The 288,358-nt window shown below is 35.6% G+C and overlaps 6 protein-coding genes, 1 long non-coding RNA gene and 1 other non-coding gene across 13 annotated transcripts; 4 read left to right on the top strand and 4 right to left on the bottom strand.

The window, feature by feature from the left end:
* Positions 1-76,908: 76,908 nt before the first annotated feature.
* Positions 76,909-112,062, bottom strand: LOC148606582 (uncharacterized). 2 transcript variants are annotated; one of them, XM_088544741.1, is made up of 7 exons: positions 111,596-112,062; positions 99,101-99,188; positions 97,902-98,084; positions 95,736-95,881; positions 95,189-95,285; positions 80,083-80,259; positions 76,909-77,430 (listed from the first exon to the last, which is right to left on the bottom strand). In XM_088544741.1, exons 1-7 carry the CDS (start codon positions 111,944-111,946, stop codon positions 77,117-77,119), a joined length of 1,356 nt encoding a protein of 451 aa, XP_088400867.1. In that variant the 5' UTR covers positions 111,947-112,062; the 3' UTR covers positions 76,909-77,116. The 2 variants fall into 2 exon arrangements, with proteins under 2 accessions (XP_088400867.1, XP_088400866.1); XM_088544740.1 differs by lacking the exon at positions 111,596-112,062 and adding an exon at positions 106,065-106,732.
* LOC148606583 (uncharacterized) lies at positions 78,597-80,056 on the bottom strand. Its single transcript, XR_015915086.1, has 2 exons — positions 79,683-80,056; positions 78,597-79,153 (listed from the first exon to the last, which is right to left on the bottom strand). It is a non-coding gene; the product is annotated as an uncharacterized LOC148606583 (long non-coding RNA).
* Positions 112,063-121,062: 9,000 nt separating the features above from the next.
* Positions 121,063-127,418, top strand: LOC148606581 (uncharacterized). Its single transcript, XM_088546632.1, has 5 exons — positions 121,063-121,145; positions 122,474-122,666; positions 123,408-123,550; positions 124,028-124,181; positions 126,032-127,418. The coding sequence occupies exons 1-5, from the start codon at positions 121,139-121,141 to the stop codon at positions 127,356-127,358; spliced, it is 1,824 nt and encodes a 607-aa protein (XP_088402758.1). The 5' UTR covers positions 121,063-121,138; the 3' UTR covers positions 127,359-127,418.
* Positions 127,419-133,297: 5,879 nt separating this feature from the next.
* Positions 133,298-144,305, top strand: LOC148606580 (uncharacterized). Its single transcript, XM_088545107.1, has 6 exons — positions 133,298-133,449; positions 134,798-135,016; positions 137,897-138,039; positions 139,248-139,398; positions 139,880-140,291; positions 143,211-144,305. The coding sequence occupies exons 2-6, from the start codon at positions 134,814-134,816 to the stop codon at positions 143,259-143,261; spliced, it is 960 nt and encodes a 319-aa protein (XP_088401233.1). The 5' UTR covers positions 133,298-133,449; positions 134,798-134,813; the 3' UTR covers positions 143,262-144,305.
* Positions 144,306-145,942: 1,637 nt separating this feature from the next.
* On the bottom strand, positions 145,943-176,930 carry LOC148606579 (nuclear pore complex protein Nup88-like). Of its 2 annotated transcripts, none has more exons than XM_088545106.1 (15): positions 176,880-176,930; positions 173,821-173,981; positions 170,998-171,123; positions 169,849-170,100; positions 168,750-168,939; positions 166,242-166,419; positions 159,545-159,649; positions 158,832-158,904; positions 158,158-158,262; positions 156,310-156,456; positions 155,066-155,188; positions 153,598-153,744; positions 150,921-151,047; positions 149,085-149,203; positions 145,943-147,647 (listed from the first exon to the last, which is right to left on the bottom strand). In XM_088545106.1, the coding sequence occupies exons 1-15, from the start codon at positions 176,913-176,915 to the stop codon at positions 147,584-147,586; spliced, it is 1,953 nt and encodes a 650-aa protein (XP_088401232.1). In that variant the 5' UTR covers positions 176,916-176,930; the 3' UTR covers positions 145,943-147,583. The 2 variants fall into 2 exon arrangements, with proteins under 2 accessions (XP_088401232.1, XP_088401231.1); XM_088545105.1 differs by lacking the exon at positions 176,880-176,930 and adding an exon at positions 174,751-174,999.
* On the top strand, positions 175,115-260,915 carry LOC148606577 (homeobox protein cut-like 1). 4 transcript variants are annotated; one of them, XM_088545102.1, is made up of 17 exons: positions 175,115-175,271; positions 208,837-208,947; positions 222,358-222,484; positions 223,320-223,457; positions 226,905-226,972; positions 228,086-228,218; positions 236,145-236,211; positions 240,859-240,907; positions 247,110-247,274; positions 247,653-247,727; positions 249,562-249,668; positions 250,600-250,739; positions 251,980-252,588; positions 253,545-253,660; positions 254,339-255,392; positions 257,263-257,724; positions 258,451-260,915. In XM_088545102.1, the coding sequence occupies exons 1-17, from the start codon at positions 175,209-175,211 to the stop codon at positions 259,437-259,439; spliced, it is 4,473 nt and encodes a 1,490-aa protein (XP_088401228.1). In that variant the 5' UTR covers positions 175,115-175,208; the 3' UTR covers positions 259,440-260,915. The 4 variants fall into 4 exon arrangements, with proteins under 4 accessions (XP_088401228.1, XP_088401227.1, XP_088401230.1 ...); XM_088545101.1 differs by having other exon boundaries at positions 253,491-253,660; XM_088545104.1 differs by lacking the exon at positions 257,263-257,724.
* On the bottom strand, positions 217,519-217,644 carry LOC148606578 (U11 spliceosomal RNA). Its single transcript, XR_015915705.1, has one exon. It is a non-coding gene; the product is annotated as a U11 spliceosomal RNA (small nuclear RNA).
* A 9,080-nt stretch (positions 260,916-269,995) lies between the features above and the next one.
* LOC148606576 (protein CASP-like) lies at positions 269,996-277,932 on the top strand. The gene is made up of 8 exons (XM_088546125.1): positions 269,996-270,008; positions 272,203-272,519; positions 272,938-273,051; positions 274,665-274,754; positions 275,296-275,352; positions 275,991-276,071; positions 276,820-276,884; positions 277,878-277,932. Exons 1-8 carry the CDS (start codon positions 269,996-269,998, stop codon positions 277,930-277,932), a joined length of 792 nt encoding a protein of 263 aa, XP_088402251.1.
* The last annotated feature ends 10,426 nt before the right edge of the window (positions 277,933-288,358 follow it).

Here is a 288,358-nt window from a genome sequence, read left to right as displayed (position 1 = left end):
CTTTTTGGATCCAGTCATTTGAACCTAGCTAGAGCAGTAAGCGAATAAAATTGTGAACTTCAAAATAAAATAATGGGTAAACCAAGATTTACACGTCAATCTAACAGACATCGAAACTGCAGAAACTGGTAATATGAGTCCGTATGAGACTGGCCCAGATGAAACATCAGATTTTGAAAATGTTCAAAGCACATTTCACCATTCTGCACTGGAAAATTATGATACTGAACTGGCAGAAATAACACTGACACAGATGCTGAACAGGAAAAAACAGTACTGTTTGTTTCTTGGGGTTTAACGTCCGAGCAGCAATATTTCAGCTATATTCAAACAAAGAAACTGAAATGATGAAATGAAAAAGGGATGGGACACAAGGACAATGGGGTCGACAAATTACGATTGCCACTGGAAATAGGGAGAGGTGGGTAGGGTCGGGCAATTTAGCCTCCTGTGGCGGAGCCCTATGGTTCCTATTCCGGGAGAATACCACAGTAGGGTTCTTTAACGTGCGAAGAACGTGGCATCTTTCCCAACACGGTGCACCACTATGGTTTGCGGTCAGGTTTTCCGTATTATAGCCTGACAACCCTAGCATGTGACACACCAGGGGTACCCCATTCCAGTTGCTCTGTGGGCAGAGCGCCTAGCCCAAGGCTAGGTTTCTGAGCACTATTTAGTCGCCTTATACGACAAGCTTAGCGCTGCTGCAGGGCTATTCTTTTGACACCCGGATATGCACGAGGCTCTTTAAGTATTGAAGATATATTTTGGTACTACAATGGATTCTTGCCAACATGTACTAAATATATGATAAAAGTGAATGAGTGAATACTCATATGTTGTTAGATTTGTTAACCTATACAAACCATTGTTGTTACAAAATAAAATTATGAATTTCACTAGATCTCAGTTACTGTAAATCCAAGGGAAATAACCCCAATATAGTGAGTGTCTGCATTTCAGTCTCATATATACAAAAAATAACTAGTAGCACCCCTAGCCGCTAAAATATTTTGGCATCCTCGGCGGGATCCATTCCTTTTTGGATCCAGTCATTTGAACCTAGCTAGAGCAGTAAGCGAATAAAATTGTGAACTTCAAAATAAAATAATGGGTAAACCAAGATTTACACGTCAATCTAACAGACATCGAAACTGCAGAAACTGGTAATATGAGTCCGTATGAGACTGGCCCAGATGAAACATCAGATTTTGAAAATGTTCAAAGCACATTTCACCATTCTGCACTGGAAAATTATGATACTGAACTGGCAGAAATAACACTGACACAGATGCTGAACAGGAAAAAACAGTACTGTTTGTTTCTTGGGGTTTAACGTCCGAGCAGCAATATTTCAGCTATATTCAAACAAAGAAACTGAAATGATGAAATGAAAAAGGGATGGGACACAAGGACAATGGGGTCGACAAATTACGATTGCCACTGGAAATAGGGAGAGGTGGGTAGGGTCGGGCAATTTAGCCTCCTGTGGCGGAGCCCTATGGTTCCTATTCCGGGAGAATACCACAGTAGGGTTCTTTAACGTGCGAAGAACGTGGCATCTTTCCCAACACGGTGCACCACTATGGTTTGCGGTCCGGTTTTCCGTATTATAGCCTGACAACCCTAGCATGTGACACACCAGGGGTACCCCATTCCACCTCCTGGGGCACACATCCCAGTTGCTCTGTGGGCAGAGCGCCTAGCCCCCGGCTAGGTTTCTGAGCACTATTTAGTCGCCTTATACGACAAGCTTAGCGCTGCTGCAGGGCTATTCTTTTGACACCCGGATATGCACGAGGCTCTTTAAGTATTGAAGATATATTTTGGTACTACAATGGATTCTTGCCACATGTACTAAATATATGATAAAAGTGAATGAGTGAATACTCATATGTTGTTAGTATAGATTTGTTAACCTATACAAACCATTGTTGTTACAAAATAAAATTATGAATTTCACTAGATCTCAGTTACTGTAAATCCAAGGGAAATAACCCCAATATAGTGAGTGTCTGCATTTCAGTCTCATATATACAAAAAATAACTAGTAGCACCCCTAGCCGCTAAAATATTTTGGCATCCTCGGCGGGATCCATTCCTTTTTGGATCCAGTCATTTGAACCTAGCTAGAGCAGTAAGCGAATAAAATTGTGAACTTCAAAATAAAATAATGGGTAAACCAAGATTTACACGTCAATCTAACAGACATCGAAACTGCAGAAACTGGTAATATGAGTCCGTATGAGACTGGCCCAGATGAAACATCAGATTTTGAAAATGTTCAAAGCACATTTCACCATTCTGCACTGGAAAATTATGATACTGAACTGGCAGAAATAACACTGACACAGATGCTGAACAGGAAAAAACAGTACTGTTTGTTTCTTGGGGTTTAACGTCCGAGCAGCAATATTTCAGCTATATTCAAACAAAGAAACTGAAATGATGAAATGAAAAAGGGATGGGACACAAGGACAATGGGGTCGACAAATTACGATTGCCACTGGAAATAGGGAGAGGTGGGTAGGGTCGGGCAATTTAGCCTCCTGTGGCGGAGCCCTATGGTTCCTATTCCGGGAGAATACCACAGTAGGGTTCTTTAACGTGCGAAGAACGTGGCATCTTTCCCAACACGGTGCACCACTATGGTTTGCGGTCCGGTTTTCCGTATTATAGCCTGACAACCCTAGCATGTGACACACCAGGGGTACCCCATTCCACCTCCTGGGGCACACATCCCAGTTGCTCTGTGGGCAGAGCGCCTAGCCCCCGGCTAGGTTTCTGAGCACTATTTAGTCGCCTTATACGACAAGCTTAGCGCTGCTGCAGGGCTATTCTTTTGACACCCGGATATGCACGAGGCTCTTTAAGTATTGAAGATATATTTTGGTACTACAATGGATTCTTGCCACATGTACTAAATATATGATAAAAGTGAATGAGTGAATACTCATATGTTGTTAGTATAGATTTGTTAACCTATACAAACCATTGTTGTTACAAAATAAAATTATGAATTTCACTAGATCTCAGTTACTGTAAATCCAAGGGAAATAACCCCAATATAGTGAGTGTCTGCATTTCAGTCTCATATATACAAAAAATAACTAGTAGCACCCCTAGCCGCTAAAATATTTTGGCATCCTCGGCGGGATCCATTCCTTTTTGGATCCAGTCATTTGAACCTAGCTAGAGCAGTAAGCGAATAAAATTGTGAACTTCAAAATAAAATAATGGGTAAACCAAGATTTACACGTCAATCTAACAGACATCGAAACTGCAGAAACTGGTAATATGAGTCCGTATGAGACTGGCCCAGATGAAACATCAGATTTTGAAAATGTTCAAAGCACATTTCACCATTCTGCACTGGAAAATTATGATACTGAACTGGCAGAAATAACACTGACACAGATGCTGAACAGGAAAAAACAGTACTGTTTGTTTCTTGGGGTTTAACGTCCGAGCAGCAATATTTCAGCTATATTCAAACAAAGAAACTGAAATGATGAAATGAAAAAGGGATGGGACACAAGGACAATGGGGTCGACAAATTACGATTGCCACTGGAAATAGGGAGAGGTGGGTAGGGTCGGGCAATTTAGCCTCCTGTGGCGGAGCCCTATGGTTCCTATTCCGGGAGAATACCACAGTAGGGTTCTTTAACGTGCGAAGAACGTGGCATCTTTCCCAACACGGTGCACCACTATGGTTTGCGGTCCGGTTTTCCGTATTATAGCCTGACAACCCTAGCATGTGACACACCAGGGGTACCCCATTCCACCTCCTGGGGCACACATCCCAGTTGCTCTGTGGGCAGAGCGCCTAGCCCCCGGCTAGGTTTCTGAGCACTAGTTAGTCGCCTTATACGACAAGCTTAGCGCTGCTGCAGGGCTATTCTTTTGACACCCGGATATGCACGAGGCTCTTTAAGTATTGAAGATATATTTTGGTACTACAATGGATTCTTGCCACATGTACTAAATATATGATAAAAGTGAATGAGTGAATACTCATATGTTGTTAGTATAGATTTGTTAACCTATACAAACCATTGTTGTTACAAAATAAAATTATGAATTTCACTAGATCTCAGTTACTGTAAATCCAAGGGAAATAACCCCAATATAGTGAGTGTCTGCATTTCAGTCTCATATATACAAAAAATAACTAGTAGCACCCCTAGCCGCTAAAATATTTTGGCATCCTCGGCGGGATCCATTCCTTTTTGGATCCAGTCATTTGAACCTAGCTAGAGCAGTAAGCGAATAAAATTGTGAACTTCAAAATAAAATAATGGGTAAACCAAGATTTACACGTCAATCTAACAGACATCGAAACTGCAGAAACTGGTAATATGAGTCCGTATGAGACTGGCCCAGATGAAACATCAGATTTTGAAAATGTTCAAAGCACATTTCACCATTCTGCACTGGAAAATTATGATACTGAACTGGCAGAAATAACACTGACACAGATGCTGAACAGGAAAAAACAGTACTGTTTGTTTCTTGGGGTTTAACGTCCGAGCAGCAATATTTCAGCTATATTCAAACAAAGAAACTGAAATGATGAAATGAAAAAGGGATGGGACACAAGGACAATGGGGTCGACAAATTACGATTGCCACTGGAAATAGGGAGAGGTGGGTAGGGTCGGGCAATTTAGCCTCCTGTGGCGGAGCCCTATGGTTCCTATTCCGGGAGAATACCACAGTAGGGTTCTTTAACGTGCGAAGAACGTGGCATCTTTCCCAACACGGTGCACCACTATGGTTTGCGGTCCGGTTTTCCGTATTATAGCCTGACAACCCTAGCATGTGACACACCAGGGGTACCCCATTCCACCTCCTCGGGCACACATCCCAGTTGCTCTGTGGGCAGAGCGCCTAGCCCCCGGCTAGGTTTCTGAGCACTATTTAGTCGCCTTATACGACAAGCTTAGCGCTGCTGCAGGGCTATTCTTTTGACACCCGGATATGCACGAGGCTCTTTAAGTATTGAAGATATATTTTGGTACTACAATGGATTCTTGCCACATGTACTAAATATATGATAAAAGTGAATGAGTGAATACTCATATGTTGTTAGTATAGATTTGTTAACCTATACAAACCATTGTTGTTACAAAATAAAATTATGAATTTCACTAGATCTCAGTTACTGTAAATCCAAGGGAAATAACCCCAATATAGTGAGTGTCTGCATTTCAGTCTCATATATACAAAAAATAACTAGTAGCACCCCTAGCCGCTAAAATATTTTGGCATCCTCGGCGGGATCCATTCCTTTTTGGATCCAGTCATTTGAACCTAGCTAGAGCAGTAAGCGAATAAAATTGTGAACTTCAAAATAAAATAATGGGTAAACCAAGATTTACACGTCAATCTAACAGACATCGAAACTGCAGAAACTGGTAATATGAGTCCGTATGAGACTGGCCCAGATGAAACATCAGATTTTGAAAATGTTCAAAGCACATTTCACCATTCTGCACTGGAAAATTATGATACTGAACTGGCAGAAATAACACTGACACAGATGCTGAACAGGAAAAAACAGTACTGTTTGTTTCTTGGGGTTTAACGTCCGAGCAGCAATATTTCAGCTATATTCAAACAAAGAAACTGAAATGATGAAATGAAAAAGGGATGGGACACAAGGACAATGGGGTCGACAAATTACGATTGCCACTGGAAATAGGGAGAGGTGGGTAGGGTCGGGCAATTTAGCCTCCTGTGGCGGAGCCCTATGGTTCCTATTCCGGGAGAATACCACAGTAGGGTTCTTTAACGTGCGAAGAACGTGGCATCTTTCCCAACACGGTGCACCACTATGGTTTGCGGTCCGGTTTTCCGTATTATAGCCTGACAACCCTAGCATGTGACACACCAGGGGTACCCCATTCCACCTCCTCGGGCACACATCCCAGTTGCTCTGTGGGCAGAGCGCCTAGCCCCCGGCTAGGTTTCTGAGCACTATTTAGTCGCCTTATACGACAAGCTTAGCGCTGCTGCAGGGCTATTCTTTTGACACCCGGATATGCACGAGGCTCTTTAAGTATTGAAGATATATTTTGGTACTACAATGGATTCTTGCCACATGTACTAAATATATGATAAAAGTGAATGAGTGAATACTCATATGTTGTTAGTATAGATTTGTTAACCTATACAAACCATTGTTGTTACAAAATAAAATTATGAATTTCACTAGATCTCAGTTACTGTAAATCCAAGGGAAATAACCCCAATATAGTGAGTGTCTGCATTTCAGTCTCATATATACAAAAAATAACTAGTAGCACCCCTAGCCGCTAAAATATTTTGGCATCCTCGGCGGGATCCATTCCTTTTTGGATCCAGTCATTTGAACCTAGCTAGAGCAGTAAGCGAATAAAATTGTGAACTTCAAAATAAAATAATGGGTAAACCAAGATTTACACGTCAATCTAACAGACATCGAAACTGCAGAAACTGGTAATACGAGTCCGTATGAGACTGGCCCAGATGAAACATCAGATTTTGAAAATGTTCAAAGCACATTTCACCATTCTGCACTGGAAAATTATGATACTGAACTGGCAGAAATAACACTGACACAGATGCTGAACAGGAAAAAACAGTACTGTTTGTTTCTTGGGGTTTAACGTCCGAGCAGCAATATTTCAGCTATATTCAAACAAAGAAACTGAAATGATGAAATGAAAAAGGGATGGGACACAAGGACAATGGGGTCGACAAATTACGATTGCCACTGGAAATAGGGAGAGGTGGGTAGGGTCGGGCAATTTAGCCTCCTGTGGCGGAGCCCTATGGTTCCTATTCCGGGAGAATACCACAGTAGGGTTCTTTAACGTGCGAAGAACGTGGCATCTTTCCCAACACGGTGCACCACTATGGTTTGCGGTCCGGTTTTCCGTATTATAGCCTGACAACCCTAGCATGTGACACACCAGGGGTACCCCATTCCAGTTGCTCTGTGGGCAGAGCGCCTAGCCCAAGGCTAGGTTTCTGAGCACTATTTAGTCGCCTTATACGACAAGCTTAGCGCTGCTGCAGGGCTATTCTTTTGACACCCGGATATGCACGAGGCTCTTTAAGTATTGAAGATATATTTTGGTACTACAATGGATTCTTGCCAACATGTACTAAATATATGATAAAAGTGAATGAGTGAATACTCATATGTTGTTAGATTTGTTAACCTATACAAACCATTGTTGTTACAAAATAAAATTATGAATTCCACTAGATCTCAGTTACTGTAAATCCAAGGGAAATAACCCCAATATAGTGAGTGTCTGCATTTCAGTCTCATATATACAAAAAATAACTAGTAGCACCCCTAGCCGCTAAAATATTTTGGCATCCTCGGCGGGATCCATTCCTTTTTGGATCCAGTCATTTGAACCTAGCTAGAGCAGTAAGCGAATAAAATTGTGAACTTCAAAATAAAATAATGGGTAAACCAAGATTTACACGTCAATCTAACAGACATCGAAACTGCAGAAACTGGTAATATGAGTCCGTATGAGACTGGCCCAGATGAAACATCAGATTTTGAAAATGTTCAAAGCACATTTCATCATTCTGCACTGGAAAATTATGATACTGAACTGGCAGAAATAACACTGACACAGATGCTGAACAGGAAAAAACAGTACTGTTTGTTTCTTGGGGTTTAACGTCCGAGCAGCAATATTTCAGCTATATTCAAACAAAGAAACTGAAATGATGAAATGAAAAAGGGATGGGACACAAGGACAATGGGGTCGACAAATTACGATTGCCACTGGAAATAGGGAGAGGTGGGTAGGGTCGGGCAATTTAGCCTCCTGTGGCGGAGCCCTATGGTTCCTATTCCGGGAGAATACCACAGTAGGGTTCTTTAACGTGCGAAGAACGTGGCATCTTTCCCAACACGGTGCACCACTATGGTTTGCGGTCCGGTTTTCCGTATTATAGCCTGACAACCCTAGCATGTGACACACCAGGGGTACCCCATTCCAGTTGCTCTGTGGGCAGAGCGCCTAGCCCAAGGCTAGGTTTCTGAGCACTATTTAGTCGCCTTATACGACAAGCTTAGCGCTGCTGCAGGGCTATTCTTTTGACACCCGGATATGCACGAGGCTCTTTAAGTATTGAAGATATATTTTGGTACTACAATGGATTCTTGCCAACATGTACTAAATATATGATAAAAGTGAATGAGTGAATACTCATATGTTGTTAGATTTGTTAACCTATACAAACCATTGTTGTTACAAAATAAAATTATGAATTTCACTAGATCTCAGTTACTGTAAATCCAAGGGAAATAACCCCAATATAGTGAGTGTCTGCATTTCAGTCTCATATATACAAAAAATAACTAGTAGCACCCCTAGCCGCTAAAATATTTTGGCATCCTCGGCGGGATCCATTCCTTTTTGGATCCAGTCATTTGAACCTAGCTAGAGCAGTAAGCGAATAAAATTGTGAACTTCAAAATAAAATAATGGGTAAACCAAGATTTACACGTCAATCTAACAGACATCGAAACTGCAGAAACTGGTAATATGAGTCCGTATGAGACTGGCCCAGATGAAACATCAGATTTTGAAAATGTTCAAAGCACATTTCACCATTCTGCACTGGAAAATTATGATACTGAACTGGCAGAAATAACACTGACACAGATGCTGAACAGGAAAAAACAGTACTGTTTGTTTCTTGGGGTTTAACGTCCGAGCAGCAATATTTCAGCTATATTCAAACAAAGAAACTGAAATGATGAAATGAAAAAGGGATGGGACACAAGGACAATGGGGTCGACAAATTACGATTGCCACTGGAAATAGGGAGAGGTGGGTAGGGTCGGGCAATTTAGCCTCCTGTGGCGGAGCCCTATGGTTCCTATTCCGGGAGAATACCACAGTAGGGTTCTTTAACGTGCGAAGAACGTGGCATCTTTCCCAACACGGTGCACCACTATGGTTTGCGGTCCGGTTTTCCGTATTATAGCCTGACAACCCTAGCATGTGACACACCAGGGGTACCCCATTCCACCTCCTCGGGCACACATCCCAGTTGCTCTGTGGGCAGAGCGCCTAGCCCCCGGCTAGGTTTCTGAGCACTATTTAGTCGCCTTATACGACAAGCTTAGCGCTGCTGCAGGGCTATTCTTTTGACACCCGGATATGCACGAGGCTCTTTAAGTATTGAAGATATATTTTGGTACTACAATGGATTCTTGCCACATGTACTAAATATATGATAAAAGTGAATGAGTGAATACTCATATGTTGTTAGTATAGATTTGTTAACCTATACAAACCATTGTTGTTACAAAATAAAATTATGAATTTCACTAGATCTCAGTTACTGTAAATCCAAGGGAAATAACCCCAATATAGTGAGTGTCTGCATTTCAGTCTCATATATACAAAAAATAACTAGTAGCACCCCTAGCCGCTAAAATATTTTGGCATCCTCGGCGGGATCCATTCCTTTTTGGATCCAGTCATTTGAACCTAGCTAGAGCAGTAAGCGAATAAAATTGTGAACTTCAAAATAAAATAATGGGTAAACCAAGATTTACACGTCAATCTAACAGACATCGAAACTGCAGAAACTGGTAATATGAGTCCGTATGAGACTGGCCCAGATGAAACATCAGATTTTGAAAATGTTCAAAGCACATTTCACCATTCTGCACTGGAAAATTATGATACTGAACTGGCAGAAATAACACTGACACAGATGCTGAACAGGAAAAAACAGTACTGTTTGTTTCTTGGGGTTTAACGTCCGAGCAGCAATATTTCAGCTATATTCAAACAAAGAAACTGAAATGATGAAATGAAAAAGGGATGGGACACAAGGACAATGGGGTCGACAAATTACGATTGCCACTGGAAATAGGGAGAGGTGGGTAGGGTCGGGCAATTTAGCCTCCTGTGGCGGAGCCCTATGGTTCCTATTCCGGGAGAATACCACAGTAGGGTTCTTTAACGTGCGAAGAACGTGGCATCTTTCCCAACACGGTGCACCACTATGGTTTGCGGTCCGGTTTTCCGTATTATAGCCTGACAACCCTAGCATGTGACACACCAGGGGTACCCCATTCCACCTCCTCGGGCACACATCCCAGTTGCTCTGTGGGCAGAGCGCCTAGCCCCCGGCTAGGTTTCTGAGCACTATTTAGTCGCCTTATACGACAAGCTTAGCGCTGCTGCAGGGCTATTCTTTTGACACCCGGATATGCACGAGGCTCTTTAAGTATTGAAGATATATTTTGGTACTACAATGGATTCTTGCCACATGTACTAAATATATGATAAAAGTGAATGAGTGAATACTCATATGTTGTTAGTATAGATTTGTTAACCTATACAAACCATTGTTGTTACAAAATAAAATTATGAATTTCACTAGATCTCAGTTACTGTAAATCCAAGGGAAATAACCCCAATATAGTGAGTGTCTGCATTTCAGTCTCATATATACAAAAAATAACTAGTAGCACCCCTAGCCGCTAAAATATTTTGGCATCCTCGGCGGGATCCATTCCTTTTTGGATCCAGTCATTTGAACCTAGCTAGAGCAGTAAGCGAATAAAATTGTGAACTTCAAAATAAAATAATGGGTAAACCAAGATTTACACGTCAATCTAACAGACATCGAAACTGCAGAAACTGGTAATACGAGTCCGTATGAGACTGGCCCAGATGAAACATCAGATTTTGAAAATGTTCAAAGCACATTTCACCATTCTGCACTGGAAAATTATGATACTGAACTGGCAGAAATAACACTGACACAGATGCTGAACAGGAAAAAACAGTACTGTTTGTTTCTTGGGGTTTAACGTCCGAGCAGCAATATTTCAGCTATATTCAAACAAAGAAACTGAAATGATGAAATGAAAAAGGGATGGGACACAAGGACAATGGGGTCGACAAATTACGATTGCCACTGGAAATAGGGAGAGGTGGGTAGGGTCGGGCAATTTAGCCTCCTGTGGCGGAGCCCTATGGTTCCTATTCCGGGAGAATACCACAGTAGGGTTCTTTAACGTGCGAAGAACGTGGCATCTTTCCCAACACGGTGCACCACTATGGTTTGCGGTCCGGTTTTCCGTATTATAGCCTGACAACCCTAGCATGTGACACACCAGGGGTACCCCATTCCAGTTGCTCTGTGGGCAGAGCGCCTAGCCCAAGGCTAGGTTTCTGAGCACTATTTAGTCGCCTTATACGACAAGCTTAGCGCTGCTGCAGGGCTATTCTTTTGACACCCGGATATGCACGAGGCTCTTTAAGTATTGAAGATATATTTTGGTACTACAATGGATTCTTGCCAACATGTACTAAATATATGATAAAAGTGAATGAGTGAATACTCATATGTTGTTAGATTTGTTAACCTATACAAACCATTGTTGTTACAAAATAAAATTATGAATTCCACTAGATCTCAGTTACTGTAAATCCAAGGGAAATAACCCCAATATAGTGAGTGTCTGCATTTCAGTCTCATATATACAAAAAATAACTAGTAGCACCCCTAGCCGCTAAAATATTTTGGCATCCTCGGCGGGATCCATTCCTTTTTGGATCCAGTCATTTGAACCTAGCTAGAGCAGTAAGCGAATAAAATTGTGAACTTCAAAATAAAATAATGGGTAAACCAAGATTTACACGTCAATCTAACAGACATCGAAACTGCAGAAACTGGTAATATGAGTCCGTATGAGACTGGCCCAGATGAAACATCAGATTTTGAAAATGTTCAAAGCACATTTCATCATTCTGCACTGGAAAATTATGATACTGAACTGGCAGAAATAACACTGACACAGATGCTGAACAGGAAAAAACAGTACTGTTTGTTTCTTGGGGTTTAACGTCCGAGCAGCAATATTTCAGCTATATTCAAACAAAGAAACTGAAATGATGAAATGAAAAAGGGATGGGACACAAGGACAATGGGGTCGACAAATTACGATTGCCACTGGAAATAGGGAGAGGTGGGTAGGGTCGGGCAATTTAGCCTCCTGTGGCGGAGCCCTATGGTTCCTATTCCGGGAGAATACCACAGTAGGGTTCTTTAACGTGCGAAGAACGTGGCATCTTTCCCAACACGGTGCACCACTATGGTTTGCGGTCCGGTTTTCCGTATTATAGCCTGACAACCCTAGCATGTGACACACCAGGGGTACCCCATTCCAGTTGCTCTGTGGGCAGAGCGCCTAGCCCAAGGCTAGGTTTCTGAGCACTATTTAGTCGCCTTATACGACAAGCTTAGCGCTGCTGCAGGGCTATTCTTTTGACACCCGGATATGCACGAGGCTCTTTAAGTATTGAAGATATATTTTGGTACTACAATGGATTCTTGCCAACATGTACTAAATATATGATAAAAGTGAATGAGTGAATACTCATATGTTGTTAGATTTGTTAACCTATACAAACCATTGTTGTTACAAAATAAAATTATGAATTTCACTAGATCTCAGTTACTGTAAATCCAAGGGAAATAACCCCAATATAGTGAGTGTCTGCATTTCAGTCTCATATATACAAAAAATAACTAGTAGCACCCCTAGCCGCTAAAATATTTTGGCATCCTCGGCGGGATCCATTCCTTTTTGGATCCAGTCATTTGAACCTAGCTAGAGCAGTAAGCGAATAAAATTGTGAACTTCAAAATAAAATAATGGGTAAACCAAGATTTACACGTCAATCTAACAGACATCGAAACTGCAGAAACTGGTAATATGAGTCCGTATGAGACTGGCCCAGATGAAACATCAGATTTTGAAAATGTTCAAAGCACATTTCACCATTCTGCACTGGAAAATTATGATACTGAACTGGCAGAAATAACACTGACACAGATGCTGAACAGGAAAAAACAGTACTGTTTGTTTCTTGGGGTTTAACGTCCGAGCAGCAATATTTCAGCTATATTCAAACAAAGAAACTGAAATGATGAAATGAAAAAGGGATGGGACACAAGGACAATGGGGTCGACAAATTACGATTGCCACTGGAAATAGGGAGAGGTGGGTAGGGTCGGGCAATTTAGCCTCCTGTGGCGGAGCCCTATGGTTCCTATTCCGGGAGAATACCACAGTAGGGTTCTTTAACGTGCGAAGAACGTGGCATCTTTCCCAACACGGTGCACCACTATGGTTTGCGGTCCGGTTTTCCGTATTATAGCCTGACAACCCTAGCATGTGACACACCAGGGGTACCCCATTCCACCTCCTGGGGCACACATCCCAGTTGCTCTGTGGGCAGAGCGCCTAGCCCCCGGCTAGGTTTCTGAGCACTATTTAGTCGCCTTATACGACAAGCTTAGCGCTGCTGCAGGGCTATTCTTTTGACACCCGGATATGCACGAGGCTCTTTAAGTATTGAAGATATATTTTGGTACTACAATGGATTCTTGCCACATGTACTAAATATATGATAAAAGTGAATGAGTGAATACTCATATGTTGTTAGTATAGATTTGTTAACCTATACAAACCATTGTTGTTACAAAATAAAATTATGAATTTCACTAGATCTCAGTTACTGTAAATCCAAGGGAAATAACCCCAATATAGTGAGTGTCTGCATTTCAGTCTCATATATACAAAAAATAACTAGTAGCACCCCTAGCCGCTAAAATATTTTGGCATCCTCGGCGGGATCCATTCCTTTTTGGATCCAGTCATTTGAACCTAGCTAGAGCAGTAAGCGAATAAAATTGTGAACTTCAAAATAAAATAATGGGTAAACCAAGATTTACACGTCAATCTAACAGACATCGAAACTGCAGAAACTGGTAATATGAGTCCGTATGAGACTGGCCCAGATGAAACATCAGATTTTGAAAATGTTCAAAGCACATTTCACCATTCTGCACTGGAAAATTATGATACTGAACTGGCAGAAATAACACTGACACAGATGCTGAACAGGAAAAAACAGTACTGTTTGTTTCTTGGGGTTTAACGTCCGAGCAGCAATATTTCAGCTATATTCAAACAAAGAAACTGAAATGATGAAATGAAAAAGGGATGGGACACAAGGACAATGGGGTCGACAAATTACGATTGCCACTGGAAATAGGGAGAGGTGGGTAGGGTCGGGCAATTTAGCCTCCTGTGGCGGAGCCCTATGGTTCCTATTCCGGGAGAATACCACAGTAGGGTTCTTTAACGTGCGAAGAACGTGGCATCTTTCCCAACACGGTGCACCACTATGGTTTGCGGTCCGGTTTTCCGTATTATAGCCTGACAACCCTAGCATGTGACACACCAGGGGTACCCCATTCCACCTCCTGGGGCACACATCCCAGTTGCTCTGTGGGCAGAGCGCCTAGCCCCCGGCTAGGTTTCTGAGCACTATTTAGTCGCCTTATACGACAAGCTTAGCGCTGCTGCAGGGCTATTCTTTTGACACCCGGATATGCACGAGGCTCTTTAAGTATTGAAGATATATTTTGGTACTACAATGGATTCTTGCCACATGTACTAAATATATGATAAAAGTGAATGAGTGAATACTCATATGTTGTTAGTATAGATTTGTTAACCTATACAAACCATTGTTGTTACAAAATAAAATTATGAATTTCACTAGATCTCAGTTACTGTAAATCCAAGGGAAATAACCCCAATATAGTGAGTGTCTGCATTTCAGTCTCATATATACAAAAAATAACTAGTAGCACCCCTAGCCGCTAAAATATTTTGGCATCCTCGGCGGGATCCATTCCTTTTTGGATCCAGTCATTTGAACCTAGCTAGAGCAGTAAGCGAATAAAATTGTGAACTTCAAAATAAAATAATGGGTAAACCAAGATTTACACGTCAATCTAACAGACATCGAAACTGCAGAAACTGGTAATATGAGTCCGTATGAGACTGGCCCAGATGAAACATCAGATTTTGAAAATGTTCAAAGCACATTTCACCATTCTGCACTGGAAAATTATGATACTGAACTGGCAGAAATAACACTGACACAGATGCTGAACAGGAAAAAACAGTACTGTTTGTTTCTTGGGGTTTAACGTCCGAGCAGCAATATTTCAGCTATATTCAAACAAAGAAACTGAAATGATGAAATGAAAAAGGGATGGGACACAAGGACAATGGGGTCGACAAATTACGATTGCCACTGGAAATAGGGAGAGGTGGGTAGGGTCGGGCAATTTAGCCTCCTGTGGCGGAGCCCTATGGTTCCTATTCCGGGAGAATACCACAGTAGGGTTCTTTAACGTGCGAAGAACGTGGCATCTTTCCCAACACGGTGCACCACTATGGTTTGCGGTCCGGTTTTCCGTATTATAGCCTGACAACCCTAGCATGTGACACACCAGGGGTACCCCATTCCAGTTGCTCTGTGGGCAGAGCGCCTAGCCCAAGGCTAGGTTTCTGAGCACTATTTAGTCGCCTTATACGACAAGCTTAGCGCTGCTGCAGGGCTATTCTTTTGACACCCGGATATGCACGAGGCTCTTTAAGTATTGAAGATATATTTTGGTACTACAATGGATTCTTGCCAACATGTACTAAATATATGATAAAAGTGAATGAGTGAATACTCATATGTTGTTAGATTTGTTAACCTATACAAACCATTGTTGTTACAAAATAAAATTATGAATTCCACTAGATCTCAGTTACTGTAAATCCAAGGGAAATAACCCCAATATAGTGAGTGTCTGCATTTCAGTCTCATATATACAAAAAATAACTAGTAGCACCCCTAGCCGCTAAAATATTTTGGCATCCTCGGCGGGATCCATTCCTTTTTGGATCCAGTCATTTGAACCTAGCTAGAGCAGTAAGCGAATAAAATTGTGAACTTCAAAATAAAATAATGGGTAAACCAAGATTTACACGTCAATCTAACAGACATCGAAACTGCAGAAACTGGTAATATGAGTCCGTATGAGACTGGCCCAGATGAAACATCAGATTTTGAAAATGTTCAAAGCACATTTCACCATTCTGCACTGGAAAATTATGATACTGAACTGGCAGAAATAACACTGACACAGATGCTGAACAGGAAAAAACAGTACTGTTTGTTTCTTGGGGTTTAACGTCCGAGCAGCAATATTTCAGCTATATTCAAACAAAGAAACTGAAATGATGAAATGAAAAAGGGATGGGACACAAGGACAATGGGGTCGACAAATTACGATTGCCACTGGAAATAGGGAGAGGTGGGTAGGGTCGGGCAATTTAGCCTCCTGTGGCGGAGCCCTATGGTTCCTATTCCGGGAGAATACCACAGTAGGGTTCTTTAACGTGCGAAGAACGTGGCATCTTTCCCAACACGGTGCACCACTATGGTTTGCGGTCCGGTTTTCCGTATTATAGCCTGACAACCCTAGCATGTGACACACCAGGGGTACCCCATTCCACCTCCTGGGGCACACATCCCAGTTGCTCTGTGGGCAGAGCGCCTAGCCCCCGGCTAGGTTTCTGAGCACTATTTAGTCGCCTTATACGACAAGCTTAGCGCTGCTGCAGGGCTATTCTTTTGACACCCGGATATGCACGAGGCTCTTTAAGTATTGAAGATATATTTTGGTACTACAATGGATTCTTGCCACATGTACTAAATATATGATAAAAGTGAATGAGTGAATACTCATATGTTGTTAGTATAGATTTGTTAACCTATACAAACCATTGTTGTTACAAAATAAAATTATGAATTTCACTAGATCTCAGTTACTGTAAATCCAAGGGAAATAACCCCAATATAGTGAGTGTCTGCATTTCAGTCTCATATATACAAAAAATAACTAGTAGCACCCCTAGCCGCTAAAATATTTTGGCATCCTCGGCGGGATCCATTCCTTTTTGGATCCAGTCATTTGAACCTAGCTAGAGCAGTAAGCGAATAAAATTGTGAACTTCAAAATAAAATAATGGGTAAACCAAGATTTACACGTCAATCTAACAGACATCGAAACTGCAGAAACTGGTAATATGAGTCCGTATGAGACTGGCCCAGATGAAACATCAGATTTTGAAAATGTTCAAAGCACATTTCACCATTCTGCACTGGAAAATTATGATACTGAACTGGCAGAAATAACACTGACACAGATGCTGAACAGGAAAAAACAGTACTGTTTGTTTCTTGGGGTTTAACGTCCGAGCAGCAATATTTCAGCTATATTCAAACAAAGAAACTGAAATGATGAAATGAAAAAGGGATGGGACACAAGGACAATGGGGTCGACAAATTACGATTGCCACTGGAAATAGGGAGAGGTGGGTAGGGTCGGGCAATTTAGCCTCCTGTGGCGGAGCCCTATGGTTCCTATTCCGGGAGAATACCACAGTAGGGTTCTTTAACGTGCGAAGAACGTGGCATCTTTCCCAACACGGTGCACCACTATGGTTTGCGGTCCGGTTTTCCGTATTATAGCCTGACAACCCTAGCATGTGACACACCAGGGGTACCCTATTCCACCTCCTGGGGCACACATCCCAGTTGCTCTGTGGGCAGAGCGCCTAGCCCCCGGCTAGGTTTCTGAGCACTATTTAGTCGCCTTATACGACAAGCTTAGCGCTGCTGCAGGGCTATTCTTTTGACACCCGGATATGCACGAGGCTCTTTAAGTATTGAAGATATATTTTGGTACTACAATGGATTCTTGCCACATGTACTAAATATATGATAAAAGTGAATGAGTGAATACTCATATGTTGTTAGTATAGATTTGTTAACCTATACAAACCATTGTTGTTACAAAATAAAATTATGAATTTCACTAGATCTCAGTTACTGTAAATCCAAGGGAAATAACCCCAATATAGTGAGTGTCTGCATTTCAGTCTCATATATACAAAAAATAACTAGTAGCACCCCTAGCCGCTAAAATATTTTGGCATCCTCGGCGGGATCCATTCCTTTTTGGATCCAGTCATTTGAACCTAGCTAGAGCAGTAAGCGAATAAAATTGTGAACTTCAAAATAAAATAATGGGTAAACCAAGATTTACACGTCAATCTAACAGACATCGAAACTGCAGAAACTGGTAATATGAGTCCGTATGAGACTGGCCCAGATGAAACATCAGATTTTGAAAATGTTCAAAGCACATTTCACCATTCTGCACTGGAAAATTATGATACTGAACTGGCAGAAATAACACTGACACAGATGCTGAACAGGAAAAAACAGTACTGTTTGTTTCTTGGGGTTTAACGTCCGAGCAGCAATATTTCAGCTATATTCAAACAAAGAAACTGAAATGATGAAATGAAAAAGGGATGGGACACAAGGACAATGGGGTCGACAAATTACGATTGCCACTGGAAATAGGGAGAGGTGGGTAGGGTCGGGCAATTTAGCCTCCTGTGGCGGAGCCCTATGGTTCCTATTCCGGGAGAATACCACAGTAGGGTTCTTTAACGTGCGAAGAACGTGGCATCTTTCCCAACACGGTGCACCACTATGGTTTGCGGTCCGGTTTTCCGTATTATAGCCTGACAACCCTAGCATGTGACACACCAGGGGTACCCCATTCCACCTCCTGGGGCACACATCCCAGTTGCTCTGTGGGCAGAGCGCCTAGCCCCCGGCTAGGTTTCTGAGCACTATTTAGTCGCCTTATACGACAAGCTTAGCGCTGCTGCAGGGCTATTCTTTTGACACCCGGATATGCACGAGGCTCTTTAAGTATTGAAGATATATTTTGGTACTACAATGGATTCTTGCCACATGTACTAAATATATGATAAAAGTGAATGAGTGAATACTCATATGTTGTTAGTATAGATTTGTTAACCTATACAAACCATTGTTGTTACAAAATAAAATTATGAATTTCACTAGATCTCAGTTACTGTAAATCCAAGGGAAATAACCCCAATATAGTGAGTGTCTGCATTTCAGTCTCATATATACAAAAAATAACTAGTAGCACCCCTAGCCGCTAAAATATTTTGGCATCCTCGGCGGGATCCATTCCTTTTTGGATCCAGTCATTTGAACCTAGCTAGAGCAGTAAGCGAATAAAATTGTGAACTTCAAAATAAAATAATGGGTAAACCAAGATTTACACGTCAATCTAACAGACATCGAAACTGCAGAAACTGGTAATATGAGTCCGTATGAGACTGGCCCAGATGAAACATCAGATTTTGAAAATGTTCAAAGCACATTTCACCATTCTGCACTGGAAAATTATGATACTGAACTGGCAGAAATAACACTGACACAGATGCTGAACAGGAAAAAACAGTACTGTTTGTTTCTTGGGGTTTAACGTCCGAGCAGCAATATTTCAGCTATATTCAAACAAAGAAACTGAAATGATGAAATGAAAAAGGGATGGGACACAAGGACAATGGGGTCGACAAATTACGATTGCCACTGGAAATAGGGAGAGGTGGGTAGGGTCGGGCAATTTAGCCTCCTGTGGCGGAGCCCTATGGTTCCTATTCCGGGAGAATACCACAGTAGGGTTCTTTAACGTGCGAAGAACGTGGCATCTTTCCCAACACGGTGCACCACTATGGTTTGCGGTCCGGTTTTCCGTATTATAGCCTGACAACCCTAGCATGTGACACACCAGGGGTACCCCATTCCAGTTGCTCTGTGGGCAGAGCGCCTAGCCCAAGGCTAGGTTTCTGAGCACTATTTAGTCGCCTTATACGACAAGCTTAGCGCTGCTGCAGGGCTATTCTTTTGACACCCGGATATGCACGAGGCTCTTTAAGTATTGAAGATATATTTTGGTACTACAATGGATTCTTGCCAACATGTACTAAATATATGATAAAAGTGAATGAGTGAATACTCATATGTTGTTAGATTTGTTAACCTATACAAACCATTGTTGTTACAAAATAAAATTATGAATTCCACTAGATCTCAGTTACTGTAAATCCAAGGGAAATAACCCCAATATAGTGAGTGTCTGCATTTCAGTCTCATATATACAAAAAATAACTAGTAGCACCCCTAGCCGCTAAAATATTTTGGCATCCTCGGCGGGATCCATTCCTTTTTGGATCCAGTCATTTGAACCTAGCTAGAGCAGTAAGCGAATAAAATTGTGAACTTCAAAATAAAATAATGGGTAAACCAAGATTTACACGTCAATCTAACAGACATCGAAACTGCAGAAACTGGTAATATGAGTCCGTATGAGACTGGCCCAGATGAAACATCAGATTTTGAAAATGTTCAAAGCACATTTCACCATTCTGCACTGGAAAATTATGATACTGAACTGGCAGAAATAACACTGACACAGATGCTGAACAGGAAAAAACAGTACTGTTTGTTTCTTGGGGTTTAACGTCCGAGCAGCAATATTTCAGCTATATTCAAACAAAGAAACTGAAATGATGAAATGAAAAAGGGATGGGACACAAGGACAATGGGGTCGACAAATTACGATTGCCACTGGAAATAGGGAGAGGTGGGTAGGGTCGGGCAATTTAGCCTCCTGTGGCGGAGCCCTATGGTTCCTATTCCGGGAGAATACCACAGTAGGGTTCTTTAACGTGCGAAGAACGTGGCATCTTTCCCAACACGGTGCACCACTATGGTTTGCGGTCCGGTTTTCCGTATTATAGCCTGACAACCCTAGCATGTGACACACCAGGGGTACCCCATTCCACCTCCTGGGGCACACATCCCAGTTGCTCTGTGGGCAGAGCGCCTAGCCCCCGGCTAGGTTTCTGAGCACTATTTAGTCGCCTTATACGACAAGCTTAGCGCTGCTGCAGGGCTATTCTTTTGACACCCGGATATGCACGAGGCTCTTTAAGTATTGAAGATATATTTTGGTACTACAATGGATTCTTGCCACATGTACTAAATATATGATAAAAGTGAATGAGTGAATACTCATATGTTGTTAGTATAGATTTGTTAACCTATACAAACCATTGTTGTTACAAAATAAAATTATGAATTTCACTAGATCTCAGTTACTGTAAATCCAAGGGAAATAACCCCAATATAGTGAGTGTCTGCATTTCAGTCTCATATATACAAAAAATAACTAGTAGCACCCCTAGCCGCTAAAATATTTTGGCATCCTCGGCGGGATCCATTCCTTTTTGGATCCAGTCATTTGAACCTAGCTAGAGCAGTAAGCGAATAAAATTGTGAACTTCAAAATAAAATAATGGGTAAACCAAGATTTACACGTCAATCTAACAGACATCGAAACTGCAGAAACTGGTAATATGAGTCCGTATGAGACTGGCCCAGATGAAACATCAGATTTTGAAAATGTTCAAAGCACATTTCACCATTCTGCACTGGAAAATTATGATACTGAACTGGCAGAAATAACACTGACACAGATGCTGAACAGGAAAAAACAGTACTGTTTGTTTCTTGGGGTTTAACGTCCGAGCAGCAATATTTCAGCTATATTCAAACAAAGAAACTGAAATGATGAAATGAAAAAGGGATGGGACACAAGGACAATGGGGTCGACAAATTACGATTGCCACTGGAAATAGGGAGAGGTGGGTAGGGTCGGGCAATTTAGCCTCCTGTGGCGGAGCCCTATGGTTCCTATTCCGGGAGAATACCACAGTAGGGTTCTTTAACGTGCGAAGAACGTGGCATCTTTCCCAACACGGTGCACCACTATGGTTTGCGGTCCGGTTTTCCGTATTATAGCCTGACAACCCTAGCATGTGACACACCAGGGGTACCCCATTCCACCTCCTGGGGCACACATCCCAGTTGCTCTGTGGGCAGAGCGCCTAGCCCCCGGCTAGGTTTCTGAGCACTATTTAGTCGCCTTATACGACAAGCTTAGCGCTGCTGCAGGGCTATTCTTTTGACACCCGGATATGCACGAGGCTCTTTAAGTATTGAAGATATATTTTGGTACTACAATGGATTCTTGCCACATGTACTAAATATATGATAAAAGTGAATGAGTGAATACTCATATGTTGTTAGTATAGATTTGTTAACCTATACAAACCATTGTTGTTACAAAATAAAATTATGAATTTCACTAGATCTCAGTTACTGTAAATCCAAGGGAAATAACCCCAATATAGTGAGTGTCTGCATTTCAGTCTCATATATACAAAAAATAACTAGTAGCACCCCTAGCCGCTAAAATATTTTGGCATCCTCGGCGGGATCCATTCCTTTTTGGATCCAGTCATTTGAACCTAGCTAGAGCAGTAAGCGAATAAAATTGTGAACTTCAAAATAAAATAATGGGTAAACCAAGATTTACACGTCAATCTAACAGACATCGAAACTGCAGAAACTGGTAATATGAGTCCGTATGAGACTGGCCCAGATGAAACATCAGATTTTGAAAATGTTCAAAGCACATTTCACCATTCTGCACTGGAAAATTATGATACTGAACTGGCAGAAATAACACTGACACAGATGCTGAACAGGAAAAAACAGTACTGTTTGTTTCTTGGGGTTTAACGTCCGAGCAGCAATATTTCAGCTATATTCAAACAAAGAAACTGAAATGATGAAATGAAAAAGGGATGGGACACAAGGACAATGGGGTCGACAAATTACGATTGCCACTGGAAATAGGGAGAGGTGGGTAGGGTCGGGCAATTTAGCCTCCTGTGGCGGAGCCCTATGGTTCCTATTCCGGGAGAATACCACAGTAGGGTTCTTTAACGTGCGAAGAACGTGGCATCTTTCCCAACACGGTGCACCACTATGGTTTGCGGTCCGGTTTTCCGTATTATAGCCTGACAACCCTAGCATGTGACACACCAGGGGTACCCCATTCCAGTTGCTCTGTGGGCAGAGCGCCTAGCCCAAGGCTAGGTTTCTGAGCACTATTTAGTCGCCTTATACGACAAGCTTAGCGCTGCTGCAGGGCTATTCTTTTGACACCCGGATATGCACGAGGCTCTTTAAGTATTGAAGATATATTTTGGTACTACAATGGATTCTTGCCAACATGTACTAAATATATGATAAAAGTGAATGAGTGAATACTCATATGTTGTTAGATTTGTTAACCTATACAAACCATTGTTGTTACAAAATAAAATTATGAATTCCACTAGATCTCAGTTACTGTAAATCCAAGGGAAATAACCCCAATATAGTGAGTGTCTGCATTTCAGTCTCATATATACAAAAAATAACTAGTAGCACCCCTAGCCGCTAAAATATTTTGGCATCCTCGGCGGGATCCATTCCTTTTTGGATCCAGTCATTTGAACCTAGCTAGAGCAGTAAGCGAATAAAATTGTGAACTTCAAAATAAAATAATGGGTAAACCAAGATTTACACGTCAATCTAACAGACATCGAAACTGCAGAAACTGGTAATATGAGTCCGTATGAGACTGGCCCAGATGAAACATCAGATTTTGAAAATGTTCAAAGCACATTTCACCATTCTGCACTGGAAAATTATGATACTGAACTGGCAGAAATAACACTGACACAGATGCTGAACAGGAAAAAACAGTACTGTTTGTTTCTTGGGGTTTAACGTCCGAGCAGCAATATTTCAGCTATATTCAAACAAAGAAACTGAAATGATGAAATGAAAAAGGGATGGGACACAAGGACAATGGGGTCGACAAATTACGATTGCCACTGGAAATAGGGAGAGGTGGGTAGGGTCGGGCAATTTAGCCTCCTGTGGCGGAGCCCTATGGTTCCTATTCCGGGAGAATACCACAGTAGGGTTCTTTAACGTGCGAAGAACGTGGCATCTTTCCCAACACGGTGCACCACTATGGTTTGCGGTCCGGTTTTCCGTATTATAGCCTGACAACCCTAGCATGTGACACACCAGGGGTACCCCATTCCAGTTGCTCTGTGGGCAGAGCGCCTAGCCCAAGGCTAGGTTTCTGAGCACTATTTAGTCGCCTTATACGACAAGCTTAGCGCTGCTGCAGGGCTATTCTTTTGACACCCGGATATGCACGAGGCTCTTTAAGTATTGAAGATATATTTTGGTACTACAATGGATTCTTGCCAACATGTACTAAATATATGATAAAAGTGAATGAGTGAATACTCATATGTTGTTAGATTTGTTAACCTATACAAACCATTGTTGTTACAAAATAAAATTATGAATTCCACTAGATCTCAGTTACTGTAAATCCAAGGGAAATAACCCCAATATAGTGAGTGTCTGCATTTCAGTCTCATATATACAAAAAATAACTAGTAGCACCCCTAGCCGCTAAAATATTTTGGCATCCTCGGCGGGATCCATTCCTTTTTGGATCCAGTCATTTGAACCTAGCTAGAGCAGTAAGCGAATAAAATTGTGAACTTCAAAATAAAATAATGGGTAAACCAAGATTTACACGTCAATCTAACAGACATCGAAACTGCAGAAACTGGTAATATGAGTCCGTATGAGACTGGCCCAGATGAAACATCAGATTTTGAAAATGTTCAAAGCACATTTCACCATTCTGCACTGGAAAATTATGATACTGAACTGGCAGAAATAACACTGACACAGATGCTGAACAGGAAAAAACAGTACTGTTTGTTTCTTGGGGTTTAACGTCCGAGCAGCAATATTTCAGCTATATTCAAACAAAGAAACTGAAATGATGAAATGAAAAAGGGATGGGACACAAGGACAATGGGGTCGACAAATTACGATTGCCACTGGAAATAGGGAGAGGTGGGTAGGGTCGGGCAATTTAGCCTCCTGTGGCGGAGCCCTATGGTTCCTATTCCGGGAGAATACCACAGTAGGGTTCTTTAACGTGCGAAGAACGTGGCATCTTTCCCAACACGGTGCACCACTATGGTTTGCGGTCCGGTTTTCCGTATTATAGCCTGACAACCCTAGCATGTGACACACCAGGGGTACCCCATTCCAGTTGCTCTGTGGGCAGAGCGCCTAGCCCAAGGCTAGGTTTCTGAGCACTATTTAGTCGCCTTATACGACAAGCTTAGCGCTGCTGCAGGGCTATTCTTTTGACACCCGGATATGCACGAGGCTCTTTAAGTATTGAAGATATATTTTGGTACTACAATGGATTCTTGCCAACATGTACTAAATATATGATAAAAGTGAATGAGTGAATACTCATATGTTGTTAGATTTGTTAACCTATACAAACCATTGTTGTTACAAAATAAAATTATGAATTCCACTAGATCTCAGTTACTGTAAATCCAAGGGAAATAACCCCAATATAGTGAGTGTCTGCATTTCAGTCTCATATATACAAAAAATAACTAGTAGCACCCCTAGCCGCTAAAATATTTTGGCATCCTCGGCGGGATCCATTCCTTTTTGGATCCAGTCATTTGAACCTAGCTAGAGCAGTAAGCGAATAAAATTGTGAACTTCAAAATAAAATAATGGGTAAACCAAGATTTACACGTCAATCTAACAGACATCGAAACTGCAGAAACTGGTAATATGAGTCCGTATGAGACTGGCCCAGATGAAACATCAGATTTTGAAAATGTTCAAAGCACATTTCACCATTCTGCACTGGAAAATTATGATACTGAACTGGCAGAAATAACACTGACACAGATGCTGAACAGGAAAAAACAGTACTGTTTGTTTCTTGGGGTTTAACGTCCGAGCAGCAATATTTCAGCTATATTCAAACAAAGAAACTGAAATGATGAAATGAAAAAGGGATGGGACACAAGGACAATGGGGTCGACAAATTACGATTGCCACTGGAAATAGGGAGAGGTGGGTAGGGTCGGGCAATTTAGCCTCCTGTGGCGGAGCCCTATGGTTCCTATTCCGGGAGAATACCACAGTAGGGTTCTTTAACGTGCGAAGAACGTGGCATCTTTCCCAACACGGTGCACCACTATGGTTTGCGGTCCGGTTTTCCGTATTATAGCCTGACAACCCTAGCATGTGACACACCAGGGGTACCCCATTCCAGTTGCTCTGTGGGCAGAGCGCCTAGCCCAAGGCTAGGTTTCTGAGCACTATTTAGTCGCCTTATACGACAAGCTTAGCGCTGCTGCAGGGCTATTCTTTTGACACCCGGATATGCACGAGGCTCTTTAAGTATTGAAGATATATTTTGGTACTACAATGGATTCTTGCCAACATGTACTAAATATATGATAAAAGTGAATGAGTGAATACTCATATGTTGTTAGATTTGTTAACCTATACAAACCATTGTTGTTACAAAATAAAATTATGAATTCCACTAGATCTCAGTTACTGTAAATCCAAGGGAAATAACCCCAATATAGTGAGTGTCTGCATTTCAGTCTCATATATACAAAAAATAACTAGTAGCACCCCTAGCCGCTAAAATATTTTGGCATCCTCGGCGGGATCCATTCCTTTTTGGATCCAGTCATTTGAACCTAGCTAGAGCAGTAAGCGAATAAAATTGTGAACTTCAAAATAAAATAATGGGTAAACCAAGATTTACACGTCAATCTAACAGACATCGAAACTGCAGAAACTGGTAATATGAGTCCGTATGAGACTGGCCCAGATGAAACATCAGATTTTGAAAATGTTCAAAGCACATTTCACCATTCTGCACTGGAAAATTATGATACTGAACTGGCAGAAATAACACTGACACAGATGCTGAACAGGAAAAAACAGTACTGTTTGTTTCTTGGGGTTTAACGTCCGAGCAGCAATATTTCAGCTATATTCAAACAAAGAAACTGAAATGATGAAATGAAAAAGGGATGGGACACAAGGACAATGGGGTCGACAAATTACGATTGCCACTGGAAATAGGGAGAGGTGGGTAGGGTCGGGCAATTTAGCCTCCTGTGGCGGAGCCCTATGGTTCCTATTCCGGGAGAATACCACAGTAGGGTTCTTTAACGTGCGAAGAACGTGGCATCTTTCCCAACACGGTGCACCACTATGGTTTGCGGTCCGGTTTTCCGTATTATAGCCTGACAACCCTAGCATGTGACACACCAGGGGTACCCCATTCCACCTCCTGGGGCACACATCCCAGTTGCTCTGTGGGCAGAGCGCCTAGCCCCCGGCTAGGTTTCTGAGCACTATTTAGTCGCCTTATACGACAAGCTTAGCGCTGCTGCAGGGCTATTCTTTTGACACCCGGATATGCACGAGGCTCTTTAAGTATTGAAGATATATTTTGGTACTACAATGGATTCTTGCCACATGTACTAAATATATGATAAAAGTGAATGAGTGAATACTCATATGTTGTTAGTATAGATTTGTTAACCTATACAAACCATTGTTGTTACAAAATAAAATTATGAATTTCACTAGATCTCAGTTACTGTAAATCCAAGGGAAATAACCCCAATATAGTGAGTGTCTGCATTTCAGTCTCATATATACAAAAAATAACTAGTAGCACCCCTAGCCGCTAAAATATTTTGGCATCCTCGGCGGGATCCATTCCTTTTTGGATCCAGTCATTTGAACCTAGCTAGAGCAGTAAGCGAATAAAATTGTGAACTTCAAAATAAAATAATGGGTAAACCAAGATTTACACGTCAATCTAACAGACATCGAAACTGCAGAAACTGGTAATATGAGTCCGTATGAGACTGGCCCAGATGAAACATCAGATTTTGAAAATGTTCAAAGCACATTTCACCATTCTGCACTGGAAAATTATGATACTGAACTGGCAGAAATAACACTGACACAGATGCTGAACAGGAAAAAACAGTACTGTTTGTTTCTTGGGGTTTAACGTCCGAGCAGCAATATTTCAGCTATATTCAAACAAAGAAACTGAAATGATGAAATGAAAAAGGGATGGGACACAAGGACAATGGGGTCGACAAATTACGATTGCCACTGGAAATAGGGAGAGGTGGGTAGGGTCGGGCAATTTAGCCTCCTGTGGCGGAGCCCTATGGTTCCTATTCCGGGAGAATACCACAGTAGGGTTCTTTAACGTGCGAAGAACGTGGCATCTTTCCCAACACGGTGCACCACTATGGTTTGCGGTCCGGTTTTCCGTATTATAGCCTGACAACCCTAGCATGTGACACACCAGGGGTACCCCATTCCACCTCCTGGGGCACACATCCCAGTTGCTCTGTGGGCAGAGCGCCTAGCCCCCGGCTAGGTTTCTGAGCACTATTTAGTCGCCTTATACGACAAGCTTAGCGCTGCTGCAGGGCTATTCTTTTGACACCCGGATATGCACGAGGCTCTTTAAGTATTGAAGATATATTTTGGTACTACAATGGATTCTTGCCACATGTACTAAATATATGATAAAAGTGAATGAGTGAATACTCATATGTTGTTAGTATAGATTTGTTAACCTATACAAACCATTGTTGTTACAAAATAAAATTATGAATTTCACTAGATCTCAGTTACTGTAAATCCAAGGGAAATAACCCCAATATAGTGAGTGTCTGCATTTCAGTCTCATATATACAAAAAATAACTAGTAGCACCCCTAGCCGCTAAAATATTTTGGCATCCTCGGCGGGATCCATTCCTTTTTGGATCCAGTCATTTGAACCTAGCTAGAGCAGTAAGCGAATAAAATTGTGAACTTCAAAATAAAATAATGGGTAAACCAAGATTTACACGTCAATCTAACAGACATCGAAACTGCAGAAACTGGTAATATGAGTCCGTATGAGACTGGCCCAGATGAAACATCAGATTTTGAAAATGTTCAAAGCACATTTCACCATTCTGCACTGGAAAATTATGATACTGAACTGGCAGAAATAACACTGACACAGATGCTGAACAGGAAAAAACAGTACTGTTTGTTTCTTGGGGTTTAACGTCCGAGCAGCAATATTTCAGCTATATTCAAACAAAGAAACTGAAATGATGAAATGAAAAAGGGATGGGACACAAGGACAATGGGGTCGACAAATTACGATTGCCACTGGAAATAGGGAGAGGTGGGTAGGGTCGGGCAATTTAGCCTCCTGTGGCGGAGCCCTATGGTTCCTATTCCGGGAGAATACCACAGTAGGGTTCTTTAACGTGCGAAGAACGTGGCATCTTTCCCAACACGGTGCACCACTATGGTTTGCGGTCCGGTTTTCCGTATTATAGCCTGACAACCCTAGCATGTGACACACCAGGGGTACCCCATTCCACCTCCTGGGGCACACATCCCAGTTGCTCTGTGGGCAGAGCGCCTAGCCCCCGGCTAGGTTTCTGAGCACTATTTAGTCGCCTTATACGACAAGCTTAGCGCTGCTGCAGGGCTATTCTTTTGACACCCGGATATGCACGAGGCTCTTTAAGTATTGAAGATATATTTTGGTACTACAATGGATTCTTGCCACATGTACTAAATATATGATAAAAGTGAATGAGTGAATACTCATATGTTGTTAGTATAGATTTGTTAACCTATACAAACCATTGTTGTTACAAAATAAAATTATGAATTTCACTAGATCTCAGTTACTGTAAATCCAAGGGAAATAACCCCAATATAGTGAGTGTCTGCATTTCAGTCTCATATATACAAAAAATAACTAGTAGCACCCCTAGCCGCTAAAATATTTTGGCATCCTCGGCGGGATCCATTCCTTTTTGGATCCAGTCATTTGAACCTAGCTAGAGCAGTAAGCGAATAAAATTGTGAACTTCAAAATAAAATAATGGGTAAACCAAGATTTACACGTCAATCTAACAGACATCGAAACTGCAGAAACTGGTAATATGAGTCCGTATGAGACTGGCCCAGATGAAACATCAGATTTTGAAAATGTTCAAAGCACATTTCACCATTCTGCACTGGAAAATTATGATACTGAACTGGCAGAAATAACACTGACACAGATGCTGAACAGGAAAAAACAGTACTGTTTGTTTCTTGGGGTTTAACGTCCGAGCAGCAATATTTCAGCTATATTCAAACAAAGAAACTGAAATGATGAAATGAAAAAGGGATGGGACACAAGGACAATGGGGTCGACAAATTACGATTGCCACTGGAAATAGGGAGAGGTGGGTAGGGTCGGGCAATTTAGCCTCCTGTGGCGGAGCCCTATGGTTCCTATTCCGGGAGAATACCACAGTAGGGTTCTTTAACGTGCGAAGAACGTGGCATCTTTCCCAACACGGTGCACCACTATGGTTTGCGGTCCGGTTTTCCGTATTATAGCCTGACAACCCTAGCATGTGACACACCAGGGGTACCCCATTCCACCTCCTGGGGCACACATCCCAGTTGCTCTGTGGGCAGAGCGCCTAGCCCCCGGCTAGGTTTCTGAGCACTAGTTAGTCGCCTTATACGACAAGCTTAGCGCTGCTGCAGGGCTATTCTTTTGACACCCGGATATGCACGAGGCTCTTTAAGTATTGAAGATATCTTTTGGTACTACAATGGATTCTTGCCACATGTACTAAATATATGATAAAAGTGAATGAGTGAATACTCATATGTTGTTAGTATAGATTTGTTAACCTATACAAACCATTGTTGTTACAAAATAAAATTATGAATTTCACTAGATCTCAGTTACTGTAAATCCAAGGGAAATAACCCCAATATAGTGAGTGTCTGCATTTCAGTCTCATATATACAAAAAATAACTAGTAGCACCCCTAGCCGCTAAAATATTTTGGCATCCTCGGCGGGATCCATTCCTTTTTGGATCCAGTCATTTGAACCTAGCTAGAGCAGTAAGCGAATAAAATTGTGAACTTCAAAATAAAATAATGGGTAAACCAAGATTTACACGTCAATCTAACAGACATCGAAACTGCAGAAACTGGTAATATGAGTCCGTATGAGACTGGCCCAGATGAAACATCAGATTTTGAAAATGTTCAAAGCACATTTCACCATTCTGCACTGGAAAATTATGATACTGAACTGGCAGAAATAACACTGACACAGATGCTGAACAGGAAAAAACAGTACTGTTTGTTTCTTGGGGTTTAACGTCCGAGCAGCAATATTTCAGCTATATTCAAACAAAGAAACTGAAATGATGAAATGAAAAAGGGATGGGACACAAGGACAATGGGGTCGACAAATTACGATTGCCACTGGAAATAGGGAGAGGTGGGTAGGGTCGGGCAATTTAGCCTCCTGTGGCGGAGCCCTATGGTTCCTATTCCGGGAGAATACCACAGTAGGGTTCTTTAACGTGCGAAGAACGTGGCATCTTTCCCAACACGGTGCACCACTATGGTTTGCGGTCCGGTTTTCCGTATTATAGCCTGACAACCCTAGCATGTGACACACCAGGGGTACCCCATTCCACCTCCTCGGGCACACATCCCAGTTGCTCTGTGGGCAGAGCGCCTAGCCCCCGGCTAGGTTTCTGAGCACTATTTAGTCGCCTTATACGACAAGCTTAGCGCTGCTGCAGGGCTATTCTTTTGACACCCGGATATGCACGAGGCTCTTTAAGTATTGAAGATATATTTTGGTACTACAATGGATTCTTGCCACATGTACTAAATATATGATAAAAGTGAATGAGTGAATACTCATATGTTGTTAGTATAGATTTGTTAACCTATACAAACCATTGTTGTTACAAAATAAAATTATGAATTTCACTAGATCTCAGTTACTGTAAATCCAAGGGAAATAACCCCAATATAGTGAGTGTCTGCATTTCAGTCTCATATATACAAAAAATAACTAGTAGCACCCCTAGCCGCTAAAATATTTTGGCATCCTCGGCGGGATCCATTCCTTTTTGGATCCAGTCATTTGAACCTAGCTAGAGCAGTAAGCGAATAAAATTGTGAACTTCAAAATAAAATAATGGGTAAACCAAGATTTACACGTCAATCTAACAGACATCGAAACTGCAGAAACTGGTAATATGAGTCCGTATGAGACTGGCCCAGATGAAACATCAGATTTTGAAAATGTTCAAAGCACATTTCACCATTCTGCACTGGAAAATTATGATACTGAACTGGCAGAAATAACACTGACACAGATGCTGAACAGGAAAAAACAGTACTGTTTGTTTCTTGGGGTTTAACGTCCGAGCAGCAATATTTCAGCTATATTCAAACAAAGAAACTGAAATGATGAAATGAAAAAGGGATGGGACACAAGGACAATGGGGTCGACAAATTACGATTGCCACTGGAAATAGGGAGAGGTGGGTAGGGTCGGGCAATTTAGCCTCCTGTGGCGGAGCCCTATGGTTCCTATTCCGGGAGAATACCACAGTAGGGTTCTTTAACGTGCGAAGAACGTGGCATCTTTCCCAACACGGTGCACCACTATGGTTTGCGGTCCGGTTTTCCGTATTATAGCCTGACAACCCTAGCATGTGACACACCAGGGGTACCCCATTCCAGTTGCTCTGTGGGCAGAGCGCCTAGCCCCCGGCTAGGTTTCTGAGCACTATTTAGTCGCCTTATACGACAAGCTTAGCGCTGCTGCAGGGCTATTCTTTTGACACCCGGATATGCACGAGGCTCTTTAAGTATTGAAGATATATTTTGGTACTACAATGGATTCTTGCCAACATGTACTAAATATATGATAAAAGTGAATGAGTGAATACTCATATGTTGTTAGTATAGATTTGTTAACCTATACAAACCATTGTTGTTACAAAATAAAATTATGAATTTCACTAGATCTCAGTTACTGTAAATCCAAGGGAAATAACCCCAATATAGTGAGTGTCTGCATTTCAGTCTCATATATACAAAAAATAACTAGTAGCACCCCTAGCCGCTAAAATATTTTGGCATCCTCGGCGGGATCCATTCCTTTTTGGATCCAGTCATTTGAACCTAGCTAGAGCAGTAAGCGAATAAAATTGTGAACTTCAAAATAAAATAATGGGTAAACCAAGATTTACACGTCAATCTAACAGACATCGAAACTGCAGAAACTGGTAATATGAGTCCGTATGAGACTGGCCCAGATGAAACATCAGATTTTGAAAATGTTCAAAGCACATTTCACCATTCTGCACTGGAAAATTATGATACTGAACTGGCAGAAATAACACTGACACAGATGCTGAACAGGAAAAAACAGTACTGTTTGTTTCTTGGGGTTTAACGTCCGAGCAGCAATATTTCAGCTATATTCAAACAAAGAAACTGAAATGATGAAATGAAAAAGGGATGGGACACAAGGACAATGGGGTCGACAAATTACGATTGCCACTGGAAATAGGGAGAGGTGGGTAGGGTCGGGCAATTTAGCCTCCTGTGGCGGAGCCCTATGGTTCCTATTCCGGGAGAATACCACAGTAGGGTTCTTTAACGTGCGAAGAACGTGGCATCTTTCCCAACACGGTGCACCACTATGGTTTGCGGTCCGGTTTTCCGTATTATAGCCTGACAACCCTAGCATGTGACACACCAGGGGTACCCCATTCCACCTCCTCGGGCACACATCCCAGTTGCTCTGTGGGCAGAGCGCCTAGCCCCCGGCTAGGTTTCTGAGCACTATTTAGTCGCCTTATACGACAAGCTTAGCGCTGCTGCAGGGCTATTCTTTTGACACCCGGATATGCACGAGGCTCTTTAAGTATTGAAGATATATTTTGGTACTACAATGGATTCTTGCCACATGTACTAAATATATGATAAAAGTGAATGAGTGAATACTCATATGTTGTTAGTATAGATTTGTTAACCTATACAAACCATTGTTGTTACAAAATAAAATTATGAATTTCACTAGATCTCAGTTACTGTAAATCCAAGGGAAATAACCCCAATATAGTGAGTGTCTGCATTTCAGTCTCATATATACAAAAAATAACTAGTAGCACCCCTAGCCGCTAAAATATTTTGGCATCCTCGGCGGGATCCATTCCTTTTTGGATCCAGTCATTTGAACCTAGCTAGAGCAGTAAGCGAATAAAATTGTGAACTTCAAAATAAAATAATGGGTAAACCAAGATTTACACGTCAATCTAACAGACATCGAAACTGCAGAAACTGGTAATATGAGTCCGTATGAGACTGGCCCAGATGAAACATCAGATTTTGAAAATGTTCAAAGCACATTTCACCATTCTGCACTGGAAAATTATGATACTGAACTGGCAGAAATAACACTGACACAGATGCTGAACAGGAAAAAACAGTACTGTTTGTTTCTTGGGGTTTAACGTCCGAGCAGCAATATTTCAGCTATATTCAAACAAAGAAACTGAAATGATGAAATGAAAAAGGGATGGGACACAAGGACAATGGGGTCGACAAATTACGATTGCCACTGGAAATAGGGAGAGGTGGGTAGGGTCGGGCAATTTAGCCTCCTGTGGCGGAGCCCTATGGTTCCTATTCCGGGAGAATACCACAGTAGGGTTCTTTAACGTGCGAAGAACGTGGCATCTTTCCCAACACGGTGCACCACTATGGTTTGCGGTCCGGTTTTCCGTATTATAGCCTGACAACCCTAGCATGTGACACACCAGGGGTACCCCATTCCAGTTGCTCTGTGGGCAGAGCGCCTAGCCCAAGGCTAGGTTTCTGAGCACTATTTAGTCGCCTTATACGACAAGCTTAGCGCTGCTGCAGGGCTATTCTTTTGACACCCGGATATGCACGAGGCTCTTTAAGTATTGAAGATATATTTTGGTACTACAATGGATTCTTGCCAACATGTACTAAATATATGATAAAAGTGAATGAGTGAATACTCATATGTTGTTAGATTTGTTAACCTATACAAACCATTGTTGTTACAAAATAAAATTATGAATTCCACTAGATCTCAGTTACTGTAAATCCAAGGGAAATAACCCCAATATAGTGAGTGTCTGCATTTCAGTCTCATATATACAAAAAATAACTAGTAGCACCCCTAGCCGCTAAAATATTTTGGCATCCTCGGCGGGATCCATTCCTTTTTGGATCCAGTCATTTGAACCTAGCTAGAGCAGTAAGCGAATAAAATTGTGAACTTCAAAATAAAATAATGGGTAAACCAAGATTTACACGTCAATCTAACAGACATCGAAACTGCAGAAACTGGTAATATGAGTCCGTATGAGACTGGCCCAGATGAAACATCAGATTTTGAAAATGTTCAAAGCACATTTCACCATTCTGCACTGGAAAATTATGATACTGAACTGGCAGAAATAACACTGACACAGATGCTGAACAGGAAAAAACAGTACTGTTTGTTTCTTGGGGTTTAACGTCCGAGCAGCAATATTTCAGCTATATTCAAACAAAGAAACTGAAATGATGAAATGAAAAAGGGATGGGACACAAGGACAATGGGGTCGACAAATTACGATTGCCACTGGAAATAGGGAGAGGTGGGTAGGGTCGGGCAATTTAGCCTCCTGTGGCGGAGCCCTATGGTTCCTATTCCGGGAGAATACCACAGTAGGGTTCTTTAACGTGCGAAGAACGTGGCATCTTTCCCAACACGGTGCACCACTATGGTTTGCGGTCCGGTTTTCCGTATTATAGCCTGACAACCCTAGCATGTGACACACCAGGGGTACCCCATTCCACCTCCTGGGGCACACATCCCAGTTGCTCTGTGGGCAGAGCGCCTAGCCCCCGGCTAGGTTTCTGAGCACTAGTTAGTCGCCTTATACGACAAGCTTAGCGCTGCTGCAGGGCTATTCTTTTGACACCCGGATATGCACGAGGCTCTTTAAGTATTGAAGATATATTTTGGTACTACAATGGATTCTTGCCACATGTACTAAATATATGATAAAAGTGAATGAGTGAATACTCATATGTTGTTAGTATAGATTTGTTAACCTATACAAACCATTGTTGTTACAAAATAAAATTATGAATTTCACTAGATCTCAGTTACTGTAAATCCAAGGGAAATAACCCCAATATAGTGAGTGTCTGCATTTCAGTCTCATATATACAAAAAATAACTAGTAGCACCCCTAGCCGCTAAAATATTTTGGCATCCTCGGCGGGATCCATTCCTTTTTGGATCCAGTCATTTGAACCTAGCTAGAGCAGTAAGCGAATAAAATTGTGAACTTCAAAATAAAATAATGGGTAAACCAAGATTTACACGTCAATCTAACAGACATCGAAACTGCAGAAACTGGTAATATGAGTCCGTATGAGACTGGCCCAGATGAAACATCAGATTTTGAAAATGTTCAAAGCACATTTCACCATTCTGCACTGGAAAATTATGATACTGAACTGGCAGAAATAACACTGACACAGATGCTGAACAGGAAAAAACAGTACTGTTTGTTTCTTGGGGTTTAACGTCCGAGCAGCAATATTTCAGCTATATTCAAACAAAGAAACTGAAATGATGAAATGAAAAAGGGATGGGACACAAGGACAATGGGGTCGACAAATTACGATTGCCACTGGAAATAGGGAGAGGTGGGTAGGGTCGGGCAATTTAGCCTCCTGTGGCGGAGCCCTATGGTTCCTATTCCGGGAGAATACCACAGTAGGGTTCTTTAACGTGCGAAGAACGTGGCATCTTTCCCAACACGGTGCACCACTATGGTTTGCGGTCCGGTTTTCCGTATTATAGCCTGACAACCCTAGCATGTGACACACCAGGGGTACCCCATTCCACCTCCTGGGGCACACATCCCAGTTGCTCTGTGGGCAGAGCGCCTAGCCCCCGGCTAGGTTTCTGAGCACTATTTAGTCGCCTTATACGACAAGCTTAGCGCTGCTGCAGGGCTATTCTTTTGACACCCGGATATGCACGAGGCTCTTTAAGTATTGAAGATATATTTTGGTACTACAATGGATTCTTGCCACATGTACTAAATATATGATAAAAGTGAATGAGTGAATACTCATATGTTGTTAGTATAGATTTGTTAACCTATACAAACCATTGTTGTTACAAAATAAAATTATGAATTTCACTAGATCTCAGTTACTGTAAATCCAAGGGAAATAACCCCAATATAGTGAGTGTCTGCATTTCAGTCTCATATATACAAAAAATAACTAGTAGCACCCCTAGCCGCTAAAATATTTTGGCATCCTCGGCGGGATCCATTCCTTTTTGGATCCAGTCATTTGAACCTAGCTAGAGCAGTAAGCGAATAAAATTGTGAACTTCAAAATAAAATAATGGGTAAACCAAGATTTACACGTCAATCTAACAGACATCGAAACTGCAGAAACTGGTAATATGAGTCCGTATGAGACTGGCCCAGATGAAACATCAGATTTTGAAAATGTTCAAAGCACATTTCACCATTCTGCACTGGAAAATTATGATACTGAACTGGCAGAAATAACACTGACACAGATGCTGAACAGGAAAAAACAGTACTGTTTGTTTCTTGGGGTTTAACGTCCGAGCAGCAATATTTCAGCTATATTCAAACAAAGAAACTGAAATGATGAAATGAAAAAGGGATGGGACACAAGGACAATGGGGTCGACAAATTACGATTGCCACTGGAAATAGGGAGAGGTGGGTAGGGTCGGGCAATTTAGCCTCCTGTGGCGGAGCCCTATGGTTCCTATTCCGGGAGAATACCACAGTAGGGTTCTTTAACGTGCGAAGAACGTGGCATCTTTCCCAACACGGTGCACCACTATGGTTTGCGGTCCGGTTTTCCGTATTATAGCCTGACAACCCTAGCATGTGACACACCAGGGGTACCCCATTCCACCTCCTGGGGCACACATCCCAGTTGCTCTGTGGGCAGAGCGCCTAGCCCCCGGCTAGGTTTCTGAGCACTAGTTAGTCGCCTTATACGACAAGCTTAGCGCTGCTGCAGGGCTATTCTTTTGACACCCGGATATGCACGAGGCTCTTTAAGTATTGAAGATATATTTTGGTACTACAATGGATTCTTGCCACATGTACTAAATATATGATAAAAGTGAATGAGTGAATACTCATATGTTGTTAGTATAGATTTGTTAACCTATACAAACCATTGTTGTTACAAAATAAAATTATGAATTTCACTAGATCTCAGTTACTGTAAATCCAAGGGAAATAACCCCAATATAGTGAGTGTCTGCATTTCAGTCTCATATATACAAAAAATAACTAGTAGCACCCCTAGCCGCTAAAATATTTTGGCATCCTCGGCGGGATCCATTCCTTTTTGGATCCAGTCATTTGAACCTAGCTAGAGCAGTAAGCGAATAAAATTGTGAACTTCAAAATAAAATAATGGGTAAACCAAGATTTACACGTCAATCTAACAGACATCGAAACTGCAGAAACTGGTAATATGAGTCCGTATGAGACTGGCCCAGATGAAACATCAGATTTTGAAAATGTTCAAAGCACATTTCACCATTCTGCACTGGAAAATTATGATACTGAACTGGCAGAAATAACACTGACACAGATGCTGAACAGGAAAAAACAGTACTGTTTGTTTCTTGGGGTTTAACGTCCGAGCAGCAATATTTCAGCTATATTCAAACAAAGAAACTGAAATGATGAAATGAAAAAGGGATGGGACACAAGGACAATGGGGTCGACAAATTACGATTGCCACTGGAAATAGGGAGAGGTGGGTAGGGTCGGGCAATTTAGCCTCCTGTGGCGGAGCCCTATGGTTCCTATTCCGGGAGAATACCACAGTAGGGTTCTTTAACGTGCGAAGAACGTGGCATCTTTCCCAACACGGTGCACCACTATGGTTTGCGGTCCGGTTTTCCGTATTATAGCCTGACAACCCTAGCATGTGACACACCAGGGGTACCCCATTCCAGTTGCTCTGTGGGCAGAGCGCCTAGCCCAAGGCTAGGTTTCTGAGCACTATTTAGTCGCCTTATACGACAAGCTTAGCGCTGCTGCAGGGCTATTCCTTTGACACCCGGATATGCACGAGGCTCTTTAAGTATTGAAGATATATTTTGGTACTACAATGGATTCTTGCCAACATGTACTAAATATATGATAAAAGTGAATGAGTGAATACTCATATGTTGTTAGATTTGTTAACCTATACAAACCATTGTTGTTACAAAATAAAATTATGAATTTCACTAGATCTCAGTTACTGTAAATCCAAGGGAAATAACCCCAATATAGTGAGTGTCTGCATTTCAGTCTCATATATACAAAAAATAACTAGTAGCACCCCTAGCCGCTAAAATATTTTGGCATCCTCGGCGGGATCCATTCCTTTTTGGATCCAGTCATTTGAACCTAGCTAGAGCAGTAAGCGAATAAAATTGTGAACTTCAAAATAAAATAATGGGTAAACCAAGATTTACACGTCAATCTAACAGACATCGAAACTGCAGAAACTGGTAATATGAGTCCGTATGAGACTGGCCCAGATGAAACATCAGATTTTGAAAATGTTCAAAGCACATTTCACCATTCTGCACTGGAAAATTATGATACTGAACTGGCAGAAATAACACTGACACAGATGCTGAACAGGAAAAAACAGTACTGTTTGTTTCTTGGGGTTTAACGTCCGAGCAGCAATATTTCAGCTATATTCAAACAAAGAAACTGAAATGATGAAATGAAAAAGGGATGGGACACAAGGACAATGGGGTCGACAAATTACGATTGCCACTGGAAATAGGGAGAGGTGGGTAGGGTCGGGCAATTTAGCCTCCTGTGGCGGAGCCCTATGGTTCCTATTCCGGGAGAATACCACAGTAGGGTTCTTTAACGTGCGAAGAACGTGGCATCTTTCCCAACACGGTGCACCACTATGGTTTGCGGTCCGGTTTTCCGTATTATAGCCTGACAACCCTAGCATGTGACACACCAGGGGTACCCCATTCCACCTCCTCGGGCACACATCCCAGTTGCTCTGTGGGCAGAGCGCCTAGCCCCCGGCTAGGTTTCTGAGCACTAGTTAGTCGCCTTATACGACAAGCTTAGCGCTGCTGCAGGGCTATTCTTTTGACACCCGGATATGCACGAGGCTCTTTAAGTATTGAAGATATCTTTTGGTACTACAATGGATTCTTGCCACATGTACTAAATATATGATAAAAGTGAATGAGTGAATACTCATATGTTGTTAGTATAGATTTGTTAACCTATACAAACCATTGTTGTTACAAAATAAAATTATGAATTTCACTAGATCTCAGTTACTGTAAATCCAAGGGAAATAACCCCAATATAGTGAGTGTCTGCATTTCAGTCTCATATATACAAAAAATAACTAGTAGCACCCCTAGCCGCTAAAATATTTTGGCATCCTCGGCGGGATCCATTCCTTTTTGGATCCAGTCATTTGAACCTAGCTAGAGCAGTAAGCGAATAAAATTGTGAACTTCAAAATAAAATAATGGGTAAACCAAGATTTACACGTCAATCTAACAGACATCGAAACTGCAGAAACTGGTAATATGAGTCCGTATGAGACTGGCCCAGATGAAACATCAGATTTTGAAAATGTTCAAAGCACATTTCACCATTCTGCACTGGAAAATTATGATACTGATCTGGCAGAAATAACACTGACACAGATGCTGAACAGGAAAAAACAGTACTGTTTGTTTCTTGGGGTTTAACGTCCGAGCAGCAATATTTCAGCTATATTCAAACAAAGAAACTGAAATGATGAAATGAAAAAGGGATGGGACACAAGGACAATGGGGTCGACAAATTACGATTGCCACTGGAAATAGGGAGAGGTGGGTAGGGTCGGGCAATTTAGCCTCCTGTGGCGGAGCCCTATGGTTCCTATTCCGGGAGAATACCACAGTAGGGTTCTTTAACGTGCGAAGAACGTGGCATCTTTCCCAACACGGTGCACCACTATGGTTTGCGGTCCGGTTTTCCGTATTATAGCCTGACAACCCTAGCATGTGACACACCAGGGGTACCCCATTCCAGTTGCTCTGTGGGCAGAGCGCCTAGCCCAAGGCTAGGTTTCTGAGCACTATTTAGTCGCCTTATACGACAAGCTTAGCGCTGCTGCAGGGCTATTCTTTTGACACCCGGATATGCACGAGGCTCTTTAAGTATTGAAGATATATTTTGGTACTACAATGGATTCTTGCCAACATGTACTAAATATATGATAAAAGTGAATGAGTGAATACTCATATGTTGTTAGATTTGTTAACCTATACAAACCATTGTTGTTACAAAATAAAATTATGAATTCCACTAGATCTCAGTTACTGTAAATCCAAGGGAAATAACCCCAATATAGTGAGTGTCTGCATTTCAGTCTCATATATACAAAAAATAACTAGTAGCACCCCTAGCCGCTAAAATATTTTGGCATCCTCGGCGGGATCCATTCCTTTTTGGATCCAGTCATTTGAACCTAGCTAGAGCAGTAAGCGAATAAAATTGTGAACTTCAAAATAAAATAATGGGTAAACCAAGATTTACACGTCAATCTAACAGACATCGAAACTGCAGAAACTGGTAATATGAGTCCGTATGAGACTGGCCCAGATGAAACATCAGATTTTGAAAATGTTCAAAGCACATTTCACCATTCTGCACTGGAAAATTATGATACTGAACTGGCAGAAATAACACTGACACAGATGCTGAACAGGAAAAAACAGTACTGTTTGTTTCTTGGGGTTTAACGTCCGAGCAGCAATATTTCAGCTATATTCAAACAAAGAAACTGAAATGATGAAATGAAAAAGGGATGGGACACAAGGACAATGGGGTCGACAAATTACGATTGCCACTGGAAATAGGGAGAGGTGGGTAGGGTCGGGCAATTTAGCCTCCTGTGGCGGAGCCCTATGGTTCCTATTCCGGGAGAATACCACAGTAGGGTTCTTTAACGTGCGAAGAACGTGGCATCTTTCCCAACACGGTGCACCACTATGGTTTGCGGTCCGGTTTTCCGTATTATAGCCTGACAACCCTAGCATGTGACACACCAGGGGTACCCCATTCCAGTTGCTCTGTGGGCAGAGCGCCTAGCCCAAGGCTAGGTTTCTGAGCACTATTTAGTCGCCTTATACGACAAGCTTAGCGCTGCTGCAGGGCTATTCTTTTGACACCCGGATATGCACGAGGCTCTTTAAGTATTGAAGATATATTTTGGTACTACAATGGATTCTTGCCAACATGTACTAAATATATGATAAAAGTGAATGAGTGAATACTCATATGTTGTTAGATTTGTTAACCTATACAAACCATTGTTGTTACAAAATAAAATTATGAATTCCACTAGATCTCAGTTACTGTAAATCCAAGGGAAATAACCCCAATATAGTGAGTGTCTGCATTTCAGTCTCATATATACAAAAAATAACTAGTAGCACCCCTAGCCGCTAAAATATTTTGGCATCCTCGGCGGGATCCATTCCTTTTTGGATCCAGTCATTTGAACCTAGCTAGAGCAGTAAGCGAATAAAATTGTGAACTTCAAAATAAAATAATGGGTAAACCAAGATTTACACGTCAATCTAACAGACATCGAAACTGCAGAAACTGGTAATATGAGTCCGTATGAGACTGGCCCAGATGAAACATCAGATTTTGAAAATGTTCAAAGCACATTTCACCATTCTGCACTGGAAAATTATGATACTGAACTGGCAGAAATAACACTGACACAGATGCTGAACAGGAAAAAACAGTACTGTTTGTTTCTTGGGGTTTAACGTCCGAGCAGCAATATTTCAGCTATATTCAAACAAAGAAACTGAAATGATGAAATGAAAAAGGGATGGGACACAAGGACAATGGGGTCGACAAATTACGATTGCCACTGGAAATAGGGAGAGGTGGGTAGGGTCGGGCAATTTAGCCTCCTGTGGCGGAGCCCTATGGTTCCTATTCCGGGAGAATACCACAGTAGGGTTCTTTAACGTGCGAAGAACGTGGCATCTTTCCCAACACGGTGCACCACTATGGTTTGCGGTCCGGTTTTCCGTATTATAGCCTGACAACCCTAGCATGTGACACACCAGGGGTACCCCATTCCACCTCCTGGGGCACACATCCCAGTTGCTCTGTGGGCAGAGCGCCTAGCCCCCGGCTAGGTTTCTGAGCACTATTTAGTCGCCTTATACGACAAGCTTAGCGCTGCTGCAGGGCTATTCTTTTGACACCCGGATATGCACGAGGCTCTTTAAGTATTGAAGATATATTTTGGTACTACAATGGATTCTTGCCACATGTACTAAATATATGATAAAAGTGAATGAGTGAATACTCATATGTTGTTAGTATAGATTTGTTAACCTATACAAACCATTGTTGTTACAAAATAAAATTATGAATTTCACTAGATCTCAGTTACTGTAAATCCAAGGGAAATAACCCCAATATAGTGAGTGTCTGCATTTCAGTCTCATATATACAAAAAATAACTAGTAGCACCCCTAGCCGCTAAAATATTTTGGCATCCTCGGCGGGATCCATTCCTTTTTGGATCCAGTCATTTGAACCTAGCTAGAGCAGTAAGCGAATAAAATTGTGAACTTCAAAATAAAATAATGGGTAAACCAAGATTTACACGTCAATCTAACAGACATCGAAACTGCAGAAACTGGTAATATGAGTCCGTATGAGACTGGCCCAGATGAAACATCAGATTTTGAAAATGTTCAAAGCACATTTCACCATTCTGCACTGGAAAATTATGATACTGAACTGGCAGAAATAACACTGACACAGATGCTGAACAGGAAAAAACAGTACTGTTTGTTTCTTGGGGTTTAACGTCCGAGCAGCAATATTTCAGCTATATTCAAACAAAGAAACTGAAATGATGAAATGAAAAAGGGATGGGACACAAGGACAATGGGGTCGACAAATTACGATTGCCACTGGAAATAGGGAGAGGTGGGTAGGGTCGGGCAATTTAGCCTCCTGTGGCGGAGCCCTATGGTTCCTATTCCGGGAGAATACCACAGTAGGGTTCTTTAACGTGCGAAGAACGTGGCATCTTTCCCAACACGGTGCACCACTATGGTTTGCGGTCCGGTTTTCCGTATTATAGCCTGACAACCCTAGCATGTGACACACCAGGGGTACCCCATTCCACCTCCTGGGGCACACATCCCAGTTGCTCTGTGGGCAGAGCGCCTAGCCCCCGGCTAGGTTTCTGAGCACTATTTAGTCGCCTTATACGACAAGCTTAGCGCTGCTGCAGGGCTATTCTTTTGACACCCGGATATGCACGAGGCTCTTTAAGTATTGAAGATATATTTTGGTACTACAATGGATTCTTGCCACATGTACTAAATATATGATAAAAGTGAATGAGTGAATACTCATATGTTGTTAGTATAGATTTGTTAACCTATACAAACCATTGTTGTTACAAAATAAAATTATGAATTTCACTAGATCTCAGTTACTGTAAATCCAAGGGAAATAACCCCAATATAGTGAGTGTCTGCATTTCAGTCTCATATATACAAAAAATAACTAGTAGCACCCCTAGCCGCTAAAATATTTTGGCATCCTCGGCGGGATCCATTCCTTTTTGGATCCAGTCATTTGAACCTAGCTAGAGCAGTAAGCGAATAAAATTGTGAACTTCAAAATAAAATAATGGGTAAACCAAGATTTACACGTCAATCTAACAGACATCGAAACTGCAGAAACTGGTAATATGAGTCCGTATGAGACTGGCCCAGATGAAACATCAGATTTTGAAAATGTTCAAAGCACATTTCACCATTCTGCACTGGAAAATTATGATACTGAACTGGCAGAAATAACACTGACACAGATGCTGAACAGGAAAAAACAGTACTGTTTGTTTCTTGGGGTTTAACGTCCGAGCAGCAATATTTCAGCTATATTCAAACAAAGAAACTGAAATGATGAAATGAAAAAGGGATGGGACACAAGGACAATGGGGTCGACAAATTACGATTGCCACTGGAAATAGGGAGAGGTGGGTAGGGTCGGGCAATTTAGCCTCCTGTGGCGGAGCCCTATGGTTCCTATTCCGGGAGAATACCACAGTAGGGTTCTTTAACGTGCGAAGAACGTGGCATCTTTCCCAACACGGTGCACCACTATGGTTTGCGGTCCGGTTTTCCGTATTATAGCCTGACAACCCTAGCATGTGACACACCAGGGGTACCCCATTCCACCTCCTGGGGCACACATCCCAGTTGCTCTGTGGGCAGAGCGCCTAGCCCCCGGCTAGGTTTCTGAGCACTATTTAGTCGCCTTATACGACAAGCTTAGCGCTGCTGCAGGGCTATTCTTTTGACACCCGGATATGCACGAGGCTCTTTAAGTATTGAAGATATATTTTGGTACTACAATGGATTCTTGCCACATGTACTAAATATATGATAAAAGTGAATGAGTGAATACTCATATGTTGTTAGTATAGATTTGTTAACCTATACAAACCATTGTTGTTACAAAATAAAATTATGAATTTCACTAGATCTCAGTTACTGTAAATCCAAGGGAAATAACCCCAATATAGTGAGTGTCTGCATTTCAGTCTCATATATACAAAAAATAACTAGTAGCACCCCTAGCCGCTAAAATATTTTGGCATCCTCGGCGGGATCCATTCCTTTTTGGATCCAGTCATTTGAACCTAGCTAGAGCAGTAAGCGAATAAAATTGTGAACTTCAAAATAAAATAATGGGTAAACCAAGATTTACACGTCAATCTAACAGACATCGAAACTGCAGAAACTGGTAATATGAGTCCGTATGAGACTGGCCCAGATGAAACATCAGATTTTGAAAATGTTCAAAGCACATTTCACCATTCTGCACTGGAAAATTATGATACTGAACTGGCAGAAATAACACTGACACAGATGCTGAACAGGAAAAAACAGTACTGTTTGTTTCTTGGGGTTTAACGTCCGAGCAGCAATATTTCAGCTATATTCAAACAAAGAAACTGAAATGATGAAATGAAAAAGGGATGGGACACAAGGACAATGGGGTCGACAAATTACGATTGCCACTGGAAATAGGGAGAGGTGGGTAGGGTCGGGCAATTTAGCCTCCTGTGGCGGAGCCCTATGGTTCCTATTCCGGGAGAATACCACAGTAGGGTTCTTTAACGTGCGAAGAACGTGGCATCTTTCCCAACACGGTGCACCACTATGGTTTGCGGTCCGGTTTTCCGTATTATAGCCTGACAACCCTAGCATGTGACACACCAGGGGTACCCCATTCCACCTCCTGGGGCACACATCCCAGTTGCTCTGTGGGCAGAGCGCCTAGCCCCCGGCTAGGTTTCTGAGCACTATTTAGTCGCCTTATACGACAAGCTTAGCGCTGCTGCAGGGCTATTCTTTTGACACCCGGATATGCACGAGGCTCTTTAAGTATTGAAGATATATTTTGGTACTACAATGGATTCTTGCCACATGTACTAAATATATGATAAAAGTGAATGAGTGAATACTCATATGTTGTTAGTATAGATTTGTTAACCTATACAAACCATTGTTGTTACAAAATAAAATTATGAATTTCACTAGATCTCAGTTACTGTAAATCCAAGGGAAATAACCCCAATATAGTGAGTGTCTGCATTTCAGTCTCATATATACAAAAAATAACTAGTAGCACCCCTAGCCGCTAAAATATTTTGGCATCCTCGGCGGGATCCATTCCTTTTTGGATCCAGTCATTTGAACCTAGCTAGAGCAGTAAGCGAATAAAATTGTGAACTTCAAAATAAAATAATGGGTAAACCAAGATTTACACGTCAATCTAACAGACATCGAAACTGCAGAAACTGGTAATATGAGTCCGTATGAGACTGGCCCAGATGAAACATCAGATTTTGAAAATGTTCAAAGCACATTTCACCATTCTGCACTGGAAAATTATGATACTGAACTGGCAGAAATAACACTGACACAGATGCTGAACAGGAAAAAACAGTACTGTTTGTTTCTTGGGGTTTAACGTCCGAGCAGCAATATTTCAGCTATATTCAAACAAAGAAACTGAAATGATGAAATGAAAAAGGGATGGGACACAAGGACAATGGGGTCGACAAATTACGATTGCCACTGGAAATAGGGAGAGGTGGGTAGGGTCGGGCAATTTAGCCTCCTGTGGCGGAGCCCTATGGTTCCTATTCCGGGAGAATACCACAGTAGGGTTCTTTAACGTGCGAAGAACGTGGCATCTTTCCCAACACGGTGCACCACTATGGTTTGCGGTCCGGTTTTCCGTATTATAGCCTGACAACCCTAGCATGTGACACACCAGGGGTACCCCATTCCACCTCCTGGGGCACACATCCCAGTTGCTCTGTGGGCAGAGCGCCTAGCCCCCGGCTAGGTTTCTGAGCACTATTTAGTCGCCTTATACGACAAGCTTAGCGCTGCTGCAGGGCTATTCTTTTGACACCCGGATATGCACGAGGCTCTTTAAGTATTGAAGATATATTTTGGTACTACAATGGATTCTTGCCACATGTACTAAATATATGATAAAAGTGAATGAGTGAATACTCATATGTTGTTAGTATAGATTTGTTAACCTATACAAACCATTGTTGTTACAAAATAAAATTATGAATTTCACTAGATCTCAGTTACTGTAAATCCAAGGGAAATAACCCCAATATAGTGAGTGTCTGCATTTCAGTCTCATATATACAAAAAATAACTAGTAGCACCCCTAGCCGCTAAAATATTTTGGCATCCTCGGCGGGATCCATTCCTTTTTGGATCCAGTCATTTGAACCTAGCTAGAGCAGTAAGCGAATAAAATTGTGAACTTCAAAATAAAATAATGGGTAAACCAAGATTTACACGTCAATCTAACAGACATCGAAACTGCAGAAACTGGTAATATGAGTCCGTATGAGACTGGCCCAGATGAAACATCAGATTTTGAAAATGTTCAAAGCACATTTCACCATTCTGCACTGGAAAATTATGATACTGAACTGGCAGAAATAACACTGACACAGATGCTGAACAGGAAAAAACAGTACTGTTTGTTTCTTGGGGTTTAACGTCCGAGCAGCAATATTTCAGCTATATTCAAACAAAGAAACTGAAATGATGAAATGAAAAAGGGATGGGACACAAGGACAATGGGGTCGACAAATTACGATTGCCACTGGAAATAGGGAGAGGTGGGTAGGGTCGGGCAATTTAGCCTCCTGTGGCGGAGCCCTATGGTTCCTATTCCGGGAGAATACCACAGTAGGGTTCTTTAACGTGCGAAGAACGTGGCATCTTTCCCAACACGGTGCACCACTATGGTTTGCGGTCCGGTTTTCCGTATTATAGCCTGACAACCCTAGCATGTGACACACCAGGGGTACCCCATTCCACCTCCTGGGGCACACATCCCAGTTGCTCTGTGGGCAGAGCGCCTAGCCCCCGGCTAGGTTTCTGAGCACTATTTAGTCGCCTTATACGACAAGCTTAGCGCTGCTGCAGGGCTATTCTTTTGACACCCGGATATGCACGAGGCTCTTTAAGTATTGAAGATATATTTTGGTACTACAATGGATTCTTGCCACATGTACTAAATATATGATAAAAGTGAATGAGTGAATACTCATATGTTGTTAGTATAGATTTGTTAACCTATACAAACCATTGTTGTTACAAAATAAAATTATGAATTTCACTAGATCTCAGTTACTGTAAATCCAAGGGAAATAACCCCAATATAGTGAGTGTCTGCATTTCAGTCTCATATATACAAAAAATAACTAGTAGCACCCCTAGCCGCTAAAATATTTTGGCATCCTCGGCGGGATCCATTCCTTTTTGGATCCAGTCATTTGAACCTAGCTAGAGCAGTAAGCGAATAAAATTGTGAACTTCAAAATAAAATAATGGGTAAACCAAGATTTACACGTCAATCTAACAGACATCGAAACTGCAGAAACTGGTAATATGAGTCCGTATGAGACTGGCCCAGATGAAACATCAGATTTTGAAAATGTTCAAAGCACATTTCACCATTCTGCACTGGAAAATTATGATACTGAACTGGCAGAAATAACACTGACACAGATGCTGAACAGGAAAAAACAGTACTGTTTGTTTCTTGGGGTTTAACGTCCGAGCAGCAATATTTCAGCTATATTCAAACAAAGAAACTGAAATGATGAAATGAAAAAGGGATGGGACACAAGGACAATGGGGTCGACAAATTACGATTGCCACTGGAAATAGGGAGAGGTGGGTAGGGTCGGGCAATTTAGCCTCCTGTGGCGGAGCCCTATGGTTCCTATTCCGGGAGAATACCACAGTAGGGTTCTTTAACGTGCGAAGAACGTGGCATCTTTCCCAACACGGTGCACCACTATGGTTTGCGGTCCGGTTTTCCGTATTATAGCCTGACAACCCTAGCATGTGACACACCAGGGGTACCCCATTCCACCTCCTGGGGCACACATCCCAGTTGCTCTGTGGGCAGAGCGCCTAGCCCCCGGCTAGGTTTCTGAGCACTATTTAGTCGCCTTATACGACAAGCTTAGCGCTGCTGCAGGGCTATTCTTTTGACACCCGGATATGCACGAGGCTCTTTAAGTATTGAAGATATATTTTGGTACTACAATGGATTCTTGCCACATGTACTAAATATATGATAAAAGTGAATGAGTGAATACTCATATGTTGTTAGTATAGATTTGTTAACCTATACAAACCATTGTTGTTACAAAATAAAATTATGAATTTCACTAGATCTCAGTTACTGTAAATCCAAGGGAAATAACCCCAATATAGTGAGTGTCTGCATTTCAGTCTCATATATACAAAAAATAACTAGTAGCACCCCTAGCCGCTAAAATATTTTGGCATCCTCGGCGGGATCCATTCCTTTTTGGATCCAGTCATTTGAACCTAGCTAGAGCAGTAAGCGAATAAAATTGTGAACTTCAAAATAAAATAATGGGTAAACCAAGATTTACACGTCAATCTAACAGACATCGAAACTGCAGAAACTGGTAATATGAGTCCGTATGAGACTGGCCCAGATGAAACATCAGATTTTGAAAATGTTCAAAGCACATTTCACCATTCTGCACTGGAAAATTATGATACTGAACTGGCAGAAATAACACTGACACAGATGCTGAACAGGAAAAAACAGTACTGTTTGTTTCTTGGGGTTTAACGTCCGAGCAGCAATATTTCAGCTATATTCAAACAAAGAAACTGAAATGATGAAATGAAAAAGGGATGGGACACAAGGACAATGGGGTCGACAAATTACGATTGCCACTGGAAATAGGGAGAGGTGGGTAGGGTCGGGCAATTTAGCCTCCTGTGGCGGAGCCCTATGGTTCCTATTCCGGGAGAATACCACAGTAGGGTTCTTTAACGTGCGAAGAACGTGGCATCTTTCCCAACACGGTGCACCACTATGGTTTGCGGTCCGGTTTTCCGTATTATAGCCTGACAACCCTAGCATGTGACACACCAGGGGTACCCCATTCCACCTCCTGGGGCACACATCCCAGTTGCTCTGTGGGCAGAGCGCCTAGCCCCCGGCTAGGTTTCTGAGCACTAGTTAGTCGCCTTATACGACAAGCTTAGCGCTGCTGCAGGGCTATTCTTTTGACACCCGGATATGCACGAGGCTCTTTAAGTATTGAAGATATATTTTGGTACTACAATGGATTCTTGCCACATGTACTAAATATATGATAAAAGTGAATGAGTGAATACTCATATGTTGTTAGTATAGATTTGTTAACCTATACAAACCATTGTTGTTACAAAATAAAATTATGAATTTCACTAGATCTCAGTTACTGTAAATCCAAGGGAAATAACCCCAATATAGTGAGTGTCTGCATTTCAGTCTCATATATACAAAAAATAACTAGTAGCACCCCTAGCCGCTAAAATATTTTGGCATCCTCGGCGGGATCCATTCCTTTTTGGATCCAGTCATTTGAACCTAGCTAGAGCAGTAAGCGAATAAAATTGTGAACTTCAAAATAAAATAATGGGTAAACCAAGATTTACACGTCAATCTAACAGACATCGAAACTGCAGAAACTGGTAATATGAGTCCGTATGAGACTGGCCCAGATGAAACATCAGATTTTGAAAATGTTCAAAGCACATTTCACCATTCTGCACTGGAAAATTATGATACTGAACTGGCAGAAATAACACTGACACAGATGCTGAACAGGAAAAAACAGTACTGTTTGTTTCTTGGGGTTTAACGTCCGAGCAGCAATATTTCAGCTATATTCAAACAAAGAAACTGAAATGATGAAATGAAAAAGGGATGGGACACAAGGACAATGGGGTCGACAAATTACGATTGCCACTGGAAATAGGGAGAGGTGGGTAGGGTCGGGCAATTTAGCCTCCTGTGGCGGAGCCCTATGGTTCCTATTCCGGGAGAATACCACAGTAGGGTTCTTTAACGTGCGAAGAACGTGGCATCTTTCCCAACACGGTGCACCACTATGGTTTGCGGTCCGGTTTTCCGTATTATAGCCTGACAACCCTAGCATGTGACACACCAGGGGTACCCCATTCCACCTCCTGGGGCACACATCCCAGTTGCTCTGTGGGCAGAGCGCCTAGCCCCCGGCTAGGTTTCTGAGCACTATTTAGTCGCCTTATACGACAAGCTTAGCGCTGCTGCAGGGCTATTCTTTTGACACCCGGATATGCACGAGGCTCTTTAAGTATTGAAGATATATTTTGGTACTACAATGGATTCTTGCCACATGTACTAAATATATGATAAAAGTGAATGAGTGAATACTCATATGTTGTTAGTATAGATTTGTTAACCTATACAAACCATTGTTGTTACAAAATAAAATTATGAATTTCACTAGATCTCAGTTACTGTAAATCCAAGGGAAATAACCCCAATATAGTGAGTGTCTGCATTTCAGTCTCATATATACAAAAAATAACTAGTAGCACCCCTAGCCGCTAAAATATTTTGGCATCCTCGGCGGGATCCATTCCTTTTTGGATCCAGTCATTTGAACCTAGCTAGAGCAGTAAGCGAATAAAATTGTGAACTTCAAAATAAAATAATGGGTAAACCAAGATTTACACGTCAATCTAACAGACATCGAAACTGCAGAAACTGGTAATATGAGTCCGTATGAGACTGGCCCAGATGAAACATCAGATTTTGAAAATGTTCAAAGCACATTTCACCATTCTGCACTGGAAAATTATGATACTGAACTGGCAGAAATAACACTGACACAGATGCTGAACAGGAAAAAACAGTACTGTTTGTTTCTTGGGGTTTAACGTCCGAGCAGCAATATTTCAGCTATATTCAAACAAAGAAACTGAAATGATGAAATGAAAAAGGGATGGGACACAAGGACAATGGGGTCGACAAATTACGATTGCCACTGGAAATAGGGAGAGGTGGGTAGGGTCGGGCAATTTAGCCTCCTGTGGCGGAGCCCTATGGTTCCTATTCCGGGAGAATACCACAGTAGGGTTCTTTAACGTGCGAAGAACGTGGCATCTTTCCCAACACGGTGCACCACTATGGTTTGCGGTCCGGTTTTCCGTATTATAGCCTGACAACCCTAGCATGTGACACACCAGGGGTACCCCATTCCACCTCCTGGGGCACACATCCCAGTTGCTCTGTGGGCAGAGCGCCTAGCCCCCGGCTAGGTTTCTGAGCACTATTTAGTCGCCTTATACGACAAGCTTAGCGCTGCTGCAGGGCTATTCTTTTGACACCCGGATATGCACGAGGCTCTTTAAGTATTGAAGATATATTTTGGTACTACAATGGATTCTTGCCACATGTACTAAATATATGATAAAAGTGAATGAGTGAATACTCATATGTTGTTAGTATAGATTTGTTAACCTATACAAACCATTGTTGTTACAAAATAAAATTATGAATTTCACTAGATCTCAGTTACTGTAAATCCAAGGGAAATAACCCCAATATAGTGAGTGTCTGCATTTCAGTCTCATATATACAAAAAATAACTAGTAGCACCCCTAGCCGCTAAAATATTTTGGCATCCTCGGCGGGATCCATTCCTTTTTGGATCCAGTCATTTGAACCTAGCTAGAGCAGTAAGCGAATAAAATTGTGAACTTCAAAATAAAATAATGGGTAAACCAAGATTTACACGTCAATCTAACAGACATCGAAACTGCAGAAACTGGTAATATGAGTCCGTATGAGACTGGCCCAGATGAAACATCAGATTTTGAAAATGTTCAAAGCACATTTCACCATTCTGCACTGGAAAATTATGATACTGAACTGGCAGAAATAACACTGACACAGATGCTGAACAGGAAAAAACAGTACTGTTTGTTTCTTGGGGTTTAACGTCCGAGCAGCAATATTTCAGCTATATTCAAACAAAGAAACTGAAATGATGAAATGAAAAAGGGATGGGACACAAGGACAATGGGGTCGACAAATTACGATTGCCACTGGAAATAGGGAGAGGTGGGTAGGGTCGGGCAATTTAGCCTCCTGTGGCGGAGCCCTATGGTTCCTATTCCGGGAGAATACCACAGTAGGGTTCTTTAACGTGCGAAGAACGTGGCATCTTTCCCAACACGGTGCACCACTATGGTTTGCGGTCCGGTTTTCCGTATTATAGCCTGACAACCCTAGCATGTGACACACCAGGGGTACCCCATTCCACCTCCTGGGGCACACATCCCAGTTGCTCTGTGGGCAGAGCGCCTAGCCCCCGGCTAGGTTTCTGAGCACTATTTAGTCGCCTTATACGACAAGCTTAGCGCTGCTGCAGGGCTATTCTTTTGACACCCGGATATGCACGAGGCTCTTTAAGTATTGAAGATATATTTTGGTACTACAATGGATTCTTGCCACATGTACTAAATATATGATAAAAGTGAATGAGTGAATACTCATATGTTGTTAGTATAGATTTGTTAACCTATACAAACCATTGTTGTTACAAAATAAAATTATGAATTTCACTAGATCTCAGTTACTGTAAATCCAAGGGAAATAACCCCAATATAGTGAGTGTCTGCATTTCAGTCTCATATATACAAAAAATAACTAGTAGCACCCCTAGCCGCTAAAATATTTTGGCATCCTCGGCGGGATCCATTCCTTTTTGGATCCAGTCATTTGAACCTAGCTAGAGCAGTAAGCGAATAAAATTGTGAACTTCAAAATAAAATAATGGGTAAACCAAGATTTACACGTCAATCTAACAGACATCGAAACTGCAGAAACTGGTAATATGAGTCCGTATGAGACTGGCCCAGATGAAACATCAGATTTTGAAAATGTTCAAAGCACATTTCACCATTCTGCACTGGAAAATTATGATACTGAACTGGCAGAAATAACACTGACACAGATGCTGAACAGGAAAAAACAGTACTGTTTGTTTCTTGGGGTTTAACGTCCGAGCAGCAATATTTCAGCTATATTCAAACAAAGAAACTGAAATGATGAAATGAAAAAGGGATGGGACACAAGGACAATGGGGTCGACAAATTACGATTGCCACTGGAAATAGGGAGAGGTGGGTAGGGTCGGGCAATTTAGCCTCCTGTGGCGGAGCCCTATGGTTCCTATTCCGGGAGAATACCACAGTAGGGTTCTTTAACGTGCGAAGAACGTGGCATCTTTCCCAACACGGTGCACCACTATGGTTTGCGGTCCGGTTTTCCGTATTATAGCCTGACAACCCTAGCATGTGACACACCAGGGGTACCCCATTCCACCTCCTGGGGCACACATCCCAGTTGCTCTGTGGGCAGAGCGCCTAGCCCCCGGCTAGGTTTCTGAGCACTATTTAGTCGCCTTATACGACAAGCTTAGCGCTGCTGCAGGGCTATTCTTTTGACACCCGGATATGCACGAGGCTCTTTAAGTATTGAAGATATATTTTGGTACTACAATGGATTCTTGCCACATGTACTAAATATATGATAAAAGTGAATGAGTGAATACTCATATGTTGTTAGTATAGATTTGTTAACCTATACAAACCATTGTTGTTACAAAATAAAATTATGAATTTCACTAGATCTCAGTTACTGTAAATCCAAGGGAAATAACCCCAATATAGTGAGTGTCTGCATTTCAGTCTCATATATACAAAAAATAACTAGTAGCACCCCTAGCCGCTAAAATATTTTGGCATCCTCGGCGGGATCCATTCCTTTTTGGATCCAGTCATTTGAACCTAGCTAGAGCAGTAAGCGAATAAAATTGTGAACTTCAAAATAAAATAATGGGTAAACCAAGATTTACACGTCAATCTAACAGACATCGAAACTGCAGAAACTGGTAATATGAGTCCGTATGAGACTGGCCCAGATGAAACATCAGATTTTGAAAATGTTCAAAGCACATTTCACCATTCTGCACTGGAAAATTATGATACTGAACTGGCAGAAATAACACTGACACAGATGCTGAACAGGAAAAAACAGTACTGTTTGTTTCTTGGGGTTTAACGTCCGAGCAGCAATATTTCAGCTATATTCAAACAAAGAAACTGAAATGATGAAATGAAAAAGGGATGGGACACAAGGACAATGGGGTCGACAAATTACGATTGCCACTGGAAATAGGGAGAGGTGGGTAGGGTCGGGCAATTTAGCCTCCTGTGGCGGAGCCCTATGGTTCCTATTCCGGGAGAATACCACAGTAGGGTTCTTTAACGTGCGAAGAACGTGGCATCTTTCCCAACACGGTGCACCACTATGGTTTGCGGTCCGGTTTTCCGTATTATAGCCTGACAACCCTAGCATGTGACACACCAGGGGTACCCCATTCCACCTCCTGGGGCACACATCCCAGTTGCTCTGTGGGCAGAGCGCCTAGCCCCCGGCTAGGTTTCTGAGCACTATTTAGTCGCCTTATACGACAAGCTTAGCGCTGCTGCAGGGCTATTCTTTTGACACCCGGATATGCACGAGGCTCTTTAAGTATTGAAGATATATTTTGGTACTACAATGGATTCTTGCCACATGTACTAAATATATGATAAAAGTGAATGAGTGAATACTCATATGTTGTTAGTATAGATTTGTTAACCTATACAAACCATTGTTGTTACAAAATAAAATTATGAATTTCACTAGATCTCAGTTACTGTAAATCCAAGGGAAATAACCCCAATATAGTGAGTGTCTGCATTTCAGTCTCATATATACAAAAAATAACTAGTAGCACCCCTAGCCGCTAAAATATTTTGGCATCCTCGGCGGGATCCATTCCTTTTTGGATCCAGTCATTTGAACCTAGCTAGAGCAGTAAGCGAATAAAATTGTGAACTTCAAAATAAAATAATGGGTAAACCAAGATTTACACGTCAATCTAACAGACATCGAAACTGCAGAAACTGGTAATATGAGTCCGTATGAGACTGGCCCAGATGAAACATCAGATTTTGAAAATGTTCAAAGCACATTTCACCATTCTGCACTGGAAAATTATGATACTGAACTGGCAGAAATAACACTGACACAGATGCTGAACAGGAAAAAACAGTACTGTTTGTTTCTTGGGGTTTAACGTCCGAGCAGCAATATTTCAGCTATATTCAAACAAAGAAACTGAAATGATGAAATGAAAAAGGGATGGGACACAAGGACAATGGGGTCGACAAATTACGATTGCCACTGGAAATAGGGAGAGGTGGGTAGGGTCGGGCAATTTAGCCTCCTGTGGCGGAGCCCTATGGTTCCTATTCCGGGAGAATACCACAGTAGGGTTCTTTAACGTGCGAAGAACGTGGCATCTTTCCCAACACGGTGCACCACTATGGTTTGCGGTCCGGTTTTCCGTATTATAGCCTGACAACCCTAGCATGTGACACACCAGGGGTACCCCATTCCACCTCCTGGGGCACACATCCCAGTTGCTCTGTGAGCAGAGTGCCCTAGCCCCGGCTAAAGTTCCGAGCACTATTTAGTGGCCTTTTACGACAAGCTTAGCGCTGCTGCACGCCTATTCTTTTAACACCCGGACCTCCACGGGGCCATATGAAAATACATTATAGCAAAACACAATAATTGGTTCAGCTGAAATAGTTGATAATACTCCTGTAACATTATTTGAATCTGAGGACAGCGCTGAAAGGGGAAATAAAAATACATTGAAAAGATTGAAATTGCTATAACCAAAGCCTGTGAATTGGGAAACCAATGTTTGTTTGTTTGTTTGTTGGGGTTTAACGTCCGAGCAGCAATATTTCAGCTATATTCAGACAATGAACATGAAATGGATGATAAAATGAACATGAAATGATAAAAAAAGGATGGGTCACAAGGACAACAGGGTCGACAAATTTTGATTGCCACTAGAAAAAGGGGGGATGGGTAAGGTCGGGCAATTTAGCCTCCTGTGGCGGAGCGCAAAGGTTCCTACTCCTATCGAATACCACAGCAGGGTTCTTTAACGTGCGAGGAACGTGGCATCTTTCCCAACACGGTGCACCACTATGGTTTGCGGTCCGGTTTTCCGTATTATAGCCTGACAACCCCAGCATGTAACATGCCAGGGGTACCCCATTCCACCACCTGGGGCACACATCCCAGTTGCTCTGTGGGCAGAGCGCCTAACCCCCGGCTAGGTTTCTGAGCACTATTTAGTCGCCTTATACGACAAGCTTAGCGCTGCTGCAGGGCTATTCTTTTGACACCCGGACCTGCACGGGGCGGGAAACCAATGAGGGCATTATCAGAAATCTAAGCAAAAAGGGTCTTCAGAGGGTGGGAAAAGTGGAAATGTTCCAAGTCACTTATTAAATATGTATGAAAATATTGCTCCAGGTCAAACAGAAGCTGAAAAGACAGCAATTGAAAATTTGCTGGCAAAAATACTCAAACACCTTCTCTAAAGATGGAACTAAACTCCTGGAGTTCAGTATTGCAACAGGAGATGCTAAACTTGTGAAGCAACCTCCACGCAGAGTTCCATTTGCTTATGCAAAAGAAGAAATGATTTTTGTTTGTTTGTTGGGGTTTAACGTCCGAGCAGCAGTATTTTAGCTCTATTCAGACGATGAACATGTTTGTTTGTTTGTTGGGGTTTAGCGTCCGAGCAACAATATTTCAGCTATATTCAGACGATGAACATGAAATTGATGATAAAATGAACATGAAATGATGATGAAAGGAAAAAGGGATGGGACACAAGGACAATGGGGTCGACACATTATGATTGCCACTGGAAATAGGGAGAGATGGGTAGGGTCGGGCAATTTAGCCTCCTGTGGCGGAGTCATATGGTTCCTACTCCGGGAGAATACCACAGTAGGGTTCTTTAACGTGCGAGGAACGTGGCATCTTTCCCAACACGGTGCACCACTATGGTTTGTGGTCAGGGTTTTCCGTATTATAGCCTGACAACCCCAGCATGTAACACGCCAGGGGTACCCCATTCCACGTTGCTCTGTGGGCAGAGCGCCCTAGCCCCCGGCTAGGGTTCTGAGCACTTTTTAGTCGCCTTTACGACAAGCTTAGCGCTGCTGCAGGCCTATTCTTTTAACACCCGGACCTGCACAGGGCAAGAAGAAATGAAAATTATTCAACAAATGGAAAAACAAGACATAATACAAAAGTCCACATCTCCATGGTCAAGTCCTTTGGTGTTAGTCCTCAAGAGAAATGGGAGAGTAAGGACATGTGATGATTATAGAATTCTGAATTCTGTCACACAAAAACATGCATGGCCCCTTCCAGGAATTCAAGACTGTCTAGACACTGTAGTTGGAGCTTCCCTATTTAGTACTTTCGATCTTACAAGTGGTTTCAATCAGATTCCTGTTAAAAATGAAGATATACACAAAACTGCTTTTGCAACCAAATATGGTCTATACGAATATAAAACAATACCATTTGGACTAACAAATGGACCTGCTTCTTGTCAAAGACTTATGGAACTTGTTCTAAATGGCCTTCAGTGGCAAATTTTATTGATATACCTAGATGATATTATTTTCCTCTAATGTTACAGAACATCTAGAGAGACTAGATATAGTCCTAAATAGAATAAAATATGCCGGCTTAAAATTGAAACCGGAGAAATATAATATTTTTCAAACTGAAGTCACATTTTTGGGTCATATTGTTTCGGAAAAGGGCGTACAGCCAAACCCTGATAATATTGCCAAACTTTTACACTGCCCAACCCCAAAAACAGTAAAAGTGACATGTACTTGGTATGAGTAGCTATTACCGTAGACATATTAATCATTTTACAGAGTTAGTTAAACCATTAACAGACCTGACTAGGAAATCTAAAACGTTCTTGTGGTCTGAGAGTTGCCAAAAGGCCTTTGACAATCTTAAACACCATTTTGTCAGTCCTGGTATTCTAGCTTACCCCAAAGATGAGGGTGAATACATACTGGACACAGACGCAAGTGACGATACATTGGGGGCAGTCTTATAACAAGTACAGGACGGTGCACTTCGAATTATAGCATATGGTAGTCGTACTTTGAATAAGGCCGAAAGAAACTATTGTATCACAGACAAGGAACTCCTTGCTGTACGATACTTCATAGAATATTACAGACAATATCTTTTAGGTAGAACCTTCACAGTGAAAACTGACCATCAAGCTCTTATTTGGCTATTTAGCTTAAAACAACCTAAGGGCAGAATTGCTAGGTGGATAAAAGTCATGTCAGCCTTTGATTTCACAATACAATACAGACAACACGGCAATGCTGATTTTATCTCGATGCACAAATCCTAGGGATTGTGACTGTCCAATGAATGATAACATGGAATATTTCAAATGCGGGCCCTGTAAAAAAAAATGTACCAATAGACCTAGAGATATGATAAGTAGCATGAAAATACCCCAAGAAGGGACAACATGACAACAAAGGGAAAGAGTAATCAAGGGAACCAAGGTCACAGCGGCAATCAAAAGAATGTAATCCAGGAACAAAGACCAGACATGGAAAACAGACACACAAAAAAGAACATAAAGTAACTAAAATCATACAAAGCAACAAAAGCAAATGAGCAACTGGATCCACTAAATTTGTTTGTTGGGGTTTAACGTCCGAGCAGCAATATCTCAGCTATATTCAGACAATGTACATGAAATCGATGATAAAATGAACATGAAATGAAAAAAAGAAAGGATGGGTTACAAGGATAATAGGGTCGACAAATTTTGATTGCCACTGGAAAAAGGGGGGATGGGTAAGGTCGGGCAATTTAGCCTCCTGTGGCGGAGCGCAAAAGTTCCTACTCCTATCGAATACCACAGCAGGGTTCTTTAACGTGCGAGGAACGTGGCATCTTTCCCAACACGGTGCACCACTATGGTTTGCGGTCAGGTTTTCCGTATTATAGCCTGACAACCCCAGCATGTAACACGCCAGGAGTACGCCATTCCACAACCTGGGGCACACATCCCAGGTGCTCTGTGGGCAGAGCGCCTAGCCCCCGGCTAGGTTTCCGAGCACTATTTAGTCGCCTTATACGACAAGCTTAGCGCTGCTGCAGGCTTATTCTTTTATCACCCGGACCTGCACGGGGGTACAACCTATGTACACTGGGTCTTATTTAGTAACAAAAACTATGAAATACAGATGGATAAAAATGGTACAAAAAAGGTCATAAATCAGGACAAATTGAAAGTTTACTGTGGGGATGATAGTCCAAAATGGATAAAAACCCTATTCAAGAAAAAAAAATGGTTTAAAAAAAAAATATATAACTAAAACCAGTATTAGTTATTATTTTACTGATCTCCAAAGGTTGATGATCAATTGTACATATAAACATGTCAATCAATTAACATGTCTGTGTTTAGTTCGAGATATTTGAACTTTTAAATTGTATATTTAATATTTAAAATGTAATGTAAATGAAAAATGTGTAGTGTATAAATGACTTCTACACACCCACATAAATGTTGCCTCCCCGTGCAGGTCCGGGTGTTAAAAGAATAGGCCTGCAGCAGCGCTAAGCTTGTCGCACAAGGCAACAAAACAGTGCTCAGAAGCCTAGTCGGGGCTAGGCGCTCTGCCCACAGAGCAACTGGGATGTGTGCCCCAGGTGGTGGAATGGGGTACCCCTGGCGTGTTACATGCTGGGGTTGTCAGGCTATAATACGGAAAACCTGACCGCAAACCATAGTGGTGCACCGTGTTGGGAAAGATGCCACGTTCCTCGCACGTTAAAGAACCCTGCTGTGGTATTCGATAGGAGTAGGAACCTTTGCGCTCCGCCACAGGAGGCTAAATTGCCCTACCTTACCCATCCCCCCTTTTTCCAGTGGCAATCAAAATTTGTCAACCCTATTATCCTTGTGACCCATCCTTTTTTTTTTCATTACATGTTCATTGTCTGAATATAGCTGAAATATTGCTGCTCGGACGTTAAACCCAAACAAACCAACATAAATGTTGCCTGAGAGTTCAGGTGTATTTAAATGAAAATGTTGCATGGACATGTCATCAGTAAGGTATAAAACCACATGTCTTAAAACTAAATATATGTTATAAACAAAGAATGTACGAAGTCCTAATTGTATCAACCAGGTTTACTTTTAACAAAACATTAAATCCACCAGATAAAAAAAATATCCAAAACTTTTATGCAAGGTGATGCATCTGAGGAGAGTCCTTGTAAAATCCTACCAAGAAACTAAAAATATGGTTTCCTTTCAGATGGCTTTACAACTGAGACTAACTGTTACCAAAAAATATAATAAAAGAGGTCTTGTTTACCAGTGTCTTCACTGTCATAACAAAGGGGAGAGAACCAGGTTTGTTTGTTGGGGTTTAACGTCCGAGCAGCAATATTTCAGCTATATTCAGACAATGAACATGAAATGGATGATAAAATGAACATGAAATGAAAAAAAGAAATGATGGGTCACAAGGATAATAGGGTCGACAAATTTTGATTACCACTGGAAAAAGGGGGAGATGGGTAAGGTCGGGCAATTTAGCCTCCTGTGGCGGAGCGCAAAGGTTCCTACTCCTATCGAATACCACAGCAGGGTTCTTTAACGTGCGAGGAACGTGGCTTCTTTCCCAACACGGTGCACCACTATGGTTTGCGGTCAGGTTTTCCGTATTATAGCCTGACAACCCCAGCATGTAACACGCCAGGGGTACCCATCCCAGATGCTCTGTGGGCAGAGGGCCTAGCCCCCGGCTAGGTTTCCGAGCACTATTTAGTCGCCTTATACGACAAGCTTAGCGCTGCTGCAGGCCTATTCTTTTAACACCCGGAAGGGGAGAGAACCAGGGTAGATGGTCATATTATGAAGACTCATCTGGCTCTAGACCAGCATAGGTACTCTTGTACCTTGTGTATGTACAGGGGTGATGACCGCCATCAATTTAAGAGGCACATTAGAACATTCGAAGCACACAAAAGACAGAGGACTGCTCTAGGTCCAAATTTCAAAGGAGAGGAAGCCTATAGTTTCATCAATCTTAATCCTTATATAATTAAAATTGGTGTTGATATGGTGGCACTATATTGCCAACAAAGTGCACAATATTGGTCAGTTTGTTTGTTTGTTGGGGTTTAACGTCCGAGCAGCAATATTTCAGCTATATTCAGACGATGAACATGAAATTGATGATAAAATGAACATGAAATGATGATGAAATGAAAAAGGGATGGGACACAAGGACAATGGGGTCGACAAATTTTGATTGCCACTGGAAATAGGTTGAGCTGGGTATGGTCGGGCAATTTAGCCTCCCGTGCCGGAGTCCTATGGTTCCTACTCCGGGAGAATACCACAGTAGGGTTCTTTAACGTGCGAGGAACGTGGCATCTTTCCCAACACGGTGCACCACTATGGTTTGCGGTCAGGTTTTCCGTATTATAGTCTGACAACCCCAGCATATAACACACCAGGGGTACCCCATTCCACCACCTGGGGCACACATCCCAGTTGCTCTGTAAGCAGAGCGCCCTAGCCCCCGGCTAAGGTTCTGAGCACTATTTCGTCGCCTTTTACGACAAGCTTAGCGCTGCTGCATGCCAATTCTTTTAACACCCGGACCTGCATGGGGCAATATTGATCAGAGAGGGAAAGGCAACCTAACTTCAACAGGCAACCAGTGCCTACCCAACAACCTCAGATACAGACTTTCATCTCATCTCAAATAAGATATCCACCACCACAACAACCTAACAATTTTAATTTATTTTGTTTCGTTGGGGTTAACATCCGAGCAGCAATATTTCAGCTATATTCAGACGATGAACATGAAATTGATAAATGAACATGAAATGATGATGAAATGAAAGAGGGATGGGACACAAGGACAATGGGGTCGACAAATTGTGATTGCCAATGGAAATAGGGAGGGGTGGGTAAGGTCGGGCAATTTAGCCTCCTGTGGTGGAGCCATATGGTTCCTACTCCGGGAGAATACCACAGTAGGGTTCTTTAACGTGCGACGAACGTGCCATCTTTCCCAACACGGTGCACCACTATGGTTTGCGGTCAGGTTTTCCGTATTATAGTCTGACAACCCCAGCATACAACACACCAGGGGTACCCCATTCCACCACCTGGGGCACACATCCCAGTTGCTCTGTAAGCAGAGCGCCCTAGCCCCCGGCTAAGGTTCTGAGCACTATTTCGTCGCCTTTTACGACAAGCTTAGCGCTGCTGCATGCCAATTCTTTTAACACCCGGACCTGCATGGGGCAATATTGATCAGAGAGGGAAAGGCAACCTAACTTCAACAGGCAACCAGTGCCTACCCAACAACCTCAGATACAGACTTTCATCTCATCTCAAATAAGATATCCACCACCACAACAGCCTAACAATTTTAATTTATTTTGTTTCGTTGGGGTTAACATCCGAGCAGCAATATTTCAGCTATATTCAGACAATGAACATGAAATGATGATGAAATGAAAGAGGGATGGGACACAAGGACAATGGGGTCGACAAATTGTGATTGCCAATGGAAATAGGGAGGGGTGGGTAAGGTCGGGCAATTTAGCCTCCTGTGGTGGAGCCATATGGTTCCTACTCCGGGAGAATACCACAGTAGGGTTCTTTAACGTGCGACGAACGTGGCATCTTTCCCAACATGGTGCACCACTATGGTTTGCGGTCAGGTTTTCCGTATTATAGCCTGACAACCCCAGCATGTAACACGCCAGGGGTACCCCATTCCAGTTGCTCTGTGGGCAGAGCGCCCCAGCCCCCGGCTAGGGTTCTGAGCACTATTTAGTCGCCTTTTACGACAAGCTTAGCGCTGCTGCAGGCCTATTCTTTTAACACCCGGACCTACACGGGGCCAATTTTAATTTAACCACATTTGCAGCAAGTACCTCATATTCTCATCTTACTATACCATAGTCCCACGCACTCTTCGTTATTTTACCAGCCACCCCGTGCAGGTCCAAGTGTTTAAAGAATAGGCCTGCAGCAGCGCTAAGTTTGTCGTATAAGGCGACAAAATAGTGCTCAGAACCCTAGCCGGGGGCTAGGGCGCTCTGCCCACAGAGCAACTGGGATGTGTGTCCCAGGAGGTGGAATCGGGTACCCTTGGCGTGTTACATGCTGGGGTTGTCAGGCTATAATACGGAAAAACTAACCGCAAACCATGGTGGTGCACCGTGTTGGGAAAGATGCCACGTTCCTCGCACGTTAAAGAACCCTGCTGTGGTATTCGATAGGAGTAGGAACCTTCGCGCTCCGCCACAGGAGGCTAAATTGCCTGACCTTACCCATCCCCCCCTTTTCGAGTGGCAATCAAAATTTGTCGGCCCTATTATCCTTGTGACCCATCCTTTTTTTTCATTTCCTGTTCATTTTATCATCCATTTCATGTTCATTGTCTGAATATAGCTGAAATATTGCTGCTCGGACGTTAAACCCCAACAAACAAAGATGGTATGCAGTACGTTGACGAAACAGAACAACCCTTCAACAGGCGTATGAATGGTCATCGCAATGACTACAAATGCAAACCAGACCTCCCTCTATGTCGCCAGCTTAGATCTGCCGAACACACCCTGACGGATCTCCACAACATTGTTGTTACGATCATCGAACATAATAAAAACTGGTCAAAATGTAAAAGAGTGTCTCGGGAAAGCTTTTGGAAGAAATTACGAACAACTTCTCCAGATGGAATAAACAAGAAAAAAATCCATTTTTAGATCTTGGTCTAAGGCTGGTACAGCACTACATTCTTTACATCAATACGCCATACTACTATATTTTGACTTTTTTTAATTGTTTTCAACAGTTAATTTTTATTTTTAATTTTGATAAAAAGAGCCCCTCCGTTGTTTTCATTCAGGCTCCTTACCATTTGCTTATGTGTGCCTTTGGTAAAAGTACAATCACCCACAGCGTACGTGATTCAGCTGCTGCATCTGTTTTGATCTTGAACTTTATGCGTTTTATGAATTTTATCCTGAAGGAAAATATCCCTTATCCAAAATATTCAATGTAAATACCATTTTCTGTTTGTTTGTTTGTTGGGGTTTAACGTCTGAGCAACCATATTTCAGCTATATTCAGACGATGAACATGAAATGATGATGAAATGAAGAACGGATGGGACACAAGGACAATGAGGCCGACAAATTTTTGATTGCCACTGGAGCCCCGTGCAGGTCCGGGTGTCAAAAGAATAGGCCTGCAGCAGCGCTAAGCTTGTCGTAAAAGGCGACTAAATAGTGCTCAGAAACCTAGCCGGGGGCTAGGCGCTCTGCCCACAGAGCAACTGGGATGTGTGCCCCAGGTGGTGGAATGGGGTACCCCTGGCGTGTTACATGCTGGGGTTGTCAGGCTATAATACGGGCCCCGTGCAGGTCCGGGTGTTAAAAGAATAGGCCTGCAGCAGCGCTAAGCTTGTCGTAAAAGGCGACTACATAGTGCTCAGAAACCTAGCCGGGGGCTAGGGCGCTCTGCCCACAGAGCAACTAGGATGTGTGCCCTAGGTGGTGGAATGGGGTACCCCTGGCGTGTTACATGCTGGGGTTGTCAGGCTATAATACGGAAAACCTGACCGCAAACCATAGTGGTGCACCGTGTTGGGAAAGATGCCACGTTCCTCGCACGTTAAAGAACCCTGCTGTGTTATTCGATAGGAGTAGGAACCTTTGCGCTCCGCCACAGGAGGCTAAATTGCCCTACCTTACCCATCCCCCCTTTTTCCAGTGGCAATCAAAATTTGTCAACCCTATTATCCTTGTGACCCATCCTTTTTTTTTTCATTTCATGTTCATTTTATCATCCATTTCATGTACATTGTCTGAATATAGCTGAAATATTGCTGCTCGGACGTTAAACCCCAACAAACAAACAAGCTATAATACGGAAAACCTGACCGCAAACCATAGTGGTGCACCGTGTTGGGAAAGATGCCACGTTCCTAGCACGTTAAAGAACCCTGCTGTGGTATTCGATAGGAGTAGGAACCTTTGCGCTCCGCCAGAGGAGGCTAAATTGCCCGACCTTACCCACTTCCCCTTGTTCCAGTGGCAATTAAAATTTGTCGACCCTATTATCCTTGTGACCCATCCTTTTTTTTTTCATTTCATGTTCATTTCATCATCCATTTCATGTTCATTGTCTGAATATAGCTGAAATATTGCTGCTCGGACGTTAAACCCCAACAAACAAAACAAACATGTTCATTTTGTCATCCTTTTCATGTTCATTGTCTGAATATAGCTGAAATATTGCTGCTCGGACGTTAAACCCTAACAAACAAACTGTAGAATTCTAATTTTTTCCTTTTACTTTTCTAATAAAATTCCATACTTTATTGAGGGGAGTGTGAGATTTAATACTAAAAACAAATTTTTTCCAAGAGGTTCGTCTGGCTTGTTTACATGTACGTCGAGCTTTTGCTCGAAATATTCGGAAGTTTGACAGATTTGCTGGTATAGGATTTTTGTCAAACCGGCGATGGGCCTTGTTGCGTTCTTCGATCGCTTTGTCGCACTCATCAATAAACCGTGGTTTACTAGGCCTTTTTGGATTTGTCGAGGTTTTAGGTATTGTTTTATTAGCAATTGATGTCAGTCTTTCATTAAATAATAAAATGGGATCTTCAACATCCTTCATCGTTTCTAATCGTAATTTTTCAAGACAGTGGGCTTCAGATGAAGCCCAATCTGCTTTCTCATGTTTAAAACGAGGTTGACTTTCCTCCGTTTTGGAGGATAAATGCTCTAAAATAATTGGAAAATGATCACTCCCGCACATGTCATCATGAACTCCCCATGTAAGTACGAGAGGATCACAAATGCTTAAATCCCCCCTGTGGATCGCTATCCTTGTCGTGGTAGGGGGGCTTGCGTGCCTCAGTGATCCTAAGAGCTATGCCAGCTGGAGTTTTTTCTCCTGGTAGGGTTACCCATGCTGGAAAGGTCAAAGGTTAGAGGCCAGACTAAAGCGATCCGAACATCGACCGTGGGCCCGGTGTTTAAAATAAAAAGTGGGTTCACCTACTTGTTTGCCGTGAGTTATTGGTGGGCGAGGAGGTCCTAGTGGATGAAGGTCGTATCTAGACTCCAGTCGTGACGTAACCCCCGTGTCATCGATGGCTGGATGATCGAGGATACGGCTGTATATGCCACTCGGCTCTTGGGTCATCTAAACGGGAGATCGGATGGACCCGGTTAGATCAATCGGCAGGTCACGCCATGCCCTTCATTTGTCCACCTGCTTTACTGATGGCATTTTGTTTAATCCAATGTTTCTAAGATTTTCAAAAGCTTACAAATGGCAAATGAAGAAGGCGGTGGCTCATGGGTCAATCGAGTAGTACGCTGTCTATGCGCCATTGATAGATACGCTCTGTTCGAGTATGTCGTCTCTGGAATCCCTGATGCTATCTGCCCCGTGCAGGTCCGGGTATTAAAAGAATAGGCCTGCAGCAGCGCTAAGCTTGTCGTAAAAGGCAACTAAATAGTGCTCAGAAACCTAGCAGGGGCTAGGCGCTTTGCCCACAGAGCAATTGGGATGTGTACCCCAGGTGGTGGAATGGGGTACCCCTGGCGTGTTACATGCTGGGGTTGTCAGGCTATAATACGGAAAACCTGACCGCAAACCATAGTGGTGCACCGTGTTGGGAAAGATGCCACGTTCCTCGCACGTTAAAAAACCCTGCTGTGGTATTCGATAGGAGTAGGAACCTTTGCGCTCCGCCACAGGAGGCTAAGTTGCCCGACCTTACCCATCCCCTTTTTCCAGTGGCAATCAGGGTTTGTCGACCCTGTTATCCTTGTGGCCCATCCTTTTTTTTTTCATTTCATGTTCATTATATCACCCATTTCATGTTCATTGTTTGAATATAGCTGAAATATTGCTGCTCGGACGTTAAACCCCAACAAACAAACTGATGCTATCTGCTGGAAATCCGTAGAGTCCTAGCATCGCCCGTGTTGGCACTCGGTGGCGGGTGGGAAACAGAGACGATAAAACCTATAAAAACTTAACATGGCGATAAAAAACAACGGGGAGTCCAATGTTTCTTATTCAAAAAAACGAAAAAAGTGATGTCTGCAATTCTTCTGACGAACGTGATAAAAACTGGCCAATAGTTATTGTAATTTCTGCAAAAGATAAAGACAAAAATGTTAATGACCTTTCTCCTTTTTTAATACAGAAAACAATCAAGGGTGTAGCTGGTGATGTTAAAGATACAAAGAAAATAAGATCAGGAATTTTAATTGAATGCCTCAGACCTGGCCAATCATCAAATTTGTTAAAATTAACCAGGATTGGTGACCTTGATGTGGTTTCATCTGCACACAAGTCACTAAATCAGTCACAGGGTGTCCTTAAATACCGAGGTCGAGACCTCGACGCTTTGACTGATGAAGAGATCTGTGAGGAACTGAAATCAAAAGGCGTTAAGTCAGTGAAAAGGTTTACTTCTCGACGTGCAGATGCAACCACACCAATGAGAACAATCCTGTTAACATTTAGTTCCACTTCAGTGCCATCTCATGTCTACATTGGTCCATACAGGACAGCTGTCAGTCTGTATATTCCTAACCCACTTCGGTGTTTTAAATGCGAGAAGTTTGGGCATGGAAAGGGCCAGTGTAGAGGAAAACTGTTTTGTTTCCGATGCTCTGAAGAAGGACACGAGGGAATCGACTGCAAAAAAGATCTGAAATGCAGAAACTGTGAGGAAGCTCACATGTCATCATCTAAAGATTGCCCTCTTTATAAGGAAGAAAAAGATATTTTAAAGATAAAAACTGAAAACAAAATTTCATATAGTGAAGCTCGCCAGAAGTGGTACATTTCCAACAATTTTCTTGCATCTGGCAAAACATCTTATGCTAGTGTTGCAAAGCGTGCTTGTCTGTCCTCGACTACCCCGTGCAGGTCCGGGTGTTAAAAGAATAGGCCTGCAGCAGCGCTAAACTTGTCGTAAAAGGCGACTAAATAGTGCTCAGAAACCTATCCGGGGGCTAGGCGCTCTGCCCACAGAGCAACTGGGGTGTGTGTCCCAGGTGGTGGAATGGGGTACCCCTGGCGTGTTACATGCTGGGGTTGTCAGGCTATAATACGGAAAACCTGACCGCAAACCATAGTGGTGCACCGTGTTGGGAAAGATGCCACGTTCCTCGCACGTTAAAGAACCCTGCTGGCTGTGGTACTAGATAGGAGTAGGAACCTTTGCGCTCCGCCAGAGGAGGCTAAATTGCTCGACCTTACCCATCCCCTTTTTCCAGTGGCAATCAAAATTTGTCGACCCTATTATCCTTGTGACCCATCCTTTTTTTTCATTTCATGTTCATTTTATCATCCATTTCATGTTCATTGTCTGAATATAGCTGAAATATTGCTGCTCGGACGTTAAACCCCAACAAACAAACAAACTGTTGAGGTGCAGACGATCATGAGTTGGAAAGAGAATATCAATGGTCTTGCCAAACTGCCCACTGAGGTATCCACCAAAATAATGAAACCATCCAAAAAAGTTTAGAGGAAATTAAAAAGGCCAGAGCTAAGAAATCTCACCAATGTTCCCAGACTCAGTCATCCCAAAATTCCGGATCATCTTCAAAATCTTCTCCATCATCGCAACAGTCATCGTCTTCCAAATCTCAACAGAAGAATGTCCAACCCCCCAAAAAGTTGGGGAATTTCCGTGTGGAGGACTTGGAGAAATCCAAGTCTAGTCGACAGATTGTGTCGCCAGTGGTGTCGGACTCGGATTCCGAGTCTGACATGGAAACAACAGATCATGGACTTTGTCTAGGTGAAAACTGGCTGGGTCCCGACCTTGATCAGATTGACCAAACAGATCCTGTTGCCATGAAAAAATACAAAGAGCAGCGCGCTCAGTCAATTCGAATTGACCTTAATGGTGGCACTTGTACTAGAAGGTCATCGAGTCGTGGTCACGGATCCAAGTCAAGGAAAATATCCCCCATTCGTCACCCATAAAAATGGCCAAATTACTTCAAATGGAATTGTCGAGGTTTAAAGCTAATATTTTGGAATTAACTCTTCTTGTTCAGTCTATTTTACCAGTTGCATTATGTCTCCAGGAGACTCATTTAAAAGAAACGGATCAAATTTCCGTAAAAGGATCTACAATGTATAGTACATTTGCTGGGGCAAATGAACGAGCTGCTGGTGGATCTACCATTTTTATTAGGGACAGAGTAATACATAGTTCAGTTACTTTAACTACCGATCTACAAGCAGTGGCCGTTCGGTTATCCTTTGATAAAACCATAACCGTTTGTTCCATTTACATTCCCCCAAATTCAATTTTGTGCAGAAATAAATTAGTTGATTTGGTTAAACAGTTGCCCAAACCATTTATTATTTTGGGTGACTTTAATGCTTATAATCCTTTATGGGGAAGTAATCATACGAATGATAAAGGTAAAAAAAATTCAGGAGCTCCTTCAGCAAGAAGATTTATGTATATTTAATGACGGATCTTCAACGTTCCTTCATTCAGGCAATGGATCGTATTCTTCTATTGATTTAAGCATTTGTGATCCTCGTACTTTCCGAGTTTACATGGCGAGTTCATGATGTCTTGTGCGGGAGTGATCATTTTCCGATTATTTTGGAGCATTTATCCTCCAAAACGGAGGAACGTCAACCTCGTTTTAAACTTGAAAAAGCAGATTGGGCTTCATTTGAAGCCCACTGTCTTGAAGAATTACGATTAGAAACGATGAAAGATGTTGAAGATCCCATTTTATTATTTAATGAAAGACTGACATCAATTGTTAATAAAACAATACCTAAAACCTCGACAAATCCAAAAAGGCCTAGTAAACCATGGTTTACTGATGAGTGCGACAAAGCGATCGAAGAACGCAACAAGGCCCATCGCCGGTTTGACAAAAATCCTACACCAGCAAATCTGTCAAACTTCCGTATATTTCGAGCAAAAGCTCGACGTACATGTAAACAAGCCAGACGAACCTCTTGGAAAAATTTTGTTTCTAGTATTAAATCTCACACTCCCCTCAATAAAGTATGGAATTTTATTAGAAAAGTAAAAGGAAAAAATTAGAATTCTTCAGTGAAACACCTTAAAGTTGGTAATACCACTCTAACCACCGAAAAAGATATCGCCAATAAGCTAGCCGAAACGTTCGCTAAACATTCATCCTCAACTAACTACAAACCGGATTTTGAAGAAATTAAATCATCTGCAGAAAAGACAAAATTAAACTTCAAGTCAAATAATGCTGAATCCTACAACTCTCAATTTTCTATAGAGGAACTAAAATCGTCACTGGCTAAAGCCCACGATACAGCTAGTGGGCTAGATAATATTCACTATCAACTTTTGAAACATCTTCCTGATCCATCTCTACATACACTTCTTGCGTTAATGCCCCGTGAAGTTCCGGGTGTTAAAAGAATAGGCCTGCAGCAGCGCTAAGCTTGTCGTAAAAGGCGACTAAATAGTGCTCAGAAACCTAGCCGGGGGCTAGGCGCTCTGCCCACAGAGCAACTGGGATGTGTGCCCCAGGTGGTGGAATGGGGTACCCCTGGCGTGTTGCATGCTGGGGTTGTCAGGCTATAATACGGAAAACCTGACCGCAAACCATAGTGGTGCACCGTGTTGGGAAAGATGCCACATTCCTCGCATGTTAAAGAACCCTGCTGTGGTATTCGATAGGAGTAGGAACCTTTGCGCTCCGCCACAGGAGGCTAAATTGCCCGACCTTACCCATCCCCCTTTTTCCACTGGCAATCAAAATTTTTCGACCCTATTATCCTGGTGTCCCATCCCTTTTTTTTTTCAGTTCATTTTCATTTTATCATTCATTTCATGTTCATTGTCTGAATATATCTGAAATATTGCTGCTCGTACGTTAAACCCCAACAAACAAACATCTTGCGTTAATAAACGAGATATGGACTTCTGGTAACGTTCCGTCCATCTGGAAAACGGCTTCAGTAGTCCCTATTCCAAAACCAGGAAAAGATCATACGCATCCTTCAAATTATCGCCCGATCGCATTGACAAGCCGCAAACCATAGTGGTGCACCGTGTTGGGAAAGATGCCACGTTCCTCGCACGTTAAAGAACCCTGCTGTGGTATTCGATAGGAGTAGGAACCTTTGCGCTCCGCCACAGGAGGCTAAATTGCCCTACCTTACCCATCCCCCTTTTTCCAGTGGCAATCAAAGTTTGTCGACCCTATTATCCTTGTGTCCCATCCTTTTTTTTCATTTCATGTTCATTTTATCATCCATTTCATGTTCATCGTCTGAATATAGCTGAAATATTGCTGCTCGGACGTTAAACCCCAACAAACAAACAAACAAACATTGACAAGCCGCGTCTGCAAGACAATGGAACGAATGGTCAATGATCGCCTTGTGTGGTTCCTTGAGAAGCACAACTTACTCACTAATATTCAGTGTGGTTTTAGGCAAGGCAGAAGTACTCTTGACCATTTAGTCCGGTTTGAAACGCTCATCAGAAATGCATTTCCTAAAAATGAACATGTTGTGTCGGTCTTTTTCGATTTAGAAAAAGCCTATGACACGACGTGGAAATATGGTATTTTAAAAGATATATTCAATATGGGGTTGAAAGGAAGACTTCCTCTGTTCTTGTCTAATTTTTTGTCAAATCGTCATTTTAATGTGAGGGTAAATTCGACTTTTTCTGAGGAGAAGGAACAGGAAATGGGAGTTCGTCAGGGAAGTATTCTTTCTGTCACTCTCTTCAGTATTAAAATTAATAGTTTAGCCCAAGTTTTGAAGGACAATATTGACGGTTCCTTGTATGTAGACGACTTTTTGATCTGCTACAGGGGACAAAATATGAGTAATATTGGAAGGCAGTTACAACTTTGCCTCAAAAGAATTGAGAAATGGGCTTTGGAGAATGGGTTTAAGTTTTCTACATCTAAAACTGTTGGTATGCACTTTTGTCGAAAGCGAAAGCTGCATCCGGACCCAGATCTCTTTCTTTATGGTAATAAAATCAAAATAGAAGAAACAAAATTCCTTGGATTACTTTTTGATAGTAAACTTTCTTTTCTTCCCCATATCAAATTACTTAAATCTAGATGTCTCAAGGCACTAGATATTTTAAAAATGGTGTCTAGTACCGATTGGGGTGCTGATACCTCAATTTTATTAAATTTATATAGATCTTTGGTTAGGTCTAAACTTGATTATGGATCTATTGTTTATGGTTCCGCCAAAATATCTTACCTTAAAATTTTAGACGCTGTTCACCACCAGGGGTTGCGACTTTGCCTTGGTGCCTTCAGAACCTCTCCTATTGAGAGCCTTTATGCCGAGGCAAATGAACCATCCTTTGGAGACAGACGTTTGAAATTAGGTCTTCAATATGTAAGTAAACTTATGGCCTACCCAGATAGCCCTGCCTACGACTGTGTCATTAATCCTATTTATGTCGTTTGTTTGTTGGGGTTTAACGTCCGAGCAGCAATATTTCAGCCAGATTGTCTGAATATAGCTGAAATATTGCTGCTCGGACGTTAAACCCCAACAAACAAATATTCAGACAATGAACATGAAATGGATGATAAAATGAACATGAAATGAAAAAAAGAAAGGATGGGTCACAAGGATAATAGGGTCGACAAATTTTGATTGCCACTGGAAAAAGGGGGGATGGGTAAGGGCGGGCAATTTAGCCTCCTGTGGCGGAGCGCAAAGGTTCCTACTCCTATCGAATACCACAGCAGGGTTCTTTAACGTGCGAGGAACGTGGCATCTTTCCCAACACGGTGCACCACTATGGTTTGCGGTCAGGTTTTCCGTATTATAGCCTGACAACCCCAGCATGTAACACGCCAGGGGTACCCCATTCCACCACCTGGGGCACACATCCCAGTTGCTCTGTGGGCAGAGCGCCTAGCCCCCGGCTAGGTTTCTGAGCACTATTTAGTCGCCTTTTACGACAAGCTTAGCGCTGCTGCAGGTCTATTCTTTTAACACCCGGAACTGCACGGGGCGACTGAACAAGAAGAGTTAATTCCAAAATATTAGTCTTTAAACCTCGACAATTCCATTGAAGTAATTTGGCCATTTTTTATGGGTGACGAATGGGGGATATTTCCTCTGACTTGGATCCGCGACCACGACTCGATGACCTTCTAGTACGAGTGCCACCATTAAGGTCAATTCGAGTTGACTGAGCGCACTGCTCCTTGTATTTTGTTCATGCCCCGTGCAGGTCATCCTCTGAATATAGCTGAAATATTGCTGCTCGGACGTTAAATTCCAACAACAAACAGTAATTTTTTTACGTGTTAGTTTGGGTTATTTCATGTTCTTCTTTGTGTGTCTGTTTTCCCTGTCTAGGCTCTATCCATTGCATATAAACTTAAGATTGCCGCTCGAATCATGGTACCCATTATTACTCTTTTCAAATGTACCTTTTCCTTGTTGACTTAGTTGATTTAGTTATTCAACGATCGCAATGAATCTCTCCATTTAACCAATATCCATTTGAAAGGGGTTTTTTTTCAAAATATCTAAAGGTTTAATTACTTATCATTCCCGTGGGCTCCAAATAGTAGTACCATTTTTTAAAATCTTGGAATGTTTTGGTCGTATTCATTTGTATTAATCTTTCTTTCTATCTGTCAAGTTCTGTCATGATGGTAATAACGTCCGAAAAACAACGTCAAGAACTTTTATAGTATGGATATCTGATGAAATATTTGCAAAAGAGAAAATATCCTTGCTCATCATGAGTCACTGGATCCCTATGTAGCCTAATAAAAAAACAAAGTATTTCAAAAGGTGCATTACTGAAAGGATTTTTATAAATGACTATGAATATAATTGTCAAAATTGTACCTCCAACTGTGTTCCTGTAATTTTGTAAATATTTAATATTTGATGAAGAGCTTTCATTGTCATTTTGTCTAATACTTTGCAATTAAGAAAATTGTAAGTAATAGGTTGTGTATAGAATACATATCCAACAGTCAATAGTAAAACTTGAAATTTTTTGTTCTGTTTTATCTTTGACTATTATACCATTTTTGCAAACATGCAACTGTTATAATTTTTCGTAAAAGAAGTCAAGGAGAGGACTGATTTTCTTTTTTTAAAGTTGATTTGATAATAAGAGCCCAATTAATTTTGTCATCTTGAGTTGTTATTGTGTTAGATTATGCCCCGTGCAGGTCCGGGTGTTAAAAGAATAGGCCTGCAGCAGCGCTAAGCTTGTCGTATAAGGCGACCAAATAGTGCTCAGAAACCTAGCCGGGGACTAGGCGCTCTGCCCACAGAGCAACTGGGATGTGTGCCCCAGGTGGTGGAATGGGGTACCCCTGGCGTGTTACATGCTGGGGTTGTCAGGCTATAATACGGAAAACCTGACCGCAAACCATAGTGGTGCACCGTGTTGGGAAAGATGCCACGTTCCTCGCACGTTAAAGAACCCTGCTGTGGTATTCGATAGGAGTAGGAACCTTTGCGCTCCGCCACAGGAGGCTAAATTGCCCGACCTTACCCATCCCCCCTTTTTCCAGTGGCAATCAAAATTTGTCGACCTTATTGTCCTTGTGTCCCATCCTTTTTTTTTTCATTTCATGTTCATCGTCTCAATATAGCTGAAATATTGCTGCTCGGACGTTAAACCCCAACAAACAAACAGTGTTAGATTATTGCTATCTTGGCCAAAAAAGAGAGATTTTTGTGTCCTGTCATGACCATCAAGCTTGGTCGCACCGACGGAATTTATGCGGTTGTATTATCCATTATCCTTATACGTTCCTTATTAATAAATGAAGCACAAGTCCAGTTTTTAAATCCAGTTTCAATTTTTGATCTTAAAATTACTAACTGGAGAAAATGAGTGTTTTTTTATTTAATTATTTTATTCAATAGTTTTCGATATTCAGTGAAATATTGAATGTGAAAAAGACAAACATTTTTGAATTAATATCCAAGCTTTTAAACTGTTTTTTTTTTTTTTTTTTTTTTTGTCTAAATTTAAGCCTTTTTAAATTCTAGAATTGGTTGTTTGATGTTATAAATTCTTAAAGGATGAAACTAATCACATAAAATATTTAAACACAAAACAAATTATGAAGAATTCTCTTCTTTAAACATATTAATGTTCAAAATATTATTATTCTCATTTCACCACAAATACTAACAGTATCACATCTCTAGAAACAATGAATAAAACTTCATATAATGGAGCTATGCAACAGTTTTGGTTATTTATAGCCCCGTGCAGGTCCGGGTGTTAAAAGAATAGGCCTGCAGCAGCGCTAAGCTTGTCGTATAAGGCGACTAAATAGTGCTCAGAAACCTAGCCGGGGGCTAGGCGTTCTGCCCACAGAGCAACTGGGATGTGTGCCCCAGGTGGTGGAATGGGGTACCCCTGGCGTGTTACATGCTGGGGTTGTCAGGCTATAATACGGAAAACCTGACCGCAAACCATAGTGGTGCACCGTGTTGGGAAAGATGCCACGTTCCTCGCACGTTAAAGAACCCTGCTGTGGTATTCGATAGGAGTAGGAACCTTTGCGCTCCGCCACAGGAGGCTAAATTGCCCGACCTTACCCATCCCCCCTTTTTCCAGTGGCAATCAAAGTTTGTCGACCCTATTATCCCTGTGTCCTATCCTTTTTTTCCATTTCATGTTCATTTTATCATCCATTTCATGTTCATTGTCTGAATAGAGCTGAAATATTGCTGCTCGGACGTTAAACCCCAACAAACAAACAAACAAAACGGTTATTTATAACCGCTTATTATATAAACAAATGCCAATTTTATTTAATACTCAGTTATTGTTTACTGTTTGAAATTCGTTTTACAAAAGAAACGAAAACGTTGTTCACAACGTGTGCTGTAGTATTGAGACCTTCGGATCTACCATTCATACTTCTAAACAGAATGGTAATCAATATTTATCAGTCAAGAGCGATTAAACAATAATTGTTGAATAGAATCGGATCAATTCTGTGATGTACAATTGTCACTTGGAATGCATGGTCGAATCTTCATAATTGATGATGTCAATGAGAATTTGTGATTGGTTATTTTGGTCCAATGTATACCTACAGCGTAGTATGAGGAATTTACTGTTTCCTGCCAGTCACCATATATCCCGTTCAAATTAACGTCATGGCAGTTTTTGAACCACCATCCACCACCAAACATCAATGCACAATTCACGCCTGGTATTTTATGGGTCGAGCTGTTTCTTAGATCATTATCTTGGTCAAATGTTGAAAATTTCATATCATTATGATGGCTGAAACTGTCCCCTGTGACAAAGTAATCATGTTTAATACTTGTTAAACTGATAAATACAACAAAAATCATATGAATTAGTTAAACATGCCATTGATAATTAACAACTCCAAACGTTCATACGACCTTTATAATAACAGCATTACATAGTTAAAATTTTATATGCTTACTTCAGTTTTAAATAACGAGTGTTTATTGCAGGTACAATCATATTAACAATAACTCGGGGTTTGCTGTACAGTTTTCTCTGTAATATTCGTGATCTCAATATACCATAGGAAATTGAAGAGCATCAGTGAGAACGCTAGAATACCGTAGTGACTACTCAATCACTCTTTACAAAAACCTATTCTCTATCATTACAATAGTGGTTTCCTGTCATTGTATTCTACGTAAATCAATCCCGACTAACCATTGTCCAAGTTATACGCGATATCGGTAAAAAATAACGAGGCGCTGCTATCAACTCGACAAACCATTTTTGGTTCTTACTACGTTCCACTTTGAAAAAAAGTTGGTTTTTTTTTCCTTTTTTTTTTTTTTTTTTGTGAAATTCAATCCATTCACTGAAATTTGAAGTAAATCAACCGAAAAAAAGGCGGTTCCAAAAAACAAACCTAAGGCAATTGTATTGATAGGGTTGTCATAATCATCTTAAATTACTTACTGGTAACCGTTAGAACTTTTGATTGTTAAACCGGTAAATTTTGTTTACAAGGCAATTATAACCAGGAAATTTCCTTTGATAAAGAAATTACGCAAATGAGCTGATTAAACTTTAAACATATGTCTGAAAACTTAAAATTTCGCTATTGCGATGAAAATGTCCATATCGTTTGGGAGTTCACAAATTCATTCATTGATGATTGTGTTGTTTTTTCGAGGCCTGCGAAAATTCTGATGAGTGTTGTAGGACGGTTTAAGCATATTGGTTGTACCGCTTGTGTACATATATGCTAGTTCAAAGTCAGATAGTTTGCATTTAATGCGTTTTTCATTTGGACTTCCCGTAAAAAAAAAGACCAACCTTCAGATGGTACAATTTTCACTTCTAATAGCCACGATGTTTTCAGAGTGCAATACAGTGTTTACCACATGTAAGACAACCAAGTTGTATAATCGATTTTAATAACTATAAAAAAAAACTTAAAATGTTGTAATTAGCCTTTGCAGGCATTTCTTTTGTTTTTGTTTTTGTTTGTTTTGTTTTTTGTTATATTGAGATGATCTACTGAAAATGACAGTAAAATAAAATCTAAAAATTCATAGCATGTACTTTTAACTGAGAAGGGGTTTGGTATTCGATCAAATTCCAGGTTTAATTACTAAACATTCCCTACAGTTGGTAAGACACTAGTGATAAAAGGAGAGGCGCTGGAGGTGACAAGCTTAAACTATTTTTTAAGCTTAGCCCCCCCCCTTCCCAAAAAGTGGTCCCCATGACTATGAAGAAATGAACAAAAATCTATTATTCCAAATTCAAATACATGAAGAGCCGAGCAAAAAATGATTAGTTAATAGTAAATTAGAACCGATGTCGGGAATGGCCGAGAAATCCGGTTGGACTTTTCCTTTTTTCGGCCCAAATAGACGATGCTTATACTTTGTCTTCTTAAACTTAAGTTACACCTCTACAATGGTAGTATATATAAACATATTGTTTAATTACCGATGAATAAATAAGAGGCATACAAAATTTCAACTCTATTTATTTAGTAGTATAGATGTTTTCTAAACCTTGGTGCCCCGTGCAGGTCCGGGTGTTAAAAGAATAGGCCTGCAGCAGCGCTAAGCTTGTCGTAAAAGGCGACTAAATAGTGCCCAGAACCCTAGCCAGGGGCTAGAGCGCTCTGCCCACAGAGCAACTGGGATGTGTGCCCCAGGTGGTGGAATGGGGTACCCCTGGCGTGTTACATGCTGGGGTTGTCAGGCTATAATACGGAAAACCTGACTGCCAACCATAGTGGTGCACCGTGTTGGGAAAAATACCACGTTCCTCGCATGTTAAAGAACCCTACTGTGGTATTCTCCCGGAGTAGGAACCATAGGGCTCCGCCACAGGAGGCTAAATTGCCCGACCCTACCCACCTCTCCCCATTTCCAGTGGCAATCAAAATTTGTTGACCCTATTGTCCTTGTGTCCCATCCCTTTTTCATTTCATCATGGTTTCATATTCATTTTATCATCAATTTCATGTTCATCGTCTCAATATAGCTGAAATATTGCTGCTCGGACGTTAAACCCCAACAAACAAACAAACTAAACCTTGGTAACCTGAACATCTGTTTATACTGAACTAATTAAACAGTCCAGAAGGGGTTCGATTACGTCGGGCTTCACTATATTAACATATCAAATTTCCCTCTGCTAATTTTCTCGGAAACTGTCGAGTGAACATATTTCTGATTTCGATAAATGGTATGCGGTTTATAGTGTAAAAATCTATTTGGTTTTTTTTTGTATTTTTTTTGCCGACTGCAAACTCAGAGCAATGACGAAGATTTGTCACAATGTTACTTCAATGGAATTCACAAGTACTTTAAGGTAATTTGAACCACACATTTCGTGTAAATGATATAGAACTGTATTATAAATAATGTGTCCCATTTATAAGAAGAGAATGACTTTTACCTAAATGTGGCATAAAACAACAAATGCAATATACCTGCATCATTATCTTCACTCGAAAGATATCCACCAATTGTTAATCGATATTGAGAAGAATCATCGCCTATCTGGAAGTTTTTGTATCGAGCAACCTTCTTTTCTTTTGTATAAGTTTGAAGTTGGATTTTTAAAAAACTGATCCCAGAAGAAGTTAGCTGATGGATATTCCATAGTCCTTGACAGAAAAGATAAGTAGTAAAGATGATTAAATGTGTTAAATATTTGTTATATAAGAACTGAAAAAAAAAGAAATAGTCTAATCAGATCATCTAATAATCATTTGGAAATCATATTGGTTAGAGATTTTTTGCACTTTTACTGTGCCTTCATTCCTTGCAACGCGCCGTGCAGGTCCGGATGTCAAAAGAATAGGCCTTCAGCAGCGCAACTGCTCTGTGGGCAGAGCGCCTAGCCCCCGGCTAGGTTTCTGAGCACTATTTAGTCGCCTTATACGACAAGCTTAGCGCTGCTGCGGGCCTATTCATTTATCACCCGGACCTGCACGGGGCTGTTCTGGTAGGACTGTAGACCCTCTTTGACAGTTGTGAGTATAGAAGTTGAAAGTTTTCAAAGAGGTTTGGTGGCATATTTTGTAGATCCAGCTATGAAACGTTGTTTGTATGGATTCTTGAGAAGTTTAGGAATCCAGTACATAGACAGTAAATCACAATCATCGTCCTTGGTAGAGAGACCAAAAGAGGATAGCACAGATTTATGGTTTTCCACAATCCCTTTAAAGAACCCTACTGTTGTATTCTCCCGGAGTAGGAACCATAGGGCTCCGCCACAGGAGGCTAAATTGCCCGACCCTACCCACCTCTCCCTATTTCCAGTGGCAATCAAAATTTGTCGAACCCATTGTCCTTGCGTCCCATCCCTTTTTCATTTCATCATCATTTCATGTTCATTTTATCATCAATTTCATTTTCATCGTCCGTGCAGGTCCAGGTGTTTAAAGAATAGGCCTGCAGCAGCGCTAAGCTTGTCGTATAAGGCGACTAAATAGTGCTCAGAAACCTAGCCGGGGGCTAGGCGCTCTGCCCACAGAGCAACTGGGATGTGTGCCCCAGGTGGTGGAATGGGGTACCCCTGGCGTGTTACATGCTGGGGTTGTCAGGCTATAAGACGGAAAACCTGACCGCAAACCATAGTGGTGCACCGTGTCGGGAAAGATGCCACGTTCCTCGCACGGTAAAGAACCCTGCTGTGGTATTCGATAGGATTGATTGTTGTTGTTTATTGCCGTTTCGGCGACCAGGGCCATATCGCGGCAAGAACATTTAATGCAAGGAAAATATTACAGGCAAGATCAAAGTCTTTTCATAAAATAATGAAATTAAAACAAATAGCTATTTACATATAAAAAAAAGTACAAAAAAGGTGAACCTAAGACATAAAATACATATAGAAACATAACTTCGATAAAACATTTAAAATATTGAAAAATCAAGGAAGGTATCCAATTAAGATTTTATTAAATAAACCGATGTCCCGCAAGAAATCGATAATGTTTTTAGATGAAACGGTCATGAACAAATCAAACATATTGGCACAGTCAAAATAATTTTGCCTGATGTTGGCAAAATCGACACAATCTAGAAGAACATGTTTGATAGAGAAAGGGCAATCACATGGGATACACTCAGGTGGAGGATCACCAAAGAGCAAATGGCCATGTGTAAATCTAGAATGTCCAATGCGGCATCTAGTCATGACCACTTGCTCTTTGCGATTGCCCGACCCGGATTGATGAACGCCTAGATCGGGTTTTATGGAATTGAGTTTGTTGTGTTCAAGACCGTCCCATCGGTCCTGCCACATCTTTAAAATATATTTCCTTATTAAAGGTTTAAAATCGGTGTATGGCAAACTAACGTCCTTTATCATTTCATTTAATGCCTTCTTGGCAACCCTGTCTACAACTGAATTCCCCTGAATACCAACATGACTGGGTACCCAGAGAAAAACAATCTCTATATCGAATTCCCGAAGTCGATGAATAAAATATAAAATTTGTAAGATAAGAGTGTTTTTCAGTTTGTGATTCTTAATTGCCAAAAGACTGCTCAAAGAGTCAGAACAAATAATAAACTGTGACAGATTAGATTCAGTAATCAATTTAAGTGCTAACAAGATGGCTCCAGCTTTAGCTGTGAATATGGAAGCGCCCGATGGCAACCGTTCAGTTACAGTTCTGTCACAGTTCTGTCACCATGGACAGCAGCACATGCAACGCTATCGTCATCTTTTGAGCCATCTGTATACACCGTCGAAAAATCCGGATAATTTGCTTTAATTTCAGAAAATTTTTGTTGTAAAAATAAAGGATTGGTATCGGACTTTTTATATTCACGCAGATCAAAAATGAAAGAAGGATGTGGAAGCTCCCATGGAGGGCATTTCGAAGTAACAACAGGTGTCACTGCATTAGTCTCCAGATGAATTGCTTCCAAATGAGGTTTTATTCGAATTCCAAAAGGAGGGGTTTTGCTTTCATGTTTTCGATAAATGTCGACATAAATAGGATTAATGACACAGTCGTAGGCAGGGCTATCTGGGTAGGCCATAAGTTTACTTACATATTGAAGACCTAATTTCAAACGTCTGTCTTCAAGGGTGGATTCATTTGCCTCGACATAAAGGCTCTCAATAGGAGAGGTTCTGAAGGCACCAAGGCAAAGTCGCAACCCCTGGTGGTGAACAGCGTCTAAAATTTTAAGGTAAGATATTTTGGCGGAACCATAAACAATAGATCCATAATCAAGTTTAGACCTAACCAAAGATCTATATTAATTGAATAAAATTGAGGTATCAGCACCCCAATCGGTACTAGACACCATTTTTAAAATATCTAGTGCCTAAAGACACCTAGATTTAAGTAATTTGATATGGGGAAGAGAAGAAAGTTTACTATCAAAAAGTAATCCAAGGAATTTTGTTTCTTCTACTATTTTGATTTTATTACCATAAAGAAAGAGATCTGGGTCCGGATGCAGCTTTCGCTTTCGACAAAAGTGCATACCAACAGTTTTAGATGTAGAAAACTTAAACCCATTCTCCAAAGCCCATTTCTCAATTCTTTTGAGGCAAAGTTGTAACTGCCTTCCAATATTACTCATATTTTGTCCCCTGTAGCAGATCAAAAAGTCGTCTACATACAAGGAACCGTCAATATTGTCCTTCAAAACTTGGGCTAAACTATTAATTTTAATACTGAAGAGAGTGACAGAAAGAATACTTCCCTGACGAACTCCCATTTCCTGTTCCTTCTCCTCAGAAAAAGTCGAATTTACCCTCACATTAAAATGACGATCTGACAAAAAATTAGACAAGAACAGAGGAAGTCTTCCTTTCAACCCCATATCAAATATATCTTTTAAAATACCATATTTCCACATCGTGTCATAGGCTTTTTCTAAATCGAAAAACACCGACACAACATGTTCATTTTTAGCAAATGCATTTCTGATGAGCGTTTCAAACCGGACTAAATAGTCAAGAGTACTTCTGACTTGCCTAAAACCACACTGAATATTAGTGAGTAAGTTGTGCTTCTCAAGGAACCACACAAGGCGATCATTGACCATTCGTTCCATTGTCTTGCAGACGCAGCTTGTCAATGCGATCGGGTGATAATTTGAAGGATCCGTATTATCCTTTCCTGGTTTTGGAATAGGGACAACTGACGCCGTTTTCAAGATGGACGGAACGTTACCAGAAGTCCATATCTCGTTCATTAACGCAAGAAGTGTATGTAGAGATGGATCAGTCCCCGTGCAGGTCCGGGTTTTTAAAAGAATAGGACTGCAGCAGCGCTAAGCTTGTCGTAAAAGGCGACTAAATAGTGTTCAGAAACCTAGCTGGGGGTTAGGCGCTCCGCCCACAGAGCAACTGGGTTGTATGCCCCAGGTGGTGGAATGGGGTACCCCTGGCGTGTTGCATGCTGGGGTTGTCAGGCTATAATACGGAAAACCTGACCGCAAACCATAGTGGTGCACCGTGTTGGGAAAGATGCCATGTTCCTCGCACGTTAAAGAACCCTGCTGTGGTATTCGATAGGAGTAGGAACCTTTGCGCTCCGCCACAGGAGGCTAAATTGCCCGACCTTACCCATCCCCCCTTTTTCTAGTTGCAATCAAAATTTGTCGACCCTGTTGTCCTTGTGACTCATCCTTTTTTTTATCATTTCATGTTCATTGTCTGAATATAGCTGAAATATTGCTGCTCGGACGTTAAAACCCCAACAAACAAAGAGATGGATCAGGAAGATGTTTCAAAAGTTGATAGTGAATATTATCTAGCCCACTAGCTGTATCGTGGGCTTTAGCCAGTGACGATTTTAGTTCCTCTATAGAAAATTGAGAGTTGTAGGATTCAGCATTATTTGACTTGAAGTTTAATTTTGTCTTTTCTGCAGATGATTTAATTTTTTTAAAATCCGGTTTGTAGTTAGTTGAGGATGAATGTTTAGCGAACGTTTCGGCTAGCTTATCGGCGATATCTTTTTCCGTGGTTAGAGTAGTATTACCAACTTTAAGGTGTTTCACTGAAGAATTCGAATTTTTTCCTTTTACTTTTCTAATAAAGTTCCATACTTTATTGAGGGGAGTGTGAGATTTAATACTAGAAACAAAATTTTTCCAAGAGGTTCGTCTGGCTTGTTTACATGTACGTCGAACTTTTGCTCGAAATATTCGGAAGTTTGACAGATTTGCTGGTGTAGGATTTTCGTCAAACCGGCGATGGGCCTTGTTGCGTTCTTCGATCGCTTTGTCGCACTCATCAGTAAACCATGGTTTACTAGGCCTTTTTGGATTTGTCAAGGTTTTAGGTATTGTTTTATTAACAATTGATGTCAGTCTTTCATTAAATAATAAAATGGGATCTTCAACATCCTTCATCGTTTCTAATTGTAATTCTTCAAGACAGTGGGCTTCAAATGAAGCCCAATCTGCTTTCTCAAGTTTAAAACGAGGTTGACGTTCCTCCGTTTTGAAGGATAAATGCTCCAAAATAATTGGAAAATGATCACTCCCGCACAAGACATCATGAACTCGCCATGTAAACTCTGAAAGTACGAGAGGATCAGAAAAGCTTAAATCAATAGAAGAATGCGATCCATTGCCTGAATGAAGGAACGTTGAAGATCCGTCATTAAATATACACAAATCTTTTTGCTGAAGGAGCTCCTCAATTTTTTTTACCTTTATCATTCGTACGATTACTTCCCCATAAAGGATTATGAGCATTAAAGTCACCCAAAATAATAAATGGTTTGGGCAACTGTTTAACCAAATCAACTAATTTATTTCTGCACAAAATTGAATTTGGGGGAATGTAAATGGAACAAACGGTTATGGTTTTATCAAGGGCTGTGGTATTCGATAGGAGTAGGAACCTTTGCGCTCCGCCACAGGAGGCTAAATTGCCCGACCTAACCCATCCCCCTTTTTTCCAGTGGCAATCAAAATTTGTCGACCCTATTATCCTTGTGACCCATCCTTTTTTTTTTTTTAATTTCATGTTCATTTTATCATCCATTTCATGTTCATTGTCTGAATATAGCCCCCCCTGTGGATCGCTATCCTTGTCGTGGTAGGGGGGCTTGCGTGCTTCAGTGATCCTAAGAGCTATGCCAGCTGGAGTTTTTTCTCCTGGTAGGGTTACCCATGCTGGAAAGGTCAAAGGTTAGAGGCCAGACTAAAGCGATCCAAACATCGACCGTGGGCCCGGTGTTTAAAATAAAAAGTGGGTTCACCTACTTGTTTGCCGTGAGTTGCAACCCGTGAGTCATTGGTGGGCGAGGAGGTCCTAGTGGATGAAGGTCGTATCTAGACTCCAGTCGTGACGTAACCCCCGTGTCATCGATGGCTGGATGATCGAGGATACGGCTGTATATGCCACTCGGCTCTTAGGTCATCTAAACGGGAGATCGGATGGACCCGGTTCGATCAATCGGCTGGTCACGCCATGCCCTTCATTTGTCCACCTGCTTTACTGATGGCATTTTGTTAAATCCAATGTTTCTAAGATTTTCAAAAGCTTACAAATGGCAAATGAAGAAGGCGGTGGCTCATGGGTCAATCGAGTAGTACGCTGTCTATGCGCGATTGATAGATACGCTCTGTTCGAGTATGTCGTCTCTGGAATCCCTGATGCTATCTGCTGGAAATCCGTACAGTCCTAGCATCGCCCGTGTTGGCACTCGGTGGCGGGTGGGGAACAGAGACGATGAAACTTACTAAAACTTAACATGGCGACAAAAAACAACGGGGAGTCCAATGTTTCTTATTCAAAAAAACGAAAAAGTGATGTCTGCAATTCTTCTGACGAAAGTGATAAAAACTGGCCAAGATTTATTGTAATTTCTGCAAAAGATAAAGACAAAAATGTTAATGACCTTTCTCCTTTTTTCATACAGAAAACTATCAAGGGTGTAGCTGGTGATGTTAAAGATACAAAGAAAATAAGGTCAGGAATTTTAATTGAATGCCTCAGACCTGGCCAATCATCAAATTTGTTAAAATTAACCAGGATTGGTGACCTTGATGTGGTTTAATCTGCACACAAGTCACTAAATCAGTCACAGGGTGTCCTTAAATACCGGGGTCGAGACCTCGACGCCTTGACTGATGAAGAGATCTGTGAGGAACTGAAATCACAAGGCGCTAAGTCAGTGAAAAGATTTACTTCTCGACGTGCAGATGCAACCACACCAATGAGAACAATCCTGTTAACATTTAGTTACACTTCAGTGCCATCTCATGTCTACATTGGTCCATACAGGACAGCTGTCAGTCTGTATATTCCTAACCCACTTCGGTGTTTTAAATGCGAGAAGTTTGGGCATGGAAAGGGCCAGTGTAGAGGAAAACTGTTTTGTTTCCGATGCTCTGAAGAAGGACACGAGGGAATCGACTGCAGAAAAGATCTGAAATGCAGAAACTGTGAGGGAGCTCACATGTCATCATCTAAAGATTGCCCTCTTTATAAGAAAGAAAAAGATATTTTAAAGATAAAAACTGAAAACAAAATTTCATATAGTGAAGCTCGCCAGAAGTGGTCCCTTTCCAACAATTTTCCTACATCTGGCAAAACATCTTATGCTAGTGTTGCAAAGCGTGCTTGTCTGTCCTCGACTGTTGAGGTGCAGACGATCATGAGTTGGAAAGAGGATATCAATGGTCTTGCCAAACTGCCCACTGAGGTATCCACCAAAATAATGAAACCATCCAAAAAATGTTTAGAGGAAATTAAAAAGGCCAGAGCTAAGAAATCTCACCAATGTTCCCAGACTCAGTCATCCCAAAATTCCGTATCATCTTCAAAATCGTCTCCATCATCACAACAGTCATCGTCTTCCAAATCTCAACAGAAGAATGTCCAACCCCCCAAAAAGTTGGGGAATTACCGTGCGGAGGACTTGGAGAAATCCAAGTCTAGGCGACAGATTGTGTCGCCTGTGGTATCGGACTCGGATTCCGAATCTGACATGGAAACAACAGATCATGGACTTTGTCCAGGTGAAAACTGGCTGGGTCCCGACCTTGATCAGATTGACCAAACAGATCCTGTTGCCATGAAAAAATACAAGGAGCAGCGTGCTCAGTCAATTCGAATTGACCTTAATGGTGGCACTCGTACTAGAAGGTCATCGAGTCGTGGTCGCGGATCCAAGTCAGAGAAAATATCCCCCATTCGTCACCCATAAAAATGGCCAAATTACTTAAATGGAATTGTCGAGGTTTAAAGGCTAATATTTTGGAATCAACTCTTCTTGTTCAGTCTATTTTACCAGTTGCATTATGTCTCCAGGAGACTCATTTAAAAGAAACGGATCAAATTTCCGTAAAAGGATATACAATGTATAGTACATTTGCTGAGGCAAATGAACGAGCTGCTGGTGGATCTACCATTTTTATTAGGGACAGAGTAATACATAGTTCAGTTCCTTTAACTACCGATCTACAAGCAGTGGCCGTTCGGTTATCCCTTGATAAAACCATAACTGTTTGTTCCATTTACATTCCCCCAAATTCAATTTTGTGCAGAAATAAATTAGTTGATTTGGTTAAACAGTTGCCCAAACCATTTATTATTTTGGGTGACTTTAATGCTCATAATCCTTTATGGGGAAGTAATCATACGAATGATAAAGGTAAAAAAGTTGAGGAGCTCCTTCAGCAAGAAGATTTGTGCATATTTAATGACGGATCTTCAACGTTCCTTCATTCAGGCAATGGATCGTATTCTTCTATTGATTTAAGCATTTGTGATCCTCTCGTACTTCCAGAGTTTACATGGCGAGTTCATGATGACTGTGCGGGAGTGATCATTTTCCAATTATTTTGGAGCATTTATCCTCCAAAACGGAGGAACGTCAACCTCGTTTTAAACTTGAGAAAGAAGATAGGGCTTCATTTGAAGCCCACTGTCTTGAAGAATTACGATTAGAAACGATGAAGGATGTTGAAGATCCCATTTTATTATTTAATGAAAGACTGACATCAATTGCTAATAAAACAATACCTAAAACCTCGACAATTCCAAAAAGGCCTAGTAAACCATGGTTTACTGATGAGTGCGACAAAGCGATCGAAGAACGCAACAAGGCCCATCGCCGGTTTGACAAAAATCCTACACCAGCAAATCTGTCAAACTTCCGTATATTTCGAGCAAAAGCTCGACGTACATGTAAACAAGCCAGACGAACCTCTTGGAAAAATTTTGTTTCTAGTATTAAATCTCACACTCCCCTCAATAAAGTATGGAATTTTATTAGAAAAGTAAAAGGAAAAAATTCGAATTCTTCAGTGAAACACCTTAACGTTGGTAATACCACTCTAACCACCGAAAAAGATATCGCCAATAAGCTAGCTGAAACATTCGCTAAACATTCGTCCTCAACTAACTACAAACCGGATTTTCAAAAAATTAAATCATCTGCAGAAAAGACAAAATTAAACTTCAAGTCAAATAATGCTGAATCCTACAACTCTCAATTTTCTATAGAGGAACTAAAATCGTCACTGGGTAAAGCCCACGATACAGCTAGTGGGCTAGATAATATTCACTATCAACTTTTGAAACATCTTCCTGATCCATCTCTACATACACTTCTTGCGTTAATGAACGGGGTGTGGACTTCTGGTGGCGTTCCGTCCGTCTGGAAAACGGCTTCAGTGGTCCCTGTTCCAGGGCCGGGGAGGGATCATGCGGATCCTTCAAGTTGTCGCCCGATCGCGTTGACAGGCTGCGTCTGCAAGACAATGGAACGAATGGTCAATGGTCGCCTTGTGTGGTTCCTTGGGAAGCACAACTTACTCACTAATATTCAGTTTGGTTTTAGGCAAGGCAGAGGTGCTCTTGACCATTTAGTCCGGTTTGAAACGCTCATCAGAAATGCATTTGCAGAAAATGAACATGTTGTGTCGGTCTTTTTCGATTTGGAGAAAGCCTATGACACGACGTGGAAATATGGTATTTTAGAAGATATATTTGATATGGGGTTAAAAGGAAGACTTCCTCTGTTCTTGTCTAATTTTTTGTCAGATCGTCATTTTAATGTGAGGGTAAATTCGACTTTTTCTGAGGAGAGGGAGCGGGAAATGGGAGTTCCTCAGGGAAGTATTCTTTCTGTCACTCTCTTCAGTATTAAAATTAATAGTTTAGCCCAAGTTTTGAAGGACAATATTGACGGATCCTTGTATGTAGACGACTTTTTGATCTGCTACAGGGGACAAATATGAGTAATATTGAAGGGCAGTTACAGCTTTGCCTCAAAAGAATTGAGAAATGGGCTTTGGAGAATGGGTTTAAGTTTTCTACATCTAAAACTGTTGGTGTGCGCTTTTGTCGAAAGCGAAAGCTGCATCCGGACCCAGATCTCTTTCTTTGTGGTAATAAAATCAAAATAGTAGAAGAGGCAAAATTCCTTGGATTACTTTTTGATAGTAAACTTTCTTTTCTTCCCCATATCAAATTACTTAAATCTAGGTGTCTTGGGGCACTGGATGTCTTGGAAATGGTGTCCAGTACCGATTGGGGTGCTGATACCTCAATTTTATTAAATTTATATAGATCTTTGGTTGGGTCTAAACTTGATTATGGATCTGTTGTTTATGGTTCCGCCAAAGGATCTTACCTTGGGATTTTGGACGCTGTTCACCGCCGGGGGTTGCGACTTTGCCTTGGTGCCTTCAGAGCCTCTCCTGTTGAGAGCCTTTATGCCGAGGCAGATGGGCCGTCCCTTGGAGACAGACGTTTGAAATTAGGTCTTCAATATGTAAGTAAACTTATGGCCTACCCAGATGGCCCTGCCTGCGGCTGTGTCATTAATCCTATTTATGTCGACATTTATCGAAAACATGAAAGCAGGGCCCCTCCTTTTTGGAATTCGAATAAAACCTCATTTGGAAGCAATTCATCTGGAGACCGATGCAGTGACACCTGTTGTTGCTTCGGGATGCCCTCCATGGGAGCTTCCACATCCTTCTTTCATTTTTGATCTGCGTGAATATAAAGAGTCCGATACCAATCCTTTATTTTTACAACAAAAGTTTTCTGAAATTAAATTAAATTATCCGGATTTTTCGACGGTGTATGCGGATGGCTCAAAAGATGGCGATAGCGTTGCATGTGCTGTTGTCCATGGTGACAGAACTGTAACTGAACGGTTGCCATCGAGCGCTTCCATATTCACAGCTGGGGCTCGAGCCATATTGTTAGCACTTAAATTGATTACTCAATCTAATCTGTCACAGTTTATTATTTGTTCTGACTCTTTGGGCTGTCTTTTGGCAGTTGAGAGTCACAGACTGAAAAACACTCTTATTTTACAAATTTTGTATTTTATTCATCGACTTCGGGAATTTGATAGAGGGATTGTTTTTCTCTGGGTACCCAGTCGTGTTGGTGTTCGGGGGAATTCGGTTGTGGACGGGGTTGCCGGGAGGGCATTAAATGAAATAATAAAGGACGTTAGTTTGCCATACACCGATTTTAAACCTTTAATAAGGACATATATTTTAAAGATGTGGCAGGACCGTTGGGACGGTCTTGAACACAACAAACTCAATTCCATAAAACCCGATCTAGGCGTTCATCAATCCGGGTCGGGCAATCGCAAAGAGCAAGTGGTCATGACTAGATGCCGCATTGGACATTCTAGATTTACACATGGCCATTTCCTTGTTGGTGATCCTCCACCTGAGTGTATCCCATGTGATTGCCCTTTCTCTATCAAACATGTTCTTCTAGATTGTGTTGATTTTGCCAAAACCATGCAAAATTATTTTGACTGCGCCAATATGTTTGATTTGTTCAAGACCGTTTCATCTGAAAACATCATCGATTTCTTGCGGGACATCGGTTTATTTAATAAAATCTAAATTGGATACCTTCCTTAGTTTTTCAATATTTTAAATGTTTTATCGAATTTATGTTTCTATATGTATTTTATGTCTTAGGTTCACCTTTTATGTACCTTTTTATATGTAAATAGCTGCTTGTTTTAATTTCATTATTTTATGAAGAGACTTTGATCTTAATTTTAATATTTTCCTTGCATTAAATGTTCTTGCCGTGATATGGCCCTGGTCGCCGAAACGGCAATAAACAACAACAATCAATCAATCTGAATATAGCTGAAATATTGCTGCTCGGACGTTAAACCCCAACAAACATCAAAATGGGAAAAACTTTCCATTCATTGTAGTATGTAGGAATTTTATTTCGATTAATTGGGGTTACGGAAAATAAGAAAACTTTGCACAAATTAAATGAAACAAGGTTTAAATTAATTCATTAGTGAGGAATAAAAATCATTAAAAATATCGTATCATGTATTATCCGTGTTCATTACGAATGAGGTGCTGAATATTAACATGTTTTGACATGGGCGATGTAGAAAGGTGAAATTGGAAAGTTTATCCCCACAGACGAACTGTATTTTGTGTAAGATTTACATCAGTATCCACGCCCCGACCGGCATTTCGGCCCCGTGTAGGTCCAGGTGTTAAAAGAATAGACCTGCAGCAGCGCTAAGCTTGTCGTATAAGGCGACTAAATAGTGCTCAGAAACCTAGCCTGGGGCTAGGCGCTCTGCCCACAGAGCATGTTTGTTTGCTGGGGTTTAACGTCCGAGCAGCAATATTTCAGCTATATTCAGACAATGAACATGAAATGGATGATGAAATGAAAAAAGGAAAGGATGGGTCACAAGGATAATAGGGTCGACAAATTTTTATTACCACTGGAAAAAGGGGGAGATGGGTAAGATCGGGCAATTTAGCCTCCTGTGGCGGAGCGCAAAGGTTCCTACTCCTATCGAATACCACAGCAGGGTTCTTTAACGTGCGAGGAACGTGGCATTTTTCCCAACACGGTGCACCACTATGGTTTGCGGTCAGGTTTTCCGTATTATAGCCTGACAACCCCAGCATGTAACACGCCAGGGGTACCCCATTCCACCGCCTGGGGCACACATCCCAGTTGCTCTGTGGGCAGAGCGCCTAGCCCCCGGCTAGGTTTCTGAGCACTATTTAGTCGCCTTATACGACAAGCTTACCGCTGCTGCAGGCCTATTCTTTTAACACCCGGACCTGCACGGGGCTACTGGGATGTGTGCCCCAGGTGGTGGAATGTGGTACCCCTGGCGTGTTACATGCTGGGGTTGTCAGGCTATAATACGGAAAACCTGACCGCAAACCATAGTGGTGCACCGAGTTGGGAAAGATGTCACGTTCCTCGCACGTTAAAGAATCCTGCTGTGGTATTCGATAGTAGTCGGAACCTTTTCGCTCCGCCACAGGAGGCTAAATTGCCCGACCCCTTACCCAACCCCCCCCCTTTTTCTAGTGGCAATCAAAATTTGTCGACCCTATTATCTTTTTGACCCATTCTTTTTTTTTCATTTCATGTTCATTGTCTGAATATAGCTGAAATATTGCTGCTCGGACGTTAAACCCCAACAAACAAACAAACCCACCGGCATTTCGGCTTTGCTTGGACTGTAGATTGGTCACTGCGGATGGTTTCCTTGTGGAAAAAAAAGCGTTTAGGCTCACACAAACAAGCAATTCAATCTTTTTTTCTACAAAATCACTCATTTTTTTCTGTAAAAAAAATTTATATTTTTCAAATCCTTACATTATGAAGATCTCTGAGATGGCCCGTGCAGGTCCGGTGTCAAGAATAGGCCTGCAGCAGCGCTAAGCTTGTCGTAAAAGGCGACTAAATAGTGCTCAGAAACCTAGCTGGGGGCTAGACGCTCTGTCCACAGAGCAAATGGGATGTGTGCTCCAGGTGGGGTACCCCTGGCGTGTTGCATGCTGGGGTTGTCAGGCTACAATACGGAAAACCTGACCGCAAACCATAGTGGTGCACCGTGTTGGGAAAGATGCCACGTTCCTCGCACTTTAAAGAAGCCTACTGTGGTATTCTCCCGGAGTAGGAACCATAGGGCTCCGCCACAGGAGGCTAAATTGCTCTACCCTACCCATCCCTCCCTTTTTCTTGTGGCAATCAAAATTTTTCGAACCTATAATTTGTAACCCATCCCTTTTTTTCATTTCATCATCACTTTCATGTTCATCGCCTGAATATAGCTGAAATATTGATGCTCGGGCGTTAAAGCCCTACAAACAAATAAAAATCTGTAGTTATTGTAACAGCGAAAATAGAAAATCAGTTTTCATTATAAATTTTAGGTGCCTTCCCAATATGAACTGTGAGAGAAAGATATTTTTGAAAACTGACAGAAAAAGTAAACAGGCATTGTATAGTTGTACCTTTATCTGCTTGTTATTTCAATATAAAAAATCTTAAAGTGTTTGTGCAATTATGCATTTTTGAGATATCAGCTTGTATAGAATGGAGCACCCAATCCGATGAGAAACATACTCTTTAAATAAAGTTTCACCGTTTATTTTTAAGCTGAACCGGGTCAACTTTTTGTACGAAACAGTGCACCTTAATTGCACCGTTTCATCTAAAAAAATTATAGATTTCTTACGGGACATCGGTTTATTTAATAAAATCTAAATTGGATACCTTCCTTGATTTTTCAATATTTTAAATGTTTTATCGAAGTTAGGTTTCTATATGTATTTTATGTCTTATTTTGTTTGTTTGTTGGGGTTTAACGTCCGAGCAGCAATATTTCAGCTATATTCAGACAATGAACATGAAATGAAAAAAAAAGGATGGGTCACAAGGATAATAGGGTCGACAAATTTTGACTGCCATTGGAAAAAGGGGGATGGGCAAGGTCGGGCAATCCAGCCTCCTGTGGCGGAGCGCAAAGGTTCCTACTCCTATCGAACACCACAGCAGGGTTCTTCAACGTGCGAGGAATGGGACATCGTTCCCAACACGGTGCACCACTATGGTTAGCGGTCAGGTTTTCCGTATTATAGCCTGACAACCCCAGCATGTAACACGCCAGGGGTACCCCATTCCAGTTGCTCTGTGGGCAGAGCGCCTAGCCCCCGGCTAGGTTTCTGAGCACTATTTAGTCGCCTTATACGACAAGCTTAGCGCTGCTGCAGGCCTATTCTTTTAACACCCGGACCTGCACGGGGCTTTTATGTCTTAGGTTCACCTTTTATGTACCTTTTTATATGTAAATAGCTGCTTGTTTTAATTTCATTATTTTATGAAAAGACTTTGATCTTGCTTTTAATATTTCCATTTCATTTAATGTTCTTGCCGTGATATGGCCCTAGTCGCCGAAACGGCGTTAAAAGATAACAATCAATCAATCATTAATTGCACCTATATAGCATATTCTTTGTCGGGGCATCACAAATATTTTGTTCGTCAATAATTCAAAGAAATGACGGCAAACGATATTTGTTTAAGATTATCTATAATAAAGTATCAACAAAATTAGTGAGAGCTAGTAATTTCAATTTCCACAAAGAATGATTGGTGAAAGTTACAACAGATACTACAACTTCGAGAATTCTTTGGGTTCAACATCCATTTTTTTTCATTTAGAAAATTAAACCTGTATAAAATCTAACTCCAGCACGTCAATACACTTTGAAGTAAATTTGCACATAAAAACAGAATTGTTTTAGCACATTCCACGGCATACTTGCCTAGCCACATGCCAGAGTTATAGGTACCAAACCCATTTTCATAGTCTTCCCAGCCACGGTGAAAGCTTATTCCGTTCGCTCGTCTATTCTGAATTATCTTTAAAAAGTAGACAAAAATATTTTTAAGCATTCATTTACATGCAGAATATTTTAACTTCCTTGCCTACTATGATCAAAGGAACTTATTAAAAGTTCATCTAAAGAAGAATCTGCATTATTTCCAACAACAACTTTGATAGTATTACCCTTCCAAAGAATAACAACTTTTTTTGTGCTGGTAATATTTCTTAAAAATATTGAATTTAAGTCATTAATTATTTCATTTTTTTCAATGGATTTTTTCGCAACCGCGCTCGTTCCTCTAGTCTGTCTTTAATGGGAAAGGACGATTTTTTGTTTTTGTTTTTAATGTGTGTGATGCCCACTTGAAAGAACGTTCTTTTATTTTATTAGTGTATACAATATGATTGAAGTATTCATCGATTCTTATTACAGCATTCGTCTTTATCAATAATAGAATTCATTTTTGAATTATTTTTCAACCTACATGCCATATGAGTTTCTTATCCATATCACAATACACATCAAATGGCCTATTCTTAGGTGATATTTCGTACATTCTACTTCCACAGTATTTTGGAATTGCGTTACAGTTACGTGGAAATAAACCGTTCATAAGTGTCTGAGAACTTTCTACAAATAAACATACAAGACACAAATATGAAAAAGGTGGGCGCCATTTTTATCGATTACAGTGTATTCGACAGGATTATTAAAAACAAGGTTGATCGAGTTTATAAAGTAAAAAAATCGTACCTTAAGACTTATGATGTATGACAATTTAGTAAGTGGACTACCAGGTGGTGTGTACCTCTCAATTTATTCTAGAAACATCATTTCATGTCATGTATACTAAGATACAGAAAACAGAACGAGTAGAAATTTCCATAAAAATCTAAAACCTGCATGTCAAAAATCCACAAATAAAACAGTAGTTACTATCACAATGGTTCCCTGAACTAAAATATGCCAGTGTTTGGGCTACATTTTTAAATCACAGAAGATTTTGTTCAATTTTAGTGTCACATGTACACATCTGCTATTTTGGAGGTAATTGATATATTTGCTTACCATTTTAGCAAGTTGAACTTGACATTTGTTGTGGCTGGTACATGTACCTGCTTAGTGTAATGCATAGCCAAAAGGAATTTCGTCGATATGATAGTTTGCGTTGTTTACATATTGGGGATGTGCGCCATCTGTGTCCACGAAGACAAATTTAGTAGATATCAGGTATAATTTATTAACTGTTGAACTCAGCTATTTTTAGCAGTATATGCTACCATAAGTATCCTAAACCTCGAGGTGTTCATGTATATATTGAATATAGAAAATAATTGAACAAGAATTTATTCATTAAAAAAAATATCTGAGCAGTTGTTTTCTCTCTAATAATAAATTGGCACGACACCAAAAATTCTAACGTACTATGATATTAAAAAAAATTAAATGTATTATTGTATAGCAAAAGCCAAAAATCAACTTCTTAATGTGAGACAGGAATACCATACAAAAGGGAAGCAAAATATGTGGTGCATTTTATAGTTTTATATTATCTTCGGTTTATCTTTCTTCATAGTTCAATTAACCTTTACGGTTTGAGCTATAAACGGATAAACATTTTGTTTTTTATGTTAATTGTTTGTTTGTTTGTTGGGGTTTAACGTCCGAGCAGCAATATTTCAGCTATATTCAGACAATGAACATGAAATGAAAAAAGAGGATGGGTCACAAGGATAATAGTCAAATTTTGATTGCCACTGGAAAAAGGGGGATGGGTAAGGTCGGGCAATTTAACCTCCTGTGGCGGAGCGCAAAGGTTCCTACTCCTATCGAATACCACAGCAGGGTTCTTTAACGTGCGAGGAACGTGGCATTTTTCCCAACACGGTGCACCACTATGGTTTGCGGTCAGGTTTTCCGTATTATAACCTGACAACCCCAGCATGTAACACGCCAGGGGTACCCCATTCCACCACCTGGGGCACACATCCCAGTTGCTCTGTGGGCAGAGCGCCTAGCCCCCGGCTAGGTTACTGAGCACTATTTAGTCGCCTTTTACGACAAGCTTAGCGCTGCTGCAGGCCTATTCTTTTAACACCCGGACCTGCACGGGGCTTTTTATGTTAAAGATTCGAATTACTCTGTAGTATATGGTATTACATGTTAACACCCTGTCAGACTGAAATTGGGCTCTCGTTGCATCTAAGGTCAAAGTTAAATTCTTACTGATTACCGTAATGAAGACTGCGTTCCACATAAAGAACGCATAAACAGACTATAAAACAAAGCAGCCATGATATACGAACTTGATGCAGATGCATATTAAAGATAATTTCATATAAGAGAAGAATGAATAATTGTTATTTGTTAAAATACTGTCACGTGGTATTCATGAATGTCGGTCAAAGTGTTAAGGGGGCAAAACAACACTGTACTTCCCTTTTCAGATAAAAAGTGCAACATAAATAGCAGGAATTATTTAGATGATTTTACTTCAACAAGATTGTTACAGCATTTAATTGTTTACTTTTTAATGAACACTTTTTTTTTTCGTTTTCACATACATCTGGGCATTCACAACTAAAAGCGAAAACTCTTTATATTTTACATAGCTTAAATTAACATCAGTTTATCCATGAATAGGAGTTACGTTTAGGTATGCAACAGAAAAGCTTTTCCCACTTTGCCTCGCCATTGCAGATCAGGTGGGTTCTGCCGATGGGAAGGTAATCTTTCTTGCATTTATATATAAGAACAGTGCCTACATCACGTGTTAAACCAAACTCGTCGAGCAGTGTTGCGTTTTCTGTTGGCGGTATTTCGCCTTTGCAGTCTACAAAAAAAGATAAACATTACAAAATATATCAAGATGTGTTATTGTGATTAGGGTAACATACTTCGCGGCCTTAATATGTCATTTTAATGTATAATATACTTGTAATCAGTTCCACGCAATAATGTTAAGTTTAAGCAGCTATATCTTATGAACAAATATTGGTTGTGTCAAAATGTATAAACGTTTAATGGTGTTAGGGGTTTAATTCTTGTTATTTAGGAGATTTCATGAGTACCAGCCAATATTTAAATTCGGACACTGCCCATGATACAGTATACAAAAACCCATCAAATATACAATGTTTTTTGGTCTTCAGTTGCTACATTTCCTATTACGACAGTCTTATCTGTATTCAAATCTGTACTTTTTAGAAAGCAATACATTCATCTTGTACTAAATCAACTAAGCAAATCAAGAACAATAATTCTTGCAAAGTGCTAATTTCATGTACAATCTATATAAATTTTATCTCAAAAGCGCAACACCTAAATGAAAAACTAAAGACTGATTATAAACAAACAAAGAAAGACTGATTATGTTACCTGTTAGTGATTCTGAATAAGAACATAAGTGAATTCGGTGGGTGTTTGACATGCATAAATTATCTTCTGACTGCTTTTTATAAAGACTGCTACTCAATGCGATAAACATTTGATTTTATATGACACAACAAATATAGATATACAGCTGATCTTCGGTATTGCTATTACTTCCGGTTTCAGGATAGGAGTTACTGCATTTATTTCTTATGAAAGAGATAAAGTATGAAGAAATATATGTTTTTCTTTATTCTACGACTTGATTAGGCCACCTAAAATATGTTTGCGATATACTGATTGAAAACCCTTTTGTGAAAGACGGTATTTCTTCAGGCGAAAAAAGAATCTCGGTATTTTCTCTAATATACGCATAAAATTTACTACATCTCTTTGTATGTTGTACAAGGCGGTAATTGTATTTGACGATTACATTCGAATAATTTGGGGGGAATGAAGTTACAAAGTTTTACTTACATGCGAGTACACATTTATTTTCCCCATTCTTTCTTTGACATTTCTTTCCTTCAGGACATTTTGTTTCTGCACATTTTCCCGCAATAGTCTAAAAATAAATGTGCTTTTGGTAAAAAAAGAAAAAATTTAGATCTTAAGAAGGTAGACCTAGGGTTAGGGAAATAACTCTTGAAATCAATGATGTTTCTATCAACAATTTTACCAAAGCCTTTTAAGCTTCAAATCAGTCCGAGTTGTGTCCCTTACCCTAGGTATATCTCCTTAAACAAGAATAAAATTGTGTGTAGAAGATACCTTTTAATCACTATTACACAATAGTATTCATTAGAGCAGGAACACAGTGTCAATAAAAAGTATAGTTTTAAGTACAATGTTGTTGATACCAAACAATGCATTAATAAAAAAGAAAAACTTTAAAGATATACGTTAAAATTGATTGATTGATGGGGTTTAACGTCCGAGCAGTAATATCTCAGCCATATTCAGACGATGATCATGAAACGGATGATAAATGAAAGACATGTTTTACAAGTGAAAAGACATTTTATGGTCGATGTTGCTCGTATTTATTTTTCTTTTCTTTTGTGATGTCGAATTTTCATTAACTTTATCGTATTCCGGTCCATTGCCTTCCCTCATTTACACCGCGATATTCTTACTAATTCTTAGATGAAACAAAGGTATGAATTTTCATAATTATAACGAACAAGCAATCTAACAGATGAGAAAATTAATAGACTACTAAGTACATATATGTGTGTTGAACAAGGGTATGTTGATTACACGAAAAAGCAATGATAACAGCCCTAGTCTCCACGGTTCTTTTAGAAATGCAGAGGACGCTTATTCTACCGGTGCACCTGGTCCATGCTTCCAGTTTTTAGTGGAGTCTGAGTTGCTCATTTGCTTTTGTTTCTTTGTATTATTTTAGTTACTTAATGTTCTTTGTTGTGTATGTCTGTTTTTCATGTTTTGTCTATGTCTCTGGATTGCTTTCTTGTGATTTCCGCTAGCACCTTGGTTCCTTTGACAACTCGTCCACAAAAATAAAATTTTATATAATTCCAGTCCGGTTTGGACTTGTCTTGTAGGGCGTCATGAAATTCCATTTTTGTTGTAAGTGAAGGGAAATAACGAAATTACCGAACTGATAAAATGTAGAAATAGTCAAAAGGGGAGTCCATATGACAAGTGGCAACATCAGGGTAAGGTCTTTTATGTTCAACAAAGTGTTTGAAAAAGATATATACATAACTATTCTTTCTTTTCATTATATAAATATATCGAGAATGAATAGTAATTTCTTTAAGAATAAAAAATGTATTGAATTGAAACTCCGTTAAATCAACAGCAAAAGACGGAGAAACGAATGGTTTTTTACCATATTTGGTCCGTTAAAAAATAAAAACAGCAAACCTTTGGCCATGTTGAACTGTTAATATAAACGTATTCCTTATCGTCAGTAACATTTTCAGATATTTCTTTAACCAGGTCACAAAACTTCCATTTTCTCCTGTAGTTGATACCTGTACACTGAGACGTTATAAAGCATGCTTTAATGCATTCTAGTGTACTTGCTTGGTGCTACCGAACCAAAACTTCTCCATTTGAATGTTTTCCTGGTTGTAATTCTCCAACTGTGTTCAAGATGTTCGGTTTTTGACATTTGACCGACACAAACATGATCAAGAAGTTTACATTCCAACAGTTTAACAATTGGAAGAAGGATTAGCGATACAAATAGTATTTTAGTTGGTAAAACAGAGCAACTGGGGACCCCTGCAGGTCCGGGTGTTAAAAGAATAGGCCTGCAGCAGCGCTAAGCTTGTCGTAAAAGGCAACTAAATAGTGCTCAGAACCCTAGCCGGGGCTAGGACGCTTTGCCCACAGAGCAACTGGGATATGTGTCCCAGGTGGATGAATGGGGTACCCCTGGCGTGTTACATGCTGGGGTTGTCAGGCTATAATACGGAAAACCAGACCATAAACCATAGTGGTGCACCGTGTTGGGAAAGATGCCACGTTCCTCGCACTTTAAAGAATCTTACTGTGGTATTCTCCCGGAGTAGGAACCATAGGGCTCCGCCACAGGAGGCGAAATTCCCCGACCCTACCCACCTCTCTCTATTTCCAGTAGCAATCAAAATTTGTCGACCCCATTGTCCTTGTATCCCATCCCGTCTTCCTTTCATCATCATTTCATGTTCATGTTATCATCAATTTCATGTTCATCGTCTGAATATAGCTGAAATATTGCTACTCGGACGTTAAACCCCAACAAACAAACAGCAACTGGGATGTGTGCCCCAGGTGGTGGAATGGGGTACCCCTGGCGTGTTACATGCTGGGGTTGTCAGGCTATAATACGGAAAACCTGACCGCAAACCATAGTGGTGCACTGTGTTGGGAAAGATGCCATGTTCCTCGCACGTTAAAGAACCCTACTGTGGTATTCTCCCGGAGTAGGAACCATAGGGCTCCGCCACAGGAGGCTAAATTGCCCGACCTTACCCAACTCTCCCTATTTCCAGTGGCAATCAAATTTTGTCGACCCCATTGTCCTTGTGTCCCATTTCTTTTTCATTTCATCATCATTTCATATTCATTTTATCATCAATTTCATGTTGCCCCGTGCAGGTCCGGGTGTCAAATGAATAGGCCTGCAGCAGCGCTAAGCTTGTCGTAAAAGGCGACTAAATAGTGCTCAGAAACCTAGCTGGGGGCTAGGCGCTCTGTCCACAGAGCAACTTGGATGTGTGCCCCAGGTGATGGAATGGGGTACCCCTGGCATGTTACATGCTGGGGTTGTCTGGCTATAATACGGAAAACCTGACCGCAAACCATAGTGGTGCACCGTGTTGGGAAAGATGCCACATTCCTCGCACGTTAAAGAACCCTGCTGTGGTATTCGATAGGAGTAGGAACCTTTGCGCTCCGCCACAGGAGGCTAAATTGCCCGACCTTACCCATCCCCCTTTTTCCAGTGGCAATCAAAATTTGTCGACCCTATTATCCTTGTGACCCATCCTTTTTTTATCATTTCATGTTCATTTTATCATCCATTTCATGTTCATTGTCTGAATATAGCTGAAATATTGCTGCTCGGACGTTAAACCCCAACAAACAAACAAACAAACAATTTCATGTTCATTGTCTGAATATAGCTGAAATATTGCTGCTCGGACGTGAAGCCCCAACAAACAAAAACAGATAAAATAGCGTCAATTAAATCAGTATTATTGAACATAATATACCGTATTTTGTTGCAAGATTATGTTTCTATTGTGCTTACTGCATTATGTGAAAAATAATATATGATTTTTCAGTTATTCGATTTTTACTTCAGGTAGTGTACTATGCATCAAAGGCTTTAAATTATTTCAACTAATCTACCATTTCGTGGGGTTTCCCAAAACAATACAACAAAACTGAGCCTACGCATCAGCACAACGATTTGTTAATTATTTACAATAAGCTCTATGTCAATTTCACTGAAATTTTCATACATCCCGTTTTCGATCTCAATTTAGGATTGTTTACTCGATCACATGCCTTTAAATGTTTAATGTAGAGGTTTTTTAACCTGATGATAAATTATTCCCTATTATTTACAGGTTTATTGAATAAACATGATCAGCAACATTTTATAAGTTTGATGCGATATCTATTTCACTGCTTACGGTAACTAGATATTAATAACATACATTTCGGGAACCACATATAACAATAAAAATTGTTGGCAGAGTTCAATAAACTGTAATTTACTACTAGCCTTAATTTTGTATACGCTAAATGTAAACCAAGCTCATTTTATGCTAAGCCCCGTGCAGGTCCGGGTGTTAAAAGAATAGGCCTGCAGCAGCGCTAAGCTTGTCGTAAAAGGCGACTAAATAGTGCTCAGAAACCTAGCCGGGGGCTAGGCGCTCTGCCCACAGAGCAACTGGGATGTGTGCCCCAGGTGGTGGAATGGGGTACCCCTGGCATGGTACATGCTGGGGTTGTCAGGCTATAATACGGAAAAACTGACCACAAACCATAGTGGTGCACCGTGTTGGGAAAGATGCCACGTTCCTCGCACGTTAAGAACCCTGCTGTGGTATTCGATAGGAGTAGGAACCTTTGCGCTCCGCCACAGGAGGCTAAATTGCCCGACCTTACCCATCCCCCTTGTTCTAGTAGCAATCAAAATTTGTCGACCCTATTATCCTTGTGACCCATCCTTTTTTTTTCTTCATTTCATGTTCATTTTATCATCCATTTCATGTTCATTGTCTGAATATAGCTGAAATATTGCTGCTCGGACGTTAAACCCCAACAAACAAACAAACATTTTATGCTATTGTCCATTAAAACAAAAAAAAATTCACTTTATTCATGCTGCTTAAGGTTAGCAATCATACAGGTAGAAAATATATAAACACGCTGTTGTCTTATCTGTTTGATCATTATTTGGTCTCTATAAAGCGGTATTACATCCCCCCTGAACTGACATTGTTTACGGTATATTTTTGTCAGATGACTTCATGTTAAAGTTATTGCCTTTGACGTTTTTTGTTTCTGCATTTTTTTGCAATATCTTGAAAAAAAATAAGAGATATGAAAGACCTTAAGAAAGATATGCATTTGCATGTCCTGAAGGAAAAGACTATATCTAATCTATTTATTGATTATGATTATTAAATTGAAAACAAAATACATATCTTTTCTTAACTAATGAATCGGGATTCGCGCCTATAAAAGCCACCATGATAAGCTGTGACATGTTTACATATTTGTATGCAGTACTATCGGTAAAATCAATAAAGTCTGCGTATGATCGAAACTATCGATCCCTTCAGAAAGAAGAGTCTTGCAAGAGGGCTACTCTTATATATATCTAAAATATTTTGAATTTTGCATAGCCTTGTGCATTTTGCATTAAGGCTTTTTATTTTTTTGATTCATGTGCACGATTTTTCGTACAAGCCTTGCTTACCGATAAGGTGGTTTTTCCATTTAATGGATCCGTGTGGTTCGTTGACTCCTGGTTAAAGTTATCGTCATAAAATAACGAAAGATGTGGTATTTGCAGTTTTCAGCCATTATTTTGAAAACTATACTAGACAGTATAAAAATTATATTAAGTAAATGATCCTTATTATAAGGCCTACTCATGTCTTTTGGGTTAAAGTAGTAGGACGACTCTTTTTGTTTTTTTTTCTGACGAAATGTTTAGGCCTACAAGTCTTAATTGGTTTAACTTTGTTTGTTTGTTTGTTGGGGTTTAACGTCCGAGCAGCAATATTTCAGCTATATCCAGACGATGAACATGAAATTGATGATAAAATGATTATGAAATGAAAAAGGAATGGGACACAAAGACAATGGGGTCGACAAATTTTGATTGCCACTGAAAATAGGGAGAGGTGGGTAGGGTCGGGCAATTTAACCTCCTGTGGCGGAGCGCAAAGGTTCCTACTCCTATCGAATACCACAGCAGGGTTCTTTAACGTGCGAGGAACGTGGCATCTTTCCCAACACGGTACACTACCATGGTTTGCGGTCAGGTTTTCCGTATTATAGCCTGACAACCCCAGCATGTAACACGCCAGGGGTACCCCATTCCACCACCTGGGGCACACATCCCAGTTGTTCTGTGGGCAGAGCGCCTAGCCCCGGCTAGGTTTCTGAGCACTATTTAGTCGCCTTTTACGACAAGCTTAGCGCTGCTGCAGGCCTAGTCATTTAACATCCGGACCTGCACGGGGCCTTAATCGGTTTAAAGATGTTAAGAGTCAGTCCCCTTGAAAGGTGTCAAAAAAACCAAGTGAGCAATTTAGGCTCTTTTGAGCCTCCTGTTTTTCTAATTGTCATGCCTAATTGAACCAGTCATCCAGAATTACCGAAAGACAGAATAAAAATAGTGGAAGTTATCATATTAAGGAAGAACTGAGAATAGGTTTCTTGTCACATTTTCTCATGCCAAAACTGTTTAGATTTGATAACAGTGCGCCTTAAAATGCGTTTACCAGTAGTAGCAATATTTCAGCTATATCCAGACGATGAACATGAAATGATGAAATGAAAAAGGGATGGGACACAAGGACAAATTTTGATTGCCACTTGAAATAGGGAGAGGTTGGTAGGATCGGGCAATTTAGCCTCCTGTGCCTAATGTAGATACAGCCATGTTGCTCTTGATATAAATTCCTCAAACTTTGTAACAAAATATTATCAAATCATCTTCCAAAATACTAAAGATGTTTTCAAAATGCCTGAGTTTTTTATTGACATTATATTTATCCAAAGTGGTGAACGCAAACGGTCGGCGTTCCAAAGGGAACACATTGTGCTTATCTACCTAGTGACCAATTCCATTTCTCTCGTGAGGATATTTAAAGCTGACATTTTTGTAATCAAGGGACATAGATACTCTAGGAGTTTTAAAATTCCAAAATATGTCAACTTAAGGTAGGTTAGTGGTAATTTTAAGTGTTACCGCAACTTTCCTGATACCACTGTAAAACGGAGACATTAGGCTACATGATGATACCTATATGTATTTCGTTTCTTCAAATATGCTGTCCTAGGATGACTGAGAAGCTTTGGCTTCTTGGTCAGTGGGGTACACAAATAGGTCAGGTAAGCTAAAAATGAATCATGCCCAGATGTAAAAACCTTTAAGTTGGATTGTCTCCCTTTAGATTCCTGTCACAGAAACAATATTTCTTCATGCAAATCTACATTTTTTGCTTAACCTTACTATATATTTTTATCAAAATCGCTTGAACGGTTTAAAAAAATTTGTGCTTACAAGGCATAAAAATACGGACAGACGGAGGGAAAGACAGACAGATAATGTGATTTCTATACAATTTGGGGATCCGGAGGTATAAATTCCTCATAGTTATTGTTGAATCGACAAACAGAGATATACCAAAAACATATTTTGCCATATGAGTGGCAAAAGAAACAAAATTCATACCTTAGGCCATGTTGAAATGTTGCTATAAACGTATTCCTTATCGTCAGCAACATCATCAGATGATTCATTAACCAGGTCACAAAAGTTCCATTTCCTCCTGTAGTTGATAGCTGTACAATTAGACGTAATAAAGCATTCTTTAATGCATTCAAGCATACTGATTTGGTGCTTCCGAACCAAAACTTCTCCCTTTGAATATTTTCCTGGTTGTAATTCTCCAATTGTGTTCAAGATGTTTGGTTTCTTACATTTGACATCCTGTGTGTCACAAATATCATCAAAAAGTTTACATTCCAACAGTTTATTAACTACGAGAAGGATAAAAGATACAAAGAATGTTTTAGTTGGTGAAAGCATAGGTAAGTTCTTGTGACTACGTTAGCGCCGGATAAACAAATATGTTTCTAATACTCAGATAAAACTGTATTATGTCAATGCATGATATCATATTATTTTTCCAAACACCCGTTAATGGATTTTGCATTATTTGCTTCATACAATTCCAACTAATCTACCATTTTGTTTTGCCAAAAATACAACGAACCTGAGCTTATACATCACAGTAACGAATTGTTAATTATTCAAGATAGTCACTATCATGTAAATTTCCCACAAACTTTCATGCATTCCGTTTTCGGTCTCAATTTAGAATTTTTTACTCACATGTTTTTAAATGTTTTATGTAGAGGTTTGTTTAACCTGATGATCAATATATCCCTATTGTTTAAAGATTTATCAACTGATCGTTATCAGGAATATCTTGATAACTATAATAGATAGAAAACAAACTTTTAATTGAAGACGTGATTGTGATGAATAGGCCTTTACAAGTCTAAATGAATCGAAGTTGCAAAATTACTTTTTTTCCCCGTGCAGGTCCGGGTGTTAAAAGAATAGGCCTGTAGCAGCGCTAAGCTTGTCGTAAAAGGCGACTAAATAGTGCTCAGAAACCTAGCCGGGGGCTAGGCGCTCTGCCCACAAAGCAACTGGGATGTGTGCCCCAGGTGGTGGAATGGGGTACCCCTGGCGTGTTACATGCTGGGGTTGTCAGGCTATAATACGGAAAACCTGACCGCAAACCATAGTGGTGCACCGTGTTGGGAAAGATGCCACGTTCCTCGCACGTTAAAGAACCCTGCTGTGGTATTCGATAGGAGTAGGAACCTTTGCGCTCCGCCACAGGAGGCTAAATTGCCCGACCTTACCCATCCCCCTTTTTCCAGTGGCAATCAAAATTTGTCGACCCTATTATCCTTGTGACCCATCTTTTTTTTCATTTCATGTTCATTTTATCATCCATTTCATGTTCATTGTCTGAATATAGCTGAAATATTGCTGCTCGGACGTTAAACCCCAACAAACAAACAAATCTTTTTAGATTGATGACATTATTACAGAAGTCTTATGACTTGTTTAACGTGTCATAGTTTTCCTTTCCTCTTTCTTCTCCCCGGACTTGACTTTTTATGAGTATTTCGGTGTGTTTCTAGAAAAGCAGAGGACGCTTACCCTACCGGTGCACTTGGTCCATGCTTCTTATGTGACGTCCGTGTTACTCATTCACTTTTATAACATCTTTTCATATCTTATTCATCAAAACAAAACCTGCAAAGATTTTGCTTTGGAAACCCGTGCACCTTAAAATGTGTTTTCCTTTAGTAGTAGTGCTAGTAGTAGTGCCAAGCTACAAAGTAAGAGTAATCCTAGGACAAAATAGCGATTATATAATAAAAAAAAATAGGAAATTTTTTTTATCTTTTTTAGGTACAAAACTTTTTTCCCAATGAATGTGATAACACCAACAAAAATAGTGTTGATTGAGTTACTAATTACCGAAAAAAGGCGATGTTGTCAAATGTCCATTCCTTTATACCTAAGAAGGTACCCTAAAGTCATACTTTTTTAAAATTTGACGGAAAAATACTAAAAGCATAATCATTCTTGGAATAACAACGACGGACAAACACGAAGAACAAGTTGGTACAATACAAAAGTACCATAAAGTTACCCATAGAAAAATGAAAAGCACAAAGCCATCGTAAACTGTAATGCCCTTTTAAAATAAGTGCATCGGAAGGGCCAATTGTTCCTGTTTCTTGTAAGACCTACATTGTGATGCTTATTTCAGTTCAAGTCACGTACGGTAAAAGAGAAGGAACATATGATAGATAATTTTATTTTTTCAAAGAAATCATAGAAAGTTACAAATCTTACATCAGATTCTCAATAACCACAACATTGATATGGTGATCTCAAGAAAGTTCAGTCTTTGTAAGAACCAGGCAGTGGGTGAAACAATGTATAAAATAATCCACAACTTTGACAATGAAATTGAACTAAATATATTTGCAACACCACAATCAAGTAATAAAGATAACATATCATTCTGGTTAAAAAAGTCGTGATTTATAATTTCATTGCATTACACTGCAAAAGTCTTTTTCAAGGGCAGATAACCTAGTTTTTACATTTTAATTTTAAAAAATCCAATTATATACAGTGAAGGAGAGAACTAATTGTTTGGCTTTCTATCAAGTCTATTTGTGTCTAGAATAAATAAATGTATCGATTTAAAAAATAACCATTCGAAACATTCACCTCATTGTGATCATGTTGAATGAACCATTATGGATTTAGTCCAGTAAACCTAGTATTACTATAGCAATATGATCAGATAAACAGCAAAAATCTGACAAAATCTAACCTTCGGTAACCTCAAATTCTAAAAGAAATTGAAAGGTTTTTATAATTTTCACTTTGAGCCAGTGGATCCAGTTGCAACTTAAACGCCAGGTAAAGACAGGGTACTTACGAATTGTGTATTTAACCTCGTGAAAAAATTGTTTGTTTGTTTGTTTGTTTGGGTTTAACGTCCGAGCAGCAATATTTCAGCTATATTCAGACGATGAACATGAAATGGATGATAAAATGAACATGAAATGAAAAAAAAAAGAATGGGTCACAAGGATAATAGGGTCGACAAATTTTGATTGCCACTGGAAAAAGGGGGAATGGGTAAGGTCGGGCAATTTAGCCTCCTGTGGCGGAGCGCAAAGGTTCCTACTCCTATCGAATACCACATCAGGGTTCTTTAACGTGCGAGGAACGTGGCATCTTTCCCAACACGGTGCACCACTATGGTTTGCGGTCAGGTTTTCCGTATTATAGCCTGACAACCCCAGCATGTAACACGCCAGGGGTACCCCATTCCACCACCTGGGGCACACATCCCAGTTGCTCTGTGGGCAGAACGCCTAGCCCCCGGCTAGGTTTCTGAGCACTATTTAGTCGCCTTATACGACAAGCTTAGCGCTGCTGCAGGTCTATTCTTTTAACACCCGGACCTGTACGGGGCCGTGAAAAAATTAAAATATGCCTAAGAAAATCATTACATTGCAACGATATACGCTTAATATCGGCTAAAATTACCGAAAATGCCAATAACACGACACATCAGATTCATTGAAATCCAAGTGCATAGCTGAGTGAAGACAGTAAGATAAGGAATACAGTAGAGCACACTACACAAAATACACGATCAATATGCCCTCCCACAAAAATTAGGGGTGAAATCAAATGCTCCGGAAGGGCAATCTAAAGAAAGAGCATTTTGTAAAAAAAAAAAAAGGATGACCTACTATCATAACAATAAATCCCGCTCTCAATTTACTCTCCGGAAACAGGACATGAGTACAAAATGTAGTCACCAAGGAACTCTCCGGGGACAAGACACGAATAGTCACTAGGGAACAAAGGACGTTGGAAGTAATTATTGCTTGTTACCGCTATTTTGTTTAAAATCCCTTTGATCTTGCTATACGATAATTTCCAATCTCACGCCAGTCGAGTGAAAATGAAAATTATCGCTAGTTTCCTTGCGTGACATACATTCAACAGCGTAGGAATAGTTGACGACCTAAATAACCGTCTGCTTGTTTTCTGTGTGTGAAATAATGGCTAATTTCTAGCATTATTTTGTAGTCTATAATGGAAAATGATTAAATACAGTAACTTACCCGATAAGAATGAATATATCCCTAAATTATTCCACAAATTGTAAACGCAAGCGTCATAGTTAACCGATTTTTTTTTCAAATGATGAATATCACAGCTGCAAAATATACGTGACGTCACGTAGCACGTCGCCAAAAATTAGTCCCGAAATGAAACTGCAGCGCTTGTAAAACTTACATATTTAGGTCAGAAAAAGAATAGGCCTACAGCCGCGCTAAGCTTGTCGTATAAGGCGACTAAATAGTGCTCAGAAACCTAGCCGGGGGCTAGGCGTTCTGCCCACAGAGCAACTGGGATGTGTGCCCCAGGTGGTGGAATGGGGTACCCCTGGCGTGTTATATGCTGGGGTTGTCAGGCTATAATACGGAAAACCTGACCGCAAACCATAGTGGTGCACCGTGTTGGGAAAGATGCCACGTTCCTCGCACGTTAAAGAACCCTGCTGTGGTATTCGATAGGAGTAGGAACCTTTGCGCTCCGCCACAGGAGGCTAAATTGCCCGACCTTACCCATCCTCCCCTTTTTCCAGTGGCAATCAAAATTTGTCGACCCCATTGTCTTTGTGTCCCATCCTTTTTTTTTTCATTTCATTTTCATTTTATCATCCATTTTCATGTTCATCGTCTGAATATAGCTGAAATATTGCTGCTCGGACGTTAAACCCCAACAAACAAACAAACAAATACTAACACATCAAAAAATAGGATGCCATTTCTGCATTTCAATTAACATTTTGAATAAGATTTCATGGAGAGACTTTTTCTACTATGATTCATCTACTGTCTAATTCTTACAGAAAATAGCACTAAAATAGCTTTACCTACATGCGTGTACACATTCATTTGTCCCTTTATTTCTCTGACATTTCTTTCCAGCAGAACAATTTCCCCGCAATGGACTTCGAAATAAATGTAAAAGGTTATGGTTTAAAAAAAAGTTAAATCCTAAGCAAGATATAATGAAGGCTTGCCTTTTAAGCAGACTAAGTATACAATTCATTTTTCCATAAGGCATATAGTTTCTCCCTCAGTAATGAGGAGATTAATTTATTTCTACACAATGGTAAATCGTAAACTTAAAATTTTCAATATGCGAGCTTTAGCAAGACGTTATGTGTATGATCCAAAAAAGTACAGGAACTAATAGAAACAGAATGACGTCACTAAAATGCCCCATAAGAACAAGAAATGTTTAAAAAATTAAGTTGGATATTTCGATTATCTCCCTTTAGATTACTTCGACAGTAACTGTATTTCTTCATGCAAATCTATATTTTTTTGCTTAACCTTACTATATGTTTTCATCAAAATCGCTTGAACGGTTTAAGAAAAGTTGCGCACAAAAACTACGGGAAGACTGATGGAGGGACAGACAGGCCGTGTGATTCCTTTATACCCCAAAATTTTGTTAGCGGGGAGGTAATCCTCATAGTTTTTGTGCAACTTGTGAACGGACAAACAGAGTTATACCAAAAACATATATTGCCATATGAGTGGCAAAAGAAAAAAAAATCATACCTTAGGCCATCTTGAGATGTTGCTATAAACGTATTTCTTATCGTCAGCAACATCATCAGATGATTCATTAACCAGGTCACAAAAGTTCCATTTCCTCCTGTAGTTGATAGCGTTACAATGAGAGGTTATTAAGCATTCTTTAATGCATTCAAGCATACTGATTTGGTGCTTCCGAATCAAAACTTCTCCCTTTGAATATTTTCCTGGTTGCAATTGTCCGATTGTATTCAAAATGTTGGGTTTGTGACATTCAATATCATCCGCGTCACAAACGTCATTTAGCAGGTCACATTCAAACAGTTCGAATAACAGGATAAACGAAAAAGTACATATTTGAGGAAATACTAGCATCTTTTACCGTCTTTTAAAATTCGAATTCCGGTCTGAAATCACAAAAAAGTTTGTGTTGCATATTTGCAGCACTCAATCCAATTGCAGAACTTTGAAACAAATCAAATAATGATTGTATATATTTCAGATGTTTTACTACAAAGAACATATAAAAAATCCGTTTCAGTTATTTGTCACGCATAACTATAAAAAAATCACGTTTTGTAATTAACATCAATTTACAGTTTAATCACTATATTTAAAGAGAAATTTTATTCAAGTATCATTCTGTGTAAGAATCGGGCAATATTTTCAATACATCTGAAAAAGAAAACAACAGAAAGGCTATTAAAATTTATCCTTATACATCTGTGACAGATGTTTTAACCGTTCATAAAGGGAAAAAGTGTAGAAAATTATCTACATACATTTTCCCTGATTTTTAGATAGATTAGTACTCAAATGATTATGTATACATTTTGTATGGGTGAGTATAAATAATTAAGATTTTAGGATATATGCGGTATTCATACAGAAACGAAGCATTCGAAGTTTTTTAAATTAGTTCTAGAAAGAAACTAGTATATCGTTTTAAGCAGAAGCCGTACATATTCAATGTTATCAAAAGAATCGAAGTTCTAGGGGAAATTTAAAGAATGAAATCCAGGGATAAAAACTAGACAGTTTTCCTTTTCTGTCTATCTCTAAATGTAGCTCAAGATGCAAGGCTTACTTCAAAGTATCTGTATTGTCTTTTATATCAAGTTCTTTTGGGGTAAATGCCATGTCTATAATCCCCGAAAGTAAGGATAGTTTAACGATAATATGTCGTTTATATGGCGGAAACTGAGATCAAATGAAAGATGTCACGTTCCTCGCACGTTCAAGAAATCTGCTGTGGTATTCGATAGAAGGAACATTTGCGCTCCGCACAAAGGAGGCTAAATTGCCCGACCCTTACCCTTCTTCCTATTGCCAGTGGCTACAAAATTGTCGACCCTATTATCCTTGTGTCTCACTTCATTTTTCCATTTCATAACATAGTTTTCCTTTCATATTTCGTCTACCCCGGACTTGACATTTTATGGGCTTTCTAGAAAAGCAGAGGCCGCTTGCCCTACCGGTGCGCCTGGTCCATGTTCCCAGTTTTTAGTGGAGTCCGAGTTGCTCATTTACTTTTGATACTTTATATGTATTATTTTGGTTAGTTTATGTTCTTTGTCTGTTTTCCATGTCTGGTCTTTGTCCCAGGATTATATTCTTTTGATTACTCTATCATCATTTCGTGTTCATTTTATCATCCATTTTATGTTCATCGGCCGAATATAGCTGAAATACTGCTGCTTGGGCGTTAAACACAAACAATGAACAATCAATCAGGTTCCAATTTTGAAAAAAAAAATTGTCGCCGGCTATGAGAACACACTAAATGTATTTTACTCGTATATTTGAAAAAAAAATGTACATGTTCTCGACATGTTGTAAAACAAATACGTGTTTTGGACTTGGGACTAGCTCTGACATCCCACGTTTCTCGCACATTAAAGAACCTTGCTGTGGTATTCGATATGAGTAGGAACCTTAACGCTCCGCCACAGGAGGCTAAATTGCCCGACCCTACCTATCCCTCCCTTTTTCTTGTGGCAATCGAAAGGAGTAGAGCCAGGAACCCAGTACACAGCCCTGTAACTTAGTGATATAAAAAATGAATTTAATCTTTATGATTGCTTCAGTGTGTAACAAATTAGAACTAGTTTCGTTCGTTAATAAATTCTCAGAACTGTCAATGCCATCGCGTGTCTAAAGTAGCACGCACGTCGGGTTTGCAACGAAAGTCGCCGAAATTACCACCTTTAATACAGTTTTATTAATAGGCGTCGTGCATCGCCCACCGTTTTCATTTTCTTAAAATTTAAATCTGTTCATGTTCAATTATGTTCAGTTAAAAAAATTCTTGGGCGAGGCCTGGCGCCACATTAAACAACACTAAAAAGCGGTTGATTTTCACTTGCTTACTTCTCCCGATAACGTTATTTCGGAACCGAAAACTGAACATCTCAGACAACCGATGCGGAATACAGGCTTGACAGATGATCACTGAAAACTTGTAATTAACGGGGGTTTTTTGCATCTGATATTCTCTACAGCTAAATTTGTGAGGTAGGTATTGAACAATTGTGATTAGCCCCTGTATCAAGTTGTAATTTTAACCAGGTTATTGACAAAATGATTTTGGTGTACTGGTTTATATATCTGGAAGTCTATGGCAAGCCAAAGTGGACAAAACTGCCGATTTATTAATATTTATAAATAATTGTAAATATTTGTAATTCAATTATAAATATTAATAATTACCTTTTATTTATAAATAGGCCTTTTTGTCCACTTTGGATTGAATTATAAGTATTTATAATTGATTTATAAATATTTATAATTCATTTATTAATATTTATAATTGAATTATAAATAGTAATAAATAGGCATTTTTGTCCACTTTTTCTTGTCATAGAAGTCACTGGAAATGGAGGTTCAATCGTTGAGAAGATACATCTAAAAATAAATATGCATTCGTTTGAATGCAGAATTCAGATTTTCCCCTCAATATTTGCGAAATATTGCGTATTGTTACGTATTTTTAATAACGATAGTGTGGAGTCGACCATAGTCTACAGTAATTCCACTCATTAATTTTCAACTGTTCATATGTGTAGAATCGTGAGTTTTGTCATTACTGACTTCCCGTGCAGAGTATTTCAACGGGATTTGTGAGGGAAGAAAAGGGATCGTGATTTATATTGGAACTACAGGTTTCAATCCCTCCTTTCAAAATTAGTTTGTATGAGCTGAGGGTATTGTGGGTTACGATATAGGTTTTGTTTTAAAGAATTTTATAAGTACAGTGGTTATGACTTACCAGCTTAATAGCAAAATTGTACATAATTTAACTTTTATCATAATAAAAATTTGTTTTTCATATACATTTCTTTATTTTTTTCTTTTTTTGTTCTAAAAGAATGAGAAAAGTGAAAAATAAAGATGTTGGTAAAATATGACTTTAAAACAAAATTCAGGGGAGATAATCCATTTCATAGGTAGGGTCTCACTAACCACTTCTAACGTTTCCATTACTTTACATGTTAAAAAAGTAATTTTCAAAGTCTCACTGTGAATTCCCAGGACAAATGACATCTTAAAGCTGCATACCGTTGCGAAGCTTGGCAAATAAGGCTTCCAAAATCATTATGCTAATGGTACGATCATAGTAGAAATTCTTCACAGAATTTACTTGAATAAATAATACTGAAAATCCACATTTTTACCTGTTCTGCTAACTGACAGCATGGAGGCAAATTACTCACACATGTAAAAGTAGTCAAAATAAAGCTGAGAATGTGTACTTTAAAATCATATATGTAATTAACTACAAAAGTGTATGAATATTGTTTACATGTGTGAGTAATTTGCCTCCATGCTGTCAGTTAGCAGAACAGGTAAAATGTGGATTTTCAGTATTATTTATTCAAGTTAATTTTGTTAACAATTTCTACTATCATCGTACCATTAGCATAATGATTTTGGAAGCCTTATTGTCCAAGCTTCGCAACGGTATGCAGCTTTAAGATGTCATTTGTCCTGGGAATTCACAGTGAGACTTTGAAAATTACTCTTTTAACATGTAAAGTAATGGAAACGTTAGAAGTGGTTAGTGAGACCTTAACACCTAACAATTTGGAATTCAGTTAATTTCTGGTATATTATTTTTAAGTAAGGACATTCAGAAACTAAATTAACTTGTGGATTTTCATCCCCTTCTGCCCCTGAAAAATTGAGATCAGGATTTTTTTTATTGTCTCAGTTTCTAGTATTGAGTCACTGAATAATACTTAAATCCTTCATATTGATGTTTCTTCTCTGAAACTGATGTGGCTATGGATTAAGAACATACCTATACTTCAAAAAGCTAATATTAGTCTAGCAAATATCTGGTAAAAAATTAAATGAATTCCTCCCTACCGCCCCATATTTTTTGTGAAAATCTACCATTTGGATTTACTTGGCCTAATGAAGAAAACGGCACTCTCTGTCACGAGTAACGCATTCTTTTCAAGGTTAGTCCTATATAAAATTCGAAAAAAAAGAATTTGAAAATTGTATACGAAAACAAATATTGTTGTCCTGTTGCAAAAAACAATGCCTTCAAGAACGGAAACTCATTTGTGATCTACATTTAGTATGAAATAGCTTGTTTGCTATAAAAGACAGATTTTTGCTTTGTTATTAGAATTTAAAAATACGAATAAATAATAACCATGCATAGGCAGATCAAAGGAGAGCTACGGGAGGGTGAGTCTCACTTCAAAAAATTACTAAAAAAAACTTGGATTTTTGTTAGGTTACCTTCATTGGTCAGTCAATTCCCCCCCCCTTTAAACTTGCAATTCCCGGATCCGCCACTTTGTGTGATGCTTTTCTTCGTTTATCTTTTTATGTACAATACTATTGTAATAACACCAATGATTTTGGCTATCCTTTCGACCCCCTCCCCCATCCACACATTTAATAATTTCTTATGCCAGCACTCTCATTCGTTTTGTTTAGTTATCATTTGTTATATCTTCATACTGCTGTTACTTTGGTACATTGTGGATTTTTTTGTGTCTTCTTCCAGAATGGTACGTACTGCAACTATGTTTAAGGCTGAATGGTTGAAGAATGGCGTAAAGTGATTTTCAGTTGCGTTCCAGACGAAGTGTTGGTATGTATTATTGTACATGTATGCAACGAAACAGTCATATTTTGTTATATACATATGAAACTGATAGTTCACTGAATTCTAAATTTGGTGTCTTATCTATGACAATAGATAAACTGAATTGATGGGAATGATAAAAAATCATGTTAATTAAAAAAGAAGTGGATTGTTTTGAATTAAGTAGCACTCCACCTAAGAATCATGCAAAATGTGATTCATGGTTGGAAAGCCTACATATTTTTATTTTTGATATTTTGTTTAAATTGTTATAGTTAACAGAAATTGACATGTGATATTTCATATAACCCGTGCTGATAGGAGATAAAAATTATATAGAATGCACTGTAGATTTCAAAATTAAGGGAGATAATTCTGTAAATGGCACTCAAATACAATAGAATGTACTGGAATTTCAATGTGGATTATCTCCTAAGAGCAGGCAGACTTGAATGAATAATTACACATTTCATAGTATAGACCCATAAAACAACCTAATTACAAAAATAAAAATATGTAGCCTTTTTTTAGGGTGTATCACATTTTTTCAGATTTTGCAAGATTCTTACAAAGAGAGCTACTTAAACATTAAAATGTACTATTATTGTTGGACAGAGAATAACTTCCAATATCTCATGGTATAGAAAATTGAAGTTTTAATAACACAAGAAAGATTGTAATGAAATCATAATAAATATATTTTCATTACCGCCATATTGTTGCACTCCCTTGTTTGCAAGAGGTATTTATAATTATCAAGATGTCCGTCCGTCCGTTCATCCACAACTTTTTCGTTATAGTTTTTTTTCCAACTACTGATCCCAGTTCTTGATATTTTGACAGATGTATACTACATGTACATGTATAGGTATGCTTATAGTGGGGTTCAATTTCAGACTAAACAATATCAACTTTCTGTTGACAACATTGTTTAAAGTTTATATTTTGACCTTTTGGTAACTCAGATGGGGAGTTGGTGATCCTTTATAGTGAGCTTTGCTCTGTTTTTTTTTTATAGTTGAACTTTGATATCATTAAAAATTAATCCTTTTTTCAGGGAAGCCAGGGAGCACGATAAACTACTATAATTGTATTATATGCTCAAAACGGACAAAAGCACATGAAAGAAGGGGAATTTCTACAGCTGTAAAGAAAGTTTTAAGAAAGAATTTTTTATTGGATTCGTTTAAAGATAGCGATGTTATATGCAACAAATGTAGACATTTATGCCGTAAAAATTTTGTTCAGCCTCAAGTTACTGCTCAAATACAAAAGCCCCACCAGAATGAAGTCAATACAAAACCACAGTTCAGTCCTCCATCTATCACCCTTCCTATACCATCAACCTCAAAGTCACACGCCTATTGTTGTATTTGTAAGTTCAAAATTAGTAGTAATTTCACAGCTATGCAGAACCGTTGCCTTTGTTGATCAAAATGTTATGCTTCCTCCTGGAAACAGATGCTGTTCAAAACATTTGCAAGATGGGTTTTGACAGAGGATACAGCAAAACAATCGCAGCTAACAGGCTCTGTCTTCGTCAACCGTTCCTACATCACAGAAATGCTACAACGCATGCGAGAGCTGTGCAAGAAGAATGAAAAAATGCAGGCTTGATTTTGACAATCCCGGCAGTTTAAGTGAGACCGATTACCACTCTATAGTAGGCATTGACAAGCAGCACTTCAATGAACTGAGTAAAGAAGTAGAACCTTATCTCAAAAATATTCCAGTCAGAAGCATTAGAAAGTCTTTAGCAGTATACCTTTGTAAAATGAAATCTGGTATGTCAAATCAATTTCTTTCAACATTAATTAAGTTTATTAAGTATTTCCAGATACCTATAAGACGCATATACCGAAAAGGTCATGCACTTAGTGCGGATATAATCGAAAACACTATTCATATATGTTCACTATAATAAAAATTGATGTTATTGGCTACTTTTTAATAATGATAGGTAGTTGTTCGCTCTTTTTATTGGGCATTTCTAGAATTTGGTGATTTTTCTTTAAAAAATGTATTTTTCACCCAAAAATCACTTTCAACTTGTTAGTATTGCTTAAAAAGATATCTATATTAATAGTATAATTACGGTTCATGTCTTTGCCATTTATCATAATAATGGGAAGTTGTTTTCACTTTTTATCAATTATTTCCAGAAATATATGTTTTTTATTAAAAAAAAATACATTTTTAACCAAAAATAATCATGCATATAGTGTAAGTATTACAGCAGACACTATTGATATGAAAATATATTGAAATAAACGTTTTTTTGCTATTTATTATAATCATATGAAGCTGTTTTCATTTCTTATTGTTTAATTCCAGAAATCTGTGATTTCTCTTTAAAAAATGTTTTTTTGACCCAATATTATTATCATTAGCTATTTATTGTAATAAGTGGTGGTTGTTCTAATTTTTAATTGGTTATTTCCATAATTTTGTGATTTTTCTTTAAAAAAAGTGCATTTTTTACCCAAAAAGTCACATTCAACTTATTAGTATTACTAAAAATATACTTATTTGAAAATTGTTACTGAAATAAATGTTAATTGTCATTTATTACACTCACATGTAGTTGTTTTCAATTTTTACTCATTATTTCCAGAAATCTTGGTTTTTCAATCAATTCTGACATTTTTGGCCCCAAAATAAAGAAAAAATTGAGAAAAACGCATCTTAACACCATTTTACACCTTAATTTAGCTTGCTGTAGCTAAAAATTACCAAAAATGATTTTTTTACAGATTTGGCCGTTAGTAAACCAGGTCCTTTGTCGACCCTGTTGTCCTTATGTCCCATGCCTTTTTCATTTCGTCATCATCATTTCATGTTCATTTTATCACCCTTTCATGTTCATCGGCTGAACATAGCTGAAATATTGCTGCTCGGGCGTAAACCCCAACAATCTATCAATCAGATATCTTTTTGGGGTAAAATTTGCGATAAATAGTTTCAACCTAAAACCGCCTAAATCTACTCCTGACAACCCATGCTTTGCAAATTTTAGGGAGGAGACGCACGCCAGCCACGGCACCGCCAGAATCCGCCTCTGACAGCCTTTTCTTGAATAAAATTATTTCTCCACCCTCATAAGTAAAAGGTCTTTGTTTATTTACTAGAAAATCAGTTGACGAATACGTCACATTGCAAAGTTAGGATTTAAGTACTTCTCCGTCTAAGAATCAGGCAAACTGTGTATAAGGTGTGACGCACGAAGAAAATAAATACAGATATTTCATTGCATTATCCAAGCATTTATACCTCATAACCTCAAGAAATTACAGTCAAAGTGTTTGTTAAGTTTGCCTTTTTAAGATACACTGTATTAATAGGTCAAATTTAGTAGAAATGTACTATGGTAACATGGCGGGAAAAATTTTCCCGAACTTTTTCCTTATATAAGCAGTCAAAAAATATTTACGTTACCAATGTTTCAGGATAAATTTAATTAGCTTTTCAGTTGTTTTCTAGATGTATTTGAATATGAGGCAAAGAAGACCACATTCAAAAAATGGTGGGTCTGATTCTTACACAGAAAGGTACTTAAAGTGTTACTTATTCATTTTATGTGTTAATTACAGAAGTTTCTTGTCAGACGATGATGTCCATGAATGTGTGTAATGTAGGTAAAGTATGTACTGGAAGAGGTCTTATCCGTCGATTTTATTTATTTATTTGTTCATTTCATTTCGTTTTTGCTTTCTTTGTTTTTTTTATGTTTTTGTTTTTGTTTTCGTTTTAATTTTCATTTATTTGTGTTATGGGCTTATTATTTCCTTGGCATTTTCTCATCATCCGGCTGTTTTGAATTTAGATTGATTGATCGATTGTTGGGGTTTAACGTCCGAGCAGCAATATTTTAGCTATATTCAGACGATGAACATGAAATGGATAACAAAATGAAAATGAAATGATGATGAAATGAAAAAAAAAGGATGGGACACAAGGATAATAGAGTCGACAAACTTTGATTGCCACTAGAAAAAACGGAGGGATTTTGAATTTAGAAATATAACATACTGTACTTCATTGTACTGGCTTGATTTCAACAGGACACGCCCACATTTTGTTTTCTGCTGATCAAGTTTGCATTACCCTAAAACCAGTTCTTCTTTTTGTTTATAACTTGCTTTTGTATCTTGTTGTCTGACCCCTAGACATTCATTTTTGATAATAAGTTCCAACAACGAAGTTCGCTTAACCGCAGAGTTTCCCTTGACTTCTTCGTCACATGACTAAAGAACAAAAAAAAAGTCACACCCGCGAGCATGCATTCGTAAAACTGACAATCAATTTCAAGGAAAACTCTTACATGCTTTTCATAGGTGATTTATTTCTGAAAAAAGTCCGTGTCAAAGTTGATAATTAATATTCTACACACATAACAAGAAAAATGCACGAAGTAAACAGGTAATGAGCCTTAATTAAAAACGGGAGATAATGACAAGGATACCATGAAAGGTAAGATTCGCACATTTAGTGCACAATTTAACGTACTTATATTGCTTGGAGAAAATTGAAATGTTCTTAAAAATTGTGAAATTAAAAATATACTTATAAATATGCGTTAAAAGTTATAGAAGATTTTCTCAAACTAATTACACATATTCATTATTCATTTGACGATATGATGTTGTTTACAAGTACATGTAATGATGTTTAAAGAATAAGATTTATAATCACTGTTTAAAACTTGCATTGCGATATTTTTCATAGCTTCAACTGTGGATTTTATACGTATTACCTTGTAAACCATTTCAAATCAATATCGCCCCGTGCAGGTCCGGGTGTGAAATGAATAAGCCTGCAGCAGCGCTAAGCTTGTTGTATAGGCGACTAAATAGAGTTCAGAACAGTGGCCGGGGGCTAGGGCGCTTTGCCCACAGGGCAACTGGGTTGTGTGCTCCAGGGGATGGAATGGGGTAGTTCTGGCGTGTTACATGCTGAGGTCGTCAGGCCATTATCCGGAAACCTGACCGCAAACCATAGTGGTGCAAAGTGTTGGGAAAGATGTCACGTTCATCACACGTTAAAGAATCCTTCTGTAGTATTCTCCCGGAGTGGGAACCATATGGCTCCGCCACTGGAGGCTAAATTGCCAGACCCTACCCACCTCTCCCTTTTTCCAGTGGCAATCAAAATTTGTCGACCCCATTACCCTTGTGTCCCATCCCACTTTTCATTTCATCATTTCATGTTCATTTTATCATCCACTTCATGTTCATCGCCTGAATATGGCTGAAATGTTGCTGCTCGGGCGTTAAACCCCAACAATCAATCAATCAAATCAATATCTCAATGTATACTTATTTGTCCATTATTCCTCTTGCGTCAATTTCATTTCAAGGAATAGCTACGTTAATCTTAACTCTTAACTTCGACAAATTTAGATGACGTTAAGGGTAACAGTTTATAGAGGGCGTACGCAGGGTTCAGTTCTTGATGGCGGAGACCCCTTCATGTTAAGAGTTTGCACAAGTTGTATTGTTTAGTAGTAAACCATAACGTTTAAATTAGAATAGAATCAAAAATTTATTAGCACCACATGTATGTTAGCGTTTATTTGAGTTAACAATAACAATTTATAATCAATTATGCTTTATATCCTCTGAAAACGGTCCTAAAAATCCACGTTTGTTTGTTTTTTATATGGCCGAAAAACCAACTGTGCACGATAGAAGATGTAGTATATTTTAACAATGGCTTTGGTAGTCGTGGAAAAGAGTAGTAAAGTGATTTTAAAGAGCTATATCTGATTATACGAGAAGAAACATTGGTTTTAATTTCAGATATACTAATAATCGGTGTTGTCTTTTCTGTGTGTACTGTCTTTGGACTTGCCCAAGTCATACCAGGCCTCTCGCCATCAAAGCCAAATCGGCTACTACGAACATGTATGGTGCAAGCCACTGGAGTAGACGACCAGGACACGGACAATACTTACAACAACCAACCAGCAAATTCTATTAATGGATGGTGTAGGTATGAGATTCATGGAAATCCAAGCCTGAATAATATTGGTAAAAGTTAAGTACTTCTCCGTCTAAGAATCAGGCAAAATGTGTATAAGGTGTGGCACATAAAGAAAAAAATACACAGGCATTTTACTGCATAGTCCAAGTATTTATACCTCATAACCTCAAGAAATTACTGTCAAAGTGTTTGATAAGTTTGCCTTTTTAAGATATTGATAGGTCAAATTTAGTTGAAATACACTGTGGAAAAATGGCGGGAAAATTTTTCCGAACTTTTTCCTTATATAAGAAGTCAAAAAATATCTACTTCACCGATGCTTCGGGATAAATTTAAATAGCTGTTCAGTTGTTTTCTAGATGTGTTGAATGTATTTGAGGCAAAAAAGACCAAATTGAGAAATATGATGTGCCACCCATTGCCTGATTCTTACACAGAATGGTACTTAAAATGTATAGGTTGTGGAATGTTTGATTATCACTTCACATTCGAAAGTTTAGTCAGAGAGTTTAAGTTAATGAATGTATACAATTTTGACTTTCTGAAAAAAAAATGAAATGATTAATTGGTGAAGTTTAATTTGATGGTTCCAGGATTTTTTTTTATTTTTAAAGATTACATGTAGTACAGACTACTAGTATTATTCAGAAATGATTTTATGAAACGCTTAGAATTTGGAAAATCTATATTTTAACAGCAACACAGTACTATTATTTTTGAAACCATGATATTTTTATATTTTCATTTTAGGTCTTACGAATATGTTACGCCATGTCTATCCCAGTACTTGCCACTAGCAAGTCAAACAGACCCAAATGATTGGTACGTGAATCTCGTGTACAACGAGAAGTACGCAAATAAAACCAGCAAAGGGTTATGTTCGAAGCTTAAAAGTAAGTTATCCGTATAACTATGTAAATGAGTGAAACCTGTCTAAACCGAACCCTGAATAATCCGAAACCTGTCTTAACTAGACACTTGCTGTTGTCTTTCTTTTCAGTTTAAATGTATTTTGAACCTTGGTAAACCGAACACCTGTCTAAATCGAACAAATTTAAAAGTCTGGAAGGGGTTTGGTTTAGACAGGCTTCACTGTACATTGGACCTAATTCTAAAACTTACAACCGATTTCCTACAAAAGGCAGAAAGAGTTAAGATTCTATGTGCATTTAAATAAAGTGGCCGTCATGGTAATGAAACAAAATTAGAGACTCATCCAAACAAGGGCTTAATGTGTACCTTTTCCTGTGCTAAATCAATGTTACTACATGTATTTACGATATAGTTATATTCATTGAATATCATCTTGTTAAGAAGTGTACTATCCTTTCGCGCTTCATCTCATTTAGAAATCTATACTTCCGTTACAGAGTATGGAAACAGAATGGGATGTCTGTTGAACGAAATAAACCAAGCCGAGAGATGTGTCAGCATGCTGACGTATCCAGTGGCAACTCATTTGCATAAAGTGTATAAAGCGAACCAGACCCAGAATGCGGAGGAGAACACATTAAGGGCATGTTTGTAGGTAGTATTTTTTTCTCATGCAAGATTAGGAAATCTCATACACCCTTGGGTAAGATGTAATAGTTCTCTAACTCGACAGAACCTCGTCATCTCACTCTCGAGTGTATGAGATTTCCCAGTCTTGCAACAGATGTTGAATTCTACGTCTTATGACATTTTGTAAATACAGCGAAATTTCGGTAAGCAGGGTCTTCAAAATTAAGTCCTTATCACATATTTAATTCAAAAGTAAGAAAAAGAATCAAACACCACTAGAAAATGGAAAATTACACCTCCTTAAAGACTTTGAAAACTTACCCTTAGATGTCTGGGATTTCTATATCTTGCATTCTCAGCGGTGTTAGATTCTTAATATCTTCTTTTTGTAGAATTGTCTCCCTTGTTAAGAACTTTCATTTTTTGGATAAGGGTATCCAACAGCATCAGGTCAAATTTATCCATTGGCTCCATATAAAAGTTGAAAACGTCGAATATCTGCCCCCCCCCTAGTGTCCTCCTTTCCAGTTTATACTGGTTTCAAGTCTTTCTCCAACATGTCTTTGAAAACATATTGCAGAAAGACTTGAAACCAGGAATATATCAGAGACAACAACAAAACCACAATAATTGTGGAATCCACTAGATTTTTATAATGAGGAACCCACTCAGCTAGTACCATCCTGTTAAAAAAACAGATTCATGTTCTGTTTGACAATTTCACAGTCCATCTATTTATCAGTTAAGTGGCATTACGGAGCAATACAGAACAAAAATAAAACAACAACTGAGCATATTAAAATGTTAATTAATTACGATGAACAACATAAAATGAAAAGCGCCAAAAATGTTTTGTGAAAACAACCAATTACCAAGCCTTTAATTAAATATGTTCAAATATATCAAAACTGTTGTGAACTGCATATTATAGTTCTAAAAAAGGCAATGCAAGACTTTGCATCTTTATTAAATAAAAGGGAGCAGTCATTAAGTAAGAAAGCATTGAAGAGGGTCTGGCCAGATTCATTTATATATGCCATGAATCATACACCACTCAAATTTTGGCAGTATATAAAATAACACCTGTTTTCTCCCGACATCCCCTCGTTTTATTTCTGCAGAAATTAATCAGATAAATCTGAATATGAAGTTTGTAAGCACACATGCCTGGATATTGGGCCCCATATCAGTCCTGAGCTGTGCCAGGAGACTTGGTATCTCCCCCAATGCGACAGTTAAAATCTGACAAAATGCCTGCCTTACCATTAAACCTAGGCTTTTCTGTGTCAATACTTTTTGAGACCGTAGAATTCGGAGACTCAGCTGACATCATAACAGCAAAGGCATTGGTTGCAGCCCTGTTGTTGTTATCTTCACTGACTTCAGGAACCATGTCGATGTCGCTGAATTTTCGATGAGTCGGTCGGTAAACAACAAACCAACATTTTTTTTATGGATGGCCTGATCACTTTTTTTTTAAATGACGCTTCGAATTAAGATAAATACTGATCTAAAAGGCAACTATATTTCATAACATTCAAGGGCAGATTCAGAATTTTTTGAAAGGAGATCCAGGTCTACACTTGCTCACTTTTGCCTTACTTTTGCTAAGTGTTTACAAACTTTAAATTCCTAATAAAATTGGGAGGGGCGTTTAAATAACTGAACTCATCTCAGGATACAATCCTACAAACATCAGAAAGATGGATACCGTGAAATGTAATGATCTGGAAAACTAATCTTCAGTTGTCACTTTTCAATGAAAATTGCACATACTAAAAAACGGTTAACCTTTCAGCCATTTGATATTCACAGCATAGAACATTTTATAAATAAATTCGACCATTTGATTTTATTGACTTCTTTTATAGGATTCCAGTTACGGCAGCTCGCTGTCTTCAGAATTTTTTCAAGAGCTGTCACAAAAGCGTTAGAAAACTTCTGTTGAAGTATTTTATGCTTTTAAGTGGAAAATGTCTCAAAATTGCCAAAGATCATGAAACCAAAGAGAAAACTATCGCTAAACAACAGGAAGACAGCGTGGAAAACACACAACAGGTTGTTACGGAAACCAAAGATGTGCCCATTACAAATGATGACATCAAAGCAACGTCACTTGTTGCTAGCATAAAACCGGAAACATCAGGCGATCACGTGCTTTCGGAACCCATAAATCAACAGCCTCACGGTTGGACTACTAATGATGAAGACAATACATATACAAACCCACGGTTTAAAAATCAGGTGTCGGATATTTATGATCCTTCTACTCGGTTCCCGGATGAAAGCCACGTGGTTAACCCAGCCGATGTAATCGTTCCAACGTTAGTTCCATCACGTGTACCTCCTACACGTGCTGCGGTTCAGGAGGAAGTACAACCATTGGATAAAGTCCAAAAACAACAGACGACACCCCCTGTTACGATATTTAAAATGAAAATAATACAAACAGTTGTCAATTCAAATGTCGATCAGGATTCTGAAAAGAAAATCCAGCACACTGTGAGGGTCGAAACACCTGCAACCAAAAATGATATTTCAGTTAATATAGAACACACGTCGAAGAACATTGACAATGTAGGCTCTGGGTTACAAAGTAGTGTCGTTCCAAACCAAGACACCATGACACGGGAACGAATGGGTATACTCGACCGGAAGCCACCTACGATTTCCAATAAAGAAGACAGCAGTGACTCAATCGAAGACGTCGTACACGAACTGACGCCAATACCGGAAATGGAGATAATTCATCCGAATCAAGAAGATGAAGTCAAAAGTATACTCTCTGTTTATGATAATGTCACAAGTACAAAAGACTCTAGCAGTTCTGAAGAGGTTAAAATACAAGGACCAAAGTTAGTTTCTGAAACGGAAACGGAAGTCGAATCTTCAGAATCTGTTTCTTCCGGTGAACAATCGGAAGAGAGTTTTCCTGCTATAGAACAAACTAGCATTGAACAAGGTAGTGAATCATCGTCGGAACAAACAATTTCAGAGATAAAAACAACTGCCAAATCAAACACCTCTACCAAACCGCCATTTAGAATATCAGAGAAAACTACGACTAAAGCCCCGAATTTGAGATCACCAGAATCGCGGCATCATAAAGGATCGGGTTCTTCAGGTTCACGTACGGAGTGTAGCAATGTACTTGTATCATTTTTTGCATCTTTAATTTATTTTCTATTAATCACATGATACTTTGTCTTAAATGATTTGTTTTATTTGTTTATTTATAAATTGCTTCTTTTAAAACAATGCCTTTTCATGAATTACATTGTTAAGATTGGTTAACTTTATATAACATGACACACATTTTTATCTTTTTTGTTTGGAATGGGTTACTAAGTAAAGGAATTGAATAATAGAACACGTAACCTGAACTTTAAGAGGAGAAAAAAAGAGGACAGAAAACATGGAAAACATCATAATTCAATGAGTTCACACCTCAATATAAGTTTTACTATAATAACTCATAGTTAACTCTTCAGTATAAATTTGTGTGTATACTCCTAGTTAATCCTAGGACTTCAGTATAAGTTTTGTTGGAATACTCCTTGTCAACCATTCTGCATACGTTTTGTGGGAATACTCTTTGTCAACCCTATAAGTTGTGTGGGAATACGCCTAGACACCCCTCTAGTATATGTTTTGTGGGAATACTCTTAGTTAACCCTGCAGTATAAGTTTTGTTGGAATACTCCTTGTCAACCCTGTAGTATATAAGTTTGAGGAAATACTCAGTGTCAACCCTGTAGTATACGTTTTGTCGAAATACTCCTTGACAATCTTTCAGTATACGTTTTGAGAGAATACTTGTCAACCCTGCAGTATAAGTTTTGTTGGAATACTCTTATTTTCTAGTGAATCCTTCAGTATAAGCTTTGCGGGAACACTCATAGTCAACCCTTCAGTATTAGTTTTCCGGGAATACTGTTAGTCAAGCCTTCAGTATAAATATTTAGGAGTACTCTGAATAAGTTCTGCGGGAATACCCCTATTCAATCCTTCAATATTAGTTTAACGCTTCCTTGATTTTATTATATAGTCGCGAAAACGGTTGCCTTGAAAGTAGTGTGTATTGAATATATTTTTTTACGATTAACGTCCGTTTGTCAGGTTAGTTCTATAAATGTCTAGAAACTATTCAGTTTTGGATTAGCCCTGAATCCTTCCGAATCCACTAGAAAACACGTTTTTTCTAACAGAGTTTATGTTAATAAGATAAATTTGTATATGGGTGGAAAACATCAGAAATGTTTGAGCATTAAGAGTAACGAATACTGACGGTCACATTAATTGAAAATGACATATATAAGGCCTAGAGCGAAGAAAAAACAACCTCATTGCGAAGAAAAACCTTATGATTTAAAATGAATGCTAAGTCGATCGCTATAAAATAAATAATGGTTCATACAGGAATCATAAATGCGTTTGTCCTTTTGGAATCATGCCTTGAGCATCGCTTTACTTTATTGCTTTGTAAATCCTAAAGTCTCATCAACCATACAGGTTACATCGAATTCATATTGATAACGCAAATAACACAATTACGTGGTTCTCACTCTACTACACTCCCTTTACCAAACATGTCTTGACACTCCTGTTTCTGACCACACCTCATCATTATACAGACTTGTTGCCATCATTTTGGATATTGGTTTCCACAGACTCTTTAAACCAGTTTGTGTGAAAAATCAAGATGAAGAAAAACGACCGTTTCTTCCACTACCGTTTGTCAACAAAGGTACAGATGCAATTAATTTGGATAACATCCTCCATCACAAAAACGTCACCAACAAAATTCCCCCATATTTCAAAGACAAATCCATACCAATTATTTCATATTTCTATACTTCACCCATTGCATCTAACATTTTCAGTTATAAAAGGCTATCGCAGAACCTCGAGATTGAGGACTTCAAGGAAAAACCACCTGACTGTTCTTGTAAAAACTCTCCATTCAAATATGGTCTTTCTGGTCACGTCGTTGCGGGAGATTTAACCATTATCGAAAATTACGAATCTCTGCGTAATATCCTTTCTAAAGGTCCCAAGTACCGTGAACCACGCTCCATATATTGGAATTATAACTTTAAAGTTCTTATGGATGCCGTGGAGGACTGTGCAAGAAAATGGATAAAACGAGAACAAGAAGACCTTGATTCTCTGTCAGAGTGGTTAAAGGCCGTGAGGTCTTTAATTTTGAAACGAATGAAAGTTTTAAGTAGGTCAATGAGTGCAAAAGCTACATCAGTTTTCAAAGACCCCGATTTAGCAAAAACATTGTCTACTATACATGACAAATATGTTGTCGTACCAGCAGACAAAGCCCAAAACAAGATTGTTTTTGTCTGCAAAACGTTTTACATCAAATGTTTATTATCAGAGCTAGACGTAGAAAATAATAGTAGTGATAAGACCTATACTGCTACCACACTCTCCAAAGAAGAGAGTGTGGAAAACCATTAATCTGTACTATCCTCTTTTGGTCTCTCTACCAAGGACGATGATTGTGATTTATCATCTATGTACTGGATTCCTAAACTCCACAAGAATCCATACAAACAAAGTTTCATAGCTGGATCTGCAAAATGCACCACCAAACCTCTTTCAAAACTTTTAACTTCTATACTCACAACTGTCAAAGAGGGCCTGCAGTCCTACCACAACACTTGTTACTCCCGTAGTGGTATTAATTCAATGTGGATTCTGAAAAATTCGAAAGATCTTTTTGAGACAATCAGTTCAAGACTATTATCTGAATATAATAGCATTAAAACCTATGATTTTTCAACACTGTATACTTCTATTCCCCATACTCAGTTAAAATCCCGACTTAAAAACATTATACATCGTTGTTTTTCCAAAAGAAAAGATGGTACACCTAGATACAAATATATAGTTTTTGGCAGAGATTCCTCATACTTTGTAAGAGATAATTCCAAATCATCTTCCAAATATACGGAATATAAGGAATATAAGGAAGATGTTTACATTTAATAAATCATTTCGAACTTAAAGTTGGTGTGTAAATTTCTTTCTCCAAAACAGTCCTCTTGTCATGGAATTTATAAGGTTGAAGCTGACTTTATAGCTGATTTGATCCGAAAGAAAGAATATCGTTTGGCTAGATCTTTTAATCTCAGTTTCCGCTATATAGATGACGTATTATCTTTAAACAATCCTAATTTCGGGGATTTGATACATCGCATCTACCCAAAGAACTTGAGATAAAGGATACTACAGACACTGTAAGGTCAGTCTCATATCTTGCCCTACACTTAGAAATCGATGGTAAAAGAAAACTATTGACCAAACTTTACGACAAACGTGATGACTTTTCGTTCAGAATTGTCAACTTTCCTTTCATCTGTGGCAACATCCCTTCAGCACCTGCGTATGGAGTGTTCATATCACAACTCGTACATTATGCCTGAGCTTACCGAAACTACGCAGACTTTTTGTATCGCGCTAGAACTCTAACAAATAGACTTCTGGAACAGAGTTATGTTGCTACAAGAATGAAGTAATCACACAGAAGTTTTATGGTCGTCATCATGAACTCGTGAGTCGTTATGGTGTATCCATCTACACCATGAAAACTGATTTATTCAACGGGTCATAGTTTTCCTTTCCTCGTTTGTCTACCCCGGACTTGACTTTTTATGAGCAACTCGGTGGGTGTTTCTAGAAAAGCAGAGGACGCCTACCCTACCGGTGCACCTGGTCCATGCTCCCAGTTTTTAGTGGAGTCCGAGTTGTTCATTTGCTTTTGTTACTTTGTATGTATTATGTTAGTTACTTTACGTTCTTTGTTGTGTATGTCTGTTTTCCATGTCTGGTCTTTGTCCCCGGATTGTATTCTTTTGATTACCGCTATAACCTTGGTTCCCTTGATTACTCTTTCTGTTTGTATTTTGTATTGTCTCATTATTTACCATGTTCTTGTCACAATGACAAAATAAAACCATTAACGATTTTTTCCTCGTTTTAGATAAAAAAAAACCAGATGTGTTCGTGATGCTTCTGGAAGCAACCCAGACTATTTAAAATTTTAATTGTGCTAGATTCTTTGGAATATGAATATTTCATGCTATACATCCTCAAACCAATATTTGTGTTTTCCATTTTCACAAACCACCCAAGAGGTAAAATGCATTATTCATAACTCTCAGACCAGCACGGTTATAATTTACAAAAGTACACTTTTTTATTGGGTAATTTGATATTTAGTATTCGAGTTTTAAAATTCTCTCTGTCTAAGAATCAGGCAAAATGTTGATAAGGTGTGGTACATGAAGAAGGAAAACGCAGGGAATTTATTTGTATTATCCAAGTATTTACACCCCAAAACTTCATGAAATAAAGCGTTTGTAAAATTTGCCTTCCAAAATATCGATAGTTCAAATCTAGTTGAAATGCACTACGTAATTTTAAGGATAAAAAAAAACACTTTTCGGTTGCTTTCTACGTGTATTTAACATATATGAAGCAAAAATGTTCATAGTGAGAAAAATGATATGCCACTCACTGCCTGATTATTTACACAAATGGTGCTTAAGAATTATCTACTGCAACATATCTGTTTTGCCATATATTTTGACATTTAGTTTTACTTGACTTTTTATGAGCAATTCGGTGGGTGTTTATAGAAAAGAGGACGCTTACCCTACCGGTGCACCTGACCTGGTCAATGCTCCAAATTTTAGTGGAGTCCGAGTTGCTCATTTACTTTTGTTACTTCGTATGTATAATTTTATGTCCTTTATGTGTTTGTCTGTTTTCCATGTGTGGTCTTTGTTCCTGGATTACATTTTTATCGATTTCCGCTAGAATCTTGGTTTCCTTGATTACTCTTTCATTTGTCAACGGATTCTGAATACTCTTTCGTCTGTCAAAGGTTTTTGATTATTCTTTTATTTGTCAACGGATTCTGAATACTCTTTCGTCTGTCAAAGGTTTTTGATTACTCTTTCATCTGTCAAAGGTTTTTGAATACTCTTTCATCTGTCAAAGGATTTTGATTACTCTCTCATCTGTCAAAGGATTAAAATTATACGTATAAAAATATTACTACCATGGGAAATTCTAAAATTGCAAATTGGCAGTATATAATTACCAAGTAAGTAACATAAAACACTGTCCTTGTCCTAATTAAATTTTGATTCGATGTTATTGATCGATTCAATCACATTAACAACATGAACTGGCGAATCCAGTATTTCAGGTTATGGGCGTAAATAGAATAAACGGTCAAGCACACAAAGCGATGCAAAACATGTTTTGGGTTGAATGTGTGGAAAATCAAGATTTCATTAAAAAAACAAATCCCAATTTTATGGGGGGGGGGGGCGTGTAGAATCCATACCTGAATATATTGCAGTATGATGTGTGAGGGTTTCGTTTTCACCAAGATTCACCACCGAAATGTCTTTTTGACTAATTGTATATTCACATGAACGTGTACATCCTTTTCCAACCTGGTAAATTCCAGGACAAGAGGACTGTTTTGGAGAAAGAAATTTACACACCAACTTGAAGTTCAAAATGTTTTATTATATGTATATTATTTTATCATGTACACGAATTTCACTCTTCGAATTAGTTTTTGATTTCCTCTGATGTACGTATCATTGTACACAGATTTCCGTCCGTCTGTCTTACAATGAAATACAAATTCAGTTTGTTTTGTTTTGTTTTTCGTACAGTGTATATAAGGTTTATACTTGTGACCTACAAAAAATCGTTGTTTAACGTTTAAGACCACACCGAAAAAAAATGGCGAATTGCGTACTATGTGATTTAGCACAGTGCTGCATACTTAAGCACATAAAAAACATAAAAATAAGAACTTTGAAGTAAGTGTAAAAGCGTAATTATGTTAATCATCATTTACTTCTGTTTCACGATTTGTCTGAAGTATATCAATCATTTAAGCACGGACGAAAGTGAGTTCTTTGTTTTGAGGAAATGTATTTAAAACAAAGTACTTTATGTTCCCGTATAATGACGAAAAATACAACGACGTACTAAACACTTATAATAATATATGCATATTTTTGACCTGATGATCATTTCTGTTAAATATGAAAGTGTAAACAATATAATTAATGATATGTAAATTTATTACAACAGTCATGAAGTAATTAAAATTGTCTTAATTAACATGCTTGTCATTATTCAAAAACACGATTTACAAATCCTGTAAGTCAAATATGGACATTGGAGATTATTGACGAGGATGTGTTTTGGATAAGGTCCTAGAGATTCTGGAATAATATTACAGGTATGTGCAATTATCACATTATGGTATATTTTTTTTTACAACTGAAACATGTTATTTGCGTTGATTAATAACTGGACAACGATTTCTTTGTGAAATTAAGTACGAGGAATAATCGTTTTTCATATTTACGGAATGCAAGCCATTTTAACAAGTTCTTCAAAGGGACGTAACCCACCAACACCCGACAACCTAGTTGGGGTCTCATTGGGGAAAGGGAAAACAGTAAACATTTTTCTTGGAAATTTAAACTTTTTTCAGTTCGGTTTGAAATAAGTTATTCAAGTACTAACCGCGGCTCTAATAAATTAAATATTTGAATTTGAAGTCTACTGCTGTCCATTGCTCCAATTTGACAGTAAACCAGTCTGTCGGATGACAAATTTGAAGAAAGTTACTCCCCGTTGCTAAAAATCTTTAAAAACGAGACCAAAGTCGGGAATATGAAAAAGGACTATTTGGGAAACATGATTCGTTGATATTTCAAATGTGACATTTTCATACGATATTTTTTTTCTGTGAAAATCATATAATTCTCAATGTGATTGAATCATATACATTTAAAGTCCTTTTGAAGTAAACTACTAGTACACGTACCAACATTTCTACAAAATTTAGCAATGGAAGCCAAATTAAAAAAAAAATCCATGAAAAATCGCTGCAAAAAATTGTAGTAACAAAATTGCCGAACTGATAAATTCTAAGCAATAGTCGTTAGGAATAATAAAATTGGAAAGACCATATATCAAATGGCAATATCAAGGCAAAAAAAGGAAAGCGTGTCAGAATAAAAATAGAGAAAGAGTATCAGAATAAAAATAGGAAGAGCGTATCAGAATAAAAATAGGGAAAGCATATCTGATTGATTCATTCATTATTGGGTATTAACGCCCGAGCAGCAATATTTCAGCTATGTTCAGGCGATGAACATGAAATGGATGATAAAATGAACATGAAATGGTGATGAAATGAAAAAAAGGGATGGGACACAAGGATAATACGGTCGACAAATTTTGACTGCCACAAGGTGAAAGGGAGGGATTGGTCGGGCAATTTAGCCTCCTGCGGCGGGGCGCAAAGGTTCCTACTCCTATCGAATACCACAGCAGGGTTTCCCAACACGATGCACCACTATGGTTTGCTGTCAGGTTGGGAAAGCGTATCAGAATAAAAAAAAAAAAATAGGAAAAGAGTATTTGAAAGATATATAACATAAAATGAAAAGGTCGCAGACATTTTGTTTGCTACATCCACTTCGAACTTATTATTATTTTATAAAAGAACACGGTCTTGCTAAATAATTTTCTGAAAGCCATGGTCAATGCAAATGCGAAATTTCTTTTTCTTCTAGGTATCAAGAGGTAGCCATGATGCTCATTAGTATTACCCTCTTCCTCGTCGCTCGAACAATAACAGGTCAGATTATAGCTGAAAAGGACATATTGCCCGGTACTATCCCTGCGTTGCCTAGTGTTACACTAGAAGGATGTCAGAAAGATGCCCTAGCTACAACAAACATCACTAGCAAGTTTACATCGCCATTGGCTCGGGAAATACAGGAATGGTGTGGGTAAGAGTACAGTGTTATATTTTATGTAACGAGTAATATGATTGGCTATAACCGAAATAAAAAATATACCCCACCTTGCTATAGCCCCTGTTATATTCTGCTTTTTCTATATTACCCTATATATTAACACACTGGCAGGCAGAATTTTCGAACCAAACCAAAAAGCTGTAACTACAAATAAACCAAACTGAACTTAAACTGTCTTAATAACTTCTAATTGAATTTAAAGAATCATTGCTAGTGCTTCATTAACTCCGTTTAAAGAGTTAAGCAGCTTTTGGGGGTACCTTCATACTCTTTAAACCCCAAAAACATAAAATCTAATTAAAAAAAATTAAAGACGCATAAGGTGTGACATTTCAGCTTACATGGGGTGCATACACGACAAACTTTCATCAAAGTTTATATATGTAGTGCAAACTAAGATATTCAAATAAGGCAGCATAGAATTAAGTTGATGAAACAGACTAATCTTCCTAAAAGAGAACAATCAACATAGTTTGGGAATTGTGCTTGTGTCATTGTACACCCATTAAAATTTCGCTTTATCTACTAATTTCCATTCACTATATGAAATTCTGGACCGCCCCTCCAATTGTGATATAATATTAAGTTTCGTTTCACATGCATATTCTACAAGTAGGATACAAGGCATACACATGTACCAAAATGGTCTAGTTCTACAGGTTACTTTTAGGTTCGAATATTTAAGTGTGTAATGAAAACACTATTGCGTTGATCTTGTCCATGGTTCAAATAATCTTTGAAGAGTTAAAGCTTCATGACTTTTTTTTTCAAAGTCCATGTAGTGATTTACTTGTGAAAACGAAAGTCTCCAAATAAAATGCCGATACAAGAGATTGGAAGTCCAGGATTTAGGATAAAGAAATTCAAAGGTCCTGATTCAGGAATTGAGGCTTCGGACCACTGCTAATTTGAACCCCTATTTGTGTACCTATATTTACAATGATGTACCTAATCCGCATTCTACTCACCAACCAAATGTAAACAAAATAATGAAAATAAACAGCATGATATGGTGGGCGAACAGACCTGAATGCTCATGATATGGTGGGCGAACGGACCTGAATGTTCTTGATATGGTGGGCGAACGGACCTGAATGCACATGATATGGTGGGCGAACGGACCTGAATACTCATGATATGGTAGGCGAACGACCTGGATGCTCATGATATGGTGGACGGGCGGACCTGAATGCTTTTGTAGTTTCGTACTTGAACTTTTGATGGTCAACGACAATTTAAACAAAATAATGACTAATTAATGTACATGTACAAAAAATATGACAAGAAAATACATGTTACTTGTATTTGTTTGTAAGATTCAGGCAAAATAGAAAAATCAGGAACATGCATGTCAAAACCTGGATTTGTCAGGCTATAATACGGAAAACCTGACCGCAAACCATAGTGGTGCACCGTGTTGGGAAAGGTGTCACGTTCCTCGCACGTTAAAAAACCCTACTGTGGTATTCTCCCGGAGTAGGAACCATAGGGCTCCGCCACAGGAGGCTAAATTGCCCGACCCTACCCACCTCTCCCTATTTCCAGTGGCAATCAAAATTTGTCGACCCCATTATCCTTGTGTCCCATCCCATTTTTCATTTCATTATCATTTCATATTCATTTTATCATGTTCATCGCCTGAATATAGCTGAACTAGTGCTGGTCGGGCGTTAAACCCCAACAAACAACAAACAAAAACAAAAACAAAACCCCACTGATCTGACAATATAATATCCCTCAAGAATACTTTCTCTATTTGAAAAGACCATTATTTGATCTCTGCATCACTAGGTTTGCTCAGAAATTTTGCAATAGAATGTTGGAAAATGAGGTTTTTGACAGTTATTTGCCCTTGAAATGTTTATTTTCAGTGCATTTCAATGAAATTGTAACTCAGTGCGCCAATATGACATGGAAAATATTGTCTTTTTTCCTCGATTCTAATAGTGTAGATAGTCAAATTACACTATCAAAATGATGTTTTTTTCATACTGTGTTTCAAACACTGTCTGATTCTTACAGAGACAGACACTTAAATGTCTCGCTAGAAAGTTCCGGCTAAATAACCGGTAAAATGCAGTTTGAACAGCACATAAGGTTGCACAAAACATTCCAAAAGCCAGCCTAAATTTACATGACTTGGGACACCTTGACAAAACGAACTTCAAGAAAGTGCATTGCTTTGGCACATTAATAATATTATCTAATAAGCACATGACAAAACTAATTAGCATTTTGTTTTTTCAACGAAAACGTCATTGAAATATTCTTTTGGAATTTCATGCAAATGAAAAAGTTTCATGTACATGTATAGTTTGTTACACAGGCAAATATGCTAAAAGGTTAATCTATGTCAATGCGCGGCGAAACATTGCTAAATAGAAATATAAAGAGGTGGCTAATATCCCTGTAAAACCGACATTCACTTCCGGGTACATGGAGCCTGGATATGAAAATAATTTATCCCAACGGTTATTTTCGATATCATGTTAGACGGACACTATTAATTTATTGAACCCAATCTCGATTATAACATCCATACAGGCTACCCACACAATTAAATTAGTAAAAAATGTATTAGGAATGTCCTTAAAGTACATCCGCCGATTGCGATATCTTCAGATTCAATGGTGAAGTTTTGCCCATTTTTTATTCTATCCGTCATACAATAACCCATTGCGATTATTTTCAGTTCTTTTAAGTTCTCTCGTTTTAGACTTATAACTACCTACAGCAACTTTTACATTAATTTAATTGCAATCTTTTCAGGATCTACGATGAATTTCTGCCATGCTTAGACCTGGCTCTGCCTTCAGTTTACCTCTACATCAATTGAGTTGGTTTTTTTTTCAGAATCTATGATGAGGTACTTCCATGCTTAGACCTCACACTGCCGTACACACGTCTTTCAGACATGAACAATTGGTACCTCAGTCTGATGTTTGATTTAGAATTAGCTTTCAATGTCACAGACAAAATGTGTGGCGCCATTGTTGGTAGGTATATTTTGTGGCAGCCATTTTGTTTTTGCAATTCTTAGTTCTTACAAACTTTTTTCGGTTGTCTTTCTTTGTCCTATAAAATGATCAACATGGTAAGGTGGTATTTTCTGTTGCTCTTATTTGTCGACAAAAGCTCATATTTGCGAAAGACTGACTTTTTCTCTCTTTCTAACTGCTGCAGACAGGTACATTGAGTTACTTACTTATTTTGCATAGTATTAGAATCAAACGTCATTTGACAATTAAACAAATTTATTTTTTCCTTCACTGCAGGATTCTTGTAATTGTTTTTTTTTCTGTAATGAATATGTGTAGTGTCAAAACTGAGTTTCGAGTTTTGGAGCTTGGTAGTTAATAAGCTGTTTTCCGTCGTTACGGTTGTGGAATCGTTTGCATTCTATCACGTTTTGCACGTTGCTTTTTGGCATAAACCGTTGTCATTTTAGATGACGCATGTGCCCTTACCTGTCGTTATGACGTGTTTAGTTTGAATTGTCTTATGCTCTTAGTGTAATTTACATAAAACCTACTTAGTAGTCTTTTGATCAGTTCAGTAACTAAACAGAAACAAATCGAGTTTATTCAAAGGCCTTTGAAACAGTCTAATAGGCAGGCACGAATTCAGAGGGGCGGGCAAAAACTTAAATTTTTAATTCTATTCTGAATTATTGGACCCCCCTGACAAGGTATCTGGGTTTTGAACGGCTATTATTTTAGTCCGTGTGATATCAGTTGATCGGAAGACTCAATGTACTGAAAAATTCAATAAAAAGGGTACTTAAAAGGTTATTTATTAATTATTTAGAGACAAGCAGAAGACGAAGAAAAAAAATTAAAACGTGAACCACGATCATCGGAAGGTTTTCTATTGCTAATAAAAGTACGTTTAAACGATATTGTAATGAAATAATGTTTGTTTGCAAACAGTGCATTTCGTTTTTTCTACTTAGTGCACATCATTCATCGGCTTTATGCCTAAATATGTCTAAAACTGCCAATACAGAACACAATCCAAATGTGCGCCAATATGGGATTTAGCCGTCCAATACGGCTTTTACCTGTCCATACGTCATGTTGTCCTGGTTAAAATCCATATTGGCCTAGAACAATATGACATATTGGACTAGTCAATAAAGGTATATAAGCTTGTTTCCTTCACTGTAGTTTTATTTCTTGACTCCATTTGTTTGCATGTTCTGTAGCAAATGGTGACGATATGGTCTGTATGGATCAATACAGTAACAATATTAGAGATTGTATCAGGTTCCAGACCAATCAGCTGGCCATTATTTTGGCTCAACTCTACCATTCCAATAATACTGAAAATCCTCATGCTGACACAAATGCCTGTCTGTAAGTATTGTAGTCATTTTTTGTGAACTAAAAACATCAAGTTTTGGGAGTGTTATTTGTGTTCTTCTGTTAAATTTTCTCCTTCTCCACCATGAAACTTGTTGGACAGTTTTTCGGAGGTCTTTAACGATTCAGACTTCACATAAGAGCAAAAAAAAATGAATGTAGTAATTTTGAAAGCTTATTGCGAGAACAACTTTTCATTGGTGTTATGTTGTAAGTGGAACAAGATCTTTGAACGTCTTTCAAACAATAGAATGATATTATTATTATAGCAAAAAAAGAAAAGACGATTGATTTAAATTCGCAATAATATTTACTCGCATTTATATAGAATTATTCACATGCATGTAAATGGAATTGAATATTTCTCGCGATAGCAAACAATAAATTTGCACTTTCAGTTAATTCGCTATAACTAATGCATACAATTATTTCTGAAATTATAGTAGTCTTACCTAAAATAGCTTGTATATTCCAGAGTTTCGAATTACACAGCAAACTGCATGACAAGATTTTTAACTAACTGTTCAAAGCCTGTGATAGAAATGACGAACCAGTACTTTAATGTTCTTACCGGAAATTGCAATCAGATTTTGTTTGAAAATATGATGGAACACCAGAATCGGACGATGGAAGCGAAAAAGCAGAAACAGAAAAAACTTGCAAAATTGAAAAGAATCATGAAGAAGAGGAAGAAGGAACAGGCAAAAAGAGACAAGCTGTTGCGAAAAGCCATGCAAACTATCTTGAAAACCGTCGATACTATTGCCAGCCCTTCGCCCTCGACCAATTCAACCGACAGTGTCAACAGTACAGAAATAGCAGTGGTAGATGGAGGAAATCAAACGATTTTGTCACCTACACAGAGAACGAAAAATAAAGAATCGAAGGTAAATAGCTATAGAAAAATGGTTTCCCCTAGAAATACAGCTTTATTATTTGTGTTGACAGATGAACATGTAATATTCTGTAAAATAATCTAAGTACTCATGAACTGATTCAATTTATATCAATTGTTTGATTTTTTTTCCTTCTCAAATAATCGTCAAACTGAAACAAATTGGATGACTTGAGATGGAAGGAAAGAATCTGAATCTTCTTCAAACGTATCTAAACACAAGCTTGTTGATTTAAATTGTTGACATTAAGCTCTTTGATTTAAATTCACTATTCTGATCGAATTGCAACATCAATCTGTCTTTAAAATATCACAAAAAATTACGTGGCATCTTCTCAGTTGATAAACTATAGCTCAATTGTTTAATAATATAATAGACGGATCTAAGAGGGGCAGCCCCCTTATGAATTTTGAAAATTTATTAAAATCAACGAAGGTGTTTAACAGATATTTTTGTGATCTCTTACCCCCTTTTTAGGTCATTCGCTGGATCCGCCATTGTTACAATAATAATTACACCAGACTGCAGACTGCAGACTGACACCATTTTGGGAAAGTTACTATGCCACCATCTCAGCAAAGTTATACTTAAATTTATTATCTCCTTCCGATGTCACGAGGCGATAATCTGCTATGATTAAAATCAGTACACAATTTCTTTTCAACCTAGCAGTAAGTTTTCAGTTCATTTGAAACGGCGTTTTTTTTGTTTTTTGTTTTCGTTTAGTAGGAAAGTGGGATAAGAATGCATTTTGTGTTATGTATAAAACAACGTACTCATTCGGCAGAACGGTCTGATGATGCAGACAGACTCCATTTTTATAAACGCTGCTGTTCTGAAATGCACGAAACAGTGACGTACGGATGGTTTCTAGGGTTGGATCACCCTTTTGTTTACAATGTATAAGTTTTTTGTAGAACTTGGCCAAAAATAAACTAATATTAGACTAGAACCCTTTTCTTTATCGGGATGAGTGTCCCCTGTTTTGTAAATATTAGGATCCGCCCGCATGAAATGGGAAGACAGCCCTTTTCGACTTGTACTCAGCACCGGTACCTATCTTTATATTTTCTTTCTAAGAATGATAACGATTTATAATCTTACAGAGGTTTACACCCTAGCTTAATATCGAATGGTTTATTATGCGTCTAAATATTGTAGACAATATGAATATCGAAAGTAAATGACTGGTTTATTCGGGTAAATCATGGTATAAAACTGATAAGAGGTCAGAGGTCCATTACTTTTATCAATCATTTATTTCGATGGATTGATTGGTTGATTGTCGGTGTTTACTGCCCAAGCAATATTTCAGCTATATTCGGACGATGAACATGAGATGGATGATAAATTGAACATGAAATGATGATGAAATGAAATGGGTTAGGACACAAGGTTAATAGGGTCGACGCATTTTGCTTGCCACTGGGAATAGGGAGAGGGGTGGGGTCGGGCAATTTAGTCTCCTGTGGCGGAGCGCAACGGTTCCTACTCCTATCGAGTTCTTTAACGTATTAGGAACGTGGCATCTTTCCAAAAACGTTCCACCACTATGGTTTGCGGTCATGTTTTCCGTATTTGGCCTGACGAACTCGGCTATCTAGTTCGATGTAAGAGTTATTAATTGGTTTCGTTTAATGGCGTAAATAACATGAATTTAACCTTGATATTTTAGAAATAATGGCAGAGGGGACCATAGTGTTTGTATTAGAACTTTAACGGGTATGTCACTGAATTTTTTTTCCTGCGGCTGTGTAAGAGATACGTGTAGCTGCAGATGCTAACGGGCTTTACAAATCTATAGTCTCTGGCGACTGCTATATCAATTCTGATCTTCGATCTAAATTGATAATAATAATAATAATAATAATAATAATGGTAGTACGCTTTTTCCTGTGCTAGGAAAGTTGACGGTTTGATCATCAACCGAGAAAAATGAACAGATGTGCTGAAACGGTAGCAATGCACCATTGTATAACTCCTAAAAAATACTATTATACATACATGACAGCAAAAGGTCTTCAATAAGTGTAAGCACACCTTCAAGTAAGCTCTGAAAGGCCCCGACAACGATTGTTTTTAAAAATCCACTAGGTAAATTGTTAAGAAAAAGGTATCGGCCACTTTTTTATATGATATTACCAAGGGTTTTAGATGGGTTATTTGTTTTAATGCGTTAGTAAAAATATCGCATGTCTATTTACTATGCAGGGGCGGATCCAGGATTTTAACTCCTGGCGTAAATAGAATTAAAGATCTGACGAAGCGATGCAGGAAAAGAGAAGGAACGATAAAGGGTCTAGTTGGCCTAAAATACAACTGAAATTTAATAATAAAGTGTTGAAAGATTTAGTTCTGAATTTGGAGACTTGAACCCATCACAAATGAGAAAATGTAAAGACTTCTGATAATTTCCTTCATTTTTTTTTTGTTATTTCAAAAAGTAGATATTTTTTGACAATTTTCATAGTCTAAGGCCCCTACACCTTTGTGAAAAGTCAAACTTTCACACAAAAAAGAATCCCAAGTAGGGGGTGGGGCATGTCGATGTCCGCCCATATGAATTCGCACCTGCTATAAATATGCGTATGAATTTGTAATAAAATGTTTTTTTTAATGTGAACAACAGAACAAATATGAGAACAATACTTACATATCTATTTCACAGTTTCTATTTTGTCAAATTTACATTTTTATTACCACAAAAGGTACAATTGACTTCGACATGACCATTGTTTCGGTTCCTTGCCAATTTCTGTAGAATACGAATATATTTTGGTTCTCAAGGCACATTAGTGGTGCATTTGTCTTACAGCAGAGTATAGTTCTTTTATTGAATGAGAACTGCATTTCTTGCCAACATTGCTTTCGTTTACATGCAATTAATTATCTTTTTTTTTTATTTTACAGGCGACTAAAGAAATAAAGAGTCTTTTGCAAATGGTCTTAAAGAACTTGTAACAGTGGGCAAGCAGCAGAATTGTTTCTGAGTGTGAGAAAAATCGTGTCTTACTGAAAACTATCATTGGGAATTTCTTGGAAAGCAATGAGAAGTCTGTTTACAGCATGTGACCATGCACTTTGATACGTTTATTTTTTTTTTATCACCTTTAACATGTGTCCTTGACAGGAGCACAAGTGCTTATTTTTTTAACTTCATACCAACTGCTTGCACAACCTAACTGCTTACACCGTAGAATATAGACTGAAATATATGTAGGGGGGATCTTAAAATTTATTGAAAAGGATTAAAAAGGGGATTTCCATACTATAATTTGTTTATTTTTGCCTCAATTTAGCACAAAATTTACAATTTTCCAACGAAGGGAGATTTTAACTCCCGGAACCCTTGGTTGAATTATAATGTATGAAGTTTAGATGTGTGTTCTTTCAAATGTCATTCTTCCTAAGAATCAATCAATAATTCAAATATGACGTGCTTCAAAGCTCTTTGGACCACAGCCATGGTAATCAAAATGCTCTGTAAATAAATAAAAATCAAGTGTCGAGTGAAATTACAAAATTTTCGTATCAATTTATTTTCCACTTATTATTTATAAAAATTTTGAAATGAGAAGGCCACTTTGAGTGAAAATATATTAGACATGCATTTTTTTCTCGTATTTAACAAAGTTTTGCCTGGTTCTTAGAAAGACTTGCACTAAAAATTGTTCTGAAAAAGCTTTGTTCATCTTGGTTTGTTTTAATCATAACTTTTTAATTGGTGTTTTGTTAGAACAGAAAACCGGAAATCCTAGTGTCAATTTCATTTATCATGTAATTTACGTGTACCGGTATATACTCTGTCTGTAACAAGAAATCAGTATATTATAAAAACTGTGATGAGATTTGTTGGGTTGTGCCTCGAGAGTGGATTATTAATTTTGTGTTAACATTTGGCTTTTGTACAAGTTTTTATATATGCATTTTATGTATCACTGTGCATTCGTAAATGTAGCTCATTTCATGTATTATCGCAGATCAAATAAAGTCATTTATAAACGTTGTTGCATGATAGGTATACCTTTCCTTCCACCCAGTGAAAATAGAAATGTCTCACAAAACAGGAAGTTAATTTTCGGACAACCACCAAAATCATTTCCTTGTATGTCCCATTAACCAATTTTAAAATCGATTCACCAATTAGGAAACGAGATTCTGACAGGCGGGCGGGATGGCGTCCGTGCGAATGGGCAAGTTGATTCCAATATACCAACCACTCTTTGCAGTGTGGTTATAACATTTTGAAAATTCTCCAAGTAAGAGATATAATTTAGATAAACTGACAATTTCGTACGTGAACAAATAACAATAAAATATTGAAAATACCTACAAATACCTAAAAAAAAAGTGTACTACGCCAAGCGCAGCTTGATACTACAGCAAATTTCAACCACAAAGGGTCGATACTTTATGTAAACTTGACGTTTTGCCCTGTTAGGTTTAAGATGTAAAATTTGAAATTATCACCCTCACTTGGATGTACAATTATTTTGATTTGGATCCAATCAGTTGTCACTCTATCTCCTTAAATACTGCATGCTTGGCAGAGAAGCAGTCAATCCACATTGACATACTCCAAAACAGAGTGGAGAAAAGCTCTCGGACCCATGTGGGGTCTATGAGTAGGCCAGAGCATAAACAGAGCAGCCCAGCCACTAGTAGGACATACTCTGAGTTCTTCGGTCAGGTATCCTGAAGGCTAGTCTCCGCTACCTCCAACTACTAATAGACATCTACTAACACGATCCCCGCAAGCGGTGGTGGTGCGAGATCCGCAAGGATGGCCAAGACAGTAAAAAACACCAATCGGAGAAGCAGTGATTACCAAAAAGTCTTTGGTGTGATTTGGACGGGCATAGAACCCACAGTAGTCACAATTAATTCCCTAGTGGTTCAATGTCGTACAGATATAGTACATTGTACTGTAAACAGGAATTCGATGTTCATTGACCCATTAGGTTGAAAAAGAAATAATACCAAAAATTCAAGTAAGGGGAAGTCCTTTGTGAAGACAACACTTGGAACATCAAAATAACACAAAGAACAAAAGGAACAACACAAAAGAACCATTAGAAAAAAAACACAGAAAAACAAGCCACAAGAACCCTGTCATGAACATGCTCAGTACTAAAGTAATTCTGAAGGGTAAGCAGTTCCTGCTTCTTGCATAAACCATCAGGGTCTCTGAATCGATATTTCTTAAGCTTCCAAAGATTGCAAAATTTTTGTGATAAAAATTATTGGACAAAATTTCATATGTACAAACAGCAGTAAAACTTACTACCCATAATGCCTAAAAAAGAGTGTACATAAAAATCTGGTTGTACCTACATTTAAATTTGATTTACTTTCATGTAATCAAACCTTTATTGCCAATTTAATCATAGACCTATAATTAAATTACAAGTCTATGGTTTGATAAACTGAATAACGAAGTTGATTTTAAGGGTGTAAAATTGGACCAAAAATAAATAAAATGCTTGGCAGGGCATAGATTAAAGCTTAACCAGTCACATTGGTCAAACCCTGAACAGTAGGGGCAAATATGCCATCAGTATTTAATTACAGGTCTATGAATGAACTTATCCATGGTGCATTGGGTATGAACAAGTTTTAAGAAGAAATAAAATATCAAGGAATACAATAAAATAACAACTTTATTATCATCATCATTAGAAAATACAAAATGGCCTTAACAACATCACATATCTAAGATACCACGAATTGAGCTACCAATACTGCAGTCTGTACAAAACTCTTTCAACCATTGTCCTTTTCCAGAAAATATAACTTAGGTCTGGAAATGACTCTTAAATATTAGAGTCTGGTTTCATAAAACATTTCAAATTGAGATTTTCCTCAAATCCCTTTTCAACTCTAATTTCAACCAATCAGATGACTTGAAAGTGAAGATTTGAGGAAAAAACAGGACTTGTAGAAATTCTTAACTTGAGATTTTTTTTTATGAAACCCAGGCCAGATCTGGTATGATTTTCAAAACAATCTTCAAATTCTAGAGAATTTCCTTACCTTTTCCATTTCAAGTGATGTAATTGGCCAAGATTTGAGCTGAGGAAGGATTTGAGAAGAAATCTTAGTTTGAGATTCTTTATGAAACCATAACCTGGACTAAAGATAAAGATTGTTTAGCGTCTATAGAACTTTCTTGAAATATATACTGCAAAAGTACTTTAATTTGTGGATACCAATTTTCATGTAGTAGGGAAGAAACACAAATTTGTGGTTTTGTGGTTTTCAGTACAAACATCACTGGAAATCTCCTTTTCATTGTGGTTTGGCCTATCCACGAAAGCCATGAAAATTGGTACTCGACGAACAATAGCACTTTCACAGCATCCCTCAATCCCTCAAACCTTAAAAGGCATTTCCATTCTACTTACTGTTCATGAATAAAAAATCAAACTTCACATAGACTGCTTACAGTTATTACATGTAACTGCAGACTTGTAATCTAAAATCTCAATTTTTCTCACTTTTACAAGTGTAACAAATACATGTATATACACACATTGTGCTACCCAGCCCTCAAAATTTTTAGTCAACATTATAACTCACATAGTTTTAACAACCTTTGCTTGCCAACAGTTTGATGAAGCAGAAAGATGGGATCATAAATCTTTTCTCAAGGTGTTATATATATTTTTTTTATTAACCCTGTCTAAAATCTTTGAAACTCAGACCAGATGTTCAGTTTACACAGGTTGAACATACATTGAAACTAATATGAAAAGGACTTTGACCAGTGTCTCGATTACAGAGATGATTTTATGAGGAACAACAGGTAAGCAGAAATTGGCAAAACTGATCAAGTCTAGGTTTGCAAAGTTTCAATGTAAATAACTAACACAAGTGAACATAGTAACATAACAAGACAAACTACCAATCAATTATACCTCAAACAAGACAAATAATGATTTGTAATGTTGATAGAATAATACAAAAGATAAGTAACTTCTTTCCTTTTAAGTTGTCTTGTATAGCTTTTAAAGGCATTGCACACAAATTCATAATGTCCAATGTCCTAAACCATTCCCAGAGTTAGAAATAGTAGCCTGCCAGCCAGTCTGAGACTGGCTATTTTTTGGCAGGGCTGGCTAATTTTAGAAAAAAAAATTATGTAGCAATATAGTAAATATATTGAAAAATTGTATTCAGGGCTGGCTAGAATTTGAGTGAGTTTCCTACCCTGCCATGTCTGATTGAGATTATTGTGACACTGTCAATTAAAGTCAATATGGAAGATGAGAGTGTGTTCCTTGTCAGACACCAGCTTCTAACTTTAAATGGTTGACCTTCTTCATCAGCTCATTTAAATCATCACCTCTGTAAAGATAATTTTTTGTTATAACATATATAGATAAAATACCATTAGAAAGAAAACACACAAAAAAAGATGCATTTCCTGTGTATGCTGAGTGAATGTATAGAAACCTCAAATTTAGATTTTTTTTCCCTTTGCAAAGAATTAAAACAAATGTAAAAATCCAGCAGTGGAGCTCCTTCCTTTTGAACGAGATTCAAATCAAACACAATTATGTTTCTATAAAGTTTAAACGAAAAACACGGAACTGATCAAGAAAAACTGTTTATGTGCTCCTACCAAATTCAATCCTGAAGTTACATTATCTCCCCTGGCATATATCCAACAATAAATGTATGCCCTTGCTTCATGCACTTCTAGATTGTAGCTATGATTCCAAGTCGCTAAAAAATTTTTCATTTAACTTAACAGGAGGTAGACCTAGGGTAAGGGACATAACTCATGAAATCAGTGATATGCTTGTATCATATTCAACTTCACCAAAGCCTATCAAGCTTTCATTTGAAACAGAATGAAATCTGTCCAGGTTACTTTGATGCTTACATATGATAGATGTAAAATGCTGAATACAAACATTCCAATGATTTGTAAGGGTTTTGTCCCTTACCCTAGGTCAACCTCCTTAACAGGAGGGTCAGAAGGCATTGTCATCAAGATATGCAAACCCCAGTATTTATAATTGAGCATATCTGAATAATCAAACAGTCTTTTCACTTATAGGGTCTTTACATAGAAATAAAACACTTTATATAAAAGCTTTGGTTAAATTGTAGAACAAATTTGTAATATATAGCTTCTTATGATGTAAAAAATTCCCAAATCAAGGAAGTTACTTGAATAAAGGCTTTTTCAGCCTAAGCTTTAGCAGGTGCATAAAATACAGTCATTAAACTATTGGGTGTTGGTGAAATCTGATAATCTATGAGTTATAATGTACATGTCAAATGTTCATTGTCTAATTTCTTAAAAACAACAAAATTTAAAACTAAAATTGAAATTCCTATTGTAAAACAAAGAAATGATGTGACAATAGAATTCAAACCATCAAAAGAGATTGTAAATTAAGACATTAAATGATACCACCTCTCAACGTTCCAAAAAATAGGGGGGAAACAACTTAAAATGGCCGTAACTTATATGAAAATAATCCAACCAAACTGATATTACTTGATTTGTAGTTTATAATATTAAATAACAATACATAATTTAAAAAAAAGGTCCTGAGATATCTTCTAAAGTTGTCTTTGAAAACCGTTGGGGTTGGACAACTGACAGATGGTTACCCAACTCTTCCGAGGGTATCAAATAATACCTTGCCACTTTGTGAGGCAGGGTATAAAAACTCACATGAGATTATCAGTATTTACACCAAAGGTCAAGAGATGGTTACATTCCTTAGAAATTTGAGGTATAAGTCTCTTTAATTCTGTTTCACTTACTCTTTCCTCATGATATCTTTAATCTGTTTGAGTTGGTTATCGGACAGAACGGGGCTCCTTAGAAGATTATTCTTCTGTTTCTCTAGCTGTCGCTTCTGATACTCCTGTTTTATTTTTAGCTGTTAAGAAATAAATATAAAAGTAAGTATACACATGAGATAATAATAGGATAATTAAGTAGCTGTCTTTGTAACAATCATGCAAAATCTGAAAAATGTGATACACCCCAAAAAAGGCTACATATTTTTATTTTTGTAATTAAGTTGTTTTATGGGTCAATACTATGAAATGTGTAATTATTCATTCAGATCTGCCTGCTCATAGGAGATAATCAACATTGAAAATTCATTAGATTCTGTTGTATTTGAGCGTCATTTACAGAGTTATCTCCCTTAATTTTGAAATCTACAGTGCATTCTATATAATTTTTATCTCCTAAAAGCACAGGTTATATGAAAAACCACATGTTAATTTCTGTTTACTATGACATTTCAAACAAAATATCAAAAATAAAAATATGTAGGCTTTTTACCCATGAATCACATTTTGCATGATCCTTAGCTGGAGTGCTACTTAATAGGAAAGAGTGAAAAACCAAAATAAGGATCATAAGTGCTGAAGAATGCCTAGATTTAATGTCAGTGTGCATGGAACTTTTTGGTGCACAATTTAAATCTCCAAGTGTTCTTGGCAGGAGTAATTATGCATTGGCTATTTATCATAAAAAAAATCTCTCCATGACTTACTGTAATTTTTAACAAGAATTTGATTTTCTTGATTGGTAGATTGATACTTTTACACAGGGAACATTCAATAAATCACTGCCATCTATATAATAATCGATAACAAAACTGAGATAACCAATCAAGTGGAGTAAATACAGGACAACTTCCTCATAACAGTAACCAATACAAAATTAATCTTTGACCTTAGAATCCGTAAGAGCACAATTTCAGTCTGACGGGAACTAAGTAAGAACTTTTACTAGATTTGATTATTTAACAAAAACAAAATGTTGCACACATCTTAAAGTTTCGTTAAATCATGAAGTAAAATAAATCCTAGTTGATGTAAAATAATAAAAGTACTCAATTTTGTCCTCTTACAGGTTACACTTGCCCCATATTTCCTCAAATCTTCATTATCCAAAATTTGGCCAAATTTGAGTAAAAGACAGATTTGAGGAAAATCCAAATTTGCACTTAGCTTGTTCAAAAGGTACAAGAACATGCATGAATGACATACACACACTTACTACTGAAGTTTTTGTGGAAATTTCTAATTTCTGAGGCCATTTCAGAATTAGTAAAATTCTGAAAGAATGTAAAGCAATAAGCATTATTGAATTATAAACTGATTGTATATGACAGTAAAAGCTGAACTTATCTGGTCGGAAATTCAAACAGAAAGATACAGATGTATATCAGATAATTTCTACTATTCTTTATTTGTTCTTTGTGAGTTTTTAAACACTACATGGTGATCTATATTGCCATGAGAGATTTGACTACTTTAGACATTTCTATGTTTTTGTGAAAATTTTCATGGAAGATTGATATTCCTTCAGCCCAATTTTGATGGTTATTTTTTAAATTGCTCGAAACAAGCTTGAATGATATAAATTTAAATTTTGCCATCTAAAGTAGATGAAGAAATAACTAAAATCACATATACCATTAAGAAGAATCTATACATCAATGAAAAATAGGCCCAAAAAAATGTGAATTCCCATTAATGCATAATAACTTTAAAAGTGATTTTAAGAAAATAAAAGTTCTGTGATAAATACAAGCACTATTAACAATTTAAAATTTTGTAGGCTAACATCTATCATACCTGTTGTAAATTATTTTTATATGCGTCTAGTTGTTCATGCATGTTTTCCAATTCTTTCTTCATATGTCTCTCAGCCTCTGACAGAACAGGAAACCTGGCCTGCAGCTTCCTCATAACACCTTCTATTCTGTAATACACAAGAATGTGTAATCATAATGTAAGGATAGATATAAAAAATCTCAACCAAATGGTAAAACTGGGAATCTGGCAATAATGTCCTGGTTGGAACATTTCAATAAAAAAACAGAACAGCTACATCAAGTTTTAAGACAATATTGTCACTTCTTTATTGAATTACAATACTACTTTCAGCTTCTTTCATAAACATAAGCCTTTTACTACTACATCAGCAGATCAAGATCACTGTAGCTAAAAATGTTTTTGTGACAATGACCTTGAACCATGACCAACTGACTGCAAATCTTTGATCTTAGTAAAATAATTATTTAACAGGAATTCAAAACCAGACGAAAAGATAGATGGAAAGCTAATTAGCTAATTTACAAACTTCTGCTTTTGAAAAAGGCAGGGCACAAGAAAAATACATCACTACGAAGGTACAATAATGATTGGAATGGATTAAAATTCCAAATGCATGATTATGAATCCAGTTGGTTTTGAGTAAAACAGATCAATTTAACACTTTTCTTCAATACATCATTGTATTTAAAAAAAAAAAGATGAAATTTAGGTCTATGTCCTCTAGAGTCAGTGTACATAAGTCATACAGTAAAAAGTAGAAAGTAAAAACCTATTTCAGAAACCTGACCCTTGAACTTCATAAGACTGATTTCAGTACCAACAAGGGAGATAATAAGTGGTTGGAAAAAAATTGTGAGCCAAGCCTTGATCTTAAATTGTAAACAAATTCAGACAAAAGGTCAGCAGAAAATATTGAAGACAAAAGTAGATTTGAATCGGTTTATTTCCGTACAATATCTCCTACTGGAAAACCAATCAATGTTGAGGTGTTGGTAACATGATCATAATGTCATGTGATATAATTTGGAACATAAATTTGGATCAGCTGCTGGATGTGATGATTGATTCTAAATCTACACTTTTTGGTAAGCTGTCATTTTTATGCCTTACCACTTTTTTCAAGTGTTATTTTCACTTTAACTGCATTAGCTGCCAAATTTGTTCAGTTTTGATTCTACTGAATTTTGTTGTTTCAATGAAATAAGTTTGCAGTAATGGAATTGAAGCAATAAATGCCGATAATACCTATAGAATATTGTAAAAACAACGTTTTTTTTATTCAAAGAAGATTGATAGCTCTGATCTAATTATTTTTTCATCATTACTTCCGAAGGTTGCCAACAGGACATTCACCCGAGTTAAAAATACTTCCACCTTAGTAAAAAGATAACAATAACAGATACACAAGTAAGCATGTTTCTGGTTCACATTTCATTTCATCTATTTCTAGATTAGTTTTCAAATAAACAATGACAGTTACTGACCATGTTTGTGCCACATTAGATCACAACACATGAATTTCAAAAGGATCCTTGTGTTATATTTGAACTTCTTTTTTACAGCTTGAGTCCGTCTGTCTACTTTGCTGTTGATTAACCACTTCCGTTTAACAATCAGATTTTATTTTTAAAGAATTGACTTTAACAGCACATGCGCAAATTAAGGTCACCAGAAGTTCAATGCAAATAAATTTATCTAGGTTGATTTTTTTGTCTTGCATGACAATTAATGTAACTTTCATGTATTTAATGCATTTTATTTGTGAATATCAAATAAAATTATACAGGAAAAGTACAATTTAGTAGAAACATAAAACATAAAAGCACATTTCAACAGAAACAAAAATTCTTGAAAATGACAGCTAATGCAGTTTTAAAGATGTTCACTGCTCTATTTAAGAATAATAAGGATTTCAAAGGGTTGTGAAAAATATAACATCTTTCAAAGTAGCAGGCGAGGATCCAAGGACTGGCGTGGCGGGCATACACCCCCCCCTCTAAATCAGTAAGAAAAAAATTTTTCACAAGTTTCACCTCATAATATTTTCTGCTTTGCTTTGCACAGTATTTAATTCAATTAACACTCCCTCTAAACTCAAATCCTGGATCCGCCCCTGACTAGAACAATATGAGTAGAAAAAACAGACGGTCAGTGTGCCCATTTTTTGAGATAAGCAAATAAAATTTAGGCAAAAAAAAAAAAGGATTTCTCTAGATTTTCCATAGATTTTGTCTTAGTAGGTTTCTTCTATAAAAACCCTGAAGAAATAACAAGAATTTCATAAAAAACTTCTCAAACAACATTATCAGGTGTGTTCAATGAAATTATGAAACGAAAAGTGGGGGTCACAGAGCAAAAAAATATTTATGCTATGAAATGGATAAAACAAGAGAAGTCCCAAAATTTGACAAAAATGACTTAACAAGAGCAGCAAACATCCTTAAATTATAGTTAAGTGTGTTGTATAGCAATTGAGTTATCATGTGGCAATTCACCAATTGTTTTTTTCAAAATTACTTACTAATGTTCCCAGGTGTTTTTGACCTAGACTGTCACTGTCTATGGAAAACTTGTATCATTCCACCAGCCCAAAACAATGAAAACTACACATCATTACACAAGGAAACATCTGTTTTTACTAGACCAGGGCTAAGGGCAAATTATGAATTATGATTCATAATATTTCAGTACAAACCTCCTGAGAATTTCTTCACTTTTCTCCTGACAGTCATCACATTTGGCCCCGAGTTCACCAGCCTTCTCCTGAAGATCACGTTTTAAATGAGACAGATAACCAAACTCTTCCATGTGTTTGTCCTTAATATCTGACAAGATCCGTACTCTGAAATCAAAGAATTCTAATATGGACTGCAGCAAAGATAACAGGAACCATGCCAAACTTAGGAAATAATTTACAGTCTCAATTTTGTCATGGTTTTACCATGTCCTGGCCATTTCCCAAAAACAATAGAGGTCCTGACCATTTCCCTAAGACAAAAGAGGTCCTGGCCACATCCCAAAGACAATACAGTGGGACTAAATAATGACATTATTTAAATAACCAGCTCTTGGTAAAACAATGTTAAAATGGAGTCATCATGAACAAATTCCATTCAAATAAAACTAGTTTCTTCATGTTTGCGAAAAGATGCAGCCTATGGGTTGCCTCTATGGAGTAGAACTTTTCAGTGATGTCAGTAAACTTGGATTAAACTTATCTATGACATGTTTATCACCTTTTCACCTCAGCTGTGGTCTAAAAACCTTTGAAACAAAGCATATAAGAACACTTAATTAAAACTTAAGGTGTCATTATTACAAAACTTAGATGACATTATTACGAAACTTAAGCTGAAACCAGCTTAGTAATTTGCATTGCACTAAATGTCAATGTAAATTGGCAACATTGCAGTCAAAACATCATCCACTGTACATTAAATGGATTGCAAAATCTTACAATTACCGTATTAGAACAGAAATAATTCATGACTGTCAATAAGAAGCAGTTGTAATGCTAGGTATACTTCCACTTATTAGCACGCAACCAAAATCATTAACAACATTTGCATCATCTATATGAAGCCAAATTTGAAATAAATCCATCCATTTGAAGCCAAGATTTTTGGGACAAATTTTCTTTAAAATTCCATACAGTCTACTTCAGTGTTTCTAAAAATATTTGCTGTTAAAAATGCAATAATATTATTGTGATGTCACTGATAGAAATAACACCAATTTTGAAGGTTTTCCCATGGACCTAATGTCAACCTAGTACTCAGACTTGTCTGACCCAAATTATATCATATTTTATTCATTACATTTAATAAAATTGCAGTATTAAAAATTTCGAAACACAAAAATACACAAAATATTCATTACTTGTATCGCAAATAGTAGAACCATTCAGTGAACAATTTGGTTTCCTTTTTCGATAAATTAATTTTTTGGTTTTTAGTACTATTTGATTACAATTATTTTTGGATTAAGGTCTTCATAGATAATTGATTACAATGCTGCTGATGAGTGGTTACTGCTTGAAAAATGTATACAGCATATCGAAATTGGCAATATACATGTATATAACTGGTATTTTTTGTAATTGGTATCACTAAGATACTAGAAATAAGGATACATTCATCATCCCTCAATAACTGCCTTCCTACCTCCTTTGTATTTCTTGTTGTGCCTGATCCTGTTTCTGGAGATATTCCTCACGGAACACCTGTGTTGTACGACCAAGCAGCTGGTAACACTCCTGTTGGCTCATCTGTGTTTTCTTATTTGACCTAAAAAGATCAAAACACTCATATTACACAATTTCAAAGTTCAAGCAACACTACTGTAGTAGTGTATCACAAACAATGCATTAAGTCCTTTGGACTTTATTTAGTCTGTGAGTGATTTGACCATGTTTACACGTCAAAAAACTACTTCAATATAACTTTAATTATGATAATAACATGGTCACAATAAGGCAAACTGAGAGAGCAAGTTTGTGATTGATTTGGTTGCATTTGCAAATCAATAAACTCTGTAAAATATTTTTTTTTATAAATAATTTCAATATAATGCAACAAAATCAAGGTTTTCACCTTCTTTGGTGTCAATGTTTATAAAACTATTTTATCTCTGAATGCATTAATATGGCAACATGTGTTCATCATAGGATTTAAAGCTATTTTTGGTCATTCATGCATGTATGAATGGATCTCATAGCTCCCAAACTCAATGAAAGGCCAAAGGCCCTTCATGTAATGTTTGGAAGTGATGAGATCCGCTCATACATGCATGAACGACAGAAAATAGCTTTTAATCCTTATGATTTTATCTGGTAATCAAAGTTACCCTCTGAGAGCCTCAGTGAGATATATTGATACACTGTGTTTATCTTTATGCTTCAATACACACAATCCCTTGCCCGGAGGAATATTTACACATAATCAATATTAAATCGGTGGGACAACAACAGTGAAGGTGGCAAACTATGAGATGTAAACAATTCAACAGGAATATAATTACTAAGGAAATAAAACAGGGAAGAAGGAAAATTACAACAAGGTGTTTTCAAATATTTTTTAGTGTGTTATAATTCCTTTTTAAAAGCTATCACTCCAATACTATACAATCAAAAACGGCTATAAGCATGAAAAATCTTATGATTAGAATTATACAAAAATTACTGTCTTGATTTTCATGACGTTGTCCAATCAAATTACATAAACCATTGGACAAATAGAGTTGTTACATTGCTATAGTGTGAACATCATCTTACAAAACTTAAAACTCAATGAATGTTTCTACACACCTCAACAGTGGGTTAGTGAAATTCTTCTGCAGTATTTTAGCTATCACATGATTAAATGGTTCCCTGGGTAGTTTACGTAATGAATGACATGTTTCTACTCACCTCAACAGTGGGTTAGTGAAATTCTTCTGCAGTATTTTAGCTATCACATGATTAAATGGTTCCCTGGGTAGTTTACGTAATGGGGAGGGTATACTAGTAGCTGTTGACATATCTATACCTGACACTGTAGATGTTAGGGCTCTCGTTCTGGAATTAAAAGTTTGTTAATTAGTACATGACTTAAAGATGTTCCCTGCATTTTCAGAACAAGTCATTGTTTGAAGCCGTTTGATTGATTTCACAAAAAAATGTAAATGTACAATTAGTTGTCAGTTATAACGTCGTCATTATGCTATACATGTGTAGTATTGTGACATCCATGGATCCAGAAACAGTCAAAAATGCCGGTCATTGACTGACAAATTTTGCAAATGACCGACGACAATTTTCGAATATCGGATATAAAAAAATTGTCAACCCTTATAAATTAGTCTGCATGGTTTTATTTGTGTATAAACATCCTGTCTACTAGTCACCTAATTGTTTATTGAAAATTAATTGACAGGTGTGTGTCAATTTTAGTCAATGTGCAGCCACCTGTGACTGTGATTAACCTGTAACTGATTATACTCGGCGTCACATAAATAAGATACTGTTAAAATTTGAATAAAAATATTTTCTACGACTTTATTGACACCTGCCGTCGTTTAAATTGTCTTAAATGACTTGTTCATTTATTTAGCCAAACGGCTTCTCCCTAAACATTGAATCGTTAAATTCTGGTGAGATTTTAATACTCGGTCCGAATATTTACATTATCAAAAGTCGGTCATGTTTACAGTGATTGGGTTGCTAGGAGATGTTGTTTACTTTTAAATGGTTTGTCCAAAAACCGAAGAACCAAGAATGCATTTCGGCGGGAACTTACGAACTTTGTTTGTAAACAAATCGTCCCGTAGAAACCAACATGGCGGATATTAGTATAGGATTTTCCAGTAAGGATTTGTTACGCACGATTTCAGACAATGAACGACGTGTTGGAACTATCATGTCATGCATATATGCGAACTATCTTCAGATTAAATAAAAGAGAGACAACTCTAGCGGTAAGTCCCGACAGTTTAAAAAATAGAGCTTCAAATCGAAAATGTGCTATATGTGACTTCGAGTATAGTTGATTGCATAATTGAATTAATGGTACACGTGCAGCCCCATTGTGTATACGAACTAATTGAAGTAATTGGGAGAATCTTCATACATTTATTAATTAAGAAAAAAGATTGACAAGTCCACCATCTTCCTGTCGATCGTTCAGAGGTAATGAATGCATATGGAACTGAAACTTCGAATCAGTCATACATGTAGTTTGTAATTATTAATTCGTCGATTGAATCGTTTTAACACACAAGTCAACAGACCATTTAAATCAATAGGCAAAATGTGTTTGCGATTTTCTTTTATAAATAATCAACATGTTTTTCATCACTTGGAAGTTTTCGGCTGTTTGCCTATGTGATGAAAAAGTCTGAGAGATACGATGTTTTGTTTACATGTTGGAACATCCACATGTGGTCAAAACCAAACTCGTTCACTCGCTCTGATATTTTGTAAAAGACAGAGTATGTGATGAAATAACACACTTTCCAATATTTATCTTAAAATAACTACATACAAAATTTATTTTCGATCTGAGCATGTAAAAAAGACTGACAAAACGTCAGCTGAAGTTTGATAAAATGTTCGGCATGGGCTGTCAAAATTTCCGGACCCTTGGTGACGTCATAACTTATGACTAAGTTCACTCATACAATTCTTCAATGGAATTTACAATCTTTCTGGTTTTTCTCAAATTTCAAACCAGCTGTTTTTGCGGAATTAATTTGCTTTTATCATAATAATGGTATTAACCTTAGAGGAAGTGAGATGAACTCTATATCACTGGTTAATGTCAACAATGCAGGACCTGTCTGCCATTCCTTCACTACTGCAAGTCCTAGTACTGGAGCTGGGGCACTGCAATACAAAATGTACCGTACTTAAGGACAAGAGCAACAATTGAAATTCAAAGGATGAAGTCATTTACTGTCTACAGCGGAACATGTCTGCTCGGCTCAGGAACCCTTCATTGCCATGGCCTGACAAAGTCTCCTATGATGTTCCCTATGTATACTGCAGAACATATTTGATTGGATACCAGAATATTTCAATTGTATGATCAAATACATTTAAAAAGTACAACTTTTTAAGGTTGATAATTGTTAGTGATTATTTGAAAGTTAAGCTTCATGTTAAAGGCTAGATTGTGCCCTCTTGTTTTTACTTGTACACAAATATCTGGGTGGTTGTTTCATGGACACTTCTCCAAAATCTTTACTTAACTTTACACATACTTTTAAAAACGTTGCACCAAATTGTTAACAATCTCACTAAAGTAGATTCACAGTGTAAGTTTTCTTAAGGAGCTAAACATAGCCATCACCAAATGGGTATCATTGTTTTATATAAATTTAGTTTACATACATAAGATTTTGTTACACTGTTACAAACTCATAACAAGATACTTTATTTTAATAATAGCTAACCTTGATGATAATGGTTTAGTACACACTAAATGTTCTACTGTACATTCTATATTGGCAGGTATATCTGGATCATCTGATAAAACAGAAGAAGAAATGATTAAGTACAGGTTTAACTAAGAATCATGCAAATTAAGAAAAATAAAATGCTTCAGATAGTCACAATTATGATAAAAATTCCAATTAAGAGTTGTGTCTAAGACTAATGTTGTAAAGGCTGTTCCATTACAACATATGAGTTGTAATTTAAATTTATACAAGAGTAATTTTAAAATTCTTGACAAATTGAATTAAATATATAGACTTAGCTTAAAATTGTTTTTCAGGACGAGTCCTCAGAGAAAAAAGTGCCTTGCCCTAGTATATTGTACATTGTAATCTTTAATGGAGCTCTAAGCTTGATTATGAACTTGAGCTGTTGCCTTCTGAAAAGTTTTTCAACAAAGATTCTTAACAATCAATAAGCACAAGTACCATGCAGACCTGTCAAGTCTCCCCAGATTTGCATGAGACTCCTGTGCTAACCTGTCAAATCTCCTGGCAATTGTAAAAATGTCTCAAAGTTCAAAATCAATAGTTTATTTGAAATTATTTTTGCTTTATCTTTCAAAATTCGGGCAAATCTTGTGCATTCAGCTTTTGAAACTTAACAACTCTGGCTTCATGATACCAAATGAATATACAATAAAAAAGGCCTTTTCCAAAAAGTCACCTACTCTCAGACAAGAAATACTGTTGATAATATTCTTCTATCCATGGCAAGGCCACAGTATGTACACCAGCTGAGTGTAGACAATGATATCTATCTGTAGAGAGGGAATCTGCAGTGAGAAAACAATTAGATTGTCAATCAATACATTCAACATTCTCCGATTCCAATCTATGCAGATTTTCACAGTTATGAAGCCACCAAAATAGCAGAAATTTACAAAATTTGAAGTAAAAACATGGTAAAACAATGACACACTACCGTAAAAATCCATGTCAGTTATTCTGTGGAATCTATTGCAATGGTTAAATTACATCTTTGTCTTTATCATATTAACACCTCTGTCCCCCCCCACCCCCCAAAGTTTTATAAACTTATTATTGCCTCCTCAATAAATAGGATATACAACTTCTTTGAAGAAGGCACAATTTTTTTAAATCTATTAAAAGTAACAAACCATTTATTTTTGAGTACTGTGAAAGTACTACAGTTTGTGGACTCCAATTTTCATGGAATCTGGAAGAAACAAAAATTCATGGATTCTTGAATTCTTGGTTTTGAGGTTTTCAGTATAAACATCAATTATCTCATTTTCGTTGTGAACTAAATTTCATGGTTTGACGTACAAACGAAAACCACAAAAAATGGTACCCACATATATTAGTACTTTCACAGTATATCACAAAATTTCTCCAGAGCAAATAAACTTTCAGCTCTAAATATAGTGAAATCTGTCTAAACTGAACCCCTTTTGCACTTTTAATTAAACAGGTGTACAGTTTATTAAGGTTCAGAATAAACTATTAAACTGATGTAAAGAGACTTTATATAAAAGGAGTCTGGTTTAGATATGTCATTCTTAGATTCATCAGGATTTAGACAGGTTTTTATATAATACTGTTACAATATTTTTAAATCATTTTTTTAATTATCAATACATAATAAAAGAAAATTTTTCAGTAGATTACGCCTTAGAGACTGATTGATTGATTGTTGTTTTTCAATGCCATTTCAGCTACCAGGGCCATATTACGACACAATAAAATACCTTTAACACTATCAATAGAAAAAAAAACTTGATTATCTCCCTTATGCCACAAGTATATACATCCCTTTAATGTCAACTCCTCAATGCTGACGTAAAATTTTTAAAACACTGATATTATCCACTGCATCCACAATAGCTAAAGTACAGTATTACTATATAAACATTTTTATATATCACTCTGTCAAGCACAAAATTATTACATGTACATGTATGAATAACAGGACTTTAGACTACTATAAATTGCCCCTTAAATTTCGGGTGATATTCAAAAGCTGTAAATTTTGAAAATACTTTGTGCATTAAATATTGCGATTGTCACTTTTTGTTGAAATGTATTTTTTAATTTTGATGTTGAAAATAATCCCTATCAGTTATGTTAAAATCTATACGATACCAGCCTTCTTTATTGCACATTTTTCACATCACAACAATTTTTGAATTTACAGTAAATGTGAAAAAAAGCTGTGGTAAAATTTTTATACCAACCCTTCATGAATCACCCAGAAAGCAAATCACCCTGTCACCCTGATCCCTAAAAAGTTCAATAATCACAACTTTCATACGTTTGAAAATTTGCACTGTGTAGACCCTATTTTCAATTTTAAACATGATTTTTCAAAAAGACATTTCAATACAGAAAATGTTATAGAAACATCTGGATAAAATATGTGCTGATTTAAAAAAAGTCAGGTAACAAATACAAGCCTCTTTGTTTCATGTTACAAAATATCTACATGTTAATTCATAAAATTAATGACAATCATGATGCACAATAATTCTTATAAGTACTTTTCAATTAAGACCAAAAACCTTGGTGAAATCGTCACCCTGAAACCATCATAAATCACTTAACACTGGCAAGATGTCATATCAATTAATAACATCTTCATTGGCATGAATACTAATGATTGTTTTGTCCACGGAAAATCGTACAAGTAAAAATCATTTATTCAAACGAAGAAATTTCTGTCCGGAATCGGTGAAGTGTAAAGATTAATTGTTTCTCTAAAGGAACTTGTCCCTTTGTTGATATTAATTTTGGTTATGTTTTTCATTTATCATTTCTAATTTTGGACACTTAGGTTGATCATAATAATGAACTAAATCTATCGGAGAGGAAAACAAGATTTCATTTTTACCAGAAGTGACATTTACTTGTAGAAATATTTGTGAAGAAAAATTTCCCTACATATAGTTCATGTAGTTGCTGACCGATTAAAAAATTGAGGAAACCACCTTCATGTGTGCATTATGTGCATACAATGCACATTTTCTTAGTAAATCCTGTTTGTAATTACCAATTTTCTTAGTACGCATAATTGATGAAGGTTAAAACTACAAAAGTCTTTAAAACCAACATTTGAAGATCTTTAAATAAGTTACAATGTAAAATGAGCACTGTAAATACATGAATATCCTGTGTGGACAAAAAACATGACATATTTCCCTTGAAATTACACAATAATTTGTCTACTATTCAAGATTTCAGTTGTTAGTACACAAAAGTTATTCAGCTGTTTAACACACCATAAATGGATCATGAACATTTAATGCAATTTGACCATTCAGACTTTATATGGATAACTTTTTCATGGTTGAATAAATTTGCAACTTGATATGATTTACAAATTTTGAATAAAATTCTTAAAATTGTTATAACATAATTATCTTGAACCATAAAGTCTACCATAACATGTCTAAAGGGGATGCACAGATGGATGGACACACACCTGTCAATTATTGGAAATTATCCCAATATACTTTGCTCCTAAATTTGGAAGTGTCTGAATCTTAACTCCTCACTAAATAATGTTCTTCAACATAATGATAAATTAAAGGTCTGGTCTGTACTAAAAAAACTGTTCCAAGTTGATATAGATTTGGTGTAAAATTGAACATGTTTGCAATTAACCATACATAAAATTTCTGTAAGTCTACACTTACCAATCTGAAATTAATATGTCTAATTTTTACAGGACTACTAACTGACTATAGACAGTGTGGGAAACCACCACTCGCCAGCTTGCCAAATACGAGTAGATGTGTAATTTGGCGAGTTCTCATTAGCTTGCACTCGTCAATTTGGCGACCGTCATTTTATTGGCAAGTCCCAAGAAAAGTTAACCAGCCAACAGGTTATAAAGTAAAACATCCCTTAACATCATACATTCAAAATATGTTCCCTACATATTAAGAAGTTTAGCTTGAATATGTACAATTTTATTGACTTGTAAAGCATTGTCTATGATCTGCCACTTCAATTCCCAGTAAACAGGATGTGCCAAAACCTATGCCACGGTTCCGATTTTGTATTAGTATTCAATCGAAATTATCTTAGTAATTTAAGATATGTTACCTTGGAAATTAGTTGTTTATTGTCAAAATAAAAATGAACAAGAAGCAAATGATAAACATTTTCTTGTTTTATGATGAATCTGTTGAAATATAATTTTATTTTTAAAATATGAGTTAAAAAATGGAGTACTTATTTTGTTACTGTAAAGTACATGAAAAACTTCAATGGGTGGGAATATTAAAAAATGGGAAGTTTTTGATAAATTTAAAAACAAATCAAAAGATAGTTGCAGAAAGAAAAAGAAAGGTAGAAGGGAGTCAAATCCAGGAGAAAACAGATGATAATACAGAAAAAAATAATAAATTTGGCTAGTTGAATTTCTATTTGGCTAGCAAAATCAATATTCCACCAGCCAGAATGGCAAGTTGGGAAAAAAATGGTTTCCCACACTGCATAGAAAAAAGGTTTCCTCCAATATTGGTTTCCCACACTGCATAGAGAAAAGGTTACCTCCAATATTGGTTTCCCACACTGCATAGAGAAAAGGTTACCTCCAATATTGGTTTCCCACACTGCATAGAGAATAGGTTACCTCCAATATTGGTTTCCCACACTGCATAGAGAAAAGGTTACCTCCAATATTGATCTTGATCTTTGTGGTTCATTTTCACCTTTATATGTGGTTATTATTCACTTATTTATTAAAATACCATAGTGAATACACTCACAATACCCCAAATGCCCACACTGGTACTTACAAAAGTCCAGACCCTATACAAAAAAAAAAGTAGTCCCTATACCAAACCAGAGGCTCCCAGGAGCCTGAATCGCTCACCTTGTAAAATTTTGCGTTTCAAAGACAATAAATTTAACAAGTTGTCCAACAACTTTGACTTAAGAAGTCTTTGGTAGGACTAATCATAAGGATCATTTCAACAATTGAAAGTTTCTTTTAATCTATCATAGTTTTCAAGATATTGACTGAAAAAAGTAAAAAACAAATCATTTTTTCCCTTTCAAGGGCAACAACTCTTACAAGAAGTCATCTGACAACTTTTATCTCTGAAGACTGTTGTAGTCCTAATAATAAGGATCATTTCAGCTATTGAAATTTAGCTTAACCTAACAGCTACAGAATATATGTGAAAAACTACTGTCTGACCTCTATGTTCTATTTTTTTCATGTTTTTTTTTTGACTAATCAAAAATCCCCACAACAGTTCTATGCAGGATACACCAAGGAACATTCATACCAAGTATGGTTTCAATTGGTTGAGTAATGTCAGAGGAGATTTTTGAAAGAAACAACAAAAAATAGCAAAGATCGTTGAAAAAGGGCAACAACTCCAACATGGCTTAACAGATTAAACCTAAATTTGACCGGAGATAGATCGCATCATGTTGAACACTTTTACCTTGTCAGAATTAAGCTAAACCTAATGGTTTTTGAGATATATGTGAAAAACTACTGTCTGACTCCTATGTTCTATTTTTAGTAATGACTGCCATGTTTTTCAACAAATCAAAAATCCCCACATCAGTTCTATGCAGGATAACCTAAAGAACATTCATACTAAGTTTGGTTCCAATTAGTCGAGTTGTTTCAGAGGAGAAGAGTTTTGTATAATTGTTAACAATGATGATGGACTACAACGACAACGGACCTCAAGTGATGGCAATAGCTCACATGGCCTTTGGCCAGGTGAGCTACAAAGTGGCTCCACTTGGCTAGATTCTCTGAAAATCAATTCCATTTAAGTTTTATAACTATTAACCATTGACCCAAGTTTGAAGGAAATCAGCCAAAAATTAAAAGCTAAATTAAACATTTATAACTAAGTGTCCTCCATCAAAAGTTGTCCCTCATGACTAATCTCTGTAAAAATCAATATCATTCAACTTTTAAAGCTACTAATAATTCACTAAAGGTTAAAGGAAATTGGTAAACAAGAGGCTCTTGAAGTCCACATCAGGGATTAAAATTAACAGTTGCCCAGTAGCCCATGGCTACTAGATTTCGAGCTAGGCTACCAAACTTTTTGGGTAAATTTTAGTTCGACATATAGAAAATATGAAACAAAAATATGGTCTGGGCTACCAGCTTGTATTTCCTAATTTTTAAACCTGTATATATTGATGAATGCTGTAAGTTCAACTGAATACCTTAGGGGGGCATCAACTCAGTACACATTTGCTGATAAAGATCAATTTGAAGAATAACTGCTATGCAACATTTTCATCATCACCTTTCAACTCAGGAGACCATGTTGAGGGGTCTGATGGGTTATTTTCATTCTTCATGATCAGCGCATTTTCGCTATTGTGATCCGTTTTTCTACAGATTCATTTTTCATGATTCGTGATGGAAGCATTGTTCATGAATTGTTTTCATTGGAGTTTCATGTTCATTCTTCATGATTGAGACACATATTTCGTTCTTGTGATTTTTTTTTTCACTACGGAAATACAGAGTTCCATCGAGTTGTCTTTCTTCGCTTAAAAACAAGTCAACAGAATTTCACCAATTTGACCACAGATAGATCTCATTATGCTGAACACTTTTACCCCAAGTCAGACTTACAGTTTGCAAAAAAGTGCTATCTGACCCCTATAATCTATGTTTAGTTATAGCAGCCATGTTGTTCAACGATTCCAAAATGGAAACAGAAACTTTGTGCAGGATACCCTTAGGATCAATTATGCTAAGTTTCATTTAAATCCATTCAGTAGTTTCAGAGGAGAAAATGTTTGGAAAATTATTAACGACAACAATGACCACAAACAACAAAGCCAACGGACGCCTCGTGATGGCAATAGCTCACATGGCCTATGGCCAGGTGAGATAAAAATGGAGGCACTATCTAGAAACAACATACTTTGGTGGACAAATATAGGATCGATAAAAAAAATTCCCTCACAACTTAATTATTCAAAACTGAAGAAACAATTAGCAATACTCATTAACTGATATTTGATAGCCTTTTGATCTCTAAATTGATTTGATCAAAATCTAATATTGGAGGTGCAGAAAAGAATCTGTAATGTAGATTATGCACAACTTTAATCTTATTTCATTCAGTGGTGTAAGAGGAGTAACATATGAGGGAGCACAGTAGGAAGGAAGTTCACTCCTATATAACCTCTGTGACATTGCATACAGGGGTATAATAACTTGAACAGTTGAACAGGCAGATGCCCCTAATATAATTAAATGATTAAAAAGTCTGGTGTCAATTAGTCCATTTTTGGTCATTACAAAAAAAGTCATTTGTAGGAAATCATTTTTTGTGGATTTCATGCTTCAGTTAAACAATAAGTTCATAACTGATTTCACTGAACCAAATCATCAAAAATCATTACCTTTCAAGATTTTGATTGGACAAGCAAACTCATCTTCAGTGGGGTCAACAGGGTCATCAGTTCCAGTAGCCAATGAAAACTCTAGTTCTACACTTTCATAAACAAATATGGAGGCTTCTGTTGGGGTTTCAAATATGGTGGTATTGGCAACACTGGCTTCAGAACCAATGGTTTCTGACTGTAAATAAATGAAGATATACACGTAGGTATAACAACAATGTTGTATGGTTAGTTTAGACAATGGTTTTATTTTTCTTGTCAGACTGAACCATTGATTATTATAAGACTTTCTTGAATATTTTCAGGCTAATCTTATTTTCTATGATTTCCATGGCAAATTTTAATAAAATTACTTATCTCACTAAAAATGCACAAACATATCATTTTTTCATATGTTCTACTTATAACCCAAGATTTACTATAAAAAGGAATATCTGATACAATGTAAAGCAAAGCTAAAATTCTTTATGTCACTGACTGGATTTAAAGTACAACCTAAAATGTATATCATGGGAATTTTTTATGACCACATGACCCAAGTCTACCCATTCATGTACTGAAACATCAGCTAATCACAACAAAAAGAAGGACAAAATGACTTAATTGGACCTTTGCTTATAGTGAAACTGTTTAACATATGGTAGCTCTAACAACAAGGAACTATTGAAATGTATTCCACGTTATTGGGAGTTTGAGAAATTGAAGTTTGTATATTTTGAGATTTTTTCGTAGCTAGACTGAGTTAGACTTTATTGTCAGAAATTACTTCCTATAAAGTTCTTGGATATTTTTCATTCACTTTGGAAGATAGTGTTGATTTGTGGACATTAAAAATTCTGTGTTATATTAGACTAAACTACACAATTAGTGATGACTTAAATATTACCTGTAATTAACTAAAATGACGCTTAGATTAATGATATGGTTTTCGATTTTTCACACCTTCTATGAACCAAACAGACAAAATGGCTGACAAGTTCGAGTTAGTGAGAGTTATTCTAAAAGATTTATTACTGAATTAACCTACTAGTCAAATGTTTGAGAAATTGAAGTTCAAAGTCTATTAATTTGATTATATAGGAGAAAGATTTGGTACTTAAAATTGTGTTCGAGAAATCCCTCGCATTCGAGTCATCCGAGTTCAAGCGAGTTAAGTTCAACTGCAGGTCAAAACAAAGGGTGAATAGTATTTATATTGAAAGGAATAGCCTTCAAAATCAGCAGAGGCTGTGTCATTTATTAAAAATTAAAGTCTGATGACATGTCTGGGCCTGCATCACTGTCACACATTCATCAGCACATCAACTCAATATATGCATAAACACTTCAATATATGCATAAACTCTATCTAAAGACTATTGTGAGAGTTCCAAATTATACAAAGTTTATACAAATGACAGCTGTTCAACAAGTAGAAAAAAAACAACAAAAAAACCCCAAAAAAACAAAAACAAAAAAACACCAAAATTTGCCCTTAAAAGAAGATACATATCATCAACACAAAAACAATAGGAAAACTGATCACTATTTTAGTTACAGATTACAAAATCTTGGTACTAGCTACCTGTGTCACTACTCTGTTTTTTATACCCGGTTAAGCCCAACAAAAAATCAGATTGGAATCATAAAAAATGGTTGAGGTAATAGATCCGGAAATGATCAAAAATGCTGGTCATTGACCGACAAATTCTGCAAATGTCCTACGATAATTATCCAATATCGGACAGAAAAAAAATGTCAACCTTATAAATTAAGAGTCTGCGTGGTTTTATTAGTGTATAAACATCCCGTCTACCAGTCTCCTAATTGTTTATTGGAAATTAATCGACAGGTGTGTGTCAATTTTAGCCGATGTGCAGCCACCTGTGACTGTGATTTACCTGTAACTGATTAATTGATTGCATAATTGAATTAACGGTACACGCACAGCCCCATTGCGTATACGAATTAATTGAAATTACTGGAGAGAATTTTCATACATTTATTAGTTGATTAATTAAGAAAAAAGATTGACAAGTCCACCATTTTCCCACTGATCTTTCAGAGATAACGAAAGCACATGGATCTGAAACTATGAATCAGTCGTAGTTTGTAATTATTAATTCGTCCACTGAATCCTTTTAACACAGAAGTCAACAGACCATTAAAATCAATATATCAACATTTTTTCATCACTCGGAAGTTTTTGACTGTTTGTCTATGTGATGAAAAAGTACGAGAGATACAATGTTTTGTTTACATGTTAGAACTTCCACGTGTGGTCGAAATCGAACAGTTCGGAACTCGTTCACTAACTCTGATATTTTGTAATATACAAAGTATGTGATGAAATAACACACTTTCCAATATTTATCTTAAAATAAATACATACAAACTTTTATTTTAGTTTATTTTCGATCTGAACATGTAATAACTGACAAAAACGTCTGCCAAAGATCGATAAAATAATGCACCAGTGGATCATTACCCCCTACCATTCAGTACATGGTACTAATGGACCATCATTACCTGTATTGTCAAGTCTTGATCTTCAGCTCCTGGTATGACCAGACAATGATGTAGACGACCTTCACTTGTTGCTATGACAATAGCCGATGGTGTGGTATCTAAGCAGGAAATGGCACATGCATCTACACCATAGTTGTCTTCTGCTGGAGGCTGCATAATCAGGGGCCCCTGCAGGGGTAATTTTGTTAAACTAAAAAAAAATCCATTCAATAAACTAGTGCAGCAGTTTGGGGGAATAGAATTTTGTTAAGAGCATATGAGCAAAGAAAAAAAAATCTGAGTAAGAACTTAATCTAACTAATACTCTACCAGATTATCTTTCTGGCAATGAAAGTAAGATAAATGACAATACAAATTGAAATAACAGTTTCAAAAAGATAAAAACAGATTAGGCCAAATGAAAAAAAATGTGTGGTTCCAGTCATTCCATCCAACCTGGACTTTCTTTGCCAAAGTGAAAATAATTTTTTTTTAAATGAAATACCAACAAGCAATATGTACTTTAGGTAACGTATACGTAACCTCTACGTGACCTCTATGGGCTGGAGATACAAACAACAATGACTGGGGACTTGCTTGCAGCTGCTGTCATGAGACAACTGAAAGCCATAAATCTACAGTCTGTTGATATTTCATTCCAGTTTGCAATAATTGTCTAGTGATCAGTCATTGTAATGACAGTTTTCATTGAACCCTTAGACTTTCATCATGCAGAATTCAGTGACATTTCAAACCAAGCTTGTGAGTTGTTTAAAAAAAAAAGATTTTAAAAAATTTCCAACCTACCTGTATTATTACTGGAATCACACATACAAATATATTCTTTTTATTTGGCCTTAAGAAAATAATAAGATAATTGAATCTTGAAGAACTCCACAATGAATGACAGTATGGTAGATCAAGAACAGTTTTTCAAGGCTTGTAATCAAATATGTATATAAGTGAAATTTTCAAACATTTGTTTGGTCCGTTGTCTTCATGCTTATTAGTATAACAGTTAATACATGGATAGAGAATAAAGACAAAAATTTTAATACATTAAGATTTCACAATTTCAATTCAATTTGAAATGTTAACTATATATATATATAACACCTACCAAGCAGGATCTGTATAGGCCACTAGAACATCCCCATTGCCTCTTACAACATAGGCAGGCCAAACTGTAATCTCTTGGTTGGGGTGGGACTTTTTCTTCAGGTTGACAGATGGCCCAAAATCAAATGAGGCTGCATATTCTCCTAAAGCAGCAGGAATGGATACTTTGTTAGGTGACTGATTGATATCCTGCGCGGTGTTACTCAGTCTGATGGTCTGGACAGGTGTGTTAGGTTCCTGTATGCTGTATACACTGAAACAAGCATAACATGTATAATGGAGAAATGCATACTATTTTCAATTATAGAATATTTCTGACCTATAAATATTTAAATGTATAAGGTCAAATAAAAAAAAATATGTGTGGTTCCAGTAACCTCTTTGAATAAAATATGGTTGGTAGGTTGGAAAATCATTATTTGGAAAAACATGTTTAAAACAACTCATAAGGTCGTTTAAAATGTCACTAAATGCTGCAAAATGCATGCCTAAGTATTTAATGAAAACATTAATTACAATTACTGATTATTAGACAATCATCTCAAACAGGAATGAAACATCAGCAGGCTGTAAATTTACAACTTTCAGTTGTCTTGTGGCTGCAGTTGCAAGAAAGTGAACAGCAAAAGAAAATTGTATCAAAATTATGTAACATTCCCAAAATTTTGACTTTATCTCCGTAATTTAGACTCCAAAATGGTAAATTTATTGAAAACTTTTTTCAGCCAAAATATCCAGATAAACGCTGCAGACACAAAGTAGCTAGTCAGGAATTTTATTGCTCTGTGTACATCCTATCAATGAACGGTCTGTCACTGAAGAACTAAGTAGCAACAAACCAAATACAGATATTTCATTTTAACTGCTTCCTTACATTTTCTCTAAAATTTATTCGGCTTGTTTAAATATCCTGAAATTTTAATCTGTGTTTTATTTAAAACAAGCTAAATATATAAATTTCAAGAAAGTTTAACCTTATGTTTCATGGGAATAGTTTCAATGAACATATAGTAAATTTATCAACAAAACTTTTGATCACTAAGATGCTTTGAATTTGATATCAAAATGTCACAAAATAAAACATTTTGCAGATTTTTACAATTATTTCCCTTAGTTGCTTTAGCGAGAGAAAACTATTATCATTAGTTACCACAATGTATTATCTGAAGTTAGGAAAGCAATATGACTGTCTGTCTGACTGCCAGGATGCCATAACACAGTCAAAAGTTTCACTCCATGATGACTGGCAAAATAGTGCTCTGCAACACTCACAGATCTGCAAATACATATATACATGAAAAAAAATTTAAAAAAAGAAAGTTTTTAATAATCAATTTTTTAAGCCTACCTGTTCGTATGTACTTGTACACTTATAGTGTCTTATTTACAATGATATAACTAAAGGTTGAGCTCAATGTACACATTACCTGCATATCTGCCTACTGTATCTATAAATTTCGAGCCTATTCTCTACAGAACATGTACATGTAGAATATATAAAGATTTCAGTGATAGCAATAATTTACTTTTCGACCATTTCAGTCATTTGTCAGAAGTTTCATACTCATTATTTTTTTAATCAAATAACCCTGTTCAATAAATGATAACAGGTGTATATATATTCTAGCACTGTGCTATCTAATATTGATTACTTGTTAAAGACAAATCACACCATTGTTTATGCGCAATGTATGTCGCAAACTATTATATTGTCGGGCCACTATTAAAAGAATCTTTGTTTCCCCTTTGTCCGGGTCATGATTTTGAGACAGACCAGGCAGGTAGATGTTTTTTTTTTTTGTTTTTTGTTTTTTTTGGGGGGGGGGGGGGGGGGGGGGGGATGAAGATGAAGCGTTTTAGTGATTGCCGGAAGTGCCTTCTGATTAATTCTTGCACCGGGACCACTGACGGACACATTTTCCGGATATACAAAAGCAAAAAAAAAAAAAAAAAGAGGACAGATTTTCTTCAAAAATACTTTTTTTAAACTGGTGGCTTTTTTCAGCCCCGGTCGGCAAAGGGGAAACAAACTTAATTTTAATTTTGACCTCGTCAATTTGTGACGTTGCTTTTTGTGTGAATTTCACGATTTATCTCCATTTAACCGTAGAAGCAATATGATGTCGAGATTCAAGGGCCGCTTTGGAAAACCTTCCATAAATGCCAGGTGTCTGTCTGTCCTACACAAACTCACGACTACAATTTCACAACGGATTCTGAGGAAACTTATACCAAATGTTACTAATACTTAAAAATGATAATCAGCATAATGGCATTTCTATAGTTTTAGAGGGAGTTATGCCAATTTGATTATCAAACATTTTTTTTGTATGAAATCATGATTGTCGTCCATTTGCAAAAAAATCTACGCAGTATCAGAGTAGGAACACTGGAAAAATAATATAGCCTTACAATCAGGATGTATGTTTACCGACAAGGATGACCTGCTAATTTATTTTCTTTGATTCTAGGATCAAATTTTCTTTTTCTTCTGTACAGAGTGCTGAAATATTTTTTAGTGTAAATGAAAAATATTAGGACAATAATAGATCATGCCTTTTTATTTCTTGAAAATTTCAATCCTGAATTTTTATTTCAAATTTGACACTAAGTGCGCCACAAGAAGACACAAACTTGTACAAGTACTGAAGTACATATGGGAGGTGCACTTTCTTACATGTAAAAATACTTCACCAGCGGCTGTTGTGCGATATTTTCTTCCTATTGCTTAGTAAAAATATTACTACTAACTGTTGAACCACTCCACGTACATTTGTAAATGTTTAACTTCAGATCCCAATAAGTCATTCGATATTGAAGTATTATAAATAAACATCGTGGTACAAGTAACTTAAAATATGAATACGAATTATAACATGTTCACACGAAGAGACACGGTCATGCAACCAGAACAATTTTATGTATATATCGCCTTTTGCCCAATTTTCTGTTCTTTCCAGTTGTAATTCTTTTTGTCTTCCACTTATTTCTTCAAAGTTTTGTATTGCTGTTTTAATAATCTATTTCTTCTGAAGATGTTCCGCCGCTGACTATGACGTAACGTCATCCAACATAATATTTGGAGTAGGAATCGTCCAATAACCAAACAAAATTCTGCAGAAATGGTACACAAATGTGATTAACTTTCTTATTTGATCAGTGACCCCCACTTTTTAAAGAGTTTATAACATCAGCTGATGGATATCTTTTCATACCGCCAGTTTAAAAAATATCTTAACATGAGAAGAATTTCAGATTACTGTGAATATGGTTAAAAAGTTAGTTTTTCTTTTGGCGGGAAACAATAAAATGGTTCTTTTTAGGTGGATAAAACTCATTGTAATTTGTTTTTAATGTTTTATGAATGTAATACAGACAATTTCCAATCTACTGGTGTATGGCATGTGTCATTCGTAAAAATATTGGCAAGATTAGAGACATCTGAATTGAATTCAGAAAATGACAATAACTCCCAATTTTACAAATTTTTGAACTGCTATATCTTTGTTAAAAGCATGGTGACTAATATTTTCAGAAGCTTATTTCAATGCCTTTAAACTTGAGACCATTCCATTAAAATTTCATGAAATTCCTAACCTCTTAACTGGTTAGTGTGATTTGTCTTTAAAATGAATGACCTTAGATTTATGATTTCCATGTATAAAACAACTTTCTTGGTATTTTTGTAGTACAAAATGTACTTCAAACCTAAGATTTTTTTTAAAAATTGGAAGTGGCTGCTTTTCTGCTAAACATCTACAAGAGATTAAAACTATACTAATTTTGGCTAAAATTCAGAATAGTGCATACCAGGGGGTGATACATGTATTTCTTCCAGTGTCATGTAAAGCCCATGAAAAATCTGGCTAAATCAGTCAAAAAACTTTGTCTGTTCAAATGATTAAATGTTCTTGTTCTGAAATAATTGTATTATATATTTCCAAATCAATCTAAATGGAACAATGAAACATACTTGCAAGTGACACAGGGTCTTCTGCCTTCAAAGTTCCCTTGTCTTTGTGGCAACTCAATAGCTGTAATACCAGTTTGTCCCCATACTGCTAAATGTGTTCCTGTTTTATTTAAAACAACGCCTTCTGCATCAAACCTGGGGGTGTCTGTACATGATAATGTCTGCAAAATAAACAAACTAATGTGATACAGGTGAAACCTGAAATACTCCTTAAGAAACAGAATTTTTTTAGATACTTGGTCTAAACAAATCTGTTGTAATATCATTGCAGATGTTGTTAAAAAATTGTGATACAAACGGAGAACCCCTTCAATCTGCCAACTTACAATTTTTTCTTTTAGTCAATAGTATATAAGAACCTTAATTTTAATTTCAACATTTTTGGACTTCTCTTCGTGAACATACAAGTAATGTCATGCAAGTTATAAACTTATACATGTATGAAATAAATTTGGTTCATATAATAAATTACATGCAATTCCAAATAATGTATCTCACAGCTGCTAGCACTTGAAACTGACAAGAAACTGTTATCTGTACCAACAGTAAGTTTCATACTTAAACCAATACCATTCAAAGACATACCTGTAAATTTAACTTTTATTTGGACAGACTGACAAGTGACATTACTAAAACGCCTTTCATTCCCTGATCAGATACCACATTTTCTTTTTTTTGTGTATGTGTTTTTTTGTGATTTGCATTGATGTTATCTGCCTTCAGACAAATACAGATACAAAATTCCAGTCTTATTTGGAACAATTTTCGGAAAATCTAAATCTACTTTCGTTTTCTACTTTCATTTTTGACACAACAGAATTGATGTTTTTTTTTATAATATATGATAAGACCAGCTTTGTAAATGTGATGTCAATACTTCCATGAATACAAATATTTCACGCTGCGTGTAAATTTTCATGCCATTTTCACCTGAAATTTTTCTTGTTTTTCTTTATCTGGAAGAAGCAATTGCTTCAAGTTATAGTACAAAATACGGCAATCATATGAATCCCAAGCATACAAATCGTTGTCATCTACAACAAACACATTTTTTGCTGCATTCTTAAGTTTCCTTTGAGAATCTTTCGAGTTGTTTTCGGCAAGCTTTTTGACAAATTTTTGGCTATTTAAACATGTGCGCCAACTGTCAACAGCCGCCATTTTTTTCTAGCCAGTAAGCAAAAATAAAATTTATGTTTACAACATTAACAAGCGAAATTTAAGCAAAAAGTAAAGTGAATAACCGAAAAAATACAATTTATTTGTTAATTGGATGCAAAATTTATTGGAATTCGTAAAATCAAGACACATAATGTAAATAAGATAGAGATTATTTTCGATCTGAAGTAGGTCATGTGATCAATTGATTGGGCTTAATCTTGTTCAAGATGGCTGCGAGCCTGCAGTCAATGGTTCAATACTGGAAAGAGTTCGATTTACAAGATTTACAGGTATGTCCACCAAAACCTAAATTGATTTCCACTTCAGACGATGACGGTGGTTCGAAATGTCACCTCCCCATCTCTAAAATATTATGTAAAGTTTTTGTGTCAGCTGTTTTCTGTATTCTCGATAAATTCGATAGTGTATTATCTAAAAAATCAATATGGCTGAATGATCATTCGCTTTGTATGTGTGTCAGTTAAATGAAACTAGAAGCTGACAACTGTTCTGCTTGAATAAGTGGCATTTAACTTGAAAGTTTAGCCAAGAAACTTTGTATTGTGTAAAAAGTTCAAGAATTTAGTTGTCTTTACTTCGTTTTTTTGATTTCCAGCATCATCAGTCACATCTAGTGATGCTGATCTGGCCTGGGGCACTCATGGGTGACATGTGTTCTGTATCACATGTTTTTGTATTCACCTGTTTGTTTAATTGAACTGAACGTTTCATGAATTGAACATACAATAGTTTATTATTTAAATGAGGAGTAAAATTGATTCAATAAGATTCAGTGTCATGGATGATAGAGATAGATTCAAATAAATCACACTGCTTATAGAAAGTAAATACAATGTACATCATTGAGTAGATCATAAGTTTTGTTTTTGCCTCTGCACATAATGATTTGTAAAGTTTTTGTGCTAAAATACAATGTATATGATTTTTGAAATTCAGAACTTTTTATAATTAAACGTTAGAATAAGTTAATATGTGTTGTTTAAACATAAAATTAAAATTATTATGCCTAAGCTTTGTACTTGAAAGCAAAATTTGTAGTGTCAGTATTAGGGAGAACATGTATGACATTTTTTTCATGTTGTGTGAACAGGATTTAATTTCATCTTTTCAACCCCCCTAACAGTTACATGTACATGTATTCTACAATTTGATAATAAAGATTAATGTACCATGAACATGTGCTTGGACACAACTGTATCTCTTTGGACCATACATATAAAATGTACATGTACATGTATGAGATAATTGGATTAAGAACATGTTTTATATTTTATAAGAAATCACTAGTAGGATTAGTAAGTAATATTTTATCAGCCATATGATAGTGGCCTGTTCTTAAGGGCATAATGAACATTACCATATACTGTGAAAGCACTTGTTTGTTGGGTACCAATTTTCATGGTTTTCGTGGATATTCCCAACAAAAAGGAGAATCCCATTGATGTGTATACTGAAAACCTCAAAACTACAAGTTCAAGAATCCACAAACTTGTGTTTCTTTCCAAATTCACGAAAATTGGTATCCACAAATTAAAGTACTTTCAAAGTATAGATAGTCACTATTAAAGATCCAATAGAGATTTTAAATCTTTTTACCATATCTAGATTTTGTTGTCTAGTCCAGTCAGAAGTTTTGTTCCATGGTCCCGTTTATAAAGTTAAGCTTTTAAGATAAAATCCATTATAAAAGGGGCCAGTGTCCTATTCCTCTTTTTCAAAAATATCCCCTCTTGCATTATTTTAGAAGAAAACAAATTGGTTAACTCTTACTTAAACTTTGCTGTAACTGACAATTAAAGTCAGTATTGGACATTAAATACCTATTTCTTTTATTGCTTTAAAAGCTGAGATATCAGTTCATGTACTTATGTACTTACAGTCGTTAAAGGGTATCTATATGAAACTGATCCCATCTTATGATTTTTTAACTAAGAAGTTACCACATATGCCTAAAGAATGAAAAGAGAAGTTAATGTTGGTTTTCTTCCTTAAAATTCAGTAACGTGTAGTGTACTGTACATGTATGTATAAAACATGTACAAATGTACTTACAAATGTGTATCTAGTTCTTGTCATTGGCATAGACTTAACAAACTCATAGATCACGTAGCACTACTACCAGTACATTTACATTGTAGAAAACAAATTATTTTTGGATTTACATGTAATCAATATTGTATTGTATCTACATGTATCAATTAAAATAAAAAAAAAATGTTGGCTATACATGTATTTCTTTACATAATCCTGAATGGCAAAACAAATTTATAGTCCAAAATCACACAGTCATACATGTAGTTTATAGTAGTGTTATTTTTGTAAAAAAAATTCTAACTATATGTACATGTACATGTATAATCACAAGATTTACCTAATCATAAATCTATTCCTAAATTGTCAAAAAATCAATACTCATGTACACATGTACATGTACATATAGTTACTGTAAACATTATTTAGAATTTTTATGTTTTAAGCTACTAATACCTGTCTAAACCAAACCCTATTGGACAGAGAGCTTTGTTCAGTAATTTTTAGGCAGGTGTTGAACTGTTTAATTACAGTAAGTTCAAAATGTATTGGAAATGAAACTGAAATGAAAGGACTTCAGAAGATGTGTGGTTTACACTGCATGGTTACATTGTATTTCTAATATCTGCATGGTTACCAGTTTATTTCTGATGTCTGCATGGTTACCTGTCCATTTCTGATGTCTGCATGGTTACCTGTCCATTTCTGATGTCTGCATGGTTACCAGTTTATCTAGTGTTTGGATAAGACAGGTTTCACTGTATTTATTTTCAAATTAATTTTTTACTGGCATTTAACCATCAACTGCAAAAACAAAATAGGGGGGAAATGATGTGCAGAAAAATACATTTTTTTTTTACATTTGTACAAAGGTGAAATTCATAATTTAAAAATATTTTCATCATCCATGTTGAATGTATTAAATTGGCCGGTCTTCTCAATGCACAAGTTGAAAGTCCAAATTCCAAAATTGAATATTATATCCAATGTATTTTATTAAATGTCCTAAATCATTTTTTTTAATTGATAATGTTACTAAGTAAGCTTTATTTAATACTCATTTCAAATTTGAAATTCTAGTGAAAGAAATTGCTTTCTTGAAGTCAACTGATCTTATATACTTGCACAGTGAAACCTGTCTAAACCAAACCCTAAATTATCTGAAAACCTGCCAACAACAGTGAAACATGTCTAAACCAAACCCTGAATTATCTGAAAACCTGCCAACGACAGTGAAACCTGTCTAAACCAAACCTTGAATTATCTGAAAACATGTCTACAGCAGTGAAACCTGCCTACATCAAACCCTGAATTATATGAAAATCTGTCTATACCAAACCCTGAATTAATTAAAAACCTGCCTACACCAGACACCTTTTTGAAGTCCCATTGTGTCAGCTTAAATTAATTTTGAACCTGGACAAACCATACACCTCACCAAACCAACCATATTCTACAGTCCGAAAATCATTCGGTTAAGAGAGGTTTCACAATTACATGTACATATAATTTTAAAAAAATCTATGTTTGGACTATTTAAACTTGTAATGTGCATTGAATTATATTTGTGATCTTAGTTCTTTTGTGGAAATTTGATATCTGAGCATTTTCTATTTTAGTGATTTTCATTTAGTAACATTAATACTCAAGAATATAAACACCAGTATACATGTTCATGTAAATTACTACACAAAAAACAGAAACTAAGTGGTATCCAATATAGCAAACATAAGTAACAATTAACCTGATCATCCAAAAATATAACATACTTACATGTACATGTATGTACCGATTTCATAGACACATCTTATTTTCCAATTTCATAGGGTGCATGTACATGTATACAGTCATGACTGCCCCATTGACAGAGTTAGAAGTAGTAGCTTGCCTGCCAGCCGGAGACTGGCTATTTATAGGCAGGGCTGGCTAAATTTAGCAAAAATCTATATAGCCATATAGTAAATGTATTGAAAATTGTATTCAGGACTGGCTAGAATTTGAGTGAGTTTTCTACCCTGCCTTTGAGCAAACATGTCCCTGTATTTTGTACATTGCTTGCTTGTTCATACTGTGTACATGTGTTGTTGATGTACAAAATACAAATGTAGCTGTGCTGTTTTTATTAATGAAGATTTTTCCATGAATCTATTGTTTCTTAAATTTTCTTTGTAAACAACAGCTGTAATATTCCTTTTTTTCATACATATAAATTTCCTTAGGCCAAAAAAGTTAGTCTTGTTTCCTGCTACCAGCAAGAGAACAATTGGGTAGGTAGGTAGGGATATTATTTTAGTTTTCAAAAACATTTTACATTGAATTAACAGGGAGACAATCAAGACTTTCACAGTGCTTTATCCAAAATGGTTGTAAAATGTTTAGGGTAAGCAGACCTGGCGAAATCATTTTTCAACCTGTCGGACATTTGGTCTGGCATCCTAACAAATTCTGCTGGACCGAACAATTATCTGCCAGACCAATTTAAATTTGCCTTTATTCAGACACCATCTTTAAACCGGAAGTTCCAGTTGAGGCATGTCTAATAAAAATCGTACCAGACATCTGGCCCGGAAATCACTCAAATTTTACTGGGCCGGTGGCTAAAAGTACCAGTCATGTCCGACGATCCGACAAATTTCGCCATGACTGGGTAAGCTAGGCACAGAAAAAAGAAGTAGGTAGGGTAACAGGAAACAAACATTTTTTTTACCTTATCTTCAGGAACCTCTCCAAGACAAAAGACAATATCTAATATTTCTCATTCAGATCTTCAAATCAATGAACAAGGGTTTATAACAATGTAAATATCGATTATTGATAAAAATAGCTGTATTACCAAAGGACTTGATTCAGTAGAAATCCTAAATTAATTTATACCAAATTGATTGAAGTGTAATCATTGACTATTAGAATTTAACGACACACATCAAGATCTCTTGGTGATCTATTGATCCTGTAAATATCTGCTAGGTACTAGTTAAATAAGTGTTTATGGAGATTTCCTGAAATAAGCAAAATATCCAGTTATTAAGTAATTAATATAGCGACTTCTTGCATGCGTAATTTCAGTACTTTATTTTCACATATGATTTGCATAAATATATATTTTACTACTCCACGTTATGCTGCAGATCTGTGCCTTGTTTTACCATTATAGTGTCATAGTTCTAGCTTCATATAAGATAAAAGCATACCTCTTCAATATCATACATGTTTGTTCTATGTGTGTTTCTTGCTTGTATGTGAAGTTTTCATGAAATGATCAGTTAGCATTGAACATTATCCAGTATACGATTCAGGCACAGGGGCTCGTTACAAGACTTTATGGGTTATACACATTAGCAGGGCCCCAATATCTTGAAATTTTCATTGCCAGTTGTTTAATCTGGTTCCCTGGTCAATATTATAAGTGACCCAAAGATCGCTTATATGTACCTGTTTTAAAAACTTATCATACACATGTTTATGTGAGTTTTTTTGTTTGTATGAGAACAGGAAGTTGACATTAAAAGATGAAATGATCGGTAAGCATTGAATTTATGTAATATTACCCAGTTTCCAATTCAAACACGGCTCGTTACAATCAACTAAATAGGTCATTAACATTATCAGGGCCCTGATATCTAAATGAAGCCATTGCCAGTTGTTTAATCTGGCTGCTGGTAACCAGTTGTTTTGATTGAAAACATATGGGTCATCATGGTTACAAAAGAGTAATCATATCAAGGGAACCAAGATTCTAACGAAAGTCATCTGATTCATAGACCTGTAATTTAATTACAGGTCTCTTGGTGTCCAATTTTAGAGTATATTGCATTCCGTGCCCATTTCGGATGTTGAAAGTAAGCCAACATTAGTGGCTGAGAATATTTGACAATTACCCACTTTGTAGACACCAGTCTTTGCTTTTCAGATTATTATAGTCCTATGTTCAAAGTTTCACTGTCAATGACTACAGTTTTAGATTTAAAAAGATATTATATATTTTTACTACAGGTACATCTAATTTCTTAGTTCAAAGAAAATTGTTGTTTTAGAAAATATATTTTACATTTGTGAGTTCAGTCGGATGTATTTTATTTATAGGGAAAGATAAAGACTCCTTTTATGGGAGAATTTGAGGAGAATGAAATAAATTGGATTATTTCCCTTTAAAACACACACTGATCCACAAGTCAAAGTTGAAAATTGGCTTTAACATTTAAATTATTTAAACAGGAAATATATTGTCTATTTTTTTTAATAATTATTATCTTAAATACTTTAAGACTTCAATGTACCATTTTTAATTTTTCTATTAAAGGCATGAAGTTTTATAACCTGAATGAAATGCATGTAACGTGGTTTGGCTAAATGTACATGTATGTACATTTACCTAGTGTTGAATCTCAGCTTCTGAAAATGATTTTTCTGTGCATACAAATTTAATTCAGTTGGGATTCCAAGGGACAAAACATCAGGGGAAAGGGCAAGTGGTGTAAATAAATATAAAAAATCAAATTATTGTACATGCATGTATTTAGGAAGAATTTATGTGTTTTTTTGGCAAATTTTACAGTTTGTGGTCTTTAGATGGACTGAAAAAAACCTATAAGTACATTTTTGATCATTGCTTTTCATTAGCCATCGATCAAACGCTAATGACATAAAAAACGACAATAATCAATAACAAGTAATCACTTATAAATGAAAAATCGGTAAGAAACGCACAAAATAGTGAGGTTAATGTGTTTTTTTGTGAAGATCAAAAAGATGGAGCATCTCATTTGTATGCGGAAAGTGTCGATTTTATTTTTGAATATTTTTTGGAAATCTAAAAATTTGGAAATACATCTTAAATGAGCCATGTAATAATTGAGTACTGATCATCAATATTATGGGAAAAGAGGTCCAAAAGTGGGGAAATTGGGATTTTGCTTTACATGCAAGTTGACAAGATTAAGTTATAGTATTAAGATTCTGCATGCATATTCACAGCTTTGCTGATGTTTTAAGATCTATAAAAAATGTTTACATCGTGATATAATTGAAGATTTGAACTCTTTGAAATGATTATGACCCTTTTAGTATACATGTACCTTGAACAGCTCTTAGCCTTATGATATCTACATTAAAACCATTTATCCTTTCCCTGCGGCAGTGAAATTTTGGTGACAAGAAAATATTTACACTGTATGATTTCCTATGTTCCTTATCTTGAATTAGCATGGTAAGTTTACAACCCATTTTCCTTTTTGAGAATTCCTTAACTTGAATTTTAAGAAAGTTTACAAAACAGTCATTGATTGTGGGAAACTTTATTTACCATATACATGTAGAGTTTCCCTGTACAACCATAAAATTTTCAAAACTTTTAGAACACTGACAGTATTCTTATCTTTGAAGATATTGATTCTAGTATACATGTAAATTCAGTAATTTTATTAAATTGAAAAATCCCCTAGACATCCCCTCACCATAACTTTTCTGTATCAATCATTTGCTTTTAATGCCTTATTTTCATAGACAAATTTCTGCATTATGATTTTTTGTCTAATTCACGGGGAAATGCAATCCATTTTATTTTATTAAATAGATGAACGATCTTCGGTGATCGGGGCTTGTTAGCGTTGTTGATCGATTACTAATTGTGATAAATGAAACCAAATGGCATTTGTCTTTGATAATCAGTTTTGAAATATTTTATTGATGATTATATAATGATTAATTTCAACAGTTTCTTGTTTTGTTTTGTCTATTGTGTACTTTTTTGTCTGGTTTTAAAGTACAGTATAGCTTGAATAAAATTTACTTATTCCCCTAGCCCACGGTGAACAAAAATCAGAAAGTGTTTATTTTGCACTACTGGTAGTGTACATTATTATTAATTATTTTATATTCTGAATATGTTCGCTGAAAATGATATTTACAAAATGTAATCAGGATATATTTGAAAATTTTTCATAACTTGTGGCCACAATGATGGTGTAAAGTGGAATATGTGAAATCCCCCTATTTGTAGTGTAATGTTCATGCAATGTTGATGCTTATCTGCGTCTGTGAAATTTTAAGTTTTTGCTTTAAACATGTATATGTCAAAAACTTAGATTATTTGTTTACTTAAATTTTTGTATCAATAACATGTTTTTATGAAGGCTAATATTGGAATTATGTAATTTGTGAAGTGAAAGGATTTGGCATTTTGAGAGTTCAATTTTATCAACTACTTGTAATCTCTTCTGAAATTTATAAATTTGCACTTTTTTCAAAAGTACATGTATAAAGTTGTATAATGAATTATCATGAAAAAATATTTTTCAGGCTTTGGTTTTAATGTGGTGCATATTAGAGTTTTTAAGTCCTATATTTTAGTTCAGTATCAAAATAAAATTTTAGGAATGGATAAAAATGGGATCAATTACGACAAGCCTAAACTAAAAGTTTCAATATTTTTAAGCTAGGCTCAACAGAGTTACATTTTCAAGAACACAAAAACAAGATTTTAGTAGGCTTAGGTACAGGTCTATTGGAAAATAAGGGTAACAACAAAATTACTGTACATTCATCTGATCCATAATCAAGTCAAGTCCAAAATATATCTGACAAAATACATATTACATAAAAAAGATAAATTGTACATGCAAGAATCATTCAGTGGTGATTAGTCAGATAATAAAAAATGTCAAGGTTTCAGATAATCTTTCTTACAGTGGCAAGGCAAAGCATTCAAATTTTCTGTTCAGGGGGGACAATTCATTATTTTTCAAGTACATTCTGCAATCTATTACACCCAAAATATACTTCACAACAAGCATGATAAGGCTTGAAGAAGAATAATTATTGCCCATTCCATTAATAAAATTCCTGAAACTGACTTGTTTAAAAAATAAAAATATATGAACCCTCTTTTTTTATTACTCAATTTAACTTGTCATGATTCCTAGGTGATATCTATCTCTTTAGGTACCCCACTTTTTTAATCACTCAACTTTAACTCTTCATGATTCCAAGGTGATATCTATCTCTCTAGGTACCCCCTTTTTTAATCACTCTACTTTAGCCCTTCATGATTCCTAGGTGATATCTATCTCTGTAAGTACTCCCCTTTTTAATAACTCAATTTTAACTTGTCATGATTCCTAGGTGATATTTATCTCTCTAGGTACCCCCTTTTTTAATCATGTTCCTTGCACGTTAAAAAACCCTACTGTGGTATTCTCTCGGAGTAGGAACCATAGGGCTCCACCACAGGAGGCTAAATTGCCCGACCCTACCCATCTCTCTCAATTTCCAGTGACAATAAAATTTGTCGACTCCGTTATCCTTGTGTCCCGTCCCATTTTCATTTCATCATCATTTCATGTTCATTTTATCATCCACTACATGTTCATCGCCTGAATATAGCTGAAATATTGCTGCTCGAGCATTAAACCCCAACAAACAAACAAACAAACCTTTTTTAATCTTTCTACTTTAAATCTTAATGATTTCTAGGTAGACATCTCTCTATATAGGTACAGGTATTTTAAGACATTGGTTGACAGATATATATGATTAGTTTGTATGAGAGTTTTATTGAATTATTATGCTGTTTATTACTTTTAGAAATGATTGTTATATTCTCTGAAGCATTATTTCATTTTTACATCCTGCCAATCATATGGTTTTACATTTGTGTGTATTTCTTGATATTCTCCCAATGAATTGAAATAGCACAGGGCTTTTATAATAAATCAAAACACAGTGGTTTTTGTTTGTTACTACAAAATGTATAAGTCGACCCCCCCTCCACTCCCCAATTAAAAAAAAAGTTGACCTTGACTAATGACCTATTGCTAAAACCATTGATCACTGGAAATATTCAAATGAATAAAAAAATGAGACAATCCTGTATGTAAATTTCTTGACTTAAATTTGAAACCCAGGGAATTCTGATATACTGCTTCTTTGATAAACTATAGAAGTCTGCTCTTTCAATATGTAGTGTTCATTTCACAAGTGATCTGCTTCAGAGATTTACTTAACCTTGTTCAGTATCAAATTTACCAATTGTTAAACAGCACATCTGGCATGACAGTAAAATATGATAAAATCAAGGGAAATTTTGTCCTTGAATTCTGATACAGTTTAGGGTTGAATTATGAAATTGATTCGTGATTTCCAAATCCCCAATTTTGTTGTCACATGACAAGATTTCATGATTGATTGCACTGTTTCCTTTTTATTTGCCTTTGAAAAGAGTTTTACATGTATATCTAAAGTTTTTTTAATGGCTTTCTGAGCTTCTTTTTGAACTTTTCAAAACTCAAATTATTAAGACTATTGGGCATATTTACTGCTAGTCTTTGTAAGAAACAGGCAGTGGGTAATTAAGTATTTCTATCATTTGTATCATCAGGTTTCCAGATTTTTTGGAAAATGTGTATGTGAAAGTTACTGCAAATTAATGAACAAACCAGGGGCAGATCACTCAAGTAAAAAGCACAACTAGATGTATGCTTTCTAACCTTTTTGGGAAAATCCCATAATTCTTATGAGACTAAATTTGAGACAGAATTTTATCTTCCAATATTATTGAAGTTTGAATGAACAAGAGATTTATCACATGGTCTTTGATCTCTAGATATACATGTAGTACTGGTAATAGAAGGTGTTGAGTGAAGAATCTAATAATTCATTCAATAAAGATTCTTGGATCCTCTATTAAAATGGTGTGTTTACAAAACTTCAGAACTGATATGCAAATTTTTGGCAACTGTCAAAAGAAGAGATGTTTATATCACAAATGGCAATATCAAGGCAAAAACTTGAAAACAATGGCAATGGTCCTAACATATTATGGGCATTTGTGTTGGAAATGTTGAATAAATAACTCCTGTTGAAAAAGAATCCCTTGAAAGGTGTGTCAATGGTCAAAGAAATGGATACTTTTCTCCTCTGTGTTGATTGAGGAAAAATATATGTTCATTAAATATCTCCACTGAAGCGGTAAGTTAAAAAGGAGAAAATCTGGTGTAACTTTTATTTAGATCTTATAATGATGCAGAACAAAATTACCTGAAGCATTGTATTTCTAAATCATTGTGATCGCGAAGAATATTATTATTTAATAACTTGAGGACTGACACTTAAAATTTTATCAGTTAATTTTCATAAGATCTTATGTATACTTTCTGTGCTTATCTGATCGCTAGATTCTATGACATTTTATGAACTTCGGTATGAATGTTTGAAATATGTAAATTAACGTATGAAATAAAGAGATAGGGCCGATACTTGATACAGCCATTGATTTGCCCCATTGAACATTATTCTTACGACTATTCATTCTCAAAATCGAGGTGTAATTTTATCAGAGATGTATTTTTCCTCCTTGAGGCTACGTGCAGATGAAAGAATAACAACTGTCTTTGTAGCCCTCCATCATTAATTTTTTGAATAGATTTAGATTTTTAAATGCAAATAAATATTGGCAGATGTGTTTTTAACTTTTTTAAAGATTTAAGTATATTTTTACTACTTTCATAAACCTAAAGGGCAATTGTCTCATCTTATCCCTCTGTAAAACAGACATTTTTTTGGGGATCTTAAAATTTTCCCAGTTTCAATGAAAAAATGTGTACTTGATTAACAATAGGATGAAGTTGACTTTATTCATGTAGAGATTGATTTAAACTTGTAAGTCTACTTAATTTTTTTATTTTTTGTCCTTTTTCTGGAAATTGTTCCTAAATGACTTTAAATATTTTATGTAGATCTATTTTATCATTCATTTTTTTCAGTATTTTTCATCACATATACAGTATATCCAAAATTCACAATTTTCTCTGTGAATAAGGGTATTAAATTTTCGTGGAATTGTTTTTCGTTACTTCAGATTAAATGGAATGGAAATAATACATGTATGTGGAATATCTGGTCTCTGTACTGTTATATGTACATGTACATGTGTTTCATGAATGTTTTTGAAATTATTTTGTTGTCTTTATGTTCAATATGTAATTTTTATAGGCACAAATTATTTTAATTATTTTGCAGACAGTAGGTCAAGGGTCAATGTCACTGAAGGAGAGTGGTCTTGATTACTGCTCTTATTTCTAGCCATATGTTTATGCACAATCACCAAACATTGTTTCAATTGCTTGATGTATGACCAGTAAGTGTTATTTTCTGTAAGAATCAGGTGAAATCATTGTAGAAAAAAATATACTAGCCTTTCCATAAGTTTTACTCAAAATGCAGTAGTGGCATTCATTTCAAGTGTAAGTAATTTGAGGGGTAAATATGAAATGCTTTGCAATTTTGTCATCAAATGGAAGTGACTCACTTTCCCCCTATCATCATAATCATTCAACAGTAACTTTGAACTTTGAACTTAATTTTCTGCATCCTCTGACTTTTCTAAGACAAATGAAATTTTGACACATCTTCAATAGACCATAAACAATGAGCCGAAATTGTCAATTTTTTTTCTTAGCATGATCTGTTATTTTTAAAATTTTTCTGATTCTTAGAGATACAAGCACTTAATAGTTATTTTCATTAAAGGAAACCTGTTTTACCATCAATTTTACCTATATTTGAAACTGGGAAAATGGGAAAAATATTATGGTTTCTTTACTTGTTTACCTAAAATATTGATACTTATTTCATATGATCATGATTAATACTCATGATAAAAAAAGTTGACATATTCCAAGAACATTATTGAAACATTGAACATTTCTACTGATAGAATTATATTTCTCTTCCGGACAGAAAATGTAATTACCGATTATTTTTATAAAGGGGAAGACATTCTTACGATACTAGTATTGTTAATAGCGTTATCTTCAAAATTGAACTTCCTTGTGATGTTGAATTCTTACATGTAATTTATCAGGGAAAAACTCTTGTAGTCATTGAATTGTCACTTCAGACGGGTAGTGCTTTCGATCCACTTGGGCAATGTCATTGAAAGAAGTTCATTTGTACAATTGACATTGAAGTACTGTATTTGTACAATTATTTATGATCTTATTGCAATATTTGTTTACATCTTTGTGTAAGGGAAGTTTTTGTGCTATCATCAATTGGGAAAAGAAAGCATTACATCTTCATATTTCAATTTGTTTTCTAACAAGATGATTAAAATGTCAAAATTGTTTTAAAAACCAAGAAAAAAAGTCCACATGCAGGCTTCTCCAAAGCATTCAAATGTTTTGCATACAGCCTTGAAAGCAAGATGATGTATTGAAGTTTAAATCCCCTTTGATAATGTATTTATTGACAATCATTTCAGTAAGCTACAAGTACTTGTATGATGGTTATTTTGTTACTTAATCTCTTGACCTGTATCTTCACGTCCCTGCTCATGGTGTGATGTATAGATCTCTATCTTCTAGTTAGTTCTGCTTCATTTATTGCCCCTGTTATGTGGTGTTATTGTGTGCTGACCAGGACAATGGTATCACATGGACTGGTGAGATTGATTGTCCTACTAAGGATATCAAATATGTCCATTTGGAGGTCATTTGAATTTTGTGTATTGGAATAAAAGAATAAAAAGGTGTTGATGAACCAGATATCAAACAGCTGTTGACCTTCCCTCTTTTTTTCACTTTCCATGAATCAAGTCTTCTAATGATTAAAAGAGGGACCAGGATAGATAATTGTTTTTGATTGTCATGAGATTAATTCATTTGTTTTAATTAAAGTACAGTCAAACCTGTTATTAATGACCTTCTAAGGGAGAACAAAATCATTGTTACATACAACAGGTGGTCTTATATACAGGCTAATTTTAGATAGAATGCTTTATGTAGTGATATCTTAATTCTAGCCTTTTAGACAAGTTATTGCTGAATACAGGTGGTCAATAAATCAGGTTTGACTGTTGCTTTTCAAATCTTTCAATATAGACTTGACTAATAGAAACTTGTTATAGAATGAAATTCTTATGGTTGTTTTTTTCTTCTTCAACTGTTATGAAAAATATTGTGATGTTTGTATTCCAAAAGCACTTTATGATACTAAAACAAAGTAGTAGGGAAATTTTCTTTGGCTTTCTTGTAGTTGTAAGTGTGTGCTCTGTTGAAGCACTCTTATTGAGGGTATATATATACTTGTATGTTAAAGTATTCAGTCATTTTGTATGCCATTCTACAGAGTGGTATTTTTTTTGTCCTCTTAAAGCTACATTTTCAATTCCTGTTCAAAAATAAAAAGTGTAGGTAAACATGTCTATGCTGAGGTAATGAAAGTTAGAAACTTACTTATATGCGGGTATCTATTTGCTTCTTGTGTGACAAACAGTGGAAGTAGGTCTAGTAGTGGCTTGACTCTGTCCGTCTGTCTGTCACAGTGATGTAGAACAAATATTATTCAAACTTTACACAGTGTTTATATACCTATTGAATGTACACCTCCTAATATGGAGAAAAAAGTTTTTTTTTTGATAAACTGAACTTTTGAATATATTTACTCATTATAATGTCTTTGTTACTCTGAAATCAAATAAAAGAAATAGTTATTTTTAATTTTTAGTCACAGCTATTAATATTTACACAAGAATCAGGATATACCCATAGATTTGAAAATAAGGAGTTTAAATTACATTTTGTAGCCAAAGACCTGCTCAGTCTCCGCGACATCTTTAATACCCTTTACAAATATTTGCACATGGTAATCGAAGACAATCTGCTCATTGGACCATAAAAGGACTTGTTGAAATCAAATTTTTCTCCACCTGTGGAGATAATAGTCTGAATTTTACGCAGGATATAAAAACTTATCCCCAAGCCATCAATCACCCTTACCAAAAGTATTGAATGGTTACGCGTCCATTGTTCAACAAAAGATCACCCTACCGATTCAGATCTTCAATTACTGAAGATGATACTTCAAAATTTTTATTTGAATCGTTAGATCAATAAACCATCCGCTGAAGAAAATATCTTCCTTTTAATTCAGCGGATTTACCACTTGAATAAGTGCTTGTGCTGTATTTAACGAAGACACCTGTTTTTCTGTAAGTACATTATGGCTGTTTAATTCGATGGAACCGTATTTCTAAATGGTATTTCGTAATGGTTAAATTGTAACAAATCTATTTTTTCATTCTGATAGGTAAAGAGGTTAGGAGTTAATCTCTGGATTATATAATACATGAATTTGATCATCCTGCTGATTTTGAATTGTCTTGCAAAATAATAAGAGAGTACTATTCTATGTGTATGGAAAACTTTTTTATATAGCAGGAAAGAGATTAGAGCTAAACATTTATGTGACAATGATTCTTACATGTAAAAGAACAAAGACTTCATTTAATATTTTTTTAGATGTTAAAATGTATTGAGAACAATTTTAAGAAAGGTTTTCAATGGAAATTTGTTCAGCTCTAATCTAGACCTTTGTCTCAATAATATAACCATGTGACTAAATGTCAAATAAATTCTTATATTTATCAATATTTCTTATATACCTGATAAAGTTCAAGTTTTAAACAATTGAGGGAAATGTACAAGGTTTAGTATTTAAAACTCCATGATAAATATCACGATAACATTTTGATGAAGAGAGTTATGTGTACAACTCTTCATTTTTATTCAGGTACATATATCATTCCAAGTATTTTTCTTCCTTGTTATTGTCATTAATAAACTGCAAACAATAAAGACGCAGAGTAAGTGAATATAATCCTGATTCCAATTGATAGATTATATTTTTCTTCAAACCATGAATATAAATGCAGTTAAAAAATAAAATAGCTACTTTTTGTCCATAACCTTAGAAATCATGTTCCATGGAGATTTCTACAAATATAGACATGACATGTCCAGATCATGGACTGCTTTGATAAAATTTTTGTATATTGATCACTGGGGTTTATAGTACATGTAGAATCAGTTTCGCGAAGGACTTCGGTCTTGTCAGACCTGACTGACAAAATTTCAGCATTATTTGTTCAGGACTCGCAATATTTGTGAATTTTTCAATAGCCCTGTCTATGGTACAGACAGGATTTCTCAAAGGACCACTTAGGAAATATCAGTTTTCATGAACTTTGATTAGAATCTACACTTGTTTGATGACAAGATTTAAAATCAATTGTGTATAAAACATTTAGAAATTAATCTACATTACCAATACAATATTGACTTCAAAGGTAAGTAGGAAAAAAACCCAAAAAAAACCTGTGATCAACAAGGTTGTCCACTCTCTGCCCTTGTCTTAAACATTAGATTTGTAATATGTAGAACAATATTATCTAAAGACTGTATTGATGTAAATTAAGAACATAAACAATTAATATAGCTATTAAATATGTCAATTTCATGACGAGAGTCCAAAATAAACTGACAGTAGGTATAAATCAGTCATAGCAAGTGGTTTTAGACCATCCTAAGAATCGGAGGCCTATTAATAGTCTCATTGAAAAACAGATGTTTGATGATGTGATTTGAATACATATTTGGTATATGTATGTGGTGGGCATAAAAATTGGTTCTGGTCATTGAAAGAATTTGACCTATTGCGATTTTGAAATACTTGTTTCATACAGCAGTCGGTGTCTTTAGCCATTAGTCCTATGCCCAAGACTAGTGAAAATTTATGAGGTCTAGTCAAGAAAAAAGTTGTTTAAGCTTATATTAGAAATTATTGTAATTGAAGGATTGGGCTAGTAGGGATGATGTTTTTGGGAGAGCCTGTACAGTCTTAATTTAATTAGTACTTTTTTAGTGTACATGTACATGCTGTTGAATCTTTTAATTTAGTAAACAGTGATATATGGTCTTAAGTAGCACCCCAGCTAAGGATCATGCAAAAAGTGATTCATGGGTAAAAAGCCTACATATTTTTATTTTTTATATTTTGTTTGAAATGTCATAGTAAACAGAAATTAACATGTGGTTTTTCATATAACCTGTGCTCTTAGGAGACAATAATTATATAGAATGCACTGTAGATTTCAAAATTAAGGGAGATAACTCTGTAAATGACGCAGAAATACAATAGAACCTACTGGATTTTCAATGTTGATTATCTCCTAAGAGCAAGCAGATTTGAATGAATAATTACACATTTCATAGTATAGACCCATAAAACAACTTAATTACAAAAATAAAAATATGTAGCCTTTTTTGGGGTGTATCACATTTTTCAGATTTTGCATGATTCTTACAAAGACAGCTACTTAATTATAAAGTTAAATAGTGCAAGTTTATTTAATCTTTTGATTGTTTAATTTATTTGACATATCTTTATACCTAAACTTATTAAAAGCTGTTGCTGAATTAAGGTACATGAGTATAGTCTGTTCATGTTCATTTCACAAGATGAAAAAAAGGTGACACATACATGTATGATTGATGGACCATAACAAAGAGTAATCAAGAGAACCAAGATTCTAACGGAAATCAAAAGAATGTAATCCAGGGACAAAGAACATAAAGTAACTAAAATAATACATACAAAGTAACAAAAGTAAATGAGCAACTCAGACTCCACTAAAAACTGAAAGCATGGACCAGGTGCACCGGTAGGGTAATTTCCTCTGCCTTTACAAGGTGCAAAATTAATCTGTATGAATAATATGGACTTCAAGACTAAATTGTACCTATGTCTTTGGAATGTATGTCCTCATAGATATCTGCAAAAAAAAAAAATTACTGGAGAATGAGCAATTGGACAATATACATCAAATTTCATATACACATAGGCCAAACACATAGTCCAGTGAAATCAATTTATTCCCTGAACTTTTCATAAACTGGTATATGTCCTGTAAGTTCATTTTCATCGGTTTCTACTTGTGTATTTTGATTCTGCCTAAATGTTTGGTCAATCTATTGACTTCCACCACCCTTCGAGCCTGATGTTTTTCTTCATATCAATACACAAATGAAATTCCAATATAATTGATCAACAGTAACAGACCATGTGTCTTAATTTGATTAGTGCTAAGTTTTTCCGTTCCTATTTGCTTCAATTAAATTGCTATTGTGTCTGATTTACCTTGGTATTATTGGTAAATTCAGATGTTAAGTAACAGAATTTTCTGCTTTCTTCTGACAATTATACAAGATAGAAATAATCACTTCAAAGACAAAATTGGCAGATAGATCAGGCATTATGACAGCTCAAGTATTTTTTCACGTTAATGTATACCCAATCAGTCAATTCATTTACTTAACAACAAATTCCGTTAGATATTAGAACATTTTTGCTGTTGTGTTTTCAAGACATGATCATTATTCAAATGATGATCTCATTTTCGTCATAAGCTTCCTGCGCATACATCAATCGCTCGGCATGATGTATCCATGATGCCGTTATTACAGATTTTCACATAATGAAAAATGATTTTATAGGAAACAAAGCAATAGCAAGCATAGTTTCAGCACTTGTGTTCATAGACTTATCTCAAATTACCAAAAATCATGTGACGCCAATCACTTGTAGACATGTTCTGCCGACAGTGTTATGTTTTTGTCTTCAAAAATGATCAAATTATGAAGAGGCACCCAGCGGGGAAATTATTGGTAGGTGTCTCTTTGTTTGCCAGACAATAATCAAAGCTGGCATCCAGCTATTGTATGTAGATGGGAAAATCATCTCTTGTTTCATCTCTACATGGCTTTGTAGGGTGATGGAAATGTTTTCTGAAGATTTATTTTTTACTCAGTATGATATATATATATATATATATATATATATATATAGTAAAAAAAATTAGTTTATACATATGCATTATACATGTAACTCTAAAGCAGGCCTGGATTGACCTGGTTTCAATTTTAGCTTCACCAGAACATAGGAGTATAGAGAAAGACATTCTTGTGGCATACTCTAAAACATGACCTTGTCTCATTAGCCTGGTATTGAATTGGGCCTGGCCTGAATTGTGGTTTGGCAAGGTCAAATTATACTTTTTCTAGAGGTAATCTGTTCAGTTTTAACTTAAAAACTTGTCAGTGATAAAAAAAAAAATCTTTGTATTTTGTAAATGATTATTTGAATTTTCAAATGCAAAAGAAAAAAATATTCATTCAGTAACATTACAAAACTCATCATCCTCAAATATTGACGCCTTTAATGATATTACTTCCTCTAAGGAGGGGAAGGAGGGCGTAGATATGGTTTTTTAAAGAGGCAGGTATAGATAATGAGTTAAAAGAGTTTGCAATAAAAATCCAAATTAAATATATATTTTTTTTTAAATCTTAAACCACAATAATCTATAGCCATTATGTCTGTCTGAATCTGGATCAACAAGGAAGACTGATAGTTACGTATCTATTTGATTTTCAATTTAAAAATTCCATCGCTTTGAAAGATACTTGCGAGATCTCTAAATTAAATATCATTAAAATTGATTGATTTTGTCTCATTAGGAAGTCGTTTATCTGTAGACTTATCTTCCCAGTCTCGCCAAATTGATTTGTTTGGATGTAAGAAAGTTTATTGAAAAAGGCCAAATTCCTCCAAAAGTAAAAGTCGCTAATCTTCCCTTATTTGAACTTGGATGGATGATAGATAACATTTATTTGTAACTTGTTACATGAAATCTTATGTTTGTTTTGAAGTTAGTAATTGATTAGCGTTAATACAGCGTCTTTGATAGGACATTAGACAAGTGCCGCCAAATCATTGATCTTCGACCTTCCGAAGCTTAAAAAGCGCAACATCATCAGGTATAGTTACGATCTTAACCAGGTGGAGTTTCTTAAAATTTTCTTGTTGAGCAATTCTTCTTGGAATCGTAGCCATTTTCATATTAATAGAAAAAGTTTGGTTGTTTGATTTTGAATTTGGTCCGTCAACAAATCGAATGTTTGTTTTAACGATTGTAAATAGATACCATCTAAGCTGAGCAGTTTAGAACTTTCTATCTTGCAGTAAAGTCGATAGTTGACAAAACATTTAATGATGAATATTTAGGTGTTGTAATCTTTATATAGGAAACTACTGTTTTTTGCTTCGTCACCTTCAACCGCTTAAGGATTTGTTATGTTTCTAAGTTGCAGATATTTCTGTTTCTTTAAACAATGACCATCAGACTGCCTAGCAATAAGATTTTAATAGATTAGATATCAGTTTAATTGTGTGAATATTAAAGTGAAAAAAAATACAATATCTAGTGGGAGACCTACAAGTATTCAGTGTTAAAAATCTTAAAACCACAAAAAAGTGGTTAATTTATTTTGTTGTTATTTTGTTAATCAAGTTCATGCACTTTTGTTTATGAGTTAAAACTATCATAAAATTCACATGAAATTTTAAATATATAATAATGACATCTTATGGTAATTATTCCAGTATAAATTCTTAAATTTGGTAATTATTGCAGAATAAATTCTTAAATTCCTTTAATGGTCAGTTGGGACTAAAATATTCATTGGAATTATGCTTATCATACACCAAAATTGTAGTTATAAAACCTGTCTAAACCAAACCATGATTAAACAGAAAAACCCATTTACACCAGATACTTTTTAAAGTCCCTTCATTGTAATTTTAAAAATGAAACCTATCTTATCTGAACCCTGACCAATCCCAAAACCTGTCTAAACCAAATCCTGACCAATCCCAAAACCAGTCTAAACCAAACCCTGACCAATCCCAAAACCTGTCTAAACAAAACCATGACGAATCCCAAAACCTGTCTAAACCAAACCCTGACTAATCCCAAAACCTGTCTAAACCAAACCCTGACCAATCCCAAAACTTGTCTGAACCAAATACTTTTTAACTTCCATTTCTTTCAGTTAAAATATGTTTTGAACCTTAGTGTATCAAACACGTGTCTTTATACAGTAATTTTTAAAGTACAAACAAATTTTTCAAGGTTGATGAGAGGTTGTGTTTAGACAGGTTGCACTGTATTTCTTCAGAATGTAATACTAATTCTCTGCTTACTTTTTTTCTTCTTCCTGTTGAGCAAAGTAGTTAAATGTTTATCTTAATATTCAAAGACTTGATAGACTTGTTGGTTATAGTTTTTGACACTACCAGTTATAGTTTTAAAAAATGCTCAAACTTATGTTCAATTTTCATTATAAATATCATTTTTTTTCATCATCCACATATCATAGCTACTACCAAGTACATTTACATGAATTTTGAAGATTTCAAACCATTCTGCTGCCAAATCAATCACTTAGGTAATAAGTAAACTTCTATAAAAAAAAACTTCATTCTCTTATCATCTCAATCTAGGATTTTTTTTGTGAAATCAATTATCCAATCAAGGTTTGAAATGAACCCACTTCTTGATCTGACAATTAGTGAAGTGATTGGAGTGATTTATAGCAATATAGATCAAAGCTCGGAAGGACATGAAGATATGCAGTATCCTCCACCTCAAGTATGGGTCATTTACAGAGAAGATATTTTATATTATTGAGTTTAGTTTTGATCAACTCTCTAGCCACGGGTCATTAAAATAAGGAGATATTCTATATTATTGAATTAGATCTGTTACAGAGGCTGGAGAATTAACAAATCATTTGGGAGATGTTTTTTACTTGTTTCTGTTTCTTTTTTTTGTATTAGTCTAACTAAGAATTATGTAGGCAAATGTAACTACTGTTAAGTCTTGTTTGTAGAGAGAAGCTTATTTCTTAGCCAACTGTGTAAGTAATAGTGTAAGGGAAATACAACACTTTCCAGTAAAGAGTTCCAGCAGTGTTCAAATAAAATATTAAATTTAAAGTATTTACCATTCTTGCTCAGAAATAGCACAAAAGGATCTATTGAGAAGTACAGGTAAATTGTACATGTATTAACATCATAACTTCTTATTAATGGCAAATAGATACTGTGGACAAAATAAGGCTAAATGGATTGATGAATACTCTTGAAAAATATAATTTTTGCAGAGACAGATATGTGGAATGGCTTACTTTTTGGACACTGGTAAATTGTTTGCATAGTTTGCTAGAGTTTGAAATGAGTAAAATTTAGGGTTGTCAATGGAAAGCGCTGGGAGTGGATGTCCAAACTATTGATTACTTCAATAAAAAATTGTATTTTCTGCCTGACTTTTTAAAGGACTGTTCTCAGGGCAAGTTTGTTTGTTCAGATGGTAATCTAGAGTTTGTGCTTGCTGGGCATTTTGATATGTAGATTATTTCATCAGAATGGAAAAAAAAAAAAAAAACGCTAATTGTATAAAATTGATGTGAAGAAATGAACCATATTTTAATCAATGCATTTGTTTAACACCATAGGTACAGGTGTACATATTGAGTAGGCTAGACAAATGGCATCATGTTTCAATCATTTTTATTGTACTTTTACTATAGTAGCCTATGATTCACTTCTTTTTTACCCTGAAAACTCTTAACAATTCGTGTAGGAAGATTGTCAGTTTAGGAAACAATCGCGAGTGTGTTGTTGGTATGGTTATTGTACTTAAACAACAAATACTTGCAACTTTGAACTTTAGTTACACCCTTTTGTATAATACTTTAATATATTGTGAAGAAACCTCAGTAGCAGATTCAAAAAGTTTCATGCAGGTGTAGGGCATTGGGAATAACTTCGTGTTTTCCCTAATTTGAGCTTTTTTCATTGCTGATATATAATCAGCACACAAAGAGTTATATTTCAGTTGGCTAATTCATTTGTTGCTTGTTAAGGAGGTAGACCTAGGATAAGGGACATAACTCTTGAAATCAGTGATATGTTTGTATCATATTCAATTTCACCAAAGTCTATCAAGCTTTCATTTGAAACAGAATGAAATTAATCCAAGTTACTTTGATGCTTACATGAGATTGATGTAAAATGTTGAATATAAATGTTCCAATGATTTATAAGAATTGTGTCCCTTACCTTATGTCTACCTCCTTAAACTTATCAACAAAGCCCAAAAATTATTTTACACACCTGATAATGGTAATTTTACTCCAGCAAACAAAGTTTGTCCACATTTCTTGAAAGCATGATTCCATTTAAAACCGCTCAAGGGATTCTGTTTAAATAATGTAGGAAGGTTATGTTTACTGTGTATATGTGCTTGAAGGAACATAATTATGGTTAGAGGATTTCAAAGGGAGATAATCCAAGTTAAAGGTCTTACAATACTTCTTGTTAATAACTGTTTATTGTTTAGGCATGTCTGTTTCCATCCATAGGTATTAAAAATGAAAATAGTGGATATGTCAAAAAGACAACAACCCCAACAGGATGAAAAATGGCAGCTCAAGGCCACTCGTGGGTTTTCAGTATGTGCATGTTACCATTCAATATCTTGAGAACCACTTCAAACTTCTGATATTTCTGTTCTTATCATTCATTGAAGGACAACCTAGAGTTAGATGATTTTCTGGTTTGTCATTTCAGAGTTATCTTATCTATAGCAGGCATTGGAAGTGTTCACTAGTAATGTTAGTTTTTCTGTCACTAGCTTGACTTCAATACCCCTGTGTTGATATCTGGGAAGTTGTAATGATCTATTTCAGGCATAGGAAGTGTCTGTTCACTTGTTCTGTTTGGCTTTTCTTGGATATCCCTGTGTTGATAGCTGGAGACTTGAAATGGTCTATTGCAGGCATTAGACGGGTTGGCTCATTTGTTTTTTTAGGTTTCCTGCGACAAACTTGACTTTCACTCTTTTGTTGATATTAATATTACCTATAGTAAAACCTGTGTCAACCAAACCCCAGACTGAAGCTTGTGTTTGTGCTTGGGTAAAACAGGTTCTAACAGATATAAATTTTTCTTGATTTTATAATCCAGATTTTACTGTCATGTTTCTTTTTTTTTACTGTATATTTACTTTGGATATTGTAAATTTCCAATTTGCATAATGAAATCTGGTCTGTTCTTAATACATAAAGATGACTTCTGATGATGTCTGGGTTTGACAGGTTTCTGTTTTAATCAGGATTTGGTTGTGACAGATTTCAATGTAAATCTTTCTTTTACTATTTAAGTTAGTAACAACAAGGTTACACCCCTATCATCATAATCATTATCAGGGTTAGTAGGACTGGTTCTTTAGTCCCACCCTTCATAAAAAATCATTTGTAAATGGTCTTACGGCTAGTGGCAGATAAAACTATGTAGTATTTCAGTCAATTTCTGATACCCTAATCAGTATAGCTTAGGCTGTTAGTCTGTGAAATAATTTTTGAAAGCCATTACTTTTTTCACAAAGAGAAATAGATTATTTATCAGGGAAAACTCTTAGAACTTCACACTGTTCTCATAAAACTGTTCAATTCTTATCAACTTATATAAGCAATGGTTCAATTTTTATATCAAGAATTGAATAAATGATTATCATAGGAAATAAATTTGAATCTGGTACTGTAGATATACCCAGCTAATCATCTTCTTTAAGGTTTAGTATAGTAAAATGGAATGTTCTTAACATGGGATGGGTCCAAAATTTGGTGTCTTTGATTAAGTTAGGATTTTTACTTAGCTTTCAAGAAGAAATGCTTCTGAATATATTTACTAATAAAGATTTTCAATTTCTGGTAAAACCTGTTGCCTTATTAGCTTAAATGTGAAAAGCAAAATCATGCATGGACAAATGATTTCAGCAATACCAGCAGAACCATTAGGAGGTTTGTAGTAGCTCTTATTTCTAGAAAACTTTATTTCTTCTGCAAAAATAAACAAACCAGGAAATCCAATAAATACAAAGTCGAATTTTCAAAGATTTAGTATACCAATTGACAAATTTCTCCCCAAATATAAAACCTACTTAATTTTTTATATCAAATGTCCATTTCTGTGTGTACCAAACACATAATCCAAGCCTATTGTCCAGAACTCGAATCCAGTCCAAGTATTAGAGTATGCCATCTTCACAGTCTCCAGATTGAGGTGAAGATATACTCTTGAAAAAAATTACCATCATTAAAAATATGGAACAATATGAATCATGGAATCTGTCAAACTACCGATTTCTATATAAAACAGGCCAGGATATCAATCAATTCATTATGTAAGTTTCCACAGGTTCAGGTACTTGTTTTCAAATTAGACTTGATGATTCAGAATATTTTGATTTATTTGAAAGCTCTGTAAAACATAAATTTTGGCAGTATATCAGTTTATGAGGTGGCTACTGACACGCTCATATGGTGCATGGCAGGTTTTCTCTTTTATAGAATTATTGAGTGGTATTTGGTTAAAACTGGTGACCTTTAACCTCACTGAAGTTGCTTGTCAAGTAAGGATATTTTTTTCATTGAATTTGAGAAACCTGACCTCTTAAAGTGTTACATTTCAATTTTCGTCAATTTAAACTTTTGAGATTCATCATGAGTCTCTGTATAGATTTTGTTTCTGAAAAAATTTTCTTGGTTTTTTTTTCATATTTAAACTTCATTCTGTGTTAATACCGTTACCATGAATGTTTTAGTTTTTGAAGTAATTTTTTGAATTTCTCTAGTTCTAAATCACAAAACAAAAGACCTTAAAACTAAGAAAATTCGAATTACATTTTATATTTCTACATGTATAAATACAATGTACTATAACACAAAATTAAAGAAAAAAAATGAGTTATAAAAATCCAAGTTACGTCACGAAGACAATTTCTTCCCACACTTAATCATAATAGCGTAATACTAGAACTAATATCACTTCAAATTGAATTTGGAGTTTGTAGTACCATGTGAATTGTCTTATTAATGATCATATGCATGTAGAAAGTGTTCAATATCTTTCTTATGCTCAGTTCTATTATTGTGATCCTATCTTTTGGAAGAATTATCTTAGGTTACTTTTTAATTAGGAGTGAAGCGATTAGATGCATGCTAGGCCATATGGAAATAATTCTTTAATTCCTGGGTGTTCAGTTGAATAGTCCAAATGCATGGATGGCCATATAGAAAAAAATTCTTTGGTTTTGTGGTCTTAGGATAAGCTACCAGAGTGAATGGTTCAAATACATGCAAGGCCACATGGAATCAATTCTTTGGTTCTTGTATGTTTGGATTAATTAAGCTAAAGTGAATAGTACTAGTGCGTGAAAGGCCAGATAAAATTTATTCTTTGGTTCTTGGTTGTTTAACTATCACTAAGCTACTTAGAATGAATGGTAAAAAAATACATGCTTGGCCACATGGAATTAATTCTTTGGTCTTCGGTTTTACTCAGATAAGGTATCTGGAATGATAGTCCAGATGCATACAAGGTCATTCATGCATACACGGTATTCTTTAGTTAGGTGTTTAGATAAGCCACTTAGAATGATTTGTTGGGCTAGTTATATCTTAAGTCTTGATTTGATAAATACTGGAAAGCTTCAAAGCCTTTATGAAGTATTCTTACCAAAAAAAAAAAGGGGTTAGAGATTTAGGTTATTTTTATGTCAAGTGTTCATTGGAATAAAAAAAATGGTCTTGGAAACAAAACCCTCACTCACTCACTTTAAGATGTGTCTTACTGGGTAGGTTACAGTTTTTCCTGACTATTTTTGGTCAGAAAAAATTCAAAATTGGAATTTTTTACCCCGCCTTTGATTTGCTACCTTAAGGAAGAAATGTTTTGAGAAAAAAAATTATGGCATTTTTTTCAAATCCAAACTATTCTAAACAAATATTTCTTAAATTTCTTTGTCAACAAATATCTTAATCCTAAAATTTGAAAAGGAATTTGTTAAGCCTTGCGTTTGATTAACCACTTTGAAAAGTTTGTAAAGAAGAACCAAACATATGAATTAGTATGGCCTAAATGTAAGTCCTGGTAATTATCAGCTGTAACTTTTCCTCTTATAAATGCAGACAAATATGTAGGCCATATCTTACTTGTTGAAATATAATTTTAATTAGAGTATATATCTCTCATCATTAGATGAATTGTATTGTTTCAAATGACATCTTTTGTTCTGTGTGGGAAAAGGGCAGGAAATGTTAGCCTATGGAGTTAGCATCTGAGGTGCTCTGATCAATTACTGAGTCATCTGAGAGTTTTTGTCTATGGTTAGTTTAACAATAATTTCACTTGAAAAAGTGATCCGATTTCATCTTTTAACGCAATTAGTTTGTTATTAGGAAGAAGAAGATATTTGATAAGTGGATAGATAAATTATGTCGAAGTGTTTTGATCTGCGTTTTCCTCTGATAAGTATTAAACGATGTATTAATTTATCACTTTTAACTCCTAATTGTGTCTCTCTTCTGATATGTTTTTAAAAGTGTTTTTCCAATTTTAAACAATTGAACCCACCCTCAGTAATCATATTAAAATTTGACCAATACTAGATAGCTCTTCATCTTAGTAACATAAACAGTCGAGATTAAACTCCCATCTCCCATTTTTTTGGTGATTGGAAACTGATCGACTTAATGCTATCAATATCTCGAAGTTCACCTTGGTAGTCAATTTCGATTATGATGAAATCCACAATAGTTTGAACAACAGCGTCAAGAGGATCAATTCAAAAATAAAGGTAAATCACTTACTGATATAAAGATTTTTCTGTATCTTATAGATTTTATTTCGATAAAAGTTTGATATTTATTGTAACACTGTTTATCAAGGAAATAGACTTGGAGCTAATCTTGATAATATTCAGTTGTATAATATTGATCTTGACGAAGGTGCTTAGCAGGTTTATTTCCCGAGGCCTTTCTGTGCACTGGTAATATTTATATTGCAGCTGTGAGCAACTTAAAATTAATGTAAATATTGGATTTATGGATGTGATTTCAATCTAGTCTTAGCATCTTTTCAGTTTTAATATTTGTTAATGTATTAGAATCAAATATTTTCCCCCTTATGGTTAAAATTTTGAATTTATGTATGATTGAATGGAAAAAAGTATTTTATCTGCTGTAGTAGAACTTTTATTCACAATTTTACAAAGGGAGACAATTATATGCAAGGGAGATAATTCTGGAACATGTTTCCAAAACAAAATTTTCATGTGCTTGTAGAAATACATGAATTGTGAAAAAATATAAAGTACATTTAACTGAACTTATCTATTTTCTTTTTGATTTTTTTCTTAATCAACTTCATAATATTTCTAACCTGAGGATGTTCTGCAGGGACTAATTTCATAAATCTCATTTTTAGGAATTTATGTAATTCTTCATCAACTCAAATTTGGACCAAGTAGCAACATTGCGATTTGAAATTTACGGTAAACCAGAACTTGAAATTTTTCATGAAAATCAGTCCAGATGTTTTAAAATTATTACATTGAATTGAGTTCATCATTCTGACAGTGACACAACAGGCAAATTAATTTTTAAAATGCAATGGAAGTTACCTGTACATGTATCACCATTGTCTCTGTTCTCTCCTTATAATTTCTATCTACACCTTGAAATCAACCACATGTAATGTAAAGTCATATATTATTGCCTTTGTTAATTATTGTTTGCCTTTTTGTAATTTTAGCAAAAAATGTGATTTTAATTTTTACAGTTCTGGGGGATATATCTTTTAGTTTTAACTACTGTGGCTCTAAGTCAGTCATTTCTCTTAAAAATATAAAAATATCACGTAAATTTCTAAATTTACAATATAAGTCTTGATAAATAAAAAATTCAGTAAAAATCATGTTGTTCATATTATACCCTGACCCAATATGCTGATGTTACCGGGTCCATCTCACCTTGTCCATCCGCCTGTCATTCTTTCAACATTGTCTTGGCAACTTCTTAGATTATTGTCAGTGCATTGTGTCTCTCATCATTGGATGAACTGTAGCTTAATTGGTTGCATTGGGGTATGCAATTTAGGTTGCCACCAGATATTAACTTCTGTTGAGAAGAACTAAAATAGAACTGTCATGGAATTGAAATCAAAGTGAAAATTCTATCGAAAAAAAATAGATTTTTCTTGACAGAAATGATTTCTTGGTTTTGCAGGTTTATTAGTTGCTGCTCCGTATCAACTTATTGTTGTAGTGCCATGCGCTTGGTAGGGATATACTTTGCACAACAAAGCCTGCCGCAACTTCATGTTGGCCATGATTTAGTAAAGAATGTATTGTGAACACTCCCAGTTTTGAAAAATCTTTAAAACATTTTTTCTTCCTTATAAATTTGAGCACAAAAGATTTGAGATCAAATGACCTTTTCAGGTTGGTATCATGCCATATAAAAAATGAGGATAAAAGTTTTAGATGAGATGCAGAAATATTGATTATTATCAAGTTAAGTAAATAGACACCAAATGAGGCAGTATATACCTAAAATGGCAATAAAATAAGCTATTTAATTGTCACTTGTTATTGTTCAATTGAAATCGAACCCCAGTTGGATGTGTATTGAAGCAGAATTTATTGCCTTTTGATGGTGTTATTGTATTTTTTACACAGTTAAGTCAAATATTTCTCTTTTTCATTTTAAATCACATGTTTTTTGTTTGGTTGATATCAGATTTTAATGTCTGGTGATAGGAATAGTCGATACAGTTTTGTTTTTTAATTCGGAGCATGAAATAGTCATGCTTAATGTTCCTTAGATAAGATTTTGTCATTAATATTCCCCGATTTTAATGTATTTGGCTTCACAACAATTACGAATTTGATCTTTGTCACCATCTCAGTATTGTTCAGTTAAAGATGGGATGTTCGTTGAAGCACGACAGGCTACCCTAAGGTGAAATGATCAGCGATTGTTTTCTTGTAAGATGATCGAATTTGAATTTTAAATACGTATAGAAAATAAACCTGATATGGAAGATGGGGCATAAAATTGGAGATTTATTGTAAGGGTTAGATGAATTGCATAAAAAGGAACATTAACATTTGATTTTTGGGTTTCCGTGCAGGTTATGAAGATCAGATGATTTGATTTCAATTGTGATTTCTAACTTCTCATTTTGTCTTTTTGAACACCATGTGAAAAATTTCAAAAGAAATCAACTGCTTTCAACATTCCATTACTCGATAAATTGAAATTTGAAGCGGAAAGGATTCATAGCTATGACTTGAGGTCAGTTTAAAGAATTTAATCAACATATTCTCAATTTTCTATACAGTCTGTGAATAATTTAAATCAAAACTTGTCTAAAAAGTAACTTCTGGCAAATATTAATCTTACTTAGTTATTATTAACTGAGAAATAGCATTTATTGATTACATTGATAAATAATAGGGGATAACTTGTTAATAGAATGGATTACCTCCCCTTGCTAGAACTTATTTCACTTCCTTCTCTGTAATCAATAAAAGACTTCCATTTTGTTTATGATTTTTGATGGAGAAGTTAGTAAAAACCTAGAATTGATAGAAACCTAAAAATGTGACAAGTTTGTTTCGTTAATTTACCAGGATACTTAGGTTTAGTGACTTTTTAGATTTGAAACAGGTGCAGAAATGATAGCTACCAATAGCCAAAGACTTAGTTTATAAAAACAATTTAAAACTCATTAAGGCATGATTACATAACAAAACATTACTTGTACAATATTGTTACTTTCCTTCACAATGGTTCTGCCAATACTTCTCAACATAGACTAAAGATACCTTTACACTCTGATCATACCATGGCATGCTCTAAAAGTTTGCCTGTCCTTGATTGTTATCTTAGTTACTCTGTTTTAGAAAATCCCTGGAAAAGGTTGTTTTGTTTTTTGTTTTTTGTTTTTTTGGTGGGTGGGGGGGGGGGGGGTGGATTCCAATATAAAACTGGTCATTTGAAAGTACAAGCCAAGCAAATTTAAAGTTGAGGTCACCCCAAAACCAAGAAGCCAGAGCATTGAGTCCAAGCCTGGTTTTAAAGAAATATATGCTCTTGGTGTTGGTAGATGGTTCTTTCTTGCTTGAAAATTGTTAGGTATATAAATAGGTTGATATTGCTTGGAATTTAAAAAAAAAAGTCTTTGAAGGAGTGATTGATGATTGATTGGAGTCTGAAAAAAATGACTTTGTTAAAGTGACTGGTGATTGCTGGAAGTCTGAAAATGACATTGATAGTGACTGATAATTACTTGGAGTCTGAAAATGATTTGATCAAATGACTGATATTGCTTGGAGTCTGAAAAATGACTAATTAAGTACAATGCAGCATCTGTTGGTTTGGTTTTAAATTGTATGGTACATGTATGTGTGCTATAGAGTGTTTAATTTGACTCAATCAGTCAATCAATTTGACTCTGGTTTCTCTCTAGCAAGGTACTGGAAAAGACTGGTTTGACATTCATCTCTCTATCATCCTCTAAGAATTAGACTTAACAAAGTGGAGTTGATTTGTCTTACATTTGTGGTTACATGTATAATTACTTGCTAATTAAAACTATGTGATTGACATTACAGTATTAATTTTAATATTTAAAGGTTTTAAATTGAATTTTTCCATAAATTTATCCCTGCAAGGTCGAGAATATTAATTGACAAGATTCTTGCGAGTCTTCAAAGGTCTTAGTTTAGATCTCTAATGAATTCCAATTATGCTTGTATGTATTCTATTTCATGTCTACTATTCAGGATTTAAATTATCAAAAAATTTCTAGGTTTCAGTTAAACATGTTAAAGCAGTAAACAAATGTTTGGTCTTGAAATTGATAAAGTCTAAGAAGCACAAGGACTAACTAATTAAAAATTTAGGTCCCTCCAAAAAAGGTAGATTTTCTGGTTGTTCTTCAATTGATAATTGATAATGGATAAGCAAACTTGTGATTAAGGTTTGTAATTAAGTTTTTTTTTATTCGTAAATACTGAATAATTTGTTGTATGCATCAATAATTATTTTATTGCAGTTGTGGTCTTTCTGGAGTTAAATGTGATTATTAATGTAACTGATTCTGTTTTCACTTGAAAATTTTAAAATTCAAAGTGTGAGTAAAGCCGAAATATGATATGTCTCTTTCCTGTGACACTGCTTACCTACCTATGCATTTTATGTCCATTTTGGCTCAGATGCCATTAAATTGTAGATTGTTTCCCTGTTACTGAATTTGATGTAAAAATGTTTTTGAATTATAAAATGATTTGTTTACCCTATTTTTTTTTGCTGGTAGCAGGAAGCAAGACTTTTGTTTTTAGGGCCTAAATTTTTAATTAAAAACCCTGATTTAATTTGTTTGCAAGAAAATCTTGGTCCATAGTACATTGTTTCTACACTGAGTGCTTTCAGTACTTTTAATTTAGCACATTACTTGTCTATATATTGACATCTTCAGTTACACGTACTTGTATTTTTCTGTGATTTCCAAATTTCAATTGCAGATGTCCTCTTTAGAGAAGTAGCCACTTCGGACTACTTAGGAAATTTTCTTCAAAATATTCTTCACAAAAATTTATAGTAATACTTAATAATGAAAAGCACTTGTAAAATGCAAGGATGTTAATTTATCAACTTATTATACTGACTGACGTATTTGTTTTAAATATGTGCCTCTGATGTGATGAGATATCAGTATATTCTTATACATTGTGCTGACTGATGTATGTGGCAGTGATGGGGATAGGTATTTTCTCAATATTAAATAATTTTAGTGAAATCTTTTGCTTTTGACATTTTGTTCATGGGAAATAATTTGAATCCCTGAATTGTCTTATGAAGTATATGTATGTTTTATGATATCCCAATTAGCTAATGAGTCAGGAGTATCTAACAGATATATCATTATCTTTGGCCTGATCTTTTTCAGACACAGTGGGTATAGTTTTGCTTTTTACCCTTTAACCATAAAGATGCTATTCCATGGAAACGCAAGTCACCTGATCGCAATACTGTTTCCCGATTGGCCAAATACTGATTACTTAGTGGCGTTCAAAAAAACTATATCGAGAATTAAAATTGGATGCCATGTGTTATTTCCCAAATGAAATGTAGAAAATTATAAGTAAAAGGAGCAAATTTTACTGCGTCGGCTATCTTCATTTTTAAAGATAGTACTTGTTTTAGGGGCAGTTTATCAGGATGGAAAGATGTTCTGTTCTTGTATAATTTTTGGGCTTACAAAATTTAAAGAGACTTTTGAAGGATTAATGATTTGATTAATTAATTACTGCATTCAATGGAAATTTGACTTCAGGGAAAAAAACTTCATATATTTAAATGTTATGAGCTTACTGGTAGTTACTTTGGCATTTTAAAACTTTTAATTGCCATATTAATACCTATGATAATGTACTTTTTTTTAGATGCACCTTTGAGGAATACAGTTAAATGATAAAGTGTGTGGTTAAGAGTACTGCCTCTGTCATCAATTTTAAACAATAAAAACTGCATTATTTTAATATCTTAAATATATCATTAAAAAAATTATTTTATGGTTATAAGAATTGTCTGCTTTATTTTAAATCTGACAATACCGAAAAAGGGAGAATGACCTCATTTTTTAACTATTCTGAAACAAAAAGGGTGCACTTGATTGTTTTGTGATAAAGTGTGTTTAATAACTTTCTCCTAGGTGGTTTTAAAAAAGTTCTGACCTGGGTTTCATTAAACTTTCTTGTATCCTCTATTTCAAGTTAGAATGGAGGACTTCAGAAAAATGTCAAATTGTTTGTTTATTTGTTGGGGTTTAACACCCGAGCAGCAATATTTCAGCTATATTCAGGTGATTTTTCAAATTGAGACTTTTTATGAAATCAGTTGTAGAACATTGGCCTTGTGCAAACTAAGGTATGCCATCAGTAGATCCTGTACTGAAAAGTGTACACTTAATCCTGATATATTGTAGTTTTTAGTCTTTTGAGCATTTTATCCACATTTCTGATCCAAAACAAGAATTCCCCTAACTCCCAAGATTAAGTGTTTAGTCAGTGTCATCTTAGACAAGAACAAGTTCTTCCCTTATGTTTTCAAGTGCAGTGTCCCGAGGGGCTGATCTATCAAAAAAATGTTTTTTTAATACTTAGAAAAAAGTCCAACTTCCTTCCAGTGTTAAAAGTTCATCTTTTTTCTTTTGCAGAAAGAACTCGACACGACAGCAACAGAACTAGCTAACAGACAGGATGAAAGTGATGCTTCCAGAAAAAGACTTGTAGAACAGAGCCGCGAATTCAAGAAAAATACTCCAGAGGTATGTATCATTTAATGCATTTTAGGTAGTCAGTCTCTTAAAAAACTATGTATTTAATAACTCACCACTTTAATGACAGTGTTACTTGCATCTTTGTTTCTTCAGAATCAAGAAATAATTTTTGCAGCATGAGATATCATTTTGAGTGGGATTTTGACATTCATATATTTGCTTTCCTTATTTTACTTAATTCTTATAAAGACTTGTTCTTAATACCTGAAATTTTCCTTATTTTGAGTTACCTTACACATGAAGATCATATTCAGAAAGAAAAAAGTAAGGGGAATCCCCTTGTTCTCTTAATTCCATCATATGGAACTTTCTGCACTAACCATGTGAGGGATGAAGATCGGGATGGATCATAAATACAAAATTGAAATTATTGTAGCCAGTAATGTCCTAATGACATGAAATCTGAAACTTGTTGATCATGGATTGAATTTCTATTTTCTTGATAGCCATCTTACTGAAAATAATTAAATTTCCACAAAAATTCTGTTTATTTTTTCCTAGAGATCATTTTCCAGCCAAAATTGTTTGTATGGGTTAATTTATAGGTGAACAACTCATAAGATTCATTTTTGTACCTTTATGTAATCTTTAATGTTATGGCTGACTGCAAATGTAGATTCACCTGTCAGAAATACAGTGAAACCTACCTTTAAGGAGGTAAACCTAGGGTAAGGGACATATAACTCTTTAAATCGGTGATATGTTTGTATCATATTTAATTTCACCGAAGGCCTGCAAGCTTTCATTTGAATCAGAATCAAACCAACCCAAGTTACTAAGATGCTTACAGGAGACTGATGTAAAATGCTGAATACAAATGTCTTCTAGTGATTTATAAGAGTTTTTTTCCTTACCCTAGGTCTACCTCCTATTGTCAAATGTTTTTGAACTGAAATTAGTTTGGTTTACAAAGATTAGAAATGCATTTACAGTAAATTGATAAGAGAGTCTGGTTTAGACAGGTTTTTGTATTAGTAAGGATTTGGTTAGACAGATTTCACAGTATATTAAACATGTTTGCCAATTAGAAATCATTTAGACTAATTGGAAGCTGGAGATGAAAGAGAACTAAAATGAATTTTATTGACAGCGCTCAGCATTATTATTTATAAAACCATATTTTACTCATTGACCTGGAGTTATCTGTTTATGTATCTACTTCTTAAATAGATGATGTATACATGTAGTTTGAACATTGTACCTCATACTTTTATTCATTGTGTTTGAAGGATTTATCTCCCCTTTGTGGAGTTATCTATCCTTTTCAGAATTATCTCCCCTTCTTATTAAAAGTGAAAATACTAACTATTACGTGAATAACTTACAGAGACATCATTGCTTTGCAAATTTGGGTTTTAGGTGGAATTAGTTAAATTTTAAAATCATCTTTATTAGGCGACCTTCACCTTTGTAGCTAAATAATATCTTATAGAAGTACCTTGAATTTTGCAATAGACTTTCAATTGATTATGCTACACAAATTCAGAAATAAAATTGAACAATTTTATTAAATGTTAGTTTTAATGCAATTACATATGTCTTATTGCTTTAATAGGATGACTTAAAATTTAGAAACATGAAGTTGAAATCTGATTAAGAGGAGCTTTTAAAGATGATTTATCTATCATTTTCCCTGACAATCCAACAATGATATATGAATGTTTCTCCATTTTTTTCAAAGGGATTTTCATCTTTTCAATTTGAAATGTAAACAACCACTCAATTATGTGAAAGTCTGTTTTCCATTATAATTTCAATCAAAAATACAAAGAACATTTCTGTAATTCAAGAGGTTTTCTTTGAGATAGGAATTTTCATTTCGATATACACTTGAGAAACTATTTTCCCTTAATCAAGTGTAGCCAGTAATGTTCATTAAATTCCCATATCACCTTAATCACTTAATCATGATTGAAATACGATTACTTGATCTAAAGTAATCATTGCATATTTTAAGGTTTTTTTCCTGGTGATGACAACTTTGTTTGTCTTTGATCTTCTTGACAAATATGTTTTCATTTATTCCAGAAACCTAAAAGAGTTGACTTGGTTGATTTTTCTCATCAATATCACATTAAGATCTATTTAATGGGGAGGCTTGATATAATTGTATTTTTTAGTTGTTTAAATATAAAACTGAAACCAGTCAGGCCTATGGCTGTTATTTCTCTGCATTGGGTTTTTTTAGGGGCCACAAAGCAAAGGGGTTGAACCCATAACTGGCCCTTCCTATTAAAACAGGAAAATCTAATAAAAAACTGATGAGTATGAAATTTGCTGAAATAAAACAGTTTTTATACCTCCCTCTTGTAAAGTTGGGATATAAGGTAATAGGGGTGTTGGTCCTTCTATCAGTATTTTCGTTCTTTATTAGATACTCCTCCTATACCATGAAATGGAATTTAGTTCAATTTTCACCCTTTTATTTGTCTGTTCATAGTTTTGTTGGTCCATATGCATTGAAATCGCAACTCCTCTGAAACTGTTCAATGGATTTTGATGGAACTTTGTATGAAGTTGTGCATTATAAAGTTCAAAGTATTTAATTTTACCAATCATGGACTTTCAGGGGTAATATTGAAACAATATTCATGATTTAATGCACAGATACATGTACATGTATAAAGACAATTTAAGACTAACAATAAGATTTTTTTTTACTATCATATTAAAACAAAAACAAATTATGATCATATGTGGATATGCTTGTGAAAGTTAATTATTTCGGCTATTTGAAAAAGAGGATAATCCACTTTCTTTTCTAAAACAACTCGGTTATAATGTGACCTACAATACACTTCTTTTATTTCACTGTTAAACAAATCTAATCAATTCAACCTTATTCATCCTTAGATCGTAATGACTTAGTATTTATAATTACAGATTTATGGAAACAACTCTTTTGAAATTACCTTCTTTATTGTGGGATATTAGGATATATGTTATGCATAATAAGACATAAAAATTATCACTGTTTTTTGAAAAGTGGTGCTTTATTGACAGATCTAAGTATGAAAAAATAGAATTTATAGCATGTATTGATTCAAAACTAAATTGGATCTGGCAGACATGGGTCTTAGCAATAATGATCAGTAGAATTACCATCTGTTTTTCATTAGAAGGTTTATATACCAGGGACATTACTCTACTAATTCTGTGACATGGTTCATTAGGAACATGATTTTTATAACTCTTTTATGTATTTGAAAAAATAATAAATGGTTGGAGGTGCAAATTAGGGTGAATTGATTTCTCCCTTATCGCCAGGAAGTTTGTGCTGATTATTGTAATGATCTAACAGTGCACCATACCTTTCTCTGGTAGTTTATTTTGCTGAATTTTTCTATGTAAGCTTTTTTCTGGAACTGGTTTTAATTTGGTTGGAAAATAGTAACACATCCAAAATAGCCAAAATTTAAACTTACCAACAAGCATAGAAAACTGTCTAAGATTCCCAAAGGTCAAGATGTCATGGTCTTACTCTTTTCATGGAAGATGTAACTATAGTTTTAGGTAAAGCATTAGTTTGTCTCAGTATGAAGAGACTTATAAGCAAATTAATTTATTTTAAGGAGGAAAACACCAAAAATTTAGACTCCAAAAATATTCTTTGCAAACCTTGACCTCTTGACCTTTAAAAATGATTCATGCTGATATCTGTGTCATTCCTTCCCTCAGTGGTGCCTCAAGAAAATCACTGCTGACAGGTATTGATATATCTAATAGGAAATCAGCTCAGTTGGTGAGACAAGGAAATCAGTCACTTTAATACACAAAAACGAAGCAGTGATCCTTAAGTTTTGGGCTTATGATATATCTATACTTCTTTCTCAAGTACTTTTCCTTTACACTTTGGAAACAAATGTTCATTTTAGGACACTGAAGGAAGGGAGAAATGAATTTTTTTTTTGCCTCTAGGCTTTTTTCCTGCTCTTTATTTCAAAAGAATATAAAAACAAAAACAAAACAAAAAAATGAAAGAGAAAGATCAAAATTTTAAAATGACCAATGTGAAATATTCAATTTCAGTTGCCCTTTATTGAGCCTCTTTGATACTCAAATAAAGACATGTGATTTTCTAATCAAAATGAGTGTTTTGACACTTTTTGACTTAGGACAAAGACTTAAGAATACCAGTGCTTGTTGTCTAAATGTTTAAGATGCTTCAAGTGTAAATTGAAGAGATTAGAGGAAAATTGTTTATTAGTTCAAGTGATTTTCACAGAATGCAACTAAGAAACTGTCTTTATTTTAAGGAGTTTATTTTCGTAATTTATGAAACATTTGTCATCCAGTGTCTATATTTCTCCACCTTATTTGACCCTATTTAAATAGCATATTTGTATTTATAAATTTATGAAGTATGCTATATTTGATGATCAAGTACATGTATCAATAAGGTATGTTTGGAAGTACATGTAGTGTTCTCATATTTTCATAGAATCTTCTTTGGGAATTTTTTTTTTTTTTTTTTTTTGATGAATGATTTTTAGAATGTATAGGCTGTATTTCAATGGGCCATTTTTTAATTTTATAAGGGGACAACTACTTGATACAGAAGTAAGGATGTGGTGTCAGGTTTGGTCAGGGCGTAATATTTATTTTCAAAAATTCAAAAATTTTCTAAGTGAAAAAGTAGAGATTTTATTTTCAAATGTTGTATTGCTAGGTTGTTTATCTTCATTACACATGTACTGTACAGTAGATTGTGGAGGCTGGAAATTTTTTAATTTTTTATTTTCTAGTTAGTGGAGGCCAGAATATTTATTTTCAAATTTCTCTAAGCCAAGATATTTATTTACAAAAACTGCCAGCTCCCCACCCCCACCCCTTCTTCAGAATCAAATGGTCATCTCTTATGAAGTTAAATATTTCCTACTTTTTCAGTCTGGTCTTATTTGGATCACTGTTAAAGTTTTCATATATGTGAATGTCATCCTGTAAACCCTAAATTTAGAAATTATTGTACTGCTTTTATTATTGTGAAAATGTGATAGAATTAAAATTGTTATAATAAAAACTTCCATTATGTTATTTTATGATTTGTTCAACTTGTCATAGTTTTCTTTTCCTTTTTCACCTTCCCTGGACTTAACTTTTTATGAGAAACTTGGCAGGTGTTTCTAGAAAAGCAGAGGATGCTTACCCTACCGGTGCACCTGGTCCATGCTCCCTTTTTTTAGTGGAGTCCGAGTTGCTCATTTACTTTTGTTACTTAGTATGTTTAATGTTCTTTGTTATGTATGTCTGTTTTCCATGTCTGGTCTTTGTCCCTGTATTCCATTCTTTTGATTTCCAATTGAATCTTGGTTCCCTTGATTTATTTTTTAAATATATTGGTGGGATTCTCCTCTAAATCACAAAAATTACAATTCTGACTGAAATAACAAAATCACAATAAAAAATGCATAGAATAGTTTTTTAATTTACTGTAATTGTTGGATGTGCAGGACTCAGAATTTTTTTTTTATATTAACAAATTCTGTCAATTGCAGTGGTCAATGAAAAACCACAAAATCTAATCCACACTAACCGTTAACCAATTAAATTTTCCCAAACCACAAAAACTTGACCTACATGTACATGGAAAAAATTATTAAGTATAGCCTAACTTGCAAAACAGACAATAATTAGTACATGTACATACATATATTTTGCTTAAAATATTTTGACTTTGAACTGTTCAAAAGACCTCACATTTTTTCAGCAATAAATGTTTCAGTTAAAGTTGGGTTTAGAAAATATTTTAAGCTTCATTTTTGTTGAAATCTACTATAAAAAATACCAGATTTTTTTTGCTAGCAATTGTGTATTATTTTACACCTCAATCTTAATTTTTTTTTTTCAATTATAAAAATTATCTGAAAATTTACAGCCTTCCCAGAGAACCTTAACATTGCACGATTTATTTAAAGGATATGACAGATATGTCAATTATCGAAGATTAAAAATCAAATAAGTAAAGTATCACTCTCTGCTTGAATTTTAGACAGACTCATACTGAAAACAATAAAAAAAAAACGAAAAGTTCAATCATTTGATGAATTTACCAGTTTGAACCTTTCCCTTTTCTAGGACTGAAGTGTTGTTTTACCAATCGGCCCTGAAGTAGCTGTACTCTGAGTCATCTCAAGTGGCTGTAGAGAGGGTTTTGTTAGTACTTTATCATACTTATGGTGACAAACAGATCAATTGTTTTCCTTAACAGTCATTGAAACTTAGTAAATCTGTTAAGGAGAGCATGTCTTCCTCTAATAAATCGGCTAACTTTGATTTGTCATTTGATTTCACAAAAGATAAAGATAGTATGTACTATTAACTTACTTATTTTCAAGAGTGCTTTTTGTTTATTTGGTACTCACCCCCCTCCCCTTCCCAAGTGGTCACCAAAGTTGTTTCTGCTTTTGAATTATTACTTACCGGTACATGTAAACCTATTAATTTTCTTGGATTCTTGAATTATCAATTTCTGTGGTTTCATGAAATGATTAGCATTTTAGTGTTAAAAATCAATTTTGCAGGTACTATTTTTTTGTGGTTTGCTGTCCACTGCAAAAGTAGCATAAATTAGTTCTATGTTTACAGTACATGTACATGTAAATGAAAAAAGATCAAGAAGACAGATTGGTTTGTAGTAAATAAGTGGATAAAAAAAAAAATAAGGATGGAAACTTTGAACTGTTCTGAAGTCACTTGACTATATAAATGGTTTACTAATTGAGGTGTTTCTCAATTTATTTTACAGATTTTTGCTGCAATTCATGCATTACTGGTTGCCAGTGACTATAGAATAATGCTCTACATGTATTTTTTTAAAATAATCACAAAGTTCAAGATCAATATGGAAAACAGGCAACACATTTCAACTGTAATTGTTAAATAGTACAAAATTTGATACATAGGTCTTTACTTATCAATGGCACCATGGCAACTTGATGAAGGCTCTTTGGAATAATCTGTTCTTATCAATTTGGCTTTCCATCTGTCACAAGTATTTTGTGGTGTCAGAACCTGTTAATTTCAATGAAACTTTGTAGGATGGTTTGTCATCATATATACCCGACCACCTAATTTAGATTTGTATAATTTTATGGGAGTTATTGGTCCAAGTTTCTCAAGCAGTGGAAAACACAAGGCTGTATTTGTCAATTTGGTTTAGTTATACAATCAATCAGTCTTCATTGTGTGATATTTATAAGCTTTGATTTTCTATGATAATGTTTTCCACACTATATTTAATAACTGAATTGTTGGAAGTGTAACAATGTAATATAATTGAAAATCAGTTGGGTGAAAAGCTCTGGTCTTGTGAATGTCCATTGTTAAATCTTCGAGGTTCTGAACTTTGGACTCCCGACCAATTGAACTCTTGCATTATTGATTGTTATACAATTTTTATTGGTCAAGATATGATTTGATTTTTTAATCACTGTTAGTTTAGAGATTTGTCAGATAGGCGGGGTTGCTAAAATAAAAAAATTCTTTGTATTGTTTTTTTTGGAAATTTAATACTAGTATGTACACAATCTATCAATGTTTAACAGGATAAGAAATTCAAAGTTGAACTTTAACCTAATAACAATCAATCATGCTTAAACTTGTTTTGAAGTATTTGGATGATTTTTAACCATTAGTTCAGAAGCTGGTGATTCTTTGCTCATCATTATTCTCAACAGCCATTGTCTTAAATAATACTTATTGTCAATTAACCAATCAAATTCAATTATTGTCAGCTTCTGCTGAACAGTCTGGCCAAATGTCATTAAAGGTCATCAGCCTGGACTAAGTTGTTGGGTCAGTGACCTTCATGTTAATCTTCTAATGATCTAGTTGAGTTGATGCTGTAACCCCATTAGGACCTCTTTACTCATCAATCTTTGCAAGAATCTTTGGAAGAAAACAAAGGATTAACGAAAATCAGTTTTGACATCAAATTCTTCTCACTTCTGTAAATAACTAATACATCTATTAATGTCCTCTCCCGTCAAATTACGATCTATCACATAAATTTGTTACCAGTTTGGTTTTTGTGCAATCTGATTGCGAATACAGGAAGTCAGTAATCATTAAACATGTGTGCTTCAGAAACAAAGTTTTATGAGGGCTAGTGCCCCTCTGTTATGTGATGAGAAATATGGGTTTATGATCCTGAAAAATTCTATTTGGTTATACTAGCAGACAATCTAATAATTTGTGGTTGACATTTGCCTTACAATAGACTTGCCTCAGTCTATTTACACCAAAATTTCAAACTATACATAATGCAAATATGATTGTCTAATTTATTTATTATTGGCAAATAGCAAAAGAAATTTCAGACGGGGATCAGGGGCAGATCCAGGATTTTAGATTGGGGGAGGCACGCTTGCCCGCCATGCCCCCGCCTGAATCTGCCCATGGGGATGTACATACTGAAACTTCTATTATGCCTACAATTGTGTATGTTTGTGTATTAGCACACTTTAACGAACGTTTTGGGTGACTGACGATGGATCACACACATCTATAAGTGCTTATAAACCAGTTGAGCATATCTCTTTCAGTCACTGTTTCTTTAATTTGGGCACTAGGCTTTATTAGCACCAACTGCCTCTTGGTATACAAATTACACCTCCGAAATCTCTTGATTGAGATTCCGCCCAGGGTCTTAATGGCCCTGAGTACCAATGAGTAAAGGCCCTTTTATGAGTAGTATGTTGGGGGGCATTGCATATGATATTCTTTATTTTATATTTTCTAAAGGTGCTGAGTTTGCCAATACTCTTCAAATTTATTTTTCTCTATAACTACATTGTGTAAACAATTATAACTGTTGATTATAAACAAATGTTTTCAATGAATTGTAAGCTACAATAATAGTTAATTCCTCATTGATTGCTTTTATTTTAATATTTACTTCTCAGTAATATTCTTGGTCATATAAATGTACATTTGCACAGAACTTAGATCTTTACATCAAGGGAAATAACTCAAGTCTTTCTTTTGCATTAAATTGAATTGTTGGGACAAGATCATTGTGACATACATGTACATGTATGTCAAACAATTTTGTCAGTTAGCTATCCAAACTGTTAAATGCAAGCATTATCTTTAAATTATCACATTATCATACACCACACACACATACACTTATCCGATTTACCCCCTCCCCCTTTTTCAACAAGACAAATGTTGATAATGATAGTCTATCGTTAAACCATCTCCCACTCAGATATTTTGTTCATTTACATCACATTCAATACAAACTAAGTTGTCAATATGTCGAGAGGTATTGTATTTTGCACCTCCAGATAAGAGATTATATTTATGAAGTTTGCTTTATCTAATACACTTTAATTAACTTCCTTCATGGCAGTGTTTCTGTCTTTTTTGCTCATGATTTTGTCAATGCCAATTACTATATGACTTAAGATGCTGCTGGGAGTTTTGGCAAGTCTTGTGACCCAAGATAAACCTACATTTTAATATCTTTGATTTGATTGCTGATTGTTTGAGTTACAACTTGATTCTTGTGATTTAGAGGCCCCAATAGGGTTTCATGAAATGACTGATTTGCTCATTTTGGGCAAATTTGTCTGTCTGATGTAGTGTTACCTTTTTATGGTATGGTAAGTCAAGTGTCAATGTAATATGACTTATTTTACTTATTTACTGACATTAGTATTTTCTTGTTAATTTTGGACGTATGATTTTCCCTGTTAATATGGCTGTATATAACCATAAACTTTCAGATGGTTGTTCTAATTTTCAGGTGAATGCATTGCTCAGGAGTTTTATGAGAGATTAAGTATAATCAGACCGAATTGCCCATTTTTGGCAGAGGTTTTTTTCAGTCTGTTTGTCTTCCTGAAGCAGTTATTAATTGGTTGATTTACAAGTTGACTGCACTTAGTAAGAGGCTTCAAATTATTCTGTTACAATACGATAATTGACATGCCTAAGGTATTATTTTTGTCTTTCTATAGTTTGGCAAAAAAGACATCTGATTGATGAAAGATATAAGACAATCTGACGTTTGTAATGTTTTGCAAACTTAAAGCTTTTGTTAGAATAGTAGAAGGATTTGGTATTTCTTAAATGTCAACTTGATCTGGTCAAACAAATATGTACTTGACACTGATCAGTTAAATTTGATTTTGTCAAACAAAGGATTACCAGTCACTTATCAGTTAAATTTTATCTGGTCAAACAAAGGATTACCAGTCACTTATCAGTTAAATTTTATCTGGTCAAACAAAGGATTACCAGTCACTTATCAGTTTAATTTTATTTGGTCAAACAAAGGGTTACCTATTACTGATCAGTTAAATTCGGTCTGATCAAACAAAGGATTACCAGTCACTTATCAGTGAAATTTTATCTGGTTAAACAAAGTATTACCAGTCACTTGTCAGTTAAATTTTATCTGGTCAAACAAAGGATTACCAGTCACTTATCAGTTTAATTTTATTTGGTCAAACAAAGGGTTACCTATTACTGATCAGTTAAATTCGGTCTGGTCAAACAAAGGATTACCAGTCACTTATCAGTTAAATTTTATCTGGTCAAACAAAGGATTACCAGTCACTTATCAGGTAAATTTTTTGGTCAAACAAAGGGTTACCAGTCACTTATCTGTCAAATTTAATCTTGTCAAACAAAGGATTACCAGTCACTTATCAGTTAAATTTTATCTTGTCAAAGAAAGGATTACCAGTAACTGCCTGTCACAGATCAGTTAGATATGAGTAACTGATCACTTAAATTTGATCAGGTCTAACAAAGGTTTACCAGTAACTAATTATTCCAATCCAAAGTGTTTCCACTTACTTTGCCTCTTTGAGAGACACTAATCATTTCCCTTGGATCCCCCTTTTTTTCTACATGTTTTTTTTTTAAACTATCAAAAGCTCACCAAACCCCAGTTTCCCTTTTTGACAACCATTACCATCAGAATCTGGCTGCTTACATTTTGTAAAAAAGATAATTATTTATACAAGTGTTGTCACTAGAAAACTATTTGCAATAATTGAATCATGCTGTTGTTGATAGCCAGTTTGGTTGATGGGGAGACATGATTTTCAATTCCTGTCAAAATTGTTTCTGAGGTACCGAAGGGAAAACTAATATTTGAACTTTAATTACAGTTAAAATGGGAGTAATTTGAATATTTTATAATACATATTTCATTTTGTTCAGTTTCAAAATCAATCAATTTGGTGTGCAGTTGCAATTTTATTTGGAAGGTTATGATTATTTGAAATTGTAAGAATAACCTTCATTGGTTGAAAGGTTATAATTTGTTATTTTACACTTTCCTTTAACATCAAACACAGATTAAGTTACTGATATAATAATTCTACAAACAAGATCGTAATTACAAAAACATCAATATCATGCATACAGTGCCTAATTTAAGTTGACTGAAAACTCCCTTTGAGGGGCCCCAGGTCACACAAATTGATTGGAATTGATGTCTCAGAAAAAGGGGAAGCAACTCTGATGATTTATTGGTTTTAATGATAAAAAGTTTGTGTATGTTCTTTATCAAAAATGTTTTAAAAAATTGATACTATCAATACCATGTCTGCAGTTTATAGTTTTATCATATTAAATTGGATCACTTAACCAAAGGATCAAATTTCATGTTTTAAGATGCAAAGCATTGTCTGTGTCAAAGCAGGAGGAAAAAAGTGGTGTAAAATTTGAACATAATTAAAGGACCAGATTTTGTTATTTCTGTAAAAAGAGGTAGATTTTCTTTTTTTATTTCAATTATAAACCATTTCATTGAATTTTGATGCATTATTGGATACAATGTATGTTTCGAATGATTAATGTTTTGAAGTGTAATTCTCGGAATCATATTTATATGTAATGTTACAAGGATGAAGCGATCAGATATTTTGACAATTTATATATTACGCAATTTACAGTGGTACAGTCACATTCAAATCAGATTATAAAAACAGAATGAGAAGTGTACTATGTACAAATTATAATATTTGCATGCCCACGTATTCATTGCCACCTGTTAAATTGACAATGTTTGTAGATAGATATGTATTTGTATCTAAGTAGAGTTATTTTTGTTTTCTGGTGTGTCGTCCACAAATTGATACTGTAATTGATGCACTTCAATTCAATCAATTATATGCTTTTGATATTGTTAAGTTTTTCTCGTGTGGAAATCCCCATCAGATGGAAGAAAGTGTGCAAGGAATTTCCATGATTTCGACAGTGTGTTCAGATTTTTGATTTTGTGTTTTTCTCTGCCCATTCACCTGTATATCCATGTGTCTTTCTGTCTTTGTGTCTGCTTTTAAAATTCCTGCATTCTGTTGCAGACTTACAACTCTGTCACCAGCATATATGGATCGATAGCCATCACCCTCTTCCTTATCAATTTACAAAATTTATGAAAATAATGTATTTTTGTGTTTAAATGAATGCATTAAAATGTGTTTATCAAGGCTTTTTTGTTGGTCCCCTGGTGGATCCCCTTAGGTGATTCTCTGTACCCTTTACTTACAAGCTATCAGATTTTGTTGAATTTTTGTAGGGTAGTAGGGAAATGTATGAATGTTCCAATGGCATTCTGATTAGACAGGTATTTAGAAAAAAGATGTGTTTTTATTCTTCAAATTTACAAAGGACAGAGCATATATGGCTACATATAGCAACCACGTTTTCAATAGCATAAGATAAGCTTTCATTTATTTTAGTGACATACATGTAGTTGTGAAAAGTTGAAAAAAATATTACTTTCAGTGAACAGGATGTCACATGACATTCAAAAAGTAGACAATTCTTTTGCTTATGTGACAAGTATTGACTATCAATAACTGAAGTGCTTTAAGTGCAAGTCTTTTTAAGAATCAGGCAAAATGGGAACAATCAGAAACATGCATATCAAAACCCCACTGATCTGACGATATAATTTCATTGAAAGATACTTTTTCTATTTGAAAATACCATTACTTGATCTGTGCATCACTGGATTTGCTCAGAATTTTTTTCAATAGAATGTTAAAAAATTGTGGATTTTGACAGAGTTATCTGCCCTTGAAATGTTCATTTTCAGTGCAATTCAATGAAAATATAACTCAGTTTACCAAAATGATATTGAAAATCTTGACTTTATTCCCTGATTCTGATGGCACAAATAGTCAAATCAAACTTTCAAAATGGTGTTTTTTTTTCATACCATGTTTTTCACCCACTGCCTGATTCTTATAGAGACTGGCACTTTCGTGCAAAATTGAAATCAGTTTACTAAACACTAGCTATTTTTTTTTATATATAGAATGTTTATGATCCAGAGGTACCAAAAAATAAACCTATTTTCAGTGGGAATCATATGCAGTGGAATTGTTTGAAAAAAGAAAAGCTCACAATTTGATGTATTTTTCTTTTCAGGATGTTCGTAAAGTAGTAGCGCCATTGTTGAAAAGTTTCCAGGGAGAAGTTGATTTTTTATCCAAAAGAAGTAAAGCAGCAGAAGCAGCCTTCTTGACAATTTATAAAAAGATTATAGATTTACCTGGTGAGTTATCTCCCTTTATGGTTATAGATAAACCTGGTTAGCTGCCTCCCTTAAATTGTTATGGATAAAGTTTTATTTGAATTTTCTGTGCATGAATTATGGTAGAATTACTCCCTGTAATTGGAATCTAATACAATAGATATAATTGAAACTTTATGACAGGTATATACACGAAGGAATGTAAATGATCTTATCTCTGTAGCACCAACTCTTTATCTAGATCTGACGAATTTTCAAATACCAATTTGCCACAAAATTACCAATGTACAGTAAGTGGCTTTCAAACCCTAAAATAAAATAAATTTGAAAATTGTTACCATCATGGAACAGAGAACATGCTTTCATTAAAGTTCCAGTAGTATTAGTGGGTTTAAAACCCTATAGTATTTCAAGATCAAAGACTACTATTCGAAAGAGGGCAACAATGCCCCTCCTTACTAAAGTTTTGCATGATTTTGAAATTGTAATATAGCCTTATTTTGATAATCTCTGGATCCAGAACCGATGATTTAGTTATGTTTGATCAAGCTCTGAATAGTGTCTGACGTTTGAAATTCACTCTAGACCCTGCAGTCCTCCTTCTTAGAAAACTCAAGAATCTTGCAAATCGGGAAAAATTGAATGATTTTAAGTGACATTATCCGATTGTCAAACAACATTTAATTTTAATAATGTACAAGAATTTCTAAAGGCTTGTCTGCAGCAGTTAGTAAGAGATGAAATGAACATCTGCCGCTGTGTGGAGCTTGATGTTTGATCTGGTGGTTTATCACAGGCTTCCATGTTGGTTCAGTTTGAATTTTATTGATGAAATTTGCCTTATTTGTCATTTTAGACCCAGTATCTACATTAGAATACGCAACAAATATACAGAAGAAAGCTCAGCGAGTTTCTGATTTAGAGATTGAAAACAAACAACTCAGAGACACACTTGATGAATATAACCATGAATTTGCTGAGGTGAAAAACCAAGGTAATCATCCTTTGAGGCCAGGTTTACTGACAAAAAAGAGCATATCCTCAAAATGTAGGTCACAAAACCCAAGTTTAATTTGTAATTGTATATAGTTCAGTCTGTTCTGAAAACATTGTGAGCTGCATGTACTTGCTGAACAGTTCTTGTCAATAGTTTCTTCCATTAAAAAAATAAAAACTGAAATTTCCAGAAAAATGTACTATGTACTAGTATTGTTATAGTACTATTGTTCATGGGGTACCAGTTTTTATGGCTTTTGTGGGTTTGTTAAACCACTAAATTTAGTTCCTAATTAAAAAGAAATTTCCCATTCCTTTGTTTGATAGAGGTATCAAATCCATGAATTTAAAAATCTACAAACTGATGTTTTTTCCCTAAGCCACCAATATTGGTACCCACAAATATAAGTACTTTCACAATATTAGATAAAGTGTTTATTGCTAAGGTAAGGACACATGCTAAATGTTCAGGAGCTAACAAATACAAGTCTTGTAAGTTTCTAAACCCTATTAAATTTGTGATATCACATTTATTTTCTAATAAAAAAAATCAGACATTGTAAAATGCAACAAACACACCAGTGTATAATCTAATTACACACTGTAAATACTTTCAGTGATCACCAAAAGGTCTTCAACAAGTGTTAACACACTTTTAAGTAAGCTCTGAAAGACCCCAAGACCAAAAGTATTCAAATTAATAGCAACAGAACGGTGACACTTATTAAAGATAAAATCAAAACGTAAAACAATGACATAAAAACACATTAATAACCAACATCTCTGTAATGTATGTTTAGGGATTGAGAAGGCCTTTCTGTTCAATTATATCCCCTTCTCTTTCTTTTATGAAGGTGACTTCGTCCTTGTTTTATGCTGTCTTTTTACAGACTCTTAGTATACTGCTGACCTGTCACTAACCCACAAGTTATACAATTTTTTTTTAATTTTGAAGGAATTTAGTTAATTTTTGGTACATTTTTTTTTTTACATGGTATGAAAGTCCCTTTTTTCGTTCTGCAGAGCTGTGGGACTTTTTACACAAAAAAGGGGGAATATGGTTTAGTGCATCATTTTGTTGTGTCTTTTGTTTCATTTTGACTGGTCCTAAGTCAGGAACTACTTCCTTACTATTTTCTGTTGTCTCAATTTTGAACAGGAACCATTATTTATGTTTGTTATACCATATCAGTCACACACCTTTAATAGGAATGGAACAGAAGATTTATAGTAACATTTTAAGATTGATGGAAAAAATATGAAAAAAAAGTTTTACAGATGTACGAATTAATGGTCTATTATGAAATACGTGGTTAGATTTGTAAATCGACTGTTCACACTGATTTGATGGACAAAAATGTTTGTTTGTCAAATTTACAATGACCTCAGGGTCAAACACATGCACGTCACTGTCATTGCGGATTTCTGACCGCCTATCGCAACTAGCATTTATTATAATTTACTGATTAATTTACATATTTATTATTAATTAACGCTCAAAAGTGAAAAATTGCTGAAATAATTAACGTTTGCATAATGAGGAGTTTATCCTTTTAATTGTTTGATTTATTCTGGTGTTTTGGATTTAAAGTGTCATTTTGAAACAAAAACTACATGAAAAGTACAAGTTATCTTCATTATATGCATTTGAAAATGCATTACAATTATTTATAAGAGTTGAGGAGCTCTTCCGTTAAAAGTACATTAAATTACACTAGGTTATACTAAAGATGGCAGGAGAGGTGCTTTTGCAATTAATTAATTTAAATTTACTGTTCTAAGAGGTGCAGAGACAAATTTATATACTGTTAAAATTAAGAAAAAAAAAGGATTTTTTTTTTGCGACTTAATGATTTTATGATACACTTTTTATTTAATTTTATTTGATATGAAAGAAGTAATTTCTTATTTAAATGTCTTGTATACAATTAATTTTTGGATTTATGTCTATTTTCGTCTTTTTATGTATTTGATTCTAATCCTATTAATAAGAGGTTACTCCTTGAAACACATGCACAGCATTTCTAAATTTGCAGTATTTATATGATTGGTACATTGCATATTTGTTTTGAAGAAGGGTCTTATTTTTTGGGTGGTCAAGCTGGTGTGTATTTCCATTTTAGCCCCATGTTTCACAGTAATATTTTCTGATATCATTGTATAAAAATAGGAGACGTGGTATGATTGCCATTGAGACAGTCATCCACAAAACACCAAGTTACGAACAATTACACTTCTACAGGTCATCACACAGTCTTCAATGATGGGCAAAACCCATACCATAAAGCAAGCTGTAAAAGACCCCAAAATAAATGAAATTGTGCATTCTTTCTTTCATATTCCTCAGATGTCATTACTGTCACAAAAATGAACAGGAAAATCTCTAAGAAACTAGATGAGACTTTGACTTATAGATTTTGTAATTAGTCTGAAATCAATAAGTAAATATATCCTGAATCTGTATATAATATATTTGACACATCACAACCGTATCTTGGTACAATATAGTCATTGTATAAACTGTCAGAGACTATATGTTATTGATTTTTGTGATCAATTAGCTATTAGCAGATTTCAAATAGAATTCTAAATCAATGGATATTTCCAATTTACTCTCAAACTTGGAATGATCGATGGTTTCTAAATGCATTTAGGACATGTAAAGTAGTCAACGCACTCAAAATTCTAAATCGGACGGTGGGAATATGGATGATCTTCCATTTTTTTTCCATTGTTTTTCAAATTTTCATTTAAGAATTTTTATTAGAGATGTTTTAAATTCAATTTATTATTTACTGATGTATTTAAATTTCTTGTCGGGTCTGAAACTTGATTTAAGGATATTTTTTTTCATTAAAAATCAATTGCCATTGAATTTCCGAACTTTGTTAGACTGTTAAAATTTTAAATGCTCTCAATATTTGTCAATAAACTATTAATGTTGGAATTCGATAGCATTAATATGCACCATAACTTGCAGAATTTATTTAATAAATTGTAAAAGAGTAGAACTTTTAAAATAGGCTTGTAATATAGATTTGAAAGTTGATTCAAATGCATTATCACCTATCACTATGAATTTTGCGGATGTGTCAAAAATTTCTATTGTATAAATGCATTTGAGACCGGGAAGAATTATTCATCTGTGAAAAAAATAATATTATCAATATTTCAAATACATCTCTTTGATTTTATTCATTTTATTTAGTTTCGTCATTGGAATGAATATTTTTTTTTTTTCACTGATATGATAACTTTGGTTTGCCAAAATTTTGAAGATTTATTTGTTTGAAATGAATTTACATGATGGTTTGGTTCTAAATAATTTTGTTTGAAACAATTTTTTATGAAATCCTTATTTCTAGAATTTTTTTTACTTTTTTTTTTTTAGCTCTTCCTAGTTCTGTTGTGTTCTGATCTAAGGGAGGTAATTTTATTTTTTCAGAAGTGACAATCAAACAGCTGAGAGACAAATTGAAAGATTGTGAAGAGAAAATTGAGGCAACTGCCGAGGTTTGTATTGGTTTCTTGTAATTGAAGCAGCGAAAAAAAAAATGTAATAAAATAGATAAATAGATAATCTTCTGACTTTCTTGAAAATATAAAAAAATTTTTAGCGTTTTGTGTTTAAAAAAATACTGTATGTTCAGCACCTGAATACAGCTGAAATATTGCTGTTCGAGCATTAAACCCCAACAAACAAACAAAATGCATGTTCAGTAACCTTTGATGCATCTGGACTTTTGGAATTTGATAGTAAAGATTAACTGCTTTGTTATTTTAGAAAAATATTTTTGTAAAGAATGCAGGTCTAAAAAACTAATAAATAAAAGGAGAGAACTGATATTGGTCAATGGGATGAATAGAATAACCTTGCAAAAATCTAATTTTCAATCAATAAAAATTTCATGCTCAAACATATTATCTTAGGAAAGAAATATTCAGTTGGTTAAAGAATTTTCAAGTCAAAAGTATATTAGTTTCTATAAATTTGATCATTTCAATTTTTCACATTACAAATTTCCAATTACTAGTAATTGAGACCACATAATAATTCCATTTTCAATATAAGAAATTGCAAAGTATGATCACTTCTATTCAAACTGTTACATCTTGTTTTACCTAAACTGAACACATGTAATGAACATATTTCTAAGACAATGTTAGTATTGATAAATGGGCTGACAGTTCAACAACACACGTTCACCTATCAACAAATTTACCTATTGGTCCGTCATGCTTGGTTGACCGATACAAACATACATTTCAAATCACTCGCTCTTATGAATTTTAGAAATGGGTGTGCTTTACAGATCAATCACGTAAATCGTCTGTCGTGTCTGAAAGATTGTCATATATTTACTTGTATTGTCAAAATCACTCAAATCGGTCTAACTTTATTACCAAGGGTTGAAGACCAGAAATTATTGTGATTTTTGACTGAAACAGTTGAAAAATCTATAACTTGTGAAAGAAAAGTTGTTAAAAAGAGAACAAGAGGAAAAAAATCAATATTTAAGTTATTGATTTTTTTTTGTGTACATATTGTATACTGGACATATAATTCTGTTTGTGAAAAGAAAATCAATTTTCATTTGTGTGTTTAATTTTTCATCAAATACTTAGGCACGAACGAAAGAAAAGGAGCGAGAATTGCAAAGAGTGTTTGCAGAAAAAGAAAGATACTTGCAAGAAACACAATTGGCCGTAGCAAAGAAGCTCGGAGAGGCTGAACAACGTGTGACCACACTCCATGCAGGTAATGACTTTGTCATTTATATGTTTATTTATCTACGCCACAAGACTTTGTGGGTGATATCGGTGTTCAGGATTTTGTCTTGTTTGAAATTTATGACAGCATGCTTAATTTTAACCCAATTGTTTGCATATGATAAAAGAATATACAAATTATTATCGGATAATTTTAGAAACAAGTTTTTATAGCCTTTTAACCATTTTTATATGAATAACTGGATTTGGAAAAAAAAAATGAAATATTTTATGACAAAATCATGGTCTGATTCATAAATTCTTGTAACTAAATTTAAGAAATTAAAGATAATTAAACAAAAGAATTTTCTTTTTTTTTTTTTTTCTTTTATTTTATTTTTTTGTTTAATGAAGCAACTCCTAAATTTTGATCTTTCCATCATTCAGTGCCTTTCAAACTATATTCATCCAATTTTATGAAATTTTAGAAGAAGTTTGAATTTTTATTTTGTGTATTTTTTTTTATTGAAAAATAAATGAATACCAATGCTTGATTTGTTCTGAAAGCAAAGGTATCCTTTTCATTGTTATGATATATTGACATGATATTCTGAAATTCTATGGATTTCTGTGATTTGTAAGTTTGAAAAAGGTTTCAGAAAATATTTTTCAAGTTACCCTTGACAATCACAGGAACTGTTACAATTTCTTTAAAAATGTTCCCACACATTAGCAGAATGGTTAAATATGATCTTACATTCCATAAACTGAAAATGTATTACAATGACAAGTTCTTGCACTCAAACTATATAAATCTTTAAACTTTGCCGCCAAATGTCATAATAGTAACAATAAGAGATTTGTCTTTTACCCATGCAAATTATGAAAAATGAAAAAGATAATCATTTGTAGCAAAAATATATTGGGTATAAATGCTGTAGTAACATATGGTATTTAGAAAAATGATCTCAATTTGTAGCATATGTAAAGAAATTATTCTTATTGTGAAAATATGGGTTTTTGCTGAATTGTAATTTCACTGTATTTCTAATTTTGTCAAATTCTGAAGTTCAACACAGAACTAAAAGCTTTTGTCTTATTGTAAAAAAAGGGCATACTTTTCTTAATTAAAAAATAAGACACAAAAAGTCTAACCCAGTATATCAATTTACAATTTTTGTTTGCAGTAAGATACAAGAGTTACTTAGCAGCATGTTGACAAATGTTCTAAAATCTTGATAAGTCATTACATTAAGTGCCATTGTTTTGAAAATGAAAGCATTGAAAATTCTATTTATAGGATGCAAAAAACACAAAAGCTAAACAAAAACACTGCAGCCCCAATGTGAATAAAAAATACTGAAGAAATGCAAGATTGAAACTTTTCAGAACATATATGTTTAAAGGCTACACATCATAGTAACTAGACTAAATATCAAATCTTGAATCAGGATCTTAAAAATATGTATTGGTTTTAACAAATGAGGGTTCATTGCAATTAAAGTTACATTTTGAATTACTTGGAAATAATTTTTAAGAGTTTTTAAAGAATTTTTTGTGCTCAATTCACCTCCCCTTTTTTCGTGTACTGGACTGAAAGTACTGGATGAAACAATGACCTACTAATAAGACAGAAGATGAATGTCATTAGTTTACAACTTGTCCTTCATAATGTCCATCAAGCAATGTGTTTCATTGACATTTCTGCCACATCTTTTCCTTACTAAGTTATTTGGCTGATAAAGCTGGGTTAAATTTAGGAGACATTGATGATTATTTCACAATGTCCAGTTATTTCTTTTAGTCACTCATCTGAGGAGGGAGTTCATATGAAACCCATTTTTTCTGTCCATTTAAGGAGGTAGACCTAGGGTAATGAACACAACTCCTACAAATTATTGGAATGCTTGTATTCAGCATTTTACATCAATCTCAAGTAATTACCAAAGTAACTTGGATTGATTCATTCTGTTTCAAATGAAAGCTTGATAGCGTTTGGTGAAATTGAATATGATACAAACATCACTGATTTCAAGAGTTATGTCCCTTACCCTAGATCTACTTCATTAAGAATGTGCAAGAAAATTTGTACAAGGTTTTTGAAACTTTTCTTTCTTTCTTACTTTCTGTTTTTTTTTCCTCCTTCCAATTTCTGGAGTACAGCTTATAATGTAAACTATAACCAAAATGAACCAGAATAAGGTAACAAACACAGTTTCATCTTCTTAAACCAAGTGTTGAAATAAGTGTGAGACTTAGGTCCTTTAAAATTTTGTCTAGGTCCTGGACCATCAAAACACTTTTTAACTGACATTTTATAAAGAACTTATGGTCCTGAAGTGTACCATTGATTTGAAACTTGGAAAAGTCCAGGACCTACCATTCTTGAAAGGAACTTTGAACCCCTTTGAACCTTTGAAAAAATTACTGGTTGCTTTTTTTTTACATTTTAGGTATGATCATGCTACCTTAAGAAATATGGCTTTTCATATCCATGTCAAAATGGTAGTTCTCTCAAAGCAATATTAAGAATTTTCATTTCAGAAGCAAGTGTCACATTTGAGCTTCCTATTTAAATCAAACTTACACTAAACACCAAATAGTACTTCAGTTGTCAATGACAAAAAAAAAATGTTAAATTATTTTTGACATTATAAGCTTACTGTAGCTTTATTGCTGTTTAGTGTTTAGTGCAAGTTGATCACATGCTTGAAAATTGTTTTCCTTTAAAGAGGAACATTAAGGAATTGGTAGTTTTTTTTGCATGTTTTGCAAAAATTGTAGGTTGAATGATTCAACATAGTCTTTGATATAAAAAAATGTAAGGAAGTCCATTTTAGGGCCTAGCCACTTCTTTAGTCATCTTAATTTCCATAAAATTTATTCGATTTCATCAATTTTGTAACAGTTTTTAAAGGTCATCAAATGAGAGCATAGTTTCCGGCTAGTCTTCATTATTATTCTATAAAACCAGCTGTGACAAAATCGGTAAAAATCATGAGGGCAGATTTTTATATTGATTTGCCAAAGAGCTGACATTTTGGATTCAATCAAAATTGGTCCAAAATGGCAAATAATTACTCATTATCATGGTTATTTTTCAAATTTACAAATCAGTTTTGACGATCACTGTCATTAATTTCCGTTGGGTAAATGGTATCATATGTTTCATAAAATTTTATGTCAAAATCGATTCAAAACTTTTATCGTTCATTGGAAAATTTTGAAAACTTGTGGAGTGTGGGATTGGTTAAAAAGGTGAGATGTTTTCTGCATGCTCATAAAAGATATTTGGCTAAAATCAGCAGTTTTTTGTTTTTGTTTACTTTTGACTTTTAAGTTTTGTAAAAATACTGATGATGTACTAAAGATATTGAGCTGCAACATATTGAAAAGTGTGCTTTCAAATATTATGTGCTAAAAAATAGGAAATAAGGATTTGTATTTTTTCTGGTGTTTGTTTTCATTCAAAGACAGTGTTTTTTGGCAGGTTTAAGTTGTGTGGATTTTGCTTTCAGTACAATTAGAAATTTCTGTAATGTCACAAATTCTTGTTAACTGCATTTTAGTTTTTTTTTCTTTTTTTTCATTGTGTTTAAATACAAAACTTAGATACATATAGTAAGTAATGTTAAACTTGTCTAACATCAAAGGAATACATGTACATGTACTGTAATATCGTTTGAAAGAAAGTATTTACACTTTATTCCATGTTATAAGTTGCACGGAACAACTGGTACAACTCGTCATTGGCAATTTTTTGAAGATTTTGAAAGACTAGGGCTCGGCAATGTGCAATATACAAATGTTATTTTATTCAAATCTTGTAGTATTTCCACATATCTGTATTTGGATGCTGTAGTACCTTCAGCCAATATTCTGTGAATTGATCAGATATAACATAAGATATTTTGTGGATTTACACTCATACCTAACTTCTCTTACCACCAATAATATCATATTTTATCTATCCTATTTATGAAATTTTGCAGTATTCCAAATATTAAACTACATAAAACACTGAGGCTTCATTCCTTGCATTGTATATGGTAGAACCTCTCGATGATGGATTTGGCTTCCTCTTTCGATAGATTTGGTTATGAGTACTTCTAATTTTAGTACAACTAATATTTTGATTATGATCTTCCTACATATTTGATTTTAATGCTGCTGATGAGAGGTTACTCCTTGAAACACATGTACAGCATATCGAAATTTACAGTAAATAAAACTGGCATTTTTTGTATTCTGAAATACATGTCATAAATAGATTTTAACTTCTTTCATTAATTGTTGAAACTTGTTTTTTTTTTTATTATTTTTTACATTTTTGTCAAACAAAGAAATAATTTTTAAAAAAAATTCTGAAGTACCCATTATAAACTAAGATGCTGTACTGAAATCCACTAATTCTAAATCTGTTAAATGGCTATGATAATTATGTTGACAATCCAAAATTAGAAATTTATACCAAGTAACAAAATTACCTTCATAGTACTGAAGTATATATTTACTAATGACCACTTCTGAAGATTTTAAAACTGCAATAAAAATTTAATTTTTTTACCACTTCATACATTTTGATGAAAAAAAAATGATCTTTTGTTTAAATCATGATAGCTCCCAGACTTATTATTAATTAATTGTCATATCTATCTAATTTTAAAACAAAGAAAAACAAATGATCATGAAACGCAAGTTCTTTGTGTTGGAATATTTCTTAAAAAAGATAGAATATAAATGGCTGTAATGATTTATTCCCTAATTTGCATATAAAATAAAGCTCCACCTCTATTGCAATGAAGACAAGCCATTATTTAATTCATTAATTTAACAAACTTGATCGGTACTATTAATCACAATGTGTTCATGGCGTTTTAAGACCAGTTATTTAGTAGTCAGATTTTCACAATAATTAATGACGATTGTTTTTGTCCACAGCGTTATTTATGGGGATAGGTTATTAGGCGAAAATCATTAAAATGATGTGCATGAAGGAATTATGTAAATTTTTTTGTTTGGTAATATCTGTATCACTCTAGTTTATGGAAACATAAAAAAGTCTCCTCACCTCTTAAGGAGGTAGACCTATGGTAAGGGACACAACTCTTAAAAATCATTGGAATGTTTGTATTCAGCATGTAAAATCAATCTTATGTAAGCATCTAATTAACTTGGATTCATTTTATTCTGTTTCAAACGAAAGCTTGAGAGGCTTTGGTGAAATTGAATATAATACAAACATATCACTGATTTCATAAGTTATGTCCCTTACCCTAGGTCTACCACTTTAAGTATACAGGTACATACTGGTAAATATATTTTTGTATTGATTCTTAGTAAAAATCCACCCCCAACTAAATATACTCTACTTTGGAATCCCTCTCTTCCTATTAACATATTCTTTGTGAAATTGTGTTTTTTTATCATACTGATAGGGTGGCTGTGAAATCTTGAACTTTGTTACTTAAAATGGTCGGTATTTATATGTGTACTTTAGTTATTGTCTTATGTCATTTCACCCACATCTATTTTACTATTTTTTTTTATTTATCAACTTAGACTCAAATCAAATACCTCAGTCATTCCCCTCAGTCAATATACTAGTTTTGATGCTGGATAAATTTCCATATCAACCTAATGGAATGTTTCTTGTCACATGACTCTTCCTGTATTTATTGAACGTGAAAATGTATTGTAAGAAAAAACTTCCTTTCACATTAACTTGAAAAATAGTATTTATCTTTTTGCATTTCAAAAAACAATTAACCTGCATATGTTTTAATACAACACATTTGCAGTGAGATAGGACAGCTTGAAAGACAATGAATTCCAGGAAAAATAATTGGCATGCATTTCATGTATGAAGTATTTGACTTCACAAATGTAATCAAAGACATAAGTCAAAGTTTCATGGAACCCACCCAACTCTAAAATTGACAGATATTGGTTTTGAATTAAATTTATTGCAATGAGCAATCACATAATGATAAACTGAGATATGACAGTCAAATGTACATTTGAAATCAATTATGACAATTTCAAAGATCTCAATTTAAAGAAAATCAGTGTCAGAATTTGGTATTTGTTGACAGGTGTCAGCTGTCTAATTTGCATATATGCAAATGAGTTCCAAAAATGCTTTGAGGTTTTCTGATATGTGGTTTATAGTTGTTGACCAGAAATTGCTAAAAACAATTAGTATTTAATTATTAAAGATTTGTTCTGAAAGGTTAAGTGTTAAAAATATATCATTACTTACCACAAGGAAGCAATGTTATGGGTAATGTGAACAAAGCATCAATTACAAATTATGTGCATTGCTGGATAATTGGAACGTCACATTTCGTACACTCTTTGATATTATAGCAGTCTGGGAAAACTACTGTCTATGTATTTGGTTCGTAAAAGATATTTGATGTGATTGTTGTTACGTCATAATCCCAAAATGATCTAAGAATTGTGCAAGGGAAAAATGTAATTGGCTTTTGGTCTTTAAAATCTAAGTATTTTTTGTGACTTGTATTGTATAATATTCAGTACTGACCTCATTTAAAATTTTCTTGAGGTGATATAATATCTGCCAGGAACTTAATAAGAATGATACTGTCTGTGAGGTACATTTAAGTTCTAATGAATGACAATGTAAATTCCTCATCACCCCACCACCCCTCCCCCCAAAATAAAAAATTTAAAAACTTCGGTTCAAAATCTATTGATCAAAATATCAACAAATAAGATAAAACTGGAAAATTTTGAAAACTGTGTGTAATAAAATAAACAATATAGAATTTTTTCACTAAGAATTAATAATCTTCGCTATCATTACTGGCAGTAATAGTACACTGATATAATGAATACTTATATAAGGTCCATCGAAAATGATAATTGAGGAAACAGGCCATTATGTGGATGGGTCACTGAAATTAGTTTATGAAAATGAGAAAAGTAAAGATGATTTGCATTGAAGTAATGATAATTGTTAACCATATATATATAATTTTGTATTTTGTGATCTTGTGCAAAGAATAACCTGTCAGATTGCTTTTGAAGTTTTAAAAATGTATTGAAACTATAAAAAAAGACTAATGGAACATTTATTTTGTAATGATGAAGAAAGGGTAAAATTTAGAAATTATTGTGGGCAACTTTTATATTGCTAGTTTGTCATATATACCTTATTTAAAGAGTGACTGTTATATTTTTTTTGTTGGTCTATTTGAAATAACCCCAATGCCCGTGGTGCAAACAAAAATAACCCTGTTATATAAAATTACCTGCTCTGCAGGATATTTTAGTATGCACCATGGGCATGATGCAGGTTATTTTATAGTGTCCACCGCTGGCATTGAGATTATTTCATATACACCGAAAAAATATAACATGCATTTCTTATAATTTGATTTAAGTACTGAAATTCAATGAGTAAGTCATTAAAAGAGTTTGATGATATCACACTCATTACAAAATTTGGTCCATGAGATGATAAACAAAATTTTTGATCCAATCAGAAACCATGTTACTTCTGAAATTAAATCATTATTGTTTAAACTGTTGCAATTTCAACAAAAATTCTAATATAACTCATGAAGTCAGTGATATGTTTGTATATGATATTTAATTTCACCAAAAGCTATCAAGCTTTCATATGACACAGAATGAAATCAGTCAAAGTTACTTTTATGCTTACATGACATTGATGTAAAATGCTGAATACAAAAGTTCCGATGATTTGTAAGGGCTGTGTTCCTTACCCTAGGTTTACCTCCTTCAGCTGAGAGTTTTAAATATTATGATTGCAACTTTGTCACATTTTTTGCAATAATAAACATTGTAGTAATTTCTGATTTTGCAATATAGCTTTTGAAGTAGCACTTACCTTATTGCAAGTTCTAAAAAGAATTGGCTGCAAAAAATGGAACCATACTCTAAAAACACTTTTAGAATGTAATTAAAATTATTTTTTCTTTTTCAGCACTTGAAAATGTTCAGTCTGAGTTATTTGAAGTCAAATCCAAATATGACGAGGCTACTTCTGCCAAGTAAGTATTAAGTTTGGTTTAAGAAAGAGTAATTGCCAACTAACCTGCTCAATTAGGTAATGACTTGGGCAACAGTGGTCCTTTTCACAAAATATTGTAAGTGTAAAATGACGTCACAGTAGATCAAAATATTGTAATGTCATAACTTACAACTGATATTACTCTTACGATTTTTTGTGAAAAGGGCTGCTGGTGTTATAGAATAAATAGCCCTTTGTACAAACCCAAATTGGATTGAGCATGAAGGCTGGATTTGTTAATTTAAAGAAAAGTTGAAAATGACTTGTTTTCCAACAGTTTTTGTAAACACTTTTGGGATGAACTTGCCTTGCACATCAATTTAAAAAAGTTTAAAAATTGATGCTCCTCATTGCATAGTGCCCCCCTTCCACAGTTCTGTTGAGTTTGATTCTCACATGTTCTATTAGCAGCAGATATTATTATCCTTGCTATTTCTGCCTTGTGGTGATATCTGAAAGTATTTACTATTTTGGATTTAGGTTGCATTGTATCTATATTCTACTTCCCTTTTGTCCTTCGAAAGTCATCAATGTAGCAAAAAACATTTGTGAAATGTAAAAAATCATGTATTCATGTATTATAATAACCATTTGTTCCCCAAAAAATTAAGTTGGTTAACAAGATAATCAGTTGCCCAGACTTTAACAATTAATATTATGCAATTTTTCTGTTAAGTGTGTAATAAAACATAAAAGCATTATTACATGGTGCATCCAAATCAATAAAAATCAATAATTTTATTGTCATACATGTACATGCATGGAGATCTGCTCCAGACAAAAAGCCTTGAGGGTGATTGTTAGATTTCCATTAAACTTTGTACAAAAATATATATTGTCCACTGTTCAGACATATTGATTAATGTTATTTCTATCGAACTATAATGGACCATTTGTTTTACAAAAATTAATTATCTCATAGATCAATAGAATTTGCTGAAATGGTCTATTATTTGTGTCATATATTGCAGTGTAATATTGACAGCTGATTGGGAAATTGACGTGCAGTTGTTTGTTTATTGAATACATTTATTTTGTACATGTACCATGCATGGTATTCAGATGTTTCATGTGTAGGAGTAAAATATATTTTACATGTTTTAGAATTGAACTTTTTTTTCAAAACTATTTTATACAATATCAAAGCAAAAACAATTCTCTAAAGAAGTTGGTTCATTAAGACTCAGTTTTGGCCCAATATTAGTTTGATACAGGTACAAATTTGTTTAATGACTTTTTGTTTTTCTTAAAAGGTTATTTATATAAAAGACAGTACATTTTATAGTAATCATTTATACTAATATGACCAAACCTTAAAAAAATGATTGAAGAATCAGTTCAGGGTCATAATTCTTTGAAAACATAATTATTTGTTCTAAAAATAGTTTTGATAATTAGGACAATTTTCCTGTTTTATTGTCTTTACCTCTTAATAAGTTCTAATGGCTGTATAGTTTACAGTGGATTTGGTTTTATGATAATTGCTATTTTAATTAAGGTATAACTCTGCACTGCTCTAATTTATTGAATTGAATTAATTCAATGTAGTAAGACAATAATTGAGGGAGAAATGCGCTCAGTTGATGAAATAAAAATTTGAATGTAGGGAAATTGTTACCCTATTTATTTCTATGAGAATATTGACCAGGTAAAATATAGGATAACAAGGAAATAAATGAAAACTGACCACTGATAAAAAATATGTCTCAAGTCAGGATTATTTTTGTAAATGTCAGTACCTGGATAAATATATATACACTGTGGTATAAAAAAACATGTCATTAAAAAGATAAAATTCAGTTATAAACTGATCAAAGACAGAAAATTGCTCAATAAAAGTTATAATTCTCCATATCCATGTTGTCAATAGATATATTTGACCAAATATTATACCGTTCAAGAACAAATAAAATATCTATATAAACCAATATTGCTGTCGTTAACAAGTTTTATATCTACCATACGATTGATTGTTATTAGCCTTTTGACACGAAGCGATTGCTTTGATTGGTGTAAATGACAAGGATAATATCGCATGTCGTATATTCTGCACCCAGCCCAATGTCGTTGACAAGTAGCTGCAGGGCTCGCTCGTGTTTAGAAACCAAATTACAGATCAAAATGCGAAATTAATTAGCTCAATAGACTAAATATACGCTGTTTTCTACCTGTATTGATTTTTGAACAACGGGAAGTTGATCGTTTTTAACGGCATTTTTGCAAGTTTTTGTATCTTGTTTACAAGAATGCGTTTCTTGACATTGTTGCTTCCTGTGGTTATACGTAAAATCGACATTAAAAAACAGTTTTACAAACTTTTTATTCGTTGAAATTGGTGTTCTGTTGAATATTAACATGGATTCTAGTGGCTTAGAAAGTTGTTGAATTTTTAGAGAAAAAGCTGCAGTTGTCCTATGTATGTTCTGTGTAAGAATTTGACAAGCTCCTAATGCTGTACAAAAATGTTAAATTTTTAAAGAAAATTTTACTTTTGAAAAAAAATGAACACAATAAACTTTTAAATGTAAGAGGTATTCAATACTTTATATGGAAAGTGATATGATGAATAAATTTCTGAATGCAAATCAAGGTTATTTTAATTTGGAATGAAGTTCGAACTTAAAAAAAAAAATCATTTTATTTTTACAACGATATCAACGCTGAGATAGAAAATGACAAAAGTCGTCTAAACGCCTAAAACAAGATACAAAAATAAAACTGTAGACAATGATAAATATTAGGGCCAAACGATTAGGAAAAAGCAATATTGGAGACTTCTGATAAATGGCCTGTCATTGGCCGGATGTTCAGATGCTTTCGGATCTACATTAAAATCACCTATAGACACAAATAAATATTTCCGATGATGTAAACAAAGAAGGTTCGCTTGAACGATTCTGACATATGCCATAAATGGGATCAGAAGGTCTTAGTTGATAAATGTCCGAAGTGTTTAATTGTTGCGTCTATGACATGTGATTACTTTTAGCGGAATTTATGAAAAAAACAATAACTTTAATCATTTACGCAAGATTAGGATGGCCGTAAACATACATAAATTGAAATGATATATTTATGTTTTATTCAAATCATATGAAAGACTTGTGTTAGGTTAACAGGAGTTACGGTGAAATAATTGATAAACAAGCTAAAATACCATGTATTTAATTTCTTTACGTAAAACTGGTTTCGATTTCCAAGTATGGACAAATGAAACAATATGTTTAATATGACTGCACTGATTCATGTAATATTTTTTTTTTAATTCACAAAGTAGTTAGTGTAAAATGTATCTAAAGCTTCAGATCATAAAATGTATTGCCCTTTGTACTGTCAGAACTTGGAATCTAATTTACACTTAAAAAATGTCAAGGAAAGAAAAATGATTTTTCCTTATCCTACATCTGAAAAATACATCTTAACAAATTAAAATTAACTAAAGCAATGTAATATTCCTTTTAATTTTGATTCATTCCTAGAAAATTTATTTCAATTTTTTTTTATAAACCCTTTCTGCATATCCTCATCCACTCATCCCTTAATATTATTGATAATACCATTTTGCCTATAGCCTATTACTCCAAATCCTGGGTTGACACATCACATTAATTTTTCACTTTGAGGCCGTTCAGAAATGGTACAAATTTTCAATAGATCATTTGTATAAGTTCTTTGATTTTCTCATAGGGTGAATAAAACATTAGCCACACCAGTGCTTCAGGCTCAATCGAAAATTTAAAAGATTAATGGTCCTCTGCTAGCAACATTGTTTTGTCCTCTTGCTCAAGGAATTCCCATTTATTATGTGAAATTTTTAATGTTGTATTAGTTATAAATAGATAATAACGCTAACAGTGTGTTGATTTGTCATTCGTTGTTTCTGTTATTGGTACCCTAAAGGGACAGAACTCATTTCTTCATATCTAATTCCTTATATGGTGAATATGTAATGATAACTATTTATCAAGATATTTCATATGTACTGGTGTTGTTTTACTGTAAAACCTGCCTAATCTGAACTTTGGACTGTTGAATATTTGTTTTAGACAGGTGTTCAGTTTATCCAGGTTCAAAATACATTTCAATAGACAAGAAGGACCTTTAAATGATGTCTGGTTTATACAGGATTTTTGTTTATTGAGGGTTTGTCTACTTTTTGGAAACACTTGTAAACTTTTGTCATAAATTAGGCTTTTCTTTCTACTAAAAGCTTGACATTTCTGCTAGAATCTTGGTTCCCTTGATCACTCCTGTTCATTTTAATCATTTCTGACAGATTTCTTTGGTCTTTTATATTCAAAGTTTGAAAATAAAATTTAGCCCATTTGAATTTTGGAAGTTTTGAAGATTTTGCCTATGCATTCAGTATTATAATTAGGCAATATAGTGGCAACATAGGCAATTTCGTTAATGCATATATTAAACAATTACTACCTACCTGGCATATGACCAAAAAAAATGATACAAAAAATTATGTTAGAACAGAAGATCATGGTGTTAAATTGGGTGAGATTATTCAAAATTTCAAGAATTTTTTAAAAATTTTAACCAGTCTATTAATTTGTATTAATAAATCTTAAAAAATATTTGTAAATGTTATTCTTATTTCCTTGTTTTCTTATTTTAGGTCAGATGAGATGGAGATGGTGATGTCTGAGGTAGAAAGAGCTAATGAGGTATGTCTGAAAACCACATTGTTTAATTATTTGTACAAAACACAATAGTTTACCCTTAATACTTAGTTTAAATTTTGTCAGGGGATTATCATTATATGTCTTAGCTTTTTTCCTACCAGTGCACCTGATACATACTCCCAATTTTTAGTGGTCTGAGGTGCTCATTCCCTCTTTTTAGTTTCTGATTCATTTGTTTAATTTGTGTATTTTCAGTGTTAGTCTGTTTTGTAGTTCTATCCTTTGTCACTGGTTCATGAATTTCTTCTTCCTCATCTTTATCATGGTGTCTCTGTAGTTCTATTCTTTGTCCTGGTTCATGAATTTCTTCTTCCTCATCTTTATCATGGTGTAGTTTTATTCTTTGTCCCTGGTTCGTGAATTTCTTCTTCCTCATCTTTGTCATGGTGTAGTTATATTTTTTGTCACTGGTTCATGAATCTCTTCTTCCTCATCTTATCATGGTGTCTCTAGTTCTATTCTTTGTCCCTGGTTCATGAATTTCTTCTTCCTCATCTTTATCATGATGTTTCTGTAGTTCTATTCTTCGTCACTTGTTCATGAATTTCTTCTTACTCATCTTTATCATGACGTTTCTGTAGTTCTATTCTTTGTCACTGGTTTATGAATTTCTTCTTCCTCATCTTTATCATGGTGTCTGTAGTTCTATTGTTTGTCACTGGTTCATGAATTTCTTCTTCCTCATCTTTATCATGGTGTCTGTAGTTCTATTCTTTGTCACTGGTTCGTGAATTTCTTCTTCCTCATCATTATCATGGTGAAGTTCTATTCTTTGTCACTGGTTCTTGAATTTCTTCCTGATCTTTATCATGATGTTTCTGTAGTTCTATTCTTTGTCACTTGTTCATGAATTTCTTCTTCCTCATCTTTATCATGGTGTCTTTGTAGTTCTATTCTTTGTCCCTGGTTCTTGAATTCCTTCTTCATCATCTTTATCATGGTGTAGTTCTATTCTTTGTCACTGGTTCATGAATTTCTTCTTCCTCATCTTTACCATGGTGTCTCTGTAGTTCTATTCTTTGTCCCTGGTTCATGAATTTCTTCTTCCTCATCTTTATCATGATGTCTCTGTAGTTCTATTCTTTGTCCCTGGTTCATGAATTTCTTCTTCCTCATCTTTATCATGATGTTTCTGTAGTTCTATTCTTCGTCACTTGTTCATGAATTTCTTCTTACTCATCTTTATCATGACGTTTCTGTAGTTCTATTCTTTGTCACTGGTTTATGAATTTCTTCTTCCTCATCTTTATCATGGTGTCTGTAGTTCTATTGTTTGTCACTGGTTCATGAATTTCTTCTTCCTCATCTTTATCATGGTGTCTGTAGTTCTATTCTTTGTCACTGGTTCGTGAATTTCTTCTTCCTCATCATTATCATGGTGAAGTTCTATTCTTTGTCACTGGTTCTTGAATTTCTTCCTGATCTTTATCATGATGTTTCTGTAGTTCTATTCTTTGTCACTTGTTCATGAATTTCTTCTTCCTCATCTTTATCATGGTGTCTTTGTAGTTCTATTCTTTGTCCCTGGTTCTTGAATTCCTTCTTCATCATCTTTATCATGGTGTAGTTCTATTCTTTGTCACTTGTTGATGAATTTCTTCTTCCTCATCTTTACCATGGTGTCTCTGTAGTTCTATTCTTTGTCCCTGGTTCATGAATTTCTTCTTCCTCATCTTTATCATGATGTCTCTGTAGTTCTATTCTTTGTCCCTGGTTCATGAATTTCTTCTTCCTCATCTTTATCATGATGTTTCTGTAGTTCTATTCTTCGTCACTTGTTCATGAATTTCTTCTTACTCATCTTTATCATGACGTTTCTGTAGTTCTATTCTTTGTCACTGGTTTATGAATTTCTTCTTCCTCATCTTTATCATGGTGTCTGTAGTTCTATTGTTTGTCACTGGTTCATGAATTTCTTCTTCCTCATCTTTATCATGGTGTCTGTAGTTCTATTCTTTGTCACTGGTTCGTGAATTTCTTCTTCCTCATCATTATCATGGTGAAGTTCTATTCTTTGTCACTGGTTCTTGAATTTCTTCCTGATCTTTATCATGATGTTTCTGTAGTTCTATTCTTTGTCACTTGTTCATGAATTTCTTCTTCCTCATCTTTATCATGGTGTCTTTGTAGTTCTATTCTTTGTCCCTGGTTCTTGAATTCCTTCTTCATCATCTTTATCATGGTGTAGTTCTATTCTTTGTCACTTGTTGATGAATTTCTTCTTCCTCATCTTTACCATGGTGTCTCTGTAGTTCTATTCTTTGTCCCTGGTTCATGAATTTCTTCTTCCTCATCTTTATCATGATGTCTCTGTAGTTCTATTCTTTGTCCCTGGTTCATGAATTTCTTCTTACTCATCTTTATCATGGTGTCTCTGTACTCTGTAGATCTATTCTTTGTCCCTGGTTCATGAATTTCTTCTTCCTCATCATTATCATGGTGTCTGTAGTTCTATTCTTTGTCATTGGTTCTTGAATTTCTTCTTCCTGATCTTTATCATGATGTTTCTGTAGTTCTATTCTTTGTAACTTGTTCATGAATTTCTTCTTCCTCATCTTTATCATGGTGTCTTTGTAGTTCTATTCTTTGTCCCTGGTTCATGAATTTCTTCTTCCTCATCTTTATCATGATGTCTCTGTAGTTCTATTCTTTGTCCCTGGTTCATGAATTTCTTCTTCCTCATTTTTACCATGGTGTCTCTGTAGTTCTATTCTTTGTCCCTGGTTCATGAATTTCTTCCTCATCTTTATCATAGTGTCTCTGTAGTTCTATTCTTTGTCACTGGTTCATGAATTTCTTCTTCATCATCTTTATAATGGTGTCTCTGTAGTTCTATTCTTTGTCACTGGTTCATGAATTTCTTCTTCATCATCTTTATAATGGTGTCTCTGTTTTTACTTTCAGTAAGCTTATTCAGGCTTCCATCTCACACCAATTTCAAGTAGTTTAGGGCTGTCATTGGGGTAACCTCCTTTAAGACAGTGGGATGCTAGGATTTTTAAGAAGTCTAGAATGGCCCTTTTATAATGTCATTTATATGCGTGTAGACTTCCATTATAGAAACTTATATCAGGGCATAAGTCTTGAAAAATTAGGGAATTGAACTTATCAAGATTGTAATAAACTTTTTGATACCTTTTTTTTCTCTTTTATGAATTGGTAGCATGTCTTAAAAGAAGGCTAGTACTTTAGGTCATTACCAATATGCTCAGTTAACTTCAGAAAATCCTTTATTCAAGTTAAATGAAATATTCGTGGATTATTGATTTGACTCCAAATTGAAAATTTGAAGTTTATAATCAATGAAGGTTTTCTAAGAGATCAATCCACTGCATTGTCCATTGTCTACGTAGAAATCAGAAAATGGTACAACCTTTAATTAGAAAATTCCTGATAAGTTTTTAATTTGGGTTAAAAAGAGGTAAAATTCCGTCACATGTATCTGGTATTAACCTTTTCCTTTTTTCTTTTCTTTGATTTGTCTTTGTTACTTGTTTCATTAACTTCGAAATGTGATCCCACGTCTTTCTTTTGATTTCTGGTACATTCTTGTGCTTGAATTTATGGCAAAAATAATGATTTAATTAATTTAAAAAAAAAATAGCCATGAATCAGAGATTAACATTTTATTGACCTCAAATTATTAGCATCAGAATTAATTTTTCCGTATGATTTAGAATATGTCAGTCGATTAATCAATCATCAAGTTTACCATTATTGATTGTTTTCTGCTGGTTTTGACAAGTAATCAATGTCCCATCGATCAAATATTGATCAGTCGCTGTCGCTGATTATTCCATATTGATCCAAAATGGAAATTTGTTTCAAATAATAAAGTGACTGATTGTTTGAACATTGTTACATAGATTTTTTATCAGCTCATTTTAAAAGACAGTGAAATTTTTCAATAAGCTTTCAATTGATTCTTAATATGCATTATATAAGTTTCCGAATTGATATTCTATAGTTTTAAACCTGACGGTATGAACGACTTTATGAGCTGCAATGTGATTACCATTATATAATATACTGAAACATAAGAACAGTTTTTTTTTCGACTAAAGGAGCAATTTTAATAGTGTGTTGAAAAGGATAAAGTTCATTCTATTCAGGGGAGATAATCACTGCAAAGGATGCACAATTCAGAATGGCTTAAATCTCAAGCTACCAATGTAGCTAAATATCATGTACTGAGGTAAATATAACTTTAACAGCTTACCTTTGATAATAAAATAGTTTTTTTTTTGTTTTTTTAGGAAGCTGACAATTTTTTGAATTATGTTGTAAATTTTCTCTGAAAATTAGATTATCTTAATTTTTTAAAGATTTTGACAGACACTTTATTCATTGGATAAATAACTACTGGCAGTAATGTATTATAATATAAAGGAGCGTTTTATTTATAATGTTTCAGAGTAATTGTCATGCGTCTTAGAAAATAATAATATGTGTATGTTGTGTTAAAAGTATGTAGAACTGATTTTTCATTTATTTCTTCGAAAAATATTTAACTTATTTTAAAAGAGTCAGTCAGTCGTAAGGGATTCATTACATAATGTTATTTTGCAAGTCCTGCACTGTGCAGGGAATCCATAATATGCATTTCTGTAGTTATTTCTTTAAGAAAAAAAAGATTGCCTGAGTCATTTTGAAATCATTCAGTACAAATATTAGCTCAAAATTCTGGTTTTTCAAACTTTTTTGTCTTTCACAGTGTATAAGAAAAAAACCTCAATTTCTTCAGATGCTGTTTGCCTAGATCTTAATATTTACATTACCGGTATGTCAATTGTAAAAAGCTGGACAAATTTTGGATTCCCTAATATTAACTAATACAATGAAATCAATATTGATATCCCTCGCAATTTGCAACATATTGAAAATGTATAGTTATTATAAGAAAATCAATAGGCACATTTGAATCTACCTCTAACATAGGAAATCGGAGAAGATCAAGTCGTTGCTGTAGACAAAAACGAAACTATTGTTGTAAATGTATATGATAGTTAAAACATACATTAATGCAAGTAATAAATTAAGGAAGTATGTTTTGGCATATTCTGTTAACATTTTAAAGTACATTTTACAAAGGAATGTATTCCTTATTAACTTGATGCTTATGGTCTGTCCACCTGTAGTAAAGTTTTTAATTTTACTTAAATGATATTCATTTTTAGGTTTTATAGTGTACATTCCTTATTTTTTTAAATGGTGGCTTCACTTGGTCTGTCTGTCTGTTTGACAACCTTTCAAGTTTACCTCTAATAAATCACTGAACTAGCTAATGGTATTCAAAGCTAACGCCTTAGTCCTAAAAAAAAATGTGTAAAAACAAATGAAAGTAATTATTAATCCTATAAGGAGATAGAACCCAGAGATTGTTCAAATTAGGCCTATTTTAAAGATGGCTTTTTGGTATAAACAAGTCACAATTTTAAAAGTATATATAACCCCTTATATGGATTGTATTGATGGTTTTGTTATGTAAGAACATATTGAGTTAATTTCTTAAAGTACTTTGTAATCTATAAATGAATTATAAAAAGATAAGAACATTTTTTGTCCTATACATATGAATGATAACATTATTTTTGTGTATTGATGATAAAATCATTTTGTCATTCTTTGAGTACATGTAATATACTGGTACATGTAATTTTTTTATGTTATCTTTTGTAGAAGCAATTAAGTGAATAAAAACTTTAATTATACCCCCACTCAATGAGTGAACCATAAGTTGGAATCACCTTGTCAATGCATTCATCTGTCCTTTTGAATTTTTCACAATCATCTTGACTATCAATGGATGGATTGATTTTAAATTTTATATGTGTCTCTTTATAGATGGGGCATATGTTAGTGATTTTGGTTGATATCTGATTTCAATTACTGTTTTATGGGATTGCTGTAAGAATAAGTATATACCTTGCACAACAATGTGTGCAACTTCAAGTTGAAACTGGACCCTTTTAGATTTATGGGAAAAAAATAGAAATTTGCCTATTTACATTCTATGAACGCTCTCTCATCATTAGGTAAACACCTGGTTAATTAAACAAGATAATTAGTCCGAAATTGGTCTGTTTATTTTAGTCTCTCTCTATATATATAAATATAACTTGTAGCTCTTCTCTTGATGGAAACCTTATTTGTGTGAATATATCTTCAGCATTTTTTTTTCCAGAGAGCTGCATCAGCAGAAAGACAGACAGAACAACTCCGCCAACAGTTATTGACGATACAACAGAGTGACGGGGATTCAACACAAAAAGCCGCTGAAATGGACAAGGCCATTGACATGCTTCAGAGGTCAAGTTTAGAGGTCGAATTGGCAGCTAAAGAAAAAGAGGTAAGAATTTAACACTTAAGAAATGGTAAAAGAGAAAAATTAAAATATTGATAAGGTTTTTATAATGCATATTGGACTTATAATAGATCAAAATTTTTTCACAATGTCAAACTGCTAAATAGATTTTTTTCTAATTTTGAATAGATGTCATCTACCATTTAGTTTTGATTTGATGGATTGATATTTTTCCTTAATTAATTTATTTTCTTTTTATTAATTACATCGATATTAAATGAGGCAAATTGTTAGAACTCATATGAAACTGAAAATTAACTTCCCTAATGAAGGACAATTTCTCATTAGTTTACAGATTGTTGGAATACACATTTAACTGAAAGGAAACTGCTTGATTTAGGATAATCTTTTATTTGTTTACAGATTGCTCAACTTGTAGATGATGTTCAGAGACTTCAAGCTTCACTGAACAAGCTAAGGGAGACTACTGCATCACAGGTAAATCTTTAAGCATGAGACCAAAGGCCAAGGGTTAAGAACATTTTTAAATGGTCTCTTTGTAATTTGAAAAAAATTTAAGTGTAACTTGAATTGGAACTGATTTTAAATAGAACACCTATAAGATATTTATATTGTGTCATTTGTTGTGTGTTTTAAAGTTAAAGTTTTTGAGCTGAGCTGTTTTGTTGCTGAAAAAAAAACATTTCTTTTAATAAGGAAATGACTTTTAAGCCCATCCTGACCCTCCTAGGATTCATCTTTCACAATCTCATTTTCCTTTAATATGTCTTTTTCCACACTCATATTTCTGCCCCTTCTCCTGGGCCTCATTATCTTGTCAGATATCAGATAGGCGATACTCAATCAATGAAACTAAGATATTGATTTTTTTTGTCTTTGAATACAATTTCTTTCCTCTGTCTCGATATTTTCACAGAGAAATAGATTTCTGAAATGTTACAATCTTTTAAAGCAGTTACCATAGCAACGGTGTTAATTTCAATCAATTATTGACATCTGGCGTAAATTTTATCGGCTTTCGGATTTTTGGGTCAATCAGTATTGAAATAGAGATATTGATTCTGCTTTATCAATAAAGTCATATTGAGAGTTAATTCCTTCGTATTTACTCTTATTAATTTTTAAATGCAGTTATGTCACTAAGGAATCAGGTTTAATCTATTTTTATGATATTCTCTGATCAAAATCAATGGGTGATTTTTGGACTTGTATGATTATACATTGATGTAGTCATGCAGATTTAAAATCATGTTCTGTTTTTCTGTCACAGATGCTGGTTATAGTATTTGTAAATATCAATCAAAGTTATGTAAAAGTTGCAACATTGAGTTGTAGCCGACAAAACTTAAATAGCATTTTAGATCAATTTTTGGTTTTTAGCTGAAAAAAATTCTTCAGTTTGAGTATTTTCTTAAATTAATGTAAATAAGTTAAACCTTGCACCTGTTTATGAACAACTCTGCGGGTGTTTCTAAAAAAGTAGAGGACACTTACCCTACCGGTGCTCCTGGTCCATGCTCCCAGTTTTTAGTGGAGTCTGAGTTGATTATTTGCTTTTGTTACTTTGTATGTATGATTTTAGTTACATCATGTTCTTTGATGTGAATGTCTGTTTTCCATGTCTGGTCTTTATCTCTGGATTTCATTCTTTTGATTACCACTATAACCTTGGTTCCCTTGATTACTCCTTGATTACCACTATAACCTTGGTTCCCTTGATTATTCTTCCAAATTTTACTTACTCTTCCATTAAGTTTATTGCTGAAGTCATGCTAGTTTAATATGAGAGTAAAGAATATTTTTTTCAATTCCGTATAAACATATTCTAACTTTTCTAGAAAATTGAAACATTATCATTCTACAATAATTAAATACCAGAGTCCTTTTTCACTCATGGGAAGTTCATGTGTTCACCCAAACCACATTAAGAAGGGTTTGTAATGCTGGCTTTCCTTGCAACTCACTCTTCCAGAGTACAGGAGTTCATCCCTACCAATATTTAGTAGAGTTAGGGCTGCTGGATCTTATGCCAGTTTCATAAAACATCTCTAATTTGAGATTTTCCTCAAATCCTTACTCAACACAAATTTCGACCAATCAATTTTCTTGAAATTGTAGATTTGACAAAAATTCAAGGATTTGAGGAAAATCTCAATTTGAGATTTTTTTTAAATAGGGCCTTGTGTGTACATTTTAGTTCATTTGTGCTGTGTGACTTGTTCTTTTTCTGTTTCCTTTTGTTGTCCCTGACTTTTTTTCTGTGGATTTTCATATATTTGAATTTTCTGTACTTCTACTATTTTTTTTTCAGGTTGCACATTTAGAGGAAGAATTGACAGTAAAGAACCAAGCCTTTAAATACCTTGAGGAGAAGATCAAGACTCAACAGGATTATGAAGAAATAAAACGAGAACTCAAGTATGGCTTAACAGTATTCAAATTAAGTGTCAGTCTCTGTAAGAATCAGGCAGTTGGTGAAACATGGTATGGAAAAACCCATCATTTTGATGGTGTGATTAGACTGTTTACACCATCAGAATCAAGGAAAATGGACAAGATTTTCCATATCATGCTGGACCATTGAGTTACAATTTCATTGGATGCACTGTAAATGAACATTTCTAGGGCAGATAAATGTCAGAAATCTCATTTTTCTAAGATTCTGTTGAAAATTTTCTGCCCAAGGCCAGTGATGCAGAGATCAAATAATGGGTCTCTTCAGCTTATCCTCAAGTGATTTTACATTGTCAGATTGGTTGGGTTTTGACATGCATGTTTCTTATTTTTGTCATTTTGCCCGATTCTTACAAACACTTACACTTAAATGATAAAATTTTGTCACTGCATATAGACAATAGACAATATTTGTTACCTCAAACATATTTACATTAAATGGTTATGGCATGTAATACAAAGAATTACAAAGCAACACGTTGACACACATTGGATAATCACACAAATGAATATTTTCATGAGCATGATGTGACAGTGGTTTAAATTTTACAGATATATTTATACATTTATTCTGATTTTTTTCTGAGTTATAGAATTGAAATTCATATCATAAGATAAAGTTGCATGAAAATGATCATATATATTTGAAAAAAAACTAAACCTGGAGTGTCTTAAAATCTTCAATTACACAATTGCTATGCCTATTCTTATGATTTTTTTTTTATAGTAGTCAGAATTTGAAATTTTTCCCTTTTCTTTGGCCTCCTCAATCAGCGGTGCAATGAATTATTTAACTTTGAACTTTATTTGCCAGACAGGTAAATTAGCAACTGCACCATCAATCAAATAAAGTTACCTTGTTTTGAACAATATTTCATTAGAATGTATTTTTCAGTGTTGTGAAATCTATGGAGTTTGGAGGAAGTGGTGATGAAGATGTAAAGTCCAAATCTCTGGAAACTTTGCTCCTGGAGAAGAATAGAGCCTTACAGTCCGAAAATACAACACTGAAAGTTTCCACTAGTGAAGTTTCAGGTAGGCAGGCAATGGGATAGATAGTGTTGGCAATTCACTTCCTGGTTCAGTGCTATTTATAGAATGACATCTTACTTTCGCTTTGACTTTTTTCTTTGATTTTTTGCTGTGTGCTTCTTATTTCTACTCTCAAATGAAGGAAAAGTAAAATAGAAAAATTTAAGGAACTAAAAATTAAAGAAAACTGTAATTGTACCAGTATGTCAGTCTATATATAGCTCATCCTTTTAGATATCGTAGGCTTTTGTTGTATGAATAGTTAAGTAAAGCATAACAGTTCTCGTACTTTAGAGAAATGAATTTATTTTGCAGTAGTCATAAATAGTAACCTTTGTGCAAAGTTGTGCTGATGTGATCTTAACTTCATTTTGACAAAAAGCTCCAAATAAATCATTTCAGAAGTTGATATGACAATGTTAGGTTTTTGAAGATGAGGTTAAACATTTCGTTACTGAACTTCATGCTAATTTTAATTTATGAAGTTTTTAGTGCACATTGTTTGCTTTTGAATTTTGTTGGTTAAGAATTATTTGTTCTTGTCTTGTTCATCACTCACACAATCAGTTGTTTCACGATTTTGATCCGTTACATCGTTAGTTTTGTTGATCCCAATTTTCACAGCTTTTGAAATAACACAAGTTTGATGTTTCCACTAACCAGATTTAGACACCTTTAGAAGTTTGGAGGGATTTTGTAACACTGTGATTTTGAAATTTTTATATTTGCAGTTCAGAATTTGTAGAATAGTTCTGTGGCATTTTTGGCTGCTTTCAAACATGAGATTCTTTCATTTCTTTCCAAATTTCCCAATACATTTTCTATTTCTATTTTCCTTCTTTTGCATTGTGTTAAATATAGCTCTATTTTGTAAAACTTTTTTTTTTTATTGAATTGTATGTTATGGTCAAAATTAAATTTTAAAAGCAGATAAAATGGATTATTTGTTGGATTGAAACCATCACTGAATTTTTAAAAAGTCATAAAATTATTTGTTCGGCTAAATTCTAATTCAATATTCCGCCACATAGATTCTTTTAATTAAGAAAGGTGTACTGCAAATGAAAGGGCTACCAAAATTTGACCCCGATTTAACTATCGCTTAAGGGACAATAAGCTATTGCCAAAATTAATGAATTTTGTTGCATGGTTGTAATCAACTTGGTATGGCAGTTTCAGCTTCATGGCCTTGTTTTTGAAGATCAAACTCTTTCATGTGCAAATGCACCTTTCTTAATTACAGGAGAATCTTCAACACCAGCTTTATCGGAAAATACGGAGGCTTTCGCGACCATGCTTGGTGAAGAAATAGCAGCAACTTATCACAGCAGCGAGCAGACGGTAGAACAGAAATCAACGGAAGAGAGACCTGCATCTACGGAATCACCAAAATCTCCTATCAGCACTAAGAGTATAGCAGAAGAATCAGAAAAGGCTTCTCCAAGACCTGGACTTGAAAGTCAACTGAGTGTTTCTGCAAGTAGTGACACTGTACATATGCCACCATTTCCCTCACCATTTTATCAGTTTGCTGCTAATGGACATTTCATGGCTAATTTTATGGGACTTAATCTTCCTGTAGGGAAGGTTGAGCCTGGTAACTCTCAAGGACTTGATACAGTGTTAGTGGCTAAAACTGTACGTGAATTGTTAAGCATTCATAATATAGGACAGAGACTTTTTGCAAAGCATGTCCTTGGATTGTCACAAGGAACAGTTAGTGAACTTTTATCCAAGCCAAAATCATGGGATAAACTTACGGAAAAGGGTCGTGAATCATATCGGAAAATGTATGCTTGGGCCACAGATGAGAGAAACATTGTTGCATTAAAGGCGATTTCTCCGAAAAAAGGTAATTATTTCTGATGCTCTATATGTCAATGCTGCTTGTACAGATTTGCTTACTGAACTTGTATTGTGTTCTTCTTAAGGAGGTAGACCTAGGGTAAGGGTCACAACTCTTAAAAATCATTTGAACGTTTGTATTCAGCATTTTACATCAATCTCATGTAAGCATCTTGGATTGATTTAATTCTGTTTTAAATGAAAGCTGAATAGGTTTTGGTGAAATTGAATATGATACAAACATATCACTGATTTCAAGAGTTGTTTCCCTTACCCTCAGTCTACCTCCAGATGGAGATCATCCTTTGACTTTTGGTACTGAAAATTATAATAATAAAAAAAAAAGTAAATTGAAAATTAAAGAGATAATTTTAGCTTTTTGAAATATTCTTTTTTAAAGAAAATGTTTTTATTGCTGTATGTACTGTTATATACCCAGAATGCACTGCTTATATATAATGGCTGCCATGTTGGCTTTGGTACGTAACCCTGTTATTCCCAGATAATGATATAACCAGAGATTTATTTTGTTGACTTGTTAAACCTGTTATATCGCTGCTATTTTTTTTTTTCAAAGATTGCCAAATTACCAGTTTTGAAAGTTTGGGAACATTTGCTATGTTTTTGGGGCTAAAATTTGTTTTCCACAGATATTTTATTAACAGCATTGTTGAACCTAGTATAAAATATGATAAAATCAAGGAAAGTTTCTAATTGCGTTTTAAAAAATGGGAAAGTGGTGGCAGAGGAATCAAATTTTATTAAAAAAGTATAAAACTACTTCATTGTAAAAAAAAATTCAGATGAAAATAACAATTAAGGAAAAAATTGTTGTAATTGCTCACTCATTTATAATCAGATTGTTGCCCCTAGCAACCAAAAATGCTATAGCCCCATTTTCCATTTCAGCCAACAGGGCAGCCATGTTACCAGGGGGGAATAACTCCTGTCATCTGTTAACAGGTTCACAGCCACTGGTTTCCAGTGTCCAAAGGGAAGATGCTCATACTGAGGAAAGAATTGCTCAAATACTAAATGAGGCTCAACAAGCAATGCAGATTAAAAAGGCCATGGAACAGGTGATTTGAATATTTTTTGCAGTAGCCATACTTGATGCTTCATTGCTTTTTTATTCAGATATGTACTTTATATCAGCCTATTATTATTGATTTATTGGTGTTTTTGGTTTTTTTTGGCTTATATGATTTTTGATTGAATAAACTGCCTTAATTAGATAATTGGACAATTGACAAGAAGTTTTGAACTTTTTTTTTTTTTTTGGTAATTACTCTAAACATATTAATTTTCGCAGTGTACTTATTTTTGCAATTTTTCCAGTAGACAGAAAAGCACAAAAAATAGTACCCATGAAATTGATTTTCAACACTGTATTACCCTGATATGATTTATCATAACCACAGAAATTGATACCCATGAATATGTCTACATGATGCAATCCCCGACGATTAGCAAACCCAAAAATTGATAAGTTTTCAGTATTTGAATATACAGTATGGCTAATGGAAAGTTTAAATCTTCTTCTCAGTTGTAAAGTGAACTGCCTATTGTAATGGTCATCCAATCAGGTGAAGACCTACTCTTTCACCTGAAGTTAACCGTTTCAGTTGCTACAAAATATCTTTTCTTTTGAATGAAATACTGTAAAAATATACACTGATGAAATCTGAGTTCTATTTCTTATGACAGTCAATTATGTCTAACAAACAGGAAAATAAAGATTTTTTTCTTTTTTTCAGCAACAAGTTGCTCAAGCTATGGTTAGCAGTATCTACAAGCAAGAGATGTCACGATTGGCCATGATGGCTGGTCATCACCCCTTAGCCTCGCCTACTGGCACACCTTTCAGCCAATCAGAAAACATCAGCTCACAAGGCAGGAGAGAAAGTGAAAGTGATAGTAGGAACATTGTCAATGGAGGTAGAAATTCTAAAGAAATGGTGGAAAGAATTTATCGCCAAGAGTTGATGAAACTTGCGCAGGCTGCAGAAAATGCTGGAAATATGGCTGCTTGCTCAATGTATCAAAGAGAGCTACAGCAATTGGCAAGAAAAGCTCACCAGGATCAAGCAGAGCCAGGGGAAATAAGAAGGTCAAGGACATCACCTGAAGTTCAGGTTAATTCTGTAAAAATGGAACCACCAGAAAACTCTTTAGAAGATGTAGCTCTTAACAACAACAATGGCCCCATTGACTTAAGTAAGCATGGCAGCTCGGCTCCAACTACCCCTACATCTGGCTCTGACAGATCACCAACAGCTGAAAATACACACCCACCAGGTAGTGCCTTCTTTGTTGTTCAGCCAAAAGTAAATGGCCATGCAAATGGCTTTGAGAACAATCAGTTTCCCACATATTCAGCGCCAGAATGTGTATCACCTTTACAAAGGATGCAGAATATCGCCAATTCTCTCATGTCAAGACCCCATATGGGAATGGCATCAGCTAAACCATTGAGGGCTGTCCTCCCTGCCATCACACAGGAACAGTTTGATAAATATGCCAACATCAACACAGAAGACTTGGTCAAACAAGTGAAGGAAACTCTAAGTCAGTATTCTATCAGCCAAAGATTGTTTGGGGAAAGTGTCCTTGGACTATCCCAGGGTAGCGTCAGTGACTTGTTGGCTCGGCCCAAACCCTGGCACATGCTCACTCAAAAGGGACGAGAACCTTTCATCAGAATGCAGATATTTTTAGAGGACACAGAGGCCATTCCAAAACTGGTAGCATCTCAGTATCACATTCCTCCTGAAAAACTGATGAGAAGTGCCTCAAAATCAACTGAAATAGGTAAGGATAAACATTATTACACTATAGTTAAAAGCATGACTTTATTGTTAACAAATATGATTAAACTACAACCAATTATGATTATACTTCAACTGAACATGATTATACTCAAATAGAACATAATGAAATCAGAAATAATCTGGATTTCACTTGAAATAAACATAACTATGCTTGAATTCTACATGACACTAAAAAAGTGAAGTGAATACATGTAATGTCTTATAAATCAGTAACAAAATTTGGTTTTCTTTCTTTACATACATGGAAAAAATGATACATGTATAATTCATGCAGATATGAGGAAATACTAAAACCATGAAAAGAAAAAAAACATACATATATTGCTACCTATTGCAAGATTTGTCTCCCTTGATAATTTTATGAATATTTCATTTATCCTACCTTATATTAAGAATGAACTACTAAACTACTTTTAGAAATGAAAAAAAAATTCCATAAGGAGACAAATTATGCATGAGAATTATGAATCTCCATTGGTACAAAAATAAAATTGTAATGCATCTATTATGAAAATGGCTTTCTCGATGCTGTATCCAAGCAAACATTACTTGAATAAGTGATGCAATGATAAATGCTAAAGATGTTAATGCATGGCAGTCAACCATATCATAGCTGATAAAATATACTGAATAAAATATATATATATACATCTATACCCAGATTTTTAACCAACATGGAGGATGGAATGCATGGCCACATCATATAAAATTGCCAATGATTAAAACATTCAGCTGATCCTGACAAAATTAACAAAATGGCTGACCCAAATATATATCACTATACCTACTAATATTTTATATATTCATTCTAATTTTCTAACAGTTCTATGTAATACCTTAATTTGAAAATACTTTCTGTTTATTTTTTTTTAATTTGCTGAATAGATCCTGGGGTAGGTCAAGGACTTCAAGTTTAATTGGGGGCTCATGAAAAGATTTCAAGGCAAATCCAAATAAAGCAGGAACATTTTTATTAATATAATCAATTTATGGGGCACAAAACTGGTCTGCCCCATGGAATCCTTGCCTGAGAATATATTTTTAGATCCAATGTTTTAAAACTTTTCATAAGTGAAGACTCACAATGTAATCTGAGAATTTCACCATTTTGGCATTTATGATGAATTTGTCCTTTTCCAAAGGAGGCGGATTTAATGGATGCCCTTTTAATCTATGAAATTAGTATTAAATTAATGCTCCTTTCCCTATGTCTTTTTATGCTAAGCTTTTGGTCTCTTATCAAAAGCCATATAGAATAATTTTAGGAATACTAATTACCAGAAATTTTCCCTTTTTCACTACTTTTTGACATGCTGCATGGCTCTCATAAATCATACATATTCAATATACCCAGCGTTTTACCAAACTGGCTTTTCCTTAGATTTTTTTTCTCTCAATTTTCTTCAGTCTATCCTTTAATATCCTTGAATGAAAAAGTAAAGAATTGATATAAAAATTATTTTGGAACATTTTCATATCTGTTTTGCTGTAACTTCTTTTAATAAGAAAAATCTAAAATTAATTTTCGGAGTTTCACTTTTCAATTTTTTTACAGGCAAATGTAACCTTTGAAAAAAAAATGGAGATTTGTTTTCTTTTATTCTTCTATAATTCACATTTATGTTGAAGCAAATAAGCATAAATTTTTCTGCTCTTTCAAGCCTTTATTTGCTAGTTCAAGCATATTCTATGCCATATTTATATATATATATATATAATCAGATAAAGCTAACTTAACCACATATCAGAATGTACCTAGCTGCCTTAATACTAAATATGCATCCAAATTTTAGTTAATTTTTTATTTTCCATTTGACTTTTTTCCTTAGACATTTTTTTTCCTTTGTTAGTTTCCCCTAGTGAAAAGCCACCAAGCAACCCTGTTTCTGCAAGCAGTTCCACCATTCACCAAGCTCCCTCCGACCACCGCCCTCTCAACCAACACCAAATCCACCTTCATCACCAGCCTATGCATCCCGCCCATCCGTTTTTGAATCATCATCCGTACAACTGGGCCTCATTTTCATACCCATCCTCCATGTTGGAAGTGGTTGCCATGACATCAGAGATTGACACGCTTGAATTAACATCAAGAATCAAAGATGTTCTACAATTTCACAACTTAGGACAAAAGCTATTTGGAGAGGCTGTTTTAGGCCTTTCTCAAGGTTCAGTAAGCGAACTCTTGTCAAAACCCAAGCCATGGCATATGCTTAGCATCAAAGGGAGAGAACCCTTCATTAAAATGCATTTATGGTTGAGTGACCCACATAATGTGGACAGACTTAAGCATTATCAAAATGAAGTTAAAGGTAATTGCTAAGGCCAGAGAAAAAAACTTGTCTGTTTAAGGTTTCCCTACCTACCCTATTTTTCTGCCTACCCTAGCACACATTATTGGTATTTTTATGAAAAACGCTACTGTTTTATGTTGAAAATGATCTTCTCATAAGTTCTATATAAAATAATGTTTAAAATAAAATGACTTTCCCTAACTTACAACCCTATTTTTGTCACCAATTTAACCTTAAACAGACACTTATTTTTCCTCTGTCTCAAAGATTTTAATCTAAAACTCTCATAATATTAACAGGCGTACAACAGCATAGATGTATAATGAAACTCAGTAATACCTGTAAAAGGCAGTATTACAAAATATTTTTTAAAAAGTCATATGAACGACAAACATGCTATCATTAGTTTGAACAATAAAACTAATTGAAAAATGGAAGATTGAGGAACTAAAAAAAAAACCACAAAGACAGACACATAGAAATTAAAACAAAAGAAACTGTAATTATTATGTTTCTTTAAAAAGATAACACTAAAGAATTCACATCTCTTTTAATAAGAGTTATTTGTGGGATATCAATTTTTGAATAGGAAATTTTTGTTGGTCAACATAGTAAGAGAAAGACTAAAAATTGCATGAATTTTATCATGAAGATCAAGTCAACTCCTTACAACAACTTGTTATTAAAACTTGACGCAGTTATCATATTGTATTATGAATAATTCTTATTTATTTCTATTTTTAGCCCAACGTAGACGTAGAAGTAGTGTAGACTTGAGAAATTATGACTCATCAATGCCAAAGCGCCCTCGTGTGTTTTTCACAGAGGAACAAAAGGATAAACTACGCCTTGCCTACAACCATGATCCTTACCCCAATCAGGGAACTATTGAATCGTTAGCAGCTGAACTCAACGTCGGAGTCAAAACAGTAATCAACTGGTTCCATAACCACCGAATGAGAGCCAAGCAACAGCAGCATATTGGAAACCTGCAGGGTGGTCAAAGTTTCAGTGACAGTAATTCAAACAATCCAAATATTAAATCGGAACCCAACGATGACAACTCAATGCATAGTGACATTTCTAGCATGTCTGACGATACAAGTCAGTTTTCATCTAGTTTCCATGGTAACGAATCTGGTAACCAATGGTTATTTCCACAATTTGAACCAGCTGTAATGCAGAAGTTGGCAAAGGAGCGAGCAATGGTAAATGGAAACATGGCAGAGGATGATGATGAGGGGCAAGCATCTGAAAAAGATGTTGAAATGAAAGATAACAAAAATGATGAAGAAGATGATGATGCTCCTGTTTTTAATGATATTGATGATAATTCAAATGATGGAGAACAAAATCTATTTCAAAATGAAGTTAGTCAGAATGTATCTCCAGGAGTAAATAGGCGTAAAAGGTCAAATCCAAAATATGTATCAGAAGGTAGGGAGTTGGACAAAACTAAAAATGTTTATGGGGGATCCCTCAAAAGTTGTTTGTCGAAGGATGAAGGTGTCGAAATGGACGATGATTTAGAAAAGGAGAATGAATTTGGAAATATTGATTTAAACCTCAAGGCTCAAAATGGTCAGCATTTGAATAAAATAAACAAACTACAGAAGGCTATTGACTCAGCTGTAGATGACTGGGGGGATGAATATGACAATGTCCCTAGCATTGAAAAGCTTCAGAAAAATCTACATGGCAGTCCACAAACAACTGGAACTTGGGAATTCTAAGCCAATCAGATAATTGGTAGGCTCAAGAGAATGAACTTCATTGAAATTTGAAGTGCTAAGCTGTCCTTTAGCATGGCATTTGAGTTGTGAATGCAGTCACTGTATTCATGAGTAAGCAATGACTAATGTGCTCATCTGAGTGTGGTTTCATTGAAAAGCTCACAAACTGTCATATTCAAATATAAAGCAGTTGTGTTGCTCAGAAACTTGTAAAAGTTTCATTCATTTATCATTTGTATGTACTGAGAATCTGCAAATGTATGTAATAAGTTGATTATAAGTCAACAACTGTGTGGTAACTTCAATATGAATCCACAGAATTTAATTATGTGTGGAGATTTCAATTTCAGTCCACAAACATGTGGATCATTATGGTTGGAGAGTTATTACTTTTGCCTTTCTGATATTAAAAGTGGAATATGACACAAAACACAATCATTTATTAACAGTATTGTATCCCATTAGGGTAGCTTCTATATTTTTATATCAAAATGAACATTTTATGTGTTTTTGTCATGTATTTACATCTTTCATCGTTTTATTGAAGGTAATTCACATGTAATATACATGTGTATTCAGTTGTTATTGTCTTTTTTGTATTCATGTAAAAGTGAACATTTTCATCCATTTCAATTTTATATATTTGATATTAATATTTATGATCATGTGACATTGGTTGCCTGGCAACGAAATTAGAGTAGTAACACCATCTCAACCAAAGATCTCTAGTTGCCATTGAAATTTGATTTGTTGTTATATTTTTTCGGTTTGTTAGTGGATCTTGTTATTGAAGCTTTGCTCCAGTATAAATTGCATTTTAGTTCACAATACAGCGAGTAGTATAGTTCACTTCAGGAAATAGAGTTGGTCCTCCCATGATTGAATGATCATAACCTGATGAAATATCTTACGTCAGTAATTGGACAGTTTTTAAAACTTTGTATCATATCTCAGGGATCAACACTAACAGTAGTCTGATAGTCCAGTACAACCCTAATTTTGGAGTGGACTATCTGAAAAATCTTCAAGGTAGTCCTATACACTATCTAAATCTAAATTTTGCCTTTTTTCTCATAAGATCAAAGACCGAAATCGTCATTACCATCTGCGGACTACCTGTTTTACCTCTGAAGTAGTCATGTTGACCACCAAACAAGTGAAGTGTCAAACACTGTATCATAGGTATTTTCATCTATGTTTGATAAAAAGATTAAATCTCTTTGTTGATTTTCATTTAACTACCTAAAGAATTTCATCTTGTGATAGTCATTTAATCATGGGAAGACCAACTCTATTTACTGAAGTTAACTATTGTACTCGATGTAAATATAACTTTGTAGAATAGTGCTCTGGGCTTGTTATGCCTTTTATTGATATTATATTATGCTCATGTTGCATTTCCCCATGTGAAAATTCAACTTATTTTTTACTTTGATAATGACATCAAGTGTTGTAAGAAATAAACTGCCTTCAAATATGAAAGTTGTGGCTATTTTACATGTTGCTAAAATTTGAATGTTACAGTTGTTTGAAAAAAATGTTCTTTTTCCATGTAAGGTTGTAATAAGAGAATGACAATATTTTCATACTTTTTAGGGTCAGAAACAAATGCCAGATTTTTTACATACCCTGTCATTTCTTTTTTTTTTGTATGTGTTTGATGGAAGGTTTTGCAAGTCCATGGCCAAACCCATAATCCTGGGTTTATAGGAACTATTTACGATTCAAAGAAGAACACATTTTATACTTCCTACCTTCCTGTTAAACACTGGTATTTAATAAGTATTTGCTATTTTTGGTTGCATTTTAAATCCATGTAGTTTATAAAAAATGAACTATGATTGGTAGTAAAATGTATATTTAAAATATTATTTTGAAAGAAAAAATATTTTTAAATGGTAGATGAGCATTTCATTCTCACCTTAAAAGGCATTTGTCAATTTGAGTTTACAAAACTTGTCATCAAAATTTTTTCAGGGAGTTTAGAGTAGCTCTTGTCATCCTCATTTTCACCAATGGTTTCCATTTCATTTTATCACAAACATTACAGCACAGATGAGTTTGCCATTTTCACCTTCCATGGTGGGGTTGTTTGATTAGGTAACTTTTCATTGGTTTAAATTACACAAAATTGTTATTGAAAATATTAATTAAGTTGTTTTTATCATTAAACTAGCTGATATAGTCTTTAGCAACATAGAAAGCTGAAGATATAGATAATCATATCAGATTCGAAGTTGTGAAAAAAATATTAAGTGTCACTGTGAGTTGATTGGGCAAAATGGTATGTTCTCTCATGATTTCTCAAGCTTATTATGTTTTTGGTGGTGTCACTGTTAATGTGTCATACCATTTTATTTTACATCTATAACAACAGAAAATTTTAGGCAGGAAAAAATAGGGGAATCGTTAAAATTGCTGATAAATTTGTTAATTAAAGAAAAAATTTGCCCACCGTGGGCAAGTGGAAATGACTAAGACATCACAAGCTGTAATGTATTACATAAGGCTTTCTGTTTGACATTCCAATTTACAAGAAGTAATTAAAGTTTATACAAGTGTAGGTTGTTTCAACACCTTTACATGGTTACAATGTTGTTTTTAAATCGTGTTTGCTCAAATGTTATTTTTTCATTTCTTAAACTTCTTAAAATGCATGTAATGAAGGAGGAGTTTTTTTTTTCGACCAAAGTATTTTGTCTTTGTCTTCGAAATATACAGTGAAACCTGTTTAAACCAAACCACTTAAAAAAAAGGTTCCATTTAAATAGGTGTTTAGTTTACCCAGGTAAAAACAGTGTTGACACAGGTTTTAGATTATTTGGTGTTCAGTTTAGACAAGTTTTTGGATTATTCATGATGCAGTTTAGACAGGTCTCACTGTACATATTACAGTATCTTAATCTAGAATAAATTAATTTTTCTAATCTTAAGTTACAGACTGTAAGCATGCTTTAGTGAGTTACTAAATTCAATGAACTGGTTCACTCTGTATAAGTTTCTTTAAAAAATCAGTAGAAACTGGTTCTCCCTAAATCCAATTAAAATAGGTTCCAGAAGAAAGTTGGCAAAAAAAAGAGCACTTTCATTGGCATTATTATGTAAATGACTGTTTAACTTGATCCATTGCTTCTCAGACACAAATTTACACTTTGACCTCACATTGTATGTTATATTTGTTTCTTTCTGTTACGTTTTTTGTATTGTCTTTGATTTACAAATTCAGCTTTAATACAAATAATTTCCATTACTCTGACACAAAGATATTTCCTTTTGTTTTGTAAATAGTGCTGTCTTATGATTCTGCTTTATAGTTTAGGTTTCAAAGCATTTAAGTGCAAGCTTATTCTATTCTCGTAGCATATTATTTTACCTTGACATAATTATGATACGATATGTGTTCAGTTATGTTATTATAGCATGAATAGCCTTTCGGTATAAATCTGTAGTAAATTGAAATTCTTCGAAAAAGGGTAATTTTCAGATTTTTGCAATTCCAAAAGTTTTCAGATAGAGGAAAAATCTTAAACATATATTAGTATGTAAACTTGCATTCAAAGGAAAACTCTTAAGATCTTTACATCTGTAGGGAGGTTATTCTAACAGTGTTCTAGAATGCCTGATTCCCATCACCCGGGGCAAAGTGCATTTTTGGTATGGGAAAGTTGTATATTATATTCTGCTTTCTCTTTGGAAACCTAAAGTTTTCAGGAATTCTAGAACACTGTTCTGTCAAGTTTTCATTGGTAGACTGAATGCCCAATCAAGTGAATTTAATTTTTTGCATCAGTCTTTGTTTATTTTTTTTAATCCAAACAAAAATGCGGACGAAGTACCCTGCCAAAAAATGTCCAGTATTTAATCAATATAATACTTTCAATGTTGAGAACTGTTCAGAAATTCTCAGTTTTATCTTTTCAAAAGTCCTCATGAAAAGGTTGTCATATAAAATTCAAGGTTTGTTGAAAGGCTGAGTTGTAGAATTTATGTCTTTTGTTATTGCATTTTGAAGTGCCTAAACAGATTTGTTAAGTTTATTCTGTACATTTTTGTGCAATACTGAATTATTTTGTGTTCGTAGTTGTAGATAGTCAGTGCTATATACATTTTGTTATATCCTGCACAATAATTTTATTTGACACAAATTATCCTTGTTTTAGTATAAAACAACTGGAATCTTTTAATTTCTCATTTCTGTCACTATGGAATTTTTTAAAAAGTTTTTCACTCGGACATTTCTCTATCAAAAAAGATATTTATGAGAAGTATTGTGCAATATGATTCTTTTGTTGTGTTCTGCCCCTATTTTCTTCAGTGCAATAGTCACAAAATGATACTTTCAGAGTTTTGTTTAAATTTGCATGCCTTTAAATTAGTGTTAAAAAAGTAGCTACCAACAGCATATTTTCAAGTCTGTTGGAAGTCAAGGCTTTGTTTGTCTTTTATATGAATTTTTTTTGGGGGGGTTAATTGATGAAATGTTTAGTTAGCAAAAATTAGCTTGCTATTAATACAGATTTCAGTTAAGTATGATAGATACTTTGTACAAACCAAAAGTAATCAAACTTTTTCTCCTCACAAATCCTTAAAATTAGGGCGTCATTGTGTATAAATTGATGTTTATTGAACTATCTAAATCCGTAATAACATAACAGCTTTAAAATAATTGGGAAATCCATATAAATGGCTTTGTAAATATTTGGACAATCAGATTCCTATAGTTAAAATGAAATAAAAATCAAAATTTTAGATTACCTCTTAAACAATAGGTTTAGGTAAATTATTATGTTGTAGTAGACTCTTAGGTCTTTGAAAAATTTAAAACAAACTTCCATCTCCAGTCTATAGATAAAAGAAAGGTTGTCACACACTGTAAATTCAGAATTTTTTTTATTAATTACAGGTATGATATCCATAAATTAAGAAGATTGTTATTGCAGCAATCAAACTTGTAATTTTGTAAGATTATGAAAGTTTAAAATGACGAAATTCAAGCATTTACAAGAGTTTATTCACACAAAAATTTCTGAATTAAGAATAATGGACAGTCCAAACTAAATACCGAAGCGTCAACCATGGGTCGATTCCGTCGAAATCCAAGTACATGGCCTGAACATCAGGAAACAAAGAAGATCTACATACTCAATATAGGGAACCGAATGAAATAAATTACGAACCGATTAAAAAAATTACATATAAAACTAAGGACAAAATAAGAAAATCAAAGGCTGTCGTCATATTTACATAACACTGATTTTTGGCTTGCTTTCAACATCCTATTTCTGAAAATAAATGCATATGTTACTTTTGTAGCAGGTATGGACACTTTGCCTTGTAGTGATCAAGTCATGTTTGATACTTTTTAAAGATGTTATTAACTAATAGAAAAGGTTGTGACTGTGTCACATGTTTTTTTTTTTTTTTGTTTGCTTTTATAGAAAAATCAAATGTACTTAATAATCCTTTAATTTCAACTTTTTCTAATGTTCTTAATTTAATTGTCGGCTTTTCTAAACAGTTGTTTTTCATGAAAACTTGTAAGTGTAAAATTAGTCGTCAGTTATGGCTGTATTACAGAAAATAGTATTGTGGCATCATAATCTACAATTAATTTCACCCTTATGCTTTTTGTGGGAAATCGATCAATGTGCTAATAGCCTGTCCTTTTTCTGATGTTCTATATATATATAATTCTTACCTATATTGAGAATATATATTCTTATTTAACCAGCATACACCCAAAAGTATATTCAGCACTTTTATGTGTTCAGTTGCACGGCTCACATTTTATCATATTGTTTCGTATACACAATGTTGTTATACTTTTATGCTACAAGTTTTTTTTTTCTTATGCAGTTGTATTTTGTAATATTTTATTTAACAATATACATAATCAAGACATTTTAAACTGTTATTACCTGCTAATTTGCTGCATTTTATATTTTACTCCTTGTTTTGTTATTGATACAAAATCTGTTACAGAAAGTTTCTTTCTCTATAATATAAATGTAAACAGGTCAAAGAATGATATATATTATATATATGAAGTTATGACTAAGTGGATAAAAAGAAATGTTTATTTTCGTCTGTTAAAACGATATTTTTTACATATATAAGTTGCATGTGTAATTATTTAGCTTTAATATTACCAGCTTATGTATATTATGTTGATACATTTTAATACATAAAAAAAGTAAGATTGATTTTTTAAACGTCATTTTTACGCAAGTTTCAAATCTCAAATTTTCCATACATTTCTATGAAAAACACTTTTAATCTAGTCCTTTAATCTGATATTTTACCGTGAAGTTAGTTTTTGAAGATTCTTTGCATTAAAAAGTAATTTTGTTCGAGGTTATCAATTTTGAATTCACAGGAGCAGTTAAAAAACATCTAAGCCACCAAGAACATAAATTGTAATGAATAATGGTGTGTTTTGGTACAAAATATATTTTTTGTACAGCACATTTAGGTTAAGAAAAAAGAGCTGTCATTCAATTGTGCTATGATACATTAGGCAAGGTTTGTACCTGACTGTGTACTGTAATGTACCTGACCGTGTACTGTAACTCGTTCAGGTATCATGGAAATGTTTTACTGTTGATTAACATTATAGGTGCTTTAATATTGAATAAATCTTTCTATATATACAAATAAAATTTCTTATTATTGAATGTATGCTGCATTTTACTTCATTGTGTTGGATTTTGGCTATTCTGATGGAGGTTGCTAACGACTTTGACTGTCCTAACGGATGAATGCCTCTTTCTGAGATTCTATTAGTATCATCAAGAAGTAATCGATCATGTATCCATAAGTTGAGTTGAATCCCAGCCTTTTGACTACATGAATCGATTACTTTTGGTTGTTGATTCCAACTGATGCTGGGTTGAATCCTAGCCTTTTAACTATCTGGTCGATTACTTCTTGATCCGAGTGTATGCATCTGCGGTTAGACCGCTATGTTGAAGCTCTTGCCCTCTCCTAAGAGGGCCTGGTAGTGTTTCCAAATTCGTACGACAACTGTCGAGTTACTGTGACTATGGGTTCCTTGGTATCTTTTATATGAATTGTTTATTGGTTCACCTGAGTGACCTATTGAGCATATCATAACCACAGAAAAGACGAACCATCAACAAGTTACGCTTTCCGTAAAGGAATGTGTTCCAGTAACATTGATTAGTTGTATTCTTACTAAAGAAACATTTGGTTTTGTCACGTGTTTAATCCAAACAAATATCATAGATGGTTATTCAAATTACTTCTTACGGATGCTATAACTCACCCTTATCAAGTATATTCATAACCTATTGGCTATTGAATGATATTTAATATAAAAAAATATCCTCTCGTGCATTTAAAACGGAGCTGAGTGCTCCTTTAAAACATTTATAGGATATTAATTACTTAATGGTACGATTTATCGGTTCCTTTGACAAAAAAACTAATTCACTATCAATTTTTTAAACCGTAATATTAGCAAATTAGAGGGAAAATGTGTATACCTTAAGTCGACCTTAAGGTCTAAATATTGTGCTAGGTAGTTTGTCATAGGTCTGCTTTACTCCTTATCTGCATCAATCCATGGTATCATCTCTGTGTGGTAAATATAAAGATACATATGTAGACCATCATAATCGGGAAGTTTAGTGCTGTAGAATCTGGTTTATTTCATAATTGTCTTTAGAAATGTCTGTACCAAGTCAGGACCATTGCGTTGGTTTCATTTTTTTTTTCGGTTTTCTGCTTTGATATTGCCATTTGGTATATGGGCTCTACTTCTTTTGAGTATTCCTTGTAATTATTGTCTAGAGTTTGTCTGTCAGTTCGATTATTGTTCTTTTACCTTTATTCGTAAAACAGCTGAACGGCTAAAATACATCCTGAGCAATAATGTTACAAAGCATAACGAACCGAATGCATATTGTTTAAACTATATGGCTCATGATGATATTTTTTTCGTGTGTAAATTACTATGATCCAGTGCGCATTAGAAAGTCCGTACAGTATTTGACAAATTGATTTGGTCGTGTTTATGAGATGATAATGAATTTTTATGATGATATTTGACATGAAATTAATGATTTTTCAAACATGTCAGCCGTATCTTGTCATTACTTAACACGTATGAATTCATTAAAAGCCAAAATTAAATCATTTGGGCTGTAAATGTCATAATTATTTATTATCGTTGGGGAGTTTAATGGTGTAGAAGGTTCATACCATTAACTATGCATTAGGAAAGTATTGAAGGCTGACTGTGACCACCTGCAATGATACGAGGGTAACTTAAGAGGCTTGCCCTTCCGGCTCACCTTGTAATATAGGTTATAAATGAGTGTGAGGTTAAAAATGTTCAAAATCAAATACCAGCTGCAATGATAGATTACCTAAGAGCCCAATAATTTCAAAAATGCAAGAAATACTTTCTTTCGGCGTAGTTGGTCAAACGGAAACAAAAATATTAATATTCTTTTGAAGCTATTTTAAAGTTCGTGCTCCTTGGCATATATTGGCTGTCCTTTCTTATTTTCTTTTTTTAATTCTTGATTTTTGCGAGAATTTGTTTTTATGGGTACAAAGTGTACACAATTTTAATATTCATACCACATCGCACATTTTCTTTGCAATTTTTGGATGCAAAAGGGGATTCAATAAAAGGTCTTCTCATTATTCAACTACACCTATCTATTAAATCCTACTGGTGACTTTAGTTTCAGGTTCCATTAGCCCGTCCTGTTGATTGGTCAGACCGTTTTCAAATGTTCTATGATATATTGACTTGATATTTGGTGTATAGCTATACTAACCAAATATTTTTTTGTATTGTTGCTTGTGAGCTTGTGCATTTATTTGTCCATTTTTTTCTTCTTCCTACTTTAACGTACACTGTCTCTCTGAACGTTCTGAAAGTATAATAGTTTGGTGTTCTAACAAGGAGAAATCAAGGAAACCAAGGTTTTAGCGGAAATCAAAATAATCTAATCCAGGGACAAAGATCAGACATGGAAAACAGACATACACAACAAAGAACATAAAGTAACTAAAATCATACATACAAAGTAACAAATGTAAATAAGCAACTCGGTCTCCACTAAAAACGGAAAGCATGGATCAGATGCACCGATAGGGTAAGCGTCCTCTGCTTTTCTGATGTTGCCCTGTTAGACATTGTTTATCATATAACACTATATGTTATAATAATTGATAAGATTTATTGGGCTATCAAATCGTTTGGTGGTAAGACTACTTCTGTACTTTCACATTTGTTTTATGGTTAAGCGCATTTTTCCTCCCTGTTAATTTGGAGTAAAGTTTTATATATAGACTATCGTAGAATTACAGTTCTTAAATTGTTGAACTTGGAAGAAACGGTGGAGAATCCCATGTAAATTTGTTTAACTCCTTTTACATACTCTAGTAAAAGTTGTTGGTGCTGGATTTGACTTTCTATATATTGTGATATTTTAAGTTTTTAGTACTTCTAGTTTACAATGAAGTTTTGAATCTTGAACTTCCTTATTATTTGGTTCAAATACTACTGGTGAAAGTTAACTCTTTGAAACACGTGTACAGTTTACCGAAATTTACAATATTCTTATGATTGGTATTTTTGTTTTTATCATCAAATGAGTGTTTTTAATCGATGACCTCTTGTTTACGGTATGTGTTTGTTTAACAACTGATTAAGGTAGTAATACATGATCGTAATCAAATTGTTATTGGAAATTTTCTTACGCTATTGTCAAATGTTTCATCGTAATGTAAGGCAACTTACGGAGTATAACACAATCATCAACCATGTAGTTTGGTGTTGTATTGGAATGCTAGACAACTTTGGCTAAACGCAATGTACCAAGGTTTACTAAACATTAATTTTATGTGTTAAGTTGTCATATTTGTTTAAAACGTTAGATGGTACATCATTGTAAAATGTCATTGCATTGTCAACACCATTTTCGATATTTTGGCACAGGTGTGGTTTTAGGGTTCGTCAAAATTAGCCGCACATTATTTTGATATGTTTTATCATATTATTAATGTACTAACAAAGTTATCACTTTGTGGGCAATTAAACAGTTATTAAAGTGGCAAAATCGTGTTTTGCAGTGCTTTGTGGTTTTTAACAATTTTGACAAAAACACAAAGAATGGTTTTTGTTTGAACCAACTGGCTTTTTACTATTTTTAAAGTACAGATCAAATACATTAATATATGCTTTGTTACTGTGTTTTCACCGTATTCATTTTTTAACAACGAGTAACATACTGCACCAATGCTGTTGTAATGGATTTGCTGTTTTGTCTTTTGTTGTTTCTTGTTATTGTGTGTTGTTGTTTTTGGGTTATTTTTTTCTTTTTGTAAGTTAAGTTGTTTGTTTTTGTATTTTTTTTGTTAGGTATGTATTTTTTTCTAAAGTTTTTGTAAGGCTTTATGTACTTTAGTCCTCAAAGTACCATTCCCTTCCTGATAGTGCTTACTAGATTTTAATTGTTCTTTGCTACAATTAATATACTGAAAGATTAGTTCGCTGAACATAGCATCGAAACAAGTACATGTTAATGAAAGGTAATGACAAAATAACAGAACTAACAACCTCGAGTCAAAGGTCAAAAGGAAACTTCGTTCAACAAACAGCAACATCAGAGTAAAACCCGGAAAGTTTGAAACTACCGTAATGATCCTGACTTGGTATAGGCATTTCCAATAGAAAAATTCCGTAGCGCTCCAAACCTTCCGCTTTCTTACGTTTCATTATTTCCGGTTAATTTCAGCATAAAATGGCAGCAAAAAATTGTCACAGGTCTAAATCGGTAAAATCAGTAGTCAAAATAGTGCCAAGGATATGAACTATAAACAAGTAAAAAATATAAGGAACTAACTGCAATAGAAGTTTAGCAAATCCGAATATCTTGTTTTCTCAGAAGTAATTTCAAACCTGTCTTGCATATCAATAGAATAATTTTAAATAAAACAACTGAAATGGTATTCCCCTACCCAAGTGATGTTGATATTATGGAATCACTTTGTTCATCAGTCTGTCTATCCGTCATCCCATCCATCCGAATTTCGTCGCAAATATATCGACTTCCATTTCGTGCGACTCGCTTACCCTACCGGTTCACCTGGTCCATGCTCCCAATTTTTAGTGGAGTTCGAGTTGCTCATTTGCATTTGTTACTTTGTATGTATGAGTTTAGTTACTTCATGTTCTTTGTTGTGTATGTCTGTTTTCCATGTCTGGTCTTTGTCCCTGGATTACATTCTTTTGATAACCGCTATAACCTTGGTTCCCGGTATTATCCTTTCCATTTTATTTGATATGGACCTATAGTGTGGGTATACTTACTTGTAGAACGACAACGCGTACAACTTTGCGTTTTTCTTTGCATAGATGACTTTTTATTTGACAAGAAAACAGAAATTGCCATCAGTACAATTAAAAAGATTGAATAGAAAGTTTTGTTTTGTTTTGTTTTGTTTTTCCTTTAATGCATCAAAGCAAAAGTGTTGTAATACAATGTGTTAAAATAACCCAATCCTTTAAGTTTTTCGATATACATTAAGGAACCTTACATAAAACGATTTTATTGTTTATTGTTGACGTAGTTTGATCTAGGGTCAAAATAATAAAAGAAACAAATGAAACAAAGATTGTTATGCATCATAAAATCGTTTCACATAGTTACATAAGTACAACGATATTTTATATTTTGTCACATTTTCATCAATTACTAGCCTTAAACATCACTTAAGAACATATATTTTCCGATTGTTTTCCATTTCATTCATAATTGATAAATTATGTGCTGTTTCATCAAATGATTTCGTACATCTGTACATATGTAGACAGACACACTTTCCTTCAGGATTAATGGCTATAATATACTGATCTGACCGAACAATGTACTGATGGTCGTAGTTAATTGAAAATCATTGTTTGCCCTTTCATTTCCTAAACTCGTTTATTAGAAAAACCAAATTGCAACATTTACACCTTTATCATATTTTTATAGTATCTGTATTATTCTGTTATCTTTAAGGTGTTTTTGTGCACATAATATAGTTACAGCTATAGACCTTTCTATGTTTTTAATATAACGAACTTCTTTGTCTTTATGGTGAAATATGAATTGAAAGAGTAATCAAGGGAACCAAGGTTATAGGATAATCAAAAGAATGTAATCCAGGGACAAAGACCAGACATGGAAAACAGACATACACAACAAAGAACATAAAGTAACTAAAATCATACATACAAAGTAACAGAAGTAAATGAGCAACTCGGACTCCACTAAAAACTGGGAGCATGGACCAGGTGCATATATGAATTTTAAAAAGTAGAGATACAACAACTGACATATATATCCATTATTTTCCTTTGTATCTTATTCTTATGTAAATCTCATTTCTGTGCTTAGTGTTGGTTCAAAAGCATAGTTAGAACCAAGGTTTGGTAAAGCAGTAGTAGTTATGTGTACATCCTAAGCATTTTGGAATTATATTTTTGGAAAAAACTGTCATTATTCGGTGTTTTTTAATATACGACATAATTCTGTAGGACAAATGTCAATCATAAGGTCTGGTTGTACTCATTGCAACAATGAAGTGTTATCAGTCTTGTACATACTATCAAATGCGAAAAAGCTATATAAATTTGCTTCTTGTAAGGAAATTTTGTTACGTGCTCATATACTATGTACTTTCTGATACGTAGTTCCGTATGTTCAATAAGTTAAAAAGTATTTATTTCTGTCTGTAGATAAGTACAAGAATCTACAAGTTGAATATCAGGAAGCAGTAAAAACAGCACAGGAACAGAAACAACTAATAACCCAACTAGAAGAAGATCTCAGAAGCGTCAATGCATTATCGTCCATGTTTAGAGGTGTCCCTGAAGGACAAAACGTCCTGCCCCCTGGCGGTGAAGCTGAGATGGTTGCTGAGGTTGTGAAAGATGTAGCCGCTCCAGTGGCTATCACAGTAGACCCTGCTAACAATTCGGCTGCCGATTCACTTCTCCCGATCATACAGAGTCAAAGAGAGAGATATAGGCTCCGTGCACAGGAACTCGAGGCAGTACGTATACTAGTATATATAATCTCATGCTGCAATGTTTTAGAAGATTTTGTTAATTAGTATTTTTCTTGTAAAAATCTTTCCATTAAAATTTTAGTGTATATAAACGTTTTCATTAGCAACGATTTAAAACAATAAGATGTCAACTGCTTGAGTTTTGAAATATTGCTCCTTTATTAAATACTTTTATTGGGAATCTGTTGCTATTTTGTTTTTAAATATCGTTTTGCACATGAAATATTCATGTGGAAAGTTTACATGAAATTCATATTTAGGTGTGATTCTTATGAATGTCAAAAATGATTAAAATGACTTTCTCCTGAACTCCATCACACAATTTCCTTGTTAGATTCGGAATAAAATGGGGTAAAATCGACATTGTTATCATGTAATATTATTGTGCCTATTTGTTTTACAGCAAACCCTTGGACAACAGCAACAAGTCACACTGCTGCAGAACGAGATAGACAAACTAAGATCTGATAATGTGAAGTTGTACGAGAAGATTCGGTTCTTGCAGAGTTATCCACAGGTATTTTACTTGTTTTTAACATATTTGTTTTTCGTTGGAAACAAAATAGATTGGGCAAGTAATCATGGGAACCACAGTTTGCGTGGTAATCAAAAGGAAATATTTCAAGGATAAAGACTAGACAGGGAAGATAGACACTAAAAACAAAGAACATGGAATAACCAAAACAATACGTATAAATTAACAAAAGTAAATGATTTACTTGAACTCCACTAAAAAAACTGGAAGCGTATACCAAGTGCACCGGTAGAGCAAGCGTTCTCTTCTTTTCTTCAATCACTGTCGAGTTGCTTATAAAATGTGAATTCCGGGGTAGACCAAAGACGAAAGGAAAACTGTGGCACGATGGACTAATCGGTTGTCGGTTGAGCAGAAAGTACAATGACACACGAGTTCATGAATATAACCATAAAACTTTTGTAGTGATGACTTTAATCTGGACAAAAGCAAATCATATTTTAGTCCTTTCCTATTTATGATACATAGATATGCATGAATATGACATGAGATAGCTAATTATAAATATTGTAGTGTATGACTTCCAGTGGAGGGTAGAGAAAATACAGTTTTGGAATAAGGGTTATGTAATGCCGATTTTCAACACAGCAAAAACAATGTTAGCATCACCTTCATGTAAAAAATCATTAGAATATAAAACTGTTACATCGTAACGTGATTAGCATTACCATGATCTTGTAATGCCTAGTTGAGTTTATTGTTTCTCAAAATCTCTTTAATATCGAAAATAATGACATTTTGTTTATAAAATTGTGTCTCCTTAAGTAATGTTTCTTAAGGAGGTAGACGTAGGGTAAGGGACACAACTCTTAAAAATCATTGGAACGTTTGTATTCAGCATTTTACATCAATCTTGTGTAAGCATCTAATTAACTTGGATTCATTTTATTCTGCTTCAAACGAAAGCTTGAGAGGCTTTGGTGAAATTGAATATGATACAAACATATCACTGATATTATTAGGTATGTCCTTTACCCTAGATCTACCTCCTTAAGTCAGAACTATGACGTACTGATATACAAAGAAAACAGGTTGTAGAGAACACTTAAGTAACAGTCTGTATAAAAATCAGGAGGTGATTCGTGCATGTCAAAACCCCACCGAATTCAGTTTTATTTCTTGTTAAGAAACAGAAACTGATCACATAATCATTAGTTTTTCATTTGGTTGTTGCCTTTGAGATAAAAATTATATAGATTGTAAATGAAATTTGGACTTTGCAAGAGTTATCGATCTTGATTTGGCTTCATTTGGTTGATTTTAGTGGGAGATGAGTGTATGATTTTCTGAATGCAGAAAAAGTTGTTGTGAAAGTATTGCATATGTAGACTTTAAAAGCATTGTTTGTTCGGTAGGTTTTTCTTTACCATGAATCACTTTACCATTTGCTTTGTCTGAATTTTTTTGTGGACTGGTACTTTTACTTTATGCTATATATAAAATCATGGTTTTCGTATTAAAACTTTTTGTTCATATTAAGTAAATAAAATTATTTCACGTTGTAAAATGAATGATTATATACTAGTGCATCAAAAATTGAATAAGTCATTTTAATTGATGTTTTAATTGAAATAAATATTTTTTACACGTTTTAGGGAGGAACATCAAGAGATGATGGAACTGAAACAAGATATGCATCACATTACGAAGAAAAGTTGGATCCATTCTCTAAGTTCTCTAAGAAGGTAGTTCATTATTTATCAAATGCAAACCTGAATTAAAAATGAAAAATAAACAAGAAGTTGTCTTTATTTATGTGTTGTTATGTACATGATTTTAATTAATTTGCTGTTGTTTATGTTAAGTTTTGTTTATTTGTTGTTTTTTTTTTTGCATATAATCTTCTGATCAAAGGAACATGGTATTTTAAGAGCATTCTTTATAATTTAATTCCGGACTTAAGGTAGTAGACCTAGGGTAAGGGACACAACTCTTACAACTCATTGGAACGTTTGTATTCACCATTTTATACCAATCTCATGTAAGCATCAAAGTAACCTGGACTGATTTCATTCTGTTTCAAAGGGAAATTTGAAAGGCTTTGATGAAGTTGTATATGATACAAATTTATCACTGATTTGAAGAGCTATGTCCCTTATCCCATGTCTACCTCCTTAATGGAAATATTACTACATTGTTTTTTCACTCTTGAACATTATTTGCTTCGTGTCTTTTTAATAATACATTCAATTACAAATTTTAAAGATAAATATTTATTAATTTCAGGAGAAACAACGACGTTACATGAATCTCAAGCCTTATGATAAGATCACTTTGAGTATGGTAAGGTGTTCTAATATTTATAACACGCTTTGTGGGATATACTTATAATAATCATGGTGTCCGTTTGTCTGTTTTTAACTTTTTTTTAAGTTATCATCACAGCCCCTGGATATTTTGCCAGAAGCTTTATTTAAGTATGCCATATCCTGGGATTTGATTTCATGCTGAAGGAAATCAACTTCTTGTTTGATGACTTGTTTAAATTTTGTTTATGTGGTTATTTTGGTGGAGAGCGAGTTGTTTTTTTGTCAAATTTTCAAACGGTTTTTCTAATTTGGTTTATGCATTTCAACTTAAAATAGAGCGTTCAATTGCAAGTCATATCTTTAATTAATTGAACGCATATGCAAATTAAAATTAAACAGGGGAACTAAAACATACACACAGAAAACTAAATTCTGATGAATTATGTGGACTATACCAAGTACAAACAAAATGAACCTCCTTATTTTATTACTTTGTAATGATATCACATGTTTGCCATCTTCCATATTTTCTAAATATGAAAGTTTTTATTTAAAACTGTAAATGATTAAGGCAAATTATATATTCACATCGGATTAAAATATTCAATGCATTATAAATTAACTTGTTATAAAATACAATAATACCACTTAATTGAATCTTTTATTTTTTAGGGACGATTTATTCTAGGAAATAAAACTGCAAGAACTGTAACTTTCTTTTACACCCTTCTGTTGCACAGTCTGATATTCTTGGTGAGTGTATTTCATAAGAAAAAAATGCTTTCAGACCCAAAAAAGTAAATTTTTTTTTACATAATCAACAAAGAAATATGAAGTAACCATAATTACGCATACGAGAAACAAAGGTTTGAGTAAGCCGGGATCTGTGAAAATTGGGAGAAATGACAAGGTGCACCGGTAGTGCAAGCATCCTCTGCTTTTCTAGACTCACCCACCAAGTTGCACTGAATTCCTTGTTACGTGATCATTAATTTCAATTAAGGAATTTTGAATGACAATGATTTCCTTTACATTGTAAAAAAATGATCGTTTTAGAATAATTCTGTCTTGAACAAAATGTTTTTATCAAACTATATATTTGTAACTAAATATTGATTTAACGTCACGAAAGATGTTTCCAAGACATCTCCAGTCAATCAATTCTAGCTTGGGTGCTTGTGACCTGTTGAAAGTTCATTTCGTTTTTGTTTTCTCGTCTGCTCCATTTAAAAAAAAACTAGTAAAGGTGTCACTGCTGCAGTAGGTACAGAAGGCGAGGTTGATGAGATATTTGCGATATCTTCCACCAAAGCAGTATTATGGATTAAAAATAGTGAAGTATTATTTGTTTGACAAGTTAAGACAACTGAGTTGTATAAATGTGATTGTTGTATGAAAGGAAATTTAGATTTCTCAGCGTAGTAGTAATGAACAAAATGCTACTGTTACAATTACTACCAATATTTTTACTCTCTAAATGAAATGTTTTAATGTTTTATAGGTGTTGTACAAACTTGCTCACACTGAGTCATGCAAGAGGGACGTGTCTGCCGATTGGCACCAGAAGTGAGTTGCTTATTAAGTTAAAACTGTAAATACTTACTGTGCGAAAAAACTGTTTCAAAAATTATTTTTTTTTACTTTCGAACTCAAACTCCGAAAATCAGATTAATAGAACCATATTAAGAAAATATTTTAAGACTTGCATAGAAATATATTTATTTAATTGTACATAAAAAAGTTCAGTGTAGCCCACACAACATTAAATTGAATATACAGAAGAAAACTTTTGGTTAACTTATTGAGATGAAATGATTACATTTATTTTAACTCGTGATTTACCCAACTGTTTTTAATTTATTGTATTAAGTGTAAGTGTTTGTTAGAATCAGGCAAATGGAAAAAAAACATGCATGTCAAAACCCCACCGATCTGACAATATGATTTCACACAATGCTTTTTTTAATTTGAAAAAAACATTATTTGAACTGTGCATCATATGATATGCTCAGAAATTTTTCAATAGTGAGGTTTTTGGCAGAGATATCCGCCCTTGAAATGTTCATTTTCAGTGCATTTCAATGAAATTGTAACTCAATGGTCCAGCGTGATATGAAAAATCTTGTCCGTTTTCCTTGATTCTTATTGTGCAAATAGGCAAATTACACTATCAAAATGCGGGTTTTTTTCATACCATGTTTTTTCGACTGCCTCATTCTTACAAGGACTGACACTTAAAACTTTCACATTTTTATTCAATAAAAGACACAGCCTAACGTTAAGGACTGATCCAGTATAATATATATGAGGAATTGCGGGAAGGCACTTCTATTCTTTGTGTTTGGGTGGGTGGTCAGGGCTCTTTGCAAAATATAAAATTTAATCCAAAACATCAATAGAACTTCCGTGGGTGGCCTCCTGGTGAAAAAATGCCTTCCCCGGGTACCTAATATCTTTCTTTTTTATGGAACAGTCCTTAGTACTATTCTAATTTTAACATACGTATACAGATAAAATCGAAACGATGTGAAATTATTACTTACATGATATATTTTGTAGGTATGCTGACCACATGATGAAAGTTCACGGAGGAGGGCACGGACATCCAGACTAACGTCGCTACATTCATATGTATATTACTGAAATCAAATATTCAAAATCTTATTAAGAACAGACGAAACAATTGCCAACTACGTCAGCTGTAAAATGCCTAAAATCGAAATATATTTTGATTTACCTTTACCAAACAAGTGATACATGTACAACATTTGAGAAAAAGGAAAAGGAAACAATATATTTGTATATTTGAAAATAAGTATAAACCAGTAAGACTGCTACAACTAGTTATATACATTGTATACTATATAAACATAACAGCTTTTAAATTAATTCAGCTTTTATATTTTTATGACGAAGCATTTATAATTTTATTGATTTTGGATGGAATCAGATCGTTTTGCTGAAATTCTTCAGCACCGTATACCATTAAAAAAACGTGTAATGAGATATTTTTGGGAGAAATCGTCTGCGTAAAATATTGTAATATATTATAGAAAACCTGCAAAAAGTGGTGTACAGTAATTTCACTTTTTGAAGATTAATGAATGGGAAATTGGTTTTGGGAACAAAATGAATCATTCATGCCTTTATGAATTTGGGAAGTTTGACGTTTTGTGTATTATTTTATTGTTAATTGTTTGTCACAAATGCAAGTTGATGGGACATTTAATAAAGAACTTTTGGGAAATTATGTTAGTTAAGTCTTATTCTTATTCCATTACATTGCAATTTGATTAACGTGATATTTAATTTTAAACTTCTATATGACCCTGGTGGTCAAACAGAAAAATAGATTGCTCGTGCAGCGGTTCCACGAAATGTAAGGAGTTTGTTCTTGTGATGGGTGCACAAAATTGCTAGAAATGTTGTGACCTTACGTCTTCTTGATCTATGCCTTTCATCTTGAAACAATACTTCTATTTCGATGAAGTACAAATCGGTTCAACTAACGTATACAGCGTACACGAGAACATATAATTCCCTGCTCAGATAATTTGGCATAGAGATGAAAAAAAAAGCCACCGCCTTATTCGTTTGACCTAAACCTAAATCAAAAGATTTCCTTTTTTCGACAATTGCCAAGAGAAGGTCAAGAGAAAGGAAGACTCGTCGTAATCTCGGTTGATACATCCCCTTAACACTTTTTGGCTATAAGTACAAATTGAATTTCAGCCCTTTAAGCTGGAAACTCTAGTGTTTATGAAGATGACGTGAAAAGAGCTCTTAAATCTATGTAAAAATAAATCATGTTTAAAAAGATTTTGCCTGTGTAAGAGTAATCAAGGGAACCAAGATTCGATCGGTAATCAAATTTAAAGAATATATTCCAATTAGGACAAAGACAGAACAAATAATCCAAATAACACGCGCCAAGAAACAAAAGTAAATGAGCAACCTGGAATCCACTGAAAACCGGAAGTATGGACCAAGTGCACCGGTAGAGTAAGCGTTGTAACGATGGTTCAACTAACAACAATTTGTGTGTATTTTTCATGTAGAAGGAAATCGTCAAAAATGCATTTAACAAAATAAAGAGAAAAGTGGTGCAGTGAGAAATATTCAACAAATAATATACAGCCAGGGAATAAAAATTCAAACGAAATGGAAAAGCAAGACAATCCAAAAGCTTCATGGAGAAACATCCATTACGGCGACATATCCAAGATGTCATCCTTGGTTTCTAAGCTCGGAGGAAAGGGATGATTGCAAATATTATTCATACCGAATATGCAAATGTTTATACATTTTGCATGCATTCGTCCAATTAAGGATTATGAGAATCATTGAAAATTACATTGATTCTATATAATCTCTTATGATGTTAGTGTTGTAATCACGGAAACGGTAAGGGATTCTACATAATTATTTTATTAAAACTGTTAGTGAACCATCGTCAGAGAAAATTGTGTTACACTGTATATCACACAAAACCCTGAAATGAACAAATTTTTGAAATACTTTGAGTGAATTATAAGTACATTAGGATGTATCAAATTTGTTTTTAAACCGTTACAGTTATATCAAGTAAAATACTGAAAAAGAAACTGTTGCTTTTTATCACCAAATAAACGTCATTTCACCTACCCAAAACAGCTTGAAATTAAATACAATAAAACAGAATAATAACTATTTGCCATGTATCTTAACCTTCATTTCAAAATTGACAAAAGAGGAAAGCTTTTAACTAAACTATTTGACAATAGCGACGACTGATTGCCGTCTGTTCCAGCTAAGCAAATGGAGTTTTTGCGTCCCATAGATTTTTCCAGAAACACATATTCAGTGAATTGTACACTAAAAATATTGACAAATTTTCATTTCGAAAGTTCTGCAATAGAAATTATGACCATCTGATGACCCGTTATGAATTGTCCATTCTCATGACCGATAACCTCCATTTGGTCATAGATGTTCTCGGACTTTATCTTCAGATAGCATAGGTTGGTATTTTGCAAGAACCACCCTTCCTGGGTAACTGGGTTCACCAAAGGTTTTATGTTGGGTTCGTGCTGGTTACGTGTGTTTTTTTTAGTATATTTTCTTTGCGTGTTTTACACTTATTGTTCTTGGTGTTGATACTGCAATGGAATCTTGAATTTTCAGTCTTCCGCAATTTTTAGCTCATGCATCTATTTGACCTATTGCCATCACTTGGCGTCCGTTGTCGTCGTTGTCGTCTGTCGCCGTCGTCGTCGTTAACAATTCTGCGAACATCGTCTCCTCTGAAACTACTGAAAGGATTTGGGTGAAACCTAATATGATTGTTTTAGAGTATCCTGCATAAAATGACCGTTTGGATTTTTGATCCGTTAAAAAACATGACCGCCCTTACTATAAATAGAACACAGGGGCCAGGCAGCAGTTTTTGCATATATACCTCCAAAACACTAAGGTTTAACCAACTTCTGGCATGAGTTAAAGTGTTCAGCATGATGAGATCTATCTGTAATTTTGGTGAAGATCTGATGATCCCATATTGGAGGTAATGCCCTTTTTCGGACATTTTTTGTTGTTTTTGATGTTATTACTTTTAAAACAATCTTCTCCTCAGAAACTTGATCGTTAGAAATTTTGATTGATGGAAAAACATGGGTGCTGTTACTAAAATATAACAAAGGGATAGGAATACAGTATTTTGCAAATAACTCAAAAACAGTTGAATTTAGCCAAATTCTGATGGAGAGTCATATTGATCACCATCGGTTGACGGACCTTTGCCAAAATTTTCTAAATGATTAGTTGCCTGTTGTAGGGTTTATAGCCCCTGAAACAGATTTTTTGTAGCTTTGATGTGTACAACTCTCTGAAAACAATCGTAACAAAGTTTAATATTTTTAAGGGTTTCCTCCATAAACTGATCATTTAAAATTTTTCATCAGTCAAAAAACATGGCTGTCATTGCAAAAAATAGAACACAGGGGTCAAAATGCCCCCCTCTCTCAACTATAGAAGAATAATGAAAATGAAAGCTACCCATAAGATAAACATGATATTCTGAGTTGACGGGCAGTATAGAATTTATTTTTAGGCAGCATTTTACAAAATGGGTGCCATTTTACGACCATATCTGAATCTTGTAAACGTGAATCGTCATGGTGTATCCATCTGCACCATGAAAACTGATTTAAGATAGTTTTCCTTTCCTCATTTGTCTACCCTGGACTTGAGTTTTATGAGCAACTTGGTGGGTGTTTCTAGAAAAACAGAGGACGCTTACACTACCGGTGCAACTGGTCCATGCTCCCAATTTTTAGTATGTCTGTTTTCCAGGTCTGGTCTTTGACCCTGGATTACGTTCTTTTCATTACCGCTATAACCTTGGTTCCCTTGATTACTCTTTCACACCACTGGGTCGATACCTCTGCTGGTGGATTTTATCCCCGAGGGTATCATCAACCCATTAATACAATTTTAAAATTAATGAATTTTACAAGAGGAATGACAGAAAAACTGGCTCGGACGTCGCCCAGTATAAAAAGGTCCGAACCTGACAGCAGATCGGACACTCTGTTGTCTTGTACGAATGTGGTGTCCCCAGATGGAAATCTTAGCACGCTCACATCTGGTATGGAAAGTGCCCGACCAATTCAACAAAAAGTACCCAATCACACGTTCAGTCTGCAGCTTATCTACTAAGTATTCCAGTACAACAAATCTGACTATTTCAAAGTTATCAAACCATGTTCCATCACTTTAAATTATATATTTGACTACAACGATGACGAACCACATTGTACCATATCGAATTGTGGTATTAAAAATTGCAAAACATGCAACATTCTTATAACCAACTCTTATACTTCTCCAGTTCCCTTACAAACAAAACCTTCCATACAAGAAGTCACGATGACTTAAGTTGCTAATCAACAAACTTAATATATGTATTAGAATATAACTTATGTGGTTATATGTGTAGTATATTTTGGAGAAACACAAGAACGATTAAACATGAGAATGTGCGGCCATCGTTCGAGAATTAACACCACCAAATTTCCGACAGCTTATTAACATTTTAATCAAGATCATTCAATCCTTTCTATGAAAGTTCGTATTTTAGAAAAAAAATCTTGATACGCAGACTAGGTACTGCAATACCTTACGGATGCAATGACAGTAGTATAAATGTGATGAATTTTTTTTGACAAAAATCCAAGACTGGAAAGGAGACATGGCCATCGCCACTATACGTCACCTAAGTTATATGATGTCTCCATAGATGGTCTTCTTTCTTTCAAACAAAAACCTCTTGGACTTCATTACATTAGAACCAAACTTCATTCTACCACACTCCCTTTACAAAACAAGTCTTGACACTCCTGTTTCTGACCCAACCTCTTCATTATACATACTTGTTGCCATAATTTTGGCTATTGGTTACCATAGACTCTTTAAACTAGTTTGTGTGATAAGTCAAGATGACGAAAAACGATCATTTCTTCCGCTACCGTTTGTCAATAAAGGTATAGATGCAATTATTTTGGCTAACAGCCTCCATCACAAAAACAATACCAACAAAATTCCCCCATATTTCAAAGACAAATCCATGCCAATTATTTTATATTCCTATAATTCACCCATTGCATCCAAATTTTCGGTTATAAAAGGCTATTGCAGAACCTCGAGATTGAGGACTCCAAGGCTAAACCACCTGACTGTTCTTGCAAAACCTCTCCATTCAAATATGGTCCTTCTTGTCACGTCGTTACGGGAGATTTAGCCATCATCGAAAACGAATCTCTGCGTAATATCCTTTCCAAAGGTCCCAAATACCGCGAACCACGCTCCATAAATTGGAATTATAACTTTTAAGTTCTTGCGGATGCCATGGACTATGCAAGAAAATGGATAAAACGAGAACAAGAAGACATTGATTCTCTGTCAGAGTGGTTAAAGGCCGTGAGGTCTTTAATTTTGAAACGAATGAAAGTTTTGAGTAAGTCAGTGAGTGCCAAGGCTGCATCAGTTTTCAAAGAGCCCGATGTAGCAAAACCATTGTCTACTATACATGATAAATATGTTGTACCAGCAGACAAAGTCCAAAACAACATTGTTTTTGTCTGCAAAACGTTTTACATCCAATGTTTATTATCAGAGGTAGACGTAGAAAATAATAGCAGTGATGAGACTTATACTGCTACCACACTCTACAAAGAGATTGTGAAAAACCATAAATCTGTGCTATCCTCTTTTGGTCTCTCTACCAAGGACGATGATTGTGATTTACCGTCTATACACTGGTTCCTAAACTCCACAAGAATTAAAAAAAAAACAACGTTTCATAGCTGGATCTGCAAAATATACCACCAAACCTCTCTCTAAACGTTTAACTTCTCCACTCACAACTGTCAAAGAGGGTCTGCAGTCCTACCACAATACTTGTTATTCCCGTAGTGATATTAATTCAATGTGGATACTGAAAAATTAGACAGATCTTTTGGAGACAATCAGTTCAAGACTATTATCTGAATATAATAGCATTAAAACCTATGATTTTTCAACACTGTATACTTCTATTCCTCGTACTCAATTAAAATCCCGACTTAAAAACATTACACAGCGTTGTTTTTCCAAAAAAAGATGGTACACCTAGATACAAATATATAATTCTTGGTATAGATTCCTCATACTTTGTAAGAAATAATTCCAAATCGTCTTCCAAATATACAGAGGAAGACATTTACAAAATGCTAGAATTTTTAATCGACAACGTATTTGTCCAGTCTGGTGGACGTGTTTTTCGACAAATGGTCGGCATTCCAATGGGAACAAATTGTGCTTCTTTACTTGCTGACCTATTACTTCACTCTTAAGAGGCTGATTTTATAGCTGATCTGATCCGAAAGAAAGAATATCGTTTGGCTAGATCCTTTAACCTCAGTTTCCGCTATGTAGATACATGTACGTATTATCTTTAAACAATCCTAATTTCGGGGATTTGATACATCGCATCTACCCAAAAGAACTTGAGATAAAGGATACTACAGACACTGTGCGGTCAGCCTCATATCTTGGTTTACACTTAGAAATCGATGGTAAAGGAAAACTATTGACCAAACTTTAAGACAAACGTGATGACTTTTCATTCAGAATTGTCAACTTTCCTTTCATCTGTGGCAACATCCCTTCGGCACCTGCGTATGGCGCGTTCATATCACAACTCATACGTTATGCCAGAGCTTGCCGAATTACGCAGACTTTTTGTATCGCGCTAGAACTCTAACAAATAGGCTTCTGGAACAGGGTTATGTTGTTACACGATTGAAGTCATCACTACAGAAGTGTTATGGTCGTCATCATGAACTCGTGGATCATTATGGTATATCCATCTGCACCATGAAAACTGATTTATTCAACGGGTCATAGTTTTCCTTTCCTCGTTTGTCTACCCTGAACTTGACTTTTTATTAGCAACTTGGTGGGTGTTTCTAGAAAAGCAGAGGACGCTTACACTACCGGTGCACCTGGTCCATGCTCCCAGTTTTTAGTGGAGTCCTAGTTGCTCCTTTGCTTTTGTTACTTTGTATGTATGATTTTCGTTACTTTATTTTCTTTGTTGTGTACGTCTGTTTTCCATGTCTGGTCTTTGTCCCTGGATTACATTCTTTTGATCACCGCTATAACCTTGGTTCCCTTGATTACTCTTTAACTTCATTTTATGTTCTTTTTCAATAAATCTATACTGGCCCTTAGACCTGGTGGAGTAACAGGGCATAGGGGTCCCCTTCCCAATTTTTTTCCAGAGGTTCAAAAAACGCTTCCAACATATTACAGTGCCTTAGATACTCTTTTGAACTTACAGCATTCTTCAATATATGCTCTTTTTCGGCAATTTTTTGTCAAACTATGTAACAAAGCATGATACCTTTACTTACTAAGTTAATAGGGTATGGTTTGTCAGGTGAGCGATTCGGGTTATTCGAGAGCCTCTTGTTCCTGAAAAGAATATCTTAACTTAAAGGTGTGAGTACATAAGCCACAACTTATTTAAAAGGGATGTTTATTATTTTTACTATGATGATGATCTTTTTCAGCTTTCTTTGTCTACTCTCGTCACTTGACTTTGTGTAAGTCTTGGCTACACAAACTTCTTTTATTCTCTTCAGAATCCCTTGGACCGATTTGAACCTTAAACTCAATTCACACACACACCCCACCCCACCCCCCAAAAAAGTCGTCCACCGTCCCCTAATACCTAATATATATTGAATAGATGGATTTAAAAGTGAAAATATTTTGTTTAAAGATACGTTTCTTGCAGAATAAGCCTTAGACACTCTTTTCCAGAAGAAATATCAAATATCCTAACGGTCAACCAAAGTGTGGTTCCTTATTTTCAAACCCTGAATACACCAAAAAAAATATGGACATGACGAATGCAAAACGTGTTCAATGCAAAGAGCAGATACAGCACAGTAGTATAGTTAAAGATATAGAAGAAATGATAAATGGGACAAAAGCAAAACCAGTTATTTATTTCTGCTCTGACTTAGAAAATAATGTGATTTACAAACGGAGAAATTGTTTTATCAAGTACAATAAATGCCCACCATTGGATTAAGTCAAAATAAATTATAGTAAAGTAATCATATGGATTCTTCATTCCAACAGTGGCCTACATATAAGGATGTATATTTTTATGAGGAGACTTGAAGGACAAGGATGAGAGAAATTAAGAAGTAGACTACTTCTGTCTCCAGTGGCGAATCCAAAGGAGCGGAGGGCCGGGATATTATTGTTTAGCATGAAATCTTGATTTTTCACAAATTCTACCCCAAAATTGTTTTTATTCGCTTCACTCGACTTTTACTTCTATTTAAGTCCCTATAGCATGAAATCGTGGATCCAACCCTGGTCTCTCCCACACATAGACTTTGACCTAAATTATCTGAATACTGCAATATTTGCATCACTACATTACTCCTTCGAGTTCTCCGTTTACTATAATAAATGTCTCGAAACGGCATAAATTTGGATATAGGTTACAGACCACCAATTCAACCAATGAACATTTGGAACGTACGCAAAAATAGTTCTACGCAGAAATTACCCCTGTTCCTCATAGTGCTGTGAAAAAAGTGCTCATCTTATTTAAAAAATGGTCCAAACAAAATCACGAAAAAAAATCGCGTGCGTCTCGGGCCGCCATTTTCAAAATGGCCGCCAACGCGGTCGAAAATTCCAATTTGTCAGATTTTTCAGGTTCTTTGAGTCGTCCGATTAATAATCTGCGGCTCAATTGGCAATTGGAGCTACGTGAAGTGCGCCATTTTCAAAATGGCCGCCACTGCGCGCGAAAATTCAAAGTTGTCCGATTTTGATGAAAATTGATATCTAGGTTCTTTAAGACATCCCGATTAATAATCTGCGGCTCAATCGGCAATTTGAGCTTCGTATTGGCTGCCATTTTCAAAATGGCCGCCACTGCCGTCGAGAATTTTACTTCGTCCGATTATGATGAAAATTTATATCTAGGTTCTTTAAGTCGTCCTGATTAAGAATCTGCGGCTCAATTGGAAATTTGAGCTACGTATCGACCGGCATTTTCAAAATGGCCGCCTCCGCGGTCGAAAATTCAACTTTTTTCGGTTTCATTGAAATTTGATATCGACGTTCTTTACGCTGCCTCGATTAATAATAAGCAATTCAACTGACAATATGTTTCTCAAAAGACAGACCAGGAAACGGGAGGCGACTTCTACACGTTTCGTGGAAACGTAAATTTTAATTTAAATTGATACTCATTTTTGTTTAGGCAGAGACAGCAACATTTTTGGAGCACCTTTCATTTCTTATTTATTTTTAGAAGAATAGTCAGAATTTTACAAAACCCTCTACAAAAACCACTTGACCAGGGATTGTGAGGGTTATGTTATATACAAGTGACAATTTTCAACAATTTGGTTATGTATAGCCTATGGGTACTGATACATATCAAGTAAAAAAAAGTCCCTGTACAGATTAACGATTAATTTAACAACACAACAACAAAAAAATAAGTGAATTAAATGACAAAAAATTGATAGGCACTGTTTAATGGGTGACATTTTCAATATGGTTTTAAATTTTCATGATTTCATCAATTTTCAGTTCTGTAAAAGCAGAAAATCAGCCTGAAACAACACTGAATTTAAAAACGCAAATTTTTAATGTTATTAATTTTTTCAAAGGTTTCTGCCAACGTGACCCAGGGATGTCTTAACTGATTTGGATTCATATCAAAATCGCATTCAGAAATCATTGACAAAACTTTGGTGTCTGGTTGGCAGAGTCGCTCAAAAATTGCAAAAAAAAAGTTCCAAAAAAGGACCCAATTTTTGAAAGTTTGGGGTAAAATTCTGAGATTTACCAATTTTCACACCGCATATTTTCAACCATCAAAAGATGATATGTCTATAAATGTGGTAGAACATACTAAATCATTCATTTAACATTCTAAACAGCGCGGGGGAAAATCTCCACTTACAGACATGCAGAGTGGCACAGTGGCGGACCGAGAGTGGTGCAAAGGGTTGGCATCCCCATTTTTATCGAAAATATGTCATTTTCATGTGTAAAATTGACACAAAAATGTCAAATAGTGTCCTAGCACCCACTTTTTCGGGAGGAACATAGGCTTGCACCCTCTTTCAAAGTATCTGGATCACGGCCCACTCACTTCCCATATACCAGTACATTTATGGTGTACATATGTAGACGTGCCGCTGGAATTGGTGTTTTTATTCTAGATTTCAAATTTATGATGGGGTCATATTTTTTCATTTCCTATGTCAGTGGGCTGTTATTTCTGAGGTATACTTTATAAAAGGGTCATATATTTCTACAATTTTAATGTAATTGTATATTTATTGCTAAGAAAAACTTTCCATTTACCACCACTGTCTGCTGTAGCTAATAGCCAAGATAAAAAACTTAGTTGATAAGGTGACGAATTGAATCTAGTGATTTGGAAGGGAAGGGGTCAGGCGATAAAGGAAGGTTCC

This window comes from Perna viridis, chromosome 9 (assembly GCF_037379345.1).
Source record: "Perna viridis isolate PV_CMFRI_1.1 ecotype Kerala chromosome 9, ASM3737934v1, whole genome shotgun sequence".
Lineage (NCBI taxonomy): Eukaryota > Metazoa > Mollusca > Bivalvia > Mytilida > Mytilidae > Perna > Perna viridis.
The sequence above is the reverse complement of the archived record's forward strand: the minus strand, read 5'-3'. Positions and strand labels throughout refer to the sequence as shown.

Bases quoted from the DNA above. Each gene is read 5' to 3' on its own strand.
- LOC148606582 (XM_088544740.1), bottom strand. From the start codon at position 106,421: ATGCTTTCACCAACTAAAACATTCTTTGTATCTTTTATCCTTCTCGTA. The intron at 95,882-97,901 runs GTAACTCCTATT...GTTTATTTGTAG, and splicing joins TTTCTGTTGCATACCTAAAC to AAAGTTCTCAGACACTTATG. The intron at 77,431-80,082 runs GTATATTGCATT...ACTTTGTCACAG, and splicing joins GAGTGAAGATAATGATGCAG to GGGACAGTTTCAGCCATCAT.
- LOC148606581 (XM_088546632.1), top strand. The intron at 122,667-123,407 runs GTATGAGATTCA...TTTTCATTTTAG, and splicing joins TCTATTAATGGATGGTGTAG to GTCTTACGAATATGTTACGC. The intron at 124,182-126,031 runs GTAGGTAGTATT...CTTCTTTTATAG, and splicing joins AACACATTAAGGGCATGTTT to GATTCCAGTTACGGCAGCTC.
- LOC148606580 (XM_088545107.1), top strand. From the start codon at position 134,814: ATGATGCTCATTAGTATTACCCTCTTCCTCGTCGCTCGAACAATAACA. The intron at 138,040-139,247 runs GTAGGTATATTT...CATGTTCTGTAG, and splicing joins AATGTGTGGCGCCATTGTTG to CAAATGGTGACGATATGGTC. The intron at 140,292-143,210 runs GTAAATAGCTAT...TTTATTTTACAG, and splicing joins CGAAAAATAAAGAATCGAAG to GCGACTAAAGAAATAAAGAG.
- LOC148606579 (XM_088545105.1), bottom strand. From the start codon at position 174,981: ATGGCGGCTGTTGACAGTTGGCGCACATGTTTAAATAGCCAAAAATTT. The intron at 170,101-170,997 runs GTAACTAATGAT...TGCTTGTTTCAG, and splicing joins ACTTCAGATAATACATTGTG to TGTATACAGCATACAGGAAC. The intron at 147,648-149,084 runs GTAAGTGAAACA...TTATCTTTACAG, and splicing joins AAAGATATCATGAGGAAAGA to AGGTGATGATTTAAATGAGC.
- LOC148606577 (XM_088545101.1), top strand. From the start codon at position 175,209: ATGGCTGCGAGCCTGCAGTCAATGGTTCAATACTGGAAAGAGTTCGAT. The intron at 223,458-226,904 runs GTAATCATCCTT...TTATTTTTTCAG, and splicing joins TGCTGAGGTGAAAAACCAAG to AAGTGACAATCAAACAGCTG. The intron at 255,393-257,262 runs GTAAGGATAAAC...TTCCTTTGTTAG, and splicing joins CTCAAAATCAACTGAAATAG to TTTCCCCTAGTGAAAAGCCA.
- LOC148606576 (XM_088546125.1), top strand. The intron at 272,520-272,937 runs GTACGTATACTA...TTTGTTTTACAG, and splicing joins GTGCACAGGAACTCGAGGCA to CAAACCCTTGGACAACAGCA. The intron at 273,052-274,664 runs GTATTTTACTTG...TACACGTTTTAG, and splicing joins TCTTGCAGAGTTATCCACAG to GGAGGAACATCAAGAGATGA.